This window comes from Bos taurus, chromosome Y, assembly GCF_002263795.3.
Source record: "Bos taurus isolate L1 Dominette 01449 registration number 42190680 breed Hereford chromosome Y, ARS-UCD2.0, whole genome shotgun sequence".
NCBI lineage: Eukaryota > Metazoa > Chordata > Mammalia > Artiodactyla > Bovidae > Bos > Bos taurus.
This window is the reverse complement of record NC_082638.1, coordinates 7,037,692-7,318,490: the sequence shown is the minus strand read 5'-3', so window position 1 is coordinate 7,318,490 and position 280,799 is coordinate 7,037,692. Positions and strand designations below refer to the sequence as shown.

At 39.4% G+C, this 280,799-nt stretch overlaps 1 protein-coding gene across 2 annotated transcripts; it reads left to right on the top strand.

Annotated features, from left to right (window-relative positions):
* Positions 1-71,266: 71,266 nt before the first annotated feature.
* On the top strand, positions 71,267-198,407 carry USP9Y (ubiquitin specific peptidase 9, Y-linked). Of its 2 annotated transcripts, none has more exons than XM_059883965.1 (44): positions 71,267-71,510; positions 80,685-80,830; positions 84,269-84,348; positions 86,887-86,999; positions 88,329-88,547; positions 90,643-90,758; positions 90,957-91,208; positions 91,283-91,421; positions 94,660-94,812; positions 96,052-96,156; positions 107,496-107,702; positions 108,734-108,870; positions 110,904-111,037; positions 118,813-118,900; positions 126,567-126,909; positions 128,112-128,207; positions 129,321-129,532; positions 130,707-130,947; positions 131,261-131,410; positions 132,166-132,286; positions 141,929-142,059; positions 142,233-142,511; positions 145,999-146,124; positions 147,361-147,486; positions 148,497-148,666; positions 151,947-152,055; positions 152,403-152,549; positions 153,713-153,859; positions 155,902-156,124; positions 164,804-165,024; positions 166,788-166,978; positions 172,729-172,902; positions 175,111-175,252; positions 176,432-177,179; positions 177,466-177,589; positions 178,286-178,511; positions 179,020-179,149; positions 189,030-189,215; positions 189,605-189,825; positions 189,909-189,997; positions 193,705-193,861; positions 194,013-194,273; positions 194,606-194,701; positions 196,838-198,407. In XM_059883965.1, exons 1-44 carry the CDS (start codon positions 71,418-71,420, stop codon positions 196,973-196,975), a joined length of 7,707 nt encoding a protein of 2,568 aa, XP_059739948.1. In that variant the 5' UTR covers positions 71,267-71,417; the 3' UTR covers positions 196,976-198,407. The 2 variants fall into 2 exon arrangements, with proteins under 2 accessions (XP_059739948.1, NP_001138981.1); NM_001145509.2 differs by having other exon boundaries at positions 71,394-71,510; positions 194,013-194,225; positions 196,838-198,405.
* The last annotated feature ends 82,392 nt before the right edge of the window (positions 198,408-280,799 follow it).

Sequence of the window (280,799 nt, the reverse complement as noted above, 5' to 3'; positions counted from 1 at the left end):
TATTAGTTCTAAAAGGTCTTGTAGGTCTTCATAGAACCGTTCAACTTCAGCTTCTTCAGCGTTACTGGTTGGGGCATAGACTTGGATTACTGTGATATTGCATGGTTTGCCTTGGAAACGAACTGAGATCATTCGTTTTTGAGATTGCATCCAAGTACTGCATTTTGGAATGTTTTGTTGACCATGATATTTACTCCATTTCTTCGAAGGGATTCCTGCCCAGAGTAGTAGATATAATGGTCATCTGAATTAAATTCACCCATTCCAGTCCATTTTAGTTTGCTGATTCCTAGAATGTCGATGTTCACTCTTGCCATCTCCTGTTTGACCACTTCCAATTTGCCTTGATTCATGGACCTAACATCATGATTTATATAACCATAATTGATCATAGACTTTTTATTTTGCTGAAACATTTGTAGAATCTCAGACTGAACTTTTAAAATAAAACAGGGCTGGGAAACTCACACCAAAGGCTTATCACTGATTTTGCCTAACAAATCTAGGTGAATTCTTCCCTTTTTAAGGTCTCAAAAATTCCTTGAGATTTTGGTACCTATTAGTGAGATAACCTTCCTAGCTTATTTGATAAACTTACCAGAAACCTGAGAGTTTTGAATTTCTGGAGGAGTCAGATAGAAAGTATAATTGTTTTGTTTATAACATATAATTTTACCAAATTATTTTCATAATTAGTTTGAGAGGAACGTTTTCCCTACTCCTGGAAAACGCAAGATTCAAATCTGTAATTTTTCAGATAGAAACCATAACAGTTGTAAGCATATTCGCGGGTTCATTCAGTCCTTTGTTAACTTTAATGAAGTCATCAGGTTTTTCATTAGAATACCAGGACATATCAAAATGTTAAGAACTCCATATAATTTCTAGCATATTTGTATTAGTAATTTTACTATACATTATAACATGAGCGGGTTTATTACTCATCTGCTAATCTTTTTCATGTAATTTAACCAACAAAAAGCCTCTTGGTGAAAGTGGAGAGTTAAAAAGTTGGCTTAAAGCTCAACATTCAGAAAACGAAGATCATGGCATCCGGTCCCATCACTTCATGGGAAATAGATGGGGAAACAGTGGAAACAGTGTCAGACTTTTATTTTTGGGGGCTCCAAAATCACTGCAGATGGTGACTGCAGCCATAAAATTAAAAGACGTTTACTCCTTGGAAGGAAAGTTATGACCAACCTAGATAGCATATTGTAAAGCAGAGACATTACTTTGCCAATAAAGATCCGTCTAGTCAAGGCTATGGTTTTTCCTGTGGTCATGTATGGATGTGACAGTTGGACTGTGAAGAAGGCTGAGCGCCGAAGAATTGATGCTTTTGAACTGTGGTGTTGGAGAAGACTCTTGAGAGTCCCTTGGATGGCAAGGAGATCCAACCAGTCCATTCTGAAGGAGATCAGCCCTGGGATTTCTTTGGAAGGAATGATGCTAAAGCTGAAACTCCAGTACTTTGGCCACCTGATGCGAAGAGTTGACTCATTGGAAAAGACTCTGATGCTGGGAGGGATTGAGGGCAGGAGGAAAAGGGGATGACACAGGATGAGATGGCTGGATGGCATCACTGACTCAATGGACATGAGTCTCAGTGAACTCTGGGAGTTGGTGATGGACAGGGAGGCCTAGCATGCTGCGATTCATGGGGTTGCAAAGAGTTGGAGACGACTGAGTGACTGAACTGAACTGAACCAACCAAATAAACACAGCTTAGTATCTCTCTTTGGGGTGTTTCAGTGGCCCTCTGAAGCACCCCAAAGTTAGCTAGAGGTCAAAAGTACGTCAGACGAATTCTCTTTAGGAAGTTTTATCGAAAAGATCAATTAAAAGGGTTTAGAACATTTGGTCAGATTTTGTCAATGTTGATGGGTGTATCATTTAGCTTTTTGATACGTCACAATAGGCCTAAATTCCAAGGCTCAAGGTCTAGTGAAAGTCATTTTGGACTTAGTTGACTCTAACCAGTTTTCTTATGGCTGTGTCACTTCTAACCAAATCCATTTATCTAACTAATTGAAATCCAATTTTAGAAAATCCTGATCATGCATAATTTTTTTTAGTATTTTTTCATACTTTTTTTTTTTTTTTTTTACTGAAAACACACTTCCTACTTTCCTTTAGCAACCAAGAACTAACTTCTATATTAACATTTTATAGATTGGTTAGCATAAATACCAGTGATAATTTCTAAAACCCTTTCTTAGAACATTTTCAGTTCAGTTCAGTTCAGTCGCTCAGTCGTGTCCGACTCTTGTGGTACAACAAGACCTTTGTTGGCAAAGTAATGTCTTCAGGCCCATTGTCAGACGGGAGGAAGGAAGGCTTTCCAAACCTGGGGAGGATTTTAGTTTAGAATAAGGCAAGCCACAGTAGGGGCTCCTTTGTTAGGAAAGCTTCAATCCATCCAGAAAATGTATCTGTGAAGACTAAGAGAAATTTAACCCTTTTTATGGGTGGCATGTGGGTGAAATCTACCTGCCAGTCTCTTGTTCAGGAAGATGTCCGCGAATTTAGTGGGTGTGAAAGGACGGGGGTGAATGTTAGGATTTGTCCGCTGACAAATGGTACAAGTTTGGGTCAGATTATTTAAATAAGTCGCATCTTCAGCTCAATAAAGTTGTGAAGGAAAGTCTTAAGTACTTTTGTAGAGGACTGGAAAAGGGAAAGTACATATGAAAGTAATGTGTGGATATTAGGCTCATCAATCTGAGCTATAGTAAAGACAGGACTAACAGAGGCAGCCTGCCGCTTTGCTTTGTGATCTGCTATATTGTTACAAAAGGAGATAGGACTATGTCTCTGATGTCTCTGGCAGTGTATTACAGCAGCTTGTTGTGGGAGCTGAGCTGCATGGAGGAGTTCAGAAATAAAAGAAGCATTGAGAATAGGTATGCCCTTCTGATATATATATATATATATATATATATATATATATATATATATATATATATATATATATATATATATATATAATAGGAATATATAATATATATATATGGATATATATATAACTAGTATATAGTTATAGACATACTTGGAGTCAGCTTAAATGTTTATCTTTCGGTCTTTGGCTAGGGTCAAAGCTTTGTAAGTCTGTTATGAGGATGTGTGAGCTGGGAGTGTGAGTCACTTGATGAGGTGAGGGGGGATAACTTTGTCAGGCTGTCCCTGGACTATAGCGTATCCAACCCTAAATAGGGCTTGCTTCTGGGCACTGCCATCTATGAACCACGATGGGACTTTGGGGTCAGAAAGAGGTTGATCAGTTATATGTTCAAAGGGATTAAGTGTTGTATCTAAGGTCTGAACACAGTCATGAGACAGGTGTTCTGCTTCTGGATCTGGTGTAGGGAGTAAGCTAGCAGGATTAAGAAGTTTACAAGGCATAAAAGAAAGGGATGGGTTGAGGAGGACTTGTAGTTGACAGGGCAGAGAATGGAAAGCCAAATGACAGAGTAAATCTTGGAAGGAATGAGGCAAGCATACATTTAGAGGAGAATTTTGGGTTAGTTTTTGGGCTTCAGGTATTGAGAGTGTGGTTGCAGCTAAGGCCTGGGCTTCAGGTATTAAGAGTGTGGTTGCAGCTAAGGCCTGGGGACAAGGTGGCCATCTGAGTGTGACGAGATTGAGTTGTTAAGATCAGTAAGCTAGAGGGCCCCATATTCCACGTGTGCCTCTTGGCACAGAATCCCTAAGGCATGTCCTTGTTGAGAATGTACAAAAAGGAAAAAAGGCTTGGCATAATCAGGTAAGTAAAGAGAAGGGGCCTTGCAGTAAATGTTTGATAAGTGTCTGAATTGGGGTGTGGAGAGAGGTGGGGCCAATAAGCGTTCATCTAAGTTTTTTTGAGTAGCTTGGTTTTGCGTGGAGGGCAAAATTTGGGACCTATGTTCAGAAGAAGTTTAAATAGGCCCTCTTGGTTTGGGGTCTGGGTGTCTATGTCAAGACTCAAATTCTCTGAGCTGGGATGATTTTGGATGTGGGAATGAGAAGTAATCTCATGTAACTGACAGTGGTGGAAGCAATTTGTGCTTTGGAGAGTGAGACTCTGTAACCCCAGTTGCCTAGGGGATTTCATACTCTTGCAGTGTGGAGTACACAGTTATGGCTAGAGGAACTACATAACAGTAAATCATGTACATATTGGAGTAAGGTAGTAGAACCTAGGTCTAAAGTTTGTAGGTCTCTTTGAAGGGCTTGACCAAAAAAAAATGAGGGCTATCTCTAAACCCTTGTGGTAAAACAGTCCAAGTTAATTGTTGAGATTGATATGTGTCTGGATCCATCCAGGTGAGGGCAAATAGGGGCTGTGAGGAGTGGTGTAGAGTTATAGTAAAGAAAGCATTTTTGAGTTCTAATAGAGTATGTCAGGGGGAATATGTGAGAGAAGGGTGTAGGAATTAGTGACCACAGGTGTACAGGTATTATGGCCTCATTGATCTTGCAAAGATCTTGGACTAGACACCAGGACTGGGGTCCCTTTTTGAATGCCAATATAGGGGTATTATAATGAGAACAGATAGGCCGCAAAAGGCCAGGTTTGAGCAGTCTGGAGATTATTGGTTTAAGTCCTTGTCAGGATTCTGTGGTCAGGGTATATTGAGTTTGGGTTATTACTTGAGAGGGATTCTTAAGATAGACCTGTATGGGGGAATGGTGTCTGGCTACTGATGGGGTTTGGTGTCCCAGAACTGAGGATCAGGGGAAGGTCAGGGGACAGGTTTTGGGGGTGAGGGCTGGCCAGGGGTTCAGGTGCCATTTGGGTGCAAAGAATTGATATGGAATCTAAGAATGTGAGGTGTATAGAAGTTTGTAGCTTAGCCAGAAGATCACATCCCATCAATGCCACTGGGCATTGAGGAACTACTATAAAAGAATGTGTTCGTGTTGTTTTGCCAAAGGAACAAAGGAGGGGAGGGGTTATTTTGGGATGCCTGAGACTCCTTTGATGGCCACTTCTGAAGGTTGGAGAGGGCCCTTAAAGGAGGTTAAAAGTGAAAAGGCAGCTACAGTGTCTATTAGGAACAAGAATTTGTGTCCGGCCACCATGCCAATTACCCAAAGCTCTGAATCTGTATGGGGCAGACTTGGCGTGTGGAGCTTAGGCTCTGTCACTGGAATAACTCAGGCACAATTGGATCATCTTTTACCTCATTCAATGAACCGTGGTCTGGGGTACCAGGGCCTTCCTGAATCTGGTTCCTGGCCCATTGTTGTTGGGCCTGGGGTGAGCCCTGAGATTTGGTGGGTAGTGTCTGAGGATAGTCCATTTTCCAGTGGCCCCATTGTTTGCAGGTGGGGCAGGGTTTGGTGGGTGGCCAGGGGTTTGGGCAGGACTTAGCCCAGTGTCTCCTTTGGTTACATCTGAAGCAGGGGCCTGGAGGGTTAGCTCCCATATGGGTGGGCTGAGGTTGATCGGCCAAAGGGGTTGAATTTTTTCTTTGGATAGCTGCAGCGAATAAAGCATATTTGGCCTTTTTCCTTTTCTTTTTCTTTTTTCACTTCTTCAGCCCTATTGTTGAAAACTTTAAAGGCTATTTCTAGGAGATCTTGCTGAGGGGTTTTGGGGCCCTTGTCTAACTGGCGTAGTTTTTGGCAAATATCAGGGGCTGACTAGCTTATGAACTGGACATGTAGGTACAGAACTCTGGTGGGGAATGGAAATATCTAGCATAGTTTATTTTTGGACTGCCTCAGTAAGCCATGAAAGAAAAAGGGCAGGATTTTCATCTTTGTCTGAGTCACTTCCCTAATCTTATTGTAGTTAACATGAATATGAGAGCTTTATAGCATTCCTTCTAGTAAACAGGTGATCATCTGATGCAGGTACAGGATGTCGGCATCTCCTGCTTGATATGTCCACCATGGCTCACATCATCAGCCTCCAGATTAATCCTATCTTGGTTATGGAGCTGATCAGCATGAGTCTGGGCTGCCTGCCAAATTCACTCCTTTTCATCAGGGGTTAAAGTGGCATTTAGGGTGTAATAAAGATCATTTCAGGTTAAATGATATGCTTGTGTAAGGTGGAGGAATTCTTTTCTGTATCTAGTAGGATTTTCAGAAAAGGATTCCAATTTTTCTTCAGTTTGGTTAATATCAGAAATTGAGAAAGGCACATCAACCCATGTAGGGCCCTCCGGATCCACTACCTCTCTGAGCGGAAACATGTCTTTGCTTCAGGTCCTAGCTGATGGGGGTTGGGGGGTGGGTTGGGGTGGAAATCTCTTTTGCGGTTTCAGGGTCATCATTTCCTGTTTTGGAGGAGGAAGGGCTAGAGAATGGGGTCTCGTCTCCAGAAGCTTTCTCTCTGGGGTGGTAGGGAGGAGGCTCATCTGCTGTGCCAAAATTGGAGGCTGAGGGCTTAGGGGGCTTTTAGGGATTTTAGATTTGGATTCTTTTGTAATGGAGGGGGAGAGAGAGAGGATTTGATAGGTAGAACAGCCCTTGCAGAGAGAAGGACAGTTTCTAAGCTCCCAGAAGGCTTGAACCTAGGGACCTCCTACCATTTGCCATTCCATTTGAGGTAATTAGTGAGATCTGATAAAATATTGAAATCAAAAGTGCTAAACTCAGGCCAGTGATTTTGGTTATCCAGTTGGTACTGAGGCCAAATTTTAGCTCAAAGTGTCTCCAGTTTATTAATCTTGAGATCAGTCAAGAGTAGAGGTTTGAGATTTTGTTTTATGCAGGCCAGGGGAGAGTCCTTTGAAACAGATTGGCTTGACCCCATAGCAAATGGCTAGTGACTGGTTGAGAGCAAAGGTTGTCACCTAACCTTTTGACTGGGCAAAAAGAGAGAGAGAGACTCTGAAGGAGGGAGGGACGTCCCCCAAGTACCTCCCCGGAGGGCCTTTTGGCCAGGGGGTTCCCTGGGAACCCAGAAAGGACAATAGTCTATGGCACCCTAGAGTACCATCTGAGTTTACTTGGGCTACTGGGTCAGGTGAGAATTCATGGTGGATGGAAGGAGGTCGAATGGCAAAAAGACTCTGTCCTGGAGTTGGTCGGTCTTGCAGAAAAGAAAGTGTAAAGAGAACAGGAAGAGAGAGATAGAGAGACCAATATTTCTCAGGGTACATGGAAAACCAATAAAGCCCTTACACAGGACTTGTACCACTCACGAAGGTGCAGCACGTCCTGTTGAGGAGGTATTAAAAGCCCAAGTGGGTAAGTGAGCTCGGCAGGCTTCCACGCTCTGAAGAGCTGGCCGTGGAGAAGAAGGAACCTCAACCTCCTGGGTTTCAGCACCAAAAAATGTAGGGTAAGGGAGTTAGAGAAGCCGAGATTCGGAAGAACGAGACCACTGAAGGAGTCTTTGGGGCCTAGAAAAGAAAACAGTTTCAAAGGCCCTTGCTGAATCTTCTAACTTAGGAGAAAACAAAACAGAACTTTAGGTCCCTCCCTGATGCTCCAGGCCGGTTGCATCTATTTGGGACTTACCACCCCCTGTCCAGAAACCTTCCACCCCCTACACCTGCCCAGAAGATTTATCACCCCCTGCCCAACTACAAATGCCATCTCAACTAAAGAATACCCAAAACATCCCTCTTGATTAACGTTTTCCTTATCACTTCCAAAAACCTCCCTATAAATATGGAGACTCCCTGATCTGTCTCTGTCGGGAGCTGTGTTAGACATTACTGACAAAATGGAGGCACGGCCCCAGCCCCCTTGCCTCATTCCGCAGGCATAGACCCGGGATGACCAAGTTAGCTCTTGTGATTCTGACTTGTTTCTTCCTTTCTTCAGTTGAGTTGGCTGGAAAGAATGTTAAGGTGCTTATTGTTTTTGAGAGAAGCGTGAGAAAGCACAAAGCCTTCTGCAGTTGTGCCCAGAAAATAATCTATAAAGTAACCATTGACATTTGTTCGAGGATTTTTACAAAGAATGTCCCAGGATGAGCATGTAGGCCGCAGCTTGAGGCATGGGAAGGATTGTTGTCTGAGACCTGTTTGTGAGGGATATATTTATAGCAAAGGAATTTTGCTGAGCTTAGGATTTAGGAATAATTAAGAATAGCTAGAAGCCTTTTTAGGAGATACTGAGCTCATGTGAAGAGTTGATTCATTGGAAAAGACTCTGATGCTGTTAGGGATTGGGGGCAGGAGGAGAAGGGGACGACAGAGGATGAGATGGCTGGATGGCATCACTGATTCAATGGATGTGAGTCTGAGTGAACTCCGAGAGTTGGTGATGGACAGGGAGGCCTGGTGTGCTGCAATTCATGGGGCCGCAAAGAGTCAGACATGACTGAGTGACTGAACTGACTGACCGAGCTTAAGATATTAGGCACAAGCAGGATTTAGAAAGATAAGAAATAAACTGAGGAATGTGGTATGCAGCCCAGACATAAGCATGAGTTACAATGTAATCACAAGTAAACACTATTCTGAGAGAATGACTAAAGCAGGAACTCTGAAGGGCAATGAGACAATAATCTGGGTGAGGGGGAACTGAAAATGTCAAACCTCTGACCTGCTGCTTTTGAAAAAGTATAAAAGAGAACCTGATGCTTGAAATAAACATGTAGTCCCAGTCAGAGGCTACATCATTTCCCGCCGACACTGCTCATCCCTTCACGTTGATCCCCTGGCTGCTGGAGCTGGACTCTGGCACCTCTCCATGCTCAGCCTGGTCATTAGGCCGACTGTCGCCCCTCCTTGCCTGAATAAAGGTAACCTACTTTGTGGTTACTTTCCTCTTTCTGCCTTGGCCTGAACTATACCTTACATTGTTGGTGCTGAGACCTGGGAAGGGGCGAGGCACTCATCTCACTCTCTCTCACTCTCCCTCTCCTTGTTTTCCCTTTTCCTGGAGTCTGGGAGCACCAACATCCTCCAAGCTCACTTTTCTGCCAGGGCTCAAGTTCCCCCTGGGATGCCCAGTGCCTTCGTGAGCGGTGCAAGCCTTGTGGTAAGCCTTTATTGATGCTTTTTGTACCGCCAGGCCTTGGCTCTACCCCTTTTCCCTCTCTCTGTCTCTGACAACCTCCGGAACAGGGAACTCTTGCCATTCGACTGCTCTACATGCAACACTCCACTCAAGCCGGCCCCTAGATTAAGGCAAGATCCGGATGGTGTTCTAGAGGCACCCTAGAACTCAGTCCTCTCTGGGTCCCAGGGAACCCCGGCCCAGGGCCACTCTGTAGGCGACACTGGGGGATGCTCTACCTCAACACAGAGCTCTCTTCTCATAACTCCTATTGTGACCATGGGTGACGACTCGAGCTCTCAATAGGAGCCTCTGCTTGCCTTTGAATTATAGAGTCTGGCCAATCTGTCCCAAAAGATTCCCCTCTCTCAAAAATCTCAAACTACTCTCACTGAACTCAAAGCTAACCATTTAAAACAACTCTACACACAGATTTGGCCTCAATACCAATTAGACAATCAAGACCGCTGGCCTGAAGTCAGCACATTTGACTTTAACATTCTTCAAAATCTCACAGACTTCCTTAAATGGAATAGCAAGTGGTCAGAAGTCCCCTATGCCCAAGCCTTTTGCCCTTCGGAGCAGGCCCTCTCTATACAAGGCCTGCTCCACCCACGAGGTCCTTCTATGCACCTTGCCTCCCAAGCAAAAGGGCTCTTCTTTCTCAACTAACCACAGACTGTGACCTTCTGCACCCCCAGAGTTCGACCCAGTAGATGAGCCCCCTCCCTACCCGCCACCCCACCAACCCTCTCCCCCTTCATCCAACTCACCTACTGGCCCAGAAACCTCTCCTGACTTCCCCCTCAACCCCGCTACCCCATCTCCCTGACTCTCCCTCCCCCTGCCCCACCTTCTCCCCTTGCCACATGGTCACGTACCCAACACGTTTCCCCTGAGAGAGGTGGCAGGACCACAGGGCCCAACCAGAGTCCATGTGCCACGTTGATTGTCAGATATGAGCAAGATAGAGGAAAAGTTAGGATCATTTTCTGAAAATCCTACCAGATACAGAAAAGAATTCATGAGACTCTCCCAGGCCTATAACCTCATGTAGAGTGATGTATATTATGTCCTAAATGCCACTCTCACCCCTGACAGAAAAGACTGTATCTGGCAAGCAGCAAAAGCCTATGCTGATCATATACATAACCAAGACCGGGATAGCCCAGTTGCTGATGAGGCGGTGCCTCAGTTAGATCCCCACTGGACTTAACCAGGCCAGTGACACAGATATCAGGAGACTCAATCATATGATTACCTGCCTTCTAGAAGGAATGCAGAAAAATACTCATATCCATGTCAATTATGATAAAGTCAGAGAAAACACCCAATGGGCAGACAAAAATCCAGCCTTATTCTTGGCACGCCTCACAGAGGCAGTCCAGAGGTATACCAACCTAGATATCACCACCCCAGCTGGGTTACTCTACCTTCATGTTCAGTTCATCAGCAAGTCCGCCCCTGACATGAGACACAAGCTTCGACAACTAGAAAAGGGCCCTGAGACCGCCCAAAGAGACCTCCTAGAAGTAGCCTTCAAGGTGTTCAATAATAGGGAGGAGGCTAAGAGAGCAAAAGAATGTAAAAAAAAAAAGAAAAAGAAAAAGAATGTGAGAGAAAAGCTAAATATGCCTTTTGGTGGCAGCAATTAAGGGAAGAGATCAGCCTAGCCCAAGTCATCCCAGAATGGGGCTTAAGACCCCATCCCGGACCCTGCTTCCGATGCAACCAGTCAGGACACTGGGCAAAAACATACCCAAACCCGCGCCCCCCACAAAAGCATGCCCAACCTGTGGCCAATGGGGGACACGGGAAGATAGACTGTCCCTAAGGACGCCCTGGCACCCCGGGGAGGTCCCCACCTCCCAGACCTCGAGAGTGGAATGTCCACAGGGATGTCCTGGTGCCTCTGGGGAAATCCCCACTTCTCCCCAGAACCGCAGCCCAACCCTACGAGAGTTGTTCCAATGACAGGGCCCAGGTTCCAGCCCCCTAGCCTGTGTCCTGAACAGGAGCTCGGAACTTAGGGTAGACGGGGTAGTGGCTGGAAAAAAGACCTCTTTTATAGTAGACACGAGCCACGTTCTCTTTCTTTTTTTTTTTTTTGAATCTGTATGACCCTATGGACCGCAGTCTACCAGGTTCCTCTGTCCATGGGATTTCCAGGCAAGAATATTGGAGTGAGTTGCCATGCCCTCCTCCAGGGCATCTTTCTTTCTTTTTTTTTTTTTATCCATGTTATATATGCAGTGTGTGTGTAAATGTTAGTCCTCAACTCCTAATTTATCTCTGCCCCTACTTTGGTAACCACAGGTTTGTTTTCTATGACTATGAGTGGATCTATTTCTGTTTTATATATGTTTCATTTGCATAATTTTTTAGATTCTACATATGTATTATCATATGATATTTGTTTTTGCCTGGCTTACTTCACTTAGTATGATAATCTCTAGGTCCATCCATGTTGTTGCAAATGGCATTATTTCAGTCTTTTTATGGGTGAGTAATATTCCATTGTATATATGCACCACATCTTTATTCATCTGTTGATGGATATTTAGGTTGCTTTCACGTTTTGGCTATTGTAAATAGTGCTGCTGTGAACAAATAGGGCACATGTATATTTTCAAATTATGGTTTTCTCTGGATATATGCCCAGGAATGGGATTGCTGGAGCATATAATAGTTCTATTTTTAGTTTTTAAAGGAACCTCCATATTGTCCTCCATAGTGGTATAAATGTTCTTAAACACACCTCTTCATGCCTTGTAGATGGAGTCACTCCCATCCACTAGTGTGCACTGTTCTCAATAAAGAAAGCAAGTACCATTCTTTTTTTGGGGGTGGGGGGGGGGGCTTGATGCTGAGATGCAGAGTGTGGTTCCCAGAAAGGAGCTTGATGGGGCCACTCTCTGCTCTTGGTGCACTACCTCCATAACAGCATCAGTAAAAGTGAACACTATTTTATTTTATTTTTTTAAGTTTCTTTTTTTTTTTTTTTAATTTTACTGTGCTTTGCTTTAGTGAACTTTATAGATACATGTTTGTTTTTTTTTTTCCTTGTTAATTTTCTGTTTAGTTGATCTATCCATAGGTGTGAGTGGGGTATTAAAGTCTCCCACTATTATTGTGTTATTGTTAATTTCTCCTTTCATACTTGTTAGCATTTGTCTTACATACTGCGGTGCTCCCATGTTGGGTGGATATATATTTATAATTGTTATATCTTCTTCTTGGATTGATCCTTTGATCATTATGTAGTGACCTTCTTTGTCTCTTTTCACAGCCTTTGTTTTAAAGTCTAATTTATCTGATACGAGTATTGTGACTCCTGCTTTCTTTTGGTCCCTATTTGCATGGAAAATCTTTTTCCAGCCCTTCACTTTCAGTCTGTATGTGTCCCCTGTTTTGAGGTGGGTCTCCTGTAGACAACATATGTAGGGGTCTTGTTTTTGTATCCATTCAGCCAGTCTTTGTCTTTTGGTTGGGGCATTCAACCCATTTACGTTTAAGGTAATTACTGATAAGTATGATCCCGTTGCCATTTACTTTATTGTTTTGGGTTCGAGTTCATACACCATTTTTGTGTTTCCTGTCTAGAGAATATCCTTTAGTATTTGTTGGAGAGCTGGTTTGGTGGTGCAGAATTCTCTCAGCTTTTGCTTGTCTGAAAATCTTTTGATTTCTCCTTCATACTTGAATGAGATCCTTGCTGTGTACAATAATCTGGGCTGTAGGTTATTTTCTTTCATCATTTTAAGTATGTCTTGCCATTCCCTCCTGGCTTGAAGAGTTTCTATTCAAAGATCAGCTGTTATCCTTATGGGAATTCCCTTGTGTGTTATTTGTTGTTTTTCCCTTGCTGCTTTTAATATTTGTTCTTTGTGTTTGATCTTTGTTAATTTGATTAATATGTGTCTTGGGGTGTTTCTCCTTGGATTTATCCTGTTTGGGACTCTCTGGGTTTCTTGGACTTGGGTGATTATTTCCTTCCCCATTTTAGGGAAGTTTTCCACTATTATCTCCTCAAGTATTTTCTCATGGTCTTTCTTTTTGTCTTCTTCTTCTGGAACCCCTATGATTCGAATGTTGTAGCGTTTAATATTGTCCTGGAGGTCTCTGAGATTGTCCTCATTTCTTTTAATTCGTTTTTCTTTTATTCTCTCTGATTCATTTATTTCTACCATTCTATCTTCTAATTCACTAATCCTATCTTCTGCCTCTGTTATTCTACTATTTGTTGCCTCCAGAGTGTTTTTAATTTCATTTATTGCATTATTCATTATATATTGACTCTTTTTTATTTCTTCTAGGTCCTTGTTAAACCTTTCTTGCATCTTCTCAATCCTTGTCTCCAGGCTATTTATCTGTGATTCCATTTTAATTTCAAGATTTTGGATCAATTTCACTATCATTATTTGGAATTCTTTATCAGGTAGATTCCCTATCTCTTCCTCTTTTGTTTGGTTTGGTGGGCATTTATCCTGTTCCTTTATCTGCTGGGTATTCCTCTGTCTCTTCATCTTGTTTAAATTGCTGAGTTTGGGAGTCCTTTCTGTATTCTGGCAGTTTGTGGAGTTCTCTTTTTTGTGGCGTTTCCTCGCTGTGTGTGGGTTTGTACAGGTGGCTTGTCAAGGTTTCCTGGTTAGGGAAGCTTGTGTCGGTGTTCTGGTGGGTGGAGCTGTATTTCTTCTCTTTGTTCAGTCGCGCTGTGGGGAGGGAGGGAGGGATGCTGCAAACAAATGACACTGGCGTGCGCTCGCAGTACCTCAGCCACATTGGGTCTGTCCCCGCTCATGGCGCGTGTAGCCTCCCTGCCCACACTGCTCGGGCTCTAGGTTGTTCCTCCAGGAACAATCCGAGGCTGGCCCTGGGTTGCATGCACCTCCCAGGTCCAAGCCGCTCAGGTTCAGGCACTCAGGTAGTCCTCAGAGGCAGAGACTCAGTTGGGCCTGCGTTTTGAGCTCTTCCCAAGTCCGAGCAGCTCAGGTGATGAGGTGTTTGGCGAGCGCCAATGCTGCGACTTATCGCCTCCCTGCCACTCGGTTATCTGGGTGTAAAACCGGCGCACCTTCTCAGGCAGATGTTGACCGTCCAGACCCCCAATAAGTTTTAGTTAGCAAAGAAGCCAGTTTTATAGATAATGTGTCTCTGGGGCTGCGATTGCCCCCTTCCGGCTCTGGCTGCCTGTCACCCGAGGGGGAAGGTCTGCAGCCGGCTATCTCTGTTTAGTCCTTTGTTCCGTGCGCGGGCTGGCGGTGTCTTAGGTTAGGGCTGGCTTTTCGCATGGTAGATATCCCACAGTCTGGTTTGCTAGCCCAAATTATTTCGCTCAGATAGCGCTCAGGGTATTCAGGCCAGATTCTTACTCTCAGCGATGCAGCCCGCTCCGTGCCTCCCTGCCCAGCCCCCGCTTGCTAATGGCGGATGCAGGCGTCTGCGCTGCTTCTCCGCTGGGGGAGTTACCGTAGGGCTCGCAATCTGTGAGTTTTAATTGTTTATTTATTTTTTCTCCCTGTTATGTTGCCCTCTGTGCTTCCAAAGCTCGGCACGGATTCGGCAGTGAGAAGGTTTCCTGGTGTTTGGAAACTTCTCTCTTTTTAAGACTCCCTTCCCGGGACGGAACTCCGTCCCTCCCTCTTTTGTCTCTTTTATTGTCTTTAATATTTTTTCCTACCTCCTTTCAAGGAGTTGGGTTGCTTTTCTGGGTGCCTGATGTCCTCTGCCGGCATTCAGAAGTTGTTTTGTGGAATTTACTCGACGTTTAAATGCTCTTTTGATGAATTTGTGGGGGAGAAAGTGTTTTCCCCATCCTACTCCTCCGCCATCTTGGCGCCTTCCCCCGTTCTCTTTCTTAACTTCCTACTCTGGCCAAACTCAAGACTCAGAACTCACAATCAAGGGAGTCTCTGGAGTTCCCCTAAGGCCAAAAATCAGCCTTCCATTACTCTGTCAATTTGGAAAATCGACCCTTATACACTCATTCCTTTTAATGCCTCAGTGCCTGATGGCACTCCTAGGGAGAGATTTGTTATCCAAATGGGGGGTCTTTATTACCATACCCCGCCTCGATACAGTCTCTATATTCTGCTTGCAGATGGCCCCTGGACGGTCCCTATCCCTCACCCCTGACCTTCCCTTGGATCTACGCACCTTAGACCTCCAAGTCTGGGACACTGGTCACCCATCCATAGCCAAACATCATCCCCCAGTCCACATTACCCTAAAAGACCCCTTGGCTATAATCACCCAACAACAGTACTCTCTCACCCCAGAGGCCCACAAGGGACTTAAGCCTATTGTAGACCATCTTATTCAAGCCTGTAGCCTAATTCCTACTCATTCACCACACAACACCCCTATTCTGGCAGTAAGGGAGGAACCAAACTCTTGGAGACTGGTCCAAGATCTGCAAAAAGTCAATGAGGCCATCACATCGACATTCCCAGTAGTCCCTAACCCTTACACCCTGCTGTCCACCACACCCCTGACTGCAACCCACTTCACGGTATTAGATCTCAAAGATGCCTTTTTCACCATCCCCCTCCACCCCGTCTCCCAATCCCTTTTCACCTTCACCTGGAAAGACCCCAAGACTCACATTTCCCAAAACTAACATGGAAAGTTTTCCCCCAAGGGTTCAGAGACAGTCCCCACTTTTTTGGACAGGCTTTACAAAAGGACCTACAGACACTCGACCTAGCCCTGAGTCATCTCTTCCAGTATGTAGATGACCTCCTCCTTGTAGCCCAACCCAAAAACTCTGCCTCCAACATTCTGCCAAACTCCTTGGGGCCATGGGATCCTGGGGTTATCAGGTACCCCAATCTAAGGCTCAAATAGCCCAGACAGATGTCACCTACCTGGGGCTCTCCATATCCCATCAACAAAGAACTATTCCCCCAGATAGAATCCAGGCCTTAATTAACGATACACTTCCAAAAACAAAAAGGGAGCTCCTGTCTATTCTTGGCCTCCTAAACTTTTTCCATATCTGGATTCCTAACTTGTCCCTCATTGCAAACCTGCTCTATGAGGCAACTAAAGGAGGCCTGGATGAGCCCCTCTTTAATCCCTCCTCGCTGGCCAATCCTCTTCACCACCTCACTCAGAGCCTTCTCCAAGTGCCAACTCTCCGCCTGCCAGATCACACCAGACCATTCTTTATCTTTGCACATTCCAACCAAGGACAGGCCCTGGGACTTCTGCATCAGCGGGCTGGAGACACCTGGGCTCCCATAGCCTATCTATCAAAACAGCTTGACATGGTGACCAAGGGCTGGCCTCCCTGTATACAGGCCATGGCTGCTATCACAGCCATCATACCTGAAGCAAATATACTCTCTAGACATGCCCCTTTAACAGTTTGTTCTCCACACACCTTTTGAGACTTACTATCACACTGGGCTTTCCTCTCCAGGGTACAGGTCCTACATGCCTTTCTCCTATACCCTCACCTCTCATTCTCCCCCTGCTCTCCCCTTAACCCTGCCAGCTTGTTACCCGTGTCCTCTACAACAGACTCCCTCCTACATAGCTGCAGCCTAACAATAGATCTTACCCAAAACCCCTTCCAACATTTAACAGATCAGCCTATCCTAGATCCAGACACCCTACACAGGTTCGTTGATGGCAGCTCTCAAAAATCCCCACCCTTTGCAGCAGGATATGCCATCAGCCAGGGGGACCTTCGGCACAATCATAGGACCCAGACAATTGAAGCTTCACCTCTGCCACCTCACAGCATCTCCAAACAGGCAGAACTTAAAGCTCTCACCAGAGCTTTAACTCTGGCTAAAAATATAAGGGTTAACATCCACACAGACTCCAAATATGGCTATAACATACTTCATGCAAACATCCTAATATGAAGAGAAAGAGGTTTTGTAACCCAAAAGGGATCCCCCATTATTAATTCAGACCTGATCCACAAACTTCTAAAGGCAGCACTCTTCCCAAACAAAGCCGCCATCCTCCACTGTAGGGGACATCCAAAGGGAAGTCTCATATCAGCCTACAACAATGCTGCAGGCCAGAAGGCAAAGGAGATAGCACTGTCCCATCCTTCCCTTCAGAGCCCTGTTATCTTAGCTCTGACTCTACCCGACCCTCCCACCACCAGAGAAATCCTCTCTTACCTACACTCACTTTTTCATCCGTCATCGAAGATACTCCAACAGTTCCTCCGTAACCACGTCCCCATATCCAATGCTGATCAACAATATTTAGATAACCTTACCTGCTCCTGTCAAACATGTCAACGTACTAACCCCAATTCCAACCTTAAACCGACATCCTTTCCAACCCATCAAATGCGAGGCAGCCTTCCAGCACAGGATTGGCAGATAGACTTTACTCATAAGCCCCCGGTCAGGAGAGTCAGATACCTCCTGGTCCTTGTGGACACCTTTTTGGGATGGGTAGAAGCATTTACCACTACAAAAAAAAGAGCCCACACTGTGGCCCAAATCCTCCTCACAGAAATTATCCCAGGTTTGGCCTGCCTTTATCCCTACAGTCTGATAATGGCCTGGAGTTTACATCCAAGGTCACCCAACAACTTGTCCAATTCTTACAGATACCCTGGAAATTTCACATTCCATACCATCCCCAGTCCTCAGGAAAGGTAGAAAGGATAAATAGAATAATCAAAGACACCCTTACCAAACTAACCCTCGAAGTACATCTGGATTGGACTAAACTTTTGCCAATTGTTCTCCTCAGTATAGGGGCTTTGCCCAGAAAGCCCCTGGGCTGAGCCCCTTTGAGGTGATGTGTGGAAGGTCCCTGTTCCCTCCTGGACGCCGCCCTGGACCTCCTCCCATACCAAACTTCTTACACGCCCCTCTGCTGGCGGAACCCCACAATGGCCTCTGTAAGTACATCAACCACACTTGCCTGCCCCTGACCCCCAAGCCTCCCTGCCCCCTTTAAAAACTGGGGACATGGTCTATCTGTCTGATAATCTCCAGAGTGACCTAACCCCAAAATGGCAGGGACCATTCAAAATCATCCTCCTCATCCCAACTGCAGCTAAACTCAAGAAGGTCACCTTCCCAGGTACACCTCTCTCACCTATAACGGGTCACCTCTGACCCTGTGCTGCCTTCCTTAACTGACCCCTATCAGATCTCCCTCACAGGACCCGCCTCCTTAAAGTTCACCCAGTGACAATCTCTGTCAACCATCCGAGAGGACACTGAATGACCTGGACTCTCTTCAACCTACAACTGTTCCTGACCCAACTACTACAAGACCTCTGGACCAGCGCCCCGACAGGAACCTTCTTCAAAGACCAGACTACACTGGTGTCTCAACTATGGCTCCAGGGAGCCTTCTACAACCTGACTCCAGACGAAACTGATTTCTTTACTCTCATTCTCTACATCCTTCTACATCCTAATGAACACTGTTCCTCCTCAGATTCAAATAACCACCAACTTGGGGCCTTTTTCCCCTCGCCCTGACTGGTCTCTCCCTGTCTCTCTAACTATAATAGCACTCTTAATCTTAATTCTTGCTCTAGGCCTAGTAACTGTCTCCCCTCAGGACTGGCCACCTACCCTTTGTCTTTCTGTGGGTATCGCCTACGTTGCTAGCTGTGTTCTACTCCTTGGATGCTATTTCCTCTGCACTGCCTAACAGCCCATGACTCCTCTGTTCCTTATCCTTGCTGCACTCCCCAGCCTTCTGGCTAATCCTTGCCCTTGCTCTGACATTTATTCCTATGTACATTCCTCACGTTATAATACAGCTCCAAAACCATGCACCATGAACCTCGGGGGTGGGAAGTCCAAATCCCTACTCACTGTTAAAGTACAAAAGAGGGAGTTTTGTGAGTACCTGCTATAAGCCAAATGGAAGAAATATATGTTTCTATCCCATTACCCACTGGGTGTGCTAAGACAGGGGCGGGGTACTAGATTAAAATTGGGAAAAGAAACAAGAACAAATCATAAAGAACATAATTTCCTAGTTACAGGTGACCCCTGAGACTTATAAGTGCCTAGACCTTCTTTCCCAATTACAGCCTCTCCTAAAACCTCCCTCTGGCAACCAACACCTTACCTGCCTTCTCAACTTTTCCAATTCTTCCAATACACACAACACACATCCCAGTGCTGGACATGCTTGTCACTGTCTCCCTCACCGCACATAGTAATGTCTTTACCTTCAGCCTGGCCGTTGCAGGGCAACTATACCTCCCCTTCCCAACAAAAAACTACACAACTCATTGGGCCAGTCTCTGACAACGTCCTACTCTCAGCCTTTTCAAACCTAACCTGTATCAACTAGTCTAGTCCCAACTACACTGGTCTTACAAACTCCACTCCCACCTTCTGTTCCACTTGGGTTCTCTGGAACAACACAAATAATTGCACCAATCCAGGAATCTTCATTCTCTGTGGGATCTATGCATATTCATGTCTCCCATTAGACACCCCTGGACCTTGCATCTTGGTCTTCCTGACCCTGGGCCTAACATTCCTCAAAGAAGAAAAGGTAGAATAGTCTACCCCCCAAAGGGAACTTTCCCACAGGAAAAGACGAGTTGTCATACCCCCCCTCTCCTGATGGGGACTGGCATAACAGCAGCCCTAGGCACTAGGATTGGAGGCATCTCGACCCCTGCCTATTTCTACTACAAGCTGTCTCAAGAACTTAATGAAGACATGGAGCAGGTAGTGGAGTCCTTCATTTCAATCCAAAGACAAATTAACTCATTAGCTTCTGTGGCCCTACAAAATAGGCAGGCCCTGGACTTTCTCACCACAGAAAAGAGAGGGACCTGCCTTTCCTAGGAGAGGACTGCTGCTATTTTGTTAGTGAAATGGGCATAGTTCAGGGCAGAGTCAAAGAACTTAGAATTGAATGCCACAGAAAAGAGTTACAAAACCTTTGCAGTCCCCAGAACCTGTTCCAACAGGTTCTCCCTTGGTTGCTCCCTTTCCTGGGACCACTGGTACTTATCATTCTATTCCTGTTATTTGGACCCTCTCACTTCAATCTCTTCCAAAGTTTTCTCCAAGAACGGATTCAGGCCATCTCTCAAGATCAGGTCAAGACCATTCTTCTCGAGAGCCTCAACCCAAGCTCAGAAAAAGGAGACCCTGGGCCCTAGGACGATCCTCCATTCCAGACCCAAAATCATCACCCCTATCCAGCAGGAAGTAGCCAGAGAGATATGGCGCCCTTTTCCCCATTATTTTTTATGATTTCAGGGTCTGGAATGAAGGAGTCTTTTGGGCCTAGAAAAGAAAACAACAGTCTCAAAGGCCCTTGCTGAATCATCTAACTTCAGAGAAAACAAAACAGAATTTTAGGTTCTGCCCTGATGCTCCAGGCCGGTAGCATGTATCTGGGACTTATCACCCCCTATCCAGAAACCTTCCACGCCCTACACCTTTCCAGAAGACTTATAACCCACTGTTTGGAAACCTTCCATCCCCTACACCTGCCCAGAGGACTTATCACCCCCTGCCCAACTACAAATGCCATTTCAACTAAAGAATACCCAAAACATCTGCCTGATTAACATTTCCCTTATCACTTCCACAAACCTCCCTATAAATATGGAGCCTCCCTGATCCCTCTCCAAGCTCAGCCTAGTCGTTAGGCCAACTGTTGCCCCTCCTTGCCTGAATAAAGGTAACCTACTTCTGTTGAGGTCGTCTTTCCCCTTTCTGCCTTGGCCTGAACTATACCTTACAATCAACACTTTACAGGAACAGATCAGCTTTAATGAGGCAAGAAGGGGCAACAGTCAGATTAGTGAACCACTGCATTTACCCAAGAAAAGAGTAAGTACATACAGGCATGTATGTGGAAAGCTATTGTCTTAAGGGGGCCTGTTCTTCTCCAGGGTTGTTCGGCTGCTGCTGCTAAGTGGCTTCAGTCATGTCCGACTCTATGCGACACCATAGACGGCAGCAGGTTGTTCGGAGTAGTTATCTATTAAACGCTGGGGCAAGGAATTCTGGAGATCAGCCAGCGGCTGGACTGGCTGGGAGCTGGGTGTAATCAACCTTAATGCCCGTTTTTTTTGGTGGGGGCGGGGTGGGAAGTGGGTGAGAGAGTTTTTTGTTTTGCATAGAATGGTGGGGAGGTCCTGGAGGGGAGTTTTAACTCCAGGCTATTTTGAGCTGTGTAACTTTCCTTCAACATTGGTATGCAACTGTATATTTTAACTGTGGCCTGAATATTCTAATAATCACAACAAAGCTTAAATGCAACCCAGCATATGGAGTATTAAGGGACCAAATGATTATAACTACAAAGATACCTCAGTGAATGTGTCTTTGCCTTCAAAAGAAGATATGAAGTTTTTTTTTTTTTTTTGGTATATGAAACAATCTATGTAACTTGTCTCAGGGTTAGACTGCCTTAGTTATAATATTTAGTGTAAAATAATCATTGATCCAACAAAGTCACATAGTCATTTATGTTTAAACAATTCATAACTTCAAGTAGGGTCTCTGGTGTGTGTGTGTTTAAGCTTCAACGTGTGTTTAAGCTTCAACGTGTGTGTGTGTATTTTAAGCTTCAGCGTGTGTGTTTATTTTTTTTTAAGCTTTAGCATGTGTGTTTTTATTTTTTTTAAGCTTCAGCACGCTCTGTATGTGTCTGTGTATTTTTTTTTAAGCTTTGGCACACCCTGTGTGTGTGTGTGTAGTTTTTTTTAAGCTTCAGCACACCCTTATATTTCCATTAATTTGATAATGCAGTATATTGACCAGTGTATACTGAAATGCAGTATTTTGACCAGTATATACTGAAATGCTACATAGCTTGTGGTTTTATAAAACCAGGTTTCACATGGGAATTTCAGTTTCCTTTCCCAAATATAGTAATATAGTAATACATATTGCCTGATTTTAAAATTACATGCAGAAGTATCACTTTAAGAGAACTCTCAGACTAAAATATCCATAAAGGGTCTTTAAGTCCCTTGGTTAACTCATTTGGTTAACCAAAGTTTGAAGTGATTATATTAAACAGTAATAATGACATCATTTAACACTACTAGTGAACATGGTAACAGTAAGCAGTTGATCATCTGCAATGTGTAAAATGCCATTAGAAGTCATCAACAGGGGAGGAGAGTTATGTAAGCCTAATTTCTTCCAGAACTTGCTATGGAAGGAAAATGCAACACTTTGGTAAGCACATGGGGAGGCTAGAGAATGTGAAATTGACACTGCAGGTTGTGTGTTTTAGACAAAGAAAAAACCTGTTTAAGGAGAAAATTTCAAGATTATCAGAGCATTCTACTAGTGATACCAAGTGGTTATTTAGAATTTGGAGCTTAAGACATCTGAGATCAGACAAGTACTATTTTCAGCATTCACTTCCACTGTTGCTAAAACACTAAAATCAGGTCCATTGCAAACTTACTGGCTATTTATGAAATCACTGTTACTAGTTTACATATAGGAAGGATACACTATTAAAAATTCAAATCCTCTGTCACAAATACAAAGCAGAACAATTAGAATTTCCTTGTCAAAAATTCTTCAAATGCTATTGCTCATGCTCCTTGCTCAGTTCAGTTCAGTCGCTCAGTCGTGTCTGACTCTGCAACCCCATGAATTGCAGCATGCCAGGAACCTCACATCTGGTTCCTCTGCCTTTTCTAAAACCAGCTTGAACGTCTGGAAGTTCACAGATCACGTATTGCTGAAGCCTGGCTTGGAGAATTTTGGGCATTAGTTTATTAGCATGTGAGATGAGTGCAATTGTGCGGTAGTTTCACATTCTTTGGGATTCCCTTTCTTTGGGATTGGAATGAAAATTCATGTTTTCCAGTCTGGCCACTGCTTAATGTTCCAAATTTGCTAGTATATTGAGTGTAGTACATTAACAGCAGTATCTTTAGGATTTGAAATAGGTACGCTGGAATTCCACTAGCTTTGTTCATAGTAATGCTTCCTAAGGCCCACATGACTTCACACCCCAGAAGATCTGGCTATAGGGGAGCAACATACCATATTAGTTATCAGATCATTAATACTTTTCTTGTATATTTATTCTATGTATTCTTGGCACCTCTAGCAATCTCCTGCTTCTGTTAGGTACTTCTTGTTTCTGTACTTTATTGTGCTCATCTTTGTATGAAATAATTCACTTGCTATCTCTAAAGCTTCTTGAATAGACCTCTAGTCTTTCCTATTCCATTATTTTCATCTATTTCTTTGTAGTGTTCATTTAAAAAAGGCTTTCTTATCTCTCCTTGCTATTTTCTTGAACTCTGCAATCAGTTATGTGTATCTTTCCCTTTCTTGCTTGCTTTTTGATTCTCTTACTTCCACAGCTATTTGTAAGGCCTCCTCAGACAACCATGTTTCCTTCTTACATTTTTCCCCTCCTTTGGTATGGTTTTGTTCACTGCCTTTTGTACAAAATGTTGAACCTCTTTCCATAGTTCTTCAGGTGTTCTGTTTACCAGATCTAATACTTCAAATGTATTTGTCACTTCTACTGTATAATCATAATGGATTTGATTCAGTTCATACCTGAAGCTCCAGGTCTTGTTTTTGTACATCTTTGTCTACCAAGAATATAATCAATCTGATTTCAGTTTTAATTTTAGATAAGGGTTTATATCCAGTAATCATCTTACTGTATTTAAACAAGGAATTGACATTAATCAATTCTGAAGATCACTCTTAGAGAAAATCCCTCGTCATTGGACTGTTGTTGCCATGTTCTGTCTTTGTAACCCCATGGACTGCAGCACTCCAGGCTTCTCTATTCCTCACCATCTCATGTCCACTTAAACAGTGATGCCATCCAACCATCTCATCTTCTGTCCCACTCTTCTCCTTCTACCTTCAAAATTTCCCAGCATCAGGGTCTTTTCCAGTGAGTCAGCTGTTTGCATCAGATGGCCAAAGTATTGGAGCTTCAGCTTTAGCGTCAGTCCTTCCAAAGATTATTCTGGGTTTATTTCCTTTAAGATGACTGGTTTGATCTGTTTGCTATGCAAAGGACTTTTAAGAGTCTTCTCCAACACCACAGTTTGAAAGCATCAATTCTTTGGTGCTCTGCCCTCTTTATTTTCGAGCACTCAAATCTGCTGGAAAGACCATAGCCTTGACTATATGCACTGTTGCTGACAAAGTGATGTCTTTGTTTTTTTAACACACTGTCCAGGTTTGTTGTAGCTTTTCTTTAAAGAAGCAGTTGTCTTCTAATGCCATGCCTTCAGTCAGTGTCTTAGTGATATTAGAGCCTGAGAAGAGGAAATCTATCAGAACTTCCACTTTTTCCCCTTCTATTTGCCATGAAGTGATGGGACCAGATACCCGATACCATGATCTTAATTTTCTGAATGTTGAATTTTAAGCCAGCTTTTTTACTCTCCCCCTTGACCGTCATCAAGAGACTGTTTAGTTCATCTTTGCTTTCTATCATTACAGTGGTTTCATCTTCATATATGAAGCTGTTGATATTTCTCCCAGCAATCTTGATTCCAGTTTATAACTCACTGAGCCCCACATTTCACATGATGTACTCTGCATATAATTTAAATAAACAGGGTGACAATAAACAGCCTTCTCATAGTAATTTCTCAATTAGAAACCAGTCTGTTATGCCATGTTAGGTTTGAACCTTTGTGTCTTGACCCACATACAGGTTTCTCAGGAGACAGGTAAGATGGTCTGGTATTTCCATCTCTTTAAGAATTTTCCACTGTTTGTTATGACCCACACAGTCAAAGGCTTTAGCACAGTCAGTGCAACAGAGGTAGATATTTTTTTAGTAATTCCCTTGCTTTCTGTGTGATCCAGAAAATGTTGGAAATTTGATCTCTGGTTCCTCTGCCTTTTCTAAACCCAGTTTGTACCCCTGGACGCTCTCGGTTAACATAATGCTGAAGCCTAACTTGGAGGATTTTCAGCTTTGTCTTACTACTATAGGAAATAAGTGCAATTGTCCTGTGGTTTGAACATTCTTTAGTACTGCCCTTTTTAAGAACTGGGATGAGAACTGATCTTTTCCATTGTGTGCAGCACTTTAATAGCATCATCTTTTAGGATTTTAAATAGCTCTGCTGGATTCTATCACCTCCACTAGATTTATTGGTAGGAACACTTTCTAAGGCCCACTTAACTTCACACTCCAGAATGTCTGGCTCTGAGTGAGAGATTATGGTTATCCAGGTCACTAAGATAACCATCATGGTTATCCAGGTCATTAAGATCTTTTTTGTAGAGTTCTTCTGTGTATTCTTGCCATCTCTTCTTGATCTCTTCTGCTTGTTCTAATATTCTAATGTTTTCCTCTGTTTCTTTGCATTGTTCACTTAGAAAGGCTTTCTTATCTCTCCTTGCTATTCTTTGGAACTCTGCATTCAGATGGGTATATCTTTCCTCCTTTGCCTTTCACTTTTCTTCTTTTCTCAGCTATTTGTAAGGCCTCCTCAGACAAACATATTGCTTTTTTGCATTTCTTTTTCTTGGGGATGCTTTTGATCACTGCCTCCTGCACAATGTTATGAACCTCTGTCCATAGTTCTTCAGGCATTCTCTGTCAAATCTAATCCCTTGAATCTGTTTGTCACTCCCTGTATAATCATAAGGGATTTAATTTAGGTCATACCTGAATGGCCTAGTGTTATTCCCTACTTTCTTCAATTTAAGTCTGAATTTGGCAGTAAGGAGTTTATGATCTGAGCCACAGTCAGCCTCCAATCTTGTTTTGCTGACTGTATAGAGCTTCTCCATCTTCAGCTGCAAAGAATATAATCAATCTGGTTTCGGTGTTGGCCATCTGGTGATGTCCATGTGTAAAGTTTTCTGTTGTGTTGTTGGAAGAGGGTGTTTGCTATGACCAGTGCTTTCTCTCAACAAAACTCTGTTAATCTTTGCCCTGCTTCATTTTGTACTCCAAGGCCAAAGTTGCCTGTTAACTCCTGATTTGAATGTCTCCTGACTTCCTACTTCTGCATTCCAGTCCCCTATGATGAAAAGGACATCTTTCTTTTTGTTGTTACTTCTTGAAGATCTTCATAGAACCAGTCAGTTTCAGCTTCTTTGGCATTAGTGTTTAGGGTTAGACTTGGATTACTGTGATTTTGAATGGTTTGCCTTGGAAACAAACAGAGATCATTCTGTCATCTTTGAGATTGCACCCAAATACTACATTTCAGACTCTTGTTGACTGAGTGCCAGTCCATTTTTTCTAAGGAATTCTTGCCCACAGTAGTAGATCGGAATTAAATTCACCCATTCCCATCCATTTTAGTTCACTGATTCCTAAAATATCGATGTTTACTCTTGGCATTTCCTGCTTGTATACAGCTAGTATACTGGAGTGGCTTGCCATTTCCTTTAGTGGACCATGTTTTGCCAGAACTTTCCACTATGATGCCTCCAGGCTGCCCTACATGACCATGGCTCATGGCTTCATTGAGTTATACAGCCCCTTCTCCATGACAAGGCAGTGATCCACAAAGGGACTTTATTGGGGAAAAATCTGAAAAAAGAGATCTGGAAATCTACCAAAATAAATGTATTCTTTCATCAATTTTAAGCTGCTTCACATATTTTGAATAATTAGATGACTCTAGTATGAAAGAGAAGGCAATGGCACCCACTCCAGTACTCTTGCCTGGAAAATCCCATGGATGGAGGAGCCTGGAGGGTTGCAGTCCATGGGGTCGCTAAGAGTCGGACACGGCTGAGCGACTTCACTTTCACTTTTCACTTGTATGCTTTGGAGAAGGAAATGGCAACCCACTCCAGTGTTCTTGCCTGGAGAATCCCAGGGACGGGGGAGCCTGGTGGGCTGCCGTCTATGGGGTCGCAAAGAGTTGGACACAACTGAAGCGACTTAGCAGCAGCAGCAGCAGTATGAAAGAGTTAGGCTATGAAAATATAGCTTAATGATATTTTATATTTAAGACTAATGTTTGAAAGTTTCAGACTGATATTAATTATAGAAGCCTATAGTAAATTATCTTACTTTGTTCTCCCAGAATTATCACAAATTAAATATGTATTCAATATTCACAAAATCAGCACAACTTGTGAGTTACAAAGAATCAGGAAGTGATACAAGCAAAATGGCTGAGTATACATCAAAGTCTCATTCATCCACAAAAACAACAAGAAAAACACAGAATTGTCAAAATCAATTCTGTCAGGACTTTAGAAACCTGTTACACTAAGGAATTAAGAAAAATGTATGAAGAGACAACTTGAAAATACTTACAGAAGCTTTGTACTATCTTACATGCCCTTTACCCACACATTTGATGACACACTGGTAGTTTTAAGGTGGCAGCAGCTGAGTTCTTAGTGTAGGACCCTGATCTGATTCTGGAAGGAGGAAAGCAGAAGTTGCTTGTAAATTCTTGTATATATTTGTTGTAAACTGCAGATTATCTGGGGAACTGATGGAGGGCAATCATCTTTGTTTCACGTGGGTTAATGGGGGAGGGCCCTGGGCAAAAACAATATAAAGCAAGTGCAGGTTACTTGGAAGAAAGTATGACCTATAGCTCACTACTAGGAAGGAAAACCTACAGAATATTTCTTTGGAATTTAGGACTCTTGCAAAAATGGAAGAGAATAGAACATTTCTTAACTCATATTATGAAGCCAGACTATTCTGATCCAAACCAGATAAAGACATTACAAGAGAAGGAAAAGAAAGAGCAGATCAGATCAGATCAGTCACTCAGTCGTGTCCGACTCTTTTCGAACCCGTGAATCGCAGCACGCCAGGCCTCCCTGTCCATCACCAACTCCCGGACTTCACTCAGACTCATGTCCATCGAGTCAGTGATGCTATCCAGCCATCTCATCCTCTGGTGTCCCCTTCTCCTCCTGACCCCAATCCCTCCCAACATCAGAGTCTTTTCCAATGAGTCAACTCTTCCCAAGAGGTGGCAAAGAAAGATAAAAACAACATAACTCCAAGTTATTTGTTGTCCCATGAATACATCAATTACTACAGACCAGGTTAGCACTGAAACCTATAAAAATGGCAATTAGGAAGCTGGAACAACAAAGTAAACAATAAAAAACTGGATTCAAATGGTAGGGATAGGAAATTCCATGGTATCTTTGCTTACCCTTACCCAGCAAAACTAGAAACAATAGGATGGAAGCCTATTGGAAGCTGGCTCCTGCCTAGGAGAGAGAGAGAGAGGAAAAAAAAAAAAAAGGATGGAACTTTCCTGCAACATCCTGACTTAAATAGGGTTGCCCAAGGGAATAGTATCTATTTCACAGAACTTGGAGTGATGATGAGAATAATAAAATTTGGATATCAGGCTGGAAGTTACTGAAAGTAGTGATAGGTGCTAGAGTTTGTGAATGAGCTTCAGGGGGCACTGCAAACTCCATGAATGCCTGGAGACCAGAGACTACATGCAAAAACAAACAAACAAAAAAAGAAAACAACCAGAATAGAACAGCTAGCTTCAATACAGAACTGCAGATAAAACTTCCTGAGGAAACTAAAACATTTAAAATCAGCAATGCATATGTGGTTTCAAGTTAGTGTCTGTACCATTTATTTTGTTTGTTTGTTCCAACTTGTACGCCTCTGTAGTATTTCCTAAGGTGAGGTGTAGCTAATGAACTCCCTTGCTTTTGGTGTTCTGTGTTAATTTCTCCCTCATTTACAAAAACTGTGTTGTTAGATATGGAATTGATGCTGAGCCACTACACCATTAACTGGTTAAGAGTCAGTTCATGAAAAGTAAGAGAGAAGGCTTTTCATCAGATGCCATGTTTTGAACAAAAGATTACAAAGTATGTCAAGAGATAGGAAAACATGACAAAGTCAAAGCAACAAAATACATTTCCAGAAACTGGCCAAAAGAAACATAGTTCTCTGTCTTAAATATGACAGACTTTAAAACAACTGTCTTAAATATGGTTGGAGACCTAAAAGAGAACTCAAGAAATGATCTATAACAAAATGAGAATATCAATAGACACATAAAATTGATAGAAGAAAATAAAAACTAAATATTGGATCTGAAAATACAAGTCATCTTTTAGGACCTGAAATAACTCAGCTAGAATTCCATCACCTCCACTAGCTTTGTTCCTAGTGATGTTTCCTAAGACCTACTTGGCTTCTGACTCCAGGATGTCTGGCTCTGTTAGGGGAAGCACACTGATTGAAACCGCCCACCCTGGCCAGGCACCATAGTAACCATTTGCATGAGTTGTTTTATGACAGGAAATCCTGATGAGGAATCCGGAACTAATAAGCGACCACCAACTGGAAGAGTTCAGAAAAGGTTAAAAAGGAGACACTGGTTGTCCATCTACTTCTCAGAATCCCTCTCGCTAGCATTCACCTTGGTTGAGCGATGTGTGCGCCACCAGGAAAGACTGAATTAGAGTGATTTGCCAAAGACCACCTGGAAACCAATCCTATCACCATAAAACCTGATACTGGGAGCTATGTGGCAGAGCAGTTCTCTTGGGTTCCCTTACCCTACTGCTCTCCACTCGGGTGCCCTTGCCCAATAAAATTTCTTGCTTTTGTCAGCACATGTGTCTCCTTAGACAATTCATTTCCGAGTGTTAGACAAGAGCCCAGTTTCCGGCCCTGGAAGGGGTCCCCCTTCCTGCAACAGCTCTAGGTGAGTGATCACACCATTGTGGTTTCTGGGTCATGAATGTCTTTTTTGTATAGGTCTTCCATGTATTCTTGCTATCTTTTTTTAATATCTTCTTAATTATAATTTTAAATTTACAAATATTATTTAATGGTAAAATTTAAGTATTCTTTAAAAAAAAAAACAACTTAGTTGTTTCTTAGTTACAAGAAATATATAAAAGTTCCTTTAAATGTGGTATTGCCAGCAAACCTTTAGCCTAACATTTGTATTCATCAGATTACCTTATATTTGAACAAGGGAAGGAAAGATTTACAACTTATGTAGACTGAAATGAGTCCTAAACTTGTAGAGTCACAAAGAAATTGTCACAGTTATTAGAAAAATCCAAATATATTTACAGGATACTTGGTAATGTTATGATTTGACAATTTAGCTTTATTAAAATGTCTTAAGGATGCTAATTGTATCTCACTTAAAACGATTAACAGCAGAAAATACACATATTTTTTTTTTGGTTTGAAGTGCTGCACAGCATGTGTTTTGAAAGAATTGGTAAAAATTATAGAAGCCAAGATGCACATGAAAGCTGTTAGCAGAATTTGGAAAAGAATAGACTCCGAATTTCTAGATATTAAGATGCTGCAACCTGCAAGGTGTCAAAGAAACCAGGAAAAGAGAAGTGTGGAAGGGGATGGAGAGGGAAGAAGAGTGAAGGGGGAAGGGAGAAGGGTGGTATGGGTTAGTCACTAGGTGGTGTCCCATTCTTTGCCACCCTGTGGACTTTTAGCCCACAAGGTTCCACTGTCTTGCCTATTCTCCAGGCAAGAATACTGGAATGGGTTGCCCCAGGGGGTCTTCCCCGTGCAGGGATCGAACTGTGTATCCTGCATTGCAGGTGAATTCTTTACTGTCTGAGCCACCTGGGAGGAGATGGGAAAGGGGGAGGATTCAGATTTGCTTAGGAAAAGTAGGATATGGAACTAAGCGCAGCAGAGTTCTGTATTCACCCAGACCCACAGCAGACAAACATTGTAGGATGAATAGTTTACTTTCTGTAACATAAAATTTCTACTTGCATGCAAATTTCGCTACTGCAAGGAATGTTTATCCCAACGGTCCGATTTTGTTGCAAATCTCAACGCGCCTCAATTCCTGAAGATTGGTATTAAAAATAACGGGCTCGGTCGGGCAGCGGCCAGGGTGCAGGGGCAGATTTCCTTGGTCAGGCCTTGGCCGATGCCTGCCCGCCGCCTCATGGGGCCGCACACCATCGCAGACCTATCGAACCTGATCCTGGTGACAGGGAAGTAGCCGGGCAGAGAGTGGCCAAAAGTTCTCCGCCTCCAAATGCCGGGTAAAACTTAAGGCGATTCTCAAACCACAGGTGCCGCGGGGCTGTCGCACCCCGGGGTGCGGCGCAGACTTGAGAGCGGCGCGGACACGAAGAGAAGTGAGTTTAGGGCCGTGGTGCCCCAGTGGCGGGGTGGTCTGGCAGGCGTGGGGTGGGGTCGTCCCAGTGCTCGCGGGTCGGTGTGGGGCTAGCGCGACCGTCCCTCGGCGTTCGCCGTTGTCTGTGCTTCAGCTCGCTTCCCAAGACTTAACCGCTGTCCGAGGCTTGGTGACGGCGGGACTGGGCGGACAGCGACGTCTGCGGGGAAGCCCCTGTTTTAGAGCTGAGGAAGAGAAGCCATGTTGTTGTGGTACAGGGACACGGTTAGCCAAGGGAAGGCTTAGGCGTAGAGGGTAGGGGCATGGTGGGCGGCTTGCTAAAAGCCTCCCTCTGGTCGCAAGTCTGCAGCGGGATCAGCACAGGTCTCCCTTCACTACAAGAACCTGATTGGTCTGCTGTCTATGCAAAGTGGAAATGAAAGTGAAGTAAAGTCGCTCTCCTTTCAACTGCACGGGAGCCTGGAAGGATCCCTGGGTCGGGAAGATTCCCGTGAAGAAGGAAATGGCAACTCACTCCAGTATTCTTGCCTGGAGAATCCCCATGGATAGAGGAGCCTGCCTGGCTACAGTCCATGGGGTGGCAGAGAGTTGGACACGACTGAGTGACTAAAGACTAGACAAGACACAATTGTACCGAAAGTCACAGAGGTAAGAACCGGAATCCAGACCACTTGAGCTGGAAATGGTTTCTTCCAACAATAGTGAACCCTTAAGAGATCCCCTTTTAATGGTGAACTGCATGGGGTAGAGTAGCTCTGGCTATTCTAACAGGTATAGTATAAAACAAGTATGAGTTGATTAACAAGTACTATAAAATTATAGACTGATTAAGCGGTATGCCTGTGTACCAAGTCACTTGGATTCTGTTTCACTGTTTGCCACCTAATGGACTGTAGACCATCAGGCTCCTCTGTTCCTTGGATTCTCTGAGCAAGACTACTGGAGTGGACATAATCAGACAAATGCAAACCAAAACCACAATTGAGGTACCCTCTCATGCTGGTCAGAATGGCTGCTGTTGAAAGTCTACAAATGATAAACGCTGGAGAGGAGAAAAGGGAAAGGAGTGGAGAAAAGGGAACCCTCATACACTGTTAGTGGCAGTGTGAACTAGTACAGCCACTGTGCAGAAAGAACAGAGTGGAGATTCCTTAAAAAACTGGAAATAAAACTGCAATGTAACCCAGCAGTACCACTGCTGGGCATATACACTGAGGAAACCAGAACTCAAAGACACATGTGTACCCTGATGTTTATTGAAGCACTGTTCAAAATAGCTAGGACATGGAAGCAACCTAGATGTCTACTGGCAGATGAATAGATAAGAAAGTTGTGTTAACTATACACAATGGACTATTACTCAGCTGTTAAAAAGAATGCATTTCATCAAGCCCACCCAGGGACGCCCCCCAAAAATAAATAAATAAATAAAAAGAATGCAATTCATCAGCTCTAATGGGATAGATAAAACTGGAGCCTATTATCCAAAGTGAAGTAAGTCAAAAAGAAAAACAGTATATTAACCAATATAGCATATTAATGCAAATATGAGGAATTTAGAAAGATAGTAATAACCCTACATGTGAGATAGCAAAAGCAACACATATATAAAGAACAGACTTATGGATGCTGTGGGAGAAGGCAAGGGTGGGATGATTTGAGAGAATAGCATTGAAACGTATATTACCATATGTGAAGTAGATGACCAGTCCAAGTTTGATGCATGAAATAGGGCACTCAAAGCGGGTGTACTGGGATGACCCTGAGGGATGGGATAGGGAGGGAGGTGGGTGGGGGTTTCAGGATGGGGAACACATGTACATCCATGGCTGATTCATGTCAATGTATGGCAAAAACCACCACAACATTGTAAAGTAATTAGCCTCCAATTAAAAAAAAAAATACTGGACTGGGTTGCCATACCTTCCTCCAGGGGATCTTCCTGACCCAGGGATTGAACCCCAGTCTGTTTTAAGTCTCCTGCATTGGCAGGTGGGTTCTTTACCACTAGTGCCACCTGGGAAGCCCCCATTAAAAGTTATAACGCTGAGCATAATGCCTAGAAAGGTTTTGTAGGTCTTCACAGAACCATTCAGCTTCAGCTTCTTCAGTGTTACTGGTTGGAGCATAGAGTTGGATTACCGTGATGTTCAATGGCTTGCCTTGGAAACAAACAGAGGTCATTCTGTCATTTTTGAGATTGCATCCAAGTACTACATTTCAGACTCTCTTCTTGACTATGATGGCTACTCCATTTCTCCTAAGTGATTCCTGCCCACAGTAGTAGATATAATGGTCATCTTAGTTAAATTCAATCATTCCAGTCCATCTTAGTTCACTGATTCCTAGAATGTTGACGTTCACTCTTGCCATCTCCTGTTTGACCACTTTCAATTTGCCTTGATTCATGGACCTAACTTTCCAGGTTCCTATGCAATATTGCCCATTATATCATCGGACCTTGCTTCTATCAGCAGTCCCATCCACAACTGGGTGTTGTTTTTGCTTTGGCTCCATACCTTCATTTTTTCTGGAGTTATTTCTCCACTGATCTCCAGTAGCATATTGGACACCTACTGACCTGGGGAGTTCCCCTTTCGGTATCCTATCATTTTGCCTTTTCATACTGTTCATGGGGTTCTCAAGGTAAGAATACTGAAGTGGTTTGCCATTCCCTTCTCTGGTGGACAGCATTTTGTCAGATCTCTCCACCATGACCCATCCATCTTGGGTGGCCCCACACAGCATGGCTTAGTTTCACTGAGTTAGACAAGGCTGTGGTCCATGTGATCAGATTGGCTAGTTGTCTGTGATTGTGGTCTCAGTCTATCTGCCCTCTGATCCCCTCTTTCAGCACCTACTGTTTTACTTGAGTTTCTTTTACCTTGGATGTGGGATGGCTCTTCATGACTGCTCCAGCAAATCACACTGAGGTAGGAAGTCAAGAAACATCTGGAGTAACAGGCAAATTTGGGCTTAGAGTACAGAATGAAGCAGGGCAAAGGCTAATATAGTTTTGCCAAGAGAACACATTCATCATAGCAAACACCCTCTTCCAACAACACAACAGAAAGCTCTACATATGGACATCACCAGATAGCCAACACCTGTCAGAAGCTGCGTTAGGCATTACTGACAAAATGGAGACACGGCCCCAACCCCCTCTCCTCATCTCGCAGGCATGGCCTTGGGGAAATGGAGTTAGGCCTTGTGATTCTGACTTATTCTTTCCTTTCTTAGGTTGAGTTGGCTGTAAAGAATGTTAAGGTGCTTGAGAGAAGCATGAGAAAGCACAAAGCCTTCAGGAGTTGTATCCAGAAAATAACCTATAAAATAACCATTGACATTTGTTCAAAGATCATTACAAAGAATGTCCCAGGATGAGCGCGTAGGCCACAGCTTGAGGCCATGGGAAGGATTGTTTTCTGAGACCTGCTTGTGAGGGAAATATTTATGGCAAAAGAAGTTCACTGAGTTTAGGGTTTAGGAATAATTAAGAATAGCTAGAAGTCTTTTTAGGAGATAGTAACAAAAACAAGACCGGAAGCTGACTGTGGCTCAGATCATGAACTCCTTATTGCCAAATTCAGACTTAAATTGAAGAAAGTAGGCAAAACCACTAGACCATTCAGGTATGACCTAAATCAAATCCCTTATAATTATACAGTGGAAGTGAGAAATAGATTTAAGGGACTAGATCTGATAGATAGAGTGCCTGATAAACTATGGAGTGAGGTTTGAGACATTGTACAGGAGACAGGGATCAAGGCCATCCCCATGGAAAAGAAGTGCAGAAAAGCAAAATGGCTGTCTGGGGAGGCCTTACAAAGCGCTGTGAAAAGAAGAGAAGTGAAAAGCAAAGGAAAAAGGAAAGATATAAGCATCTGAATGCAGAGTTCCAAAGAATAGCAACAAGAGATAAGAAAGCCTTCCTCAGAGATCAATGCAAAGAAATAGAGAAAAACAACAGAATGGGAAAGACTAGAGATCTCTTCAAGAAAATTAGAGATTCCAAGGAAACATTTCATGCAAAGATGGGCTCGATAAAGGACAGAAATGGTATGGATCTAACAGAAGCAGAAGATATTAAGAAGAGGTGGCAAGAATACACAAAAGAACTGTACAAAAAAGATCTTCAGGACCCAGATAATCATGATGGTGTGATCACTGACCTAGAGCCAGACATCCTGGAATGTGAAGTCAAGTGGGCCTTAGAAAGCATCACTACGAACAAAGCTAGTGGAGGTGATGGAATTCCAGTTGAGCTATTTCAAATCCTGAAAGATGATGCTGTAAAAATGCTGCACTCAATATGCCAGCAAATTTGGAAAACTCAGCAGTGGCCACAGGACTGGAAAAGGTCAGTTTTCATTCCAATCCCAAAGAAAGGCAATGCCAAAGAATGCTCAAACTACTGCACAATTGCACTCATCTCACTCACTAGTAAAGTAATGCTCAAAATTCTCTAAGCCAGGCTTCAGCAATACATGAATCCTGAACTTCCAGATGTTCAAGCTGGTTTTAGAAAAGGCAGAGGAACCAGAGAGCATATTGCCAACCTCTGCTTGATCATCAATAAAGCAAGAGAGTTCCAGAAAAGCATCTATTCTGCTGTATTGACTATGCCAAAGCCTCTGACTGCATGGATCACAATAAACTGTGGGAAATTCTGAAAGAGATGGGAGTACCAGACCACCTGACCTGCCTCTTGAGAAACCTATATGCAGGTCAGGAAGCAACAGTTAGAACTGGACGTGGAACAACAGACTGGTTCCAAATAGGAAAAGGAGTACGTCAAAGCTGTATATTGTCACCCTGCTTATTTAACTTATATGCAGAGTACATCATGAGAAATGCTAGGATGGATGAAGTCCAAGCTGGAATCAAGATTGCCGGGAGAAATATCAATAACCTCAGATATGCAGATGACACCACCTTTATGGCAGAAGGTGAAGAAGAACTAAAAAACATCTTGAGGGAAGTGAAAGGGAAGAGTGAAAAAGTTGGCTTAAAGCTCAACATTCAGAAAACAAAGGTCAGGGCATCCAGTCCCATTACTTCATGGCAAATAGATGGGGAAACAGTGGAAACAGGGGCTGAGTTTATTTTTCTGGGCTCCAAATTCACTGCAGATGGTGATTGCAGCCATGAAGTTAAAATACATTTACTCCTTGGAAGGAAAGCTATCACCAACCTAGACAGCATGTTAAAAAGCAGAGACATTACTTTGCCAACAAAGGTCCATCTAGTCAAGGCTATGGTTTTTCCAGTAGTCATTTATGGATGTGATAATTGGACTATAAAGAAAGCTGAGGGCTGAAGAATTGATGCTTTTGAACTGTGGTGTTGGAGAAGACTCTTGAGAGTCCCTTGGACTGCAAGGAGATCCAACCAATCCATCCTAAAGAATATCAGCCCTGGGTGTTTGTTGGAAGGACTGATATTGGAGGTGAAACTCCAATTCTTTCGCCACCTGATGCGAAGAGCTGACTCACTGGAAAAGAACCTGATGCTGGGAAAGATTGACAGCAGGAAGAGAAGGGGATGACAGAGGGTAAGATGGTTGGATGGCATCACTGACAGAATGGACATGGGTTTGGATGGACTCCAGGAGTTGGTGATGGATAGGGAGGCCTGGTGTGCTGTGTTTCATAGAGTCACTAAGACTTGGCTGTGACCGAGCAAGTGAACTGAACTAAATGCCTAGAATATAATTTTTTTTTGGATGGAAGAATGGATGAATTATGTTGTCCAAGTTGTAAAGAATAAGTTGGGGAAAGTTGTACCCCATAGCCTTTCAACAGTTGATTGTTTTTATGTCAGATGCTTTTATGCAGCCACTTAAGTTCCTACAAAGGAAACAAAAAATGTGTTTGTATGTCATAGTGTTATTGTCAAAATCTTGGCTTTTTAGCCCATCAAAGGAAATGAAAAATGCAGAGAAAGTGTTATGAGGTAATAGAAAGATGGCTTTAATGCTCAACCAGCAGAGAGGAGAACACAGCAAGTTAGTGCATCAAGAAACATTTCCCCCCTTCCCTTGCCAGGGGAACCAAGAGACTTTATAGATGGTGCTCCCAGTCTAATATATGTGATAAGTAACAGAGAGGTAAGAATCCTGCAGTCATCTTCTTGCATTGTTTCAAAACAGTCAAGAGGCAGAAGGTAGTTGGGCCCCCTAGTTCAGTTCAGTTGTTCAGTCCGACTCTTTGTGACCCTATGAACTGCAGCATGCCACACCTCCCTGTCCATCACCAATTCCTGGAGTTTACTCAGACTCATGTCCATCAAGCTGGTGATGCCAACGAACCATCTCATCCTCTGTTGTCCCTTTCTGCTCCTGCCTTCAGTCTTTCCCAACATTAGGGTCTTTTCCAATGAGTCAGTTCTTTGCATCAGGTGGCCAAAGTATTGAAACTTCAGTTTCAGCCTCGGTCCTTCCAATGAATATTCAGGGATGATTTCTTTTAGGATGAAGTTGTTGGATCTCTTTGCAGTCCAAGTAACTCTCAAGAATCTTCTCCAACACCGCAGTTCAAATGCATCAGTTCTTCGCTGCTCAGCTTTCTTTATAGTCCAATTCTTACATCCATACATGACTACTGGAAAAGTTGGGGCCCCCAGGGTAGAGCAATTGAAGATTCATTCTCTATTGCCCAGAAGTCCAAGACAAGAATAGCAGGGCATTAGGAGAGGAGGCTATTCCCTGCACAGACCACTTGACCCTGAAGTCAAAAGCTCCCTTGAGCAACATGCACAGAAAATGCTCCTTGGAGGCCAAAGGAGAATCAAGACAAGGGATATTCTACCCAGACACTTTTGTGGTAGAATCCATCTTGGCTAAGTGATGCCTGAGCTTACATGGGAGGATCCTGAGATATAGCAAATGTGGACTGTGAATCAGGTAAATCATAATGGCTGCCCAAAGGAAAAACCAAAAGAAATGCCACTTTTAAATGATTTAACCTGCCATGCTGATGCAAATCAGGGACTCACCCTCTGAATCTGCCCCTATGCTGCCTTGTGCATGTACTATACTCTTTTTCCTCCTAATAAATACTTTACTTGCTTCTTTACATTCTGTCTTAATTGAAATTCTTTTCTGCAAAGTGAAAGGGCCAGAACCCTTGTCATTGACCACTGATATAGTGCTTAGGATCTGGTGCTTTCACTGCTATGACCCAATCTCAGTTTCTGGCTAGGAACCAAGCCCCACTCAAGCCTTTGCTGGCCAAGGCCACTAGAAATCAGTAATAAGTAGCCCAGTAACTAGGTCCATTTGTGCTTGGTTTATTGTACTGCAGCCTTCTTTCTGAAATTAAAATAAATTACAAGGACTAGCTGCAAAGGCAACTTGGTAAAGGAAAGTGCCAGGTGCAGGAAGAAATTAGCATAGAGTTAAAGAATAGTAGGTGTAGTAGCTCATACAGAGTTAGAAGGTGAAAGATGCAGGATGTAAATTATTGAGTGTAAATTATCTATTAGTTCTGAGAAAAGTAAACTTAGTTATAGATGTGTTGTTTAATTGCTAAGTTGTGTATAACTCTGCAGTCCCCTCCAGCATGCAAAGCCTCTTTTATTTTCTACCATCTTCTGGAGTTTGCTCAAATTCATGTCCTTTGAGTCAATGATGCTATCTAACTGTTTTATCCTCTGCCACCCTTTCTACCTCTTTTTTTTTTTTAATATAAGCTTTAAAAATATTTTATATATTAAATTTTAAAATTTATTTTAATTGGAAGATAATTGCTTTTCAATGTTGTGTTGGTTTTTCCAATGTCCATATGAATCTGCCATGTTGATTGAATAAATCAGACAGCAGTTATACATGCATCCTCTCCTTCTTGAACCTCCCTCCCTCCTTTCACCTCCCCTCCCATCCCACTCTCTAGTTTGTCACAGAGCATCAGGTTTGAGCTCCCTGCATCATACAGCACATTCCCACTAGCTATCTGTTTTACACATGATACTGTATGTTTCAATATTTTTCTCTGCATTATCTCACCCTCTGCTTCTCCTGTGTCCACAAATGTATTCTGTATGTCTGCATTTCCACTGCTGCCCTGCAGACAGGTTCATCAGTACTATCTTTTTAGATTTCACATATATGTGCTAATATACGATATTTGTTTTTCTCCTTCTGACTTCTCTCTGTATAATAGCCTCTAGATTTGTCCACCTTGTTAGAACTGAGTCAGATGTGTCCATTTTATATTATGTGCCATAACTTCATTATCCATTCATCTGTTGATGGACATCTAGGTTGCTTGCATGTCCTGGTTATTGTAAATAGTGCTGCAGTGAACATTGGGGTACATGTGCCTTTTTCAATTTATGGTTTCCTTAGGTATATGGCCAGTAGTGGGATACCCCTCAGAATGGGAGAAAAGAATAGCAAACAAAATAACTGATTAGGGATTAATCTCCAAAATATACAAGCAGCTCATTCAGCTCAATACCAGAAAAACAACAACCCAATCAAAAACTGGGCAGAAGACCCAAAGAGACATTTTTCCAAAGAAGATGTACAGATATATAATAAACACATGAAAAGATGCTCTCCATTGTTTATTATGAGCAAAATGCAAATCAAAAGTGGGGTATCAAAATCCATCATCAAAAAATGTACAAAAATAAATGCTGGGGAGCATGTACAGAAAAGGAAACCCTCTTGCACTGATGGTGGGAATGCAAATTATACAGCCACTATGGAGAAATTAAAACTAAGAATATAACTACCTCTTCTTTTGGGCTTCCCAGGTGGGACTAGTGGTAAAGAACCTGCATGCCAATGCAGGAGACATCAGAGAGGTGGGTTAAATCTCTGAGTTGGGAATATCCTCTGGAGGAGGAAATGGCAACCTACTCTGGTGTCTTTGCCTGGAAAATCCCATGAACAGAGGAGGCTGGCAGGCCAGAGTCCACAGGGTTGCAGAGTTGGATATGACTGAAGTGACGTAACACTTCTCCTTTTGCCTTTAGTCTTTCCCAGCATCGGGATCTTTTTCAGTGATTTGACTCTTTGCATCTGCTGACAAAGCACGAGACTGTATTGGGAAGGGGTATAGGCAGAGAGAAGGAAGGTAAGAGAACCCAGGCAAAAGGCAAAAGAAGAAGGAGGTGACCAATGATGCAATGGTTGAATGCCATCACCAGCTCAGTGGGCGTGAAACTGAGCAAACTCTAGGAGAAAGTGGAGGACAGAGGAGCCTGGCATGCTGTAGTTCACAGGTCACTAAGAGTCGATCTGACTTAGTTACCAAACAACAACAAAAACAAATACTTTAAAAACTCTTTCCTTAAGGTCTGACTCCCAGAGAGCCTGAAACTGAGCTGGCTGAGATCTTCCTTTTTGGGATACTGGACTTGGCATACTCTCAATTATGGGGAGCTATGAAAAATAAAATAGGCTACTTGAACATCACAGATGTCTGCGAGCCAAACAAGAGTTAGTGCAAGTATAAACAATGAATTTTCAACTCCTGTACAAGGACATTCTGTCTAGACCAGGAGTGGTAATTGATTTATCTAATGCATAAAAACTAACACAGAGTTAAGAAAAAAAATGAAGGTACAGAAAAATATGTTCCAAACAAAGTGAGGCAAAAAAATCCTTAATGAAACAGAGATAAGAAATTTACCTGACAGAGACTTTGGGAATATCATGTACAGATTTCTATATTTAAAATGGATAACTAACAAGGACCTACAGTATAGCACAGGGAACTCTGCTCTGTGTTATGTGGCAGCCTAAATGAGAGGAGAGTTTGGGGGAGAATGGATACATGTGTATATATGGCTGAGTCCCTTCACTGTCCACCTGATATTATCACAACATTATTAATTGACTATCAGTTCAGTTCAGTTCAATTGCTCAGTTGTGTCCAACTCTGTGACCCATGCCAGGCCTCCCTGTCCATCCTGTCCATCACCAACTCATGTCCATCGAGTCAGTGATGCCACCCAACCATGTCATCCTCTGTTGTCCCCTTCTGCTCCTGCCCCCAGTCCCTCCCAGCATCAGGGTCTTTTCAATGAGTCAACTCTTGGCATGAGGTGGCCAAAGTATTGGAGTTTCAGCTTCAACATCAGTCTTTTCAATGAACATCCAGGACTGATCTCCTTTAGGATGGACTTAAAGCTCAGCATTCAGAAAAGTAAGATCATGGTATCTGGTCCCATCACTTCATGGGAAATAGATGGGGAAACAGTGGAAACAGTGTCAGGCTTTATTTTTTTGGACTCCAAAATCACTGCAGATGGTGATTGCAGCCATGAAATTAAAAGATGCTTACTCCTTGAAAGGAAAGTTATGACCAACTTAGATAGCATATTAAAAAGCAGAGACATAATGTTGCCAACAAAGGTCCATCTAGTCAAGGCTATGGTTTTTCCAGTGGTGATGTATGGTTATGAGAGTTGGACTATGAAGAAAGCTGAGCGCCGAAGAATTGATGCTTTTGAACTGTGGTGTTGGAGAAGACTCTTGAGAGTCCCTTGGACTGCAAGGAGATCCAACCAGTACCCCAATACAAAATAAAAAGTTTAAAATTTGAAAAAAAGAAAAGCTATAATAAAAAAAGCACTTCAAAATAATGATTATGAAGATGTTCAGTGAACTTAGGAGAAAAGTGGGAAAACACAATGAGAACTGTAGTGGAAAGACAAAAAATACAAGAAAGGAAAGTACCAATAGAGCTTCCCTGGTAGCTCAGTGATAAAGAGTCTATCTTATGCAGGAGACACAGGATCTATCCCTGGTCCAAGAAGAGTCAACATACCTCAGGGAGCAACTAAACAAGTGTACCGCAGCTATCAAGCCAGTGCACCCAGAGCCCATCTTGGCAACAGGAGAAGCCCAGTGGTGTTAGGAAAAAGAATTATAAAGTGCCTTTACTTTCACCTTTTACAAAAGTCTCCTAGAGTCCTGTGAGTGTGCTTTATGAAAAACATGTTTATTTCAGCTTTGCGTATAGTTATCAAAAGTGCCTTGTTTTGTTTTATAGTATAAAGTTACTCATTTTATTTTTTATTTCTACTGTTTTACATATTGCTGTTAATAAGCATTGCAATCTATTCTAGCATTTTGAAATCTGAGTTGGTATACTGAGCTGCCTATACTTTCTAAAAACTGAAGGAAACTTATTGGGGAATTAGAATAACAATCTGCATTTTTACCCTTCTCTATCTAAAATTTTATCAGCGTATTAAGATACAGTTGTTTAAAATTCTACTTACATAGATAAACAGATACAATGGCTGTTAGTCTTTGACCTAAAAAGGAGACTGCCTTTTACCAGAGTACCAAAACTTTTTTAAAGTTTTCATCAAAATGGACAGGTATGCTTTATCACAGAATATTTTCCACAAATTGTATTAGAAATATGGTTGCTATCCTAGGAAACCAAAAGAGTATAATAAAATGGCCTACTTGTTCATTTCAAAATGCTTAAAATGGCTTCAAGAGAACAATCATTTAAATTAATATCATTTTTAGTCTAAATGATAATAGATGATAAAACTAAAACATGATAATAAAAAGAAGCCCACACACCACAACTTGAGAGTAACCCCCACCCACTGCAGCTAGAGAAACTCTACACACAGCAATGAATACCCAGCATAGTCAAAAATAAATAAATAAAAATTTATATAAAAAACAGAAATCACTGAGTTGAAGAATATAAGAATTGAACTAAAAAATACACTTGACAGATTCAAAGCAGATAAGTGGAAGAAATAATCAATACCTCGAAGACAGTATTATAGGAAAAAAGAATGTGAAGAGTGAGCCAGCTTATGGGACTTACGGCACAATATCAATCAAGTATCAGATCAGATCGGATCAGATCAGTCGCTCAGTCATGTCCGACTTTTTGCGACCCCATGAATCGCACCATGCCAGGCCTCCCTGTCCATCACGAACTCCCAGAGTTCACTGAGACTCACGTCCATCGAGTCAGTGATGCCATCCAGCCATCTCATCTTCTGTTGTCCCCTTCTCCTCCTGCCCCCAATCCCTCCCAGCATCAGAGTCTTTTCCAATGAGTCAACTCTTCGCATCAGGTGGCCAAAGTACTGGAGTTTCAGCTTTACCATCATTCCTTCCAAAGAACACCCAGGACTGATCTCCTTTAGACTGGACTGGTTGGATGTCCTTGCAGTCCAAGGGAGTCTCAGGAGTCTTCTCCAACACCACAGTTCAAAGGCATCAATTCTTCAGCGCTCAGCTTTCTTCACAGTCCAACTCTCACATCCGTACATGACCACTGGAAAAACCATAGCCTTGGACCTTTGTTGGCAAAGTAATGTCTCTACTTTTGAATGTGCTATCTAGGTTGGTCATAACTTTCCTTTCAAGGAGTGTCTTTTAATTTCATGGCTGCAGTCACCATCTGTAGTGATTTTGGAGCCCAGAAAAATAAAGTCTGACACTGTTTCCACTGTTTCCCCATCTATTTCCCATGAAGTGGTGGGACCGGATGCCATGATCTTCGTTTTGTGAATGTTGACCTTTAAGCCAACTTTTTCACTCTCCACTTTCAATCAAGCATACCAATATTCCAATCATAGGAGTCTCATACTAGAAGAAAAGAAGAATGGAACAGAAAGATTATTTGATGAAATAATGGCTAAAAACCTGGGGAAGAAGAAAATCACCCAGACTCAGGAGGCCCAGAGTTTCAAATGAAGTGAAAAAGTGAAGTGGCTCAGTCGTGTCTGACTCTGCAACACCATGGACTGTAGCCTACCACACTTCTCTGTCCATGGGGTTTTCCAGGCGAGACTAATGGAACGGGTTGCTGAGGTATATCCTTTTAATTTTTATTTCTTCAGTAACTTGTTTTTATTTAGAAACATATTGTTTAAGCTCCATATGTTTGAGTTTTTTACAGTTTTTCCCCCGTAATTGATATGTACTCTCATAGCATTCTGGTCAAAAAAGGTGCTTGATATGATTTCAATTTTTTAAAATTTACTGAGACTTAATTTGTAACCCAAGATGTGGTCTGTTGTGTACAATGTTCCACATTCATGATACATGATTCCAAGTATCATGCATACTTGGGAAGAAAGTGTATTCTTTTGCATTTGGACAGATTGTCCTGAAAATATCAGTTAGTTTCATTGGCCTAATGTGTCACTTTACACATTAAAACTTTTTTTTTTTGGCTGTGCTTGGTCTTTGTTGTGATTGGTTTTCTGTAGTTTTGGCAAGTAGGGACTACTTTCTAGTTTCATTGTAGTGGCTTCTCTTGTTGTGGAGCATAGGCTCTAGGTATGTCAGCTTCTGTGGTTGTGATTTCTGGACCCTAGATCATAGGGTGAGTTGTTGTGGTGCATGGGCTTAGTTGCCCCCCAGTCATATGGAATCTTGGGTTACCTGCATTGCAGACAGAATCTTAACTACTGGATCAGTAGGGAAGATGACTAGTCCATTTTTTGATGTTTGTATGTGTATGTGTGTGTGTTAGTTGCACAGTCGTGTCCAGCTGTTTGTGACCCCATGGATGGTATCCCACCAGGCTCCTCTGTTCATGGTATTTTCCAGGCAAGAATACTGGAGCAGGCAGCCAAACCTTGTTCCAGTGGATTTTCTTGACCCTGTGATCAAGCCTCAGTCTCCTGCATTGCAGACAGATTATTTACCATCTGAACCACCACAGAAGTTTTGTAGTGTTTTTGTTTTGCTTTTTTTAATATTTGCCTGCTGACAATTTATAGATTTATCTGTCCTTTGTGTCTCTTCTGGATATATTGAAGCAATTTACTACCTCCTTTGATATTAGCAAATCCCTATCATGCAAATCCCATCAGCCTCATTCCCTAAACATAGTAAAACCCCAACCAGTGTCCTTTCCTTGGGTCCTAGACATATTTTTAAACCAATTTCAGAAGGCTGTACCCCCAAAGTTTCATTATGCAAGTGTAAATCTTTTTATACCCTCTAGGTACTTCTGTGGTAACATCAGTCTCAAATTGTACTGCATTTTGAAGTCCTGCCTCTTTCAGTGTGACAAACCTTTTAGAAAGCTAATAAATGCTCTGGTGATAACAGTTTTGAAGGATGCTTCACTTTAATATCCATGAGACTTGGAAAACAAGAGAAAATACAAAGATTTTGTTGCCTGCTGTGATGTGAGTAGGCAAAAAAATATTTTTGAATAAGAAGTGGTCCATGAGTGTCTCATCTCTTCATCTGAGATTCATGCAACAGTACTAAGCAAATTTCATGGGTTGTCGAAAGCATAAAATTTCAGTCTTGAGAGTTTTTGATAATTATGATTGAACAAGGTTTCTGCTCTCATGGAGATTACACTGTAGTACTGGTGGAACCACTGGTGTAGGTGGTACAGGTGTACACTGTAGGTGGTAAAGGTCATGTACATATATAAATGGTGAAGAAATAAATCATTCAGGCAACTGCGGTTATGAAAAGGGATTGTGACTATGGGGCACTTTAGATTTTATTGTTAGAAATAAATCTCTTGAAACAGTGATGAATGAACACATAATTCAGTTATAATAAGGATACTACCACCAATGGAAATATTGGTGGAAATACATCCAGTATTGAGAGAATACTCAAATCAAAAGCCCTGAAATAGGAACTTGTGATCTTTGAGAAACTTAATGGAAGCAAACAAAGCTTGCTATAACTTCAGTCTGGTAACATGATCTTTTTTTTTTTTTTGGTAACATGATCTTAAATGAGATAATAGATCGTATGAGACATTGTAGGCCTCATTTGTGAGTTTGGATTTTATTATGGTGACAATAGAAATTTCCTGGAGAGTGCAGCTGTTCATGAGTATAACATTATCTGATTTACATTTTAAAAGTTAACAGAGTTTGCTTCATGAAAGAAAAGTACATAAAGTACTTTGAAAAACAAATAAACCTGTAATGGACTTTTATGTAGATGCAAATTTAGGTGAAGTTTTAGAATTTAAGAGGACAGACACAGCTCAGATATGAAGTTTACAATATAGTTTATGAAACAGAGTGGGAACAGGACAGAAAATAACTCTGAAGTATTACAAGCTTCGTGCATGTTGCTTCTTCTGAAAAAAAATTTAAAGAAGATTAAGTAGAATTAATATGTAATCTGTATATTTCAATAATATAATTTATTTGCTGGAGAGATGGTTTATGAAACTCCTCTTGCTATCAAGTCCTCCCTGCATCTATTTTATAAGAGTAGTTTCATAATAAGTTACTTACGAGTGTTTTGGGGGGGAAAAAGTGCAATGCGAAGTTCTGATTAGAAATACAATGTAGTAACAGTTTTTCTCTAATAAGGGAGAACAAAGTAATAAGACTGTGTTGCTGCTGCTGCTAAGTTGCTTCAATCGTGGGTGACTCTGTGTGACCCCATAAATGGCAGCCCACCAGGCTCCCCTGTCCCTGGGATTCTCCAGGCCAGAATACTGGACTGGGTTGCCATTTCCTTCTCCAATAAGACTGTACTATTTAATATTAAAGCTAAAGACAGAGAAACCAAAACAAGAGAAATGGAAAGAAGTCTTTGTGCTTACAAACTTTAACTGATGCAATTCAATATAATTTCACTATTACCTTAATCTAGAACTATTATTCTCCTGTGGCATTAAGTGTATAGAAAATGTGAAAATTGAAAAGCTATATTTTCCAGACTCATTCTGCAGCCAAGGTGTTTAATGTTGCCCTGGAGCATAGGAAGAAGGTTGTTTGTGACCTCAATTTGATTTGATACAAGTGTAGGGGACTGCTAGTAGGGATATCATTTATAGATTCCACCACAGAAACTGTCAACATGTGACATCATTTGGTTCCTTTGACATACAAAAAATGGCAAGTTTATATTTGAATAAACACAATTACTTTGATAAATTTTTGGCACTTTTTATTAAAGATAAACATAAAAATACTCAAAAAATCCCACTTGTACATCCTCCAAAAGACAGGGCTTAAAACTTACTCATTCATAGCAATTTTATCTATAACAGTTCCAACCTGGAGATGACTCACATGTATTGTTAACACTAATAAGAGACAGTTGTGTAAAGTTGTATGACTGCAACACAAATTAAGCTCTTAGACACAATGTTGAGCAAAAAAGTAAAAAATAAGTTTACATTTTGTATGATTATTTATATAAAGCTCTGAATCAGGTAAAACAATTAGGTCAATAGAAGTCAGAATAGTTACTTTAGAGGATGGAGGGTGGACAATGAGGTGAAAAGTTTGTTTTTGAAGTACTGTCAGTATTTGTTGGGACAGATGATCTACCATCCGATTGCATTGTATGCCAAAAATGCATCTATATCGTTTACCTATGTCCATGACCTAAGTAATTTCTGTTAGGAATCTCCAAATCACAAGTGTTAACAATCACCATAATTGGCACACCTGCAATTGTACATGGATGGACGTTTGCAGACAGATCCAGAAGAGGAACGAATAATACTAACTGAATTCAGTACTACATTTAAAAATATTCTATATCAAAACTAAGTGGGAGTTATCCCATGAAAACTTTTTTTTAACGTAACAAAAATCGATTAACAAAATATATGCTATTAATAAAGGGCACAGTTCACACGGTCACCTTAATATTTTCTCAAGAGATAACCAACAGGCTTTCATATTAGTCTCTCAGAGGTATTTCACTCAGGGGATCCTGCCAAATCGATAATTCTTTCTGACTCTGTGACACTGACTCTATAGTGGGCTGAGTTTAGCAGAGCTAGGAGGTCGAAACAAGTGATGGCCAAAGTGAAGCCTCGGAGACTGTAGACAAGGAACGTAAATCATTGAGGAGTCTCAGTATTTCATTCAAGTCCACCATCTCTCTCGCATTTCGATTCTGGGGGGAAAAAAAAAAGACTTAAAAATGCATTCATCTGGGTTTGTTGGAAGAGAAGAAATTCACAATGCAACAAACCTAGCGATGGAAGTGTGAATGCTATGGGTCACCCCAGGCGGTTAATCTCTGTAATTAACACCTTCTTCGAATTCTTTGGGAGTCACTGCCTTTCCTGTTCAGCCTACGTACCTTGGGGTTTGACTCCCAGTCTCAATAATGTACTTTTTTTATTCTGGCCGCTTACCGATGCAGCTTTTCCGTTAAGACGCTCCAGAACTAAAGGGGTGGGATACGTGAGACCCATCGCGATCCCTGGAAGGGTAGGTCGCACAGCCAGTAACTAGGCGGAGAGTGTTTAGTGAGTGAGTTTTACCACCACTTTTAACTTCAGCACAGGACTAGGATGCCGCAGTCAAACTGACTGGTTTCCTGGTGGGGCTATAACTTCTTTCCAGTTCCAGTGAAATAAGGCCATTGCTGGAGGTCAGTTCAGTCGCTCAATCGTGTCCGACTGTTTGCGACCTCGTGGACTGCAGCACGCCAGGCCTCCCTGTCCATCACTAACTTCTGGAGTTTACTCAAACTTATGTCCATTGAGTCGGTGATGCCATCCAGCCATCTTATCCTCTGTCGTCCCCTTCTCTTCCTGCCTCCAATCCCTCCCAGCATCATAGTCTTTTCCAATGAGTCAACTCTTCGCATCAGGTGGCCAAAATATTGGAGTTTCAGCTTCAACATCAGTCCTTCCAATGAACACCCAGGACTGATCTGCTTTAGGATGGACTGGTTGGATCTCCTTGCAGTCCAAGGAGCTCGCAGGGGTCTTCTCCAACATCACAGTTCAAAAGCATCAATTCTTCGGCGCTCAGCTTTCTTTATAGCCCAACTCTTACATCCATACATGACCACTGGAAAAACCATAGCCTTAACTAGACACACGTTTGTTGACAAAGTGATGTCTCTGCTTTTTAATATGTTGTATACGTTGGACATAATTTTTCTTCCAAGGAGCAAGAGTCTTTTAATTTCATCGGGGAGGGGAACGCGCCAAAAGTAAGGTCCCGAGGATTGATCAGGTATTAGACAGGATAAGGCGGAGAAGGCAATGGCAATCCACTCCAGTACTCCAGTACTCTTGGAAAGTCCCACGGACGGAGGAGCCTGGTGGGCTGCAGTCCATGGGGTCGCGAAGAGTCGGGCACGACTGAGCGACTTTTCTTTCCCTTTTCACTTTAATGCATTGGAGAAGGAAATGGCAACCCACTCCAGTGTTCTTGCCTGGAGAATCCGAGGTACTGTGGAGCCTGGTGGGCTGCCGTCTTTGGGGTCGCACAGAGTGGGACACAGCTGAAGCGACTTAGCAGCAGCAGGCAAGATTAGGAGGCGGGGTCGAGAGGGGGGGCTTCGAGAGGGCGGGGCGGCACGGCGCGGCGTCATATTGGAGGCTCCGACTGGCGCTGAGGCTGGTGGGAGTTTGCGCCGCCGCGGTTGCCGCTGTTCGGCCGTTTTTTTTTTGGCTTGCCGGATCCGCCATATTGAAGAGGGCCGGGGCAGGCGATTTCTGGAGCTCCAGCGTCCCGGTGTCCCGCCCTTAAGGGGTTTTGTGGAACCCAGCCCCATTAAGCGTCACTCAGCTCCCAGGCCTTTCAGGATCTTGACTGCTTGTGTTGCCCTCTCCTTTACGGGAGACTGCCGCCTTAGCGGCTCATTTTAGTGTTGGAGTTGGCAGCTAGGACCGAGTCGGAGTGAAGAGACTAGGCCCTAAAAGGTGAAACCGCAGCTGCGGGAGCATTAAGCGGACGTTAAACAGGAGAAACGGTTCACCTGGAGCCCATCTAAGGATAGAGAAACGCCACCGCGAGGAAAAAAAGAGGTAAGAGGGCCGCAACGTGTGGAGTAGGGAGCAGGGCATTTTTCCTCAGGCTACAGGCCGGAGCTCGGCCGTGGCAGTTTTTTTCCGGTAGTAGGGGTTGAGCTTTCTATTTCCTTTCGCTTTCGCGTAGTTTGTTTTTGAGGTAAAAGGCCCTACATTAAACAGTGAGTAGCCACCCCTCCGCACCTCCTCGGGGATTCAGCGGCTGGGGCTTGTTAAGTGTATCTTCGTTCTCTTGTTGGGGTGGGGGCCGTTAGGCCCTCTTTTGTCCACCACCACCCGGGTGGAGTGTCTCTAACCACGCTAATGGGTGCGGATCCGGCGCTCGAGAAAAGTGCCTGTGTTTTGAACTCTGAGGGAAAATGGCTGTTGGCTCTGTCTCCACCCCCCGCCTCTTTTTTTTCCTCCGGTAAGCTTTTTTTTTTTTTTTTGTGCCGGTAGGCTGCCGCCCCACCTTCGTGAATTGTGGCACAATCCTCAGAGGAGATTGGTCTCCTCGTTGCACTTAACGGCAAACGCCATCGAGACAGAGCGATTTGATGTGGAGTTGGGCTACAGCTCCGCGTGTCTGTCAGATTTTGACGTTTGTGCACTTCCCGAATATTACACCAAAGTGATTATGGCTGAGGGATGATGGAAGGTGTGGTGATGAAGATAATCTATTCCACATTTGCTTTTACCTTTTTCTTTCTTTGCTGCAAAAATATTAGCGTCACTCAGTTTCTTGGGTAGTAAAATTTCATTTTTGTTATATGATTCATTACGTTTCAAATATGTATTTTTTCGTTATTATGAAATATTACAGTTCTGTAGCACATACTTATGAAATTCTGCTAAAATGTCACTTGAATATGCCACTGTGCACATTCTCCTACAGGTGTTTTAAGTGATGCAAAAACTTTTTTAACCTTACCGAGCTTTAGCTTTTAGATGTGGATTAAATTTGCATCCTGTATCTTTTAAATGATATATGCCTTCTAACATTTTCTTACCAGGGAACGCAGGCATTCGTTCGTTAAAGCTGCATGACATTCGTGTACATAAAAAACAGTTTGGTATGCTCTTCTTAGGAAAGATTGTTTTCCCTAGTCTTATTAAAGATTATATCCTATAAGTAAGATTATATCCTGACAGTAACCTTCGGTGCCTAGCTTAAACATAAATTTTCGTTCTGCTCATTCGGAAATTAAAGCATGTAGCTTTAAGTGTCTTAATATTTAGGAGCTATTTGCCATTATTATTTCAAAGGATGCCTTTTTATATATTTCATCGATTTCAAGATACATTATGTAGATTGTAACTATTTTTCTTACATTTTTCCCTTATATAAAAATTTAACCTGTATCATCTTGATACTTTAAATGTTATTCCTTTTTTGGTTGGACTTAATAATATTGAATGTTTCTTATGAATTTGGAGAGAATTTCGGTGGCGACTGCATAACAGCAAAACGTTAATTACATTTAAGACTCTAAGTTCTAAAGTAATTTTTTTAAGAGCAGATTTTTACTGTAAATCATATTAGTGGGTCGAAGTGGGTCTTTTTTCTGGTTACCTTGAAATTCATTTTCAATATTAAAGTAAGATAAAGCAGTTCTCATGGATAATTTTCTTTGATGCAGCTTACTGTGTTTGAAATTGGATATTTTTCAAGTGTTGGTGTGGGAACAATATGGTTTTGGGTTGGCTAGTAGCTAGGAGCAGAATTACTGGATTGTATTTAAATTTAAGATTAATTTAAACTGTACAATCTTGTTCCCCACAAGATTGCCCCATTTTACATTCCTACCAACAGTTTATGAGATTTCCAATCTGTTTTGACTAATTTTGATTTTCTGTTTATATTGATTGCAGTGGACTTGTAGTGGAATTTGCATTTCCCTACTGACTAGTCATATTGAGCATAATCTTATCTACTTGTTGGCTGTTTGTATATCTTCACTTGGAGAAATATCTATTTAAACTCATTTTTTAAAAAATTTTCTGTTTATATTGTGTCTTTTCTCTGGTATATGACTTGGCAATATTACTCTTAATCTGTGTTTTCTCCATTCACTTTCTTTATGGTGTCTTTAGAAATGCAGTAGTTTGTAATTTTCATTTAAGTTTTCATTAAGTTCAGTTTATTAGTGTTTTTCTTTTTATCACTTTAAATGTCTGGCCACAAAATCTTTGCTTGAAGTTTTGCTTAGCTGAAGGTCATAAAGGTTCATATTTCTTTATGAATTTTATGAAGTATTATGTCTTGGTCTGCTGTCCTTGTTAACTTTTGTGTATTGTGTAGTTTAGGAATCCAGATTCATCTTTTGCATGTGGATATCCAGTTGGTTCACAGAAGGTTGTTCAAAATATTTTTCTTTCACCCTACAGTAGTCTTGGCACCTTTGTTGAAAATCATTTGACATATTAAAAAAGGTTTTATAAATAAGGGCTTATTTCTGAACTACACTTGATGTGTTGATGTGTCTTGTGTATCCCCACAGTAGCATTGCATAAGTTATATTCTAATGACAGTAACAGTTAATTTGTAAAAAAAAAAAAAATTGTGGTGCTGATGGTGGTTTAGGTACTAAGTCATGTCATAAGAGTCATAAGACTGTTTAGTGACCCCATGGACTGTATCCCACCAGGTTCTTCTGTCTATGGGATTCCCCAGATTTCCTTCTCCAGGGGCTCTTCCCAGCCCAGGAATTGAAGCTGTATTTCCTGCTTGACAGGCAGATTTTTACTTCTGGGCCATCTGAAAACCTTCAGTGGTATTAAGTACAGTTGTGGGGCAGCCATTGTGAGAGTGACACTTTCATATTGCCTTTGCATTTTTACTTTTACCTTATATTTCCTGAACCTTGATGTGTTTCCTTACTTCAGTACTCAAGAAATAAAATTTTAGCTTCCATTTTGCTCTGTTAGAAGTTGTGTCCTTAAAAACATTGATTATCATTAAGCAGTCTTATTTGAATATAGAGTCCGACAATATTTGGGAAAGCTTTAACAGAGTTTTTTTGCTCTACCCTGATACTCGTGTTAAAAGCACTTGTGGAGCTTTTAAAATATCCTGGTAATTATTTTTACACTCAATTCCCCAGCAACACCTCCCACTTAATTTGTCAACAGTTTGTTTCTGTTTCTAAGCATGCAGTTTTAATTTTTTAGTGTGTTAAGTTACTCAGTGTCTGACTCTTTGCAATCCCATGGACTGTAGCTTGCCAGGTTCCTCTGTCCGTCGGATTTTCCAGGCAAGAATACTAGAGTGGGTTGCTGTTTTCTTCTCTTCTGGTCCAGGGATTGAACCTGGCTCTTGTGCATTGGGATTCTTTACCATTTGAGGCACAAACTGTCATTTTTTAAAAGTTGTGTTTTGCATTTTAGGGCTTTCCTTGTGGCTCAGCTGAAAGAATCCACCTGCAATTCAGGAGACCTGGGTTTGATTCCTGCGTTGGGAAGATCCCCTGGGGAAGGAAATGGCCACCCACTCTAGTATTTTGGCCTGGAGAATTCCATGGATTGTATATGGTCCACAGGGTCACAAAGAGTCAGACAGGACTGAGCGACTTTCACTTTTGCATTTTAGTTACGTTAGTGCTATTTAGCACTTAGTAGGCATCATTTTATTAAGATAATGTTATTTCCACAGATCTGAAAATTGAGTTCTGAGGTCAACTAGTGGTGGTTCCATCTCTTGTACAAATTATTGTCATAGTATTCTATAATCACTGGTTTGTATTTTTCATGTTTAAACATTGAAACGTGACAATTAGAATAGACTCAGGTTTGATTAAAGATTTTTTTTGGTAATATTGTTTTAAAGATTAAATTATTTCAGTACTGTGAAGTAGCCACAGAGATGTGATTTCAACAGAGTTAAAGTTCTCTTTTCCTATGGCTCCCAACATATACAGAATATTTTAATTGGTGAGTTTATTTTTAAAAATGTTTGGGTAACTTTTATTTGTGAAGTTGCTCAGTTGCTTCTGACTCTTTGCAACCCCATGGACTGTAGCCTACCAAGCTCCTCCGTCCATGGGATTTTTCAGGCATAATATTGGAGTGGGTTGCCATTTCCTTCTCCAGGAGATCTTCCTGACCCAGAGATTGAACCCAGGTCTCCTGCATTGTAGGCAGACGCTTTACTGTCTGAGCCACCAGGGAAGTCCCAGTACATATATATATTTTAGTATTTTATTTGTATGGCTGTGAGAAGCCCTAGTTATGGCATGTGGAATCTAATTCCCTGACCAGGGATCAACCCAGGCTTCCCTGTATTGAGAGCACAGTCTTAGCCACTGGATCACCAGGGAAGTCCAGAGTATGTTTTTTTTTGTTAAGAAATTTTGTTGTTTTTGATGTAGTTTTTCAGGAAAGTATAATAGTAGTCCTTTGTGTTCCAGGAAATGTATAGAAAAATTTACTGGTAAAAAATACACAGTTGTATGCTGTCCTTAGATTTTTAGATGACAGCTCAGTTGTAAAGAATCCACGGAAGACCCTGGTTTGATTCCTGGGTCGGGAAGATCCTCTGGAAAATGGATAGGCTGCTCACCCCAGTGTTCTTGGGCTTCCCTTGTAGCTTAGGTGATACAGAATTCCCCTGCAATGTGGAAAACCTGGGTTGGAAAGATAGGCTGGAGAAGGGAAAGGCTACCCATTCCAGTATTCTGGCCAGGAGAATTCCATGGACTATGTAGTCCATGGAGTCTCAAAGAGTTGGACATGACTGAGTGACTCATTTTAGTCTAGAGTGGTGCTTTTGAGATTCTGCATTTCTGGTAAGTTCTTAGGTGGTGCTGAAGCTTCTGGTCTTAAAAGATATGCAGAGAGCCCTTGGCTTTGAGTATATTTCCAGTGTAGCCTACATTTTATTCTAAGCACTTAACGCAAAATGTGTATATTTGGGGTGCATGTGTCTATGAAAGTTATGTTTATTGTTGATGGGTGAAAAGTTTTGGACCCCATAAAAGAGTATTAGAAGACAAAACAGTTGTGTGCAAATATTTTGTCTCTAATAGCACCGTGTAGAAACAATCATATAATTAGGTATTTTTTCGTGTTCACTTTTTAAAAATAAGTGAAAATACTGTAGGTACAAGTTAGTGGTTACTTTGTCATTTAGAAAGTTGTCTGTAAGTAGGATTATTCAGGCCTGTTAATACTCCATCTTACAAATGTATTGTGATGTAGTTAATCTTCCACTTGATGCCCTTTTTAGATTGTGTCCTGTTTTGGTTAAATATGCTGTGATCATTTTTGTTTTGATAAATACTTGAATATTACCTTGAATCAAAGTTTTTGTTAGTTGTTATGTATTTAAGTTTAGTAAAATTTTCCCATTTTTCCTCTATTTCCTTAAGGTTTTAGTGTTTAGGTATATACTATCTGCTCATTCTGCTTGGAAGATTCATAATCCTTGTCTCTATGTCAAATACTGCTCCTGCTTCTTCCCCCAAACTTCTCAATATACTGCTTAAAACACCCATGTTGAAGTTAGTTTTAACAGAACTTTCTGTTTCCAGCTCTTAAAAGCCTCACACAGAACCAAAAAATTCTTTCCTATACTCCATTTAACTCAGGTGTTTCCATGTAAACTTGAGGTTTACAGTTTTACAACTGCATTCTGTTCTTTTGGGGAGGATTTTTCTTGTACTTAGTGCTAGTTATTTTTCATCTTCTGTGGCTGAGGTTTGCAGAATGGTTCATATATAACTAAAATAGCCTTTGATTCTCTTTTTTTCAATATTCACTTATTTGAGTCGTTAGTTTTTTGTTGCAGCATGTGGAATCTTCAGTTTTGGTGTGCCGACTCTTAGTTGCAACATGTAGGATCTATTTCCCTGACTAGGAATCAAACCAAGAATGTGTACATTGGGACCAACGAATCTTAGCCTCTGAACTACCAGGAAAGTCCTCATCTCAAGTTTTTTAAAATTCTCTCTTTCTCCTTAATTTTGTATTTCTCTGTCAGAGAGGTTTTCCCATTGTGAATTTAGTATCTGTTTCCACCTTTGATATGAGATTGATTAATTGTATTTGAATGTAGTTTCCTCTTTTTACTTGAGGTAGTTGCCCAGACCTTTCTGTAAATAATTACAATCTCTTATATGCGATTGATGTTTGTTATTCGTAGCATATATAAGAATTGATTGAAACAGAATAAAAATAACGAATTACCTGAATGCTTTATGTAATTTAGGACTTCCCTGGTGGCTCAGACGGTAAAGCGTCTACCTACAACGCGGGAGATCCAGGTTCAGTCCCTGGATCGGGCTGATCTCCTGGAGAAGGAAATGGCAACCCACTCCAGTATTCTTGCCTGGAAAATACCATGGACGGAGAAGCCTGATAGGCTACAGTCCATGGGGTCGCAAGAGTCAGACATGACTGAGGGACTTCACTTTCACTTTTCATATAATTTAGTACAGCAGTAGTTTGCACTTTGGGCTAATTTTGCCTTTTTGTTAGATGTTGAGTAATGTCTAGAAATACTTTAAAATTTTTTTTATTTTATAATTTTTGACTGCCCTGAGTCGTTGTTGCATGTGGGCATTCTCTGGTTGTAGTGAGCAGGGGACTACTCTCTGGTTGTGGTGCATGGGCTTTACATTAAGGTGACTTCTCTTGTGGCATTCGGGCTTAGTTGCTCTGTAGCTTGTGTTATCTTCCCAGACCAGGGATAGAACTACTGTCCCCTGCATTACAACGTGGATTCTTAACCACTGGACCACCAGGGAAGTCCTCGTAGTACTTTTGATTATAATGATTTGGATGGTGGGAGGAATTGGCTTGCACTGGTTGGCTGTTCAGTGGTTAGAGAACAGAGATGTTGCTAAGCATCTTGCAATTCACAAAACATCCCCAGCTCCCAGAATTATTTGATGTTTATAATGCTGAGATGCCTTGGTCTGCAGAGTTGTTTGGAATCATAGTTCTGTTAAGTTTGCATCCCCTATAGCTTGAGGGCTATTGGTGGCTCAGATGGTAAAGCGTCTGCCTGCAATGTGGGAGACCCGGGTTCAATTCCTGGGTCAGGAATATCCCCTGGAGAAGGAAATGGTAACCCACTGCAGTAATCTTGTCTGGAAAATTCCATGGACAGAGGAGCCTTGTAGGCTATAGTCCATAGGGTCGCGAAGAGTCAAACACGACTGAGAGACTTCACTCACTCACCTTGTGAGCTGGAGGTAGAGGGGCTGAGAGTTAGACGAGACTATGCAGTAGTGTCCACAGGTATATCCATTCTTTGTTAGGAGAAGGTGTTATTTGAGCCGTGGAAACTGCTTTAAATTGAATTGTTGTCAGTAAAGGATTAGTTTAGTGCTGGCTTTGTGGAAATTACATTAGTGGAAAGAGAATCATGGGAAGCTTTCCTGGCTTCCTTTCAGTTAATGGTGCTACAGATAGCACTATTCAGTAGAACCCTGTTTTATCTTCCTTTTCTCTCCTGTGTTAACTCATCAAAGTAATATATTGACAGTTTACATTGCCAGCAAGGCAAGTAATGGGTTATTGTGACCTCTTAAACAATTGAGAAAGAAATGTTATCTGCTAAATAATTAGTTTACTAGTGCCAGGAAGAAATTGCCTTTTCCCCTGTTTTGGGTGTTCAGGCCATTGGGTATTCAGGCCATTCTGTGTCTTCTGGGGGAATCTAGTAAATGTGTAGTACAGATGCAAACTAGAGAGGGAGGAGGTGGTGACTCACAATATGGGGAGAATTTTGTGTTTAGAAATTTTCTTTGCTGCCTTCATTGTTCAGTCGCTAAATTGTATACGATTCTTTGCGATCCCATGAACTGCAGCACACCAGGCTTCCTGTCTTTCTCTATCTCCTGCAGTTTGCTTGAACTCATGTCTGTTAAGTCAGTGATGGCATCCAGCCATCTCATCCTGTCAGTCCATTCTCCTCTGGCCCTTAATGTTTCCAGCATGGAAGTCTTTTCCAGTCAGTCAGCTCTTTGCATTACTATTTGCAAAGTATTTCAATACTTTGGCCAAAGTATTGCAATTTCAGCATCAGTCCTTCTAGTGGATATTCAGGGCTGATCCCCTTTAGAATTGACAGGTTTGATCTCCTTGCTGTCCTGCCTTAAAAACAACTTTATTTCATCAAATTTAAATCCATTTGTAGTAGCATGTTCTCTTACTTGCTAAATATTATTGACTAACTGAATATTTTCTTATTAACATTTATACAGTGATTATTTAGACTCCTAGGGATTGTTGTTATATAATCTAAATTACTTTGTCACATTGTTAATGAATTAATATATTACTGATGTAGTGAAAGTGAAGTCGCATATATTATTGATTTAGTCAAAGTGAAGTCGCTCAGTTGTGTCCGACTCTTTGTGACCCCATGGACTGTAGCCTACCAGGCTCCTCTGTCCATGGGATTTTCCAGGCAATACTACTGGAGTGGATTGCCATTTCCTTCTCCGGGAGATCTTCCCAACCCAGGGATCGAACCCAGCTCTTCCACATTGTAGACAGACGCTTTACCGTCTCAGCCACCAGGGAAGTCCATATTATTGATTTACTGGTTATTAAAGAACCTACAGAAACAGTGCTATAGTATATGCCATTCATAAATTTTTCTGTAATGTCTCTGAGTGAAGTTCTTGGTTTCTGAAGTCAAGTTATGTATTTTGAGATCAGCATATGTGACTAGTGGAGGGGGAGTTCGGTAGTTAATATAAGTATCCTTTTGTTTGTTAAGATACTTGGGTTGCAGTACTAGCGCTTCAACCAGTTTGTGAGTTATTTAACCTTAAAATGAGAGACTTGAGTATTTAAGTCTCCGAGCTTCCACTGCAGGGAACATGGGTTTTCAGTTCCTTATCTGAAAACTAAGACCCCAATGCTTCGAGGTATGGCCAAGTAAAATAGACTTAGACTCACTGTTTGCTATTTTGAAAGTGAAGTGACAGTCAGTCAGTTGTTTCTAACTCATTGTGACCTCATGGACTGGAGTTCTCCAGGCTGGAATACTGGAATGGGGTCTCCAGTAGATCTCCCAGGAGATCTTCCCAACCCAAGGAAGTCCAGTAGATCTCCAGGAGATCTTCCCAACCCAGGGATTGAACCCAGGTCTCCTGCATTCTTGGCGGATTCTTTACCAACTGAGCTATGATGGTTTGCTATCTTATCTTACTGTAACTCTCAAGTTGTATTTATTCCTTTAACCCTATCGATAGTTCTGGTTCAGGCTGTCTCTAGACATTGTACTCAGAGTGTCAGCTGTGGTAGCAGTCTTCTACTTGAAGGCTTGACAGCTGGACCAATAACTTAATCATAGGACTGACTATTGGTAGGGGCCATCAAATTCTTGCGTTGAGGATCTTTCTAGTGCTACTTCCTGTTCTGGAGCAAATAAAATGTTGGCTGCCTTGCTGAGAATACCTTTGTTAAGTGTGAAGAGTATTAATGGTGCTAAAAAGTAATCTGTTAGGGAAAGTAACATTAAGAGAAATCTTAGTTTTTTCTCATAAAAAGAGTAGAGACATACATTGATTAGATTTTGTTGTAGATAGTTGCATGTAAAATTTTATGTTGATTTTTTGTTTTTTTATCACTAAAAGAGAATTAGCAGAAGCTGCTTATTTTGTATGTTGGATTTCTTAACAGGTTAGCAGTTATCACTTTTTTGGTTTCATGCCCTTAACATTGTAAAAGGTTTTGAGAACCTTATGAAGTTTTAGTTTCTCTGTGTTATCTCCTAATATTTACCATGTTTTAAAATTTAAGTTGTAGGAGAAGGAAATGGCAACCCACTCCAGTACTCTTGCCTAGAAAATCCCATGGATGGAGAAGCCTGGTGTCCATGGTGTCGCAAAGAGTTGGACACGACTGAGCAACTACACAAAAAAAGTAAAAAAAAAAAAAAATTTAAGTTGTAGATTAAAATTTTTTCAGTGTTCCGTTTGAAACCCAGTTACATGTTAATGAATATTATTGTGAAAGTGGAAATATATTATTTTCAAAGTGGAAAAAATTTTAATAGCAGTTTTGTAAGGGAGTTTTACCTAGAGCCAGACATCCTGGAATGTGAAGTCAAGTGGGCCTTAGAAAGCATCACTACGAACAAAGCTAGTGGAGGTGATGGAATTCCAGTTGAGCTATTTTAAATCCTGAAAGATGATGCTGTGAAAGTGCTGCACTCAATATGCCAGCAAGTTTGGAAAACTCAGCAGTGGCCACAGGACTGGAAAAGGTCAGTTTTCATTCCAATCCCAAAGAAAGGCAATGCCAAAGAATGCTCAAACTATCGCACAATTGCACTCATCTCACACACTAGTAAAGTAATGCTCAAAATTCTGCAAGCCAGGCTTCAGCAATACGTGAACCGTGAACTTGCAGATGTTCAAGCTGGTTTTAGAAAAGGCAGAGGAACCAGAGATCAAATTGCCAACATCTGCTGGATCATGGAAAAAGCAAGAGAGTTCCAGAAAAACATCTATTTCTGCTTTATTGACTATGCCAAAGCCTTTGACTGTGTGGATCACAATAAACTGTGGAAAATTCTTCAAGGGATGGGAATACCAGACCACCTGATCTGCCTCTTGAGAAATCTGTGTGCAGGTCAGGAAACAACAGTTAGAACTGGACATGGAACAACAGACTGGTTCCAAATCAGGAAAGGAGTATATCAAGGCTGTATATTGTCACCTGCTTATTTAACTTATATACAGAATAATACATCATGAGACACACTGGGCTAGAAGAAGCACAAGCTGGAATCAAGATTGCTGGGAGAAATATGAATAACCTCAGATATGCAGATGACACCACCCTTTTGGCAGAAAGTGAAGAGGAACGAAAAAGCCTCTTGATGAAAGTGAAAGAGGAGAGTGAAAAAATTGGCTTAAAGGTCAACAGAAAAGTAAGATCATGGCATCTGGTTCCATCCCTTCATGAGAAATAGATGGGGAAACAGTGGAAACAGTGTCAGACTTTTATTTTTCTGGGCTCCAAAATCACTGCAGATGGTGACTGCAGCCATGAAATTAAAAGATGCTTACTCCTTGGAAGGAAAGTTATGACCAGCCAAAAAGCAGGTGAAAACAAAACAGTTAAGGAATTGCTGCTTTACATTGTATATGAGGCTTATCATACATGGCAGGAGAAAAAAAACAGTTAAGGAATTGCTGCTTTTGTTGAAGATCTTTCAGACTACAAGTCTTACAGATATGCCTTTAATCTTATTGAATGTGCTGTAGCAATTCATTTTAATTTTAAATACTTTTATTAAAATTAAATAGTAATTTAGAAATAAATATTTTTGTACTCTTAATTTGCATAGGGCTTACAATGCCACTGAATGACAATACAGAATAAATGTTTTTTTATATGTGCTTAAACATTTAACTCACTTATGTTTTATATTAATTCAAGATAGTTGATATTAATGCTTATGGTTGCAAAATGACGTGCAAGAGGAATAACGTTTAGGTAGTATTATGAAGGATAAATATAGCTTGAGCTTTTCGGTTTCATACTGCATCTGCTAAGTCCGGATTATGTATCTATTATTTAAATTAAAATAAAACATGCAGAGAAAATTTACCATTTTCCTGTTTCAGTTAGGCAGTTTAGTAACATTATACCACAAAGCTACAGTAATCAAGACAGTATGGTACTGACACAAAAATAGAAAGACAGATGAATGGTACAGGATGGAAAGCCCAGAGATAAATCCTCACACCTCTGCTTATCTAATCTATAACAAGGTGACAAGAATATATAGTGAAGACAAGACAGTCTCTTCAGTAAGTGGTGCTTAGAAAACTGGACAGCTACATGTAAAAGAATGAATTAGAGCACTCCCCAGCCACACAGAAATAAACTGGATTAAAGACCTAAGTGAAAGCCTGGTGTAAAATTCTTAAAGGCAAACATAGGAAAAACACTGTTTGACACAAACCTCAGCCAGATCTTTTTTGACCCGCCTCCTAGAGTAATGAAGATAAAAACATAAACAAATGGGACCTAATTAAACTTAAAAGCTTCTACACAGAAAAGAAACCATAAATGATATGAAAAGACAACCCTCAGAATGAGAAAAAGACCCATTACAAATACTTGAAAATATGTTCAAACAAAGCAACTGACATATTTCTCTCCAAAATACAAGCAGCTCATACAGCTCATTATTAAAACAAACTACCCAATCAAAAAGTGGATGGAAGATCTAAATAGACATTTCTCCAGAGAAGACATTCAGACAGTCAGAGACACGTGGAAAGATACTCAACATCACCAGTTTTTAGGGAAATGCAAATCTGAAGTACAATGAGCTCAGAATAAGTCTGTTTACATTGTTATGCAACTAACACCATTCATTTCTAGAAGTTTATTCACCCTGTTGGAGAAGGCAATGGCACCCCACTCCAGTACTCTTGCCTGGAAAATCCCATGGATGGAGGAGCCTGGTGGGCTGCAGTCCATGGGGTCGCTAAGAGTTGGACATAGCTGAGTGACTTCACTTTCACTTTTCACTTGCATGCACTGGAGAAGGAAATGGCAACCCACTCCAGTGTGCTTGCCTGGAGAATCCCAGGGACGGGGGAGCCTGGTGGGCTGCCGTCTACAGGGTCGAGCAGAGTCTGACACGACTGAAGCGACTTAGCAGCAGCAGCAGCATTCATCCTGTAAAACTGAAATGAAACTCATTAAACATTGCCCTCTTCTCCCAGCTGCTTGCAACTACTTTTCTACTTCCTATATCTATGAATTTGATTACATACTTCAAGTGGAATCCTACATTATTCATCCTTTTGTGATTGGCATATTCCACTTGACATAGTGTCCTCAGGGCTTATCTATGTTGCCACATATGCCAGAATTTACTTTTTCTAGGCTGAATAGAATTCCACTGTGTGTAAATCAGTTCAGTTGCTCAGTCATGTTCAGCTCTTTGTGACCCCATGGACTGCAACATGCCAGGCTTCCCTGTTCATCATCAACTCCTGGAGCTTGCTCAAACTCGGGTTCATTGAGTTGGTGATACCAAACAACCATCTTATCCTCTGTTGTCTGCATCTCCTCCTGCCTTCAATCTTTCACAGCATTCAAGGTCTTTTCTGTTGAGTCAGTTCTTCCCATTAGGTGACCAAAGCTGGAGTTTCAGCTTCAGCATCTGTCTTTCCAGTGAATATCCAGGACTGATTTCCTTTAGGATTGACTGGTTTGATCTCCTTGCAGTCCAAGGGACTCTCAATAGTCTTTTCCAACTCTCCGCTTTTCTATAGTCCAGCTCTCACATCTGTGTATGACTAGTGGAAAGACCATAGGTTTGTCTAGATGGACCTTTGTTGGCAAAGTAATGTCTCTGCTTTTTTAAAATGCTGTCTAGGTTGGTCATAGCTTTTCTTCTAAGAAGCAGGTGTCTTTTAACTTCATGGCTGCAGTCACCATCTGCAGTGATTTTGGAGCCCAAGAAAATAAAGTCTCTCACTGTTTCCATTGTTTCCATCTGTTTCCAACTGTTTCCATTGTTTCCATCTGTTTGCCATGAAATGATGAGACCGGTTGCCATGATTTTCGTTTTTTGAGTATTGAATTTTAACTCAGTGTTTTCACTCTCCTTTTTCCCTTTCCTCAAGAGGCTCTTTAGGTCTTCTTTGCTTTCTGCCATACGGGTGGTGTCATCTTTATATATGTTATTGACTTTTCTCCTGTCAGTCTTAATGTAAGCTTGTGTTTCATCCAGCCCGGCATTTGGCATGATGTACTGTGCATATAAGTTACATAAGCAGGATGAGAATACATGGCCTTGATGTACTCCTTTTCCAGTTTGAACCAGTCCATTGTTTCATGTCTGGTTCTAATTGTTGCTTCTTGACCTGCATACAGATTTCTCAGGAAGCAGGTAAGCTGGTCTGGTATTCCCATCTCTTTAAAAATGTTCCACAGTTGGTTGTGATCCACATAGTCAGAGGCTTTGGTATAGTCAGTAAAGCAGAAGTAGATGTTTTTCTGGAACTCATGCTTTTTTGATAATCCAGAGGATGTTGGCAATTTGATCTTTGATCCCTCTACCTTTTCTAAATCCAGCTTGAACATCTGGAAGTTCTTGGCTCACATACTGTTGAAGCCTGGGTTGGAGAGTTTGGAGCATTTCTTTGCTAGTGTGAGAGATGAATGCAATTGTGCGGTAGTTTGAACATTCTTTGGCCTTGCTGTTCTTTGGGATTGGAACAAAAACTGACCTTTCCAGCCCTGTGGCCCTGCTGAGTTTTCAAATTTGCTAGCATATTGAGTGCAGCACTTTCACAGCATCATCTTTCAGGATTTGGAATAGCTCAACTGGAATTCTATCACCTCCACTAGCTCTGTTTGTAGTGCTGACTTCACATTCTAGGATATCTGGCTCTAAGTGAGTGATCACTTGTTAAGATTTTTTTTATAGTTCTTCTGTGTATTTTTGCCATCTCTTTTTAATATCTTCTGCTTCTGTTTAGGCCCATGCTGTTTCTGTCCTTTATTAGGCCCATCTTTGCATGAAATGTTCCTTTGACATCTCTCAGTTTCTTGGAGAAGAAATCTTTCCCATTCTCTTATTTTCCTCTATTTCTTTGTACTTATCACTGAAGAAGGCTTATCTCTGTTTGCTGTCCTCTGGAACTCTGCATTCAGATAGGTATATCTTTCCTTTTCTTCTTTGGCTTTAGCTTCTCTTCTTCTCTCAGCTGTTTGTAAGGCCTTCTCAGACAAGCATTTTGCATTGTTGCATTTCTTTCTTGGGAATAGTCTTCATTACTGCCTCTTCTACAATGTCACAAACCTCAATCTGTAGTGCGTCGTACACTCTTGATCTATCAGATCTAATCTGTTGAATCTGTTTGTCACTTCCACTGTGTAATCATAAGGAGTTTGACTTAGGTAGGTCATATCTGATTGGTCTATTGACTTTGGTGGTAAGGAGTTCATGATCTGAGCCACAGTCAGCTCCTGGTCTTGTTTTTGCTGACTGTATACAGCTTCTTCTGCTGCTGCAAAGAACATAATCAATGTAATTTTGGTATTGACCATATGGTGATGTCCATATGTAGAATTTTCTCTTGGTATGTTGGAAGAGGGTGACAGTGAGTTCTCTTGGTTAACTCTGTTAACCTTTGCCCTGCTTCCTTTTGTACTCCAAGGCTAAACTTGTCTGTTACTCCAGCTATCTCTTGACTTCCTACTTTTGTGTTCCAGTCTCCTGTGATGAAAAGGGTTAGGGTTAGGGAGGTGTTTTTGGGAGGTGTTTTTTGGGAGGTGTTAGTTCTAGGTCTTGTAGGTGTTCCCAGAACTGTTCAGCTTCTTCAGCATTAATGCTTGGGGCATAGCCTTGGATTACTGTGATACTGAATGTGAGTTGAATTACATTTAATTTGGAAATAAATAGAGATCATTGTTTCATTTTTGAGATTGCACCCTAGTACTGCATTTCAAACTCATTTGTTGGCTATGAAGACTTTTCCATTTCTTCTAAGGGATTCCTGCCCACAAAATAGATGTGATGGTCATCTGAATTAAATTTTCCCATTCTGGTCCATTTTAGTTCACTGATGCCTAAATGAGAGGGACTGGTAGTGTAAAATCTCAGTCTTGCTCACTAAACCCTCACTAAATGAGAGGGACTGGTGGTGTGAAAATCTGAGCCTTGCTCACTAAAGCCTCAGTCCAGTTATCTACTGATGGGTGAGGTTGCACTCCCTCCCTGCTAGTTGTTTGGCCTGAGGTGATCCAGGCCTGGGTACTCTGGGCTCTGTGGTAGGGTAAATGATGAACTCCAAGTGGGTTTATGCCAAGGGGCAGCTTCCTTCCTCGACATCCCTTTGTCTGCCCCTGCCAATCTGTGCCTTCTCTGGAATTTTTGCAACACTAGCAGGTGGTTTTGGTTCAGTCTCCTGTGGAGTCACTGCTCCTTTTCTCTAGGTCTTGGTGCACTCAAGATTTTGTTTGTATCCTCCAAGATTGTAGTCTCTGGTTGCCTCAGTCTTGTGGAAGTTTTTTAATCAAATCCCACTGGTATTAAAGGTCAGATTCCCTGGGAATTCCCAGTCCTTTTGTCAGGTCCCAGGCTGGGAAGCCTGATGCGGAATTCGGAACCTTCATAACAGTGGGAGAACTTTTTTGGTATTACTGCTCTCCAGTTTGTGGGTCACCCACCTGGTGGGATGGAATTTGAATTTACCATTAATGTGCCCCTTCTTGCTATCTCACTGCAGCTTCTTTGTCTTTGGACATTGTGTATCTTTTTTTGATGGGTTCCAGTACCCTTCTGGCCCTGTTGTTAAATAATATATTGTAATTTTGTTACTCTTGCAGGAGGAGACCTGTGCACTGCTTCTGCTCCACCATCTTGAACCATAAGCTCTGTAGTTTGTTTTGAATCAGGAAGTATGACACCTTCAGCTTTGTTCTTTTTCAAAATTGTTTTAACTGAGTTGACTTGAGATTACATTTGAATTTTATGATGAATGTTTATGTACAAAAAATGTTTTTGGTATATTGATTGGGATTTCATTGATTCTACAGATAGACGTCTTCTAAATTTTTAAAACAATTTTAAATTATTTATTTAGTTGGCTGCATTGGCTCTTAGTTGCAGCATATTGGGAGATTTTTTTTTCAGTTGTAGCCTGTAAACTCTTGGTTGGGGCATGTGGGATCTAGCACCCTGACCAGGGAAGGAACCTGGGACCCTGCATTGGGAACACAGAGTCTTGCCACTGGACCACCAAGGATGTCCCTAGATTGACATTGTTTTTTATTATTTATTTATTTTTGCTGCGCTGAGTCTCTGTTGCTGCACGCAAGCTTTTTCTGGTTGACTCAGACAGGGGCTGCTCTTCACTGTAGTTGTGAGCATCTCACTGTGGTGGCTTTTCTTGTTTTGGAACATGGGCTCTGGGTGCACAGGCTTCAGTAGTTGCAGCACAAAGACTGTAAAGCACGGACTCAGAAGATGTGCACAGGCTTAGTGGCTCCGTAGGGGACATGTGAAATCTTCCTAGGCCAGGGATCAAACCCATATCCTGTGCAGTGGTAGGCAGATTATTATCTGCTCTACCTAGATTCGATATTTTATTAATAAGTCCTCTAATCTGTGACATGGGTTATCTTTCCATTTATTAATAGTTTCTTTGATTTCTTTTAGAAATGTAGTTTTTCAGGGTATGTGGAACCTTTTTTCTTTGGTTAAGTTTATTCTTAAGTATTTTATTCTTTTTTAATGTTCAGATAAAAATATTTTCTTAATTTCCTCTTTGAATTTTTTTTTTAGTGAACTGGTTTTTAGAGTGTTGACTTTTGTACCTTGAAACTTTCGTGAAACTGTTAATTCTAATAGTTTTTATATTGTGGAAGCTTTAGTGTTATGCATATGGTTCAGCAGTAGCAATGTTTATGTATGAGATTATGTAATTTCCTGCAGGCAGAATTTATATACCTTTTTTGATTGTGATGCCTTTTGTTCTTTCTTTCCTAAATGCCCTGACTCAGAGTTACAAATCTGTATTAAATAAGAGTGGTGAATTAGCATTGCCTCTTCCTAATCTTAGAAAGCTTTCAGTATTATGGTTTTTGCTGTGGATTTTTCATATTTGGCTTCTTAGGTTGGGTTTCCTTCTCTATTGTTGATCATAAGAGGATGTTCAATTTTGTCTAATCCTTTTTCTCAATCAGTTAAGATGATCATTGGTGTTTCTCCCTTTACTCTGCTAGTGTGGAGTATTATGTTGTTTGATTTGAAAATCCCCCTTGGTTGTAGTGTTTAAACCATAATGTGCTGTTGAATTTGATTTGATAGTAGAGTATTTTGATGAGGATTTTTGCATCAGTATTCATCAGGAATTTTTGCATCAATATTCTCGTTCCTTGTTGCTAAAATATATTAAAAAAAAGATCTTAAATAACAGCCTTACTTGATGAGTTAAGGTACTAGGAAAAGAACTTACCCCACAGTTAGCAAGAGGAAGGAAATAATAAAGATGAGTACAGAGATAAAGAATAGAACTAAAATAGAGAAAATCAGTGAAACCAAACTGCTCTTTGAAGAAGTCAATAAAATTGACAAATGAGAGTGATAATAAAGAGAAGACTGAAATTACTGAAACTAGAAATGAAACTGGAACTATAACACTTATAACACATATGCCAAAATATGTTGACTTCTAAGAAAATAGCATGTACTATTATATACATCACTAAATTAAGTAAACTAGAAGATGCAGAGAAACAGCTAGAAACATTAAAACCGATCAGGATCAAATCATTGCATAGACATTAAACTACTAAGAAGACTTCATCAATAATCAAAAATCTTCCAACAAAGAAAAGCACTGAACCCGATGATATTACTTGTGAATTCTTTCAAACATTCAAGTGATATGTATTTGAATGTTAAATATTTACACAGTATCTTTATAGCAATGTTCTGAAATTTTTACAAAAATTGAAGAGGAGGAAATGTTTGTTGAGTCTAGCATTAGGCTGCTGCTTCAGCCAAAGACTGAAGAAATCTACAGACTAAAAGACACCTACAGACCAGTATCCCTTGTACACAGTGATGCAAAGTAAACAACAAAATGCTAACAAACTGCATTCAGCAGCATATTAGAAGAATTATACACAGTGATTAAGTGAGAGTTATTCTTGGAGTATAGGTGTGGTTCAGTGTACAAAAATTAATCAGTGTAAGCAAACTAATAGCATAAGGAGAAAAAGTACATAATAATCTCAATTTTGGGGGATAAACATTTAATAAAATTCTTCTCAGGATTTTGAGATACCATCGTTCTTGTAGCCTGTAAATTTTTTGCTAGGGAAATTTCTAATAATCATATATAGGTGCTCTTGTATGTGACAAGTCATTTTTCTCTTACTCCTTTTGAGATTCTCTTTTAGTCTGACTTCTGATTGTTAGGTATCTAGGCATGAGTGTCTAGTGTGCGTTTCAGAGTTCTTTGTTGAAATTCTCTCTTTGTGTATTTTCTAGTTTTGTTTATCTGTGTTCTCTTTCAGGTCATTCTGCAGTTTTAAGACATTTGAAAAACATTTTACAGGGTTGGTTGTCTACTTCTTTGATCAGGCCTTATTTCCGTATTTTTGGTGTGCTTTATGATTTTTTGTTGCTGAGTTAGGGTTCATTGGCAAAAACAGCCAGAGTTGCAGACTTTACTGATTGCCTTTGTGTAGAGGGAAAACTTCACCAGTCAGGCCACCTAGATGGAGGAGCTCTCAGACCTTCTTAGGCATTTATGTTATTGGCTTTGTGTGCTTTTCTCCTATGCCTCTGTCAGGAAATCCCTAGGAAAGCCAGAAATCTCAACATAAGTTCCACTTCATTACTTCTGTCCTGGGAGAGGCATCAGTTGGAGCCAAGAACTGGGTATTATTTCTCTCTTTTACTTTGAGCTACACTGGGTTGGAAAATGAACCAGTGTAATAAAACTCAGTGTACTCTTCAGCTCCTCACAGTTCTCTGTTCTATTAAATAACTCTCCTGAGTCTGAAAGCTCTATTTTAACCAGTTTCTAGCTGTATCAGAATTGTATGTTGATCCACCTATTCCTGTTAACTTACTATTCATGTGGGAGAACAAGTGCCTGTATTATTTATGTGGGAGAACCAGTGCCTGTAGCTGCTCTCTTGCTGATGTCAGTCTTCTAGTATGGACTTTTAACTAAAGAAAAGTGATACTTTTCTAGTCCTAAAAATATGTTGAAATACTGAAGTTTGAATATGAGGGAAAACGCTGTGATCTAAAGGAAATCTAACATTGCTGAATTCATTTTAAGTGATTTGAGTAATTTCTAAATTGCTTTTTAGTTTTTTAGGATATAGTGTCTTTGCATTGCTAAATTGCTACTTGGACAAAACACTGAGACTTTGCAAGAAATACTAGTTATGATCTGGGAGAAAGGTAGGGGAGGGTGATTGCATTGCCACTTTGTTTCGCTTTGCACTGATTGGTAACTCTTTTGTTGTGAATGACTTATTCCTTTTGCTAGGTTACTTAAGATGTGTCTCTAGATAGAGGGATATGGGCAGATATAATATGACAGAGTAATACAGTTTTAAGATGCTTTAGTTCAATTAACCTCAAACGTCAAAGAAAATACAAAGCAAAGGAGAAGTGTGTGAAGAAAAATTTCAAGTAGGACCCTTCCCCCATGTCAGGAAATAGTATTGTTTTAAAGAGAAATAGGATTAATTCTAGTTCACTTTCCACTTTCATGCATTGGAGAAGGAAATGGCACCCCACTCCAGTGTTCTTGCCTGGAGAATCCCATGGACGGAGAAGCCTGTGGGCTGCAGTCCATGGGGTCGCGCAGAGTCGGACACGACTGAAGTGACTTAGTAGTAGTAGTAGTAGTAGTAGTATACTTTATTACCTGTGCTTTACCTGTGCTCTGAAGTTTCCACAAACTTCTTAGCTGTGCTTTGGTTAAATTACTTAATTTCTTAGACCTTTGTGTTTCTTTGGTATCACAAAATCTGTGTAACCTGAAAACTTACAGAAAGCTAAATGGGGTCTTGGTCCAGGAACAGGTGTCATCTCTATTGTCCTCCCCCAAACACGCATACATAAAATTTTGATTGCAGTTTTACACAAACAGGTTTTTTTCAGAGTCAGCCACGACTAGCCTTAAAAATAATTTTGAACACAGATCACATGATGAGAAACCAGAACGACACTACATTTTTTCAAGTACTTTGTGCAAAAGGACAGATATTTGTGATTTTCAGGAGGGGAGATTTAAGCATATTTTTGACCAAGAAAAATGGATCCAGGAAGAAATGGAGCAGTTGAATCTTAGATCAAGGCTCTTACATGTGGCGCATACACAGTGGGATCAGAAGTCCATGTAAAGAAGGCTAGAAGAAAGAAAATGTTAGAATTAAACAGCTGTTTAAATGAGAATTCATTTTTTTTGAGATGAAAGAAAAAATGATTTAATTTTTGTTACAATAGTTCTCAGAAGATGATAGAATTTCTCCTGTTTTAAAAATGATCTATATAATATAAAATTTGAATGAGAATGTCTGAGTATTAAAAGACATTAGGTGAAAGATTCTGATCTTCCAGTGACCTTGTGGAGATATGTATGTATATGTTTGTTTATGTAATCTGTATGAGTACTTCAGGTGTTTTTTAAATTAATTTTCTTGCTCTACTACCCTTAGAAATCACATTCTCTGTTAACTTGGCTTTTCATTTTATTTACTTAAGAGCAGTATACCTTTAAGTGTTTATATTTTTGCAGTATGTTTAAGGCAAAAACTGATCATTCTCTAGATTCTTTTGTAAGTAAAAAAATGTTAACTAAGAACTTTGCATTTTTTTCTGGAATATTATATATAAATACTTTATGTAAATTTATTGAATAATAATATTTATAAAAGTTTACCTTTTACTTCTGTCTCTCATTTTTACAGCCATCTGTTATTGATTGTAGAGGTTGGTGATGTTAACAATGTATATGTTAAACTTAGAATAATTCATTATTTATCTTTTTAATATTTTAAACAAATATACCCTTTGTTCCCTCTACTTTTAGGTAGTGAAATGGTCTCTTCAAGAATGGTCTGTCCTTGAATTGGAGATATTTGAGGCTGATATATCCTGGTGCTTCGTCTCCTATAAGTGAACTGTAATTTCTTCTCTTACAACAACTAAATAAACAGACAAAATAGCAAAAATCTTTTCTGTTTTGAGTATGACAGCCACTACTCGTGGCTCTCCAGTAGGAGGGAATGACAGCCAGGGCCAGGCTCCTGATGGACAGTCTGAGACCCCCTTCCAGAATCAGGTAGGACATGAAGGCTGTATTGTTTGTGGTGCTTTGAATTAGTAAACAATGACATATCCTGAGTAATTTGTTAAGTAATCATAAAAAACTATTTTTAAGTTATACTTAAAGTAAGTCACTGAGGCTTTTAGTAACAGGAAACCTACTGTACATATGCTTGAGAATGTACCTTTTTAACATAGGGCTTAGTATGAATGTGAGGGCAAATGTGTGAAATCAGTCATTTCTCCTTTAGTTATCAACATTGACTCAAGTCAGCTGTTTATGTTCATGTCTTATCTTTGTACTCACGTTTACCTTATACCTCTGACTAAGTAATAGAATATTTAATCTTCAGATTCCATATTTTTAAAATAACCATAGAGGAAATAATATTAGTAAAGAGTTTAATACAGATTTTAGTATCAGAGTTTTATGCTGACTGACAAAATATTTTTTTCCCCTGTTCTCTGGAAGAATTTGCGTATGATTAATATATTAAAACCTTTATTAACAGTGATTCTTTGATTCTGGTATCTAATATTGGTAACTTATATTTATTGTATTAAGAGATTAATGCATTTCATTGAAGTTTGCAAAAGAGTTTTGCAAAAGTATTGGCTTTCATTTTTATCCTTCCATATATGTATTTTAAAATTTTCATAGTTATTCCTTTTGCTTTCTTAGGGTTTGTTGTTCATTTTCTAGTTTAGGTAAGTGAACTTTCTAGTTTAGATAAGGTGATTGTTCCACTTTTATTTCAGTTTTTCTGTTTTCTAAGACATGTATTTTATACTATAAATTTTTGCTATACCATATCCCATGACTTTTGATGTATGTTTGCATTTACTGTTATTTAGTTAATGTTTTAAAATTTGTGTGGTGATTTTTGTTTGTAAAGAATACTTTATAAACATGATGCTTCATTTGCAAGCAGTTAGAGATTTTCTGGGTAACTTTTTGTCTTGGTTTGTAAATTAATTCCTTTGTGGGTAGAGAGTCTATTCTCTGGTGTCTCACATGGAAATTTATTGAGGGTTGAAATGTTGCTAAAGATCCTAGAGTCAGAAATAGCACCCATTCCAGTATTCTTGCCTGGAAAATCCCATGGACAGAGGAGCCTAACAGGCTATGGTCTGTGAGGTCACAGAGAGTCAGAACAGAGAGAGAGACAGTGAGAGTGAGAGACACATCCCTATGTCCTCCCCCACAACATGTCGTCAATTTCAATTTCTGCTTCTTAAAAAAAAGCTGTATGTTATGTTATAGCATTCATTGTACATGTCAGTTAAATGTAGTTTCCTCAGTATTCGTTTCATATATTCTGTTCAGTAGATAGCCTTATTTCTTTATATATATATATAATTTTATTTTTGGCCATGTTGGATCCTCATTGGTGTGTGGGCTTTTCACTACTTGGAGCCAGTGAAAGCTACCATCTAGTTGTAGTGGGTGGGTTTCTTATTCTGGTGGCTTCTCTTGTTGCAGAGCACAGGCTCTAGAGTGCTTCAGTAGTGTTAGCACATGGGCTCAGCAGTTGCAGATTCTGGGTCTAAAAATCAAAGGCTCAGTAGCTGTGATGCAGAGACTGCCGCATATGGCGTCTTTCTGGATCAGGGATCAAACCCTGTCTCTTGCATTGACAGGACTCTTCACCACTGAGGCACCAGAGAACCCTAACCTTGTTTTATTTAGTTTGAAATCTGCTGGGTTTTTTACTAGTTGAGCCCTCTGTTTGTCTCTACCTGGGATTGCGATTTGATCATAATACTCTTCTGTGTTGTATCAATTTTAGCTAGATGTATTTTGAACCAATAAGATGGATTCACATTGAAAATAGTGACTTGGGAAGATAGGGAGTAATTGAGTCATTAATCTTTACATTCATATCTCTTATGTGTGTAGAGATTTCCTTTTATCTCGAATAATTCTTCTACCTCTAGCTCTCACATATTAATATAGGTATACCACTTTGCCAGGAGAAAGGAAGATTATTGTTAGGAAGGATATCATATCCTTTTTTAAACAGCATTCATTGTTTTATTATTGTCTTTCACTATTCCCCTGAATACTACTATTTAAAATTGTTCTTGATTGCACTTTTTAATGGGCTTTTAGAGTCAGGGCAGACTTGAGCATAAAGTACAGTTTTTTTAATCTTGCTTATACTACCTTCCCACTCCTTGCCACTATCTTCATTTACCAAAGGTGGTACATTTATTATAATCAGTGAAACTATATTGATGAATCATTATCACAAACTCCATGGTTTACATTATGGTTCACTTGGTCTTTTCTGTATTCTGTCAGTTTTGACAAAGATATCTTCAGTTCAGTTCAGTCACTCAGTTGTGTCCGATTCTTGGTGGACCCCATGAATCGCAGCACGCCAGGCCTCCCTGTCCATCACCAGCTCCCAGAGTTCACTCAAACTCACATCCATCCAGTCAGTGATACCATCCAGCCATCTCATCCTCTGTCGTCCCCTTCTCCTTCTGCTCCCAATCCCTCCCAGCATCAAGAGTCTTTTCCAGTGAGACAGCTCTTCACATGAGGTGGCCAAAGTACTGGAGTTTCAGCTTTAGCATCATTCATTCCAGAGAACACCCAGGGTTGATCTCCTTTAGAATGGACTGGTTGGATTTCCTTGCAGTCCAAGGGACTCTCAAGAGTCTTCTCCAACACCACAGTTCAAAAGCATCAATTCTTCGGCACTCAGCTTTCTTCACAGTCCCAACTCTCACATCCATACATGACCACAGGAAAAACCATAGCCTTGACTAGATGGACCTTTGTTGGCAAAGTAATGTCTCTGCTTTTCAATATGCTGTCTAAGTTGGTCATAACTTTTCTTTCAAGGAGTAAGCGTCTTTTAATTTCATGGCTGCAGACACCATCTGAAGTGAGTTTGGAGCCCAAAAAAATAAAGTCTGACACTGTTTCCACTGTTTCCCCATCTATTTCCCATGAAGTGATGGGACCAGATGCCATGATCTTAGTTTTGTGAATGTTGACCTTTAAGCCAACTTTTTCACTCTCCACTTTCACTTTCATCAAGAGGCTTTTTAGTTCCTCTTCACTTTCTGCCATAAGGGTGGTGTCATCTGCATATCTGAGGTTATTGATATTTCTCCCGGTACTCTTGATTCCAGCTTGTGCGTCTTCCAGCCCACCGTGTCTCATGATATACTCTGCATATAAATTAAATAAGCAAGGTGACAATATACAGCCTTGACATACTCCTTTTTCTATTTGGAACCAGTCTGTTGTTCATGTCCATTTCTAACTGTTGCTTCCTGACCTGCACACATGTTTCTCAAGAGGCAGGTGAGGTGGTCTGGTATTCCCATCTCTTTCAGAATTTTCCACAGTTCATTGTGATCCACACAGTCAAAAGGCTTTGGCGTAGTCAGTAAAGCAGAAATAGATGTTTTTCTGGAACTCTTGCTTTTTCGATGATCCAGCGGATGTTGGCAGTTTGGTCTCTGGTTCCTCTGCCTTTTCTAAAACCAGCTTGAACATCAGGAAGTTAATGGTTCATGTATTGCTGAAGCCTGGCTTGGAGAATTTTGAGCATTATTTGACTAGCCTGTGAGATGAGTGCAATTGTGCAGTAGTTTGAGCATTCTTTGGCATTGCCTTTCATTGGGATTAGAATGAAAACTGACGTTTTCCAGTCCTGTGGCCACTGCTGAGTTTTCCAAAGATATCTTAGTATACTATAATAAAACAGTTTCACTGCACTAAAGTCTCCTTGGCCTTTTCATCCCTCCCTTCTCTGAATCCCTGGTGACTACTTGGTCTTTTGATGATGTTTGTTTAATTGCTAAGTTATGTCCAAGTCTTTGTGACTCCATGAACTGTAGCCCACCAGGTTCTCTGTCCATGGGATTTTCCAGGCAAGAATACAGGAGTGGGTAGCCATTCCCTTCTCCAGGGAATCTTCCCAACCCAGGGACTGAACCCAAGTCTCCTTTATTGGCAGGAGGATTTTTTTTTTTTTAAATCACTGAGCCTCAAGGGAAGCCCAGTTGGTCTTTTACTTGCCTCTAGTTTTGCCTTTTACAGAATGTGGTGTAGTTGGAATCATGCAGTGTGTAATCTTTTCAGATTAACTTCTTTCACTTTAATATGGGTTTAAAGTTCTTTGTCTTCTCATAGCTTAGTAGCTTTTTTTTTTTTTTTTAATCAGTGTGAAACATTCCGTTGTCTGGATGTTCCACAGATTTAATCTGTTCACTTACTGAGGGACAGCTTGGTTGCCTCCAAGTTTTGGCAGTTAACAAAATTATGACTAAACAACAGTGGGATTTTTCAGCTTGTTTAAACACTAAGGAGTGTAATTGCTAGATTGTATAATAAAAATATACTTAGTTTTGTAAAAAGTAAAACAGAGCTGCCAGATTGTTTTATAAGAGGCTGTACTAGCATTTGGTTTTGTCAAGATTGTAGATTTTGGCTATTCAGATGTTTATGTTTTGGTATCTCATTGTTTTACTGTATAATTCCTTAATGACTTGTGATATTAAACATCTTTTCCAGTGGTTAGTTATTACTTGTTAGTCTTCTTTGATGAGGTGTCTCTTCAGGTCTTTTGCCTATTTTTGTATCAGGTTATTTTCTTACTGTTGAATTTGAGGAGTCCCTGGTGGCTCAGATGGTAAAGCATGTGCCTAAAATGTGGGACATCTGGATTTGATCCCTGGGTCAGTAAGATCCGCTGGAGAAAGTAATGTTGACCCACTCCATAGTCTTCCTTGGGAAATCCCATGGACGGAGGAGCCGCCTGGTATGCTATAGTCCATGGGGCTGCAAAGTCGGACACAACCAAGCGACTTCACTTTCAGTTTCTTTCAGTTTTATGCTTTGGACAGCTGTACTTTATTTTGCAAATATTTTCTCCCAGTCTTTGTCCTAGTAACTTGTCTTCTCATTCTCTTGACAGTTTCTTTCATTGAACAGAAATCATTAATTTTAGTGAAGTCCATCTTCTTTAACTGTCTTTGTTGTTATATCTGAAGTTAGCATCAAACCCAAGGTCACCTAGATTTTCTGTTATTTTCTTTTCTAAGAGGATTACAGTTTTGTGTTTTACATTTAAGTCTGATTTGTTTTTAGTTAATTGTGAGGGTTACAGTCTAGGCTCTGAATTCTTATTTTTGCATGTGGTTGTTCATTTGCTACATTATACATTGTAAGCCTTTCTTTTCACCATTGTTATTATCTTTGTGTCTTTGTCCCTTTGCCAAAGATCAGTTGATTCTCTTGCTATGGGTCTGTTTCTGTATCTTTCTTTTTTCCTTAAACTTTATGTTTGTCTTTGGCAAATGAAGCATAAAGTTGAGTTTTCCTTTTTAAAATATTTATTTAGCTGCATTCAGTTCAGTTCAGTCGCACAGTCATGTCTGACTCTTGCATCCATACATGACCACTGGAAAAACCATAGCCTTGACTAGACAGACCTTTTTTAGGTCTTAGTTACAGCACATGGATTGTTTGTTGCATTCTCTGGGATCTTTCATTGCAGTAGTTTATGGCTCAGTAGTTTATGGCTCATAGGCTTAATTGCCCTGCAGCATGTGGGATCTTCATTCCCTGACCAGGCATTGAACCTGAGTTCTGTACTTAGCAAGGCAAATTCTTAACCATTGGCCCACCAGGGAAGTTCCTGAACTGCTCTTTGATCCACTTAATCTTTGCCTTTATTTAGTGTATTTAGACCTTTGAGGTTTAACGTGATTATTAAAATAGTTGGATAAGTACCTTCCATATTTATTACTATTTTCTGTTAATTGCTCTTGTCCTTATATTTGTGTTTCATGTTCCTTCCACCTTTTGTGGTTTTAATGATTCCCATTTCTCTCCTGTTTTAACATACCATTCATATCTTTTTCTTAAACTTTTTTTTTAACTTTTGTAGTGGTTGCCTTAGTGTTTGCAGTATACATGTGTAACTAATCTGTACATTCACTGTTATATGGGTAGTTTTAAGTTCCTTGTAGTAAATTATTCATAACTCCTCTTTCTGGTCTTTTATATCATTGATACTGTTTTTTTCATTTCCCCAAGTCTATAATTTTATATACGTTATTGCTTATATTGAACAAATTATGAGTTAGTGCAAGTAACAGCTAAGATAATTCTTCAGCACTCAAGCTTTATGGTCTCACATCATATGTAACTGCTGCTGCTGCTGCTGAGTCACTTCAGTCATGTCCGACTCTGCAACCCCATAGATGGCAGCCCACTGGGTCCCCTGTCCCTGGGATTCTCCAGGCAAGAGCACTGGAGTGGGTTGCCATTTCCTTTTCCAATGCATGAAAGTGAAAAGTGAAAGTGAAGGTGCTCAGTCGTGTCTGACTCTTTGCGACCCCATGGACTGTAGCCCACTAGTCTGCTCTGTCCATGGGATTTTCCAGGTAAGAGTACTGGAATGGGTTGCCATTTCCTTCTCCACCATGTGTAACTACTAGAGAAAGTTAAGTTGATTCAGGAGATCTTCTCTCCCACATTACAGGCATGTTCTTTACCTTCTGAGCCACCAGGGAAGCCCAAGAGTACTGGAGTGGGTAGCCTTTCCCTTCTCCAGGGAATCTTCCCAACCCAGGGATCAAACCCAGGTCTCCTGCATTGCAGGTGGATTCTTTACCAGCTGAGCCACAAGGGAAGCCCAAGAATACTGGAGTGGGTAGCCTATCCCTTCTCCAGGGGATCTTCCCAACCCAGGAATTGAACTGGGATCTCCTGCATTGCAGCTGGATTCTTCACCAGATGAGCTACCAGGGAAGCTGCAAGTTGGTTAGATTCTAAAAAAAACCTAGTAGGTTAGGCAGTGGTTCCTAAGGATCAGCCCTATTAAGAATAGAATGCTTGAAGAATGTATTTCAGAATGGCTACCTTGTCCATCCTAGTGGGAACACCAGGGAATTTTTTTCCAGTCTTCATTTTGAAAGCTTGATAGGACTGTCTGGAAGTAAAGCTTAGAAAGGTACTGAATCCCTTTAAGTTTTGACCTCTTGGAGTTTTTAACTCTCCAACTTACCATATTCAGCTTCTAGCAATTAATCAATTACAATTTAGGTTTTCTTACTTCAGTACAATAGTACCTCCCCCTGCCCCAGGCCACTTTATTCCCAATGAAAAGATTCCAGGACCCTCAGTGAATGCGTGAAACTTGAAGGTAGCATTTCTATGTATATTGATAACTATGTTTTTTCTTAAACATTGACACCTGTGATGGAGTTTATAAGTTAGACACACTAAGAGATTAACAGTAATTAATAATAAAAAAGAACTTTGCAGTAATAGTATGCTATAAGTCAAATGAATGTGTTCTCAAAATATCGTGCACAATGTGATGCCTTTTATATCTAAATACTCATGTACTTTGGATTTAACTTGAGGTGCAGCAGCAGACTTTGGTTGAACTTCTTTTTCCTTCTTCACAATTTCACATAAATAGAAAATTTATTCATACCATAAGTCCTAGTAGTCTCAGCATATGATTTTTCTTTTCCTTTTTAATTCAAGAACTTACAACTTTTCACCTAAAGGAAGTACTGTGCAGCTTTCTTTGACATTTCTGAATTTTGCCAGAATCACACTTTGTGCTTGATTGTCATAATTAAATAAAATAAGGGTTGCTTGAACAGAAACACTGCATTATAAAAGCAATCTCATAATTGGGACAAACTCATGATGCTCTTGTTGAGGGCACAGGAAGGTGGGGCAGGGTCAGCATGGCTTGAGATTTCATATATTTACTCAGAGTGGCTCACAGTCTAAAACTTTATGATTACTTATTTTTTGAATTTTCTATTTTATAGATTTAATCTGCATTTGGCTACAGCTAACTAAAACTTGGAAAATGAAACTGCAGCTAACGCTATAGCTGCTGGTTTGGTTTCCATGGAGGTTTATGCTTGTGATTTTCTGTTCTGGCAGTTTTGATTCCCTGTGTTCCCCTAACTCTTTTCTCATTTTGTGTTTGACCGTTTTCGCTTTGACCTTAGTTCTTTGCTCAATCTGAGAACCATTGTTGGTTTTCATTTTATTCAACTTTTTTATTTTTTAAATATTTTCCCCCTTTTCTGAAGTATAGTAAATCTACAATGTTGTGTTTCAAGTGTATAGCAGTGTTCAGCTCTTTTAGCTGTTAAGAAGGAGTAACAGCTTACAAACTCCTTACTAGTTGTATTGTAAAGCAAAAGTCTTTTCCTATACTTCTTTCTTTCTTTTTGGGTTCTTGCTTTTAAGCATGTATATTTTATGTAGCCTTCTGGCTAAGTTCTGTCCTTTGTTCTTTTTTTGTAATTTGAAGTAACAAGCACCCATTTTGTCATAGTTTTGGTGCATGAAGATTTTGCAAATCAATTAGTTAAACGGTTCTGTCTTAGTATATTGTGGTTTTGGTCAGCTTGTCACCTTGGATTACATTATTCTGAATATTTGACTGAGTTTGGGGACTTCCTTTCCAGATGTCTGTTGGCTGGAGGCCTCAGTTTCTTACCACATGGTCCTTTGCATCTGTGCACGGTGTCTTCAAGATGTGATTAAGAGTCTTTAGGACCTGGGGCTTCCCCTGATGGCTCAGAGGATAAAGCATCTGCCTACAATGCAGGAGACCCAGGTTCAGTCCCTGGGTTGGAAAGATCCCCTGGAGAAGGAAATGGCAACCCACTCCAGTATTCTTTCCTGAAGAATCCCATGGATAGAGGAGCCTGGCGGGCTATAGTCCACAGGGTCGCAAAGAGTCAGACACAATTTCACACACACATGTAACTTTTAACAGAAAGATTGTCCTAAGAGAAGAGGAGGAAGAAGTCATGATGACTTCTGTGTTGTAGTCACAGAAGTTTCTGTCTCTTTTCCAGTTTTGTATAAAGATTTGTAATTAGAAGGCTCAGTGTGATTATACTGTTTGGCAGCAGGTGTTACCGAACTTACGTTCTGTAATTCTCATCACATTAATTCATGTAGTATTATATAGCCATTAATTCACTCTTATTATAAGATTCTTAATTATATGGAAAAATTCTCATAGATTGACAGGAAAAGAGAAGCAATGTGGTCTCCATTTTATCAAGTATTTACAGATATATATTGACAATATATATATATTTTTGTGTTGGCATCTGAACAGCTAAATATTGTACATATACTATAAAATTTAAATCTATAATATTTCATTTTAAGACCTCATCACCTGATTCTTCCAATGAGAATTCCCCAGCAACTCCTCCAGATGAACAAGGTCAAGGTGATGCTCCACCTCAACATGAAGATGAGGAACCTGCATTTCCTCATGCTGACCTGGCAAAGTTGGATGACATGATCAACCGGTAAGGTCATTGTTTTTGGGGGGAGTTGCTTTTTTTTTTTTTTGAGGGTTTTTTGTTTGTTTAAGTTTTTAAAAATTTATTTTATTGAGGCATAATTGATTTACATTGTTGTGTTAATTTCTTCTTTACTACAAAGCGAGTCCATTGTACATACATACTTTTCATCTTCTTTTCCATTATAGTTTGTCATAGGATATTAAATACAGTTTCCTCGAAAACAGGATCTTGTTGAGATGATTCAAGCATGTTGCATTTATTGGGCACTTCTATTATTACAATGTAATATATAATGAAATAATTATACAACTTACCATAATGCAGTATCAATGGGAACCCTGAGCTTGTTTTCCTGCAATTACACAGTCCCTTCTGGGGATGATGGGAGACAGTGATACCTGAAGTGTCTTGCTTATGTCCAGTTTACTCAATACTCTGTTTTGGTTGCTCTCACTGTAGAAAAAGAAAGGATGTTGGAAATGGAGGCAGGCTTTTTGGTACTTTTGTGACAATCTCAGTATATTCCACGTTGACTTTAATCCAGAATATATGGATTATTGGATTATATGGAGATTTGAAGTTGTTTCAAAAATACTTTAAAGGCCGCTGTCATTTGTGATCTCAAGCTGTTGATCTGCCTCTAGCATGGGCAAAGTTGATTGACCTGGCTTCTTCACAGATAGTCTTGGGTCCATTCCTTCCCAGCTTGTGGGTCTTTTGTGGTTGGAAAGTAATACTCAGGCTCCTTTGAAAGCTGAGATAGGAGATCAGGCACTAGCTGGGATAGAGAAGTCCCTGTCTCAGTTTCTTTCAGAATCTCTGCTAATGTTAGCAATATGTCAAAACTTCCAGTGTTCACTCGTTGTTGCCATGATTCTAGTCTGTTTTTAACACAGCTACTTTATCTGCCGACTTGAGCACAGCTGAAGTGACAGAATGAGTTTGTTGAGCAGATTGAACATGTCACACAAGTGAACAAGTTTTGTGACCCATTCTGTGTCACAAAAATATGCTGCCAGTGGTGACAGTTTTCTAAAAGAAATCACTGGAGTGGCTCTCATAACTGAAAAACTCTGGCTAGCCACCTGCCTTTAGAAAGCAATGTCATGTCTCTGTATAAGAGAAAAGATATGTGCTTTGCATTGATCTCCCAACAGAGCTGTGTCAACAGGTTTGAGTTAGGGCATGTTGTTTAGTGCAGTTGCTTATTTTAATCACATTCTGTGTAACTTTATGTTCAAGTGACATTTTTTCAGGTACCCAGCATTTCTCTACGGATAACTCTGTGTAGGCACACTCAGAAGCGACTTCTTTGACACAAGTTGTGAAACCAGAAAGCAGACCAGTCATGGCAGCTGCTCTGTCTGTGCATATACCAATACAAAATGACCCATTCCGTTTTGCTGATACATAGTCAAAAAAGCTGTACTGTTGGCCGGCAGGAAAAGTGTACACGACATATCCTCTTGTCTTGTTGTCAGTAAAGGAAGACTTCTTAACCTAGATTGTGTACCATAGTGACTCATTAATCCTAACTGTTGTGCTTCAGTATCCTCTGCTATTTCATCAATCTGTCTAGTTATGGTGCTAGCCAAGAGAGGAACATGTGGCACATTTTGAACTGTAGCTTGTAAAAGTTCAAGGCCATTGTCTTTAGCAGCAGGCGGGACCAACTGCTCACCAACAGTAAAGGGCTTCTAAACTTTAGCAATGCAGTTAGCCAATAAGAATGATGCTCTCAGTGCAGACACATTCAGTGAAGTGGTGGCCTTCAATAATTGCTTTTGTTCTTTGTTCACCTTTTTTTACTTTTGAAAAATTCTAGCAGCTTGTCTTCTAATGCAGGTTGCTTGGTCTCCATGTAGTGAAGCAGTTTTGAAGATCTCATTACTTTGATGGATAGCTGATTGCCACATATTATACATAGTGTGCTTGGAGAATGTGAATCACCTGTTGCAATGAACATGTAATTTAAGTAGGACTCTTGCTGTGTTGGCAGCAAGGACCCTTGCTGTTGGCAAGGACCCTGTGTTGGCAGTCTTAGAGTCTTCTGCTGTCTCATCATTGGGTCTTCACCCCTTTCAAAGAAGCTCTCCAGAGACATTTATTTTTTACTCACTGGCTAGGTTAGCTTGTGGTCTTAGAAAAACTGCAACCGAGACAGGTGCATGGTGCACAGGTGCCTCTGGAGAAAGAGGCAGGGCTGGAAGTGGTAACTAAAATAATGAAAGGCCACATATGGACTAAAACAAGTGTGGGATTCTGACTTAAAGCTTGCCACCCCATGCGGCTTAATTGTCACCTGCCACTCACTAACGGGGTTTTGGTATGAGTTTGCAAGCAGGTGATGTATCATGGTCTGTGTATTCAAATCTCTCTGCTAATGACTCTATGGACATGAGTCTGAGTGAACTCCGGGAGTTGGTGATGGACAGGGAGGCCTGGCGTGCTGCGATTCATGGGGTCGCAAGGAGTCAGACACGACTGAGCGACTGAACTGAATGATTAGTATTTGCAGCCACCCCCCAGCCCACCTCAGCTCAGACTGAGATCATCAGACAGTAGGTTGTCATAAAGAGCTCACAACTCTGATCCTTTGAATGTGCAGTTCACAGTAGAGTTCAAGTTCCTATGAGAATCTCCTGCCAGTGCTGATCTAACAGGAAGTGGAGCTCAGGCCGCAGTGTGAGCTGTAGAGAGGGGCTGTAGGTATGAATGAAGCTTCACTTTCACTCACTGCTCACCTCTTTATGTAGCGGAGGGACCCCTGCTTTAGAAGTAGTGAGTTAGTAGTAGACACATTCCTATATGACTGAGATTTTTTGATAGTTGAGAAACCTAGCTGGATATGATGGTATCTGCATAATTGCTTTGATGTTGAAGTGTGCTTACAGTATAAAGTCTTGGAGAACATACAATTCACATAATTGTCAGGAAGGGTTGATAAATTGTCTATGTGAATTGAAAAACCAGCCAGATTTCTTTCTCCTCATTTCTTTTGCCTCATTTCTTTTGTTGTGAAGACACAAAAGAAAAAGGTTGTCAAACTGTTTCTTCTTACTAGTAAACCTGAACCACAAAGCAACACTTTTTCTTACTTACTATAATAATGATTATATAATTAATTAATAAGTATTTTTAGTTTTTGTCATCTGTGAAAGTTATTCAATGAATTCTCTCTTAATGTTATGTCTGAATTTTGATAGTGCTTTAAAATACTGTATTTGTAATGTAGTAGCACTAAGCATGTAACTTGCCAAACTCTTTTAAATTGTATGGTGATTATATAATACAGTCAGAGTTTTTAAACTTTTTCTTAGTAAAGCAATTACAGCAGGTAAATTAAATTTATTTATGATTTTAAATTTCATTAAAGTTATTTATGATATTTTATTTGTGCTCAACAACTGCGGCGTTTTAAAGTTCTGTATTAATTTTTAGGCCTCGTTGGGTGGTTCCAGTTTTGCCAAAAGGGGAATTAGAAGTGCTTTTAGAAGCTGCTATTGATCTTAGTAAAAAAGGTGAGTTTATATATTACGGTATTTTTCATTATGCGTGCTATTATACGTATTTTCACATTGTTCTTGATGGCTTTGCTTTTCTCAGTTATAAAATTCTAGATTACACTAGACTAAACTTTCCAGTAGAACTTATAGATATTAAACTTTGAGCTATCATTCATGAAAACATTTGGACAAGCTTTAAGGACCTTAAGACCTTTAAAATTGAATGCAGAATTTTGTTATTATTCATATTTCTAAGGAAGGATCTTTTTTTTCCCCCATATTTTTAAAAGAGATTGTCACTTGAAAGTCAGAAACATTTTCTAGCATGGGTGTGTGCTTTTAGTTGCTCAGTCATGTCCAACTGTTTGCAACCCTATGGACTGTAGCCCTTCAGGCTCGTTTGTCCATGGGGATTCTCCAGGAAAGAATACTGGAGTGGAATGGATTGTCATGCCGTCTTCCAGGGAATCTTCCCAACCCAGGCATTTAAGCCAGGTCTCCCACAATGCAGGTAGATTTTTTACCATCTGAGCCACCAGGGAATCCTAAAAGTACTGGATTGGGTAGTCTGTCCCTTCTCCAGTGGATCTTTCTGATCCAGGAATTGAAGCAGGGTCTCTTGCCACTGCAGGCGGATTCTTCACCAGCTTAGCAACCGGGGAAGCCTGTGGAAGAGCATACGTTACAGTATATTTTATAATTTAAAAGTACTATAAGGCCATGTGGCTTCAGTTATTTTTGTGGACTTTGTTTTGTACCTAAGCCATTAATATTGGAGAAATACGTTAAATTTGCAAATAAATTCAGTATAGTTTATTTTACTTTGCATTTTGAGTCATTTAGTAAAAAAGCCTGTGAAAGCAAAGGAGATGCTAATGGAAAACCCATCTGTTATTGTTTTTGTAATAAACTGTCAAGAATAGTATATTTGACTTTTGTTTAAACACACAGTTTTTTCTGAGAAAGAAAAAAGGTCTTGAGAAATAAAGATTGCCTAAGTGTGTATGTGTTTGTTTTCAAGCAATTAACACAATCTCTTAACCCATATATAAAAATTTTCTGTCGCAATTCATTATGTTTCAGTGAGTTTGTTCAAAAACAATAGCTGAGTTCTTATAGCAGATGAGTTCTTGTATATTCTACTTAGTTACAGCCTTTAAGGCTAAAACAAAGTATAGTAGCATTACGTTTCTGGGTCATCCAATGAAGATTTGAAATTAACTATTCAGAGATATATTTACTAAGTATAATGTTTTTAGGCCTATTTTTAACATCTGTGGTACCTTGGGAAATCTTTCTGACTCCATGACAAAAGTGATAATTTTACCTTCACAGCAGCTATCCTAAACATTTAATGCATTTTTAAAAAATATTTTACAAACATATTCTAATGTCTGTGAAAATATCTTACTGTATAAAAAATGTTTCTCACTTTTTATCAACAGTGTGGTTAGTTTGCATTGTATTTATTTATTGAAGGGCTTATTTGTTCTAGGTCCTAGATAAATAAAAACTGGAAATGCTATTTTGTTTAGTAGCATTCATTTTTTTCTTCTCTTTTTTTCTGGGATCATAGTTACTGTGAAGCGAAGTCTACATTTTTGTGGGAAATCCTGGTTTAACTGACATTAATTTATCAATAAGTAATCAAAACCACAGTATACTTTATTGTGTTAATTCAATCTTTCTGGGTTGTGAAGAATTACAAGTCTTATTCTGGTGATGGAAGCATGTAAGTTTGTTCTATAAAATCACATGAAGTTAAAAAAGAAGATGCTTTAGATATCAGAACGCAAAAGAACTAAATTAGAAGTATAAGACAGGATTCACCTTTTCAATTTGATTATAAACAGATAGTTTACAGCCAAATGAAAATTTTAAGTGATTACTATTTAAAAGTTCTGAGCTATATTTTCAGTAAGTGAATGGAGTGGTTGTATACCATATCTACCTAGTAACTGTTCTTTGTTTTAACAAAGTGTAGTATTGTATTTCAGAGCACTTTGATTAATTTGATGTAGTTTTACATTCATTAATTTGATGTAGTTTAATACAGCTCAGTGTTTCTGAAGTTTATTGAGTTTATTAATACTTTATTTTTCAGTTGCATGTTTTTAATGTAAATAAGTTATCTTTTGGAGAAGGAAATGGCATCCCACTCCAGTACTCTTGCCTGGAGAATCCCATGGATGGAGGAGCCTGGTAGGCTGCAGTCCATGGTCGCTAAGAGTTGGACACGACTGAGGGACTTTACTTTCACTTTTCATTTTCATTCATTGGAGAAGGAAATGGCAACCCACTCCAGTGTTCTTGCCTGGAGAATCCCAGGGACTGTGGAGCCTGGTGGCCTGCCCTCTATGGGGTCTCACAGAGTCTGACAGGACTGAAGCGACTTAGCAGCAGTAGCAGCAGCAAGTTACCTTTTAACCTCTTTCAGTAATTCAGTGTTTTGTTTCAAAAGCTACAATACTATTTTTCAGTTGAAACTAAAATAGTTTATAACAATGTATTTACTTTGTGTCATGCTTAGTTTAATGTTTGACCTTTTCTTAGGTCTTGATGTTAAAAGTGAGGCATGTCAACGTTTTTTCCGAGATGGGCTAACAATATCTTTCACTAAAATTCTTATGGATGAAGCAGTGAGTGGCTGGAAGTTTGAAATTCATGTGAGTCTCATCCTTTATATTGGAGACTGAGGTCTTGTTTACATGGTGGTCCCTGTGGGGTTTTCTCTGGAAAACATTACTGTGAATAATGTATCAGGTCTACTGATATATTTAATACCCTTAAAGGTCTTTAAGAATGAGCTTGACATTTTGAGATGTGTAAACTTGGTTTCATCTGTTACCTGGACCCCCTGTGCCTGTGACTTTATGCAAGATACTGTATTTCATCAAATGTTTGTTGGTTGATGGGAAGAATCCTTCTAATTTATGTACTAGTAAGAATGAAAAATGCTCCAGATGGGGAATATAATAAGAGACCCCCAGTATAGTTGGATAGCAAAAGGTGTGTGAGATTTCATTGTATATGTAGCTGATAAACTATAGCAGAAGTGACAGTCATGGCATCTTGCACAATTTTACTTTTGCGGTTAGTAGAGAGAAAGTCTTCACTGGAAATTTGAATAACTAGTACTCCTGTAAGTTTGTGATTTGAATTCAAATTCACTTTTAATAAAACAACTCAAAAGGAATTTGAAGTTTTTTCAGATTGGTCATGTATTGAAGTGACTGGCATCAGGAAACACAAATTCTTAAGGCAGTATCTTCAGTATGGAACAAAAGTAATTCTTGCTACTGTTACTTTTAAAGATACGTACCTTGGTATTCCAGAGATTTTGAAAGTGTTAAAGGTTTGCATCTTAGTAGAAGCATTGAAACACTGTAATTATAATTAGTCCAAACCTCTGTTCATTTTTGAAATGAAATTAATCAAAAGTTGTGAAGTAAATATACTTTTTGTGGACTTCAACCTGGAAAGCAGAACTTGGAGAATTTTGCAGAAATGATTGTGGCATAATTATAAATCAAATTTTCTGATTTGACATGTGAATTTTTAGTTATAGAAGTATACATGTTGGAAATGATCTTTGACTTTTTAATTGAGACTTAGATTACATGTCTTTATATCTGTTAATTTACATGACTTAAAATATTTGGATTTTGGAATTACTGACTATAGAGTATGAACTCCAAAAAAAGAAAAGTATAAATTGTTTCCTGTGCACATGGAGCAAAAATAGACAACCTCTAGGTCATTTGTAACCCTTCTGAAATAGCTTTTGAAATGGGTAAAATACAATTATGAAGTAAATAACTATGAATTTATTTTACTGATATGTCAGTTTGATCTCAGTATTTGTAAAATGGACTAAAAGTCATATCATCAGTGTAGAAAATGTTGTGAGATCGTTAACAAGATTCTAATCTTTCTGTGTTTGAAATTTCTGTTTTCTCTTTGTAAATCAATTCTTCCACCCCCAATATAAACAGAGATGCATTATTAACAATACTCATCGCCTAGTGGAACTTTGTGTGGCCAAGTTGTCCCAAGACTGGTTTCCACTTCTAGAACTTCTCGCCATGGCCTTAAATCCTCATTGCAAATTTCATGTCTACAATGGTACACGTCCTTGTGAATCAGTTTCCACAAGTGCTCAGTCACCTGAAGATGAATTATTCGCTCATTCCTCAGATCCTCGATCACCAAAAGTGTGTTGGTTTGTTAATTTCAAAATTAAATATTAAAATTGTGCTGTTTTATCTTAGAACTCCAGGGGCATTAATCTCCTTAGTTTTGTTTTGTTATATGTAGGTTTCTGATTAAAGACACATTATTTAATGTGAATTATTGAGTTATTACTGTTGAACTCATGACCAGCCATACTAAATGTAATTTTATGCTTGAACAAAGCTTAATTTATATTTGTTTGTTGATAAGATGCTCATAGGAATCTAATCTATGTTTCCCCTCATAGCAGTGGTTCAGTGCTTTCTGCTTTAGAGAACATAAATAATTAGTATAAATAATGAACATTAACCATTACCTTGTTTGTACTTACTACATATATTTTGTACTTAATATATATTTAACAACAGAAAACATTTATGCAAAGACTATGTTAACACTGATTTTCTGGGTTCTATTATTTTGCTTTCATACTTTTTTTTAAACAATGCATTCAGTTTCTTAGAAAATGTTATGATGAGCATCTGACTTTTGAGTCAAGTAAATAATTTTTTAATTTGTCCTTATTTTATAGGGAATATATCATTTCCTTTATATTAACCCAAATTATAACCAGTTTCAAGGAGACAGGTTGGGAAAAAACAGGAGTTAATTATATGTCAGTAGAGCCCCACTCCAGTACTGTTGCCTGGAAAATCCCATGGTTGGAGGAGCCTGGTACGACTGCAGTCCATGGGGTCGCTAAGAGTCAGACACAGCTGAGTGACTTCACTTTCACTTTCCACTTTCATGCATTGGAGAAGGAAATGGCAACCCACCCCAGTGTTCTTGCCTGGAGAATCCCATGGACTGAAGCCTGGTAGGCTGCAGTCCATGGGGTCACACAGAGTCGGACACGACTGAGGCGACTTAGCAGCAACAGCAGCAGAGATAAGAAAAACAGGCAAAAGCACAGAACCAGTAGACCTGGTTAGGGAAGTCGGCTCTTAGGGACTTTTATATATGTCTATTCTCATGTCTTAGTGGCTTAAGCATTACCTTAATGGCCTTTTACTGTCTCAAAGGCTATTTACTATATTTATTTTAATTAATGCTTAAATATATGGAAAACATTAACATTAGAAACTGCAGGACATATCTTTAGTGTGCATATGTACGCTGTCATGCTTATTAAAATAGAGTATAAAATTAAAGCAAAACAATTCAGAATCCCTATAAAATGACATGCAGTCTCTTTGTAGAGTTAGCTAATTAGTTTCACTGTTTTCTTAGCAATTTTGGATGTCCCTCATTTCTTTTTCTTGGTTAATGTCTGTGGCTAGGACTTCAGTGATATGTTGAACAGGTTTAATGAAAACAAACATTCCTGTTCGTTCCAGAACTTGGAGGAAAAGCTTTCAGTATTTCACCATTGAGTTTCATCTTTACTCTGGGTTTTTATGTGGCCCTTATTATGCTGAGGCAGTTTCCTTGTATTTTTACTTTGTTGCGTGTTTTTGTCATGTTGAAGGTGTTGAATTTTGTCTAATTAACTTTCTGCATGATTGTGGATTTTTTTGTTTGCATTGCCCTGATTTGTGTATGTCATGTATTTAATATGATAAATTTGATTGCTAGTGTATCATTGAGGGCAGTTTCCTTACAGTCTGCTTAGCTTTGACCAAGTGTCACACTAATATTGGCCTCATACATTTAATATCCTTACTAATTGTAGATTTGATTCTGTTGAGCAAGCATCTGATGATAGGATTTCTTAAAGCAGTGAGGATCTCTTATGTGTGACGAGTTACTATTTTCTCTTTTCTATCTCCTTGTCTTTGGCTTCAGACAGTTTCATTAGTGTGTTTTGGCAGTCTAAATTTCTCTTTACCAGACCTATGGGATGTAAACAAATACCAGCCATGAATTAGGAACTACTTTGTAAATTAAACCCGTGCTGCTTTTGGCTCAAGCTATACAGAGAACAGATCTCTGAAATATATCTGTGACCGTTTCACAGAAATAGTTTGTGTTCTTTTGAAATACAACTATGTCCTATTTATGACTTATTTCAAACAAAGCTATTTCTAATAGTAACTTCTAACATTTTTCTTAAACAACTCATCATTTGTATTGCAGGGTTGGCTAGTGGATCTCATCAATAAATTTGGCATATTAAATGGGTTCCAGATTTTGCATGATCGTTTTATTAATGGATCAGCATTAAATGTTCAAATAATTGCAGCTCTTATTAAGTAAGTTATTTTGAAAAATTAATATTCATTGTACTATAGAAATGTAGTTTAATACCTTGAAAATAATTGTTTCCATTTTCTACTCTGGTTTTTTTCTCATTTTAAACTGTTAAAAAATTTTAAGGGTTGAAATTAGTTCAGGATTTAAGTTTTTGTAAAAGTCTGAGATATTTCAGAAATAATGTTTTCTTATTTCAGACCATTTGGACAATGCTATGAGTTTCTCAATCAACATACAGTGAGAAAGTACTTTATTCCAATTATAGAAATAGTTCCACAATTTTTAGAAAATTTAACTGATGAAGAGCTGAAAAAAGAAGCAAAGAATGAAACTAAAAATGATGCCCTTTCAATGATTATTAAGTCTCTGAAGAATTTAGCTTCAAGGATTCCAGACCAAGAAGAAACTGTAAAAAATTTAGAAATTTTTAGGTTGAAAATGATACTCAGGTAAGATATCTCCCTCTGTAAATAATTACTTGCTTTGTTTCGTACATGATACTCAATCCAAATTTTTCTCGTAGATTGTTGCAAATTTCTTCTTTTAATGGGAAGATGAATGCCCTGAATGAAATTAACAAGGTGATTTCTAGTGTATCATATTATACTCATCGGCATGGTAATCCTGAAGAGGAAGAATGGCTGACAGCTGAGAGAATGGCAGTAAGTCCCTTTGCTTCTTTTGTGAATAAAAATCTGCTTATGGAAAATTAGCACCTGTTAATGTTAGAAGTCACAACAACAAAATTAACTCTGATATTAGGAGATTGACTTAATTATGGACTATTAAATACTAAAACTCTTGTTTATAGTAGTAATAGCAAATGATTCATTGTTAGGAGTGGTAGGCTAACTTATGATGCAAGTATAGTTTGATGTGTTGGTTGAAATGAAGTGAATAAAGATGATCTTTAGAAGGGATTGGTAGATATGGAATCTAGATCTAGTAATGAATTGGTGTGGTGTGATAATTTGCCAGTTCAGTTTAGAAGTTTTAAAAAACAGATGATAATTAAAAGAATAAAATTTTGACGAGTAGCATGATTTTTATGAACTTTGTTTTTAAAATACCTATTTCAACATCATCTTGACATTGATACACCATAGATACTTGTATACATTTTTGGGTAAAGTGAGTAGTATCTAGTAAGTTGTAATGATAAATTACTCAGTAATATTTTTTGAGTGTGTATTCTGTGCCAGCATTGGATGTGTATATCTGTAAAGAATAACCTCTACCTTAAAAGAATCTTCATTTTTTCTTGTGGAAATAATAAAAATGTGATAATAGGTAATTTGAAGGCATTTGGTTGATATTGAGAGGTGTATATAACCTAGAGCCAGGTTCAAATTCAGTGTTGGGGGGTCAGCATTCCTATATGCAATTTGCTTGCCTTGGGATGTTGAGCATTGAGTACTCAAAATATTGTCTGGTAGGCTTGTTACCAGTTTTTGAGAGATGAAGAAACTAAGTGTTCAAAAACTTTTGTAGCAATTTGTCATTGCTATGTAGCCTTTTTGATTTATTTGTAAAATAATCTAAGGCAGATTGTAAATACAATATTTACTGCTCTCCCAAGACAGTTGAAAAGTGTTTTCTCTCTTGTATTTTTAGGAACATTTTCTGTATATTAGAAAAGTAGATTTTCTGCTTTTATGTATTATAGTTTTTTATGAATTTATATTAAATAACAACACATTACATTAATTAGATATAATTGTATATTTAGCACATCTCTGGGAATGCTTATGTTTAAAACTGGATCCTATAGAATTATTGTAATACTAAATTACTGCTGTCATTTAGTCACTAAGTCATGTCCGACTTTAAAACACATGGACTGCAGCACCCCAGGCTCCCCTGTCCTTCACTGTTTTCCTGAGTTTGCTCAAATTCATGTCCATTGAGTTGGTGATGCCATCTAGCCATCTTATTCTCTGTTGTCCCCTTCTCCTTTTGTCTTCAATCTTTTCCAGCATCAGTGTCTTTTCTAGTAAGTCAGCTCTTTGCATCAGGTGGCCAGGATATTGGAGCTTCAGGTTCAACATCAGTCCTTCCAATGTGTATTCAGGGTTGATTTATTTTAGAATTGACTGGTTTGATCTCTTTGCTGTTCCTAGGGTCTCTCAAACTCTCCAACACCACAGTTTGAAATCATTAATTCTTCAGCACTCAGGTTTCTGAATGAATGGTCCAACTCTCACATCTGTACATGACCTGCTGGAAAAACCATGGCTTTGTATGGACCTTTGTTGGCAAAGGGATGTTTCTGCTTTTTCATGTGTTGTGTAGATTTGTCATAGCTTTTCTTCCAAGGAATAAGTGTCTTTTAATTTTGTGGCTGTGGTCTCCATCTGCAGTGATTTTGGAGCCCAGGAAAATAAAATCAGTCACTGTTTCCATTTTTCCCCCATCTATTTGCTATGAAGTGGGACTGGATGCCATGATTGTAGGTTTTTGCATGTTGTTTTAAGGCAGCTTTTCCCGTGAGTCTTTTGAGTTACTCTACTTTTTGCCATTAGGGTGGTGTCATCTGTGTATCTGAGGTTGTTGATATTTCTCCCATCAGTCTTGATTTCAACTTGTGTTTCATCCAATCTGACATTTCTTATGATGTATTCTGCATATAAGTTAAATAAACAGGGTGACAGTATACAGCCTTGACCTACTCCTTTCCCAGTTTTGAATCAATCTGTTTCATGTCTGATTGTAACTGTTACTTCTTGCCCTGCATACAGATTTCTCATGGGATATGTGAGCTGTTCTGGTATTCCCATCTCTAAGAATTTTCTAGTTCGTCGTGTTTCACACAATCAAAAGATTTAGCAAAGTCAGTGAAGCAAAAGTAGATATTTTCTTGGAATTCCCTTGTGTTTTCTGGGATTCAGTGGATGTTAGCAGTTTGATATGTGATTCCTCTTCCTTTTCGAAATCCAGCTGGTACATCTCACAGTTCTCAGTTCATGTACTGATGAAGCGTAGCTTGAAGGATTTTGCGCATTATATTGGTAGTGTTGAATTGAGCGCAGTTGTGTGATAGTGTGAACATTATTTGGCATTGCCTTTCTTTGGGATTGGAAACTGACCTTTTCCACTCCTGTTATCACTGCTGAGTTTTCCAAATTTGCTGGCATATTGTGTGCAGCACTTTAACAGCATGATCTTATAGGATTTGAAATAGCTCAGCTGATATTCCATCACCTCCACTGTCTTTGTTCATAGTAATATTTCCTGAGGCCCACTTGACTTTACTCTAGGAAGTCTGACTCTAGGTGAATGATCACGTTATTGTGGTTATCTGGGTCATGATGATCTGTTTTGTATAGTTTTGTGTATTCTTTGCCACCTCTTTTTTTTTTTTAATAACTTTATTTGTCTACTCCAGAATCAAGTTACTTAATAGAGAGACACAGGTGGGAGGCTGGCATACACAGCCCCATTTACACTGGGGGCTTCAGGGTGCAGAGCATCACTCTTACAAGGGTTACCGTACCTCTTCCTAATCTTTTCTGCTTCTGTTAGGTCCTTACTATTTCTGTCCTTTAATAATGAACACACCCTTCTGACAAATGGCACTGTGTGTAAGTTTACTGTGTACAGTATAATGACTTTCTTAACATATTATCAAGTGGTTATAACAAATATAATTGGCATCCACTGTTGCTTAAACAAAATTTTTTTGTCCTTTTGATGAGACACATGATCTCATTTCTTAACTTCCAAGTAGACTCTACAGTGGTGTTAACTCTAGTCATCATCACTGTTGTCCATTATATCCCCAGTAGTTGTTTATCTAACAACTGTGATTCTTTTGATCACCTTTTCCAACTGCCTTTCCCTATTTCACTTTTAAAAAAATGCTTCTTCCTGTTTTGAAATAAAATTTTGTATTATATTTAGGAATGGATACAGCAGAACAATATCTTATCCATAGTCTTGCGAGATAGTCTTCATCAACCTCAGTATGTAGAAAAGCTAGAGAAGATTCTTCGTTTTGTGATTAAAGAAAAAGCTCTTACGTTACAAGATCTTGATAATATCTGGGCAGCACAGGTAAGGAATTTAAGATGCTGTTTTATTTTTTATAAGCAGGATACTAAAAATTAAGTATTTTGTGGTACTCATTATGTAATGGTATTGTGAGTTTCTTGATATAAACAGGAATCTTGTCAAGAATATTTTTATTGAAAATTAAAAGAATTTTTTTTAGCCAAGAATATTTTAAAAATAAATTTCTCCCATTATGACACCCTCTCATAAAGGGTGTAATTGTACATTATATAACAATTATATATAATGCATAGATTTACAATTATATCTTCCGTGTTTGAGGTTTATAAGTTATAGATTTCACATTTTCTCTGAATTATGTAAAAAAAAGGTAAAAGAGTGGTATCACTATGTTACTTCTAAAAACTTAGGATTATAATAGAACATTAAAACTTTTTTCTTTTTTTTTGGCTGCACTGGGTCTTCTTTGCTGTGCAAACTTTCTCTAGTTTTTGAGTGGAGGCTATTCTCTTGTTCCTGTGAGTGGGTTTCTCATTGCAGTGTATTATCTCGTTGTGGAGCACAGGCTGTAGGCACCTGGGCTTCAGTAGTTGCAGCATGTGGTGCCAGTAATTGTGGCCCCACAGGCTTAATTACCCCATGGCTTTGGGATCTTCCTGAATCAGGAATTGAATCTAAATTGATAAGTGTATTCTTAACCACTGGACCACCAGGAAAATCCTGGAACATTTAAACTTAATGTGAGGATAAATACATTTTTGGTTTCTGAATTATTTCCATGAGGATAAATATATTTTTGGTTCCTGAATTATTAATTCAGTTACCCATGGCAAGTGTTATTGATTGGTTATGTGGTAAGTACTAGTAAGTTCTGGATTACAAAGCTTATTTTAAAGAGAACCCAACAAAATGTTCATTTGCCATTGTTAAGCACTTAAGTTTAAATTTTGAGAGACAATTTGGAAAGACTCCATTATTTTGCCTTATTTTTTCTTAATTTTATTTTGAAAAATTCTGTCATAAACTTTCCTATGAATTCCTGGAGCTTATTATCACAAAATTGAGTATAAAATTTAATTTATATAAATGTCAGCTTTAAAGCATTTAGAGTATTTGGAATTTAATTTATATCTCTAGATTAAGCAATTAGAAATATTTTACCAACTAATAGAGTTTGACACAGTAGAGTTATTTCCTGTTTCTGTTCATATTTGTGTGATATGACTTTGATTTTATTTATATCATAAATGAATAATACTATTATTTTGTTTTTTTCACCAGGCAGGGAAACACGAAGCCATTGTAAAGAATGTACATGACCTTCTGGCAAAGTTGGCTTGGGATTTTTCTGCTGAACAACTTGATCATCTTTTTGATTGCTTTAAGGTAGAAATTCAAACAGTAAAGTTGTACCATTTTCAAAGTAGATTTAATTAGATGTCTTTCATGTTGACCAGTATACTTACTAACAAATTTCATTAAGGAATCTCTGAGAAAGAATTAGTTTGTTATGTGTTGCAGTAAGAATTTAAGTTTTTATTATAATAATTTTCTTCACAAATACAGAAATAGCTATTTTTCTTTTAGTTTCCTCTGCCAATTACTGATTTTGCCTTTTTTCTTTCAAAATTTTTTAATCTTCATCCAGGGTGGGTTTTTTGTTTGTTGGCTGCACTGTGTCTTGCATGGGCTTCTTATTGATAACTTGTCTTATTGTGGAGCATGGGCTCCAGGTTCCACAGCCCTCAGGCTTGTGGGTGCTAGAGTGTTTATTTGGGTAGTTGAGGCTTTTGGGTGTGGGGAATCCTCCCAGACCAAGGATTGAACCCATGTTCCCTTTGTTAGCAGGTGGATTCCCATTCCCTGAGTCTCCAGGAAAGTCCTGATTTTATTCTAGGTTAATATAAATTACAGAAATGTAGGAAAATATTATCTGTTACAGTGCAAAGTGAAACATGAACCAAATGTGGAAACAAATAAGACACTAAAGCAGTTTGGCTCTGGGCTGATGTATACAGGGAAATAGGAATGAGATTTAGAAAGAAGTTCTAGAGACTCATATATCTACATTGGGATATTTGGGCACTTGAAACAGTGTTTCTTTATAGGTGTTAAAATTGAGGATTTATGGATCAAGAGCTTAAAATCATATTTTATTGTTCCTGAATGAATATTCTAGTAACCATATTCCTTAAAATTAAAGGATTTCTTACTGAAAATAACTTTCATTTAGGTGACACCTTAAGTTGGTACAACGTCTTGAGAAAACAATGTGGCATTATCTGTTAAAATGTAGGTTCTTGTGTCCTACAATGCAGCTTTTTTATTCATGAATGTATTCTCTGGAGAAACTAATCATACGTATACCACAATACGTGTTTACTAATGTCTTTATTTGAATTATTTCTGTTTATTCCAAGTTGGAAGACTCACATGTTATGAATAGTAAAAGGATAAATCAGATGTGGTCTAACCTAATAGTAGAATGCCACATGTCAGTGAAATTAATACATTTAGAGCTGTTAATGAATGAATCCACTAATGTGAAGAAATCTTCTGTACATATTTTTAAAAAATCCATTGAAGTGATTTACCATTGAACATAAAATAAGCATTGGGAAGTTGTAAATACTCTGAAACTTAATTTCAGAGAAAACTTCTGAAATATTTATGTTGGAAATACTAGCCATGATGACATAAGAATGGATGGCATCAGGTCTCCTTTGAATTCAAAGATTTTTAAGATGGTCTGACTCTTAATTATAGTAATTCCATCATGTAGTATTCCATTATTCCATTAATGCACAATTCCAAAGTGCATTGCTACTTTGGCTTTCCAGGTGTTCATTGAACATCTGTTATTCAGTAAGAAACATTAGTTTTTGAGGGGTTGATAAACTGATAATTCATATAGTGTTTCATTGTGTTTTTTCTCTTTTTTTAAACATAAATTTATTTATTTTAATTGGAGGCTAATTACTTTACAATATTGTATTGGTTTTGCCATACATTGACATGAATCTGCCACAGGTGTACATGTGTTCCCCATCCTGAACCCCCTCTCCTACCTCCCTCCCCATCCTATTGCTCAGGGTCATCCCAGTGCACCAGCCCCAAGCATCTGGTATGATGCATTGAACCTGGACTGGCGATTGGTTTCACATATGATAATATACATGTTTTAATACAATTCTCCCAAATCATCCCACCTTCGCCTTCTCCCACAGAGTCCAGAAGACTGTTCTGTACATCTGTGTCTCTGCTGTCTCTCACACAGGATCTTAAAGATGTTACTAAAAATGCCTTAAAGGAAGCATGGAGTATGGGTCTGTTAGCAGTTCTTTATAGTTTGTAACTAAATGATCCTGACATATCCTCAGTTAAAATAGTTACTCCTTACTGGAATTCTTAGTTTTTGTCTACTGTGTATTTGTACTGATTTGCAGTCCTGTGGTTACAGAATTGGTACTTTTTCACAGTCTTCGTAATTTTGAAATTCTTTCTCATTGAAGCACTAGTCTTCATAGATTTTCTTAGTTGATAATAAGACTGAAGATATTTTTACATGACCTGTTTGCTTCTCCTGTTTGATTGTTACCTTTTTTTTTTTTTGACTTGTAAGAGTTTCTTTGGAGAAGGCAATGACATCCCACTCCAGTACTCTTGCCTGGAAAATCCCATGGACCGAGGAGCCTGGTAGGCTGCAGTCCAGAGTCACGAAGAGTCTGACACGACTGAGCAACCTCACTTTCATTTTTAACTTTCTTTCATTGGAGAAGGAAATGGCAACCCACTCCAGTGTTCTTGCCTGGAGAATCCCAGGGATGTGGAAGCCTGGTGGGCTGCCGTCTGTGGGGTCGCACAGAGTCGGACATGACTGAAGTGACTTAGCAGCAGCAGCAAGAGTTTCTTTGTATATATGATGCTTGATTCTTGTCAGTGTTTTAACAGTATTTCTCAGTTTTATTAGCATTTTTTTTTCTAACTCCGTAGCCAAACACATGAACTGTATGGTTAGTTCGTATGTCTTTATTATATTTATCATACTAGTGTAGGTAAGTATTATCCCAGTGGTTCTGATTTGTATGTTTCTTGATGTCTGATATTAGGCATCTTCTTAGGCATTTAGTGGTCATTTCTCCATCATCTTTAATAAATTCCCTTTTAAATCATATATTTGTCTCTTTGATTTATGAGTTCCTTGTACATTGTATACAGAGTCTCATATTATGATTTGCAAATATTATCTTTTTGATAGTTGTTTGCTTTCTTGATGTCCTTTTTGTGACACAAAGTTTTTTTTTGTCCAGGTGAATTTTATATTAAATGAAATGTTTTAAAGCCCCATTTTTAAAGTGTATCATTCAGTGAGATTTTGTACATTCATGGTGTCAGAATACAAAACATACTCATCAGTCCTGTTATTTCTCTTTCTGCTCTTCCGCCTTTACCCTGGAAACCAGCAGTCTACTTTCTTTCTCTAAAGATTTACCCATTTCTGATAAGAGTTATTAAATTTTGATGAAGATCAGTTTATTTATTTACTGGAGGGAGGATTCAAAAAGTGCAAAGGGTCTTGTAGTTTTGGTTTCATATTTAAGAAATTATTGTTTTATCTGCAGTCTCAAGAATTTTTGAAAATGTTTTTTGCTTTTATCTTAAGCTTATAATGAGTTTTGAATAATATTTTGTGTGTAGTGTGAGGTATAGTTCCAAGTTCATTGTTCTGCATATATTTATTCCATTTTCCAGCGTTTGTTTAAAAGGCTTTTTTTTTTTTAATGGCAGTGTCCTGGCATTGTTTAAAATCATGTGATCATAGTTGTAAGGATTTATTTTGGGCTTTGTTTTATTTTTCATGAATGCATATGTTATGCCACATTGATTACTGCAGCTTTATAGAAGTTTTTTTTTAACTCAAAAAATTAAGGTCATTTTGGCTATTCCCAGGTCTTTTAACATGACTTAAAAATTGAGCATTAGTCTGTCAGTTTCCTAAAAGAAATTACCTAAGATTATGATAGGCAGTTGTAGCTTCAATTCAGTTAAGTTCATTCTCTCAGTCGTGTCCGACTCTTTCTACCCCATGAACCTCAGCACCCCAGGTCTCCCTGTCCATCAGCAACTCCTGGAGTTTACCCAAACTCACGTCCAATGAATCGGTGATGCCATCCAACCATGTCATTCTCTCTTGTCCCCTTCTCCTGTCCCCAGTCCTTCCCAGCCTCAGAGTCTTTTCCAGTGAGTCAGCTCTTTGCATGAGATGGCCAGAGTACTAGAGTTTCAGCTTTAGCATCATTCCTTCCAAAGAACACTACGAACAAAGATAGTAGAGGTGATGGAATTCCAGTTGAGCTATTTAAGATCCTTAAAGATGATGCTGTTGAAGTGCTGCACTCAATATGCCAGCAAATTTGGAAAACTCAGCAGTGGCCACAGGACGGGAAAAGGTCAGTTTTCATTCCAGTCCCAAAGAAAGGCAATACCAAAGAATGCTCAAGTTCAGTTCAGTTTAGTCGCTCAGTTGTGTCCAACTCTTTGCGACCCCATGAATCACATCATGCCAGGCCTCCTTGTCCATCACCAACTCCCGGAGTGCATTCAGACTCATGTCCATTGAGTCAGTGATGCCATCCAGCCATCTCATCCTCTGTCATCCCCTTCTCTTCCTGCCCCGATCCCTCCCAGCATCGGAGTCTTTTCCAATGAGTCAACTCTTTGCATGAGGTGGCCAAAGTACTGGAGTTTCAACTTTAGCATCATTCCTTCCAAAGAAATCCCAGGGATGATCTCCTTCAGAATGGACTGGTTGGATCTCCTTGCAGTCCAGGAGACTCTCAAGAGTCTTCTCCAACACCACAGTTCAAAAGCATCAATTCCTTGGCACTCAGCCTTCTTCAGAGTCCAACTCTCAAATGCATACATGACCACAGGAAAGACCAGAGCCTTGACTAGACAGATCTTTGTTGGCAAAGTAATGTCTCTGCTTTTCAATATGCTGTCTAGGTTGGTCATAACTTTCCTTCCAAGGAGTAAGCATCTTTTAATTTTATGGCTGCATTCACCATCTGCAGTGATTTTGGAGCCCAGAAAAATAAAGTCTGACACTGTTTCCACTGTTTCCCCTTCTATTTCCCATCAAGTGATGGGACTGGATGCCATGATCTTCGTTTTCTGAATGTTGAGCTTTACGCCAACTTTTTCACTCTTTCACTTTCATCAAGAGGCGTTTTAGTTCCTCTTCACTTTCTGCCATAAGGGTGGTGTCATCTTCATATCTGAGGTTATTGATATTTCTCCCGGTGATCTTGATTCCAGCTTGTGCTTCTTCCAGTCCAGTGTTTCTCATGATATACTCTGCATGTAAGTTAAATAAGCAGGGTGACAATATACAGTCTTGACATATTCCTTTTCCTATTTGAAACCAGTCAGTTGTTCCATGTCCAGTTCTAACTGTTGCTTCCTGACCTGCATACAGATTTCTCAAGAAGCAGGTCAGGTGGTCTAGTATTCCCATCTCTTTGAATTTTCCACAGTTTACTGTGATCCACACAGTCAAACGTTTTGGCATAGTCAATAAAGCAGAAATAGATGTTCTGAAAGTCTCTTGCTTTTTCCATGATCCATCAGATGTTGGCAATTTGATCTCCAGTTCCTTTGGCTTTTCTAAAACCAGCTCGAACATCTGCAAGTTCATGGTTCACGTATTGCTGAAGCCTGGCTTGGAGAATTTTGAGCATTACTTTACTAGAATGTGAGATGAGTGCAATTGTGCGATAGTTTGAGTATTCTTTGGCATTGCCTTTCTTTGGGATTGGAATGAAAACTGACCTTTTCCAGTCCTGTGGCCACTACTGAGTTTTCCAAATTTGCTGGCATATTGAGTGCAGCACTTTTACAACATCATCTTTCAGGATTTGAAATAGCTCAACTGGAGTTCCATCACCTCCACTAGGTTTGTTCGTAGTGATGCGTTCTAAGGCCCACTTGACTTCACATTCCAGAATGTCTGGCTCTATATCAGTGATCACACCATTGTGATTATCTTGGTCATGAAGATCTTTTTTGTACAATTCTTCTGTGTATTCTTTCCACCTCTTCTGAATATCTTCTGCTTCTGTTAGGTCCATACTATTTCTGTCCTTCATCAAGCCCATCTTTGCATGAAATGTTCCCTTGGTATCTCTGATTTTCTTGAAGAGATCTCTAGTCTTTCCCATTCTGTTGTTTTCCTCTATTTCTTTGCATTGATTGCTGAAGAAGGCTTTCTTATCTCTTGTTGCTATTCTTTGGAACTCTGCATTCAGATGCTTATATCTTTCCTTTTCTCCTTTGCTTTCCACTTCTCTTCCTTTCACAGCTATCTGTAAGGCCTCCCCAGACAGCCATTTTGCTTTTTTGCATTTCTTTTCAATGGGGATGGTCTTGATCCCTGTCTCCTGTACAATGTCTCGAACCTCATTCCATAGTTCATCAGGCACTCTATCTATCAGATCTAGGCCCTTAAATCTGTTTTTCACTTCCACTGTATAATCATAAGGGATTTGATTTAGGTCATACCTGAATGGTGTAGTGGTTTTCCCTACTTTCTTCAATTTAAGTCTGAATTTGGTAATAAGGATTTCATGATCTGAGCCACAGTCAACTCCTGGTCTTGTTTTTGCTGACTGTATAAAGCTTCTCCATCTTTGGCTGCAAAGAATATAGTCAGTCTGATTTCGGTGTTGACAATCTGGTGATGTCCATGTGGAGAGTCTCTCTTGTGTTGTTGGAGGAGGATGTTTGCTGTGACCAGTGCATTTTCTTGGCAAAACTCTCTTAGTCTTTGCCCTGCTGCATTCCGTATTCCAAGGCCAAATTTGCATGTTACTCCAGTTGTTTCTTGGCTTCCTACTTTTGCATTCCAGTCCCCTGTAATGAAAAGGACATCTTTTTTGGGTGTTAGTTCTAAAAGGTCTTGTAGGTCTTCATAGAACCGTTCAGCTTCTTCAGTGTTACTGGTTGGGGCATAGACTTGGATTACTGTGGTATTGAATGGTTTGCCTTGAAAACGAACAGAGATCATTCTGTTGTTTTTGAGACTGCATCCAAGTACTGCATTTTGGGCTCTTTTGTTGACCATGATGGCTACTCCATTTCTTCTGAGGGATTCCTGCCTGCAGTAGTAGATAAAATTTTCATCTGATTTAAATTCACCCATTCCAGTCCATTTTAGTTCACTGATTCCTAGAATATCGACATTCACTCTTGCCAACTCTTTGATCTCTTCCAATTTGCCTTGATTCATGGACCTGACATTCCAGGTTCCTATGCAGTATTGCTCTTTACAGCATCAGACCCTGCTTCCACCTACCGCACAATTGCACTCATCTCACATGCTAGTAAAATGATGCTCAAATTCTCCAAGCCTGGCTTCAGCAGTACGTAAACCATGAATTTCCAGATGTTCAACCTGGTTTTACAAAAGGCAGAGGAACCAGAGCCCGAATTGCCAGCATCCACTGGATTATGGAAAAAGCAAGAGAGTTCTAGAAAAACATCTATTTCTGATTTATTGACTATGCCAAAGCCTTTGACTGTGTGGATCACAATAAACTGTGGAAAATTCTGAAAGAGTTGGGAATACCAGAGTGCCTGACCTGCTTCTTGGAAAGCTATATGCAGGTCAGGAAGCAACAATTAGAACTGGACGTGGAACAACAGACTGGTTCCAAATAGGAAAAGCAGTAGGTCAAGGCTGTATATTGTCACCCTGCTTATTTAACTTCTATGCAGAGTAGGTCATGAGAAGCACTGGGCTGGAAGAAGCAGAAGCTGGAATCAAGATCACCGGGAGAAATATCAATAACCTCAGATATGCAGATGACACCACCCTTATGGCAGAAAGTGAAGAGGAGCTAAAAAGCCTCTTGATGAAAGTGAAAGTGGAGAGTGAAAAAGTTGGCTTAAATCCAACATTCAGAAAACTAGGATCATGGCATCTGATCCCAAAACTTCATTGGAAATAGATGGGGAAACAGTGGAAACAGTGTCAGACTTTATTTTTTTGGGCTCCAAAATCACTGTAGATGGTGATTGCAGCCATGAGATTACAAGACGCTTACTCCTTGGAAGGAAAGTTATGACCAACTTAGACAGCATATTGAAAAGCAGAGACATTACTTTGCCAACAAAGGTCCGTCTGGTCAAGGCTATGGTTTTTCCAGTAGTCATATATGGATGTGAGTTGAACTATGAAGAGAGCTGAGTGCTCTCAGAATTGATGCGTTTGAACTGTGGTGTTGGAGAAGACTCTTGAGTCCCTTGGACTGCAAGGAGATCCAACCAGTCCAGTCTAAAGGAGATGAGTCCTGGGTGTTCTTTGGAAGGAATGATGGTAAAGCTGAAACTCCAGTACTTTGGCCACCTCATGCGAAGATTTGACTCATTGGAAAAGACTCTGATGCTGGGAGGGATTGAGGGCAGGAGGAGAAGGGGACGACAGAGGATCAGATGGCTGGATGGCGTCACCGACTGGATGGATGTGAGTTTGAGTGAACTCCGGGAGTAGGTGATGGACAGGGAGACCTCTGTGTGCTGCGATTCATGGGGATCGCAAAGAGTTGGACACGAATGAGTGACTGAACTGATCTGAACTGAGGGTATTTTGGTAGCAGAATTTGTTCTAATGACGTTCTGTTGCTTTCCTTTTAATGGATCACATTTTCAGTGTCAGCCAGGGAGTTGTTTACTAGACATAAATCCCAAGGAATTTTTACTGCATTGTGTTTTCTGAAATTTTTGTATTTTTATAGTTAAGTCTGATTCATTTGATCTAAATTCTGTGAGAGTTGGATGGCAGGGATTTTGATTGTTATGCAGGTTTTTTTGTGTGCTTGTTTTGGTTTTTGGTTTCCTATGTATGTTCAGCTCTTCTACCATCGAGAAAAAGTATCTTTCTTCTTGCCTGCATTAGATTAATTTTGCATCTTCATCAAATATCAATTGGGTATATTTGTAGGGCACTATTTCTAGGTTCTCTGTTTTGTGTCATTCTCTGTCCCTCTCAATATTACAGCTTTGCTTAGTGTTTACATATCAATTTTGCAGTCAGGCACAGAGATTCCTCTCACTGTATTTGTCTTTATTCAGAATTATATATTGCAGTTCCTTTGTCTTTACATGTAAAATTTTAGCACAGTTTTGTCTGATACAGTGAAAATATTGCTGGGATTTGTCAAATATATTAAACCTGTGTATCAATTTAGTGAGACTTAACATTTTTGCTATCTTCAGTCTTCTGTTCCATGAAAACCATATTGCTTTTTGTTAGAATATTGAGTTCCTTCTTCTGCTTCTGAACCCTGTAACAATGTTTTATACTTAGGAATATAAATATATTTTCTGAAGCAGTTATAGATGTTCTGGGTATTTCTTATATTCATAAATTGATCACTACTATATAGAAATAATCTGTTGTGTATACTTAAATCCTGTGATCTTAAGTACAGTAGTCTTTAAATTTTTTCCTCTAAACTCTTTGAAATTTTTTACATATAAAATCATATGATCTTCATGTTATTTCTTCTTTCTTCCTAAATGGATGTCTTTTTTATTCTTCCTTTATATTTAGAATTTCTTATACAGCATTGTCTTAGATAATAAATAGAAAAAGCATTCATGTTTCACTAATAATAATGATAACTGTGTGTTTTTTGTAGATGTCTTTCATCAGAGTTCAGAAAGTTCTACTCCATTTCTATTTTCTGAGTGTTTCTGTCATAAATAGATGTTAAATTTTGTCATATGTTTTTCTACATTCATTAATATGATTGTTTTTCTTTCTTAATGTACTGGGTTACAGTAATTATTTTTCCTGTATTGAATTAGCAATCCATCCTTCCCTTGCTGATGGTCATATCCTGTTACTCTATTATTGCTAAATTCCAGTTTCTAGTATTTTGTTGAGGAAGTACAAATCTGTATTCATTAGGGGTTGGTTTGCAGTGTGGTATGTGTGTACATCAAGGTATTCTTTTGTAAAATGAATGGGAAATTGTGTTCTATTTTCTGGAAGAAATTATGTACAATAAGTGATAAAAGTGCTAGGTAGAAATCTCCCATGAAACTATCTTGGTCTGTTCTTTTTGTTTCTGGAAATTTGTAAATCATGAATTTAATTTTTCATAAGTTCTTCTACAATTATTTTATGTCGTATGAGTTGTAGTAATTTGTGTTTTTTCAGTCATGTAGTTCATACCATATAAATTGTCTTATGTTTGTAGAGTTGTGTCTGTCATTCCCTATTATCCTTTCTGCAGCCTGGATAGTGATATATTTGTTTCATTTTTTATTTTAGTAATTTGTGTATTTTTCTTTTCGCCTTGTTCAAATACTGGAAGTATGTTAGATTCTTCCAGACTACCAAGTTGTTATTTCATTGTCTTCTCTGTTATTTTTCTGATATACTGTACCCAGACTAAACAAGAACTACCCATTCTCACTCATGCCAGAGCTGAAAACTACCCTGCTAATTTCATCTGAATGATTTTTACTGCTCTAGGTACCTAATTCAAGTGGAATCATATAATACTTGACTTTTAGTATCTGGCGTATTTCGCTGACTGTCATGTCCTCAAGATTCATGCATATTGTAAAATATATCAGTTTTTTTACTTTTTAAGTGAATAATATTTTATAATATGGATATGCCACATTTGCTTATGCATTCTTCCATAGATGGACACTTGGATTGTTTCCACATTTAGCTATTGTGAATTAAAATGGTGCTGTGACTGTGGTATAGAAATGTCAGTTTGAGACCTTGTTTTCAGTTCTTTTGCATACATAACCAGAAGTGGAAGTGATGGATCATGTGGTAATTCTAATTTTAATTTTTTGAGAAACTGGTGTACTGTTTTCTGTAGCAGCTGTACCATTTTACATTTACACCAGCAATACACAAATGTTTCACATTCTCATTGATAGTTATTGTGTATTTCTGAAAACAGCCATGCTTATGCATATGAAGTAGTTCCCCATTGTAACTTTGATTTGCATTTCTCTAATCAGTGATGTTGGAGAAGGCAATGGCACCCCACTCCAATACTCTTTGCCTGAAAAATCCCATGGACTGAGGAGCTTTGTGGGCTGCAGTCCATGGGGTCGATAAGAGTCGGACACAACTGAGTGACTTCACTTTCATTTTTCACTTTCATGCATTGAAGAAGGAAATGGCAACCCACTCCAGTGTTATTGCCTGGAGAATCCCAGGGATGGGGTAGCCTGGTGGGCTGCCGTCTATCGGGTCACACAGAGTCGGACACGACTGAAATGACTTAGCAGCAGCAATCAGTGTGTTGAGCATCTTTCATGTGCTCGTGTCGAATTTATATCTTCTTTGGAGAAATATCTTAAGTTCTTTGCCCATTTTTGAACTAGGGTGTTTTGTTGTTGAGTTTTAGAATCTCTTAATGTATTTTGTATTAGGTATCTTTTTCCATCTTTTTATTATATAAGTTAAAAGTCTACAGTGGTAGAAGTAAAGTATAAATAGAGATTTTGCTTCTTCTGCTATATAGTCTTCTTTTTGAATACTGTTTTCCTCGAATGGGAAGTAAATTGTACTCTTGGTGTGTATATGTGGGTGTAGTGAATTGACTGTAATTTATCAGAGTCATGTATAAAGTAGTGATGACCTAATAATACATGTCTAAACTGATATTGATGTGATTTTTTTTTTCTAGGCAAGTTGGACAAATGCAAGTAAAAAGCAACGTGAAAAGCTGCTAGAGCTGATACGACGTCTTGCAGAAGATGATAAAGATGGTGTGATGGCACACAAAGTGTTGAACCTTCTTTGGAATCTGGCTCATAGTGATGATGTGCCTGTAGACATCATGGACCTAGCTCTCAGTGCCCACATAAAAATACTAGATTATAGTTGTTCCCAGGTATGTGAGTGCTTCTTTGCTCTTGTTTTCTGACTTTCCCCCACAAATAGGATATCTTTGTTACAGAATAATTCCACTATTTAATCATTCCAAGAGTAATATTTAAGGATTGTCTTAATTTACATTGTCAAATAAGTCTAGTTTTCTCCTCTAACATTTTTCCCAACAAATTCTTTCACTGAACATTTTTAGCACTTTGTGAGAGGGTCTATACAGATGAAACAACTCATAATAATATTGATGATGGTCAAATGAAACTGTGATTCACTAAAACCAATTAGTACTTCGGAAGTTAGGATAATTAAATTTTTTTGCTCAAAACACGGTTTGTTTGTTTTTACAAGTTTGCTGAAAAACAGAGGGTTTTCTTATTAGCAAGTCATAACAGCTTCCCTGTGTTTATCTTATAAATGTAAATTTACTAAAGTCACAAATAAAAGGACTAACCAGTAAATAATACCAGATTTTTAGAAACAAACTTACCATACTACATTGTTCAACATTTAAAATTTTCCTTTCTGTAAAAACATGTGCCTGTTTTCTCTTCCATTCTGTTTGTGTTTTGATTTCTTTTTATTCTTATGAAAAAGTGGTATTTGTTGACCTTTTTAGAAAATAAATACACCAACTTTACACACACATATAGTAATACTTGGGATTGTATGTTTTGCCTTTTATATAATTAAGAACTTTATAAAACAGTTAAAATTCAGTGCTCACATATAAGTGTGTGTTTTAAAAGTCAAATTTTCTGTTAATGTTCATGAGCTTGGAATTTATACCATATTGCAGATATATCTGGATCCATGGAACACTGACTCCATAGTAGTTCTTTACAGTTTAGAGTTCACGTGATAAGTTCAAATGAAAAACATACTGAAAGTGTTTTATTTCATTATATTATTATAATTACATCATCATTTTTATGAGGCTTAGCTTAAAAGTTTTTCTACTTTGTATTCTCAAAGTAATTTGGAGGTAGATTTATATTGAACATTGGTCCTTCAACCATAATTTTGTGTGTGTATAAGGATCGAGACACACAAAAGATCCAGTGGATAGATCGCTTTATTGAAGAACTTCGCACAAATGACAAATGGGTAATTCCTGCACTGAAACAAATAAGAGAAATTTGTAGTTTGTTTGGGGAAGCACCTCAGAATTTAAGGTAAGGCTTTTACTTCAGAAAATTATTTATTTTTATTTATCTTATGTTGAAAACAGTGTATCAGTGATAGCAGATTTTAACAAAAATGAGTGGGAAAACAGTAAGCTTAATGAAGTTAAGATTTCTTGATTGTATTTTCCTTTATATTTAGTGACAATTAATTTATCCAGTTGTATGTAGCAATTAAGTATGAATTAAGATATTGCCTTCTGCTCTTAGTTCAGAATTACCCCAATTCTAGCAGATATTCCAGATATTATCATGGGCTGGGCTTTCTTTATCTCACTTCTTATTTCATCTTAACCTTTTCTGCCAATTCCCTCTTCCTTGGCTTTATACACATTCTTAGTTGCATATGATAGTATTTCATGCAGTCTTTAGTATATTCTTAACTGGTCTACTATGATATAGTCTCAGTATTTTTTAAAAATTAACTTAAAATTTCGTAGTAGTGAATAATATTTTTGAAATTAGGGTGGCAGGGTTTTACATTTTTTTAAATTTTTCATAGTTAATTCTCAAAGATAAAACTAAATGCGATATAAAACATGATCAGTCTGTATTAAAAGATTTTTTTACTCTGCTTTGGCTGGATTTTCTTAAATAGCTAATTTTTTGCATTTGTACTTGATGCTAAATTATTATATGATGCTAAGTTACCATACTTGATGCTTGATACTAAGTTACTTGATGCAAAGTTATTATAATAATTTATCCTTTTATATTCTTGCAGTATATGTTGAGTTAATGACAGGAGAGAAGAAGTAGCATGTAGAAAGCTCAGTGCAGTGACAGGAATACTCATAGTACAATCAGGACTCCTGATAGTGAACTCCAGTGTTGACTGAGTTGTGTGATTACTTCAGCTGTGTAATCTAAGAATGCTTCTCCAACATTTAAAATTATTTTTCTTGTATATAAGACAGTTACGTAATTGCCAAATCCTTTTAACTTAAGACTTGTTACGATTATGTATATAAACAGGATTTCTGTTTAAAAGACTTACTAGATGCTGCTTTGTATTTTTCAAGTTGTATTTTTAATCTTTTTTTGTCCCCCTAATGGTGAAATAATTACATGAAATTAGGAAATTCTATGGAGAAGGCAATGGCATCCCACTCCAGCACTCCTGCCTGGAAAATCTCATGGACGGAGGAGCCTGGTGGGCCGCAGTTTGTGGGGTTGCTAAGAGTCGGACACAACTGAGCAACTTCACTGTCACTTTTCACTTTCATGCATTGGAGAAGGAAATGGCAACCCCCTCCAGTGTTCTTGCCTGGAAAATCCCAGGGACAGGGGAGCCTCTTGGGCTGCCGTCCATGGGGTCGCACAGAGTCGGACACGACTGAAGCGACTTAGCAGCAGCAGCAGCAGCAGGAAATTCTATGGAGATAAATAACTGCAGGAAATACTGAAATAGTGTAACAATACTTACTTTGTGAGGCTGTATCTTTATTATATTTGATCTCACATTCATGCATATGTTTTGTCTTTTATCAGACATAGCCTTTTTTATATTGCTTATACATTCAGTACTATACTCTGCTGACTTTTCATTTGATCAGTAGATGTATAATGATGTGACAGTTGATTGATGTTGTTGAAAATGCAAAACTAGAAGGGAACTAGATCTCTTTCTGGTGGTATCCATAGGCAAATCTGGCTACAAATTCAGTTTACTTAGAGTGAGCCTCTGTAGCTAATATCCTTGATAATGTAAATTTGCAGCTAACTGCACAGTAGTTGTGCTTTGACATCAGTATCATGTAAGATTAGTATCTTGGGTGAAATTGGAGAATACTGATAGATAGTTTTCAAGTAAAAGCATTAGAATAAATATTTATGTTTTGAGGCCATAGTTACCCTCAGATTCCTTAATGTTTTGTTCTTATAAAGGAGACTGTTGACCAAGTTTATAACAAATATAAAATATGTTAACCTTTTAAAAGTAGTAGTTAGAAATTAACATCTATAAACTTAGTTTTAGCAGTGTTCATTTGCCTGATTATACTGTTAAGTTCTTCTCGTTTTAGTCAATCTCAGCGAAGTCCCCATGTATTTTATCGTCATGATTTAATCAGTCAGCTTCAGCACAATCATGCCTTAGTTACTTTGGTAGCAGAAAACCTTGCAACTTACATGGATAGCACACGACTATATGCTAGAGGTATGTATTACGGATTGAAATTAGTTTTTGGGGTCACTCTGGCCTTCTTTCTCTATATTTTGTTTGTCCTCATGTTAATTTAATTAGACATGACAAATTTTTAAAAGGATGAAGAAATGGAAGTGAATAGGTTTACAAGCTTTAAGGGCTCTTTAACAGTTGCTTGTCTCTCTTCCTGCTTATCTTTGTTAAATTGATTTCTTTCCTTTTGTACATTGGAACTTTATCTTGTACTTATAAAGTTGTTAATTTTATAAGTTGTTACTTGTAAGTTGTTGTGGTTATTACATTCTGGGGTGTACTCCTTTTAAATTTTTTCTTTCTTAACTGCTTTCTCTTGTAATTGCTTTACAAGAAAAACTAATTTTCCTATTACCCATTTTGTCCAAGCTGATTGTTTATATGTATTAGAATTGTTTTTAGTTAAATTGATGTTTTCAGTTCTTTAAAGATCTTGATTAAAATGTTATTAGATTAGTGATCTCTATGTTTCATTTGTTCTCATAGTAATAAATTATTTAAACATGAGGATAAAATTTTCTGTGGTGTTCACAAAACTTTTCAGTGTTTGGTCTGTGTGAGGCTGCCTTTTTAATCCTTTAAATGCTAATTCCACTGTTAATTTGTTATTTCACAACTTATCAGAAACACTCTGCTGGAGCACAGAATACTCTGTTAAATTCTACCCATATAGTATCATACCAAATTTTTAGGATAAGTAAAACCTCAGCCACCTTGTAGGTGAAGTTTTTTATATTTGAGTATGAAGGAGAAAAACTTGACCTTGTTCATTGTTGAAGATAGGATTAAGCTTAGTGTTGAAGTGAAAGTGCTGCTTAATTAACAAGATGCATTAGGATGTGTACATTCAGTTTTTCACAGAAAAGTGTGGATGTTTGTAATAACTCCTCATTGGAGTAGAATGATAGACTGTGTATGTCTCTACCTTTAATGCTTGTGGAGTAGAATGTAGTTGAGTAGTACAATGTTTGTAGACAGTGTTTGCTATACATACTCACCCATATAAATTACATAAACCTGTTTGGAAAAATTCAGTCACTCTTGAAATAACCTGAATGATCACACTGAATTATCTCATATTTTACTCATTCTGTCCATTCTAGCCTTAGTGCTAGAAAAGCAATCGAAGAATCAGGTAGTAAAATGGTCCCACTCAATATATTTGTTAGATACCAAACTTAATTCTTAGCAGAATGTTAGGATGGGAAAGACACTGTAGGCATAAAACTATATTGTTCATTTTCTCTAGCAAAAGTACCCCAAATCAGCAACATACATGAGAAATTTGCATGTAGTTCTCTTCAGCTTTTCTTGAGTTAGAGTCCTCCTACATGCTAGTTAAGACCTTTTCTAAAAGTCCAGTCAGCTATATATTTAACTGGAATTTTTATTCATTTTTGTGTGAATTACTGTGTTATTTTAATGTCCATGACATTAATTGAAGCCAGAATTGCTAGTACGGTGAGTTGGAGCAGGTGTGCATTTCAGCCTCACTAGGATTATATATTCTGTTTAATCACATTACACTTGTGCTCTTAAGTTAACTCACTTTCGTGATCTCAAGAATGTCAACATTCTATGCCAGTCCAGGTTCAATGCACGATACTGGATGCTTGGGGCTAGTGCACTGGGACGACCCAGAGGGATGGTATGGGGAGGGAGGAGGGAGGAGGGTTCAGGATGGGGAGCACATGTATACCTGTGATGGATTCATTTTGATATTTGGCAAAACTAATTCAATTATGTAAAGTTTAAAAATTAAAAAAAAAAAAAAAAAAGAATGTCAACATTCTTCCTTAAATCATATTTATGTTGCCTCTTTACACAGTTTATCAACTGCCTAGGTTTAAAACCTAACATCACTTCATAGCTGTATAACTTGTAAGTTAAGTGTGAGGATTTATCATATTATAAAATGAGGATAACAGTAGTTACAGCTTAATGGCTATTCTAGAAGTAAGGGTTAATGCTTGTTACTGCTGCTACTGCTAAGTCACTTCAGTCGTGTCCGACTCTGTGTGACCCCATAGACGGCAGCCCACCAGGCTCCCCCGTCCCTGGGATTCTCCAGGCAAGAACACTGGAGTGGGTTGCCATTTCCTTTTCCAATGCATGAAAGTGAAAAGTGAAAGGGAAGTTGCTCAGTCGTGTCTGACACTCTGCGAACCCATGGATTGGAGCCTACCAGGCTCCGTCCATGGGATTTTCCAGGCAGGAGTACTGGAATGGGGTTCCATTGCCTTCTCCGAATGCTTGTTACTAGATTGGTGCAAATGTAATTTCAGTTTCAGACCATGAGTTTTAAGTCATTATAACTAGGCTCAAACACATCTTTATTAATCAGAATAGTAGCCATTAGTCAACACATTTTGCCAAGAAGAAATAAGTTTATTCCTATAGCTTAAAAATCTGCCTCAGGATTTGATACACACTTGAAAAGCATGTTCTGCCTACTGCTGTTGGTGGAAGCGTTTTCCCTTTAAAAATTTGTCAAGATGCTTGAAGAATTGGTAGTTGATTGGCAGGAGGTCAGGTGAATATTGCAGATGAAGCAAAACTTTGTAGCCCACTATTGGATGCTGTGGAGAAGAATTGGGTGCTTTCTGTTGACCATTACCAGCTGAAGGCTTTGAAGCTATCAGTGCATCTCATCAGTTTATTGAGCATACTTCTCAGGTATGATGGTTTTGCCAAGATTCAGAAAGCTGTAGCAGATCAGACTGACAGTAGTAGACCACCAAACATTGACCATGACCTTTTTTTTTTTTTTTGGTGCAAGTTTGGCTTTGAAAATTGCTCTGGAGCTTCTTGGTCCAGCTACTGAGCTGGTTGTCATGTAAAATCCACTTTTCATCTCATGTCACAATCCAATTGAGATATGGTTCTTTATTGTTGCCTGGAAAAAAAGATGACACTTCAAAACTGATTTTTTAAATTTGTGGTCAGCTCAGAGACACATGCTTATGGAGCTTTTTCACCTTTCCAGTTTGCCTCAGATGCTGAATGACCATACAGTAGTTGATGTTGAGTTCTTTGGCACTTTGCTCTGTAGTTGTAAGAGGATCAGCTTCAATGATGACTGTCAGTTTGTCATTGTTAACTTCAGTAGCTAGCCACTGCGTTCCTCATCTTCAAGGCTCTAGGGCCCTTTGCAAAACTTCTTGAATCACCTCTGCACTGTATGTTTATTAGCAGTTCCTGGGCCAGATGCATTGTTGACATTACAAGTCTTCTCCACCACTCTATGACCTATTTTGAACTCCAGTAAGAAAATCACTCATTTGCTTTTTTGGACTGACATCATTTCCGTAGTCTAAAATAAATATAAAATGAACAGCAAGTAATGCCACTAGCAAAAAACCATAAGAAGTATGCATTTAAAGAATGTATAACATCCTTTAAACTTGTCAATAGATTCCAGTATCAAATGACAAAGTTCAGCAATTCAGAACTTTAATTACTTTTGCACCAATATAATAGAATTTTGGCTGGCACATAGCAAGCTCTTAAAACTTTGTTGTATTAATGAGTTTCTCTGAGTTAATTGATTATCATTAGCTTCTAACCTTTTCCACCTTATTATACTATTTGTGTTTCTTACTAGTGCTCTTTAGCAGTTGATCTTTAACTGTAGGGACAAGATTGTTTATTAAGTTCTATGATTATGATGCACAACTAAAAACATGACAAACCTTTGTGACAGCTTCTGTCTAAGAAGCCTATTGCATGGATCTAAAGCATATGACAAGACATGCAACAGTATTTTTGTGAGATTCTTTGCAGTTCATGGATGTTTTCTGAATTTCATACCGAGTGGTTTGCATTTGCCATGACTACCACATCTACTAGGGATTTTTGGTTTTGGAAGAATAATTTCTGTTATGGCATGATCTTATGACTTTTACATGTGAAAGGTAAAAATGAGCTCTTTTTTAGGTGAAGTAATGCACCAGTACTTCATGAATCACAGTTGAAGAAAAATTTCTAGTGTTCATCAGCAAAATATAATGTCTCATGTAGTTCATTAGAAGAAATATCCTTTGTGTTGATTTGAACTTAATGAGAATTTTATGGGTCATTTTTCCCATTCCTGAGCAAAGTTGATAGGCTTTACACTTAATCATAAGACCAGTGGCATTCAATTATGCTTTTGTTTTCTAAGGATTGTCAGTTTGCATTACCTCTTTTTATCCTCTTTGTTTTTTATTATGATCGTCTATTTTCAAGGTCACCTACCAAAAAAAAGGCAGCCTCTTTACACGTCATTTCATAACCATGCTTTGATAAAATGTATATTCTATGGTTTTTGATCATTAATGATTCTTACTCATTTCTACCTGTGGGCCATTAAGTACTGTTAAATATTTGTATGTTCTTACGGAGCTATTTTTTTAGAGAAATAACTGTTTCTAGGACTACCACAGGAAAGAATGGACAAGTCTTCAACAGGATAAGTGTTTTTAGAGAATCATTTTGCAGTGTCAAAAACGAGTCACTTCCCAAATTAAAATAATGATACTGTGAGTGATAGCCTGAATGTTCAATATGTAAGTCCATTGGTTCACAGTGATATAAATAAATGTCAGCTTATAAAGGTAGGAAAACATTGTCAATAATTAAATGAGTAAGTGAAAGTTTATTGAGGATTAGAATACTGACACAGTATCAAACTATTCTCCCACAAATTATTCATTACAGAGAGAAAAGTTGTGTTTATTGGAGCAACTTGGTAGAAACACCCTAACTAAGCAATTTAAGTTAAATTAATATTAATGGTATAAATTGACATCTTGACTTACGTTTAAGGAGATACAGGAAAAGATACAGTGTCGTTTCTGTAGTATTTCTTGGCAAATATAAATAATCTGTATCCAACTAGAGGAAGTGAAGCAAACACAAATTGAATAGCTTTAGACAAATGGGTTTATTCTTGAAAATGGTCTAGGTGGAAAAAAATAACAGACCATAAAGAACAAAGGAATTTAAGAAAACAGCCACATTAGGAATGTGACCCTAGCTTTGATTCTGGACTGGGAAAAGGAAAACAATAAAGAATGTTACTGAGACAGTTAATGAAATTTGAATATATGCAGTAGTTAGATAATAGTCTTTAATTAATCTTAAAATCAGGTAAGTACTATGGCTATGTGCTTGTTATCAGGAAATAAACCTAATTTTAGGGAGTCTCTTTAGATGGTTCAAAAAGTGATTAAAAAATATAAAAAAAGGAGATCCTGATAAAACGAGTAGATTATGAACAAGTGGATTATATGGGCAGAAAATAATTGTATTATTTGACACTTGGAATTATATTTTTAAAAAAAGAAAAGTTACACCATGCTTTCTACTTCTTTGTGTATTTGTGTGACCCCCTCTGCTCCCTCCTGCCCCAGTCCTGCCAAGTAAGCACACACAAAGAAGTTTTCAGACAGAAGTCTCTAAAGGATGAAAAGCAGCTGAAGTAGTGGTGTAGAGTTTAGTCATGTACTTCAGGATCAGTGCTCTTTGAATACTAAAAAAAACCACATGTATGTAATAGAGAATAATTTTTACAGTTTTGAAGGCTGGACCCTTGATGTCCCAGCAATTGATGAGTTGATGGGGCTACTAAGATTTTATAACTGTTGGTAGATGTTCATGTATCTAGAAGTGCCAAGCAGTCTTTATATGTGGCCTTCTTTCCCAAATCTGGGCTTCCCTGATAGCTTAGTTGGTGAAGAATCCGCCTGCAATGCAGGAGACCCTGGTTCAATTCCTGGTAGGGAAGATCCACTGGAGAAGGGAGAGGCTATCCACTCAAGTATTCTTGGGCTTCCCTGGTAAAGCTTCCCTGATAGCTTAGCTGGTAAAGAATCTGCCTGCAATGTGGTAGACCTGGGTTCGGCCTGGAGGAGAAAGGAAAGGCTACCCACTCCAGTGTTCTGGCCTGGAGAATTCTGGACTGTGTAGTCCATGGGGTTGCAAAGAGTTGGACACAACTGAGTGACTTTCTCTTCAGTTCCCAAATCTAGTTCTAAATATAACTCTGAACATTCCCTTTGTTCTTCTATAACAAGTCACTATTTTACTTCTGAATCAGGTTTTTCTGATATGTAAAATGTTGATGTTTTGGTGATCTTGGTTGCCTTTTTCAACTCCAAAGTTAGCTCAAACAATTAGAAGTCTTTGCCTTTATTACTGACATCAGACTTCCCTGGTCCAGTGGTTGATCCCATGCCTGTCAGTGAGGAGACGCAGGTTTGATCGCTGGTGTGGGAAGATCCCACATGCCATGGATCAAGGAAGCTGTAATGTTACAACTGCTGAAACCTATGCACCCTTGAGTGTGAGATCTGCAACAGAAGACACCGCAATGAGAAACCCACTCACTGCAACTAGAGAGTAGCCCTCACTTACCACAACTAGAGAAAGCTTGCACACAGCAGTGAAGACCCAGTGTAGCCAAAAATAAATAAAATTTTTGAAGTAATAATAAGTTCCAAGGGATGCATAATTGATAAATACCAGTACTTCCAAATTTTTTAAATAAGTACCTTTGATTCCTGAGTGGTTGACAGCACTGTTTGAGGCATTTATTATTTTCCATTATTTCCACTCTGTTCCATTCAGATCAGTTAGGTCATTTTCAGGCAGAGGGTTTATCCATTCTTACTTCATTTGTGATTTTTATTTTGCTGTGTAACAAGCAAAACAGAACAACCTGATGAGTAGTTGCAGAACAACCTGATGAGTAGTTCTTAAAACAGGCTTATAAAACTCATGGTTTAGTTGGGTTCTACCCTTTTTTGAGGAAGCATCTTAGACACAAAAACACTGTAGTATTTTTAGAAAAGTGTGTGTTTTGGTTTTTTTCCTTTGATTTCTTATGGTCAGATACTGAGAATTTTTCCCATAGTATATAGTGTTGATAGTATAAGTACTTAACAGTTCTGTATTTAAGAGGCCAAAAATTTTCAGCCTACGCTAAACCTTCTTACCAACATACATATTCGTGGTCAGAATGAGAGACTAGATTAATTTTGATTTGTTTTATTTTATGTTCTAGGCATTCATAGTCTGATGATTAAGGTAATTGTTAACTTTATCAGATGCTGTTAACAACTGTTTCTTTGTTTGGTTAATGCTCTTATTGATGTTGTGTATGCTAAAATATGGAAAAGGAAATGGTAACCTACTCCAGTACTCTTGCCTGGAAAATTCCATGGATGTGGGAGCCTGGTAGGCTACAGCCAATGGGGTCACAAAGAATTGGACATGACTAAGTGGCTTCACTTTCTTTCTTTCTTTAATTCTTTTAGAGAATGAGATGGCAACCCACTCCAGTGTTCTTGCCTGGAGAATCCCATGAACAGGGGGCCTGGTGGGCTGCATGCAGTCTGTGGGGTTCCAAAGAGTTGGATATGAGCAACTAACACATACACACACATACGACAATTACAGTTATTATATAACAGAAGGGAGAGTTAAGGGGATAAAGTCATAGAATTTTCTCACAGAATTGCTTTAATATATATGAAAAGTAGAGGACTACTGTGCTGAAAAATTATTTTTGATACCACATTGAACACATAACACTTTTCCTTTTGGCTATGTAAAAAGCAGCAGTTTATTTTTGTGGGGAAAACAGATATATTTAAATATATCTGAAACCTATTGCCTATTAATAAGTGATTAATGGATTCTTAACTCTTTTGATTAAAGTCAACAGTGATACGGATATGCATGTATAATACAAAATTTTTGTTAATTTGCAGACCATGAAGACTATGACCCACAAACTGTGAGGCTTGGAAGTAGATACAGTCATGTTCAAGAAGTTCAAGAACGGCTTAACTTCCTTAGGTTAGTTTTATATGATTAGTGATGTTTTCTTATAAGGCACATATGAGGAATGCAATGACAGTATTCTTCACAGCTGAGTCTTTTTTTTAAGTAGCTATTTCACTCTCTGAGTATTTTCCCACATAAGAACCATGGCCAATAATAGGTAATGTAACATTGCCTATGTGTTCATTACTAGAGTGGTGCTTATTTCTATTATTAATTAGATTTTATTCTTCATGTATTATCGTACTTTGACCGTATTGGACAGGAAAACAATCAGCCAGGGAATATTTTCATTATTGCTGTCATGGGCAGTAAGGAACAGGATGGTTGGTATATGTGTGTGCTTTGTTTATACTAATAGTAACTGATAAAGGTGAAATAAGCCTGTATATAATAAAATTATTTAAGATGGGAATAAGGAAAAATAGCCTGTTTTTTAAGCCAAAGCTAATATTAAATTTGCTCAGTAATGTTTGGCTTTTAATACTATGTATACACAGGTTCTTGGTTTTTCATAAAAGCTTGTGTTTTTTATTTTAATATATATTTACTCTTAGTAGTTTTCTCTTTAGATTTATAATGTTACATGCTGTATTTCTTTTAACAAACCATGTAGTTATTTATGGGAAAATATTTCTATTTGCATACCTACTTTCTAGGTCAGTCTGTGGCTACTGCTGACTGAAAAATTAGTCACAATCTGAAAGTAGTTACTTTATTTGGTGGGAAGATTAAGGATTCTGTAGCTCTAAGTAGCCCTGAGAAAACTGCTCTGAGGAAGCCTGAGATGGGGTCAGGCTGTATATGTTTGCAGTAAAGCAAGTGGGCAGTCTGAACATCAGTGCTTGCTAAGTAGTAAGGAAAACCAGGTATCAACCTATGCAAACCTCTGAACTCATTTAATTCATTCCTTTCACACACACCTCAGCTATCTGGGGCCAAATCCTATTTCTTGTCATATTAAGGGGTGGTATGGCAGATGGCTGCTTCTGCTATATTGTAGACATTGTGTTTCCTTTTGGGAACCCTCATTCAAATTTGTTGTTCATTCACTCAGTCATGTCCAAATCTTTGCAACCCCCTGGACTGCATGCAGCACAGCGGGCTTCCCTGTCCTTCACCATCTGCCAGAGGTTGCTCAAATTCACATCTGTTGGTATTAGTGATGCCATCCAGCCATCTCTGTTGTCCCTTTTACATCCTGCCTTTACTCTTTGCCAGCATCAGAGTCTTTTCTAAGAGGTCGGCTCTTGGCATCAGGTAGCCAAAATATTGGTTCCAGCTTCAGTTGTCAGGTCTTCCAAGGAACACTAAAGGTTGATTCTCTTAGGATGGACTGGTTGGATCTCCTTGCAGTCCTAGGGACTTTCAAGAGTCTTCAGCACCACAGTTCAAAAGCATCAATTCTGCAGCCTCTTTTACAGTCCAGCACTCACATCCAGGCATCACTGCTAGAAAAGCCATAATTTTGACTATATGGCCTTGTGTTGGCAAAGTGATGTCTCTGCTTTTTAATATTTTCAGTCTCTAGGTTTCTCATAGCTTTTCTTCCAAGAAGCAAGTGCCTTTTAATTTCATGGCTTCAGTCACCATCCACAGTGATTTTGGAGCCCAAGAAGATGAAGTCTTACCACTGTTTCCAGTTTTTTTCTCACCTGTTTGCTATGAAGTGATAGGACCAGAGGCCATGGTCTTAGTAGTTTTTTGAATGTTGAGTTTTAAGCCAGCCTCTTCACGCTCCTCTTTGACATTCATCAAGAGATTCTTTAGTTCCTCTTTGCTTTCTGCCATTAGTATGGTGGTATCTGCATATATGAGGTTGTTAATGTTTCTGTCAGCAATCTGGATTGCAACTTCTGCTTCATCCATCCAGGCATTTCACATGATATACTCTGTATATAAGTTAAATAAATAGGGTGATAAAACACATACTTGGCATACTCCTTTCCCAATTTTGAACTAATCCTTTGTTTCATATCTGGTTCTACGTGTTGCTTCTTAACCTGCATGCGGGTTTCTCAGGATGCAGGTAAGCCGGTATGGTATTCCCATCTCTTTAAGAATTCTCCACAGCTTGTTGTGATCCACAAACTTAAAGGCTTTAGCGTAGTCATTGAAACAGAAGTAGATGTTTTTCTGGACTTCCTTTACCTTTCCTGTTATCCAGTAGATGTTGGTAATATGATCTCTAGTTCCTCTGTCTTTTCTAAATCAATCTTGTCCATTTGGAAGTTCTTTGTTCATGTACTGTTGAAGCCTAGCTTGAAGGATTTTGAGAAGCCCTTCAAGGTTTTTATCTCTCCTTTCTGTTCTCTGAACTTTGAATTCAGTTGGGTATATCTTTCCCTTTTTCCTTTGCCTTTCACTTCTCTTCTTTTCCCAGCTATTTGTAAGGCCTCCTCAAACAACTACTTTGTCTTGTTGCATTTCTCTTCTGGGGGGATGAAATGATCACCAACTTCTATGTGATGTTACGAACCTCTGTCTTCAGGCTCTCTGTCTACCAGATCTAACCCCTTGAATCTATTTGTCACCCATATTATGTAATCATAAGAAATTTGATTTAGGTCATACCTGAATGGCCTAGTTTTCCCTGCTTTCTTCAATTTAAGCTTGAATTTTGCAGTAAGGACCTGATGATACAAGCCATAGTCAGCTCCAGCTTTTGTTTTTGCTGATTGTGTAGAACTTCCTCATCTTTCACTGCGAAGAATGTAATCAGTCTGATTTTGAAATTGACCATATGGTGGTGTCTGGTATTTACTATGAGCAGTGCATTCTCTTGAGAAAACTGTTAGCCTTTTCCCAGCTTCATTTTGGACTCAAAGGCCAAACTTGCTTGTTAACTCCAGGTGTCTGTTTACTTCCTGCTTTTGCATTCCAATCCCATATGATGAAAAGGACATCTCTTTTTTCATGTTAGTTCTAGGAGGTCGTGTAGGTCTTAATAAAGCTAATGAACTTCAGCTTTGTCAGCATTGGTAGTTGGGACATAAACTTGGATTACTGTGATGTTGAAAGGTTTGCCTTGGAAACAAAGCAAGATCATTCTGTCAATTTTGAGATTGCACCCAAGTACTACATTTCAGACTCTTGATGACTGTGAGGGCTACTCCATTCCTTCTAAGGGATTCTTGCCCACAGTAGTAAACATATGATTATCTGAATTAAATTCACCCATTCCCATCCATTTTAATTCACTGTTTCCTAAAATGTCAGTCTTCACTGTTGCAATCTCCTTTTTCACCACATCAAATTCACCTTGATTCATGGAGCTAACAATCCAGGTTCCTATGCAATATTGTTTTTCACAGCATTGGACTTTACTTTCACCACCAGATGCACCCACAAGTGGGTCTCATTTCTGCTTTGGCGCAGCGTCTTCATTCTTCTAGAGCTGTTTCTCAACTCTTGTCCAGTAGCATATTAGAGACCTTCATTCTTTCTGGAGCTGTTTTTGCACTCTTGTCCAATACCATATTGGAGACCTACCAACTTGCGGAGTGCTCATCTTCCCGTTTCATCTTTTTGCCTTTTCATACTATTCTTTGGTTCTCAGGGAAAGAATACTGAAATGGTTTGCCATTGTCTTCACCAGTAGACCAGTTTTTCAGAACCCTCCATCATGACTCATCTGTCTTTAATGGTCCTGAATTTGATGAATCTTAGTTACATTGAGTTACACAAGACTTTTCCTGGTGGTCCAGCTAGTAGATCACTCACCTAGAGCCAGACATCCTACCTAGAATGCAAAGTGAAGTGGGGCAGCTGAAGTATCACTATGAACAAAACTAATGGAGGTGATGAAATTTCAGTTGAGCTATTTCAAGTTCTAACAGATGATGCTCTGAAAGTGCTACAGTCAATATGCAAGCAAATTTAGAAAACTCAGCAGTAGCCACAGGACTGGAAAAGGTCAGTTTTCATTTCTATCACAAAGAAAGGCAATGCCAAAGAATGGTCAAATGACCACACAGTTGCACTCATCTCACATACTAGTAAAGTATTGCTCAGAATTCACCAAGCCAGGCTTTAAAAGTATGCTGCTTCTTCTGCTGCTAAGTCACTGCAGTCGAGTCTGACTCTCTGCGACCCCAGAGACGGCAGCCCACGAGGCTCCCATGTCCCTGAGATTCTCCAGGCAAGAACACTGGAGTGGGTTGCCATTTTCTTCTCCAGTGCCTGAAAGGGAAAAGTGGCACTGAATTCGCTCAGTTGTGTCCGACTCTTAGCGACCCCATGGACTGCAGCCTACCAGGCTCCTCCGTCCATGGGATTTTCCAGGCAAGAGTACTGGAGTGGGGTGCCATTGCCTTCTCCGTAAAAGTATGCAAACTATGAATTTTAAAATGTTCAAGCTGGAGTTAGAAAAGGCAGAGGAACCAGAGATCAAATTGCCAACATCTGCTGGATCATCAAAAAAGAGAGAGAGTTCTAGAAAAAGAGCTATTTCTGCTGTATTGACTATGCTGAAGCCTTTGACTGTGTGGATCACAATAAATATGGAAAATTCTGAAAGAGATGGGAATGTCAGACCACCTGACCTGCTTCTGGAGAAATCTGTGTGCAGGTCAGGAAGCAACAGTTAGAACTGGACATGGAACAATAGACTGGTGCCAAATAGGAAAAGGAGTACATCAAGGCTGTATATTGTCACCCTGCTTATTTAACTTATATGCAGAGTATGTCATGAGAAATGCTGGGCTGGAAGAAGCACAAGCTGGAATCAAGATTGCCAGGAGAAATATCAATAACCTCAGATACACAGATGACACCACTCTTAAGGCAGAAAGTGAAGAAGAACTAAAGCCTCTTGAGGAAAGTGAAAGAGGAGAGTGAAAAAGTTGGCTTAAAGCTCAACATTCAGAAAACAAAGGGCATCCAGTCCCATCATTTCATGGCAAATAGATGGAGAAACAGTGTCAGACTTTATTTTTTTGGGCTTCCAAGTCACTGCAGATGGTGACTGCACCCTTGAAATTAAAAGATGCTTACTCGTTGGAAGAAAAGTTATGACCAACCTAGACAGCATATTCAAAAGCAGAGATATCACTTTGTCAACAGAGGTCCATCTTGTCAAAGCTATCATTTTTCTAGTGGTCATATATATGGATGTGAGAGTTGGACTAAAAAGAAAGCTGAACACCAAAGAATTGATGCTTTTGAACTGTGTGGAGAAGACTCTTGAGAGTCCCTTGGACTGCAAGAAGATCCAACCAGTCCATGCTAAAGGAGGTCGATCCTGAGTGTTCGTTGGAAGGACTGATGTTCTGGAACTCCAATACTTTGGCCACCTGATGCAAAGAGCTGACTCATTTGAAAAGACCCTGATGCTGGGAAAGATTGAAGGCTGAAGGAGAAGGGGACAACAGAGGATGACATAGTTGGATGGCATCACCAACTCTATGGACATGAGTTTGAGTAAGCTTCGGTAGTTGGTGATGGACACGGGGGCCTGGCATGCCTGCAGTCCATGGGATTGCAAAGAGTCAGACACGACAGTGACTGAACTGAACTGAACTGAACTGAACAGCTGGTAGAGAGACCGCTTGCAATGTGGGAGGGCTTCCGTGGTGGCCCAGCTGGTAAAGAAACTGCCTGCAATGTGGGAGACCTGGATTCGATCCCTGGGTTTGGAAGATCCCCTGGAGCAGGCAAAGGCTACTCACCTCCAGTATTCTGGCCTGGAGAATTCCATGGACTGTATAGTTGTAGAGAGTCAGGCATGACTGAGCAACACTCATTTTCTTTCACACAGGAATTTGATCTGTGTTATCCTTTTGGTTAGCTTTCTGTTATCATGGTTTGCGTTATGGAAATGGAGATTTTTATTCTTGCTTCTTTTGTCTGCCTTCTGATACATAAGATAAAAGGTTTGTGTCAGCTTCCTGATAGGAGGGACTGGTTGTGGGGAAAACTAAATCTTCCTTTGGTGGTCAGGGCCCTACTCAGTAAAATGTAGTCCAGTTTTCTGCGTATGGGTGGGGCTATGCTGTAGTTTGGCCTGAGACAGTCCAGTCATGGAATTTGCAGTTTCTGTATTAGGCTGTAGGCTCTATGGTAGTTGTAAAGGAGGCCTCCTCCCCAAGGACTTAGACCCACATGCTGCATCTCTGAGGACTGTTGCCTGCTAGTGCCCCTGACCCTGCAGCAGTCTACTGTTGAGCTACGCTTCTGCAGGAGATTCCCTAGCGCCACAGGCAAGTCTGGCTTGTGGGGTCACTGCTCCTTTACCCTGGAACACAAAGTTTTGTTTGTGGCTTCCAAGAGTTTCTTTTCCCCCAATCCTATGGAAGTTCTGCTGACCTTCATATTTGGAGACCACAAATCACTGATGACTCTGATATTTCTTGCCTCCCAGTGTGGCTGGAAATACTTCATTTCACACTACCTTTAAGAATATTATCTCCCCAGATGCAAGTCATTACATATTCCATCTTAGGAAAAATTATAGTCATCAGATCTGATAATATTTATTTAAAGTGATTCTAAACCCACTGTCACCCCCACCCCATGGCAACATCCAAGGGAAAAAACTGCCACTTCATTGAGATTGTCTCCTGTATTGGGGTAAAATTATTGATGTTTGTGTACTGTATCTCTTAGGTTTACTGGAATAGAAAGGTGTTTTAAGAGGGATTAGGTAGCATTAAAAACTTAAGGATACCTTCATACTCAGACCTAGAATTACTGATATTTTGAAGACCTGATTAAGACACAAAAGAAGAAACCCACCAACATTAAAATGAATCACCATGTTGTGTTGAATATGAAGCCATCATAGCCATCATTTGTTAACTAAGAATGACATGTAAATTATTCAGATTAAATTCAGATTCTATTTCTTTCACTGTCATTTAGAGAAGTAAGACATAGTAGAGAAGTTCTAAAAAAAACTAAGAGTCTCAAATGACAAAACACACTATCTGAGAATTATCAGCTTCATTGTCATTTAATGGAAACTAACAGTCACACAACCGAAAAGCATCAGAGGACATCTTGAATTGTCACAAACACATTAATGCTTACTGAGCTAGAAATAAGGTTGAATTATGTCGGTAGTTTTGTTTATTGTGTGCAGGTATTCAGTATAATATTTTAAGAAATTAAAAAGCTTTGAGTTTTCTTTTTTATAACATTAAGGGGTCACTAAGAGTTGGACACGACTGAGTGACTTCACTTTCACTTTTCACTTTCATCATTGGAGAAGGAAATGGCAACCCACTTCATTGTTCTTGCCTGGAGAATCCCAGGGACAGGGAGCTTGGTGGGCTGCTGTCTATGGGGTTGCACAGAGTTGGACACGACTGAAGCAACTTAGCAACAGCAGTTAGCTGAAAGTCCTCATGTGTAATATCTCCTTTTGCACTGAAACCATATAAGCTAAATTAGGATGTGGCTTCAAAGTCTGAGCTTTCATAACAAGGAATAAGCTTCTGTATTTAGATGAAATCATTTAGCGTAGTTCCTGGAGCTTTGTAGTTGGCCAATAAATAGATGTTTGTTAGATAATAATTGCCAGAGATGTGGTTAAAATATAAGTGTTTTTGAAAAGATGCCTTTTTAAGCTGTAATTATAATGTGATTATGCTAAATGAATTATTTAAAATACTTTGCAATAAACTGTATTTGAGGGTAAAATTTTATAAACTAATTACTGATTTCTCATATTTTCCCCAAGGTTTTTATTAAAGGATGGCCAGCTGTGGCTTTGTGCGCCTCAGGCAAAACAAATATGGAAATGCTTAGCAGAGAACGCAGTTTATGTTTGTGATCGTGAAGCCTGTTTTAAGTGGTATTCCAAGTTAATGGGGGATGAACCAGACTTAGATCCTGATATTAATAAGGAATTCTTTGAAAGTAATGTGCTTCAACTTGATCCTTTCCTGTTAACTGAAAATGGAATGAAATGTTTTGAACGATTCTTCAAAGCTGTTAATTGTCGAGAAGGGAAACTAGTAACAAAAAGAAGAGCCTATATGATGGATGATTTGGAACTAATAGGATTAGACTACCTTTGGAGAGTAAGTAAAGGAGTAGGAACCCCTGTTGACAAACATTGTACATGAGGTGGCTCCTAGAAAATGTAATTGAGGAGTCATAATTTTGCTTTTAATTTATGTATATTTATTCTCTTTGGTGTTTGTGCTAGGAATTGAGGGGTAGAAGGAAGGTGCTGGGTGGGAGCTGTTCACCCTTAAGTTCTTGTTATATCATTTTTATTTGCCAATATTTTTGAGTTCATATTCCCTCCCCCTAACCTCTCACCCCCGCTCCCCGCTGTCACCACCAATGCATCTTTGTGTTTGGAATTATTTGAGATGTGTGCAAGTAGAGTAACCATTGCCTACCTGCACATCTTTCACATTCTCTTTGAAAAGGTCATTGGCTATGTTTCTTAATAGTTATATCTTAGGGCTTATTGTACATTTAATGCCAAAACAAATAAAGGACAGAAAAGAGGACTGTTAGTTGGAAGAAGTCAGTAGTAACTTCATGATATTGCTTGATTTGTGATATAGTTAAATACCTAGGAGAAAATGCTATATTGTACTTAGGGTTTTTCCATCTTGATAATTAAATCTTAATTACCATCTCAAAATGTAAGCTATTATACTTCAGCTTATATTGTGTTTTGTATGTGGGGATTTCGTTTCATTTCTCATCCCTAGGCAAAATAAGGTGTTTGGTCTTTCATTAATATTAGTATTTTTTTTTTTTATTAGTGGTTTTTTGACTCAGTCTCCCTCTATTCCTTTCCTTTTACCTCCCCGAACTTCTCAAAGGGGCAGCCCTGAAACACCCAAATAAATAAAAATTAAACATGTTGTGAAAATCTCTAATACAGTTATATAAGTGAGAAAGATGTTCAGAAGTTTCTGGAGTTGACAGAATTGTTTTCTGTGATAAATGATTTTTCATGGAAAATTTTTAGCTTCTTTGAATTGCTCCTTGAAAATCTCATAGCCTGGCTGCCAAATTGCAGAATTACGTAATATTGATTAAAGTATACACTTTTACTTTTAAAGCAAATTACTTGAGAAAGTTCATTTATATTCATTATTAATATTCTGCTTAATTTTGTCACTTAATTTTATTTGGGTTGCATATCAAAAGCAATTTAGTCTTAGATTATACACTTTTAAAACATTGATAGCATTTGAATTTAAGTACCAAATGAAAATATATCTTGAATGTTACTAATTACTTCAATTTTTGGATCTAGGTCGTAATTCAGAGTAATGATGATATTGCCAGCAGAGCTATAGATCTCCTTAAAGAAATATATACAAATCTTGGCCCCAGATTACAGGTCAATCAGGTGAGGATTGAGATGCATAAAAACTTCCATTACAGTTAAATTGAAAAGTAACTGTGTTAAGTAGAGTCTTTTCAATGTAAGTACTTAATGTACTTTTGTCCCTTACAAAAGGCCAACTCTTGATAATTATCTTTAGGTGGTTAGGATAATTTTGACTATGATGATTTATTATTGTTTGCTGAGACAAGCAAAATACTTGCTTTGACATTCAGTCCAAATTTTTTTTCATAGTTGGTTTATACTTGTTTGTTATCAACTTACTTTTGTATTTTATTGCTGATTAATACATGATGTGATTAGGAATTACCTAAAGACTGAAAAAGTGGAGAGTGAAAAAGTTGGCTTAAAGCTCAGCATTCAGAAAACGAAGATCATGGCATCTGGTCCCATCACTTCATGGGAAATAGATGGGGAAACAGTGGAAACAGTGTCAGACTTTATTTTTTGGGGCTCCAAAATCACTGCAGATGGTGACAGCAGCCATGAAATTAAAAGACGCTTACTCCTTGGAAGAAAAGTTATGACCAACCTAGATAGCATTTTGAAAAGCAGAAACATTACTTTACCAACAAAGGTCCATCTAGTCAAGGCTATGGTTTTTCCTGTGGTCATGTATGGACGTGAGAGTTGGACTGTGAGCACCGAAGAATTGATGCTTATGAACTGTGGTGTTGGAAAATACTCTTGAGAGTCGCTTGGACTGCAAGGAGATCCAACCAGTCCATTCTGAAGATCAGCCCTGGGTGTTCTTTGGAAGGAATGATGCTAAAGCTAAAACTCCAGTACTTGGGCCACCTCATGTGAAGAGTTGATTCATAGGAAAAGACTGATGCTGGGAGGGATTGGGGGCAGGAGGAGAAGGAGACAACAGAGGATGAGATGGCTGGATGGCATCACTGACTTGATGAACCTGAGTTCGAGGGAACTCTGGGAGATGGTGATAGACAGGGAGGCCTGGCGTGCTGCGATTCATGGGTTCGAAAAGAGTCGGACACGACTGAGCAACTGAACTGAACTGAAAGGCTGAAATTTTATTGTCTTTAATTGGATTGATGTCATTTGGTTTTATATTTTGAAGCAGTTTAACGTCTTTATTTGGCTCATTATTTGTAGGTGGTTATCCATGAGGACTTTATTCAGTCTTGCTTTGATCGTTTGAAAGCTTCATATGATACATTGTGTGTTTTGGATGGTGACAAAGACAGCATTAACTGTACAAAACAGGAAGCTGTTCGAATGGTTCGAGTATTGACTGTTTTAAGGGAATACATAAATGAATGTGATAGTGATTATCATGAGGAAAGAACAATTCTACCTATGTCAAGGTTTGTAAAAAACTGGTCTTTTGGTGTTAATTTGAAGTTATTTGTATTTATTAGTTAGCTAATTGGGAAAGTTATGACATATAGATTAAAAAGACTATAAACAAAAAATTTATTTCTGGTGGTCAGTGTCCTGCCTTTCAAAAACATTATTTGGATCTTACAGACATTTTTTTTTTTTAATAGAAAATTGTAAGTTGTATTTTGGAGAGGTGCTGTTTTCCAGGCTATTAGCATCTGTAAAGTGTGGCCTTGGTTTTGGCAGTTGATGTTTTTATTTTGATATTATTTGTTTATAGTGTTAATAATAAAGTTTTTTAGAGGCATCACTGGCGATCAGGGGGTTAAACCTCTACTTTCAGTGCACAGAGCTCTGTTTCACACCCTTGTTGGGAAACTAAGATTCCATATTCTGCACAGCCAGACCAAAAAGAAAAATCTTTAAAGCTGCTTATGTAAATGTAACAAAGAATATTTTTAAATCGTGTTTACCAAACTTTCCTAAATTTAGAAACTCATAAAATAATTCACTAAATCATTTCAGTATAATTATGAATTAATATATTACAAATTACAGGATACAAATGATATGTTATACATTAAATAAACATACTAAATTACTTAATAATGTTTTAAATGGCATTTCTAGTTTTGAGGAAGTTTGTAGGATAAGTATCATTAGATTTTTTAAAACTGAACATTTTTCAACGGAAAAATGTAAAATAACTACTTTAATGTGATTTTTATTTTCTATCTTACCTGTGGGAAGAGAATATACTAAGAAATATTTGGGGGTAAATTTTTAACAATTCTTTTTAGTGGAAACATCCATTTTAATGTTTTTGTTTACACTCTCAAGCTTAAGCGTATCTCTTCCACATTTAAAAATATTCCTGGTGAAGTGAGCTTTTATAGCTTAAAATTAACTGATGTGTTATTTTTGTCTGTATTATAGTTTAAGTAGATATCTTTTTCTGCAGCCATAGAGACAGAGGTTAATAACAATGAAGGGTAGTCACATTGTGCTTTCAAGATTAGTTACAGTGTTAATAATTAAACATAAAATTGTTGTTTTCTGTATTCTAAAATCAAAATCTTCATCTTAGTAAGAAAATGTTAAATTCTCAAATTTTTGTTCTGACCATCTCCTAAATATTACTGTTTTTTTTTCCCACAGAGCATTCCGTGGTAAACATTTGTCTCTCATAGTTCGGTTTCCAAACCATGGCAGACAGGTTGATGATTTAGATATATGGTCTCATACAAATGATACTGTTGGTTCAGTACGACGATGTATTCTCAATCGTATTAAGGCAAATGTAGCCCATACAAAAATTGAACTCTTTGTGGGTGGTGAATTAATAGATTCTGAAGATGACAGAAAGCTAATTGGACAGCTGAACTTAAAAGACAAATCAGTAAGTACATATAAGTTTCAAATACTCTCCCAAAATTAAACTGGAGGCTGTTTTTCACTTGTTCGTAAATATTTATTTAGCATCTAATTGTTGTGTGTAGTCTTCTCTGTTAGGTGTTTGGGTTATAACCTTATGTAAGATGGATGTCTTGACAGTAGTGTTGTAGAGTAGGTAACTGCTAAGTGTTTATTTTAACTTTCTAATTGTTTAAAGTTGAAGCAGGAAATATTTTTTAGCTTCATGATATATAGTTTATATTTTGTGCAAGTATTTTCCATTCTCTTGTGTACTTATACATGCTGTCATTTTTCAGATAATTACGGCCAAACTTACACAAGTAAGTTGCAATATGCCTTCCAGTCCTGATAGTTCTTCTGATTCCTCAACTGGATCTCCTGGGAACTATTGTAAGCGTTACAGTGATGGCCCTAAACAAGAAGTGGAAAGTTGTTTGCCTGGGGTGGTAAGTAGATATTGTATGTAAAGCATTATACTCTTCTTTGATAATAGAAATGTATAGAATGGCTGCTTTCTTAACAAGTTTACATGTTTTTTAGATTGGGCAAATGTCTAATAAATATACAGTTAAATATTAATATCTTGTTGAATTTTTTGGCTTTGGATTTTAAAATAAAATTTCCTTAGGGATATAGAATTATATTTGGAAAGAAAGATTACAGTTGTATAATACTAAACATATATTCTAGAAAATATTAGCTTTTCCTTTGAATCATTTTTACAGAAACATATAATCTGCTGTTATTTTCAGATTCTTAGTAATATTACATCTGAAGGAACAGCCCTGTCTCACTCTTTGTCTGCCCCTCTTTCATAAGAATTATTCCTGGGATAGTACCACTTCTGTGTAAGAGGAATTTGACTCCTTGCAACAGTTAGATTAGGAATTTAGTCTGTAGTAGTTACCCCTGAAGGATGAAGTGTCTTTTCTACAATTAGCTTTGAGAACTGTATAGAATTCAAAGAAGCTTTGAAGGCTTATTTAATAAATGATTGTATTTTCATTACAAAGAATCAGTGGATTTGTAAAATTGAGAAGATAAGGAACGCCGGCAGTTTCAGATAGTAAAGATGGCATATGCAAAAAGATGATATTTATAAGTAGAAAACTTATTTTGGGAAAGTGTATAGGTTAATTTTGAATAACAACATTTTTTGACCTAATATGTAGGTATATACTTTTCGTATTCTGTATTCCAGATAATGTCACAACATCCCAGGTACATTTCTTTCCTTTGGCAAGTTGCTGACTTAGGTAGCAATCTGAATATACCACCTCTTAGAGATGGAGCCAGAATACTTATGAAACTTATGCCAATGGGTAAGAAAAATATCTCCCCACTTCTCTCCACACCCTATTGCTAATGCTGACAAGTAATTAATAAACAATACTGTTTTTTAAATATATATCTTGTGGTGTAGTCTATAGTGTTGATCATGTACATTCATACTATTGCTGATGAGGAATTTTCTGTGAACCATTTTAAAATATTTAAGGGCATATAGTTAAAACAATATTTTTTTCAACTCACTCCCTATTATTTGCTTGATTTTCTCTTCTGTTTATTATTAGATTTATTAAATCTTCCACATTCCCTTCAGTAATTTTTTAAAACAATTTTCAACATGGTTAGATGTATTGTTTCTTAGTTTTTCTTTTGCTCCAGTCTATTTTTCCTGGATATCATTATTGTTCTCAGACTTCTTAATACAACTTTGTATGATAGACCATCTGGTACACACCTTTGTCTTCACACTTAGTTCTCATTTTGCTGAAACATAACCTTCTGAAACAAACAAAAAAAGGTATATGGGAAGCAAATTTTTTAACATACAAAAATTATTTTTCTCAATGCAACTGAACTCTCATCTATTCTAGTGTTTTAACTGAACTCTCATCTATTATAGTGTTTTTGTTTATTTTACTTGTAATTGTTTGAGCATAGAATTAAAGGTTGAAACTTTGTTCCATAGTTAATTTCATGCACTATTGACCATCAGGAAGACTGAAGCCAATATTATGTCAATGTTTTTTTCTGTGAAGCCTTTTTTTATTTTGCCTTTTAGTTGAGATCTGATGGCTTGTCTTTATAGAATTTTTAAATATTCTGATATTTTATATATTTATATTCAGATTTTTTATATTCTGATATTTTGTTATTCTTCAAAATGATACTGTGATTTACTTCAAATAAGGACAGTCTATTGTCTATTAGAAAATTAAAAATGTAAAGCAGAAGATTAACAGCTAGGAAGAATTGTTTTATTTTCATTGATGGTGATTGCTTAGTGGACTTGGTCAGTCAGATGATTTAACTACTTACTTCACACATGAGAGATTTGGAAATTTTTAATATTTTTGGCATTGTTTTATTTATGCTTTTGAAAATGTTTTCTGCATCAGAAGGTCCTGTGGGATTTACTGCATCTATTTTCATGTTTTGGCTAATTACAGTTTTCTTTAGAAAGTTATATTGATGTAACTCCTAATTGACTTTTTGAGCTTATTGTAACATTTTCACTATCTTTTTTTTTTTTCTGTTCTTAGAGTTCTGTTTTATGAACACTTTCGTGTGTTTTTACCGTAATAGAATATTTGTTCATCTAAACCTAATGTTTTGTAAAATCAACCGTATATTATTACTGGGAGAAAATCACAAAGTTACAGAAAATTAGGAAGTATATTACAAAAAACTTTGTATTTCTTAACTATATGAGAGTAATTAATATGATATTTTGTTATTCTCCAAAATGATATTGTGATTTCCCTCAAATACAGTCTGTTGTCTAATAGAAAATTAAAAATGTAAAGCAGAAAATTAACAGCCATATTTTCATCATGTAATTGATTGTATCCATTCAAAATGCACCAGTTATTCTAGTAAAATTTTTAGTAAAGATTAGAAAACTTTTCCTGTTAAAGACTGGATAGCAAATATGTTAGGTTTTGTGGACCAGTAGATAAAATCAAGGATACCATGCAGGTACTTAAATAAAAGAAAACAAATTATCAGAGAAGTTTTTATTAGCACAATCAAGCTAAAAATCATATAGTGCAGTTTTTATGATATGGGTCTCCTGATAAGAGTCATAGAACTTTTTAGGGCATTATAATATTTTGTTGAAGTTCAAAGTCTGTGTTCCATTTTATCAAATCAGTTGCAAATGTTCATTTGTTATTGCTTGTCTCTAAAATACAGGTGGTTTTATCTTTAGCATGATTTTCACACAAACAGGTACTACTGGTCATTGTTCCATGAGCATATATAAAAGACATTTATATGTCCTTAATTTTTCTCTTAATATTCGATTTTTATTATGTCATTGCACTGCAGTTTAGTCACTTTGGATTTTAGGCTAGATTGGAAGCTTTTCAATTGCATTGTTCATTGCACTTTGAAATAATGGAGCTTCCTTTGTACCTACTTCAAGGTTTGAAATGCAGCAGGAACTGTAATTTGAGTTTGGAAAATATATCTGTTGTAATTTAAATAATCTCTACCTTACTTATAATACTTAACAAGCTGTAAATGGTTGTTACCTTGTTTTGTTTAGTGAATAATGATAAGAAAAGTTTGTGATTGTTCTTTATAGATAGTAGGTCTAACTGCATAGTAAACAGAGGCAATAACATAACTAACTGTAAGGCGAGCGCAGAGAAAAAGAGAGTGAGCTGGTCATTCAGGCAAAGAAAGATTTATTACAAGCAGAGAGAAAGTGACTGACTTGAGTGAGAATCCAGTGCTTACCCTACAGCCAACTCTTCTTATAACGTGTGTGTGTGTGTGTGTGTGTGTGTGTGATTGTGTGTGTGTGTGTGTGTGTGTGTGTGTGTGACCCTTTACAGCCAACCCTTCTTATACTGTATAACGTGTGTGTGTGTGTGTGTGTGTGTGTGTGTGTGACCCTTTACAGCCAACCCTTCTTATACTGTGTGTGTGTGTGTTTTCTGTCGCTTCACTTGTGTCCGACTCTTTGTGGCCCCGTAGCCTGTCAAGAGATTTTCCTGGAAGAATACTGGATTGGGTTCCCATTTCCTTCTCCATCTTATAACCTGTCAATGGGAAATTGTGCCCTGAAAGGCTTAGTTTATCCTTCGCCCACTGGAGGTGTCTCACGGTTGGTCATGTAGTCTTGATAAACTAGCACCAGCAGAGAAAAACAGGCTATTGCTTTAAGGAAAAAACAGGGTGCCCACTAGGGTACTGTGGCCACTGTGACTTCATCCATTTTTTGTCAGGTTACCACAATGGACCATTTTTAAATAATACACTGTGAAACCCCTTTTAGACCCTAACAATAACCTTTCTTACACTTACAAATTGCTATTACTGAGCTGGAAGAAAACTTAACTGAACAAAACAGTATTTAAAGCAAAAGTATATATACAAAATTTTAGTATAAGAAAATCACAAACTTGCATCATCTACCACCATTATGATACAAACATATGCTGTGTTAACATTCTCAAAAATTTTTTCTTTTTTAAGTCTCTTGTAATGATAATGATGACAGTGTTCATGACAATACATGCCTGCAGACCTGATGTCATGAGGAGTAAGATGTATGACACTGTAGTTAAGGGGTTCAACACCAGGGTAACTCCAATCACTGATATATATTAAAGGATCATATATTGGAAGGACCGGGTTCAGATTCTAAACTCTGAGATTTTGAAGATCACATACACTATTGTCAGGATCAGCAACAGTTAAAGACAAGAATCTTTAAGAGTAGAAGGTTGAGGCTTCATAACTATAGGTGCTTTAGTTACAAACATTGACATAAGAAGCTGTTTCTTTTCTTCTTTATTTGGACAATCAAGCAAATTAACAGTAGTTATAACTCATATTGTTCTACTTTGGGTGACATGGAGGCTTCCTTAACCTCTATGGAAGGATTGTATTTGAGGACTGTATTTTTTTAAAACAGTCAGTGCCTGGGATTTCCCTTGTGGTCCAATGCTTAAGACTTTGAACTGTGCAGCAAGTAAAATAAAGCAAGGTAGGGTAAACTATTGTTGTCTAGTGAAAACCTGCTTCATTTTCCAAGTGTCCAGAAGATGGTTCTGTTTCTGCTAAATCTTCTGCCTCATTATCATTATCTGTAGAAGATGTTAGCAGATTTTTGAGTTCCTTTTTGGTAGAAATGACAGATCTCCAACTAGAAAATTAGAGATACCAAGGGACATTTCATGCAGAGATGAGCACAGTAAAGGAGAATAATGATGTGGACCTAATAGAAGCAGAAATATTAAGAAGAGGTGGCAGGAATACACAGAACTATTAAAAAAAAAAAAAGATCTTCATGACCCAGATAGCCACGAGGGTATGATCACTCAACTAGAACCAGATCCTGGAATGTAAAGTTAAGAGGGCCTTAGGAAGCATCACCATGGACAAAGCTAGTGGAGGTGGTGGAATTCCATTTGTGCCATTTGAAATACTAAAAGATGACACTGTTAAGGCGCTACACAGAATATGCCAGCAAATTTGCAAAACTCAGCAGTGGCCACAGGACTGGAAAAGGTCAGTTTTCATTCCAGTTCCAAAGAAAAGCCATCCCAAAGAATGTTGAAACTATTGCACAATTGCACTCATCTCACACAGTAGCAAAGTAATGCTCAAAATTCTCCAAACCAGGCTTCAACAGTACATGAACCAACAACATCCAGAGGTTCAAGCTGGATTCAGACACTGAGGAACCAGGGATAAATTGCCAACATCTTCTGGATCTTCAAAAAAGAGAGTTCCAGAAAAACATCTACTTCTTTATTGATTATGCCAAAGCCTTTGACTGTGTGATCACAAAACAGTAGAAATGGAAATACCAGACCACCTTACCTGCCTTCTGAGAAATCTGTATGCAGGTCAAGAAGCGACAGCTAGAACCAGACATGGAACAATAGACTGGTTCCAAATTAGGAAAGGAGTACATTAAGGCTGTGTATTGTCACAGTGCTTGTTTAACTTATATGCAGTGTACATCATGAGAAATGCTGGACTGGATGAAGCACAAGCTAGAATCATGATTGCTGGGAGAAATATCAATAACTTCAGATACATCCTTAATGGCAGAAAGCAAAGAACATTTAAAGAGACTTTTGATGAAAGTGAAAGAGGAGAGTGAAAAAGTTGACTTAAAACTCAGCATTTAAAAATAAATGACTTAAAACTCATCTTCAGACAATGAAGATCCTGGCATCCGGTCCAGTTACTTCATGGCAAGTAGATGGGGAAACAATGGAAACAGTGACAGACATTTATTTTAGGGGGCTCCAAAATCACTGCAGATGGTGGCTGCAGCCATGAAATTAAAAGATGCTTGCTCCTTGAACGAAAAGTTATGACCAACCTAGATAGCATGTTAAAAAGCAGGGATATTACTTTGCCAACAAAGTTCATCTAGTCAAAGCTGTGGTTTTTCCAGTAGTCATGTATGGATGTGAGAGTTGGACTTTAAAGAGAGCTGAGTGCTGAAGAATTTGATACTTTTGAACTGTGGTGTTGAAGAAGACTGTTGAGAGTCCCTTGGACTGCAAGATCACTCCATTCAATCTTAAAGGAAATCAATCTTGAATATTGGAAGGACTGAAGCTGAAGCTCCAATACTTTGGACACCTGATGGGAAGAACCTGATTGGAAAAGCCTCTGATGCTGGCAGAGATTGAAGGCGCTATGAGATGTTTGAATGACCATCACTGACTTGATGGACATAAGTTTGAGTAAGCTCCAAGAGTTGATGCTGGACAGAGAATCCTTCCTGGCATGCTGTAGTCCATGGGGTCTCAAGGAGTTGGACAGGACTGAGCGATTGAACTTGGCTTATTGGTACAAATTTGTCTGTGCTCTTTAATCTGTTCCCCAGAGATATCCTGTGTCATCCTAGGAAGAACCTCCCAACTTATTGATACATTGGAACATTCAAGGTATTCTTTATTATTATTATTATTTTCCATTATTGTTTACCAAAGGATATTGAATAAGGCCCCTGTGGTATACAGTAGGACTTTGTTGTTGCAAGGGGTTCTTGACTTCTGCATTACAAGTGAGGAAGCCCCTGAAATAATTGACTTCCTTCATCTCATAATGATTTCTGAGGTCCACTGATTGTCTTGGGCTGTAAAGCGTCAGTAGTCTGCAACTTCGTAAGCACAGTTGCATCTGCAGTTGAAGCTTTTTACATTCATGATGTTGCAGGGAAGTTTAGCCTGAAGAGTGGCATGAATTTCCTGAAGATGAAGTATAAATCACCTTGATACATTTGATGAATTGTTTAATCTGTTGGTTGCAGCAGTGACATAGAGTTAGGAGTCAGGAACACCAGTCTCACATGATGCAGAGAGATTAGATTAGGGGTGGTTATAAACATTGTTAGGAGGACCTTGAAGGATGGCTTCTCCTCATGATGTATTTCTTCACCTCGATAATGAAGCTCTTGTGAAGTCATTTTGAGGACGAGATAGCTAAGCCCCAGCCCCTCTTATTACTTTACAATATTGTGATGGTTTTTGCCATATATTGACATGAATCAGTCGTGGGTGTACATGTGTTCCCCATCCTGAACCCCACTCCGGCCTCCCTCCCCATCCCATCCCTCAGGGTTGTCCCAGTGTACCAGCCCTGAACACCCTGTCACATGCATCAAACTTGGACTGCTGATCTATTTCACATACAGTAATATACATGTTTCAGTGCTATTCTCTCCGGTCATCCCACCCTTGCCTTCTCCCACAGAGTCCAAAAGTCTTCTCTTTTTATCTGTTCTCTTTTGCTGTCTCGCATATACAATCATTGTAACCATCTTTCCAGAGTCCATATGTATGCATTAATATACTGTATTGGTGTTTTTCTTTCTGACTTACTTTATTCTCTGTAATAGGCTCCGGTTTCATCCACCTCATTAGAACTGATTCAAATGTGTTCTCTTTAATAACTGAGTAATATTTCATTGTGTATATGTGCCACAGTTGTCTTATCCATTCTTCTGCCGATGGACATCTAGGTTGCTTCCATGTCCTAGATGTTGTAAACAGTGCTGCGATGAACATAGGATACATGTGTCTCTTTCAATTCTGGTTTCCTCCGTGTGTATGCCTAGCAGTGGGATTGCTAGCCCTAGACATTCTTGAATTTGTTTTTGAGTGCTGGGTATTGTTTCCTCAGCAAAGGAAGCTTGGCTTGATCATGCAACCCACTGCATTGCCACACACAAAGAAGTAATGTGATCTTTCCAGGTGTTGAACTTTAGCTTGGTATTCTGAGGAATAGAAGTTCAGTTGAATGTTTTTTTTTTTTTGAAACGAAGTTGTTTCATCACAAAAAAACTTGCTCTGAATGTAGCCATTTTCTTCCATGAATTCCTTAACCCCTTCTGCAAATGATGATACTCTTGTCAGCATCATCCATGCCAATTATCACATGATGTTTAAGTTCTTCAGGCTGTAGTGCTTTGCATAGATTATCTGATATCCCTTACTAGCTTTGAACTCTTTCCTCTTGTTCTTCGGAACCCGCTTAGTTCTTCTGGAGTGCTAAAAGCTTTTTTGTGTATGGTTTTCCTTTGGTCAGGTCTAACATATCTAGCCACATGCTTAATGCTTTGCCAGTGGTTGCAAGAAGATAACCATGAAATAGACCAGCTTAGCCAGTGTAGGTGTAGTGCTAACAGAGATTTCAGCTTCTTTCTGCTTTATTGTGTGAATGCTCAGTTTGTTTGTAACAACTTTATAGCCCTTAGAGCAAAGAGCTAAAATTTTTTATTTTCTTGTTGGTAGCACTTTGTGCTTCTTAGCCTCTAACAGTTTGCTTGATAACTTAATTACTTGAGAGCCATTTTTTCCCAGAAACAAACTATGCCCAACACAAACAACAAACAAAGATGTGAGGTGAGAGTTGAGGCAGTGTACAAGCAATAGAGACTGAGGGTCTTTGAAGTAGTGGTAGACTGTGGAAGAGTATGCTTACAGAGCACTTAATTTGCTTGGTTTTACTGTAGTACTCATTGCATGGTCAATTCACATTCTGCTTTTTGGAACCATGTAGGGGTTTTTATTTTGCTTGCTTTTTTATCCACTCAGTGTCCATATTGGATCTTAGTACCTCCTTGACTAGGGATTAACTGTAGAAGCTTTGAGTCTTAACAGTGAAGTCTTCGGTTGTTTTTCAAATTTTGTTTTCTGTTTTTGTATTGTTGGATCACATTTCTTGAAACAGTTGAATGCTAAAACCTACAGGTGTGGAAGGTGAACTTCCATAGTTCACATAGTTGGTATCTTAATGACTTTACTGCACTATTTTTAGCACTGTTTTGTAATTGTGGGTTAAATTCATTAAGAAACATCAGGTTTGCAGCATTAACTAAATTTCTGAACCAGTCTGTGGTTTTGTTTAGTGTTTGAGAATATTTGTTTGTTCAAACAATTTCTATTTTTTACCCTGAGCATTAACAAAAATCACTTTACTAGTAAAACAGTAAAAACATTACTATTTTGCTTAAACACTGAACTGCTATATGGTAGGGCAAATTAGAATACCCATATTATATTTCCAGTAAAAGTTTATAAAGACTGTTAAGTCCGTGAAAGTAAATGAAATTCACCATTGACACTACTGCTTAATAGTACATTGATAAATTCATGTGTTTTCCACAAACTACTTGCTAATGAGCAGTGCAGTGAATGAATGACCTAGGTTTTAAACATCTTCCATTTTTGCAAGCTGTTTTATTCTTTTCACAAGCTTTTAAGACTTTTCCTCCTAAATATTATTCTGATTGTTTTATTAGATTTTACTCTTATTGTATTAGTTTTCTCAGTTTATTTTAACATTTTTATTTATAATGCAAACAACCTAATAAGTAGTCAGTTTTTTTTTAATCACTGCAAACTTGACATTGCCTTTCCCTGAACTACTGAGCAGCATTGTTAATATCAACTCATTATGTGCCGCCCCCTCCCCCCCAAATCACTTATTCAAAATCATTTGCTTAGTTTTGTTTTGGTTTCCTTGTTGTGGTAAAATATATGGTACATTTTCTATTCCTAGAATAAGGTATGAGGGTTCCAGTTTATCCACATTTTCACCAACATGTGAAGGTGGTGTTTTTTTTCTGATTCGCATTTCCTTGATGCCTAATAATTTACTTACAAACACTTGGCATATCTTTGGGGAAATGTCTGTTCACAATCTTTGCTTATTTTTATTTGGATTATTTGTCTTTTTATTATTGTTTCATAAGTGTTTTTGATATATTCTGAAAAATATCCTTTATTAAATCATGTAATTTAAAGTCTTTATATTCTTTTCACTGTTTAAATAGTGTCCTTTCATGTAGTCCAGTTTATCAGTTTTTTTCCTCTTGTCACTTGTCCTAATCTAAGGTCATGCAGATTTGCTGCTAAGCTTTTTTCAAAGAGGGCACTGTCTTTTTAGTGTATCTTTCATTGTGTATATTGTTTTTAAGCTTCATATCTTTATATATGACAAAAGAAAATAAATAGCTTTTCCTATTTCCGCTTATGTTAGAAAATAATCGTTTCTTTGGCCATTTTCTTTTCAACATACACCTCCCCTTGAAGCTAAAAGTTTTTGCGTAATGTACTGAGATAAGTAATTTAGACCTCGATGAGCAGAGCTTGCATTGTTTATATTTCAAGCAGAACTAATTCCTTTTCAGTGTTGTGTTTTTTTTGTTTTTGTTTTTTCTGTTTCCAGTGGATGAAGGAGGAGATATTCATTTGAGTTCTTTCAGTAGCAGCTGTTCACATCCTATATTGAGGTGACAAAGAGCCCTGGTTGATCATTAACCAGTCCAGATCTGGTTATGTCTTGTAACATTTGAACTTAACAGTTCAACTTTGTTGAATTCATAGATGTTTCAGTTTAATACTCCAGTATATTGAATATGAAATATTAACAACATAATTATATTTTACTTTAGTCTATGTCTATTTTCTTTACAGATAGCACAACAGTAGAAAAACTAAGAGCTGTTTGTTTGGACCAGGCAAAACTTGGAGAAAATAACCTTGGACCTTCTCTTGATTCACTTTTCTTTGGTCCTTCTGCTTCCCGAGTCCTGTATCTAACAGAGGTTGGTTTTTTCCTTTTCAAAATTAGAGTTTTTCATCATGTAGTGATGTCATCATTTGTAATTTTGGGGATGGTTATGAATTTCTTAGCAACAGTAAGGGAAATAGAAATTACAAATTATTTAAGACATATTTAATACAGTTTCTGTCCCTCCCCACCCCTTCTCTTTTTCAGGTTGTTTATGCCTTGTTAATGCCTGCTGATATGCCTCTGGCAGATGATTCTTGTGACTTTCAGTTTCACTTCTTGAAAAGTGGTGGCTTATCCCTTGTACTGAGTATGCTAACCAAAAATAACTTCCTGCCAAATACAGATATGGAAACACGAAGGGGTGCATACTTCAGTGGTCTTAAAATAGCCAAACTCTTGTTAACTGCAGTAGGCTATGGCCATGTTAGAGCTGTAGCAGAAGCTTGTCAGCCAGTTGTAGATGGTGCAGATCCCATAACACCGGTAATAATTTTTTGAAATGCTTTGTGTTTAGGATTTAATTTTTAAAATTAGACCCTTCAGTGAGTCTTAGTACAGAATGTAAGTTCAGTTCAATCTATTGTTTTATTTATACTGAAATGTAAATTTTACTTTGGCTGTGAGGTACAACGTTTGAGATCTTAGTTCCCAGACCAGGGATCAAACCTGTGCCTCCTACATTGGAGGCATAGTACCCTGACCACTGGACTGCCAGGGAAGTCCCAAAATGTGAATGATATGTACTGATTACACTAACCAAAGAGGATATTTCATTACCCTTAAGTATTGACTTTTCCTTTAAGTCTCATAAAAACTTCACACTCATCTTCTGTTACCTTGTACCTGAAAGGCATATACAGACAAGTGGTTATAAAAGAAAAGATTTGTTTTGCAAATTGCCCACCTCTCTTCCCACCAACCGGTTTAACCACAATGACTGCCAAAGACTCTTTATGCCGGTACCATCCTTAAAGCAAATCAAGACATGAGATTTAGTGCAGAGGTTGAAAGTGTCATGCTTTCTCATTGAGTTTATTCACATTAAAGTGATGACTTGATTAAATTGCTCAAGAAAAAGTGGCTTAGAGATAGATTTTTTCGTTTAGAAATGAGTTAGTTCTTAACCAGGGAAATTTAAATAATCACTAGATTTTTTATGTTCAAACTGTTTTTTATTATTTAGATGAGATATTAGTATTTTGGGTTTTGTTTAAAAGAAGAGTTATTAGGAATTACCTGGTTGTCCAGTGGTAAGGACTCAGTACTTATATTTCAGGGCTCAGGTTCAGCCCCACGTTAGGGAACTAAGATTTTTCAAGCTGCACAGGGCAGCCAGAAAAAATAATAAGTAATTAAAATAAACACGAGGTTTTTAAAAAATAGGAGACATATGCTAAGTCATTCTTTTGAAATAGAATGTCTAGAATTTTCTCAGATAATTCTGGGGTGATGTGGCAGCAAGATTGGCTTTTTGTTTGTAATTTATTGGCACTTGAAGATTATTTATACTTTCTGTTTTTGTATAATTTTGAAAGTTTCATTTAAAAAGTTAAAATTTGTGTAAGTAAATTTTAAAAAAGTTACAGTGCTGTGTTTTCACTGTAAGTTAGATTGCTTTATACTGTTCCTTTTGTGTATATTTACATAAAAACTGATAGGTTTTGGTCATGATCCTACTGTGGGGGCTTACTGAGGTAGATATAAGACATGTCTTCTTGTCTTTTTCGCAAAGACTTACTATTTAGAAAATGTTATAAGGATCTAAAGGTATATGTGTGCTGCTAAGTCACTTAAGTCACGTCCAATGCTTTGTGTCCCCATGAACTACAGCCCACCAGGCTCCTCTGTCCATGGGATTCTCTAGGTAGAAATACTGGAGTGGGTTGTTGTGCCCTTCTCCAGTGGATCTTCTTGACCCAGGGGATCAAACCCATGTCTCTTAAGTCTCCTGCATTGGTAGGCACATTCTTTACCACTAGCGCCACTTGGGAAGGTGCATTTCAAGTTTCCCATGTTTAAAAAGGAGCTAAGTGAAAAATTAGTATCTTAAAAATGTTCATTATAGGACCACATATAAAACAGAAGTGGGTTATAATTTGATGAGTACTGTAACTGATAAAACTAATTCCGTGTATTTTTTTCATGGATTTAAGAATTTATACTCTTAAGTAAAACTTCATAGTGTTTTTTTCACATTTATGCTTTTTAAATTTTTTGTTTACCTTAATTCCTTTTCAGTTAACAATTTGAGACCTTGTTTTTTTAAAGAGAATATTTAGTTCTGTCAATATGATAAGTGAAAGAAAATAGTTATTTTTATCTTGCAAAACTTGGTTAATCCACATCTCTGTTTAATGAGTTGAACTAGAAATCAGCATATCAGTGGTGATCTTAATTAACAAGAACAGTTTCAGTGTAAAAGTGCCATAAGACTTTGACTTAAAAATAAACCCTAATAATTAGTAAGACTGAATTAACAGTTTGAAAACATGGTTTTATTCATTGAGTAAACAATTATGCCTCTATTATATGCCTTATATTGCTTAAGGTGCAGTATGATGAAAGTTAACAGAAGCTTACATGATTCATGTATGTGTTCATGCTAGTTTATTTGAAATTTGTAATCATCTAAATACATTGAGTCTCTTAATGTTAATCATTATACTTCATCTCATTTGATCAGTATATTTGTTCAGTCTGTTTTATTTCTCTCTTATTTTTAAGTGAAACAGTCTAAGCAGATAAAGTAACTTGGCTCTAATATTCAAAAAGACCCAAGAGTTTAGCTGATTAAAGATCCAATGAATTCTGAAATTGTACTAAAACTCTGCTTCATGTGATTTTTATTTGAAATCTCATTTAGTAGCACCTAGCAAATAAATCACTCCAGTACTCTTGACTGGTAAATCCCATGGGCAGAGGAGCCTGGTAGGTTGGGGTCCATGGGGTCACTTAGAGTTGGACACGACTGAGCGACTTCACTTTCACTTTTCACTTTCATGCATTGGACAAGGAAATGGCAACCCACTCTAGTACTCTTGCCTGGAGAATCCCAGGGACGGGGGAGCCTGGTGGGCTGCTTTCTGTGGGGTCACACAGAATCGGACACGACTAAAGCGACTTAGCAGCAGCAGCAAATAAATAATATGTGCATGATAATTATAATAATATAAATAACAGTAAGTTAAACAGAAGGTTAAACTTCTTTGATTTGCAATTAATAGAGAAGAGCTGGAAGCCTTAAAGAGCTGTAAATTTTCATTGGCTACCTAGAGACTTTGGCAACACCTCCACAAACTCTTGAATTTCTTAAATATCTATTTTTTGAAAGATTTGCTTACCAAAACTTAACTTACCAAAACAGAAAACAGGGAAGATTAAGTTGTGGGGACTTACTCATGTTTCTTGGGTGATGAAGTTTAAAACATGGATAGAGAAAATACTTTTGAACAAAACATAAAAAACATTTTAAAGACTGAAAGGAAAGGAAGCGAGAGAAATGAATTTAGAGTTTAGGTGGTAAGAAATCAGAAGTGTCTTTATCTTTTGATTAGTCATATCTTTTCTTAGTCATATCATGGCAAGTATGGTTATTTGCTGAGTAGGAGGGCTAGCAAAGGATTTAACTGGAGACAAGTAGATTTGTTCAGAACCCTGTCAGTATCTTATGCAAGTGAAAGTAAATGCAGTTTTAGAAACATTATTGAATTCATATGAAATTGGAGTTTGCAGAGGAAAGTTGTGACTTTAAAAGGCACAGTGACTTTAGAAGTCTACTGTGGAAGTTGACAATCTGAAATACTTTTTATGCTGAAGACCATACATTCTACTGTAGATAAGTGAAAGTATGATAGAGATGATGGATAAGGAGTGTATGGATGAATTTTTTGGTGTACAAATTTTTGAAGTTTAGTTATATACAAGTTTTTACTCCAAGTAAAAAGGTTAAATTTTTTTTTTTTTTTTTCAGATTAACCAAGTTACTCATGATCAAGCAGTGGTGCTACAAAATGCTCTTCAGAGCATTCCTAACCCATTATCTGAGTGTATTCTTAGAAATGTATCAATACGGCTTGCTCAACAAATATCTGAAGAGGTTAGTATCAAACTTTGAAAGTTCTGGGATCGTGGATGGATTACTTTTTTATTGTTCTTGACACAGTTTCTACTCTACTCATAAATATTACAATTTGAGGTTGAATACTCTGAGATTTTTCACGTTAGATTCTCTTACTTTAGCTAAAATTTAGTAAAATTTAATATGTATTAATATTAATACTTTATAAAGTACTTTAAAAAAACCTTTGAATAGGATTTTTTGAGTGTAATTTATATTGAATAAACTAGATCAAAGTAAAATATAGACTGAGTTTTGACATAATGTTTAATTATGCAGTCAAGAAACAGAATATTTCCGTTAGTCCCAACAGTTCTTTCCTACTGAACCTAGTCATTTATTGTTGGTTTTTGTCACTGTAAAATTGTCATGTTTTAAAAGTTTACATGAATCATTTTATATACTCTTGTGTCTGGCTTATTTTAATCAGCATGATTGTGAAATTATGTGTCAGTAGTGAATTCATTTTGAGTAAAACCACATTTTATTGTCTTTCTATGTGTTCTGCTAATGAACATTTGTGTTATTCCTAGTTTTCTTTACTATTGAAATGAATGTCACAAGTGCTTCTTGGGCGTATGTTTTCTCATTTCTGGGTTGGAAATGGCTTACAGGGTTGGAATGGCTGGGTAATTTGGTTGCTGTATTTGTAAAAGTCTCGTGAACAATGTTTCAGCTAGATTAGATCTTAACCTGAAGTCTATATTGTCGTTATAGCTGAGAAGCATATTTTTGCTTCATCAGCATGCATACTCAGACTTCATTTGAAGATACAGAAAAATGAGACCAAAACTTACTTTGTTTTTATTTTGTTCATTTTTTAATTTCTTAAACATTATTGAAGTATAGTTGATCTACAGTGTTGTGTTAATTTTTGCCATACAGCAAAGTGATTGAGTTATGCATGTATGTGTGTGTATGTATTCTTTTTCACATTTTTTTTTCCATCATGGTTTATCACAGGATATTAAACATAATCCTTGTGAATGTTTATTCATCTTATATGTAATAATTTGCATCTGCCAGACTTTATCTACTTTGGAGCTTAAAGAAAACATAGACTGTCAGAAGAAGGAGGCATAGTTACTTTATATAGAGCTTTTTATCCTACTACTTTCACAATAATGACATTTTTGTTTTCTAAAAAGAAATTTTTGTTTTCTGATTATTTCACTCTACTGGAGTCAGCACTACTGATTATTTGTTTTCTTTCAGGCTTCAAGATATATGCCTGATATTTGTGTTATTAGAGCTATACAGAAAATCACCTGGGCATCAGGATGTGGGACATTAGAGCTAGTATTTAGCCCTAATGAAGAAATCACTAAAATTTACGAGACGGTAAGAGTCATTACGGAGATGTATTCCTTTATGTGAATGTTAATTTTGCACATGACTGAATTTTCATCTTGTCTGCCCTCTTTGAAGATGAAGTCACTTGTGTATCTAATGGTTTAAAATAAAATTCTGTAATTAGGATGAGAATATGAAAATTTTTACTTTGAAAAAAAACTACTTATGGATCTCACTGTAAGGCAGCTTTCTTCTAAAATTTTTTTGTCCTAATGTCTCATTGAGTTGAATATAGTTAAGCTGTAAAGAATTTGCTTTTTCCAATTTTCTTTAATTATTGTGCTTTCTATGACTTTGTGGACTCATAACATTCAGATATTTTACTTGATTATTTTATAGCATTCGGGTGTAACAACAATTTTTACTGTTTCAGTATTATCCTTCTTCCTCATTTGATAAAACAAATTATTTGCAGAAATGAGACTGTTTTGGTCCTAGATTTTCTGTTTACTTGTCTGAAGTAGTCACTTACGTATAGTTCAGAGGAGAGAGTGGATATTGGAATTGTAAGGCTCCTCATTTTGGATATTTAAATGGCTGGTCCATTCTAGGCATATACTATATTGATTTTATTTTTTGATGTGGAAACATAAAATTTAACTACAGGCAAGTATATTTTACATTAGAAAAGTCTTTTATAACCTTCAACATTTGTGTAAGCTAATTGCTTCTTTAATAAAATGGCATTGTAGATAAAGCTATAAAATAAAACTAATCAACATTTCAAGTACAGTGCCGGAGTTATTCTTTAGAAAGGCATCACGATAAGTGCAGAAATACACAACTCATATCCAGAAGGACAAGGAAGCAATACTTAGCTTTTATTAAACATGTTCCTTTAATCCATTTTGGGATATATTCTAAAGAGTCTCAAAAGCTACAGGTAAAGAGACTAAAGACAAACGGTCTTTAGTGGATATAGTGTTAAATACTAACTAGAAGATTTTGAAAGTTTTCTTCAGTGTATCACCAGTAGTTCACTCCTCATCATTTTACAGACCAGCAGTCCAAGCCATGAACTAGATGTGGAAGATGAACAGGTTTGCTGTGAAGCATTGGAAGTGATGACTTTATGTTTTGCTCTAGTTCCAACAGCCCTGGATACACTTAATAAAGAAAAAGCTTGGCAGACATTTATCATTGACTTATTATTGCATTGTCCCAGCAAGTAAGTGATTGTTTTTGTTGATCTGAAAGAAGACTGACCTTATTCTTTAAGCAGACATGAGTTAATTTTGATCAAAATCTCAGAAGTCAAATAAGGGAGCATTTTTCTTGTCTTTGTAGCATTTTGATATTTTGGAAACATTTTTTTATGTATTTCATGTAAGCTGAATATGTTTTCATCTCTGGAAAGTTCCCATGTTGATTTTTTTCTTTCATAGTTTTCAGTTGCGTAAAGTACTAACATACAGTTACATCTCTGGTAGCTCAATGGTGAAGATTCTGTGGGCAGTGTAGGAGATAAAGGAGATACAGGTTTGATCCCTGGGTTGGGAAGATCCCTTGGAGGAGGAAATGGCTACCTACTCCAATATTCTTGCCTGGGAAATCTCATGGACAGAAGAGCCTGGCAGGCTATAACCCATGGGCTTGCAAAAAATTGGACACTATTGAGCTACTGAATACAAACATATAGTTAGTTATAACTAAAAACTAGAGAGTTTAACAACTTCATGTGAATAACATTAAGAGTAATTACAGTGTTAGGCAATTACCACTAATTCCTGAATTTTTCACTATCCCAAACATATTTTTTAAACAGTACTTAACTCCCATTCCCAAATCTCTCTGCCCCTGTTTATCTCTAATTTGCATTCTGTGTCTTTGTATTGACCTATTGTCAGTACCTCATATAAATGAAATTGCATATTATTGGTCCTTTTGGGTTTTCACTTGTTTGACTTAGCATAATCTCAAGGTTCAAACATGTAGCATGTTAAGGAATTTTCTTTATTTTTAATGCTGAATAATATTTCATTCTATATATGTATTGTATTTTTGTTTTTGCATTCACCTTTTGGTGAACACTTCAGTTGTTTCTTTTTTGACTGTTGTGAATAGTACTGCTGTGACTATTGTTGTGAAGTAGAAACTGGTTTGAGTTCTCATTTTCAGTTCTTTTGTAATTCAGTTTGTAATTTGGAGTGGATCTCTTAGGTCATGTAGGAATCCTTCAGCTTTTTCAGGCTCCACCAGGAGTTACAGTGTAGGCTTACCAGCAATGTACAGAGTTTTCCATTTTTCCATGTCCTCTTCCATACCTGTTTTTTAAGTGAGCTTGAGCAATGCATTGTGAAACACCTTTGAAAATTTGTTAAAAGTATTTAGTTACCTGTGCAGAAAATTGTGAAGAAATCTATACATGTGCAACATTTTAAGTACTATTTGGAAGTTTTTTAAACTCCTTTTGCTGTTTTTGTAAATCAAAGGGACTTTTAAAGGTTCAGAAATTGCCTCAGCTTATATTGGGGCAATTTATGTGAATTGAAGTCAGGCCAGTAACCTGACTTCAGATACACTTAATTTGAACCATTTATTATTTTTCTTTTTCTTCCTCCTCCATTACTTGTTTATACTCCTGTGATAGTGTCAGTGAATGAAACATCATACAACTTTTTAGAGTAATGAAGAGAGGAAGAGGAGAACTGAACTTTTGGATTGCTTCTCCTAACACAACAGTTCTCCATACACAAACCAGAGTGTGGTTTCTTCAGGATTATGGTCGGTGTTTGCAGAAGTTTTGCACTTAAATTGTTAAATAGGATTAGTGGGCAGTTGTATTCCCTGGTGGCTCAGTGGTAAAGCACCTGCCCACCTGTAGTAGCAAATAAACATAAATTTATTTCAGAGCTTTAGCAGCTAGCATAAGACAGAAATATGGTATTTATCCATATTATAGTGTTCACTCACTAACATCCAACATGTATTTGGCTCTGTTCTGATGTCAGGACTCTGGTCAACAAAGCTTGAAAGAACCTGCCTTGGTCAAAATTTAGAAAGATTACTATTCTATGAAATTAAGAAACATAATTGAGTTTATTATTTATGCTAGTAAGGGAAGGTTGTGCCATTTGAACACATTCTCAGAGCAAAACACGCTGTAGTTTTAAGCATTACCAGTTTACGCAACTGTCTGTGAATTAACGTTACTTGTAGATCTGAATTATTCAGGTAAGTTTGAGATGTTGAGTGAAGTCGCTCAGTCATGTCTGACTCTTTGCAACCCTGTGGACTGTAGCCCCCCAGTCTCTTCTGTCCGTGGGATTCTCCAGGCAAGAATACTGGAGTGGGTTGCCATCTCCTTCTCCAAAGTTTGAGTTGTTAATACTTCTCAAATAGATTAATATTAATGTTATACAATATAATGTTTTAATGGTCCTCAAACTTCTATCAGAATCTTTGGGATTGGTATTTAAAGTATAAATTACCAGACCTCTCTCCCTGAGTTTGTCATTTAGTAAAACATGGAGTGAAGGTGAAAGTCAGTCAGTTGCATCTGACTCTTTGCTACCCCATGGACTATAACCCGCTAGGCTCTTCTGTCCATGGGATTCTCCAGGCAAAAATACTGTAGTGGTTAGCTGTTCCCTTCTCCAAGGGATCTTCCCAGCCTAGGAATTGAACCCTGGTCTCCTGCATTGCAGGTGGAAAAGCATGGGGTAGGTCCCCACATTTGTGTTTCTCCACAGTTTGACAGCGCTTGTAGTCTCACAATTACCAGGTTGTTTGCTTGAAAGCACTGTTCATTGAAAAGATGTCCATGGCATCACACAGTCAGACATGACTTAGTGACTGAGCAACAAGGAGGGATTGGGGATAGGAGGAGAAGGGGACGACAGAGGATGAGATGGCTGGATGGCATCACCAACTCGATGGACGTGAGTTTGAGTGAACTCCGGGAGTTGGTGATGGACAAGGAGGCCTGGCATGCTGCAATTCATGAGGTCACAGAGTTGGACGCAACTGAGCAACTGAACTGAACATGGCATCTTGTATCTGTTAGGGTGTATGTGTTGTTCCAAGAGAGGTTTGAAAGATATCCTGCAAATTTAGACATATGTTGTTTCATCTGTTTGTTCTTTATGAAGATTCTGAAATCATGTATTAAGAGATATTAGTTACCCATTGTGCAGTACAGCAGAAACTAACAACATTGAAATCAACTGTAGTCTGATAAAAATTTAAAATGTAAAACACGAGAATAATAAAAAATGAAATAAAAGTGAAAAAGAAATTTTAACTCAATAATTTCCAGCCTATTTGGGTGTAATGTGAGGTACTTCATGAAAAATAACTGATTTTTTTTTTTTTTTTAGTGCTAATGGTGAATTGTCTTGTAATTTTACTATCAATTTATTTTCCTTGTTAAGGATAAACCAGTGTTGAAATAATTAATGTCAATTTTATTAATGAGAGCAACACATTAAATAGACTTTTTATTTCAGAATTGTTCGTCAGTTGGCACAGGAACAGTTTTTTTTAATGTGCACCAGATGTTGCATGGGACACAGACCTCTGCTTTTCCTCATTACTTTGCTCTTTACCATTTTGGGGGTAAGTCATTTTTTAATAGACTTACTAGTATGATTTATTCTTTAAGGAACATTAAGGAAATTGTGGTTTTAGATTTTTTTTAATTTATTACGTTTAATGAATCAAATAGTCAATCTTCCTTGTTGTTTTCTTTACTGGTTATACATTGGTTTTTATTTGCTTTTTATAAATACTTAAGGGAAAAATACTCGATCTTACTTGAAAAATAGAAATCAGAGATCTTTTTTATGCCATTAATACTAGATTTTTCCTCTTAACTTAAAAGTTCTCTGGGCTTTTTTAAAAAGTTAAAATTACTTTTGAGCATGGACTTGTTAATTCATGTTGTTTCAATTACTGTATTTCAGAGCACAGCAAGAGAGAGAGGTAAACATTCAGGTGACTATTTCAGTCTTCTTCGGCACCTTCTTAATTATGCTTTCAACAATAATATTAATGTGCCCAATGCTGAAGTTCTTCTCAACAATGAAATTGACTGGCTCAAAAGAATTAGGGTAAGTTATTCCGTTTACTGTTGTTGTTTAATTGCTAAGTTGTATCTTGACTCTTGGGATCCCATGGACTGTGTAGCCCTCCAGGCTCCTCTGTCCTTGGGATTTCTCAGCCAGAATACTGGATTGGATTGCCATTTCTTCCTCCAGGGGATGTTCCCAACCCAGCACTGAGTGCATGGCTCATGCATTGCAGGCGGATTGTTTACCACTGAGCCACCTGAAAAGCCTGTTCAGTTTATTACTTGACTGTTAAATTTTTTTCTTTTTAAAAAAGGGTTTATAGTTTTGAGTAATGTTAAGCCAAAAAAAAGAAAAACCCTTCAAGGTAATAAAACAAAATATATACTTTCATTGATAAATAACTCATGACTGATAGAAGCAACATACAGATATATTTGTATAAATGTTTTACTTCATAATTGGGGCTTAGAGTGCTCCAGTTTGTTATTAAAATTTTTTTTCTCCAAATTATCATCATAATTAATAAAAGTACTTTAAAATGTTTTTAATAAAAAATGTCTGATTAATACTTACATTTCATCATTTGCTACTTTTTTTATCGTAGTTAATAAAAGTTAAAATTTTTTTAATAAAAAATGTCTGATTAATACTTATATTTCATCATTTGCTACTTTTTTTTATCGTAGTTAATAAAAGTTAAAATTTTTTTAATAAAAAATGTCTGATTAATACTTACGTTTCATCATTGCCTGCTTTTTATATTTACAGAGCTCTATGAGAATATATTTCTGAAATTTGTTAAGTGTTTTTCCTCTAGATTAGCATTCTCTGAAAACTTTCCTAGCTTCTTCACCTTGGTACCATTAAAATTTTGAATGAAGTATTCTGGTTTTGAGGAGCTGTGTTATGTATTGAAATATAATGAGCAGTATTCCTGGGTTCTAATCAGTAGTTAGTTCTTTAGTAATTCCTGTTTCATCCCAGAAAACCAGAAATATCTCAAGACCGTGTCTGTCCTGTTGGGACAAAATTGCTTTCATTTACTATTTAATATATAGTTATATGGAAGAAATAAGAAATACTTGAATGAACAAGTTTGGCAGCATTATCTGAGATATCACTCTCCTCCAATTCTCTTTTATACTGCTCTTTTTTGTCCTTCTTTTCTTTAAGTCAGATCTGTTATATTTTTCCTTTGACAGGATAATGTTAAAAGTAGAGGTGAAACAGGTATTGAAGAGCCTATCTTGGAAGGCCACCTTGGGGTAACAAAAGAGTTACTGGCCTTTCAAACACCTGAGAAAAAGTATCATATTGGTTGTGAAAGAGGAGGCGCTAATCTTGTTAAAGTAAGTTCTACATTTTAGTAGTAACAAGTTATTTTGAACTTTTGAATGTTGTTAGCAGATCTGTGTGATTTCTATACTGTTTCCTCTCTAAGGTATCTTGACCTTTTTTTGTTAATTATTTACTTTAGAAAAACTTTTATCTCTGTGACACACAGAAGTCACTCAGTCGTGTCCAACTCTTTGCGACCCCATGGATTGTAGCCTACCGGGCTCCTCAATCCATAGGATTTTCCAGGCATGAATACTGGAGTGGTTGCCATCTCTGTGAAGGTTACAGTAATTTTTAAGTGTTGAGTCAGCCAAAATATTCTCTTTTTTAAAAGTAAAAATAAGATGTATTTCTCATTTTCATGAAGAACTTTATCAAACAATGTATCCATTGTTCTGTTCCACTAACTTCTGCCATTTTTCAGGCAACTCCGTAAATCCATCTTCCCCAAAATGTTTTATCTTTTTGAGCAAAGAACTCTTCCAGGGGCCTTTTCCAGTCTTCAGGGAATTGAAATTTTCTCCATTAAGAGATTTGTAAAGATTGAAATAAATGGAAATCCAAAGATGCAGTATCTGGTGATTACAGTGGATAAATCAGAATTTCCCAGTCAAGCTGGAAAAGTTTTTGCCTGATGATGAAAGAAATGTACAGTCTTATATTATCCTGATGGAAGGTTATACTTTTTCTGTTCACTAATTCAGGACACTTTTCATTTAGTGCTGCTTCCAGTCAGTCTGATTGGAAGCAGTACTTACTGGAATTAATCATTTGATTTTTTTCTGAAAGGAGTTTATAATAGAGGACTCCTTTCCAGTCCCATCATATACACAACATCACTTTTGGTTGAAGACCAGCCTTTGGTGAGATTGGTGGTAATTCACTTCACTTGCTCCATAATCTCTTTGGTTCCACGTTACTGTACTGTGTATACCCTTTTCATCACTATCACAATTTGTTTTAAAAACAAAATGTTTTCCTTTAAGAAACTAATGGAAATGGATCAAGAAGGGATTTTTTTTTTTTCTTAACTTATGTGAAATGAAAACATCACGGCAGTTAACATACCATACTGGTGCAAATGATTTTCAGCACTTGATTTGGACATTTTAAGTATGTCAGTTATCTATTGGGTGGTAGGATGTTGTTCCAGTGTCTTGATTTGATCACTGTCAACTTCACCTGGTCTACCCAATGGTGGATCATCATTCAGTGAGAAATCTCCACAGAACTTAACCACTTTTAACTTGTTTGATCAGTTACAGCATCTTCTCCATACACTGCATGAATCATTTTTTGCATTTCAGTTGAGTTTTTACCTTTCTTGAAAGAATAAAGCATAATATGATGAAAATGTTTTCCTCCATCTTCAGCATTAATATGACTACGTTAAAAATTGCTAATTTTGATTTTTTTTTCAATACACGCCTAAATGATAGCTGTCACAGTATAGTCTAACAGTTGTTTCAAATGAAGTTAAGGACAGCTGAGAGCAATTAGAGCCAGCTTATGGGAAGCAGTGAACAAACTATTTGGTCAACCCAGTAATCTTGAGTTCAGAAAAAGCTCAGATGAAGTGTTTTAGAAAATTAACAAGCAGTATTAATTGACTTTGCTCTTTAGTAAATCTGAATTTTTATTTGATCAACTTTGAAAGTGAAAACTTTTATTTTACAAGACTTTATTTTTTTTGATATTTATTCCATGAGTTTTTTCACTTATCCCTTACAATTTAAGGAAAAGAGTGTCATGTATTTCATTTTTAGTCAAAGTGCTTTAGTTTCAGTTCATATTTAATTAAAATATATTTATTTAGAATATATTTTTCTTAATAGTCAATGTTTAAAAAAAAGCTTAATATCAAAAAAAGTGAGTATATTAATTAGACTATGTTTTTAAAATAGAATTTTATTTTATTTGAAACTCCAAAATTGTATTTGAGATGAGACGTTTGATTGTATCAAATAATAAGACTCTTTTCCTTCCAAGGGATACTTTTTCATAAAGTAAATATTACAAACAATTTATGATCTGTTTTCTTTCAACTCTTTAGGAATTAATAGATGATTTCATCTTTCCTGCCTCCAAAGTTTACCTGCAGTGTATGAGAAATGGAGAACTACCAGCTGAACAGGCTATCCCAGTCTGTAGTTCACCAGCTACCATCAATGCTGGGTTTGAACTACTTGTAGCATTAGCTGTTGGCTGTGTAAAGAATCTCAAACAGATAGTAGACTGTTTGACTGAAATGTATTACATAGGAACAGCAATAACTAGTAAGTATTTTAACTTCAAAAACTGTTTCTTTTGGTTAGTAATATTTCCATGTTTAAAATACTGGGTTTTTTCTTTTAGGAAACATTTAACTTATGATTGTATTTTTAGCAACTTTTAGATTGTTTTAGCTATCATTTTAGTATAATGATTTCAATAATCATACACAAAGACCATTATGAGCACAGAGACTTTATACAGAAAAATTTCCAAATGTACTTTAGATGTCTTCTGGTAATTGATCAGGTAACTTGAAAGAATGCTTTCTTTCATCATATATGAAATGAAATCCAAAGGCCAGACTAATAAGCCAGATTTGATATCCCAGACTTGTACTTAAAACCTAAAATAGATTCATTGGAAAGATTTTTTTCAAGCTTCAGTTATTTTGATCTGAGTTTTAAGAAAGTTGCCTGACGTAAGAAGATTTTATTTTAGTGTTTATTATTTTGTTCTCAGTTAATGTGGATATCTGTCTCATAAAGGAGGACATTTTCTTTAGACCTATAAAGAAGTGAAACTCAAAAAATGGAGAGTAAGTTAAAATAACAGAAAATATGGTCATAAAATCTAATGTTAAGAAAATCAGTTCAGTTGAGCTGTATCTGACTCTTTGTGACACCATGGACTGCAGCACGCCAGGCCTCCCTGTCCATTATCAACTCCCAGAGCCTGCTCACATTCATACCCATTGAATCGGTGATGCCATCCAACCATCTCAACTTCTGTCGTCCTCGTCTCCCATCTGATGGCCAAAGTATTAGAGCTTTAACATCAGTCCTTCAAGTGAATTTTAAGAATGGATTTCCTTTAGGGTTGAGTAGTTTGAGCTCCTTGCAGTCTAAAGAACTCTCACTAGACTTCTCCAACACCACAATTCAAAATCATCAATTCTTCAGTGCTCAGCTTTCTTTATATTCCAACTGTCATATCCATACATGACCACTGGAAAACCATAGCTTTGACTATATGGACCTTTGTCAGCAAACTAATATCTCTGCTTTTTAATATGGTGTTGCAGTTTGTCATAGTTTTTTTCCAAGGAGCAAGCGTCTTTTAATTTCATGGCTGCAGTCACCATCTGCAGTGATTTTGGAGTCCAAGAAAATAAAGTCTCTCACCGTTTCCACTTTTCCCCCATCTATTTGCCATGAAGTGATGGGACCAGATGCCATGATCTTGGTTTTTTGAATGTTGAGTTTTAAGGCAGTGTTTTCACTTTCGTCTTTTCAGTTTCATCAAAAGTTTCTTTAGTTCTTGAATTAGAGAAAGTCAAGACATGGCAAAGTAATATACAGCATCTCTTAACTGCATCTGAAATTATCTTTCTTATACTTCCAGAATGTAAATAAGTTTTCAGTCACATTTTAGGAGTTTCTTACTGAACTTATTATACTGTAGAATCTACATAAAGAGGTGATTCTAGAAAACTTACTTAGCTTAAGAATTTAATGACTATATTATTCATTATATGCACTGAACGTTAACTTTGGCATTGCCTTTCTTTGGGATTGGAATGAAAACTGACCTTTTCCAGTCCTGTAGCCACTGCTGAGTTTTCCAAATTTGCTGGCATGTTGAGTGCAGCACTTTTACAACATCATCTTTCAGGATTTGAAATAGCTCAACTGGAATTCCATCACCTCCACTAACTTTGTTCGTAGTGATGCTCTCTAAGGCCCACTTGACTTCACTGGCTCTAGGTGAGTGATCACACCATCATGATTATCTTGATCGTGAAGATCTTTTTTGTATATTTCTTCTGTGTATTCCTGCCACCTCTTCTTAATACCTTTTGCTTCTGTTAGGTCCATACCATTTCTGTCCTTTATTGAGCCTGTCTTCGCATGAAATGTTCCCTGGGTATCTCTAATTTTCTTTAAGAGATTGCTAGTCTTTCCCGTTCTGTTTTCCTCTATTTCTTTGCATTGATAGCCGAGGAAGGCTTTCTTATCTCTTCTTGCTATTCTTAGGAACTCTGCATTCAGATGCTTATATCTTTCCTTTTCTCCTTTGCTTTTTGCTTCTCTTCTTTTCTCAGCTATTTGTAAGGCCTCCTCAGACAGCCATTTTGCTTTTTTTGCATTTGTTTTCCATGGGGATGGTCTTAATCCCTGTCTCCTGTACAATGTCACGAACCTCCGACCATAGTTCATCAGGCACTCTATCTATCAGATCTAGTACCTTAGATCTATTTCTCACTTCCACTGTATAATCATAAGGGATTTGATTTAGGTCATACCTGAATGGTCTAGTGGTTTTGCCTACTTTATTCAATTTCAGTCTGAATTTGGCAATAAGGAGTTCATGATCTGAGCCACAGTCAGCTCCCTGTCTTGTTTTCTTGACTGTATGGAGCTTCTCCATCTTTGGCCACAAAGAATATAATCAGTCTGATTTCGGTGTTGACCATCTGGTGATGTCCATGTGTAGAGTCTTCTTTTGTGTTGTTGGAAGAGGGTGTTTTCTATGACCAGTGCATTTCTTGTTAAAACTATTAGTCTTTGCCCTGCTTCATTCCGTATTCCAAGGCCAAATTTGCCTGTTGCTCCAGGTGTTTCTTGGCTTCCTACTTTTGCATTCCAGTCCCCTATAATGAAAAGGACATCTTTTTTGGGTGTTAGTTCTAAAGGGTCTTCATAGAACCGTTCAACTTCAGCTTCTTCAGCGTTACTGGTTGGGGTGTAGACTTGGATTACTGTGATATTGAATGATTTGCCTTGGAAACAGATCATTCTGTCATTTTTGGGACTGCATCCAAGTACTGCATTTTGAACCCTTTTGTTGACCAATATGGCTACTCCATTTCTTCTAAGGGATTCCTGCTTGCAGTAGTAGATATAATGGTCATCTGAGTTAAATTCACCCATTCCAGTCCATTTTAGTTTGCTGATTCCTAGAATGTCAACATTCACTCTTGCCATCTCCTGTTTGACCACTTCCAATTTGTCTTGATTCATGAACCTGACATTGCAGGTTCCTATGCAATATTGCTCTTTACAACATGGGACCTTGCTTCTATCACTAGTCACATCCACAACTGGGTATTGTTTTTGCTTTGGCTCCATCCCTTCATTCCTTCTGGAATTATTTCTCCACTGATCTGCAGTAGCATTTTGGGCACCTACTGACCTGGGAAGTTCTTCTTTTCAGTATCCTATCATTTTGCCTTTTCATACTGTTCATGGGGTTCTCAAGGCCAGAATACTGAAGTGGTTTGCCAGTCCCTTCTCCAGTGGACCACATTCTATCAGAGCTCTGCACCATGACCCGCCTGTCTTGGGTGCCCCACGGGCATGGCTTAGTTCATTGAGTTAGACAAGGCTGTGGTCCTAGTGTGATTAGATTGACTGGTTTTCTGTGATTATGGTTTCAGTGTGTCTGCCCTCTGATGCCCTCTTGCAACACCTACTGTCCTACTTGGGTTTCTCTTACCTTGGACATGGGGTATCTCTTCATGGCTGCTCCAGCAAAGCGCATCTGCTGCTCCTTACCTTGGACGAGGGGTATCTCCTCACTGCTGCCCCTCCTGACCTTGACATGGAATAGCTCCTCAAGGCCCATCTGTGCCCGGTCAGCCACCGCTCCTTGGACATGAGGTAGCTCCTCCCAGCTGCTGCCTTTGGCCTCGGAGCAGGGAAGCTCTTCCCGGCCTAGGCCCTGACCTCGGACCTGGGGTAGCTCCTCTCAGCTGCTTCTGCGCTGTCGCAGCCTGGCGCTCTCAGCTGCCGCCTCTGACCTCGGATGTGGGGTAGCTCTTCTCGGCTGTTCCTGCACCGTCGCTCCTGGCACTCTTGGCCGCTGCCCCTGACCTTGGATGTGGGGTTGCTCCTCTTGGCTGCGCTCTGTGCACAGCCGCTAATTGCACTCATGTCACACATTAGTAAAGTAATGCTCAAAACTCTCCAAGCCAGGCTTCAACAATACATGAACGGTGAACTTCCAGATGTTCAAGCTGGTTTTAGAAAAGGCAGAGGAACCAGAGATCAAATTGCCAACATCCGCTGGATCATCAAAAAAGCAAGAGAGTTCCAGAAAAATATCTATTTCTGCTTTTTTGACGATGCCAAAGCCTTTGACTATGTGGATCACAATAAACTGTGGAAAATTCTGAAAGAGATGGGAAAAGCAGACCACCTGACCTGCCCCTTGAGAAACCTATATGCAGGTCAGGAAGCAACAGTTAGAACTGGACATGGAACAACAGACTGGTTCCAAATAGGAAACGGAGTACGTCAAGGCTGTATATTGTCACCCTGCTTATTTAACTTCTGTGCAGAGTACATCATGAGAAACGCTGGGCTGGAAGAAGCACAAGCTGGAATCAAGATTGCCGGGAGAAATATCAATAACCTCAGATATGCAGATGATAACACCATTATGGCAGAAAGTGAAGAACTAAAGAGCCACTTGATGAAAGTGAAACAGGAGAGTGAAAAGGTTAGCTTAAAGCTCAACATTCACAAAATGAAGATCATGGCATCCAGTCCCGTCACTTTCTGGCAAATAGATGGGGAAACAGTGGAAACACTGGCTGACTTTATATTTGGGGGCTCCAGAATCACTGCAGATGGTGACTGCAGCCATGCAATTAAAGGACGCTAACTCCTTGGAAGGAAAGTTATGACCAATGTAGACAGCATATTGAAAAGCAGAGACATTACTTTGCCAATAATGGTCCGTCTAGTCAAGGCTGTGGTTTTTCCAGTGGTCATGTATGGATGTGAGAGTTGAACTGTGAAGAAAGCTGAGTGCTGAAAAATCGATGCTTTTGAACTGTGGTGTTGGAGAAGACTCTTGAGAGTCCCTTGGACTGCAAGGAGATCCAACCAGTCCATTCTGAAGGAGATCAGCCCTGGGATTTCTTTGGAAGGAATGATGCTAAAGCTGAAACTCCAGTACTTTGGCCACCTGATGCGAAGAGTTGACTCATTGGAAAAGACTCTGATCCTGAGAGGAATTGGGGGCAGGCGGAGAAGGGGACGACAGAGGATGAGATGGCTGGATGGCATCACTGACTTGATGGACTTGAGTCTTGAGTGAACTCCGGGAGTTGGTGATGGACAGGGAGGCCTGGCGTGCTGCGATTCATGGGTTCACAAAGAGTCGGACACGACTGAGCAACTGAACTGAACTGAACTGAACTTAAACACTAACTTGGTACACAATCCTGGTTCAGACATTGTCTGCATATGTAGGTTGTAACTGTGGATAGCCTTTATGTTAATTTGTTTCATTTTGTCATAAAAGGCAATAAATATACTGTACACACATCCTTTGTTTTATTTAAATTTTGCACTTAGTATAATATGGCATGCCTTTATTATGTCAGCATAATATACCTTTATTTATGCTGACATAATAAAGGTATATGTAATTCAGTTATTGGCCATATAGTTTGCAGTACAGTATAAATTACTTATAACTGAGAAAAAAGTAGATTGAAAGGCAAAGGAGAAAAGGAAAGACACCTGTCTGAATGCAGGGTTCCAAAAAACAGCAACAAGGTAGGAAAACCTATTTAAGTGAACAATGTAAAGAAATAAAGGAAAACAATAGAGTGGGAACGACTACAGATTTCTTCAAGAAAATTAGGCAAAAAGCAAAGAGGAACTAAAACTCTTGATGGTGAAAGAGGAGGGTATAAAAATTGGCTCAAAACTCAATATTCAAAAAAGTAGCATCATAGCATCTGGTCTCCCATCACTTTATGGCAAATAGAAGGGGGAAGATAAAAAGTGACAAGCTTTATTTTCATGGGGTCTGAAATCACTGCACATGGTATGAAATTAAAAGACCCACTTGATACAAAGAGCAGACTCATTTGGAAAACACCCTGTTGCTGGGAAAGATTGAGGGCAGGAGGAGAAAGGTACCAGAGGATGAGGTGGTTAGGTAGCATCACCAAGGGAATGGACATGAGTTTGAGCAAACTTTAGGAGATAGTGAAGGACAGAGAAGCTTTGTGTGCTGCACTTCATGGAGTTGCAGAACTTGACATGACTGAGCAGCTGAACAACAACAACAACAATAGTTGATCTAATCCATCTCCAGGTTAGTGATTGATGGCTGTTTTTGGTTATATGAGAAGTGGCAAGGGTTATAAAGTATTTTACATTTCTCACAGACCTTTCAAGTATACTCTTGTTTACTTCTCAAAATTAAACTTGAGTGTAGCCAAAGCAATTTTTACTTTTCCTTCATCACTGTATAAGGAAGGAAACCTTCACTTGAAGTTTAAAGTTTTTGTGATGTGGAACTATGACTTGAAACTCATATGATCCTAAGTCACTAACATGTAATTAATTACTTTATAATTTAATTATAAAATAGGGAATTAAAAGTGAAATTTTAAATATATGTATATATAAAGTCACATGGTTTTTGTTGGGTTTCTTTTGTTGTTTGTTTTTTTTGTTTTGAATGACTTTATTGGGATATAATTTCAGTTGCATTGAGTTTTTTCATCTATTTTTAGTGTTTTGCAACTATCACCTGATCTAATTTCATGACATTTTTCCATTATCCCCCAAAGAATTTTTATGACCTTTTGTAGTCATTCATCATCTTCAGCTTCTCTATCCCTCCCACCACAGCCTTCAGTTCAGTTCAGTCACTCAGTTGTGTCCGACTCTTTGCGACCCCATGAATCGCAGCACACCAGGCCTCCCTTTCCATCACCAACTCCTGGAGTTCACTCAAGACTCATGTCCATCAAGTTATTGATGCCATCCAGGCATCTCATCCTCTGTTGTTCCCTTCTCCTCCTGCCCCCAATCCCTCCCAGCATCAGAGTCTTGGATCTCATTGGAAGAGTTCCAGTGAGTCATCTCTTCGCATGAGGTGGCCAAAATATTGGAGTTTCAGCTTTAGCATCATTCCTTCCAAAGAAATCCCAGGGTTGACTCCTTCATTAAGGACTAGTTGGATCTCCTTGCAGTCCAAGGGACTCTCAAGTTTTCTGCAGCACCACAGTTCAAAAGCATCAATTCTTTGACGCTCAGCTTTCTTCACAGTCAGTCCAACTCTCACATCCATATATGACGACTGGAAAAACCATAGCCTTGACTAGACAGACCTTTGTTAGCAAAGTAATGTCTCTGCTTTTCAATATGCTATCTACGTTGGTCATAACTTTTCTTCCAAGGAGTAAGCATCTTTTAATTTCATGGCTGCAGTCACCATCTGCAGTGATTTTGGAGCCCCCAAAAATAAAGTCTGCCATTGTTTCCACTGTTTCCCTGTCTATTTCCCATGAAGTGATGGGACCGGATGCCATGATCCTAGTTTTCTGAATGTTGAGCTTTAAGCTAATTTTTTCACTCTCCACTTAGACTTTTCAAGAGGCTTTTTAGTTCCTCTTCACTTTATGCCATAAGGATGGTGTCATCTGCATATCTGAAGTTATTGATATTTCTCCTGCAATCTTGATTCTAGCTTGTGCTTCTTCCAGCCCAGCGTTTCTCATGATGTACTCTGCACAGAAGTTAAATAAGCAGGGTGACAATATACAGCCTTGACGTACTCCTTTTCCTATTTGGAACCAGTCTGTTGTTCCATGTCCAGTTCTAACTGTTGCTTCCTGACCTGCATATAGGTTTCTCAAGGGGCAGGTCAGGTGGTCTGCTTTTCCCATCTCTTTCAGAATTTTCCACAGTCTATTGTGATCCACATAGTCAAAGGCTTTGGCATAGTCAAAAAAGCAGAAATAGATATTTTTCTGGAACTCTCTTGCTTTTTCCATGATCTAGTGGATGTTGGCAATTTGATCTCAGGTTCCTCTGCCTTTTCTAAAACCAGCCAACATCAGGAAGTTCACGGTTCATGTATTGTTGAAGCCTGGCTTGGAGAATATTGAGCATTACTTTACTAGTGTGTGAGACGAGTGCAATTGTGCGGTAGTTTGAGCATTCTTTGGCATTGCCTTTCTTTGGGATTGGAATGAAAACTGACCTTATCCGGTCCTGTGGCCACTGCTGAGTTTTCCACATTTGCTGGCATAGGTGGTTCAAATAGTTTTCCTTATAAACAGGCTTATTCTCAATGTGTCATAAATACTTACGACTTGCTTCAGTTCTTGAGCACAGTAGTATATATCAGCCGGTGTTCCTTTTTGTTGCTATGTATATATAGTAAGTTATCCAGTTATCAGTGGATGACATGAAGATACTTTTATCCAGTTTTTTGCTGTTATGAAAAATGCTGCTCTGAACATCCATGTGCACATTTTATGTGGATATGTATTTTCATTTCTTTTAAATAGACATCTTGGAGTAAAATTACAGAATCATTTGTAATTCCATAGAGAGCTGCCAGACTTTTTGCATGGTGGCTTTCTCGTTTTCGTTTTAAAGTCCCACCAGGAGCGTTGAAAATTGTAGTACTTTTTATTGCCTTTTTTTTTTTTTTTAATTTTTGAAATTACTGTTTTTGACATGAAATTGTGATGTTTCTCAATTTAAGATCCTGAAAGCAACTCAGCACTATATAGTGGCACATATTACGAAAATCATGTAGTCTCTTAATATACTTTTGTTACGATGGTAATGGAATTCTTGAAAATTTTAATTTGTAGTGCAACAGTGCTACCAGTGCACAGAATCATTATTTGTAGTGCAACAGTGCTACCAGTGGACAGAATCATTATTTTCATAGTATGAACATCTTTTTTTTTCTTTTAGCTTGTGAAGCACTTACGGAGTGGGAATATCTACCACCTGTTGGACCCCGCCCACCAAAAGGATTTGTGGGACTCAAAAATGCTGGTGCTACTTGTTATATGAATTCTGTGATCCAGCAGTTATACATGATTCCTTCCATCAGGAATAGTATTCTTGCAATTGAAGGCACAGGTAGTGATATTGATGATGATATGTTTGGTGATGAGAAGCAGGACAGTGAAGTAAGTTTTAATTACAGTTTTTTTCCTTTGTTGTTAACATCTTCATACTAGATACTATTTTTCTCTCTTAGAATGTTGTACATAGGATTAGTTTAAACTGCATTTGATAGAACAAGAATATCTGATCTACTGTCTTTGGCACATTATAGTTCTCATTTATGTAATAGACTTTAAGCTGCAGTTGATAATCTTTATTACACATTTTTGTTTGTTTTTTTAAAGCAGCAGTTAATGTAATCATGTCTTGTGAGCCTTGGTAAGTATAAATTGTAAAGTGATCAATATTTTCATCTAAAATAATGAGATTATGTTTTCATTCTATAACTTTTAAAATACATTATTTCATTTTATTGATTTCACTTACCATTTTATAATCTGATTATTCTTAAGATAGTTTAAATATTTTGTTAGATAATGACTTTTTCTCATAAAGAAACAAATTGGTCTGCTACTTTAAATCAAGCTAAGGATTAGGTAACAGAAATAGATAATAAGGCTACATATGGAGAGTATCCAATACAGAATGGAGTAATAGAAACGTTAGGTTTTAGTGGTTGATCAGAGTAAATGAAACTAAGATACAGTTCATAAGAATATAAGTAAAGGAGTTTCGGTGATATTTATGTAGAAACAGTGGGTTTTTTGTTTTTGTTTTTTAAGTCTTTCACTTTTTCCTTTAAATAAGTTTCTAGAAATAGAATATTCTAAACGTAGTGAATGCTCTTTTCCTCATTCCTGTGTTTCTAGCCTTTTCTTGCCAAGAATAGTTTGGCTCTCAAGAAGTGGTCCATCACTTAAGAGATATTCTGAAACATATAACTTACTTTACTCTTCTCAGATCTGGTTAATAATTAGGATCTGCTTAGGTTTACATTTCTTAGAATCACCATATGGGGTGCACAGACCAATACTTGCTTAATAACCAGTCTTTGAAAGAAAATTGGGATTTTAAATATCTAGTTCTATATCCCATGTTACTGCTAGGATGCCAAGTTGAGCATAAGAGATAGCTAGTCATATACCCAAGAAGAAAATAAGGCAGAAAAAATAGTAGAATCTCAAATGAGATATTTACCTTTCTTATTTGATCCCTGTACTTTATGTGTATCAGCCTTGCAGAATGGTTAGCTTTCTGCTTACTAGTTTCTTTTCCTAGGCTGTGAGCTTTACAAGGGCAGAAACTGGGTGTTTACTTTTATGTCATAAGCCTCAAACTTGGAGCAAAGAGTATAAAAAAATACTCAGCTCTCTGTAAAACAACTGAATTCTTTGTAGAATGATAAAGACCTTTAGGACTCTGTCTCTGTTTCAGCCAAACGTACTCTTAAGTACTTAAGTATTAATACTAATTAAGTATTAGTAATTCAGACCATATCACATAATTTATCTCATATAATCTGTAAAGAACATATTATCTCACAAGAAAAAACTGAATCTTAGAAAGACTAAGTAACATATATCCCCAAAGGTTTTTATATAAAGCACTCACCTATCGCCAGTCCATTCTATTCAAATCTTTGTCTCTTATACTATCTTTGGTGGATATTATGGTTTTTAATGTGGTTTTTTTTTTTTTTTTTTAATGTTAGTCCATCTGTGAGTTTGGGGGCCAAGCACTAATATTACAAGATGAATGTTATGTGCTTTAGATACTCAATATAAAATAATACAAATCATTACTTATTTAATTGTATTTGTCTCAACTTATTTCACTATACTTTTAAAGTTAAATTAGGTCATCAGTGATATTTTTTGACCTTCAGAGTAATGTTGACCCCCGAGATGATGTATTTGGATACCCTCATCAATTTGAAGACAAACCAGCATTAAATAAAACAGAAGATAGGAAAGAGTACAATATTGGTGTTCTGAGACACCTTCAGGTTATCTTTGGTCATTTAGCTGCTTCCCGGCTACAATACTATGTCCCCAGAGGATTTTGGAAACAGTTCAGGTAAATTATGGGTGAATGATGATTTTAGTTTTATTAAAATCTCAGTATACTAAGAATAGGGGTGGGGGTTATTTTGTGTTGTTTGTTTGTTTTGTTTGTTTGCAGTTAAGAATGAAGAATCTAGGGACTTTGCCCAGTGTGAATTTTATTAATTGCAGTTTGGTTCTGACTTTGGTTTGTTGTTTTCTTTTCTTTTTTTAGGTTTTTTTTTTTGGTTGTTTTTTTGCCCCTGTATTTTTTAAGTTTCCAGGTCATAATCGTCTGTCACACCTACTCAACTCTACTGTTATAACAAGAAAGCAACTGTAAACAATACATAAATGAGTAAGGTGTGACTCTGTTAAACTCCTTTTTTATGGACACTGAAATCTCAAATTCATATTATTTTCAGTTGTTATGCAATATTACTGATTTTTTTTTCTCCAGCCATTTAATATATATAAAACCATTCTTAACTCAGTGATGGTATGTAGGCAATCAAGTTGACTTCACTCATGAGCTATTCATAACTAGGATTACAAGGCTTCAGCTGATTCAAGTATATTATTCCTTGAAATATATTTATTTCAAGTATAAATATTCATATATTTGTGAATGGACAGTCCTACTTCATACATGATTTTATTTTCTTGGTGAAGATATAGACTGTGTATCTTTATGTTTATGATATGAAAGAATCACTTAGCATAAATAAAAGTGTCCATCAGTTAAATAACCTTAAAATAATATCTACATCAGAACTGGGACAGATAATGGTTTCATTTTTTCTTATATTTATGTTTATAAAGTAATCGTGTAGTTTCTTAGCATCCTACTCAAGTGACCAATAAAATGTATTCTCCTCTTTTATTTTAAAAGCTCAATTACGTTTTGATCTGGTTTCTTTTTCACTAATTTTATCAAGGCTTTGTATCACGCCCAGGTATGGCTGTAACTAAACAGCACTAATATCTGAATAGAGGAAGGCTATAGTCCTTAACAGGTGTTAAGACTTATTTCAGCACAGGACCTCCTAAGTGTTAGGAGGTGGGTAAGCAGAGGACTCATGTAACTTTTGGGTCACCTTGTGTTTCAGTCAGGACAGGATTTTATATATATATATTAGGAGATATATATATGTATTTTTAAACTCATGAATTTGTAGTACCCCCATTATCTTTCAGTATTACTTCTATGTATTCCCCTCCAAAAGGAGATGCTCATGACTATTAAAGAGTCAGGTTAAGAGTGTATTCTCTAGATTAAAACTCTCAACCTAGGTCAAAAGAATTGTTTGACTTTATATTTCCTACCAAATATGCACATTTCCTCTTTCAGTTCTCTCACCTGGCAAATGTCTATCTTCTCTTTACGTGTTGCTGTAAAAATTTTTATTAAAATCTTATTCTGTTTGTGATCGAAGATTTTATTAATATTCTGGTCAACATTTCTGTTCTTATTCTTTTAGATTACTATATAATGAGTTTCATCTTAAAATGTTTCATTCAGTTATTTGTATATGTGCAGGTATATGTAATTATAGTTAGATAGCAAAACTGTATTACATGGATGTATGTATCTCTATTTCTACCTATAGGTATAGCTAGATACATAGATATGTAAAGTTTTTTTCATTGTAATACAGAATTAAAATGTTTGTACTTTAATGTTCTGAATTGTAATGTGTACTTAAATATGATGTTTCTGATTTTTCCCTTTACAGTTATTCCCACCATATAATGCTGGGAAGCTTACAATTTAAAAAGCACTTTTGTACTACCTACAGTCTAGACATACACTATGTTCTCAGTGTGTTTTTTCTTTTTTGGCAAAGTTGGATTAACATAAAATTAACCTTTGTAACAACCATTTGAAAGTTCAGTGACACTTAACACATTGAAAATGTACTATCACTAGTGTTATTATTGAGGTGTCTTGTTCCACAATATTCTTATCACCCAAAAGGAAATCCTCATGCCTGTTAAAGAAGCATTCCTCATTTCCCCTTCTTAAAACCCACCATTCTTTATATGAATTTGCCTGTTTTGAATATACATATTCAATCACAGTATGGCATTTGGGGACTAGTTTCTTTCTAATCCATTTTTATGAATAACCCATATTCTTTGTTATTCACTCATTAGTGGATGGATCTTTGGATGGTTTCTGTCTTTTTCCTGTTGTGGACAGTACTTCTGTGAACAGTCATATCCTATAAGTTTTTGTATTTACATAAGTTTTTATTTCTTTTAGTATGTATCTAAGATGTGTATTTGGTGAATCATGTGGTAATTCTCTGTTTACCCTTTTGAGGAACCACTGGACTCTTCCTCATCCTTTGTACCATTTTATTTTTCCACCAACAAACTGTGAGGAGTGCAGATTTTCAACATTCATACCAATATATGTAGGGAGTTTGTGTTGTTTTGATTTTGGTTTTTTTGTTTTTAATGATTGCTTCTCTGTGGTTGTTAAGTGATATATCATTTATGTTTCAATTTGCATTTCTCTAATTAATAACATTGAGCATCTTTTTATTTTTGACAGTTTATTTTTTTAGGATACTTTGTATTCTTGTACACACTGTCTTTTTGTTGTTCTTTTACAAAAGTTCTTTATATGGTCATCATACTAGGTTTTTAGATAAATTACCTATAAACATTTTCCCCCACATTTTCTTTTTCCTTTTTTAGTAGTGTCTTTTGATGCACAAAAATTTTTAATTTTAATGAAATTCTTTTGACTCTAATTTACTGTGTATTGAGGTAAAATTTGTAAAATATTAATATTTACCATTTTAAATGTCTTCTAGTATATAGTTCATTGATACCAGTTATATGCATTTATATTTGTATACCATTATCTTTTTTCACCTTCCTAAAGTTGAAATTCTGTATACATTAATTGGGAGAAGGCAATGGCACCCCACTCCAGTTCTCTTGCCTGGAAAATCCCGTGGGCGGAGGAGCCTGGTGGGCTGCAGTCCATGGGGTTGCGAAGAGTTGGACACGACTGAGCGACTTCGTTTTCACTTTTCACTTTCATGCATTGGAAAAGGAAATGGCAACCCACTCCAGTGTTCTTGCCTGGAGAATCACAGGGACAGGGGAGCCTGGTGGGCTGCCGTCTATGGGGTCGCAGAAAGTCGAACATGGCTGAAGCGACTTAGCAGCAGCAGCAGCAACATATACATTAATAATGATTCTCCATACTGATTTTTATGTGATATTAAGGATTTTAAAAATACTTAATTATGGCTGTGTCAGATCTTAGTTGTGGCATTTGGGGTCTTTCATTGTAGTACACAGACTTCAGTCTAGTTATGGCGTCCAAGCTTGTGTAGTTGTAGTACATGGACTTTGTTGCCCCATGGCATGTGTTGCCTTAGTTTTCCCACCAGGGTTTGAATTCTCATCCCCTGCATTATAAGGTGGAATCTTAACTGCTGGACCACGCAGGAAATCCCAGTGTTGGTTTCATAATCCTGCAACTTTGCTAAGTTAACTAAATTCTGACAGTTTTTTGGTTGAATCTTTTGAATTTTCCAATTTGGATGTTTTATTTCTTACGCTTGCCTAATTGGTCTGACTAGAACTTCTAGTGCTATGCACCACAACTGCAGATACTTAAGCACTCTAGAGCCAGGGCTTCAATAAGAGAAGCTGGCAGTCTGCAACTGGAGAGTATCCCCTGCTCTTGGCAACTCAAGAAAGCCTTTGTGCAGCAATGAAGACCCAGTACAGCAAGAAAGAAATATTTCAAAATAAAGTTAATGCTGTAAATTAAAAGTAAAGGAATGGGAAGGAATTCAGTGGCCATCTAATGGTTAGGATTTGTGCTCTAACTGTCAAGGACCTGAGTTCAGTCACTGGTTAAGGGACTGAAAACCCCCAAACCACATGGCACAGCCAAGAAAAGTAAGAGGATACTTTGTAAAAGGCATACTTTGCTGGCTAGGATGCAGAGAGTCTGGGTCACCTGTTGCTGGTATGAATGTAAAATAGTCAAATAGCTAATTCTCCAGTTATCTCAAAGTAAAATTAATTTAGAAAAAAACTTAAATGGTAGGAAAAGGTAAACCATAATCACTAATATGAAGAAAATTAAAAGAAAAAATTCAGATAACTTCAAAAAACAGTAATTTCATTGAGTTCCTGTAAAGCTTTAAAAAGTTGATTTCAAAGGGAAAGGAATCCAGAAGTCTGACTACTGACATAGTAGCATTGAGAAATTTGGTGTGAGAATTGGTATGGTTTAGTTGGAGAAGACTCTTGAGAGTCCCTTGGACTGCAAGGAGATGGAACCAGTCCATCCTAAAGGAGACCAGTCCTGGGTGTTCATTGGAAGGAATGATGCTGAGGCTGAAACTCCCAATACTTTGGCCACCTCATGTGAACAGTTGACTCATTGGAAAAGACCCTGATTCTGGGAAGGATTAGGGGCGGGAGAAGAAGGGGACAACAGAGGATGAGATGGCTGGATGGCATCACCAACTCAATGCACATGAGTTTGGGTGAATTCCAGGAGTTGGTGATGGACAGGGAGGCCTGGCATGCTGCAATTCATGGAGTCGCACAGTTGGACACAACTAAGCAACTGAACTGACTGACTGACTAAGTATCTTAGTGGTCCTACTAATAATTGTTAAACGACCTGTGTTTGGTAAAGATCATATAGTTTGCTCCTAAAAGATTGGATGTTACTGTATATAAATTTAAAATTATTTTAAAATTAGCAGCCAGTTTTTTAAATTCCAAAAGCACACCACACATATAAAATAAATCTCCTTTGCAGGCTTAATTTTTTGCCTTGTCTTTTGGTAAAAATAAGTATGTTTCTATTTTTTTACATTTGTGTGCCTGTGTACTAGCTGTTAAAAATTAGTATGTTTCTATTTTATGTGTGTGTGTGCATACAAGCTAAGTCACGTTAGTCATTTCTAGCTCTTTGAGACCCTATGGACTGTAGCTGGCCAGGCTCCTCTGTGTATGTGATTTTTCCAGGCAAGAATATTGGGATGGGTTGCCATGCCTATCCCAATCTAGGGGATCTTCCCAACCCAGGTATTGAACCTGCTTCTCTTTCTACTCCTGTGTTGGCAGGTAGGCCTTTACTACAAGCGCCACCTGGGAAGCCCTTTGTTTTATGTAGATGTTTCTTGAAATGTTAAATTAGATGTTTTAGGTTTTCCAGGATGACTGGCTTTTCATAGCTGGAGTTCTCATTTTGTGTATACACAATTGACACTTTGTTTGCTCCGAATTGGTTTGCTTAGGTTTTAAATCCATTCATCTTACAGAAAATGCATTCACTGTAGAACAGAGCAAATCTTTGTCTTTTCATTTAGAACAGTTGCTTTAGGAATAAATGGCTATGGACTTTGCAGTATAGCACCCCAAATTTAAGCAGATTTAAATAACAAAGTAGTCATTACAAATTCCATATAACTTACATTCCACATAAATTCCATATAACATGAGACTTTTCCTTTTCATGTTAATGGTCTCTTGAATTGAGAATGCATGATTATACCGTTTCATAAAGCAGACACCATTCTAAGAGCTTGCTGCTGTATTAACAGTTATAGTATGAGATTCTTTTACATTGCCACCCAATACATAATAATGTACCAGTTTATTCCCACTTCCTATATAAAGGGATGAAGCCTCAACTCATATTTCTAATGTCATTGTCATTTTTGCTGTTTAGAAAAAGAAAATAATAGTCTGGAAATAGAGAATACCTTTTGTTTTGTTCTATTTTTCTCTTAGACTTTGGGGTGAGCCTGTTAATCTTCGTGAACAACATGATGCCTTAGAGTTTTTTAATTCTTTGGTGGATAGTTTAGATGAAGCTTTAAAAGCTTTAGGACATCCAGCTATGCTAAGTCAAGTCCTGGGAGGTTCCTTTGCTGATCAGAAGATTTGCCAGGGCTGCCCACATAGGTGAGTACTAGTTAACATTTTTAACATGAACTTTATATTGGTCTTTCTTTTTTTAGTAGTATCAATATAAATAAAATTTCCACCAGTGTTTATGTATGGAAGCAGAGAGTACCAACTAAAATGCTTATGATATATGCAACTGTTGGGTGGGTGCATTATTTTCAGTGTTACTCAGTATTGTTACCTTTCTCTTACATTATTTTGTCATATCTGAGGAAATACAATGACATTCATAAATCTGAAGTTATTGTAAGGATTCTTACCTGGTTGTTATAGTGAAAATAATAATTGAAATACAGTAACTTTAGGAAATTCCCTGGTGGCTCAATGTAATGAAGACTCTGCTCCCGCTACAGGGGTTACAGGATGAGTCCCTGTCAGGGAACTAAGATCCCTCAAACCACATAGCATAGCAAAAAATTTTTTAAAAATTGTATTTTTGCAAATGGCATCTGGCATATAGTAAACACTCATTAACTGTTAGTAGTTAATCTCCAGCATGCATCCCTGGGTGTTTGGAGTTTGTTTGGTTACCCAACAAAACTTTAAATAAGTAATTAAAAATACAGTAAATTTAGAAGGTTAGTGGTGGGTGGAGAGTAGTAGTTTTTAAATAACTATTGATTCTTACCATTCTTAAGATACGTTAGATATATTTGCACATCACATCAGTAGCAGACATTGACAAGGTATTTTTCTGTGTTTTGTAGCAGTTTAGGAGAGATTAACTTATTACAGGTTCCTGATGAAAATAAATAACTTCTGTTAATAATAATTCAGAAGGTTTCATGATGAACATTCGTTTATGCCTGTTGTGGGAGTTTTATTACACATTCACATGATACAGATATGATATCCTTTCTCACACAAACAAAATGATAGTATTTCTAAAATTATTGTTTTCTATAATTAGCTTGGTATGAGTGAATAAAGCAGATATTTTTGAAACTAAGAAAACAAAGGTAAAATCACATAAATGAGAAATTCTTTTTACAGTGCCATTCATTTGGAATATGGAGAGAGATTTATTCACCTAGCATGGCCAATTTGGATTCTTAAGAAAGATACTTTATATTAGGGGACCAGTAAAAATATAGCTCTTTGTCACCTATCAGTCCTCAATTTTTTTAAGCATTTTTCAGAATACTTGTAAATTCTTTTTCTCTGACACATGTATCATGCAAATGAAGTACACATTTCCGACAAGGCTAGTTTTTATATTTTAGATAATATAAGAGTATGTAAGCATCCTGAGTCTTTGGTTTTTTTAAGAGTGTACCAAACTGTAGATGAAGTCTGTTTATCCCCTAAGACCATTGTTCTCCTCCATGGACAGGTTTCTATCACACTATGAACATGTGTAATAAGTACTTCTGTAGTGTACTTCCATTGTTTTGTCTTTCTGTACTATGAGCTTCTAAATATGGACTGTCTAAATCATAGTATCCTCTATGCTTTACACATAGTGGGCTTTTTTGATTGTTTTTTTGCCACACCCATGGCTGGTGGAATCTGTTTCCTGACCAGGGATTAAAACCAGGCCCTTGACAGTGAAAGCACAGGGTGTTAACCATTGGACCAATAGGGAATTCCCAGGCACTCTTGATAGAGGCATTGGATCAGTTGATTTATTGGTTGAGAATATATTTTCAGAATTTATAAGTATTTCATTAGAAGTTTCTGAAAGCTGCTTTTGTAGAAAATCTTCACAATGAGGGTTGCTGACTCTTACCACATTACTTAACCCACACTGTAAATTTTTTTACAGTTCTGTAGTTGTAAAAGTACGTTGGATAGTTGAACTTGTATCGTGGAACTTGGCCTCTAACTGCCTTAAACATTAGTTGCTATTTTACATTATATAAACAGAGGAACATTTAAAAATTCAGTTCATAACTAGCCTTTTTTTCTAAACCTGATGAATATTTACCTTTTCCTTCCTGAAATCAGTACTACTTAACACAGGTAGCAGTATGAAAAAACTGTAAAGAACTTATGCAGTGAGGTCAGAAAAACCTGGCTTTAAATCATATTCTACCTAGTAAATTGAACTATGTTCATCTTTTCAGTCTCCTGCTTCACCATCACTACCACCCCTGCCCATTTCTGTATCTGTAAAATAGCGACAGATATGTATCTTTAGCAGCTTTTTTCTGAAAATAAGCAACAGAATAAATCCTTTTAATGTTTCTTAAATGATTTCTTCAGATATGAGTGTGAAGAATCTTTTACAACTCTGAATGTAGATATTAGAAATCACCAAAACCTTCTGGATTCTTTGGAACAGTATATCAAAGGCGATTTATTGGAAGGTGCAAATGCTTATCGTTGTGAAAAATGTGATAAAAAGGTATGTTTTGCTTATTTTTAAGTAAATATGATTGCATTTAACATATGGGAGATGGGAGACATCAAAGCTATTTTTAACCTCGAAGTTTACCTATGCTGTGCTGTAATAGTAGTCAACATGATAACTGATTAAGAAAGATTTGTTAGGGAAATGGTACTGAAAGAGAGCAATAATAAATTGAGAAAAGTCCTTTAAATTGGGTGAATAATTTTAGAAGTCATGACAAGTTAACATCACTGTTTCTTATAGATTAGGAAAATGATTTTTTTCTTGTAGTTTACAAAGGTCAGTAACTTTTCATTTCTTTCCTGAATCTCATAAGCATTGAATTCCTCAAACCTGAAGAGTTGCTAACAGAAAATATTTTTCCCCTTTCATACTCAGGCTTATTTTTCAACTTTAGAACAACTGTTAATTTTATTTGATTATATTAGATTTTTAGAACAGCTTGCAGTTTTAAAGATCAGGTCTGATTGTAAAACCCCACCAACTAATTTTATTTGTGGCCACCTAAACAGCCTGTGGGATGGAATTATTACATGTTTTTGAAAATACGTACTATTTTAAAAATAGTTAATGTTTTTCTGGACTCACTATACCCTTTTATCTTCAAGTTACTTGCATTGTTTGAATTTTAACAGCATTAAACTTGTGGGCTCTAAAGCCATCCCTGTTATTTTTGATACAGTTTTTGCTAGGGCAGTTTCTTTTTCCACAAGATGCTCTTAAAAGAAAGGAATTTGGTAGCAGTTTTCCAGAAGATGGTGTGAATTAAATTCAGCATGGTAGCATGTTATCTGGGACTGCACTCTGTATATATTGGTATATTATTACTTATATTATTTCTCCTGTTTGCTCATAGCAGATTCTACTTATTAACATAAAAGTAAAGTTAAGAAGTGTAACATGATCAGTTAGCAGTGATAGTGGGAACCAGGTAGTCATTAGTTTTGTCTGTCACTATTTTTTTTTTTTTTGGTATCACTTTGCAACAGATGAGTGATTATATGTTTTTTGGTTTACTGTAAATATTTTGAAAAAGTCAGTGATGGTGAATAATTAGGTTTATTATCATTTATAAATTTAGCTGATCATAAAGTTTTAAATTATACTATTATAAAGTTTTTTGTTTTATTTGTTTTTAGAAGAACACTCATTTATATTTAAAATTTATTGTAGGTTGATACAGTAAAACGGTTGCTAATTAAAAAATTGCCTCCTGTTCTTGCTATTCAATTGAAACGTTTTGACTATGACTGGGAAAGAGAATGTGCAATTAAATTCAATGATTATTTTGAATTTCCACGAGAGCTGGACATGGAACCTTACACAGTACTAGGTGTTGCAAAGCTGGAAGGAGATAATGTAAACCCAGAGAGTCAGTTGATGGAACAGAATGAACGGTCTGGAAGTGATACAACTGGAAACACGAAATACAGACTTGTGGGGGTGCTTGTACACAGTGGTCAAGCAAGTGGTGGACATTATTACTCCTACATCATTCAGAGGAATGGCAAAGATGGTGACAGAAATCGCTGGTATAAATTTGATGATGGAGATGTAACAGAGTGTAAAATGGATGATGATGAAGAAATGAAAAATCAGTGTTTTGGTGGAGAGTACATGGGAGAAGTATTTGATCATATGATGAAACGCATGTCATACAGAAGGCAGAAAAGATGGTGGAATGCTTATATATTGTTTTATGAACGAATGGACACAATAGACCAAGAAGATGAAATGATAAGATACATATCAGAGCTAACTATCACAAAACCCCATCAGATTATGTCACCAGCCATTGAGAGAAGTGTGCGAAAACAAAATGTGCAATTCATGCATAACCGAATGCAGTACAGTTTAGAATATTTTCAGTTTGTGAAAAAATTGCTTACATGTAATGGTATTTACTTAAGCCCTGCTCCAGGTAAGTTTTTTCCATACTATTTAGACTCATTTTAGTTTAAATGCATCAGCATATTCAATGCCAGTTAATTAAGTTACTTATACTTTTGAATAGTGGCAGTCAGCATCTGGAGACAGAAAAACTTGAACTTAGGAGAGTTTTGACTAAGCATTAGTTTGAAACGTAGATTGCTTAAGTGCTGAGATAAGCACTGAAGATTACTTTTAGCTGAAAAAAAAATAGAGCATTTATTTAAGCACTTTTAGGCAAAGATTGTGTTTGATTGTTAATGTGCTTTTTATTGAAGGACAAGATCACTTACTGCCTGAAGCTGAAGAAATTACTATGATTAGCATTCAGCTTGCAGCTAGGTTCCTCTTTACCACTGGATTTCACACCAAGAAAATAGTCCGTGGCCCTGCCAGTGATTGGTACATAGCTTTCATTTTATTTACTTTGTACTTAAAATTGGTAAAGTTTATGGTAAGATTGCTTTATTTTCTGATTAGATTGCTTTATTTTCTCCTGACTGTGGGAATCATTTCAAATTTTAAATATAAGATAAAAATCTTGATAGTAGTGTTGAGAGAAACTGTGTAGTTAAAATGCTTGTTAAGTCTTTGCTATATGGATTGTGGCTTATGTTTAAAAAGGTAGAAGAATTTTAAATGATTGTTGGTATGGAAGACACTATAATACCTCGATAACAATTCATAGCATCTCAGATTAGGAAATGTTAAGGAAATATCACTAGGTCAAAAAAGATTATTAAATAGATTTGTATTCCCCTGCATACACAGTTCTCATTAAATTCATTTTGTGACTGTGGGAGTAGAAAAGTCAGAGGGCTGGTATTTGTATTAAAACCAACTGTGACTGGGTATTCCTTGAAAGGCCAGTGATTAGGACTCTGTGTTTGCATTGCAAAGTGCCAGGATTCAGTCTCCAGTCAGAGACCTAAGATCCCACAAGTTGCATGGTGTGACCCCTCTCTCTCCCCACCCCCAAAAACCCCTAAGATTATTAATTATAGAGATTTTTCCTCTTTATTTGGTTCATAGAACCTGTTTATTGTAGTAATCAGAATGGGACCCCATGTTGAAAATTCATTTATTTTCCTTTTTCAGGTATGATGCATTGTGCATTCTACTCCGTCACAGCAAGAACGTACGTTTTTGGTTTGCTCATAATGTGCTTTTCAGTGTTTCAAATCGTTTCTCTGAATACCTTCTGGAGTGCCCTAGTGCTGAAGTGAGGGGTGTATTTGCAAAACTTATAGTATTTGTTGCACATTTTTCTTTGCAAGATGGGCCTTGTTCTTCATCTTTCACATCTCCAGGACCTTCTAGTCAGGTAATTGAAAGGTTTGCTTTAGTTATGAAATACTTAAGTGTAAGTTATATTTTCTTCTAGTTGAAATTAATAAACATGCATATTTTGAGATATATACTGTATATGTACATACACATTATTGAGTTCATTAAAATTTTTTGCCAATAAGGTATGGTTATTGGGGACTTTATAAGGAAAATTTCTTTTATTCAGTTGTTTGAGGCTCTGTACGAAGTTTTCAGTTAATGTTAATTTTATAAAGGCTGAGTTTTTTTGTTGACTACATTTTTAGCATAAAGCTACACATGGTTTTTATTATTCTCTAACAGTTAAAACAACATATAAAACATCTGATATGAAATCTCTCCAGCTCTTCCTGTCTGAAAAAGCAAATGTATTTAATAAATTTGTATGTGATACTTCTATAAACATACCGTTTTAATCATCTGGGAACATACCCTTTTAATGCAAATAGAAGTATACTGTTGTGTATCTTGTTCCTGATAAAACAGTAAATTATGCTTCACAGGCATGTGACAATTTAAGTTTGAGTGATCATCTACTAAGAGCAGTGTTAAATCTCCTGAGAAGGGAAGTGTCTGAACATGGTCGTCATTTACAGCAATATTTCAATCTGTTTGTCATGTATGCCAATTTAGGTAAGAATTTCATGATTCTTTTAATGTGTTATTTTGTATTTACATAGTAAATGATGAAATCATATATTGCAGTGTTGAGAACTAATCTTATCTAAAATACAAGCAGTATTCTAGGTTTATCCTTGAAATCCTTTGCAGATTTTTTGTATAATTTTTTTCCTTAAGATTTAGTTTTTTATTTTTTGCTGTACTTGGTTTTCTTTGCTGCATGGGCTTTCTCTAGTTGCTGTGAGCAGAGGCTATTATCTTGTTGTGGCATGCAGGCTCCTCATTGGGGTGGCTTTTGTTACGGAACAGGGGATCTAGGATGCACAGGCTTCAGTAGTTTCAGCATATGACCTCAGTAGTTGTACTTCCTGGGCTTTAAAGCACAGGCTCAATAGTTGTGGTGCATGGGCTTAGTTGCTCTGTGGTACGTGGGATTCTTCCAGAGCAGAAATTTAACCAATGTCTCCTGCATTACGAGGAGAACTCTTTACCATGAGCAATCTGGGAAGCCCATGTATAACTTTTTAATGGCATTTCTCAGGTTGTGTTCTAAGGTAATTTATGCACTTACTGTTTCAGTAGTCTTTAAAGTCATAGATTATGTTCATGTTTTACCTTAAATCTGGCTTTAAAAAACTACTCATTCCCAAACCACATCTCATGCTATCTGAATCAGAATTCCTAGGACTAGGAAAAGAAATCTGTATTTTCTGAAGGATTAAAAGTAGTTGTACCTTTTAGGTTTAAGAATCACTTCCCAAAGAAGTTGGCCTATTGTGCATATGTTTTGGTTAAAATAAATTGAAATCCATGAAAGTGTATATAGTTGTCTACTTAAAAGTTCTTCTGTTTAAATCAATACCAGTTAGTAACTATCGTTTTCAATATATCCTTTTTAGAGTAGCCTACTTTTTTCCTGAATGGTCTAGTGGTTTTCCCTACTTGCCTCAATTTAAGTCTGAATTTAGCAATAAGGAGTTCATGATCTGAGCCACAGTCAGTTCCCAGTCTTGTTTTTGCTGACTGTCTAGAGCTTCTCCATCTTTGGCTGCAAAGAATATAATCAGTCTGAGTTCTGTATTGACTCTCTGGTGGTGTCCATGTGTAAATCTTCTCGTGTGTTGTTGGAAGAGGGTGTTTGCTATGACCACTGCGTTCTTTTGGCAGAACTCTTTTAGCCTTTGCCGTGCTTCATTCTGTACTCCCCAATGCCAAACTTGCCTGTTACTCCAGGTATCTTGACTTCCTACTTCTGCATTCCAGTCCCCTATAATGAAAAGGACATCTTTTAGGATGTTAATTCTAGAAGGTCTTGTAGGTCTTCATAGAATCGTTCAGCTTCAGCTTCTTCAGCATTACTGGTCAAGGCATAGACTTGGAAAACAGTGGTATTGAATGGTTTGCCTTGGAAATGAACAAAGATCATTCTGTCATTTGTGAGACTTCATCCAAGTTCTGCATTTCGGACTCTTTTGTTGACTATGATAGCTACTCCATTTCTTCTAAAGGATTCTTGCCCACAGTAGTAGATACAATGGTCACCTGAGTTAAATTCACCCATTCCAGTCCATCTTAGTTTGCTGATTCCTAAAAGGTCGACGTTCACTCTTGCCATCTCCTGTTTGATCTCTTCCAATTTGCCTGGACTCATGGACCTCACATTCCAGGGTCTTATGCAATATTTCCCTTTACAGCATCAAACCTGGCTTCTATCACCAGTCACATCCACACCTGTGTGTTGTGTTTCTTTGGCTCCATCTCCATTCTTTCTGGATTTATTTCTCCACTGATCTCCGGTAGTATATTGGGCACCTACCAACCTGTGGAGTTCATCTTTCAATGTCCTTTTCATACTGTTCATAGGATTCTCAAGGCAAGAATACTGCAGTACTTTGGCCACCTGATGCGAAGAGCTGATTCATTTGAAAAGACCCTGATGCTGGGAAAGATTGAACTGGGGGGAGAAGGAAATGATAGAAGATGAGATGATTGGATAGCATCACTGACTCAGTAGACATGATTTTGACTAAAACTGTGGGAGTTGGTGATGGATAGGGAGGCCTGGTGTGCTGCAGTCCATGGGGTCACAAAGAGTCGGACACGACTGAGCGACTGAACTGAACTTTTTCCCTAACACCAGTTTACTTATTTTCAGTGGTTACAACATGCTTACCTAAAGAATGTGGGAGGGAGAGGATATAGGTATGCATAACAGCTGATTCACACTGTTCACAGCAGAAATTAACACAGTGTTATAATCTATTATATTCCAATAGATTTTCTTATCTGGCTGTCTAGGAGACTGGAAAACTCTTTTGATGGGGACTTTGCATGGCAGCAGTGAATCAGTTTGAGGATATGTTGACCCAAGAATACATAAATATTTTTTGTGACATTTTCATTATTATTTTAGGTTATTGTTTACTATAAGAGGAAAGAGAACCAATTTTTATTGAAGTATAATTGAGTATAAGTTACAGGTATAAGGAGAGTAATTCACAATTTTTTTTTCTTTTTTACTTTACAATATTGTATTGGTTTTGCCATACATTGACATGAATCCGCCATGGGTGTACATGTGTTCCCCATCCTGAACCCCCCTCCCAGTGTCCTCCTCATCCCATCCCTCTGGGTTATCCCAGTGTACCAGCCTCGAGCACCCTGTATCATGCATCGAACCTGGACTGGCAATCTGTTTCACATATGATAGTATACAGGTTTCAATGACATTCTCCCATATCATCCCACCCTCAGGCTCTCCCACAGTCTCCAAGAGACTGTTCTATACATCTGTGTCTGTTTTATTGTCTTGCATATAGGGTTATTGTTAACTTCTTTCTAAATTCCATATGTATTCGTTGCTGCTGCTAAGTCGCTTCAGTTGTGTCTGACTCTGTGCGACCCCATAGATGGCAGCCCACCAAGCTCCCCCGTCCCTGGGATTCTCCAGGCAAGAACACTGGAGTGGGTTAGTATACTGTATTGGTGTTTTTCTTTCTGGCTTACTTCACTCTGTATAATAGGCTCAGTTTCATCCACCTCATTAGAACTGATTCAAATGTATTCTTTTTAATGGCTGAGTAATATTCTATTGTGTATATGTACCACAGGTTTCTTATCTATTCATCTGCTGATGGACATCTGGGTTGCTTCCATGTCCTTGCTATTATAAACAGTGCTGCGATGAACATTGGGGTACAAGTGTCTCTTTCAGTTCTGGTTTCCTCGCTGTATATGCCCAGCAGTGGGATTGCTGGGTCATATGGCAGTTCTATTTCCAGTATTTAAGAAATCTCCACACTGTTCTCCATAGTGGCTGCACTTGTTTGCATTCCCACTAACAGTGTAAGAGTTCCCTTTTCTCTACACCCTCTCCAGCATTTATGCTTATAGACTTTTGGATAGCAGCCATTCTGACTGGCATGAAATGGTACCTCATTGTGGTTTAGATTTGCATTTCTCTGATAATGAGTGATGTTGAGCATCTTTTCATGTATTTGTTAGCCATCTGTATGTCTTCTTTGGAGAAATGTCCATTAAGTCCTTTGGCCCTCTTTTTGATTGGGTCTTTTATTTTTCTGGAATTGAGCTGCAGGAGTTGCTTGTATATTTTTGAGATTCTTTGTCCGTTGCTTCGTTTGCTATTATTTTCTCCCATTCTGAAGGCTGTCTTTTCACCTTGCTTATAGTTTGCTTTGTTGTGAGGAAGCTTTTAATTTTAATTAGGTCCCATTTGTTTATTTTTGCTTTTATTTCCATATTCTGGGAGGTTGGGTCATAGAGGATCCTGCTGTGGTTTATGTCAGAGAGTGTTTTGCCTATGTTTCCCTCTAGGAGTTTTATAGTTTCTGGTCTTACTTTTAGATCTTTAATCCATTTGAGTTTATTTTTGTTGTTGGTGTTAGAAAGTGTTCTAGTTTCATTCTTTTACAAGTGGTTGACCAATTTTCCCAGCACCACTTGTTCAAGAGATTGTCTTTTCTCCATTGTATATTCTTGCCTCCTTTGTCAAAGATGAGGTGTCCATAGGTGCGTGGATTTATCTCTGGGCTTTCTGTTTTGTTCCATTGATCTATATTTCTGTCTTTGTGCCAGTGCCTACTGTCTTGATGACTGTGGCTTTGTAGTAGAAACTGAAGTCAGGCAGGTTGATTCCTCCAATTCCATTCTTTCTCAAGATTGCTTTGCCTATTCAAGGTTCTTTGTATTTCCATATAAATTGTGAAATTATTTGTTCTAGTTCTGTGAAAAATACTATTGGTAGCTTGATAGGGTTGCTTTGAATCTATAGATTTCTTTGGGTAGTATACTCATTTTTACTATATTGATTCTTCCAATCCATGAACACGATATATTTCTCCATCTATTTGTTTCCTCTCTGATTTCTTCAGTGTTTTATAGTTTTCTATTTATAGGTCTTTTGTTTCTTTAGGTAGATAATTCTTAAGCATTTTGTTAATTTTCATTGCAATGGTGAATGGAATTGTTTCTCTTAATTTCTCTGTTTCTCATTGTTACTGTATAGGAATGCAAGGAATTTCTGTGTGTTGATTTTATATCCTTCAACTTTACTATATTCATTGATTAGCTCTAGTAATTTTCTGGTGGAGTCTTTAGGGTTTTCTATGTAGAGGATCATGTCATCTGCAAACAGTGAGAGTTTTATTCTTTTCCAATCTGAATTCCTTTTATTTCTTTTTGTGCTCTGATTGTTGTGGCCAAAACTTGCACAACTATGTTGAATAATAATGAAGAGAGTGGGCACCCTTGTCTTGTTCCTGAATTTAGGGGAAATGCTTTCAGTTTTTCACCATTGAGGATAATGTTTGCTGTGGTTTGTCATTTGTAGCTCTTATTATGTTGAGGTATGTTCCTTCTATTCTTGCTTCCTGGAGGTTTTTTATCATAAATGGATGTTGAATTTTGTGAAAGGCTTTCTCTGCATCTATTGAGATAATCATATGGTTTTTATTTTTCAATTTGTAAATGTGGTGTAAGTAATTCACAATTTTTAAAGATTATACTCCATTTACAGTTAATATAAAATATTGGCTATATTCCCTGAGTTGTACAATATATCCTTATACAGTAGGTTATCCCTCTTACTTCCCTAACCCTGTATTGCCCCTCCTCCTTTCTGTCTCTGCAGTGATAAGCACTAGTATATTTATATCTGTGAATCAGATTCTTTTTGTTACATTCATTAGTTTATTTTGGATTCCAGATCATACACTATTTATCTTCTCTGGCTTATTTCATTTAGCATAATGCTCTCGAAGTTGATACATATTGTTGTAGACGACATTATTTTATTTCATTCTCTTTTATAGCTGAGAAGTTTTTCACTGTAGAGATATACCACATCTTCTTTATCCATGTATCCATGGACATTTTGGTTGTTTCCATGTCCTGGTGACTGTAAATAGTGCTTCAGTGAACTTGACCCGTCTTTTTCAATTATAGTTTTCTCTGTGTAGATGCCCAGGAGTGGGATTGCTGGATAATATGGTCATTTTGTTCATCAGTTTTTAAAAACCTCCATGGTGTTCTCCATAGTGGCTGCATCACATTACATTCCCAGTGATAGTGCAGGAGGGTTTTATTTATTTATTCTGTTTCACTTAGCTGATTTTTAATTGTGGTATCCTAGTTGTGTCAAATGGGACCTTTCATTGTAGCACACACAGTCTGTAGTTGTAATGTACAGGCTTAGTAGTTGTGTCTCACCGGCTTAGTTGCTCCACAGCATGTGGGAGTCTTAGTTCCCCAACCAGGGATGGAACCTGAATTCCCTGCATAGTGATGTAGATCCTTAACCACTGAATCACCAGGGACATCCCAGCTCATTTTTTAATTGGGTTGTGTTTTTTGATGTTGAGTTGTATGAACTGTGTTGAGTTGTATGAACCCCTTACTGGTCATATCATTTATAAGTTTTCTCCCATTCAATAGATTGTCTTTTTGTTGCGTGGATGATTTCCTTTGTTATGTGTTTAATTAGGTCCCCTCATTTATTTTTGCATTTGTTTCATTTCTTTTAGGAGATGGATCCAAAAACATGTTGGTATGATTTATGTCAGTGTTCTACCTTTGTATTCCTTTGATTTTGTAGTATTTGGTCTTATATCTAGGCCTTAAATCATTTTGAGTTTATTTTTGTATAATGGTTTTAGAGAATGTTCTGCTATCATGCTTCTACATGTAACTGTCTAGTTTTCCCAGCACCTCTATTGAAGAGACTGTTTTGAAGAGAGTAAATTCATTATCGTTCTAGTTAGAAAACTTTAATGATTTAGACATTGGTGCACCAGCAGCTTCGAATTACTAATTTTTTATTACATTTTTGAAATGTAGCCTAGTTAAAAGTTTTATAGTGTTAATATATGTTCTTATATATGTTGCTTATGAGGAATTGATTCAAGTAATTAGCAGAGCATTTTGAATAACTTCTTTTTAATCTCAGTTACCTTCTGTCCTGAAAGTAAGTTTTGTAACCAGGCTTTCTTCTTTAAAGTGTTACCTATTTGGATTTGTTACTCAACTCTTAATTTGTGATCCTTTAGGAAGAATGTTCTTCTTTTAATTCTCTTTTCTCTTACTATCTTACACAGTTTATTTTAGTTTGCAGTGTGTATTAGTAACTAAGATTGTTAGATCTTATAGTTGAGAAGGAAGGAAATTACAGCACAAACAACCATAAGTGAAATTCCATTTTCTAGTCCTGTTTTTTAAATGCAAAATACCAGATTTAAGAACTCACTAAAAGTCTATTTTGTTTACATTTTAGATATTGCTTGTTCAGAAACCACTGATCATTGGTCCATATTATAGTTGCCATTTTCATTGCCAGAAATAACTATGTAATTGATAGTTTCATCTTGATTCAAATGAAATTTTACCAAAAAGATGTCATAATACCCAACTTATGAAAAAGCCTTTTTTTTTTTTTTTTAACAGTTTTTTGGTTTTCTGATAAAACACTGTAAACCTTTCTTCACTGTGGTTTAGTCCAGCAATGAATAAAGAATGTTAATGGGATACAAAGTACTATGATACACAAAGAAAATATAATGTGCACATTTGAGCAAGTATCTAGTCTACATTTATAGAGTAAGAAATTAGTTGCTGGAGAAAATGATACAGGAAATTTGTAAACAGAGTGCAGAGTAAATGCAAAGATTTTGCGTAACATAACGGTTCATCAGACAATATGAAATTTTTTCTCAGATGTCTTGTTACAGTGAAAGACATGAGTAAATACCATACCTCTACTCTTTTGGCAGGTCTTTTTTAAAAGTTTATTCATTTATTTTAATTGGAGACTTACTTTATAACATTGTAGTGGTTTTTGCTATACATTGATATGAATCAATGTCATTAATTCATTGTATATGTGTCCCACATCCTGAACCCCTCTCCCATAATCCTCCCCACTCCATCCCTCTGGGTTGTCTCAGTGCACTGGCTTTTAGTGCCCTGTTTCATGCACCACACTTCGACTGCTCACCTGTTTCACATACGGTTATATACAGGTTTCAATGCTATTCTCTTATATCATCCCACCCTTGCCTTCTCCCACAGAGTCCAAAAGTTTGTTTTTTATATCTTTATCTCTTTTGCTGTCAGTGCATACAGGGTTGTTGTTACTGTCTTTCTAAATTCCACATATGTATTAATATACTGTATTGATGTTTTTCTTTCTGTCTTACTTCACTCTGTATAATAGGTTCCAGTTTCATCCACCTATTAGAACTGATCCAAATGCGTTTTTTTTAAAAGCTGAGTTATATTCCATTGTGTATATGAACCACAACTTTCTTATCCATTTGTCTGCTGATGGACATCTAGTTGCTTCATGTCCTGGCTATTGTAAACAGTGCTACAATGAACATTGGAGTACACGTATATCTTTAAATTCTGGTTTCCTTGGTGTGTATGCCCAGCAGTAGGATTGCTGGGTCATATGGCAGATTTGTTTACAGTTTTTTAAAGAATATCCACACTGTTCTCCATAGTGGCTGTACTACTTTGAATTCCCAATAACAGTGTAAGAGGGTTCCCTTTTCTCCACACATTCTGCAGCATTTATTGTTTGTAGACTTTTTGATAGCAGCCATTCTGACCACCTGTTTGTGGTTTTAATTTGCATTTCTCTGATAATGAGTGATGTTGAGCATCTTTTTATATGTTTGTTAGCCATCTGTATGTATTCTTTGGAAAAATGTCTGTTAGTTCTTTGGCCCACCTTTTGATTGGGTCATTTATTTTTCTGGTATTGAACTGCATGAGATGTTAGTATACTTTTGAGATTAATTGTCAGTTGCTTCATTTGCTATTATTTTCTCCTACTCTGAAGGCTGTCTTTTCACCTTGCTTATAGTTTCCTTGGTTGTGCAAAAGCTTTTAAGTTTCATTAGGTCCAATTTGTTTGTTTTTGCTTTTGTTTCCATTACTCTGGGAGGTGGGTTATAGAGGACCTTGCTGTGATTTATGTCAGAGTGGTTTACCTATGTTTTCCTCTAGGAGTTTTATAGTTTCTGGTCTTATGTTGAGATCTTTAATTCATTTTGAGATTATTTTTCTGTAAGGTGTTACAAAGTGTTCTATTTTTATTCTTTTAGAGGTGGTTGACCAGTTTTCCCAGCACCACTTGTTAAAGAGATTGTTTGTCCATTGTATATATTTTTTTGGTGGGTCTTGTAACAGAGTCTGTGAGGGCACTGAGAGTCATCATAACATTGTTAATAAGGCTTACCTTAGAAAGATTGTACTGGCTATAGACTAGAATGGATTGTAATGTTACAAGATTAGAGATTGTAATATAATGATGTGTAGCTAGAGATCATTATTGTCCTTATATTACGGAATTGGCAATAGGAAAGATACACTTGGAATATTCAGGAGTTTTTAATGACAGCATCAGCAGATCTTGGTGATTACGTATTTGAGTGAATGGATTAGGGGAAGACATAAGTGCAAAGTATGTCTTCAGGAAGTGAGAGAACACTGTTGCCATTTACCAAGAGGAAACCTAGATGGAGGAACCTATGTGAGCTGACAAATTTTAAAGGTGTGTTGCACACCTTACTGAAGAAGTCCAATAAACATTGAGATACGTACATACAAAATTTGGAATCATCTTTATGTATGCAAAGTTATAGATTTAGTTACAAAAAAGTAAATAGTATTAGAAGATGTGTAGAATGAGAACTTTGGAGAAAACCAACTTCTAAACCTAGGGGGGATAAAGAATCCACAAGTAATAGAAATAGAAAGGGGAGAAAATAAGAAAAAACCATGGAATGTGAGAGGAAATAAAAAACGAAGGTGAGATAATCCAGGTAAAAGATTCAAGAACGAAGAAACAGTTGAATTTGAGAACTGTTTTTTACCTTCAAACCTGAATGAGATTCAAACGTAATTCAAACCTGAATTAGAGAAACTGAATGGAAAAATTAGGGGGAAAAGCAATAGGAAATAGGCCTTTTTCCCCAAAAAAGATTTTTCTAGAATGGAAAAAATAGATTATGAAAGAGATATTATTTCTCATTTAGCAGTTTCTGTCTTTGTCATCCTACCTTATTGTCATGAGAAATACTGTTCAGTCTCTTCTGATCACTCTAGGTCCTATGAAGTATACTTTAGTATAATTGGAATAGCAGAGACATGTCACTATATCATAGTAAGGATAGTTAAATTTAATTTAAGTAAATCAGTGTATTTTCTGTTCCATCTGTATTCTATATGTATTTCTGTAGTCTAATCAAAAGAGATGAACTTTAGTCATAAAAATTACAGGCAGCTGTATACATATTTATTAAAGCAGCAGTTGCTATTCTTACTATTTTTGCTTTTGTTTTTGATAAACATTCTTCTTCTCCCTTTTTAATAGGTATGGCAGAAAAGACACAGCTTCTGAAATTGAGTGTACCTGCTACCTTTATGCTTGTGTCTTTAGATGAAGGACCAGGTCCTCCAATCAAATATCAGTATGCTGAATTAGGCAAGTTGTACTCAGTAGTGTCTCAACTGATCCGCTGTTGCAATGTCTCATCGAGAATGCAGTCTTCAATCAATGGTAAAGTAATATGTCCTGTTATTCATAATAGTTTAAAAATATGGTAGGGTTCTGTAGTACTTTAAAATTCTGAAATTAATAAAATGAGATTATATGCTTTAGTATATTTATTTATAACTAGCTTTTTTATGAGTTTGAGACCTTTTACAAAATTCACCACCTGCTGTGATAAAATTAATGGGCTTGAAATGATTTAAGAATTTTAACTTTAATTTTTTTTTACTTCAGTTACAGCATTTATATTTTTGCATCTTGTCATCTTAGTATACCCTACCATTATGAGTGTTTCTGTTTAAAACACTTAATTCACATTTTTTTAATAAAAAATTTAGTATTACGGTTTTGTAAAGGCATCTATTGGCTGTTTACTGATGACAAATCTGTTCTAGGTAATCCCCCTCTTCCCAATCCTTTCGGTGACCCTAATATATCGCAGCCTATAATGCCAATTCAGCAGAATGTGGCAGACATTTTATTTGTGAGAACAAGCTATGTGAAGAAAATTATTGAAGACTGCAGTAATTCAGAGGAAACCATCAAATTGCTTCGTTTTTGCTGCTGGGAGAATCCTCAGTTCTCGTCTACAGTCCTCAGTGAACTACTCTGGCAGGTTAAAGAAAAATACACATTCATATGCCTATAATTTGATTAGTCTTTTAAGTAAGAAATTCAATATGTCCCATCCGTTTTTAGGTTGCATATTCATACACCTATGAACTTCGGCCATATTTGGATCTACTTCTGCAGATTTTACTGATAGAGGATTCCTGGCAGGCTCACAGGTGGATACACTTTTTGCTACCAAAATAATGATGTTTTTGTAGGTTCTAAAAAAATACTGAAATTGTTAGTAACCAAATATATTTTTACTTCTTGAATCTCTTAAAAATACATAGTAGCATAATGCATGAAATGTTTCCCCATCATAGTTTTATTTCATTGTTATTATTTTCTCTTAAAAACACATTTTTATGCTATTACTAGTTTTTTTTTCCTTCCACTTAATGCGTTTTACTTTTTTTTTTAACAAAGAGTAATTAATAGAAGCTTTTCATGAATTTTAAAATTAGGTCAATAATGTAGGAAAATAATAATCATTTAGAATTACGTATGTTTTTAAATTCATTACACTAAGTAACATTTAGTTATCTAACAATAATCCTTGCCTGTTGGAAGTTTTATTACTATATTTGGGGTCAAGAGTAATGTTGGAACTAATGTTTCCCAAAAATCTGCTGTGTTCTTTGAAGTAAAATTGAGCCTACAAATGCTGATATAGAATTAGTTGCCCAACTCCGCCAACTTATCCTCACTTTTCTCTTCACAGGCATTGATTATAGTTGATTTTAGAAACAAGCATGTGTACATATTGCCAACTATTAGTCATTCTAATAACCAAAAAAAATTTTGTGCACTCGGTAACATCTTTGCTCCTCGTAATCTGATTATCTAATAACTTTGTTGATATAATGTGAATGATTGACAGTTTGAGTTTGTATTGTATACGATATTAAATTGTGAATTAGTGGGACTTATGATGTAATACTATGTCAGTATTTGAAGATACTGGTACTTGATAATCCTGTCAAGGAAAATTTGGCTCCAGATTTTAAACTGGGAGTTCCCTTGTATAACTTGATTAACAAGTACATGATTTTTTACATTTTTGGTAGGTGTGCTAAGAATTGTGTTTGGATTGAAATGTCTGTGTACTGATCCTCAAAGCAACCTATAGGATCTCAGTGATGAAAGAAAAACTAAAATTTAGAAGTAAAATGACCTTAGAATGACATAGTTCAGTTCAGTTGCTTAGTCGTGTCCCACTCTTTGTGACTCCATGAATTGCAGCACACCAGGCCACCCTGTCCGTCACCAACTCCTAGAGTTTACCCAAACTCATGTCCGTTGAATGCCTAAGACCTGTTTTTGGTGCAGTTTTGTCTTTAGGAAGAGCTTTGGAACTTCTTCTCAGTCCAGCCACTGAGCTGGTCATTGCTGGTTGTCATATAAAACCCACTTTTTGTCTCATGTAAAAATCTCATCGAGAAATGGTTTGTTGTTGTTGCCTAGATTAAGAGAATACGGTACCTCAAAATGGCAGCTTTTTTTTTTGATTTTTGGTCAGCTTCTGAGGCACCCATGTATTGAGGTTTTTCACCTTTCCAGTTTTAAATATCAAATGACCATAGAATGGCCAAGTTGAGTTCTTGGGCAACTTCTCATGTAGTTTTATGAGGGTAAGCCTCAGTGATGCTCTCATTTGGTCGTTGTCAACCTCCAATGGCCAGCCCCTATACTCCTCATCTTCAAGGCTCTCATATCTTTTGCAGAACTTTTTGAACCACTACTGCACTGTACAGTCATTAGCAGTTCCTGGGCCAAATGTGTTGTTGATGATGTGAGCTCTCTCTGCTGCTTTACGGTCCATTTTGACCCATTTGGAACTCAAATAAGAAAATTGCCTGAATTTGCTTTTTGTCTGACATCATTTCCCTAGTCCCTACTAATAAGTAATAAGTCATTAGGAAAAAACATAAAGTGAGAAAAGGGCATTTTTTTAAAAGGATGTGTAACATAACCATATTTAGTTATTTTAAAATTTAATTGGAGGCTAATTACAGTATTATGATGATTTTTGCCATCCGTCAACATGAATTAGCCATTGGTGCACATGTGTCCCCCCGTCCTGAAACCCCTTCTCACCTCCTTCTCCACCTCATCCCTCTGGGTTGTCCCAGAGTACCTTGCTTCATGTATTGAACTCACACTGGTCATCTATTTTACATATGGTATTATACATGTTTCAGTGCTACTCTGTCAAATCATCTGACCCTTCTCTTCTCCCACAGAGTCCAAAGAAGTCTGTTCTTTACATCTGTGTCTCTTTTGCTGCCTTGTATATAAATAAAATCATCATTACCAGCTTTCTAAATCCCATATATATGCATTAATGTAGAGATTGGTGTTTGTTTCTGATTTAACTTCACTCTGTATAGTAGGCTTCGGTTTTACCCACCTCATGAAAACTGACTTAAAGTGTTTCTTTTTATAGCCATGTCATAGTCCACTTTGTATGTGTACCACAACTTCCTCATACATTCATCTGCCAGTGGACATCTAGGTTGCTTCCAAGTCCTAGCTATTGTAAACAGTGCTGCCATGAACATTGGGGTACCTGTTTCTCTTTCTCTAGTTTGCCTGGTGTGAACCTGAACCCAGTGGGATTGCTGGGTCATATGCCAGTGCTGTTCCTAGTTTTTTAGGGGATCTCTACATTTCTCCATCGTGGCTGTACTAGTTTGCATTCCCACCAGCAGTGTAAGAGGGTTGGTTCCCTTTTTTCTACACCATCTGCAGGATTCACTGAAGAGTTTTTGATGGCGCCATTCTGACTGACATGAGATGATACCGCATTGTGGTTTTGATTTGCATTTCTCTAATAATGAGTGCCGTTGAGCATCTTTTCCTGTGTTTAGCCATCTGTTCATCTTCTTTGGAGAGATGTCTGTTTCATTCTTTTGCCCATTTTTTGATTGGGTTGTTCGTTTTTCTAATACAGAGTTTTATGGTCTTGTATATTTTGGAGATTAATTTTTTGTCAGTCATTTCATTTGCTGTTATTTTCTCCCATTAACTAAAGGCTGCCTTTTCACCTTGCTTATTATTTCCTTCCTTTTGCAAAAACTTTTAATTGTGTCCCATTTCTTTATTTTTATTTCCAGTACTGTGGGAGGAGGGTCATACAGGATCTTGCTGTGATTTATGCCAGCGAGTTCCACCTGCATTTTTCTCTTAAGAGTTTTATAATTTCTGGTCTTATATTTAGATCTTTAATTTTGAGATTATTTTTGTGTATGGTATTAGAAAGTGTTCCAGTTTCATTCTTTTACACATCATAACCACATTTACTTATAAATGTATTCCAGTATCAAACAGCAAAATTCAACAGTATAAAGTAAAGCGGCAATAATTTTTGCACCAAACTAATAGCATAGTTTTGACCCACCATGTGTGTTCTAATGATTATAATTCAGGTTAATTTTGTACTGCTGGATTGTATCACTTCCATGGAAACTAGACTTTACACTCTGAAATGCTACCTTGAAGTAGTGATCTAAGTAAGTCTGTTCTCAGCTGAAGCAGTCATGAAGACATACTTCAAGGTAATTTTAATGAGTACAGCTTAGTATTGGTGTCTTTAATTGTTTTAGTAATTCATTTAAATTACTGTAAAGCAAAGTCATTTTGGGTTGATAATAATTTGGTGGAACTTCAGACTCGAGTCAGACTTAGTCAGCTCCCCATATTGCTAGCTGTGTGACAGTCGTTTGACTTGTGTATTTATTTTCTCATCAGTGAAGTGACCTTACTAATGGGACCGACTTAGTGGTTAACACTAGACTTAAAAAATACATTGAATATATAGGCAGTGGACTTCAAAATGTTAGCTAAGAGACACTATAAATTTATATATCTGGTTCTTTTTTAGAATTCATAATGCACTTAAAGGAATCCCAGATGATCGAGATGGATTGTTTGATACTATCCAGCGCTCTAAGAATCACTATCAAAAAAGAGCATACCAGTGTATAAAATGTATGGTGGCTCTCTTTAGCAATTGTCCTGTTGCTTACCAAATATTACAGGTGAGATTTTTTTTTTTAATTTTGTAACCTGGATCATAATTAATGGATACTTTCTAAGAAAAGAATCGTGAAAATTTGGAGTCAGCATTTTAAGTTAACATTTTAAATTTTTATTTATTCTTTTATATAATTATTTTATTTTCTCTTGAAGGGCAATGGAGATCTTAAAAGAAAGTGGACCTGGGCAGTAGAATGGCTTGGAGATGAACTTGAAAGAAGACCATACACTGGCAATCCACAATACACTTATAATAATTGGTCTCCTCCAGTTCAGAGCAATGAAACATCAAATGGTTATTTCTTAGAGAGATCACATAGTGCTAGGATGACACTGGCAAAAGCTTGTGAACTCTGTCCAGAGGAGGTAAAAAAAGTCACCCATGGGCAGCAAATAGAAATGGAAGAAAGAAAAGTAATTTTTTCCTTTATAGGCTAGTGTTCATTGTATAAAAAAATTGTCATGAAGTTTTATTGGCTTTAATGTCTAGTATTAATTTTTCTTAAGTAATCAAGGGAACTTCCTGACACCTTTGTTGAAATTAGTTTGGAGAAATTTCAGTGGAATTGTTCTAAAATGTTTAGGTGATCAAATTTTTTTTCTCTAAATTATTTTATTGGCTGTAAATGAAAAAATGTTTTAAAACAGTTGAGCTTTGTGGATTTAAATTTTTTAAAAAGATTAAAAGTGAATTTAAAGTTGCTTTGTAATCACATTATTAATCTCTTTAAACATCTTAATAATAGGAGCCAGATGACCAAGAAGCCCCAGATGAGCATGAATCATCTCCACCAGAAGATGCCCCATTATATCCTCATTCATCTGGATCTCACTATCAACAGGTAAACATGAGTTTATCTTCATTTTAACGCCCCAATTTTTGTGATTATTTGCTTATTTTCCTTAAATATTTTGTAGCTTTTAGTTGTGACTATAAAGTAATAAACTATTTAGAATAACTTTGACAAGATGATCAGAAGAGTTGATGGAGTGGAATGACATTACAGCATATTTTGACCAGTCTTACAGTATTTTCTTTGCCCACTAGGCACCTCTCTTGTACCCAAAACTGCACTTAATCAAGATGTATATTTCTCAATAACATGAAAATAAGCAATGTAAAAGTGTCTTGGTTACTTTGGTGCAATGTTTAGTTGCAATAGAAATGTCTTTTAAATGATAGTCGGGGTTTAAGCCTCAGTTCTGTCAGAGTACTCTCCAGTGGACAGGAAGGACCTGGAAATATGATCACAGTACTAGTCAAATGACATCCATCTAACATAGCACATTTTAGTCCATAGTTCATTCTCAAAGAACCACCAGGACTAGAAATTAAAAGTTTCTTATGTTCTTCATTGGATAAAATAGTCAATATTCTCCACTGGAAAAAGTATTCAATAGTGCTATGTTTCCTGATGGACAATACAGGCTAGTCTGATACACGTGATTGCTGATGTGGGAAAGTAAAAATAAATGTAAATGTCTTACAAGTTTAAAAATAGATTATAATAATACTGACATTTTTGAACACTTAAATGTATCTTCTCTGAAACATCATGAATGGAAAGACTACAAGAAGACTGAAAAATGGCAGAGATCCCAGTTGTTAAGATTCTTGAAACTATAGACTAATAAGCTTGATGTGTGTGCCCTAGCCAAATTCTGTAAGAATCAGAGAGGAACACACACACACAAGCAACAAAAAACATACACACAAGTAATCATAGAAACCACTGTAGCTTCATTGAAGAAAGCAGCATGTTAAATAAGTTCCCTTCCTCCTGTTAACAGTTTGACTCATTTTAATAGATGGTTCATTGCAGGAAGCAGAATAACTGATAAAAATTTTATCTGAAGAAACTTTCATTTGTAAACAAGAATTTGGGGAGAAAGTTTCTAGAAAAGTTGTTCTGAATTATAAACTATCAGATCAGATCAATCGCTCAGTTGTGTCCGACTCTTTGCGACCCCGTGAATCGCAGCACGCCCGGCCTCCCTGTCCATCACCAACTCCCAGAGTTCACTCAGACTCAAGTCCATTGAGTCAGTGATGCCATCCAGCCACCTCATCCTCTGTCATCCCCTTGTCGTCTTGCCTCCAACCCCTCCCAGCATCAGAGTCTTTTCCAATGAGTCAACGCTTTGCATGAGATGGCCAAAGTACTGGAGTTTCAGCTTTAGCATCATTCCTTCCAAAGAAATCCCAGGGCTGATCTCCTTTAGAATGGACTGGTTGGATCTCCTTGCAGTCCAAGGGACTCTCAAGAGTCTTCTCCAACACCACAGTTCAAAAGCATCAATTCTTCGGCGCTCAGCCTTCTTCACAGTCCAACTCTCACATCCATACATGACTACTGGAAAAACCATAGCCTTGACTAGACGGACCTTTGTTGGCAAAGTAATGTCTCTGCTTTTGAATATGCTCTCTAGGTTGGTCATAACTTTCCTTCCAAGGAGTAAGCGTCTTAATTTCATGGCTGCAGTCAGCATCTGCAGTGATTTTGGAGCCCAGAAAAATACAGTCTGACACTGTTTCCACTGTTTTCCCATCTGTTTCCCATGTGACTAATTCGGCTATTTAGGCAGTGGTCTTTAATGTTCCTTAAATCATCTAAAGGTCCTTGTTAAAATCACAGATTGCTGAGGACCACCCCCAGGAAAATGGACTCATTGCTGCTTTTAGACTTGGTAGGCTCAATTTGCTTAGTCTTGGCCAATTGTATTACAACATGCTGGACTGTAGTTTGTCAGGCTCCTCTGTGGGATTTTCCAGGCAAGAATACTGGAATAGGTTGTCATTTCCTCCTCTAGGAGACCTCCTTGACCCAGGAATCAAACCCTCATCCATTGTGTCTGCTGCATTGCCGGCAGATTCTTTATTGCTAAGCCACCAGGGAAGCCATTAGACATACTTTACTGTGTGAGTTTTTAATTTTCATTTGAAAAGCCTGACATGCCAATCTGTTTCACCTTCTCAGAATAATCACATACATGGACAGCCATATACAGGACCAGCAGCACATCACTTGAACAACCATCAAAAAACTGCCCAGCAGCAACAAGAGAACTGTGAAGGCAATGAAGAAGTATCCTCTTCTGAAGTGAAGGATCAGTGAAATGTCCATAATTACCTGGTTCTTTAAGACCAGGCTATTAGGCCTTACAGTCCAAACTTTTATATACTTGGTTAGTATTTAACAAAATAGAGAAATTGTTCAACATGGAGTGGAGAGTTTATTCATTGTCTCATTTGTGGAAGTTTGGTGTCAACAGGTGAGCTACCTGCAGGAGAGTGTATAGTGTTTTGTAATAAATGGGTGATACCGATATGTAAATGGGAAAGTTGTATATAATGTATTGTTTGATGGTTAATTCTTAAACAACAAAAAAATTTTAGGTGACTATGAGAAATCTACAAAAAAGTTGTTTTTTGATTTTTTGGGTTTCTTTTTTGTTATGTCTGCTGCATTTGGCAACCAGTATTTTCAGCTTGTGGCAATTCGATCAAAGCCTTTACGGAAAAAAAAAAAAAGATGGGGATGAGAAACTTAACATTGAAAGAGGCCATTCATATCAGTCACACCAGTAGCTGCTTACTAACTCTTAGTTACTGGAGCCACTGTAAGACTTTGAATAACATGGGTGATGTTGAAAATTGGTGTTTTAATAACACTGTTTATGCATATTTTTCATTACCTTTTTATTCTGTTAGTACATGATCACTTTAAAGCTATAATATTGCTGTATTGTATTTAGCTTGGCCTCACACTATGTTGGTGTAGCCAGCGAGAACACACACTAAGTTTGTATAGCCAGTGAGAACAGAGTTACATGAATGATAGCAGTTTCCTCAAAGTGACAGATATGTTGCTGAGAGCTTTTACTTCTTAAACCAGGAATAAATATAACATGAGAAATGTGACAAATGAGCAGTTTTTGGTTATATGTATGTTCCTCATATTTAATATTTGACAGTGGAGTCTCTTGATGGGACACAGAAATGTGAAAGTATTGATAATAGAAATATTAAAATATTAAATATGCAAATTTTTGCTGTGCCACAGTGTGGAGCACATAAGAGAAGACTGTACTTGGTATCCTTGGTTTTTTGTTTTTTTAGTAGATGAAGGTGAAGTGGACATCGTCAGAGTCCCATAGTACTTTGAAATACCATTGCACCAAGATATCTGGCTGATAGTCTAGTCAGTCAGAATTTTACTTGGTAGCAAAATTGTCCCAGGTTCTTTTCCATTCTAAAACTTACTCTGGTGGGGTTTAATTAAAACAAATTTATGGTTAGTTATTATAATTCTGAAGTACTATTTTAGAATAAGCATTTGCTTCAGGATTTCAGGAAACTTGGAAGTAAATACTATATTTAAAAAAGAATTGGTAACTTTTAAATGTGTGTAATATTTTGGAGCCTGTCTAAAAACCAAATATCCTGGCAAACAAATACAGCCCATCTTATACTATTTAAATATTTTGCTGTTTTGTTTTATAGAAATTATTTTGCTGAATTCACAAATAGAGTTTGATTTAAGAAGACTTTGTCCTCTATTGTTTTTGTTTCCTGTCATTTTTATTTCTTCTTAAAAACTGCGTGTACATTGAAATATATTTGCATAGCATACCTTAACAAGACACTGAATTCAGCATTTCAGACATGTTGGGATTTTACATTTAAAATTATTTGCCTTTTGTTCTTTACCATGAGAGAATTACAGAAAAAAAAAGAATTTAAAATTTTCCTAACATAACTGATCTTATGCTTTATTTTTTTACTAGAAGTCTGTAACTGTAATTGTACTTCAACAGAGAAGATACGGATTTCCACTACATATAGCTACTATATATATATATATCATGAATCTATTCTAGGTTTTCTGTAACATTAAGAAATTTAAAATCAAAGCCAGAGATCCTACTTTTTAACTTTTAATTATAATATGTTTTTTATTTTATGATTACATTCCTCAAAAGTAGTGAACTTAGTAGGTTATAAGGCTACCTCAGAGACATTGCAGGTTTAGTTTTAACCACTGCAGTCAAGCAAGTTTCACAGTAAAGTGAGTCACATGATTTTTGGTATTCTGTTACATAAAAAGTTACATAGTGTGCAGTAACAGCATTGTATGTCTAAAAAATGTGGTTTTGTTTTTATTTTGGCCATACCACGCAGCATGTGGGGTTTAGTTCCCTTAGGAGGGATCAGACCTTTTCCTTCTTCATTGGAAATATGCAGTCTGGATCACCAGGGAAATCCCTGTCTTTTTATTCCTACAGGGAAAAAAAAATGCTAACCATCGTCTGAGTCTTCAGTGAGTTGTGATCTCTGCTGGCAGAAGATCTTCCCTTGATTAGGATTATGTTTGCTGAAAGTTAGAGTGGCTGTGGCAGTTCTTAACAATGGCATTTTCTGCATTGATTCTTCCTTTCATAAACTCCTTCTGTAGGCTGCTTTGCCATTTAATATTGTTTTAGTCACAACTTCTTTCAAATTGGAGTTGATCCTCTCATGCTGCTGCTTTATGAACTACATTTATGCAATACCCTAAATCGTTTCTTTTTTTGTTTTGGTTTGGTTTTTTTATTTCCTTTTTTTAAATATAAATTTACTTATTTTAATTGGAGGCTAATTACTTTACAGTATTGTAGTGGTTTTGCCATACATTGACATGAATCCGCCCCAGAGGTACATGTGTTCCCCATCTTGAACCCCCCTCCCACCCCCACCCCATCCTATCCCTCTGGGTCATCCCAGTGCACCAGCCCCAAGTACCCTGTCTCATGCAAAGAACTGCAATCCATTTCACGTATGATAATATACATGTTTCAGTGCCATTATCCCAAGTCATCCCCACCTTGCCCTCTCCCACAGAGTCCAAAAGACTGATCTATGTGTCTGTGTCTCTTTTGCTGTCTCACGTATAGGATTATCATTACCATCTTTCTAAGTCCATATATATGCCTTAGTATACTGTGTTGGTGTTTTTCTTTCTGGCTTACTTCACTGTATGTAATGGGCTCTAGTTTCATCACCTCATTAGAACTGATTCAAATGTATTCTTTTTAATGGCTGAGTAATATTCCATAGTGTATATGTACCACAGGTTTCTTATCCATTTGTCTGCCGATGGACATCTAGGTTGCCTCCATGACCTGGCTGTTGTAAACAGTGTTACTATGAACATTGGGGTACACGTATCTCTTTCAATTCTGGTTTCCTCGATGCGTATGCCCAGCAGTGGGGTTGCTGGGTCGTATGGCAGTTCTATTTCCAGTTTTTAAAGAAATCTCCACACTGTTCTCCATAGTGGCTGTACTGGTTTGCATTCCCACCAACAGTGTAAGAGGGTTCCCTTTTCTCCACACCCTCCCCGGCATTTATTGTTTGTGGACTTTTGGATAGCAGCCATTCTGACTGGCGTGAAATGGTACCTCATTGTGGTTTTGATTTGCATTTCTCTAATAATGAGTGATGTTGAGCATCTTTTCATGTATTTGTTAGCCATCTGTATGTCTTCTTCGGAGAAATGTCCGTTTAGTCCTTTGGCCCTCTTTTTGATTGGGTCTTTTATTTTTCTGGAATTGAGCTGTAGGAGTTGCTTATATATTTTTGAGATTAATTCTTTGTTGCTTTGTTTGCTATTATTTTCTCCCATTCTGAAGGCTGTCTTTTCACCTTGCTTATAGTTTGCTTTGTTGTGAGGAAGCTTTTAATTTTAATTAGGTCCCATTTGTTTATTTTTGCTTTTATTTCCAATATTATGGGAGGTGGGTCATAGAGGATCCTGCTGTGGTTTATGTCAGAGAGTGTTTGCCTATGTTTTCCTCTAGGAGTTTTATAGTTGCTGGTCTTACATTTAGATCTTTAATCCATTTTGAGTTTATTTTTGTTGTGGTGTTAGAAAGTGTTCTAGTTTCATTCTTTTACAAGTGGTTGACCAATTTTCCCAGCACCATTTGTTCAAGAGATTGTCTTTTCTCCATTGTATATTCTTGCCTCCTTTGTCAAAGATAAGGTGTCCATAGGTGCGTGGATTTATCTCTGGGCTTTCTATTTTGTTCCATTGATCTATATTTCTGTCTTTGTGCCAGAACTACACTGTCTGGATGACTGTAGCTTTGTAGTAGAGCCTGAAGTCAGGCAGGGTGACTCCTCCACTTCCATTCTTCTTTCTCAAGATTGCTTTGCCTATTTGAGGTTTTTTGTATTTCCATACAAATTGTGAAATTATTTGTTCTAGTTCTGTGAAAAATACTATTGGTAGCTTGATAGGGATTGCTTTGAATCTATAGATTGTTTTGGGTAGTATACTCATTTTTACTATATTGATTCTTTTTTTTTTTTTGGTATAGCTTTTATTTTGGAGTATTAATTTAAGAAGAATAACACACGAGTATATTCAAAGAGGAATGAAAAGTATAATTAGCAGCTCTGACAAGTACATTTTAAAAAATGTTTGATGAAATTACAGTTGTTTTGTCTAAAATAAGTATTAAGTGACACATGTTATTTCCCTATATTTCACTGATTTGTTAGAGAATGTTGATGCTTCTAATATTGAAGTATTTGACTGTATATAAACATTATGTTAATATTATATCATTATTAAAGTTGCACAGACTCATATCTGAGTCAGTTATGCTATTCAAACATCTTATCCTTGAGTGCCTCCTCCTCCTCCTTCAATCACAATCAGTCTTTTCCAGCAACAGGATCTTTTCACATGAGTCAGTTCTTTGCATCAGGTGGCCACAGTATTGTTGTTTCAGCTTTAGCATCAGAGCTTCCAATGAATGCTCAGGGTTGATTTCCTTTAGGATAGACTGGTTTGATCTCCTTGCAGTCCAAGAGGCCCTTAAGAGTCTTCTCCAGCACCACAGTACAAAAGCATCAGTTCTTCAGTGTTTTTGGGCTTCCCTTGTGGCTCAGCTGGTAAAGAATCTGCCTGCAATGCAGGAGATCTGGGTTCAGTCCCTGGGTTGGGAAGATCCGCTGGAGAAGGGAATGGCTACCAACTCCAGTATTCTGGCCTGGAGAATTCCATGGACTGTATAGTCCATGGGATTGCAAAGAGTTTGGTAATGACTGACTTTCACCTTACTTTACTTCAGCCTTCTTTATGGTCCAGCTCTCACATCCATACATGAATACTGGAAAAAACATAGCTTTGACTTGTTGGCAAAGTGTTGTCTCTGCTTTTTAATATGCTGCCTAAGATCGTCATGGCTTTCCTTCCAAGGAGTAAGCATTTCTTAGTATCATGACTGCAGTCAGTGTCCACAGTGATTTTGGAGTCCAAAAATATAAAATCTCCCAAGTTTCTACTTTTCCCCCTTCTATTTGCCATGAAGTGATGGGACCAGATGCCATGATCTTAGTTTTTGAATGTTGAGCTTTAAGTCAGCTTTTTCACTCTTGGCTTTCACTCTCATCAAGAAGCTGTTTAATTCCTGTTCGTTTTCTGCCATGTGTCATCTGTATACCTGAAGTTGTTGATATTTCTTCTGGCCATTTTTATTCCATTTGTGATTCATCTAGCCTGGCATTTCGCATGTTGTACTCTGCATATAAGTTAAATAAGTGTCATGATAATATACAGCTTTGACGTACTCCTTTCCCAATTTTGAACCAGTCCATTTTTCCATGTCTGATTCTGACTGTTGCTTCTTGACATGGATACAGGTTTTGCAGGAGGCAGGTAAGGTGGTCTGATATCCTCATGTGTTTAAGAATTTTCCACAGTTTGTTGTGATCCACACAGTCAAAGGCTTTAGTGTAGTCCAAGAAGCAGAAGTGGATGTCATTTCTGGAATTCTCTTGTTTATGATCCAACGGATGTTGGCAATTTGATCTCTGGTTCCTCTGCCGTTTCTAAATCCAGCTTCTATATCTGGAAGTTCTTGGTTCATGTAGTGCTGAAGCCTGGCTTGAAAGATTTTGAGCATTACTTTGCTAGCTTGTGAAATGAGCAGAATTGTGCAAAAAACGAAAGTCAAGGGAGAAAGGGAAAGTTATAGCCAACTGAATGCAGAGTTCTGCAATAGCAAGGAGAGATAAGAAGGCCTCTTTAGTGAATAATGCAAATAAATAGAAGAAAACAACAGAACAGGAAAGACTAGAGATCCCTTTGCTCAATTGGAGATATCAAGGGAACATTTCATGCAAGGATGGGCATGATAAGGGACAGAAACAGTGAGGACAAAAACAGAAACAGAAGAGATTAACAAGAGATGGTAAGAATACACAGAAGAACTACACCAAGAAGACTAATGACCTGGATAACTACAATGGTGCGGTCACTCACCTAGAGCCTAGACATCCTAGAGTATGAAGCCAAATGGGCCTGAGGGAGCATTAATGGGAACAAAACTAGTGGAAGTAATGGAATTCCAGCTGAGCTGTTTAAAATTCTAAACAACGATGCTGTTAAAGTGTTAGCAAATTTGGAGAACTCAACAGTGGCCACAGGACTGGTAAATACGTCAGTTTTCATTCCAATTCCAAAGAAAGACCGTGTCAAAGAATGTTCAAACTGCATCATAAGGAGTAATTGAAACAAACCCATATCCTAAGAATTCAAACTTTTTTTTTATCAGCTAATTTTCTGAGTTATTTAAATTTATCTGTTCATAGCACGATCATTTGTAAGAACTAAATTACATGCCCTCCTGGAGACAGTAACATCATTTGGAGCCACACAGGACATCTATTTTATTTTCCTACAAATAAGTTGCTGTTGTTTAGTGAATGAGTTGCATCCGACAGTGTGATCCCATGGACGTTAGCCCACCAGGCTCCTCTATTCATGGGATTTCCCAGGCAAGAACACTGAAGTGGGTTGCCAATTCTTTCTCCATATATTGATTCTTGAATCCATGAACACAGTATATTTCTCCATCTATTTGTGTACCCTTTGATTTCTTATATCAGTGTTTTATAGTATTCTATATATGGGTCTTTTGTTTCTTTAGACAGATATATTCCTAAGTATTTTATTCTTTTTGTTGCTATGGTGAATGGAGTTGTTTCCTTAATTTCTCTGGTTTCTTATTGTTAGTGTATAGGAATGCAAGGGATTTCTTTGTGTTAATTTTATATCCTGCAACTTTATTGTATTCAGTGATTCAGTTCAGTTCAGTCCTCAGTCATGTCCAACTCTTTGCGACCCCCTGAATCACACAGCATGCCAGGCCTCCCTGTCCATCACCAACTCCCGGAGTTCAGTCAGACTCAGGTCCATCGAGTCGGTGATGCCATCCAGCCACCTCATCCTCTGTCGTCCCCTTTTCCTCGTGCCCACAATCCCTCCCAGCATCAGAGTCTTTTCCAATGTCAACTCTTCTCATGAGGTGGCCAAAGTACTGGAGTTTCAGCTTTAGCATCATTCCTTCCAAAGAACATGCAGGGCTGATCTACTTCAGAATGGACTGGTTGGATCTCCTTGCAGTCCAAGGGACTCTCAAGAGTCTTCTCCAACACCACAGTTCAAAAACATCAATTCTTCGATGCTCAGCCTTCTTCATAGTCCAACTCTCACAATCCATACATGACTACTGGAAAAACCATAGCCTTGACTAGATGGACCTTTGTTGGCAAAGTAATGTCTCTGCTTTTGAATATGCTCTCTAGGTTGGTCATAACTTTCCTTCCAAGGAGTAAGCGTCTTTTAATTTCATGGCTACAATCACCATCTGCAGTGATTTTGAAGCCCAAAAAGATAAAGTCTGACACTGTTTCTACTGTTGCCCCATCTATTTCCCATGAAGTGATGGGACTAGACGCCATGATCTTAGTTTTGTGAATGTTGAGCTTTAAGCCAACTTTTTCACTCTCCACTTTCACTTTGATCAAGAGGCTTTTGAGTTCCTCTTCACTTGCTGCCATAAGGGTGGTGTTATCTGCATATCTGCGGTTATTGATATTTCTCTTGGCACTGTTGATTCCAGCTTGTGCTTCTTCCAGCCCAGGGTTTCTCATGATGTACTCTGCATAGAAGTTAAATAAGCAGGGTGACAATATACAGCCTTGACTTACTCCTTCTCCTATTTGGAACCAGTCTGCTGTTCCGTGTCCAGTTCTAACTGTTCCTTCCTGACCTGCATACGAATTTTTCAAGAGGCAGATCAGGTGCTCTGGTATTCCCGTCTCTTTCAGAATTTTCCACAGTTTAGCTCTAGTGATTTTCTGGTGGGAGTATTTAGGGTTTTCTGTGTAGAGTATCATGTCATCTGCAAACAGGTTTACTTCTTTTCCAATCTGGATTCCTTTTATTTCTTTTTGTGCTCTGATTGCTGTGGCCAAGACTTCCGAAACTATGTTTCATAGTGGTGAGAGTGGGCATCCTTGTCTTGTTCCTGACTTTAGGGGAAATGCTTTTGAGTTTTTCACCATTCAGGGTGTTTGCTCTGGGTTTGTCATATGTACCTTTTATTATATTGAGGTATGTTCCTTCTACTCCTGCTTTCTGGAGGGTTTTTATCTTAAATGGATGTTGAATTTTGTGAAAGACTTTCTCTGCATCTGTTGAGATAATCGTATGTTTTTGATTAAAAATAATCATGATTAAAAAGCTATCTTTGAACTTTTTAATGTGTATTATGTTGATTGATTTGTGGATATTGAAGAAGCCTTGCATCCCTGGGATAAAGCCCATTGGTTATGATGTGTGATCTTTTTAATACATTGCTGGATTCTGTTCCCTAGAATTTTGTTAAGGATTTTTGCATCTATGTTCATCAGTGATATTGGCCTGTAGTTTTCTTATTTTGTGGTATCTTTGTCTGGTTTTGGTATTAGGGTGATGGTGGCCTCATAGAATGAGTTTGCAAGTTTACCTTCCTCTGTAATTTTTTGGAATAGTTTGAGTAGGATGGGTGTTAACGTCTTCTCTAAATTTTGGGTAGAATTCAGCTGTGAAGAGTCTGGTCCTGGGCTTTTGTTTGCTGGAAGATTTCCGATTACAGTTTCAATTTCCGTGCTTGTGAGGGTCTGTTAAGATTTTATATTTCTTCCTGGATAAATTTTGGAAAGATGTACTTTTCTAAGAATTTGTCCATTTCTTGCACGTTGTCCATTTTATTGGCATACATTTGCTGATAGTAGTCTCTCATGATCCTTCGTATTTTTGTTGTCAGTTATGATTTCTCCATTTTCATTTCTAATTTTGTTGATTTGATTCTTCTCCTTTTGTTTCTTGATGAGTCTGGCTAATGGTTTGTAAAATTTGTCTGTCTTCTCAAAGATCCAGCTTTTAGGTTTGTTGATTTTTGCTATGGTCTCTTTTTCTTTTGCATTTATTTCTGCCCAAATTTTTAAGGTTTCTTTCCTTCTACTAACCCTGGGGTTCTTCATTTCTTCCTTTTCTAGTTGCTTTAGGTGTAGAGTTAGGTTATTTATTTGAATTTTTTCTTGTTTCTTGAGCCTGTATTCCTATGAACCTTTCCTTTAAGCACTGCTTTTACAGTGTCCCATAGGTTTGGGGTTATTGTGTTTTCATTCTCATTTTTTTCTATGCATATTTTGATTTCTTTTTTGATTTCTTCTGTGATTTGTTGGTTATTCAGCAGTGTATTGATCAGCCTCTGTATGTTGGAATTTTTAATAGTTTTTCTCCTATAGTTGACGTCTAATCTTACTGCACTGTGGTCAGAAAAGATGCTTGGAGTTATTTCAGTTTTTTTGAATTTACCAAGGCTAGATTTATGGCCCAGGACGTGATCTGTCCTAGAGAAGGTTCCATGTGCACTTGAGAAAAAGGTGAAATCATTGTTTTGGGGTGAAAAGTCCTGTAAATATCAATTAGGTCTAACTGGTCTATTGTATTATTTAAAGTTTCCTTGTTAATTTTCTGTTTAGTTGATCTACCCATAGTTGTGAGTGGCATTTATCCTGTTCCTTGACCTGCTGAGTATTTCTCAGCATGTTCATCTTGTCTATATTGCTGTGTTTGGGTTGGCCTTTCTATACAGTGACAGTTTGTGGTTCCTCTTTATTGTGGAGGTTCCTTGCTGTGGGTGGGGTTGGACGGGTGGCTTGTCAAGGTTTCTTGATTAGGGAAGCTTGTGTCAGTGTTCTTGTAGGTGGAGCTGGATTTCTTCTCTCTCGAGTTCAGTGAAGTGTCCAGTAGAGAGTTTTGAGATGTCAGTAGGTTTGGTGTGACTTTGGGCAGCCTCTATATTGAAGCTCAGGGCTATGTTTCTGTGTTGCTGGAGATTTTGCGTGGTATGTCTTTCTCTGAAACTTGTTAGGTCTTGGATGGTGCTTGGTTTCAGTGTAGGTATGAAGGCTTTTGGATGAGCTTTTCTCGGTTAATGTTTGCTGGAGTCAGAAGTTCTCTGGGGTTCTCAGGATTTGCACTTAAGCCTCCTGCCTCTGGTTTTTAGACTTTTCTTACCATAGCCTCAAGCCTTTATCTCTGTCTATACTGCACCGTTGATAAAACATCTAGGTTAAAGATGAAAAGTTTCTCTTCAGTGAGGGACACCCAGAGAGGTCCACAGAGTTACATGGAGAAGAGAAGAGGAAGGAGGTAGATAGAGGTGACCAGCAGGAGAAGATGGGGAATCAAAAGAGGAGAGAGCAAGCTAGCCAGTAATCACTTCCCTATGGCTTTCCACAGTCTGGACCGCTCAGAGATGTTCACGGAATTTACACAGAGAAGAGAAGAGGGAGGAAGGAGACAGAGGTGGCCAGGAGGATAAAGGGGGAAATCAAAAGGAGAAAGACAGATCCAGCCAGTAGTCAGTTCCCTAAGTGTTCTCCACCACCTGGAGCACACTGGTGATTCACAGAGTTCCGTAGAGAAGAAAAGGGGGAGGGAGGAGATGGAGGTGACCTGATGGAGAGAAGGAGAGTTCAAAGTTGGAAGAGAGCAGACAAGCCAGTAATCTCGCTCCCAAATAAATATGGGTACTGAAGGTTGGGTTCTTAAAGGTACAAAATTGATAACAAATACCAAAAAGCAAAGATTAAAAATCTAGAAGTTAGACTCTCAAAAATACAGTATTAACAAAACAAAGTCACAAAAATTATATATATATATGAAATTTGCTTTAAAAATAGTGTCTTTTTCCCCCAAGGTAATAGTAGGTTATAAAAATGAAAAAGGAGTAATCAGATCAGATCAGTCACTCAGTCGTGTCCAACTCTTTGCAACCCCATGAATCGCAGCACGCCAGGCCTCCCTGTCCATCACCAACTCCCAGAGTTCACTCAGACTCAAGTCCATCGAGTCAGTGATGCCATCCAGCCATCTCATCCTGTCTTCCCCTTATCCTCCTGCCCCCAATCTCTCCCAGCACCAGAGTCTTTTCCAATGAGTCAGCTCTTCCCATGAGGTGGCCAAAGTACTGGAGTTTCAGCTCTAGCATCATTCCTTCCAAAGAAATCCCAGGGCTGATCTCCTTCAGAATGGACTGGTTGGATCTCCTTGCAGTCCAAGGGACTCTCAAGAGTCTTCTCCAACACCACAGTTCAAAAGCATCAATTCTTCAGCACTCAGCCTTCTTCACAGTCCAACTCTCCCATCCATATATGACCACAGGAAAAACCATAGCCTTGACTAGACGGACCTTTGTTGGCAAAGTAATGTCTCTGCTTTTGAATATGCTATCTAGATTGGTCATAACTTTTCTTCCAAGGAGTAAGCGTCTTTTAATTTCATGGCTGCAGTCACCATCTGCAGTGATTTTGGAGCCCAGAAAAATAAAGTCTGACACTGTTTCCACTGTTTCCCCATCTATTTCCCATGAAGTGGTGGGACCAGATGCCATGATCTTTGTTTTCTGAATTTAAGCCAACTTTTTCACTCTCCACTTTCACTTTCAGCAAGAGGCTTTTTAGTTCCTCTTCACTTTCTGCCATAAGGGTGGTGTCATCTGCATATCTGAGGTTATTGATATTTCTCCCGGCAATCTTGATTCCAGCTTGTGTTTCTTCCAGCCCAGCGTTTCTCATGATGTACTCTGCATAGAAGTTAAATAAACAGGGTGACAATATACAGCCTTGATGTACTCCTTTTCCTATTTGGAACCAGTCTGTTGTTGTTCCATGTCCAGTTCTAACTGTTGCTTCCTGACCTGCATACAAGTTTCTCAAGAGGCAGATCAGGTGGTCTTATATTCCCATCTCTTTCAGAAAAGGAGTAATAGAGGACTTAAAATTTTTTTAATTAAATGATAATAGTGAAAATATATCTAGGAATTTCTCTGGAGCTGTTGCCAACAATGTAGGGTCAGTTCATTTTCAGATAATTTCTTGATCTGGCTTAGACTTCTCAAGATCAGTATAACCCTTCCAGTGTAGTTGGTGCTAACTACAGGGTTTTAATCTGTTGCACATGTCACTTTCAAAGAGATTCCCTCTATTTTAGCTTCTTCTGTTTGCTGGTCTCTTCAGTGTCTAATTGCTGCCCTGACACAAGGGGGTGATGGTGGTCACATTTTTAGGCTCACTTGTTCAGTCACGCTGTGGGGCAGGAGGAACACTGCAAGCAAATATCACTGGTATGTGTTGGGAGTGCTAACAGTGTTTCAGTTGCACTGGGTTTGCTCCTGCTCATGGAGTGTATGCTTTCATGGTCTACACTGCTCAGGCTCTAGATTGCTCTGCCGGGAACTGTCTGATGCAGGCCCTGGGTTGCGTACACCTCCCAGGTCTCAGGTTCAGGTTCTTGGGTACTCCACAAAGGTGCAGACTCAGTTGGGCCTGCATTTTGTGCCCTTCCCAGGTTTGAGCAGGTTAGGTGACCAGGTGCTTGGCAAGCGCAGTCCGCCCTAAGTTGGGGGTGCATTTTAATGCCTCCCCAGTTCAGCTGCTCAGTTTTCTGGTTGTACAATGGGCCTGCCTTCTCAGGGGTGCCGTGTGTTTCTTCTGGGGAGCTGATCTCTGGCTGCAACCCTCCTGGTGGATGTCAATCATCCAAAATCCCAAGAAGCCTTGGTTAGCAATAAAGCCTGCTCACAGTTGGTACAAGATGCCTCTCTCGGGCCGAATTTGCCCCTTTCTGTCTCTGGCTGCCCCCTGCCTGCTTGTCTCTGGCAGCAGATGGCCTGGTCCACAGCCTGTTAGCTCTCCTCTGGTATTCGCTCAGTCCTTTGTTCTGTGAGCAGGCCTGGCAGTGTCTTAGGTTAGGGCTTTTCGTGGGATAGTTCTCTCTCTTTCTCTTTTTTTCCCCCGTTTCTCTCTCTGGCTATCATGCAGTGTGTGTTGCTATCTCAGGTTAGTTCCCTCAGATTGCACTCAAGGCATTCGGGCCAGGTCCTTACCCTAAGCAATGCAGCCCCTGCCTCCCTGTTCAGCCCCCGCTCGCTGGTGGTGGCTGGGGAGCACTGGGAATTGCCTTTAGGCATGTAATCTGTGGGTTTTAATTAATTATTTTTCCTCCCGGTTATGTTGCCCTCTGAGATTCTAAGGCTCCCCATAGACCTGCCAGTGAGAGGGTTTTCTGGTGTTTGGAGACTTCTCTTTTTTAAGACTCCCTTCCCCGGGATGGATCTCCATCCCTGCCTCTTTTTTCTCTCTTTTTATCTTTTATATTTTTGTCCTACCTCCTTTTGAAGACAATGGGCTGCCTTTCTGGGTGCCTGATATCCTCTGTCAGCATTCAGAAGTTGTTCTGTGGAATTTGCTCAGCATTCAAATCTTCTTTCGAAGAATATGTGGGGGAGAAAGGGGTCTCCCCTTCCACTTCTTCCCCCATCTTAGGAACGCCCCTCTAAATTGTTTCATAGTCTTCATACAATCTTCAGCAGAGGTAGGTCATGTGAAACCACTTTTTTAAAAAATTACTGTTTTTTAATTGAAGTATCTATCAGATGGTAAAGACTCAGCCTGCAATGTGGGAGACCTTGGTTCAATCCCTGGACTGGAAAGGTCCTCTGGAGAAGAGAACAGCTACCTACTCCAGTAATTTTGCCTGGAGAATTCCATGGACAGAGGAGCCTGCCAGGTCCATGGTCCATATGGTCCATGGAGTCCATGGGGTTGCAAAGAGTTGAATACAACAGAGCGATTCTCACTTTTTGTAATGTGTCCATTTCTGCTGTACAGCATAGTAATCTAGTCATACAGATGTGTGTATATACACATATAAGGCATTCTTTGTAATTTTTCCATTATGCTTTATCACAGGATATTAAATATGGTTCTCTGTGCTCTGCAGTAGGACTTTGTAATTTATCTATCCTGTGTATAATAGCTTCTGTCTGCTAACCCCAACAGAGAAGGCAATGGCACCCCACTCCAGTTCTCTTGCCTGGAAAATCCCATGGACGGAGGAGCCTGGTAGGCTGCAGTCCATGGGTTCGCCAAGAGTCGGACACGACTGAGCGACTTCACTTTCATGCATTGGAGAAGGAAATGGCAACCCAGTCCAGTGTTCTTGCCATGAGAATCCCAGGGACGGGGGAGCCTGGTGGGCTGCCGTCTATGGGGTCGCACAGAGTTGGATACTACTGAAGTGACTTAGCAGTAGCAGCTAACCCCAAACTTACAGTCCTTTGTTCCCACACCTCCCTTCCAGTTGGCCACCACAAATCTCTTGGCTGTGTTAGTCTGAAGAAACCAGTTTCTTTGTTCATCCATAAGAAGCAAACTTAACTGTTAAAAGTTTTAACATGTTCAGTTCAGTTCAGTCTCTCAGTCGAGTCCGACTGTTTGCGACCACATGAACCACAGCACACCAGGCCACCCTCCATCACCAAATGCTGGAGTCTACCCAAGGCCATGTCCATAGAGTCGATAATGCCATCAAACCATCTCCTCTTTTGTCATCCACTTCTCCTCCTGCCTTTAATCTTTCCCAGCATCAGTATCTTTTAAAATGAGTCAGCTCTTCGCATCAGGTGGGCAAAGTATTGGAGTTTCAGCTTCAACATCATTCCTTCCAATAAACACCCAGGACTGATCTCCTTTGCAATGGACTGGTTGGATCTCCTTGCAGTCCAAGGGACTCTCAAGAGTCTTCCAGTTCAAAAGCATCAATTCTTCGGCGCTCAGCTTTCTTCACAGTCCAACTCTCGCATCCATACATAACCACAGGAAAAACCATATCCTTGACTAGATGGACCTTTGTTGGCAAAGTAATGTCTCTGCTTTTTAATATGCTATCTAGGTTGGGCATAACTTTCTTTCCAAGGAGTAAGCGTCTTTTAATTTCATGGCTGCAGTCACCATCTGCAGTAATTTTGGAGCCCCCCCAAAATAAAGTCTGACACTTTCCACTGTTTCCCCATCTATTTCCCATGAGGTGATGGGACCAGATGCCATGATCTTTGTTAAAATGGCTCTTAGAATTTGTTAAATCCCTGGAGGAGGTCTGGTCAGACCTTCCCTAGACTTAGCACCATTCCAAGATTTAAAGAACAGAACAAACATAATTAACCTGAAACTACAGCTACAAATTGCTCACAGACTGATGGTATCAATTTGCATCCTGGGATTATAAGCAGGAACCACCACCCCCCCCCCCCCCGCCCCCCGCCCCCAATTGAAATCTTTGAAATTTTAGGGAGTGGAAATAATGACACAAGCCCCTAGGTGTTTGCTCGAGCACATTCCATTTGAATTCACAGGCCAGGAAGCTGACTTTTCCTAAGGATTTGGTTGCCAAGAAACAAAATGTAGGCATAAAAAAGAGCTTCTGAAAAGTGGACATTTCCTGTATGTGATCACTTAGAGTGAACAGTGTTAGATTCTTGATCTCTGAAGAAGAAAATTTCACTTCGGGACCAAAGAGGCAGTTTCAGTCACTCAGAGCTTTCTACAGCAAAAGTTTTATTAAAGTCGAAGTGGATAAAGAAATCTGACACAGACATCAGAAGCGGGCAGAAAGAGTGCCCTTGCTAGTCTTAGGAAGGCACTTACACACTTTTTCAGTTGGCTACTAACAAATTAACAGATTAAAAGAATGTCTCAAGGTTGTAAAGATCTTACCATACCAGCTGCTACAACACACATCTTAAGATAACAGGATTAGCCAGAAGGAAAGTGTTCCTGTTAAGAGTCATGTCATTGAGCAAGATACTTTGTTCTTATATAATTAGCAGAGAGCTTAAGGAAAAGTATAAACCTGAGCAAGATGTTTTATTGTGTAATCGTTAGTTCTGGGCTTAAAGAAAGTTTTAGGCAAAATAGATTGTTGACATAGCAACTCACAGCTTAAGAAAAAGAATCTTAAGTGACTAAGGAGAAAGTGAAAGTTGCTCAGTTGTGTCTGACTCTGTGACGTTATTGACTACAGAGTCCATGGAATTCTCCAGGCCAGAACACTGGGATGGGTGGCTGTTCCCCACTCCAGGAGATCTTCCCAGCCCTGGGATCAAACCCAAATCTGAATTGCAGAAAAATCCTTGACCAGCTGAGCCACCAGGGGAGCGACTGAGGTGAAGGAATATAGATAAATTTTTTTTGCCCCTTCCTCCTCAAAGGCCCTGAACTCTATCATTTTACCTAAGAATTAGCTCTTTCATAATTACAATTAGGCATGTCCTGGGGTGGGTGTTAACAGAAATAAATTTGAAACACAATAGATTTTCAGGAAGCCAAAAGCCACAGGTAAATTTTCCTCACCCCTTTAAGAAAACAAAGAAACTAACAAACCCAAACCTTCACTACAGAATAGGATGCCCAGCATTCCTAATTACCGCAGGAAGTCTATCAAAGTGACCAAATCAAATCCCACCAGTCAGTTTGGGTATCTTCATAAAGCTACGAATTATAATTGCAGGAGACAGCTTGGAGGAAAGAGAACTAAACTGTCAGTGGGAATATACAGTGGCAAGATCAAGTATAATGATGAGTCTCTGAACACCTGCAAAAAGACTATCAAGAGACTAAGCCTAGGATCTGATATTCCCACACCTGGGCCTAGATCCCAAGAATCCATTATTCAAAGAGACCAGTACCCAACATGCACTCTATCACTTACTACAATAACCAAGACATAGTTAAATCCTCATGGCGGAGCCTTGTAGGCTGCGGTCCATGGGGTTGTGAAGAGTCTGACATGACTGAGCGATTTCGCTTTCACTTTTTACTTTAACGCATTGGAGAAGGAAATGGCAACCCGGTCCAGTGTTCTTGCCTGGAGAATCCCAGGGATGGCGGAGCCTGGTGGGCTGCTGTCTAGGGTTGCACAGAGTCGGCCACGACTGAAGCGACTTAGCAGCAGCAGCAGCATGGACAGATTAAAGCTTAAACAAGATATGCTACATCCATAAGATAATTACCCAGCCTTAAGGCAACACTGAAATCAGGAAATTATTCCATTGACAGCCACAGTAATGAATCTTGGAGGATCGTACCCTAAGGGAACTCAGCCAGACACAGGAAGACAATAGCTTACGATGTCTCTTCTAGGCCAAATAAAAAGACAAAGGAGTAAATTTATGGCCCAAGGAGACACACTGAAAATTCAAATTCAAACAAAGTGTTCCAAAAAAAAAAAAAGGTTAAAGGTCAGGAATCAATTGCGAGGTTCGGACTAGCATACACATAGAAACCTGTATCTGTAATAGAAAATCCACAGTGATTATTAGTTTTCTTATTTTATTCCTTCATTCCCTCTTTCTACATACATATGGCAAATCTGTCTCTCATATATATAGAGAAATCTGTTTCTCTAAGAGATAATCTACAAAGTCATCTCTTTCCTTTCTTCCATCCTCATATGCAGAGGAAACTGCTTCTGACATAGATAATACACAAAGACCTGATTCTCAGCACATTGATTAACCTTTTGGAATACACTCAAAGGCAAAAGAATCAAGAAGAGAAACACAACATGAGTATATCATACCTGAATCTTGGGTCACTACACTGACAACAAGCAGTTTGGCCAATCGACTATATTGCAGTATAGTATGTGTATGATGTTAAAGGGTGGGGGGTGGGGGGTTGGGGGGGAAGATAAACAATGCCTACTTAATTTCCTCAGACCTCCCTGACTTTAGGTTCTATCCCAATTCTGGAGCCTGAGCAAGCTTAGGTCCCTGGGCGGGACTGAGATGGGGTTGAGACAGTCTAGCAGGGTGCTTAATTGAGCCCCCTTTAAAATCTCTACTGTCTACTTGACTTTGGCTTGGACCAGAGTCTGAGTGGGATCAAGATCTGGAGAATCTTGGACAGCATTAGTCAATTAACCTCCACCTTGGCTGGTACTAAGTTTCAAGCTCCAGTCTCCTTCCTGAGAGTGAAGCCTCCTAAGCACCTTAATATCTACAGTTGGGTGCTCTGGCCCTAGATTAGTTAATCCCACTCTGACCCTGGAACTGGTTAAGGATTGGGGAAGTAAAGGTTTAGGAAGAGGAAGTAGTGGGACATGAGACCCTAGGTGTTTGCTCAGACATTGCATTTGAATGCACAGCACAGGAAGTCAGCTTTCCTTAAGGCTCTGGTTGCCTGGAAACTTTTGATATTGCCTCCTTTGTCAAGGAAAGTATCCACAGGTGTGTGGATTTATCTCTGGACTTTCTGTTTTGTTCCTTTGATCTATATTTCTGTGTTTGGGTCAGTACCATACTGTCTTGATGACTGTAGCTTTGTAGTATAGTCTGAAGTCAGGTAGGTTGATTCCTCCCGTTCCATTCTTCTTTCTCAAGGTTGCTTTTCCTATTCAAGGTTTTTTTTGTATTTCCATACAAATTGTGAAATTATTTGTTCTAATTCTGTGAAAAATACAATTGATAGCTTGTTAGAGATTGCATTGAATCTATAGATTGGTTTGGGTAGTATCCTCATTTTCACTATACTGATTCTTCTAATCCACGAACATGGTATATTTCTCCATCTACCTGTGTCATCTTTGATTTCTTTCATCAGTGTTTTACAGTTTTCTATATATAGGTCTTTGTTTTCTTTAGGTAGATTTATTCCTATTTTATTCTTTTCATTGCAGTGGTGATTGTTTCCTTAATTTCTGTTTTCTTGTTGTTAGTGTATAGGAATGCAAGGGATTTCAGTGTGATAATTTTGTATCCTGAAACTTTATTATATTCATTGATTAGTGCTAGTAATTTTCTGGTGGTGTCTTTAGGGTTTTCTATGTAGAGGATCATGTCATCTGCAAACAGAGTTTTACTTCTTTTCCAAACACAAAAATAAACAAAATGTGTTAAAAATCTGATCCAGAAATGATAAAACTCCTAGAATAAAACATATGCAAAACACTCTCTGACATAAATCACAGCAAGATCGTCTATGATCCACCTCCTAGAGTAATGGAAATGAAACCCGAAATAAACAAATGGGACCTACTTAAAAGCTTTTTGCACAATGAAGGAAACTCTAAGCAAGGGGAAAAGACAGACTTCAGAATGGGAGAAAATAATAGCAAAGAAGCAATTCACAAAGAAATAATCTCAAAAGTAGACAAGCAGCTCATGCAGCTCAATTTCAGAAAAATAAACGACCCAATCAAAAAATGGGCCAAAGAACTAAACAGACATTTCTCCAAAGAAGACATACAGATGGCTAACAAACACGTGAAAAGATGCTCAACATCTCATTATCAGAGAAATGCACATCAAAACCACAATGAGATACCGTCTCATGCCAGTCAGAATGGCTGCAATCCAAAAATCTACAAGAAATAAATACAGGAAAGAGTGCGGAGAAAAGGGAAGCCTCTTACACTGTTGGTGGGAATGCAAACTAGAATATCCACTATGGAGAACAGTGTGGAGATTTCCTTAAAAATTGGAGATAGAACTGCCTTATGACCCAGCAATCCCACTGCTGGGAATACACACTGAGGAAACCAGAATTGAAAGAGACACGTGTACCCCAATGTTCATTGCAGCATTGTTCACAACAGCCAGGACATGGAAGCAACCTAGATGTCCTTCAGAAGACGAATGGATAAGAAAGTTGTGGTACATATACACAATGGAATATTACTCAGCTATTAAAAAGAACACATTTGAATCAGTTCTAATGAGGTGGATGAAACCAGAGCCTATTATTATTCAGAGCGAAGTAAGTCAGAAAGAAAAATACCAATACAGTGTATTAACACATATATATGGAATTTAGAAAGATGGTAAACGATGACCCTATATGCAAGACTGCAGAAGAGACACAGATGTAAAGAACAGACTTTTGGACTCTGTGGGAGAAGGCAAGGGGGGAATGATTTGAGAGAATAACATCAAAACAAATATATTACTGTATGTGAAATAGATCAGCAGTCCAGGTTTGATGGATGAGAGAGCACTCAGGGCTGGTGCACTGGGATAACCCTGAGGGATGGGGTTGGGAGGGAGGGGGGAGGAGAGTTCAGGATGGGGGACATATGTACACCCATGGCTGATTCATTTCAATGTATGGCAAAAACCACTACAATATTGTAAAGTGATTAGCCTCCAATTAAAATAAATAAGGAGAAGGCAATGGCACCCCACTCCAGTACTCTTGCCTGGAATATCCCATGGACAGAGGAGCCTGGTGGGCTACAGTCCATGGGGTTGCTGAGGGTCGGATACGACTGAGCGACTTCACTTTCACTTTTCACTTTCATGCATTGGAGAAGGAAATGGCAACCCACTCCAGTGTTCTTGCCAGGAGAATCCCAGGGATGGGGGAGCCTGGTGGGCTGCCGTCAATGGGGTCGCACAGAGTCGGACACGACTGAGGTGACTTCAGTTCAGTCGCTCAGTCGTGTCCGACTCTGTGCAACCCCATGAATCGCAGCACGCCAGGCCTCCCTGTGCATCACCATCTCTCGGAGTTCACTCAAACTCATGTCCATTGAGTTGGTGATGCCATCCAGCCATCTCATCCTCTGTCGTCCTCTTTTCCTCCTGCCCCCAATCCCTCCCAGCATCAAAGTCTTTTCCAATGTCAACTCTTTGCATGAGGTGGCCAAAGTACTGGAGTTTCAGCTTTAGCGTCATTCCTTCCAAAGAAATCCCAGGGCTGATCTCCTTTAGAATGGACTGGTTGGATCTCCTGGCCATCCAAGGGAGTCTCAAGAGTCTTCTCCAACACCACAGTTCAAAAGCATCAATTCTTCAGTGCTCAGCTTTCTTCACAGTCCAACTCTCACATACATACATGACCACTGGAAAAATCATAGCCTTGACTGAATGGACGTTTGCTGACAAAGTAATGTCTCTGCTTTTCAATATGCTATCTAGGTTGGTCACAACTTTTCTTCCAAGGAGTAAACATCTTTTAATTTCATGGCTGCCATCACCATCTGAAGTGATTTTGGAGCCCAAAAAGATAAAGTCTGACACTGTTTCCACTGTTTCCCCATCTATTTCCCATGAAGTGATGGGACCGGATGCCATGATCTTCGTTTTCTGAATGTTGAGGTTTAAGCCAACTTTTTCACTGTCCTCTTTCACTTTCATCAAGAAGCTTTTTCGTTCCTCTTCACTTTCTGCCATAAGGGTAGTGTCATCTGCATATCTGAGGTTATTGGTATTTCTCCTGGCAATCTTGATTCCAGATTTTGCTTCTTCCAGCCCAGCGTTTCTCATGATGTACTCTGCGTGTAAGTTAAATTAGCAGGGTGACAATATACAGCCTTGATGTACTCCTTTTCCTATTTGGAACCAGTCTGTTGTTCCATGTCCAGTTCTAACTATTGCTTCCTGACCTGCATACAGGTTTCTCAAGAGGCAGGTCAGGTGGTCTGGTATTCCCATCTCTTTCAGAATTTTCCACAGTTTATCTGACACTCTAATTCACAACGTCTTGGGGTCTGTTAATGATAATTGTTGTCCTCAAGGCAAGTCCTAGGGCTGATATTGGAGAAGTGAAACCAAACATCATGGACTTTCAGGAAGCCAATTGCCACAAGTTTTCCTCATACTCTGATGAAAAGAAAACCAAAAGCAAATCCTCTACCACAGAACAAGATGCTCAGCTTTATAATTTCTGCAGAAATGTCCCTCAGAAAGACAATGAGCAATCAAATCCCACCAGCCAGGTCTGACATCCTCATGAGGAGACAAACAATAAATGTGGGAGGCATTTTAGGGGAAAGAGACCCCCACCCCCACCCCAACTCCTACACTATTGCTGGGTATACACAGTGGAAACAACCACTATAATGACTAGTCATGGAAGTCCTACCAAAAGAATATCAAGAGAGGTGAAGCCTCTGACCTGACATTTGCACAAAACATGGCCTGGATGCTGACAAATCCATCATTCACAAAGAAACACACACCCAAATTACATTGCAGCACTACTCACAACAGCCAAGACAGAGAAACAGCAAAATCTCCACTGACAGATTAAAGCTTAAATGTTTTACATATAGAAATGTATTATTGCTCAGCCATTAAAGACCACCTTAATGGAGGATCTTGGAGGCAATGGTGCTGGGGTCCTGGCTCAAGCCTCTTTACTGATAGTATGGCCTTCTAGACACCTTTGCATCTATAGCTAGATGCTGTGGCCCCTTAGGATTAGATAGGGGTCAGGCTTTTGAAAATTTAGGGAGAGAAAGTAGGGGGAAACAAGCTTATAGGTGCATGCTCAGGCATTCAATTGGATGCATAGCTCAAGAAGCCAACTTTCCGTAAGTCTCTGGGTGCCTAAGGAACGAATGGTGGGCATGAAAAAGTGTTGTTGCCTTGTAGACACTTCCAATAAATACTGGATTGCCAGTTTTTACTGGAACCTGGAATTCACAAGTTCGAGAAGCTCAATAGATTGCTCTTAGGACATGTCTTCAAGTGAGTATTTCAGAAAGAAATTCCAAACACAACGGATTTTCAGGAAGTCAGTGGACACAAGGAAATGTTTCTCATACACTTTTGCTGGGGAAAAAAAAAAAACAAAATTCAAACCTATACCACAGAACAAAATCCTCTACATTCCTATGCTACTGCTAAGTCGCTTCAGTCGTGTCCAATTCTGTGCGACCCCGTAGATGGCAGCCCACCAGGCTCCCCCATCCCTGGGATTCTCCAGGCAAGAACACTGGAGTGGGTTGCCATTTCCTTCTCCAATGCATGAAAGTGAAAAGTGAAAGTGAAATCACTCAGTCGTGTCCGACTCAGCGATCCCATGGACTGCAGCCTATGAGGCTCCTCCATCCATGGGATTTTCCAGGCAAGGGTACTGGAGTAGGGTGCCATTGCCTTCTCCGAATTACTTCAGCAATGACAATCAAACGGATGAGAAATCATAACCCATTAGTCAGTTTAGGCATCTTCAGAGGCTACAAGCGATACATGTGGGAGAGGGGCTAGAAAAAGGGAACCCCGTACACAGTCAGTGTGAATGTATGCTGGAAACACCCAGTAAAATGGACAGTCTCCCAATCCTCCCAAAAAACTTTCAAGAGAGGCTAAACCTAGGACCTGACATTCCCACATCTGGGCCTAGATCCCTAGAAATTCCTCATTCAATAAGACACCTGTACGCCAACATTCACTGTGGCACTAACTACAATGGCCAAGACAGAGTAAGAGCTAAGTTTTAACTGACAGATGTTTTTGAACTGTGGTGTTGGAGAAGACTCTTGAGAGTCCCTTGGACTGCAAGGAGATCCAACCAGTCCATTCTGAAGGAGATCAGCCCTGGGTGTTCTTTGGAAAGAATGATGCTAAAGCTGAAACTCCAGTACTTTGGCCACCTCATGTGAAGAGTTGACATTGGAAAAGACTCTGATGCTGGGAGGGATTGGGGGCAGGAGGAGAAGAGGACGACAGAGGATGAGATGGCTGGATGGCATCACTGACTCGATGGACGTGGGTCTGGGTTAACTCCGAGAGATGGTGATGGACAGGAAGGCCTGGTGTGCTGCAATTCATGGGGTTGCAGAGTTGGACACGACTGAGCGACTGAACAGAACTGAAGTTTAAACAGATGCACTACGTATACACAATGGATTCAGTTCAGTTCAGTTCAGTCGCTCAGTCGTGTCCGACTCTTTGCAACCCCATAGGCTATATAGCCTACTAGACTCCTCTGTCCATGGGATTTTCCAGGCAATAGTACTGGAGTGGGTTGCCATTTCCTTCTTCAGGGGATCTTCCCAATCCAGATCTTGAACCTGGGTCTTCCACATTGTAGTCAGACACTTTACCGTCTGAGCCACCAGGGAAGTCCACAAACTCTTTAGACACTGCTAAGTCTGGTCTTGGACCATATTATTTTACCACATTCAGCCAAGATGAATTAATGTGATAAGGTGCACACAGCTCATCAAGAAATGGCTAGAAAAAGGTGAACTGTTTTCATGTTCCCATCAGTAAAAAGCTCTGTAACACAACAAGCACTTAAAAGTTTTGACTCACTCAAAAACTAATACACAGTTTTGATGCTGTATAAAAATTAACCTGTAATGTAATCGTTGATTCAGGTTTCTTTTTGTTCTGAAAAAATTAAAAGGAAAAAAATCACTGCTTTTCCTTAATTAAACAGATACTTTGTGCTAAAATTAAGCAGATACTTTGTGCTAAAGACCGCATTCCCTGTCCATCACTAACTCCTGGAGTTTACCCTAACTCATGTCCATTGACTTGGTGATGCCATCCAACCATCTCATCCTCTGTCATCCCCTTCTCTTGTCTTCAATCTTTCCCAGCATCAGGGTCTTTTCAAATGAGTCATCTCTTTGCATCAGGTGGCCAAAGTATTGGAGTTTCAGCTTCAACATCAGTCCTTCCAATATACATTCAGGACTGATCATCCTCATTGCTCGGCATAAGAAACCACCACTGAAATTAGAAAATTATGTCACTGGTTGACACAGGGATGATGACAGAGGATCGTACAATAAGGGAACTCAGCCAGATAGAGAAAGACAAAAGCATATCATGTCCCTTCTTAGCAAAATAAAAAAGAGAAATATCAGATCAAATTTGCAATGCAGAGACCCTGAGAATTCAAACTGATGCCCAGGTGAAGTAGAAATTGTTAGTCAGTTAGTGTAGGACTCTGAGCCCTCAGTCCTTTTTTTAAAATTTAATTTTCCTTCTCAAGTAAACATCTTACTCCATTAACCTAAAACTATACTCTTTGTTCCAATTTCCTGGCATTCAGAGGAATGCATCCCTGGTCTGGTAGGTCAGAAAACACCCAGACCCAGGACAGGACACATTAACTGTTGCCTAACTTATAAAAAAACAAAAACAAAAACAAAAAACAGATGTTCCATCAATTCTTAGCCCATTTACATCTGGTCCTTAAACAATAGCCTAAAGTCGTGAGAAATGGTCACAGGATGGTGAGTCAATGCCTATGTCTAAAAAAAACAAAAACTGAGGATCAAAGGAAGTCATAAAGATGTCAAACTGGACATGGTGGTCTTTAAGCTAATTGGTTAAAAATTACACATGTTAACATGGGAGGCAATAAAAAATGTACACATCAATACTAGTAAAAATATAACCTGCTGTAATTCCCACATTTTGGGGCACCCTCCCTCAGTGTCTACGTGGAGAGCTTTACTTCTCTCTTCTTTAAAATAAATTCTGCCTGCTTGCTGTGGTGAGTGCATGTTTGTGAAGTTCATTCTTTGACCCTGCAGACTAGAATTCAGATTCCCTTTTATAGAGATCCATAAAAAATTAAGGACCAGGGATGAATTAAGTTGCTGGGGACTAACATACAGACAGAGATCTGTACCTGTAATTGCTATTTCACAGGGTTTATCAACTTTTCCCTTTCTTTCTTGCTTCCTTCCATATACATACATAAATCTCTGTCTCACCTATTCACAGAAATGTGTACCTGATTATCTCCTTTCTACCTTCCTCATATACACAAGATATATGTGAAGTAGATAATTCACAAGAATCTGATGCTCAGTATGATGCTTGACTTTCTGCAGTAGCATCTATGGTAAAATAATCCAAAAGGGAAAGTTACACTGCATGGATTCATCAAACCTTAATCGTGGATCCACACTGACAACAAGCAAGCATGACCAATCTGCTAAATACTAAAATAACATGATCTTGATGTTAAAGGAAAGGGGAAAAAAAGTCTAATTTATTCCCTCAGACTTCCTGACTAGGGCCTGAGTAGGCATGGGTGCCAAGATTGGACTGGGTTCATGTCAAGACAGCCTGCCAGTGGGCCCTTCGTTGAACCCCTTTTAAAACCTCTTCTACCTGCTGGCTCTAGCTGGAACCAGAATCCCAAGTGGTGTAAAGGCCTGGAAGATCTTGGAGACAATAGTCACCTATTATCCACCTCTTCAGGGGCTGGAATTTCCAGATTAAGCCTCCATTCTGACAGTGTAGACACCTAGGTACCATAGCACCCTCAGCTGGGTGCTGTGGTCCTGGCTTGGTTTCAGTCAAGGTTTAGGGGTGTGAAGTTTTAACGAGACTAAACAGTGAGACACGACCCTATCAGTTCAGTTCAGTCACTCAGTAATATCTGACTCTTTGTGACCCCATGGATTGTAGCACACCAAGCCTCCAGTCCATCACCAAATCCTGGAGCTTGCTCAAACTCATGTCTATTGAGTCTGTGATGCCATCCAACCATCTCATCATCTGTTGTTCCCTTCTCCTCCTGCCCACAATCTTTCCCAGCATCAGAGTTTTTTCAAAAGAGTCACCTCTTTAGGTGGCCAAAGTATTGGAGTTTCAGCTTCAACATCAGTCCTTCCCATGAACACCCAGGACTGGTCTCCTTTAGGATGGCCTGGTTGGATCTCCTTGCAGTCCAAGGGAATCTCAAGAGTCTTCTCCAACACCACATTTCAAAAGCATAATTATTCAGTGATCAGCTTTCTTTATAGTCCAACTCTCACATCCATACATGACTACTGGAAAAACCATAGCCTTGACTAGATGGATTTTTGTTGGCAAAGTAATGTCTCTGCTTTTTAATATGCTGCCTAGGTTGGTCATAGCTTTTCTTCCAAGGAGTAAGCATCTTCGAATTTCATGGCTGCAGTCACCATTTGCAGTGACAGTGACATTGGAGCCCCCCAAAATAAAGCTTGTTGCTGTTTCCCCAGCTATTTGCCCTGAAGTGATGGGACCAGATGCTATGATCTTAGTTTTCTGAATGTTGAGCTTTAACCCAAACTTTTCTCGCTCCTCTTTCACTTTCATCAAGAGGCTCTTTAGTTCTTCATTTTCTGCCATAATGGTGGTATCATCTGTATATCTGAGGTTATTGATATTTCTCCTGGCAATCTTGATTCCAGCTTGTGCTTCGTCCAGCCCAGTGTTTCTCATGATGTACTCTGTACTCTGAATTCCATAGGCATATTCCACTTCAAAGCACATTTCAAGAAGCTGACATTCTTAAGGTTATAGTTGTCCCAGGAATCAGTCATTGGCCTGAAAAAGTGCTACCACCTTGTGGACTTTTTACCACCTTCTTGTAACTACAACTGGATAACCAGTGCTTACTGACATCTTAAATTCAGACTTGAGGGTTGTTAGTGATAACAGCTACGCTCAGGGCATGTTTGGCAGCAAATGTTGCAAAAATAAATTCCAAACAGTGGAATTTCAGAAGGCCAAATGCTACAGGTAAATTTTCCTCACAACTTTTAAGAAAAAAAGCAAATGAGCAAAAAACCAAAACTGAAAACCCAGATGTCCACCACATAATATGAGACCACACATTCCTAGTTATGATAGGAGTGTCAATCAGGACATCAGAAATCAAATCCCAAGTTGCCATTCTGAAAATGCTACAACAACAATTGCAAAATGGATCATGGTGGAAAGAGAACCCAACTACACTGTATACTGGCAAACCCAGTAGAATGTATAATTTCCAAATGCTGGCAAAAACCTATCAAGAGAGGCTAAACTTTGGATTTGACATTCCCACACCTCATCTACTCAGTGGATAGGAAAGTCTAAGGCTCCACAGAATAAGTTTTGAAAGGATAGCCAGCAACTAGAGGAAGCTGAGGCCCCACAGAAGAGTTAACTAGATACAAAGCAGGTAGAGGAACCTGAACTTACACAGAAAAGTCAGTTGGTTACTCTACAGAAGAAGAGTCAGCTGGATACTCAGCAGGTAGAGGAACAAGAATCTCCACAGATAAAGAGGAGGCAGGATACCCAGAGAGCTAGGAGAAGAGACCCTGGAGACTCAATAGATGAGTTCCTGTAGATTAAACCCTGTAGGCTGAGGAGAGCAGACCCTGGAGACTCAGGAGAATAGACCCAGAGACTCCAGAGATTTGGCTCTGGAGACTCAGGAAATGAAACCTTAGAATACTCTGGAGACTGGATAGACTTAGGAGAGTAGACTTAGGAAACTCAACATAGAAGAGGAGAATTAGGGTACTCAGGAAAAGAGACTCCAGAGACTTGGGAGATGAGATGGTAGACACTCAGGATACCAGACACCAGAATCTCAGGAGAAAAGATCCCAGAGTTTCAGGAGAAGGACCCTTGAGAAACAGAAGACAAGGCCTTGGAGACTCAGAAAATGAGACCCAGGAGTCTTAGGAGATGAAACCCAGGAGTCACAGGACATGAGAGATTAGAGTCTCAGAGATGCACCCTGGAAATAAGACCCTGGAAATTCAGGAGAAGAGACCCTGGAGGCTCAGGACACAAGACCCAGGCATCTCAGGAGATGAGATCCAGGGGTCTTAGGAGAAAAGACCCTAGAGTCTCAGGAATACCCAGGAAATGAGACCCTGGAGACTCAGGAGATGAGACCCCAGATATTCAGGAGATGAGATCTCAGAGACTCAGAGGATGAAACCCTGGAAATGAGATACTAATGAGTCCTTGTAGATGAGACCCTGGAGACTGAGGAGACCAGGACTTGGAGACTCAGAAGACTAGACCCTGGACTCAGGAGACTAGGCTCTAGAGACTCAGGAGATGAAAACTTGTAAAGCATACTTTGGAAACTCAGATAGACTTAGTAGAGGAGAGTTAGCAGACTCAGAAGAGGAGATGAGACTATAGTAGAGGAGAGTTAGCAGACTCAGAAGAGGAGATGAGACTAGGCTACTCAGGAGTGGAGAGTCTGGAGACTCAGGAGTCAAGATGGGAACTCTCAGGATATGAGACCCTGGAATTTCAGGATGTCAGACCCCAGAGTCTCAGAAGAGGAGACCATGGAGACTGAAGAGATGAGACAATAGAGACTTAAAAAATGAGACTCAGGTTATGAGATCCAGGTCTGAGGAAATGAGACCCCAAAGGCTCAGGACCTGAAACCTTGGGGTCTCTGGAGACCAAGCCCCAGAGTATGAGGAGAAAAAAAAAAAAAGCCCTGAGCTTGAGGAGACCAAACCCCAGAATCTCAGGAGACCAGACCATGGAACCTCAGGAGATGAGACACCAGAGACTCAGGAGATGACACCATGAACCCACAGGAAGCAAGACTCTGGACTCTCTGGAGGTGAGACCCCAGAGACACAGGTGACAATACCCGAGAGTCCAAGAAGATGAGACCCTAGAGTTTCGGCCAATGATACCTTTGAGATGAGACCCTGGAGACTCAGGAGATGAAATCCTGGAGACTCTGGAGACAGGAATCTGGAGCTTCAGAGATGATACCCAGGAGATTCTGGCAAAGAGATGTTGGACTCTCTGGAGACAAGAGTCTAGAGACTCAAAATGAGACCTTGAACAGGAGAGTCAGAGACTCAGGATAGTAGACTCAGGCTACTTAGGAGAGGAGACAACCTAGGCTAATCAGGAGATGAGACCTGGAAGTTTTAGGAGACCAGACCCCTGAGTCTCAGGAGTTGAGACCCTGGAGATGAGACCCTGGAGACTCATGAAAGAGATCCTTGAGAACCAGAAGATAAGAACTCAGAGATTCAGGAAATGAGGCCCAGGGGTCTTAGGAGACCAAACCCAGGAATCCCAGGAGATGAGACCTCCGAGACTCAGGAAATGATACCCTGGAAATGATATTCTGGAGATACAGGAAAAGAGACCCTGGAGACTCAGGACATAAGACCTAGGAGCCCCAGGAGAATAGACCACAGAGTCTAATGAGACCATACCCAGGAAATAAGATCCTGGAGACTCAGGAAATGCAACCATGTACATGAGACCCTATAGACTCAGGAAACAAGATCCTAGAGATTCAGTAGGCAAAACCCGAGAGCCTCAGAATATGAGACCTGTAAATGAGACCCTAGAGACTCAGGAGGAGAGACTCTGGAGACTCAGTAGATGAGTCCTTGTAGATGAGACCCTGAAGACTCAGGAGACTAGACCCTGGAGACCCAGGGGACAAAACCCTGAAAATTATACTCTGGAGACTTGGGATATGAGATTTAGAAGAGACCTAGGAAAGGAGATGCAACATAGTTTACTCAGAAAAGGAGAGTCCAGAGACTCAGGGATGAGATGGTGGACACTCAGGATACAAAACCCCAATATCTCAGAAAATGAGAATATAAAGTTTCCCTGGAGATGAGATGTTGGAGACTTGGGAGCCCTACCTTCTGCATATCCTGCTACCTCTTCTTTTCTGTAGCTTCAGGCACCTCTACCTATTGGCTATCCTCTTGACTCAGCTTTTGTGGAGTCTCAGGATACTCTACTTAATGGATATCCTGTTTCTTCTTCTCTGTGAAGCCTCAGGCTCCACTACCCACTGGGTATCTTGACAAGTCATCTTCTGTGGTGCCTCCTGTACTTGCTGGGTGTCCTGTTGACTCCTTCTGTGGAGCCTCAGGCTCCTTAACCCACTGGGTTTACTTCTGACTCTGCTTATGTTGAGCCTTAGGTCCCACTTCCCTTGTGCATCTTCTTCTGTGTAGCCTCAGACTCCTCTATGTCCTCAGTATGCTGTCAGCAGACTCCTCTATGTCCTCAGTATCCTGTCAACTCTTTTTAAGTGGAGCCTTAGGCTAATCTATCTGCTGGGTATCATACCCACTTTTTTTCTCTGAAGTCTCATCTTATCTACCTGCTGCATATCCTGACAACTATTCTGTAGAGCCTCAGATTTTCTCTTTTACCTTCTGAGTAACCTGTCTAATTTTCTTTGGAAACTCAGGGTCCTCTACAAACTGGTTATCTTGATTGCCTTTCTTCTATGGAGGCTGAGGATCTTTTACTAGTTGGATATGCTGTCGCCTCTTCTTTTTTGAGCCTCAGGCTCCCCTACCTTCTGAGTATTCAGCCCACATTTCTGTGGAGCCTTAGGTTCCTCTAGCTGCTGGGTACATACCCACCTCTTCTTGGATACTCAGGCTCTTCCAAATGCTCTGTATCCTGATGACTCTTTTTCTGAGGTGCCTCAGGCTCTTCTACTTGCTGGGTATCCTACTGCTTGTTCTTCCCTGGAACCTCAGGCACCCATATCTACTGGATATCCTGGTGCCTTTCTTCTTCTGTGGATCTCAATATCCTGTACCTGCCGGTAATCTTGTTGACTCTGCTCCTTTGAAGCCACAAGCTCCTCTTCCTTCTGCATATCCTGCTGCCTCTTCATCTTCTGTGAATCCTCAGGCTTCTCGATCCACTGGATATTCTGTTGACTATGCTTCTGTGGAGCCTCAGGTTCCTTTACCTGCTGGGTATCCTGTCTCATCTTCTTCTGTGGAGGTCCATGCTCATATATACTAATTATTCTGGTGAAGCTTCTGTGGAGCCTAACACTCCTGTAACTACTGAATACCCTGTCCCCTCTTCTTATGTAGAGTCTCAGGCTCCTCCCCTGTGATGTATCATGTCGTCTATTGTCTGTGTTGCCTAGGGAGTCTCTACCTGCCTGGTATCCTGCTGTATTTCTTCTGTGGAGATGCAGGCTCCTACACATGTTCTTTATCCTGTTAACTCTTCTATGGAGCCTCAGTCTTGCCTACATGCTGTGTATCTTGAGACTCTTCTTCCAGGCCTTTGGCTCCTCTACCCACTGAGTATCCTTATGCCTATTCTTCCATGGAGCCTCAATATCTTCGATCCACTGGGTATTAAATGAACTCTTCTTCTGTGTGGCCTCAGGCTCCTCATCTGTTGAGTATTCAGTCGAATCTGCTTCTGTGGAGTCTTAGTCTCAAACTGCTGGGTATTGAGCTGACTACTTCTGTGAAGCTTCAAGGTCCCCTACCTGCTGAGCACCCTGACAAATCTTATGGAGCCTCAGGCTCCCTTACCTCTAGGTATACTGTCCCTTTTCTTTTGTGGAGCCTCAGGCTCTTCAACCTGCTGGATACCCTGTACTCTCTTCTTCTGTAGAGCCTCATGCTACCATACTAGGTTGGTGTTCTTTCTCCTTTTCTGTAGTGCTTCATTCTTCCCTACTTTCTCTTAATCTGTCACCTCTTCTGTGGAGCCTCAGGCTTTCTTATATCTCTTTTTGTAGTTCCTCATAATCCCCTACCTGATATTTATTCTATCTCCTCATCTGCTGAGGAACTTCAGACTGTGCAACCTACAAGGTATCCAGCCACCATTTCTGTGTTTTCTAAGGCAAGTAGATCTCCTGCATACTCTGCCGCATCTTCTTCAGTGGAGGCACAGATTTGTCTAACTGTTAGGTATCCTATGGCCTGTTCCTTGTGGAGCCTTAGTCTCCTCTTCCTATTGGTTATTTTGACAACTCTTCTTTGGAGCGTGAGGGTACTGATTTATTATCCTGTCAACTGTGCTTTTCTACAGCCTCAGGCTCCTCTGCTTACAAGATATCTTGCCACTCTTCTGTGGAGCCTCAGGCACTTCTCAGTTCAGTTCATTAGCTCAGTCATGTCCAACTCTTTATGATCCAATGGACTGCCAGATGCCAGGCTTCCCTGTCCATCATCAACTCCTGGAGCTTACTCAAACTCATGTCCACCGAGTCAGTGATTCCATTGAACCATCACACACTTTGTCATCCCCTTCTTCAACCTTCAATCTTTCCCAGCATCAGGGTCTTTTCCAATGAGTCAGTTCTTCGCATAAGATGGCAAAGTATTTGAGTTTAAGCTTCAGCATCAGTCCCGCAAATGAATATTCAGGACCACTTCCCTTTAGGATTGACTGGTTTGATCTCTTTGAAGTCCAAAGGACTCTCAAGAATCTTCTCCAATACCATAGTTTAAAAGTATCAATTCTTCAATGCTCAGCTTTCTTTATAGTCCAACACTCACATCCATACATTGCTAATGGAAAACCATAGCATTGACTAGATGGACCTTTGTTGGCAAAGTACTGTCTCTGCTTTTTAACATGCTGTCTAGTTTGGTTATGGCTTTTCTTCCAAAGAGTAAGAGTCTTTTAATTTCATGGCTGCAGTCACCATCTGCGGTGATTTTGGAGGCCCTGAAAATAAAGTCTGTCACCATTTCTACTGTTTGCCCATCTATTTGCCATAAAGTGATGGGACCGGATGTCATGATCTTAGTTTTCTGAATGTTGAGTTTTAAGCCCACTGTTTCACTCTCCTCTTTCACTTTCATCAAGAGGCTTTTGAGTTCCTCTTCACTTTCTGCCATAAGGGTGGTATCATCTGTATATCTGAGGTTATTGATATTTCTCCTGGCAATCTTGATTCCAGCTTGTGCTTCATCCAACCCAGCATTTCACGTTATGTACTCTGCATAGAAGTTAAATAAGCAGGGTGGCAATATACTGCCTTTATGTACTCCTTTCCCAATTTTGAACCAGTCTATTGTTCTATGTCCAGTTCTGTTGCTTCTTGACTTGCATACAGATTTCTCAGGAGGCAGTAAGATGGTCTGGTATTTCCATCTCTTTTAGAATTTTCAACTGTTATGATCCACATAGTTAAAGGCTTTGGCATAGTCAATAAAGCAGAAGTAGATGTCTTTCTGATGACGCAATGAATGTTGGCAATTTGATCTCTGGTTCCTCTGTCTTTTCTAATCCAGTTTGAGCATCTGCAAGTTCACATACTGTTGAGCCTGGCTTGGAGAATTTTAGGCATTACTATACTAGCAAGTGACTAGCAAGGTGACTGTGAGGAGACACCCCCATGTCCAAGGGTAGAGAAGCCTCAGAAAGATGGTAGGTGTTGCAGCGCTGGCTGTGTGGTGCTCAAGCGACTGTGAGGAGATACCTCACATCCAAGGACAAAGGAGAAGCCCCAACAAGATGATAAGAGGGGCAAAGTTTTGTTTAGAATCAAACCCTGTACCTGCCAGAAATGCTCAAAGGGCTCAAACAAATCTTGTGTGCACTAGGACCCAGAGACCCTACAGAGACTGAGACAGAACTGTGTCAGTCTAATAGATCAGTGTCTCTGGTGGAGGTATGGGGTCAACAGTGGACTGCCACAGGGGCAGGGGCTCTGGGTGCAGCAGATCTGAGTATAGCATAAGCCCTCTTGGAGGAGGTCACCATTAACCCCACCATAGAGCCACCAAAACTTATACAGGACTGGGAAACAAACTCTTGGTGGTCACAAACAGAATCTTGCATGCATCAGGAGAAAGAAGCAGTGACTCCACAAGAGACAGATCCAGATTTGCCCCTAAGTGTCCAGGAGTCTCCGGTGGAGGCATGGGTCAGCACTGGTCTGCTGCAGGGCTAAGGGCTTTGAGTGTAGCAGTGTGTGCATGGAACCCTTTGAAGGAGGTCACCATTATCCTCATTACCTCCACCATAGTGTGGCCCCAGGTAAATAACAATCCCAACCATCAACAGAAAATTGGATTAAAGCTTTACTGAACATGAGCCCACCCATCAGAACAGGATCCAATTTCTCCCTCAGTCTCTCCCATCAGGAAGCTTCCATAAGCCTCATACACTTTTCCATCAGAGGGTAGACAGATGGAAATCCACAATCACAGGAAACTAACCAATCTGATCACATGGACCACAGCCATGTCTAATTCAATGTAACTATGAGCCATGCTGTGTATGGCCACCCAAGAAGGATGGATCACAGTGGGCAGTTCTGAAAAAACGTGGTCCACTGGAGAAGGGAATGGAAAACCTCTTCAATATTCTTTCCTTGAGAACCTGACTAACAGTATGAAAGGCACAAAGTAAAGACACTGAAAGATGAACTCCCCAAGTCGGTAGGAGCCCAATATGCTACTGGACATCAGTGGAGAAATAACTACAGAAAGAATGAAGAGATGGACCCAATGCAAAAACAACATTCAGTTGTGGATGTGTCTGCTGATGGAAGTAAAGTCTGATGCTGTAAAGAGATATAGCATAGGAACCTAGAATGTTAGGTCCATGAATCAAGGCAAATTGGAAGTGGTCAAATCAGAGATGGCAAGACTGAACATCAACATTTTTGGAATCAGTGGACTAAAAGGGACTGCAATGGGTGAATTTAACTCAGAAGAACATTATATCTATTACTATGGGCAATAACCCCTTAGAAGAAATGGAGTAGCCATCATAGTCAACAAAAGAGGGTGCAATGCAGTACTTACAGGCAGTCTCAGAAATGAAAGAATGATCTCTGTTCATTTCCAACGCAAACCATTCAATATCATGGTAATCCAAGTCTATGCCCTGACCAGTAACGCTGAAGAAGCTGAAGTTGAACAGTTCTATGAAGACCTACAAGACCTTCTAGAATTAACACACAAAAAAAAGATGACCTTTTCTTTATAGGGGACTGGAATGCAAATGTAGGAAGTCAAGAGACAGTTGGAGTAACAGGCAAATTTGGCCTTGGAGTACAGAATGAAGCAGGGCAAAGGCTAATAGAGTTTTGCCAAGAGAACACACTGGTCATAGTAAACAACCTCTTCCACAAGTACAAGAGAAGGCTACACATGGACATCACCAGATAAATACCAACACAGATTGATTATATTCTTTTCAGCCAATGATGGAGAAGTTCTATACAGTTAGCAAAAACAAGACTGGGAGCTGACTGTGGCTCAGATCATGAACTCCTTATTGCAAAATTCAGATTTAAATAGAAGAAAGTAGGGAAAACCACTAGACCATTAAGGTCTAAATCAAATGATGACCTAAATCAAATCCCTTATGATTATACAGGGCAAATGACAAATAGAGTCAAGGGATTAGATCTGATAGAGTGCCTGATGAACCATGGATGGAGGTTGGTGATATTGTACAGGAGACAGTGATCAAGACCATCCTCAAGAATAAGAAATGTAAAAAGGCAAATTGATTGTCTGAGTAGGCCTCACAAATGGCTGTGAATAGAGGAGAAGCAAAAGGCAAAAGAGACAAGAAAAGATATACCCACTTGAATGCAGAGTTTCAAAGAATAGCAAGGAGAGATAAGGAAGCTCAGTGATCAGTGTTAAGAAATAGAGGAAAACAATAGGATGGGAAGGACTAGAGATCTCTTTAAGAAAGTTAGAGATATAAAGGGAAAATTTCATGCAAAAATGGGGACAGTAATGGACTGAAGTTGTATGGACCTAACAGAAGAAGAAGATATTAAGACGAAGTGGCAACAATTCACAGAAGAACTATACAAAAGAGATCTTCACGACCCAGATTATCACGATGGTGTTATCACCAACCTAGAGCCAGAAATCCTGGAATGTGAAGTCAAGTGGGCCTTAGGAAGCATCACTTTGACCAAGGCTAGTGGAAGTGATGAAATTCCAGCTGAACGATTTCAAGTCCTAAAAGATAATGCTGTGGAAGTATTGCACTCAATAGGCCGCAAATTTGGAAGACTCAGCAGTGGTCACAGGACTGGAAAAGGTCAGTTTTCATTCCAATCCTAAAGAAAGATGATGCCAAAGAATGCTCAAGCTACCTCACAATTGCACTCATCTCCGACTGAAGCGACTTAGCAGCAGCAGCAGCAACAGCACACGCTAGTAAAGTAATGCTCAAAATTCTCCAAGCCTGGCTTCAATAGTATGTGAACCGTGGACTTCCAAATGTTCAAGCTGGGTTTAGAAAAGACAGAGAGACCAGATATCAAATTTCCAACATCCACTGAATGATCAAAAATGCAAGAATTCTAGAAAAGTACTTCTGCTTTACTGGCTATGCTAAAGCCTTTGACTGTGTGGACCACAACAAACGCTGGAAAATTCTGAAAGAGATGGGAAAACCAGACCACCTGACCTACGTCTTGAGAAATCTGTATGCAGTTCAAGAAGCAACAGTTAGAACTGGACATGGAAAAACAGACTGGTTCCAAATAGGAAAAGGAGTGTAGCCTTCATCTATATATGAAGGCTGTATACTGTCACCCTGCTTATTTAACTTCTATGCAGAGTACATCATGAGAAACGCTGGGCTGGAAGAAGCACAAGCTGAAATCAAGACTGCCAGGAGAAATATCAATAACCTCAGTTACACAGATGACACCACCCTTATGGCAGAAAGTGAAAAAGAACTAAAGAGTTTCTTGATGAAAGTGAAAGAAGAGAGTGAAAAAGTTAGTTTAAGGGGCTGGTGCACTGGGGGACGACCTAGAGGGACGGTACGAGGAGGGAGGAGGGAGGGGGGTTCAGGATGGGGAACACGTGTATACCTGTGGTGGATTCATGTTGATGTATGGCAAAACCAAAACAATATTGTAAAGTAATTAACCTCCAATTAAAATAAATAAATTTATTAAAAAAATATCCTCAACATTCAGAAAACTAGGATCATGGCATCTGGCCCCATCTTTACATGGCAAATAGATGGGGAAACAGTGGCAGACTTTATTTATTTATTTTGGGGGGCTCCAAAATCACTACACATGGTGACTGCAGCCATGAAATTAAAAGACTCTTGTTCCTTGGAAGAAAGGCTATGACCAAACTAGGCAGCATATTAAAAAGCAGAGATGTTACTTTGCCAACAAACGTCCATCTAGTCAAAGCTATGTTTTTTCTGGTAGTCATGTATGGATGTGAGAGTTAGACTGCAAAGAAAGCTGAGCATCAAAGAATTGATGCTTTTGAACTGTGGTGTTGGAGAAGACTCTTGAGAATCCCTTGGAGTTCAAGGTGATCCAACCAGTCCATTGTAAAGAAAATCAGTCATGAATATTAATTCGAAGGATTGATGTTGAAATGAAACTCCAATACTTTGGCCACTACATGCAAAGAGCTGACTCATTGGAAGAGTTCCTGATGCTGGGAAAGATTGAAGGTGGGGTGAGAAGGGGACAACAGAGGATGAGATGGTTGGATGTCATCACTGACTCAATGGACATGAGTTTGAGTAAACTCAGGGAGTTAGTGATGCACAGGGGGGCCTGGTGTGCTGTAGTCCATGGGATCACAAAGATTCAGACATGATTGAGCAACTGAACTGAACTTGCTAGGAACTGAGATGAGTGCAACTGTGCAGTAGTTTGAACATTGTTTCACATTGCCTTTCCTTCAGATTGGAATGAAAGCTGAACTTTTCCAGTCTTTTGGCCACTGCTAAATTTTTCAAATTTGCTGGCATATTGAGTGAAGCACTTTCACAGCATCATCTTTTAGGACCTGGATAGTTTAGCTGGAATTCCATCACCTCCACTGGCTCTCCTTGCAGTGATGCTTCCTAAGGCCCACTTATTCTCATCCCTGGATGTCTGGCTTTAGATGAGTGATCACACCATTATGGTTATCTGTGTCATGAAGGTCTTTTACCTATAGTTCTTCTGTGTATGGTTGCCACCCGTTCTTAATATCTTCTGCTTCTGTCAGGTCCATGCCATTTCTGCCATTTCCTTTATTGTGCCCATATTTGCATGAAATGTACCCTTGGTGCCTCTAATTTTCTTGAAGAGAGCTCTAGTCCTTCCCATCCTATTTTTTTTCATCTATCTCTCAGCATTGATCACTGAGGAAGGCTTGCTTTTCTCTCCTCACTAGTCTCTGTAACTCTGCACTTGGATAAGTATATCTTTCCTTTTCTCTTTTGCCTTTCACTTCTCTTCTTTTCTCAGCTATTTGTATGGCTTCCTCAGACAATCATTTTCCTTTTTTACATTTCCTCTTCTTGGGAATGGCTTGATCACTGACTCCTGTAAAATGTCACCAACATCCATCCATAGTTATTCATGTACTGTGTATAGGTCTAATCCCTTAAATCTGTTTGTCACTTCCAGTGTATGATCGTAAGGGATTTGATTTACAAATTCTGAATTGTGGGGAAGGAAATGGCAACCCACTGCAGTATTCTTGCCTGTAGAATTACATGGACAGAGGATCCTGTCAGACTCCAGTCCATGGAGTTGCAATGAGTCAGACACAGCTAAGCAACTAACACACCCAGAGACATATATCCCTTAATGGCTTAGTAGTTTCCCCTACTTTCTTCAATTTACATCTGAATTTTGCAATAAGGAGTTCATGATCTGAGCCATAGTCAGTTCCTAGTTTTATTTTTGCTGATTGGATAGAGTTTCTCCATCTTTGGCTGCAAAGAATATAATCAATCTGATTTTTATATTTACCATCTGGTGATGTCCATGTGTAGAGTCTTCTCTTGTATTATTGGAAGAGGGTGTTTGCTATGACCAGTGTGTTCTCTTGGCAAAACTCTGTTAGCCTTTACCCTGCTTCAATTTGTATTCCAAGGCCAAATTTGCCTGTTACTGCAGGTATCTCTTGACTTCCTACTTTTACATTCTAGTGTCCTATAATGTAAAGGACATCTTTTTTGTTTGCTAATTCTAGAAGGTCTTGTAAGGCTTCATAGAACTGTTCAACTTCAGCTTCAGGATTACCGGTCGGGGCATAGAGTTGGATTACTGTGATACTGAATGGTTTGCCTTGGAAATGAACAGAGATCATTCTGTCATTTTTAATATTGCATCCAAGTACTGCATTGTGGCCTCTTTTTTTGACTACTCTATTTCTTCTAAGGGATTCTTGCCCACAGTAGTAGATATAATGTTCCTCTGAGTTAAATTCACCCATTGCCGTCCATTTTAGTTCGTTCATTCCTGAAATGTCGATGTTCACTCTTGCCATCTCTGGTTTGACCACTTTCAATTTACTGTGATTCATGGACTTACCATTCCAGGTTTCTATGCATTCTTGCGTTTTACAGCATCAGACTTTACTTCCATCACCAGTCACATCCACAACTGGGTGTTGTTTTTGCTTTGGCTCCAACTCTTCATTCTTCCTGGGGTTATTTCTCCACTCTTCTCCTACCGACCTGGGCACCTACCAACCTGGAGAGTTTATCTCTCAGTTTCTATCTCTTTCAGTTCAGTTCAGTTCATTTCAGTTGCTCATTCGTGTCCAATTACTTCGACCCCATGACTTGCAGCACTCGAGGCCTCCCTGTCCATTGACAACTCCTGGAGCTTACCCAAACTCATGTCCATCGTGTCAGTGATGCCATCCAACCAACTCATCCTCTGTCATCCCCTTCTCCTCCTGTGCTCAATCTTTCCCAACATCAGGGTCTTTTCAAATGAGTCAGCTCTTTGCGTCAGATCAGATCAGATCAGATCAGTCGCTCAGTCGTGTCCAACTCTGAGACCCCATGAATCACAGCACGCCAGGCCTCCCTGTCCATCACCAACTCCCGGAGTTCACTGAGACTCACGTCCATCGAGTCAGTGGTGCCATCCGGCCATCTCATCCTCTGTTGTCCCCTTCTCCTCTTGCCCCCAGTCCCTCCCAGCATCAGAGTCTTTTCCAATGAGTCAACTCTTCACATGAGGTGGCCAAAGTGCTGGAGTTTCAGCTTTAGCATCATTCCTTCCCAAAAAATCCCAGGGCTGATCTCCTTCAGAATGGACTGGTTGGATCTCCTTGCAGTCCAAGGGACTCTCAAGAGTTTTCTCCAACACCACAGTTCAAAAGCATCAATTCTTCAGCGCTCAGCCTTCTTCACAGTCCAACTCTCACATCCATACATGACCACAGGAAAAAGCATAGCCTTGACTAGACGAACCTTTGTTGGCAAAGTAATGTCTCTGCTTTTGAATATGCTATCTAGGTTGGTCATAACTTTCCTTACAAGGAGTAGGTGTCTTTTAATTTCCTTTCATCTGTAGTGATTTTGGAGCCCAGAAAAATAAAGTCTGACACTGTTTCCACTGTTTCCCCATCTATTTCCCATGAAGTGATGGGACCGGATGCCATGATCCTAGTTTTCTGAATGTTGAGCTTTAAACCAACTTTTTCACTCTCCACTTTCACCTTCATCAAGAGGCTTTTGAGTTCCTCTTCACTTTCTGCCATAAGGGTGGTGTCATCTGCATATCTGAGGTGATTGATATTTCTCCCGGCAATCTTGATTCCTGCTTGTGTTTCTTCCTTGACGAACTCCTTTTCCTATTGAGAACCAATCTGTTGTTCCATGTCCAGTTCTAACTGTTGCTTCCTGACCTGCATACAAATTTCTCAAGAGGCAGATCAGGTGGTCTGGTATTCCCATCTCTTTCAGAATTTTCCAGTTTATTGTGATCCACACAGACAAAGGCTTTGGCATAGTCAATAAAACAGAAATAGATGCTTTTCTGGAACTCTCTTGCTTTTTCCATGATCCAGCGGATGTTGGCAATTTGATCTCAGGTTCCTCTGCCTTTTCTAAAACCAGCTTGAACATCAGGAAGTTCATGGTTCATGTATTGCTGAAGCCTGGCTTGGAGAATTTTGAGCATTACTTTACTAGTGTGTGAGATGAGTGCAATTGTGCAGTAGCTTGAGCATTCTTTGGCATTGCCTTTCTTTGGGATTGGAATGAAAACTGACCTTTTCCAGTCCTGTGGCAACTGCTGAGTTTTCCAAATTTGCTGGCATATTGAGTGCAGCACTTTCACAACATCATCTTTCAGGATTTGGAATAGTTCAACTGCAATTCCATTACCTCCACTAGCTTTGTTCGTAGTGATGCTTTGTAAGGCCCACTTGACTTCACATTCCAGGATGTCTGGCTCTAGGTCAGTGATCACACCATTGTGATTGTCTGGGTCATGAAGATCTTTTTTGTATAGTTCTTCTGTGTATTCTTGCCGTCTGTTCTTAATATCTTCTGCTTCTGTTAGGTCCATACCATTTCTGTCCTTTACAGGCTTGATAAAGGACAGAAATGATATGAACCTAACAGCAGCCCTTTGCATAGGGTGGCCCAAATATTGGAGTTTCATTTCAACCTTAGTCCTTCCAATGCATATTCAGGACTGATTTCCTTCAGGATGGAGAGGTTGGATCTCCTTGCAGCCCAAGGGACTCTCAAAAGTCTTCTCCAATACCACAGTTTCAAAGCATCAATTCTTCAGTGCTCAGGTTTCTTTATGGTCCAACTCTCACATGAACACATGACTACCGGAAAAACCATAGCTTTGACTAGATGGACCTTTGCTGTCAAAGTAAAGTATCTTTTTGCCATTTTCTTACTGTTCATTGGGTTCTCAAGACAAGAATAATGAAGTGGTTTTCCATTCCCTTCTCCAGTGGACTACATTTTGTCAGACTAGATGGACCTTTGCTGTCAAAGTAAAGTCTATCTTTTTGCCTTTTTCTTACTGTTCACTGGGTTCTCAAGGCAAGAATACTGAAGTGGTGTTCCATTCCCTTTTCCAGTGGATAACATTTGTCAGAACTCTCCACTGTGACCCGTCCATTTTGGATTGCCCTACACAGCATGGCTAATGGTTTTTTTGAGTTAGACAAGGCTGTGGTCCATGTGATCAGTTTGATTAGTTTTCTCTGATTATGGTTTTCAGTCTGCCTGCCCTGGCACCCCACTCCAGTACTCTTGCCTGGAAAATCCCATGGACAGAGGAGCCTGGAAGGCTGCAGTCCATGGGGTTGCTAAGAGTCGTGCATGACAGAGTGACTTCACTTTCACTTTTCACTTTCATGCATTGGAGAAAGAAATGGCAACCCACTCCAGTGTTCTTGCCATAAGAATCCCAGGGACAGGGGAGCCTGGTGGGCTGCCATCTATGGGGTCGCACAGAGTCGGACACAACTGAAGCGACTTAGCAGCAGCAGCAGCCCTCTGATGTGGAAGGATAAGAGGTGTATGGAAGCTTCTTGATGGGAGAGACTGAGGGGGAAACTGGATTGTTCTAAGGGGTGGGGTCATGCTCAGTAAATCTTTAATCCAATTTTCTGTTGATGGGTGTAGCTTTGTTCCCTCCTAAGGTGAAACTATATTGGAGGTACTGACCTCCTTCAAAATGTCTCATGCACGCTGCGGCACTCAGTGCCCCTAACCCTGCAGCAGGCCACCACTGACCCACACCTCCACCAGATACCCCTGGACACTCATGGGTAAGTCTGGGTTGGTCTCTTGTGGTTGGTCACTGCTCCTTTCTCCTGGGTCCTGGTGTGCACAAGTTTTTTTCTGTGTTCTCCAAGAGTTTTTCTCCAGTTCTGTGTAAGTTCTTGCAGTTCTATAATGGGGATAATGGCGACCTTCTCCAAGAGGGCTTATGCCATACCCAGGTCTGCTGTATCCAGACACCCTGCCCCTGCAACAGGCCACTGCTGACCCATACCTCTGCAGGAGACCCTCTAACACTCCGAGGCAGGCCTGGCTCAGTCTCTGTGGGGTCTCGTATTGTGCACAAGGTTTAGTTTGAGCCTTCTGAGCATCTCTGGTGGTTATGGGGCTTGATTCTAAATGCAATTTCACAATTCCTACCATCTTTCTAGGAGAAGGCAATGGCATCCACTCCAGTACTTTTGCCTGGAAAATCCCATGAACAGAGGAGCCTGGTGGGCTACAGTCCATGAGGTGGCTAGAGTCGGACACGACTGAGCAACTTCACTTTCGCTTTTCACTTTCATGCATTGGAGAAGGAAATGGCAACCCACTCCAGTGTTCTTGCCTGGAAAATCCCAGGGACGGGGAAGCCTGGTGTGCTGCCGTCTCTGGGGTCGCACAGAGTCGGACACGACTGAAGCGACTTAGCAGCAACCATCTTGCTGGGGTTTTATTCTTTGCCCTTGGACATGGAGTATCTTCTTTTGCTGGGATGCAACATTCTCCTGTTGATGGTTGTTCAGCAGCAAGTTGTAATTTTGAAGTTCTCACAGGAAAAAATGAGCGCACATCCATCTACTCTGCCATCTTAGCATGGCATCACTTTTGCCTGCTGGATATCCTGTTGCTTCTTCTTCTGCAGAGCCCCAGGGTCCTCTTCCTGCTGGGTATCCTGCTGCCTTTTTTTCTTTGGAGCCTCTTGCTTTTCTATTTACTGTGTATGCTGTCACCTCTTCTGTGGAATCTCAGGTTTTTCCACCTGTGAGATACCCTGCTCTCACTTCTGTGGAGTCTTATGCTCCCCTACAAGCTGGGTATCCTGATAACTCTTCTTCTGTAGAGCCTCAAGCTCCTCTACCTGCTGGGAATCCTGCCACCTCTTCTGTAGAATCTCAGGCTCCTCCTTGTCGTCTATGCTTCTGTGGAGCCTCAAACTCTTCACCGTGCTGGGTATCCTGCTCTCTCTTCATCTATGGAGACTAAGGCTCCTCTCCCCTCTGGGATTCCTGTCAACTCTGCTTTTTGGAGTCTCAATTACTCTACCTGCTGAGTATCCTGTTAACTCTTATGTGGAACTTCAGGCTCCTCTACCTGCAGGATATCCTGCCAACCCTTCTTCTGTGGAATCTCAGGCTCCCCTATCTGCTGAGTACCCTGGCAAATCTTCTGTGAAGCCTCAAATTCCCCTACCTGCTAGATATCCTTACAATTCTTCTTTTTTGGAGTCTCAGGTTCCCCACCTCTTGGGTATTTTGTCGCCTATCCTGTCCTCTTTTCTTATGTAGAGCCTCATGCTCCCCTATCAGCTAGGTATTCTGCCTCATCTTCTTCTGTGGAGCTACATGCCACCCTACCTACTTGGTATCCTGTCACATCTTCTGTAAAAACCTCAGGCTTTCATACCTGCTGGGTATCCTGTCATCTCTCCCATTGTGGAGGTTCAGGCTTCCATACTACTGGGAGTCATGTTGACTCATCCGTGGAGCCTCAATCTCTTCTACCTTCTGAGTATCCTCCCGCCTCTTCTTTTTAGAGTCTTTGGCTACGCTACCTTCTGAGTAATGTCAGGTTACTCAGCAGGTGGGGGAGCTTGAGGCTCACAGATGTAGAGACAGTGCTAGGTATGTGGTCACATCTTCTTCTGGGGAACCTCAGGATCCTCTACCTGCTGGTACCCTGCTGACCTTTATTATGAGGAGCCTCAGCTCCCTCTACCTGGGTATACTGTTGACTCTTCTGTGGAGTCAGGCTCCCCTACCTGCTGGGTACCCTGATGACTCCTCTTTGTGGAGCCTCAGGTTCTTCTACCTGCTAAGTATCCTGTCACCTCCTCTGTGAAGCTTCAGGCTCCCCTACCTGCTGAATATCTAGCTGCTGCTTCATCCATGGAGCCTCAGGATCCTCTCCCTGATGGGTATCCAGCCGTGACTTTTCTGGGTTTTCTGAGTCTCCTCAACCTGCTTGGTATCCTGACGCACTTCTTCTGTGGGGCCTCAGGTTCTCCTACCTTGATATTTTTCTGTCTCTTTTTCTGTGAACCTTCTGATTCTTATACCTGCTTGATATCCTATTGACTCTGCTCCTGTGGATCCTCACATTACCACACAAGCTGGGTATCCTACTGCCTTTTCTTACAGCCTCAGGCTCCTCTCCCAACAGGCTATCCTTTCGACACTTCTGTGAGCCTCTAGAACCTCTACCTTGAGTATCCTGCACCTCTATTTCTGTGGAGCCTCAAGCTCTCCTACCTGCTAGGTATTCTGTTGGCTCTTCTGTGCACCCACAGGTTCTCCTACCTGCTAGATATCCTGTCTCCTCTTCTCTGAAGTTTTAGGCTCCCATACTTACTGGGTATGGGACTGCATCTTCTGAAGAGCATCATGCTGCTCTACCTGTTTGGTATCCTGTCGATTCTACTTCTGCAGGGCCTCGAGCTTCCCTACCAGTTTGTGTATCCTGCCATCTCTCTTTCTGTGGAGCATTAGGTTCCTTTACCTGATGGATATCTTGCCACTTTCCCTTCTATGGAGCCACAGGCTATTCTACTCTCTAGATATTCTGCCACTGGTTCTTCTTTGCAGTCTGTGGCCTCTCTACCATCTGGGTATGCTGTCACCTCTTCTTCTGTGGAACCACAGGTTCCTCTACCTGCTGGTTACCCTGTGATCCTTCCTATATAGAGACCAGTCTCCTCTACCTGCTGGATATCACGTTGCCTCTACTTCTGAAAAGTTTCAAGCTCCCCTACCTGTTGGGTATCCTAACAATTCTTCTGTGGAGATTAAGGCTACACTACCTGATGGGTATCCTGTTGCCTTTTCTTCTCTGAATTCCCAGGCTCTCCTATCAGCTGGGTATTCTGTCACCTCTTCTTCTGTAGTTCCTTGTATTCCCCAACTTGCTAAATATCTATCTCCTCCTTTTCTATGGAATCTCATGCTCCTCTTCTGGTCATGTGTCCTTCGGCGTCTTCTCCCAGAGGCCTCAGACTCCACTGCTTGCTAAGTAACTTGCCTCTTTTCTGTGGAGCCTCTAGCTTTTCTACCTGCCGGATAATCCTGCCACCTCTTTTGTGGAGCCTCAGACTCCCAGTACCTGCTGAGTACTCTGCTGCCTTTTCTTCCTTGGAGTCCTGTCACCTCTTTTTTGGTGGAGCCTCAAGCTCTTTTCACAACTAGGTATATTGCTGATTCTTCTTATATGGAGCCTTAGGCTCTCCTACCAGGTGGGTATGGGTATCCTATTGATTCTTTTTGTGTGGAGCCTTAGGCTGCTCTACCTTTTCGGTAAACTATGGATTCTTCTGTGGATTTACAGGTCCTCCTACTGGATGGGTATCCTGTCCACTCTGCTTTGTGGAACCTCAACTCCTCTACCTGCTTATTATCCTGCTGCCTTTGTTTGTGGAGCCTCAGGCTCTTCTAACCACTGGGCATCGTCTCTTCTTTTCTTTTGTTGAGCTTCAGGCTCCCCCACTTGATAGACGTCCTGCCAACTCTTCTGTTTATGCTTAAGCTCCTCTACCTGCTCTGTATCTTAGTGTCTCTTCTTCTCTGGAGTCTCAGGGTCCCCTACTCACTGGGTAACCTGTCAACTCTTCTTCTATGAAGCTTCAGGCTCGTAAACCACAGGGTAGCCTATTGAATCTGCTTCTGTGCATCCTCAGAATCCTCTACATGCTGGGTATCTTATCACCCCTTCTGTGGAGACTCAGATTCCTGTAACTGCTGGGAATCCAGTCAATTCTTCTTAGGGGAGCGTAAGGCTCCCCAGCCTGCTGGTTAATCTGCCATTTCATCTTCTGTGGTATCCTGTAGATGTTTTTTCTCTGTTCCTTATGATCCCCTACCTGCTAAGTATCCTGTCTCTTCTTCTGTGTTGCCTCAGGCCCCTCTACCTCCTCGGTACTCTTCTGAATCTTCAGTGGAGTCTCAGGTTTCTCTACCTGCTAGAAACCCTACTGCCTGTATGTCTCTGAATACTCAGGATGCTCTTCCGGCTGGATATTTTGCCAGCTTTTCCGTGGAGCCTCAGGCTTTTCTACCAAATGAATATCCTGCCCACTCCTCTTCTGTGTAGCCTCAGATTCACCTACCTGCTGGTTAACCCTCTGCTTCTTCTTCTGTAAAGCCTCAGGTTTTTCAACCTGCAGGATAAACTTTCACCTCTTCTGTGGAGCCTCAGGATCCACTTCCTGCTGTGGATCTTGATGCCTTTTCTACTATTGAGCTTCAGACTCCTCTACCTGCTGGGTATTCTCTTACCTCTTCTTTTATATTTCCTCATAATCCTCTACCTGGTAGCTATCCTGTCTCATCTCCTGTGGAGCTTCAGGATGCCCCACCTGCTGGATATCCTGCCACGTTTTTGTCTGTGTGATCTCAGCCCCTCACCTCCTGGGTATTCTGCCACATTTTCTTCAGTGGAGCCTCGGACTCCTCTAACTGCTAGGTATCCTATTGTCCCTTCTTCTCTGGAGACTCAGTCTCTACTTCCCACTGGGTATATTGCTAACTCTTCTGTAGAGCCCCATCCTCCCTTACCCAGTATATAGCCTGTCGACTATGCTTCTATGGAGCCTCAGACTCTTCTACCTGCTAGGTATCTGCCCTTCCTCTTCAGCAAAGCCTCAGACTCCTGTAGCTGCTGAGAATCTCACTGCCTCTTCCGTGGAGCCTCAGACTTTTCTACCTACTGGATATCATATCTCCTCTCCTTCTGTGAATCTAAGCGTTTTCTACTTGCTGAGTAGCCCACCACCTCTTCAATTTTCTGGCTCCTGGGTATACTTCCAGGTATGCTCTCCCCTCTTCTTCTGTTGAACCTCAGGGTAATCTATCTGGTTGATACCTTGCTGACCCTGCTTCTGTGGTGCCTCAAGCTCCTCTTCCTGCTGGCTATCCTGCTGTCTCTCTTCTGTGGCTCCTCAGGCTCCTCTGGGTATTCTGCTGATTCTACTTCTGCAGAGCTTAAGGTTTTCTACTCACTGAGCCAACTGTAGACTCCACTTGCTTATGTGGAGCTTCAGGCTTCTCTACTAGTTGAAATCCTGTCACTTCTTATTCTGTGCAGATTCATACTTTTATTTTATCCAGGTATCCTGCCCCCTCTTCTGTTGTGTTGCCTCAGGCTTCTCTTTGGATATCCTTTGGACAGTTCTCATTAGATAGTCCTCAGTGGATATCCTTTTCCCATTTCTTTCTATGGAGATGCAGGCTCCTCTATTCAGTTCAATCACTCATGGACTGGAGCACTCCAGCCTTCCCTGTCTTAACTAACTCCTGGAGCTGGCTCAAACTCATGTCCATTGAGTCAGTGATGCCATCCAACCATCATATCCTCTGTCATCCCCTTCTCATCCTGCCTTCAATCTTTCCCAGCATCAGGGGCTTTTCCAACAACTCAGTTCTACTGATCAGGTGGCCAAAGTATTGGAACTTCAACTTCAGCATCAGTTCTTCCAAAGAATATTCAGGAGTGATTTCCTTAGGATTGACTGCTTTGATCTCCCTGCAGTCCAAGGGAATCTCAAGAGTGTTCTCTAACACCACAGTTTAAAAGCATCTATTCTTTGGCATTCAGCTTTCTTTATAGTCAAAATCTCATATCCATACATGACTACTGGAAAAACCATAGCTTTGACTATATGGACTTGTGTTGGCAAAGTAATGCCTCTGCTCTTTAATATGCTGTCTAGGCAGTGAAAGTGATGTACTCAATATGCCAGCAAATTTGGAAAACTCAGCAGTGGCCACAGAACTGGAAAAGGTCAGTTTTCATTCCAATCCCAAAGAAAAGCAATGCCAAAGAATGCTCAAGCTACTGCATACTTGCACTCATCTCACAGTCTAGTAAAATAATGCTCAAAATTCTCCAAGCCAGGCTTCAGCAATACATAAACTGTGAACTTCCAGATGTTCAAGCTGGTTTTAGAAAAGGCAGAGGAACCAGAGATCAAATTGTCAATCTCCTCTGGATCATCAAAAAAGCAAGAGAGTCCCAGGAAAAAAAAAAAAAAAAACACATCTATTTCTGCTTTATTGACTATGCCAAAGCCTTTGACTGTGTGACTCACAATAAACTGGAAAATTCTAAAAGATATAGGAATACCAGACCACCTGACCTGCCTCTTGAGAAACCTATATGCAGATCAGAAAGCAATAGTTAGAACTGAACACGGAACAACAGACTGGTTCCAAACAGGAAAAGGAGTACGTCAAGGCTGTATATTGTCACCCTCCTTATTTAACTTCTGTGCAGAGTACATCATGAGAAAAACTGGGCTGGCAGAAGCACAAGCTGGAATCAAGATTGTCAGGAGAAATATCAATAACCTCGGATATGCAGATGACACCACCCTTATGGCAGAAAGTGAAGAGGAACTCAAAAGCGTCTTGATGAAGGTAAAAGTGGAGAGTGAAAAAGTTGGCTTAAAGCTCAACATTCAGAAAATGAAGATCATGGCATCTGATCCCATCACTTTATGGGAAATAGATGGGGAAACAGTGGAAACAGTGTCAGACTTTATTTTTCTGGGCTCCCAAATCACTGCAGATGGTGATTGCAGCCATGAAATTAAAAGATGCTTACTCCTTGGAAGGAAGGTTATGACCAAGCTAGACAGCGCATGAAAAACAGAGACATTACTTTGTCAGCAAAGGTCGGTCTAGTCAAGGCTATGATTTTTCCAGTAGTCATGTATGGATTTGAGAGTTGGACTATAAATAAAGCTGAGTGCTGAAGAATTGATACTTTTGAAGTGTGGTGTTGGAGAAGACTCTTGAGAGTCCCTTGGACTGCAAGGAGATCCAACCAGTCCATCCTACAGGAGATCAGTCCTGGGTGTTCATTGGAAGGACTGACACCTGATGCAAAGAGCCCACTCATTTGAAAAGACCCTGATGCTGGGAAGATTGAGGGCAGGAGGAGAAGGAGATGATAGAGAATGAGATGACTGGATGGCATTACCGACCCAATGGACATGAGTTTAGGTAGGGTCCAGCAGTTAGTGATGGACAGGGAAGCCTGGCATGCTGTGGTTCATGGGGTCACAAACAGCTGGACATGACTAAGCAACTGAACTGAACTGAACTGAACTGGTATGAACTGAACTGAACTAGGTTGGTCATAGCTTTTCTTTTAAGGAGCAAACATCTTTTAGTATCATGGCTGCAATCACCATCTGCAGTGATTTTGGAGCCCCACAAAATAATGTCTCTCACTGTTTCTGTTATTTTTCCATCTATTTGACATGAAGTGATGGAACCAGATGCCATGATCTTTGTTTTCTGAATGTTGAGGTTTAAGCCTGCTGTTTCACTTTCCTCTTTCACTTTCATCAAGAGGCTCCTTAGTTCATCTTCACTTTCTGCCATAAGGGTGGTGTCATCTGGATATCTGAGGTTATTGATATTTCTCCCAGCAATCTTGATTCCAGCTTGTGCTTCTTCCAACCCAGCATTTCTCATGACGTACTCTGCATAGAAGTTAAATAACCAGGGTGACAATATACAAACTTGAAGAAGGAGTTTTTCCATGTCCAGTTCTATTACTTCTTGACCTGCATACAGATTTCTCAGGAGACAGGTAGGATGGTGTTGTATTCCTCTCTCTTTAAGAATTTTCCAGTTTGTTGTGATCCACACAGTCAAATGCTTGGTATAGTCAATAAAGCAAAATAGATGTTTTTCTGAAACACTCTTGCTTTTTCAATGATCCAAGGGTTTTTGGCAATTTGATCTCTGGTTCCTTTGCCTTTTCTGAAACTGGGTTGAACATTTGGAAGTTCCTCATTCACATACTGTTACTTAATGAAGCCTGGCTTGGAGAACTTTGAGCACTACTTTGCTAGTAAATAAGATGAGTGTAACTGTACAGTAGTTTGAACATTCATTGGCATTGCCTTTCTTTGGGATTGGAATAAAACCTGGATTTTCCAGTCGTGTGGCCACTATTGAATTTTCCAAATTTGCTGGCCTATTGAGTGCAGCACTTTCACAGAGTCATCTTTGAGGACTTGAAATAGTTCAGCTAGAATTCCATCACTTCCACTAGCTTTGTTTGCATGATGCTTCCTAAGGCCCACTCATTCTCGTTCCAGGATGTCTGGCTCTAGGTGAGTGATCACACCATTGTTGTTATCTGGGTCATGAAGATCTTTTCCATGTAGTTCTTCTGTGTATTGTTGCCACCTCTTCTTAATATCTTTTTCTTCTGTTAGGTCCATGACATTTCTGCCCTTTATTGTGCCCACATTTGCATGAAACATTCCCTTGGTATCTCTAATTTTCTTGAAGAGATGTCTAGGCCTTCATTCTGCTGTTTTCCTCTATTTCTTTGCATTGGTCACTGAGGAATGCTTTCTCATCACTCCTTGCTAGTCTCCTAACTCTGCATTCAAATGAGAATATCTTTTCTTTTCTCCTTTGCCTTTCACTTCTCTTCTTTTCTCAGCTATTTGTAAGGCCTCCTCAGACCATCATTTTGCCTTTTTGCAATTCTTGTTCTTGGGTATGATCTTGATCACTGACTCCTGGAAAATGTCACAAACCTCCATCCATAGTTCTTCAGGCACTGCCTATCAGATCTAATCCCTTGAATCTGTTCATCACTTCTTGCATATAATCATAAAGGATTTGATTTAGGAACCTGAATGGTGTAGTAGTTTTCTCTACTTTCTTCAATTTAAGTCTGAATATGTCAATAAGAAGTTCATTATCTGAGCCACAGTCAGTTCCTAGTCTTGTTTTTGCTGACTATAGAACTTCTCCATCTTTGACTGCAAAGAAAATAATCAATCTGATTTTGATATTGATCATCTGGTGATGTCCACAAGTAGAGTCATCTCTTGTGTTGTTGAAAAAGGGTGTTTGTTTTGACCAGTTCATTGTCTTGGCAAAACAATTAGCCTTTGTCCTGCTTCATTTTGTTCTCCAAAATCAAACTTGCCTGTTACTCCAGGCATCACTTTACTTCCTACTTTTGCACTCCAGTTCCCTATTTTGACTCCTCTACCTTCTAGGTATTTCATCACCTCTTCTGTGAAGCCTCAGGGTCCTCTATGTAGTTTTTTCTACCACCCCTTCCTTTTGGAACACCAGTTCCCTCTATCTGGTGGGTATCATGCTGGCTCATCTTCCCTGGAACCTCAGGATCCTCCACCTGCTGGGCAGGATCCTCCATCCTATCATTACTTCTTATGTGGAGTCTCAGGCTCCCCACTTGCTGAGTATCCTGGAGCTCCTTCTTCCATGGAGCCTCAGGCTCTTCTACCTGCTGTTTATCATGCAACCAGTTTTTTCTTTGTTGCCTCAAACTCCTTTACCTGCTAGGTATCCTGCCACCCTCTTTGCCTGTGGAGCCCCAGGTTCCTCTATCTGTTTTTTATCCTGTCCCCATTTTTTCTTTGTCACCTCAAGCTTCTCTATCTGTGGGGTATCTTGCCCACCTCTTCTACTCTGTTACCTCAGGCTCCTCTACATGCTGGGTACCCTGCTGACCTTTTCTTTGTGCAGTCTCAGGCTCCTCTACCTTCTGGGTATCCTGTCGACTATTCTGGGGAGCCTAAGGTTCCCCTGCCTGCTGGATTTCCTGATGAGTCGACTGCTGTGGTGTGTCAGGCTCCTCGACCTTGTGGACACCATGTTGCCTCTGCTTCCAAAGAGTTTCAGGCTCCTGTACCTGCTGGGTATCTTGTCGACTCTGCTTCTGTGGAGACTCAAACTTCTCTACCTGCTGGATATCCAGCTGCCTCTTATTCTGTGGAGTTTCAGGCTATTCTTTTCACTGGGTGTCTTGTCATCTCTGCTTATTTAACTCCTACTTCCCTCTCTGCTATATATCCTGTTTCCTCTTCTTCTGGGGGCTTCCATTGTGGCTCAGCTGGTGAAGAATCTGCCTGCAACGCAGGAGACCTCGGTTCAATCTCTGGGTTGGGAAGATCCCCTGGAGAAGGGAAAGGCTACCCAATCTAGTATTCTGCCTGGAAAATTTCATGTACAGTCCAAGGGATTGCAAAGAGTCAGACATGGCTGAGTGACTTTCACTCACTCACTCCTCTTCTTTTGTTGCACTTCAGGATTTTCTACCTCCTGGATATCCTACTGCCTCTACTTATGTGGTGCTCAGAATCCTCTACCTTCTAGCTATTCTGCAGCCTCTTCTATGTTGCTGCAGTCCTCTATCAGCTCAGTTCAGTTCAGTCACTCAGTTGTGTCCAACTATTTGTGATCCCGGGTCTGCAGCACGTCAGGCCTCCCTATCCATTATCAAATCCTGGAGCTTGCTCAAACTCAGGTCCATAGAGTCAATGATGCCATCCACCATCTCATCCTCTGTCATTCCTTTCTCCTCCTGCCTTCAATCTTTCCCAGTACTAGGGTTTTCCCCAATGATTCAGTTCTTTGCATCAGGTGGCCAAAGTATTGGAGCTTCAGCTTTAGCATCAGTCCTCCAATGAATTGAGTTCCTTTAGGATTGGCTGGTTTGATCTTCTTGGAGTCCAAGGGATTCTCAAGAGTCTTCTCCAACTCACAGTTCAAAAGCACCAATTCTTCAGCACTCAGTTTTCTTTATGATCCCACTCTCACATCCATATATGACTACTAGAAAAACCATAACTTTGATTAGACAGACTTTTGTTGGCAAAGAAGTAATTTTGCTTGTTAATATGCTGTCTAGGTTGGTCATAGCTTTTCTTCCAAAGAGCAAGTGTCTTTTAATTTCATGGCTGCAGTTATCATCTGCAGTGATTTTGGAGCCCAGAAAATAAAGTCTGTCACTGTTTCCATTGTTTTCTCACCTATTGGCCATGAAGTGATAGGACCAGATGCCATGATCTTTGTTTTTTGAATGTTGAATCTCTTGATGAAAGTGAAAGAAGAGAATGAAAAAGTTGGCTTAAAGCTCAACATTCACTTGACTAGACGGACCTTTGTTGTTTCTCCTTAGTCTCCTACTTTGAGTAACCTTAATCTATCTTTCTTGATAGATTATCTTTCTTTCTTTCTTTCTCCAGTCTCCTCTCCTGAGTCTCCTGTCCAGAGTTTCTTCTGCAAAGATTCCAGGGTCTCCTCTTCTTGTTCTCCAGGGTTTAAATTCCAGATTCTTGTCTCCTAATCTGCAGATTCTTATCTCCTGAGACTGCAGGGTCCAGTCTCCTGAAACTCTGGGGTCTCATATGAATGTTCTCCCAGGTTTTAGGCTCTCCTCTTGTGAGTGGGCTATGTTTCATCTCCTTTCCTATGCCTCCTTTCCTGAGTCTCCTAAGTCACCTCTCCTGAGTCTCCTGTACAGATTATTGGTTCCTAAGTCTCAAGAGACTTTTCTCTTGAGTTTGTAGGTCCTTGTTCCCTCAGTGTCTATGGTATCATCTCCTGAGTCTTCAGGGTCTCATCTCAGAGTCTCATCTCCTGATTCCCCATGTTCTTATCTCCTGAGTCCTCTGGGTCTTGTCTCCTTAGTCTCCAGGGCCTCTTCTCAAAGATACCGTCTTCTCAGTCCCCAGGGTCTCATTTCCATTGTCTCTCCTATTAAGAATCTGGAATCTGAGAAACTGAGACCCCAGGGTTTCCTCTTCTTTGTCTCTGCTTTCTTGTCTCTTGAATCTCCAAAGTCTTCTCTCCTGAGTAGCCTAATCTCACTTGGTTTCCTGAGTTCACTAAGTCTCTTTCCTTAGTCTACTCTCCTGAGTCTTCAGAGTATCCTTTTCACAATCTCATCTCCTGAGTCCAGGGTTTCATCTCCAAGGTCTCATCTACTGAGACATTGCGATCTCCTCTCCTGAGTCTCAGGAGTCTCATCTTCTGAAATTCCCTGGTCTCATCTCCTGAGTAACCTAAGCATCATATCCTCTTCTGAGTCTCCCTTCCTGAGACTACTATCTGGAGTCTCCAGAGTCTCCTGTACAGGATTTAATTCCCAGTCTCCAAACAGTCAATTCCTGAGATTCCAGAGTCTCTTCTCCAAAGTCTCCTGGGTATCATCTCCTAAGCTCCAGATTCTTGTCTCCAGAATTTCATCTCCTGAGTCCAAGGTTTTGTCCCCTGATTCACCAGGGTCTCATCTCCAAGGTTTTGGTAACTGAGACCCTCGAGATTTTCTCTTGAGTCTCTGGAGTTTTGTCTTAAGAGACTATGAAGTCTCATTTTTTGAGTGTCAGTGGTATTGTCTTGACTCTCTGGGGTCTCGTCTTCTGAGTCTCCAGGGTCTCAATTCCTTTGTCTCACCTCCTGAGACTCCAGTGTCTCTTATCATGAGTCTCCAGTTTCTCCTCTCCAGAGTCTCCATGATCTTATCCTCAGTGTCACATCTCCTGAGATTCTGGGGTCTGGTTTCCTGAGACTCCTGGGCTTCATCTCTTCAGATTTAGAGGTTTCATCTACTCAGATTCTAAGGCCTAGTCTTCAGAGACCTCAGAGTCTCAAGTGTTCAGACTCCTTAGACTTGTCTCCTGAACCTCCAGGGTCTCTGTGAAATACCGACCTGTGTTTCTTTTCCTGAGTCTCTGTAGTCTCATATCTTGTGCTGAGTCTCTGTAATCTCATATCTTGAGTCTCATCTATCCTGTCTCTTAAGTCTCCACCATATAGGCTTATGCATTTTATGACTCCCATATTGAGTAATCTTAATCTCATTTCCTCTCCTGATTCCCCTGTGCATGGTCTCCTCTCTAAGATTCCTGGATCCTACCTCCTTAGTATCTGTGGTTTCATCTCCAGTGTCGTGTATACAGAGATTCTAGGGTCTCTTCTCCAGAGTCCTTAGGGTCTCATTTCCACGGTCTCTTCCTCTGAGACTCTGAGGTGTCATTGAATGAGTCTCCAGGGTCTCATCTCCTCAGTCTCCAGAGTCTCATCTCCATGTTCCCATCTGCTGAGTCTCCAGGGTCTAATTTCCTGGGCCTCATACCCTGAGATACTTGTGTCTCATTTCCTAGTCTCTTCTCCTGAGTTTCCAGTTTTCATCTCCTGAATCTCATCCAGGGTCTTGTTTCCTGAGATTCTGAGTTCTCATCTCCTGAGCTTTCAGGTTCTTGTTTTTTTGAGACTTCAGGGTCTCATCTCCTGAGAGGTGAAGCTGTGGGGTCTAGTGCCTGAGACTCTGGGGTCTGATTTCCTGAAATTCTGGGATCTCTTATCCTAAATGTACATCACCTCATCTCCAGGGCCTCTGGATTCTCCTCTCCTAAGTGTCCTAGTTTTTGTCTCCTTTCCTGAGTCTCCTATCTAGGGTCTCCTCTCCTAAGTCTAAAGGGACTCATCTCCAGAGTTTCCAAGTTCTCATTTTCTAAGCCTCCATGGTCTCATCTCCTGAGTCTTCAACATTGATCTCCTGAGTCTCCAGGGCCTTGTTTCCTGAGTCTCTGGTGTCTCACCTAATGATCTACATGGTCTCATCTCTTGAGTCTCCATGGTCTCCTTTCCTAAGTCTCTGGACTCTCCTCTTCCGAGTAACCTAAGTCTCGTTTCCTCTCCTGAATCTCCAGTCTCCGTTCCTGAGTTTCCTGTCCAGGGTCTCATCTCATAAGACTTTGGGTTCTTCTTTCCAGAGACTCCAGGATCTTGTCTCCTGAGACATCCTGGTCTCATCTCCCAAGTCTCTCCTGTTTTGTCACAAGACTTTGAGCCTCCTCCCCTGAGTAAGTCTTGTCTCTTCTCTTGAGTCTCCTCAGACTCCACTCATTAATCTAGTATCCAGAGTCTCCAGAGTATCCTATCCAGAGTCTCATCCCCTGAATCCAGGTTCTCATCTCCAGGATCTTGCTGAGACTCCAAGGTCTCATCTCCTGAAAGTCCTAGGTCATGTTTCCCAAGTAGCCTTAGTCTCATATCCTCTGCTGTCTTGAGACTACTGCTGAGAATTTCCAGAGTCTCCTGTCCAGAGCCTAATACTGAGTCTCTAAGTCTTGTTTCCTAAGACTCCAAGGTCTCATCTCCTGAGTCTCCTGGGTATTGTCTCCTAAGCCCCAAATTCTCATCTCCAGAGTCTCCAGGATTTCATCTGTATCCAGAGTCCCATGTCCTGATTCTCCAGGGCCTCATCTCTATGGTCTAGTTGCCTGAGACTATGGCCTGCTGCTGCTGCTAAGTCGCTTCAGTCGTGTCCGACTCTGTGTAACCACAGAGACGGCAGCCTACCAGGCTCCCCCATCCCTGGGATTCTCCAGGTAAGAACACTGGAGTGGGTTGCCATTTCCTTCTCCAATGCATGAAAAGTGAAAAGTGAAAGTGAAGTCGCTCGGTCAGGTCCGACTCTTTGAGACCCCAAGGATTGCAGCCCACTAGGCTCCTCTGTCCATGGGATTTGCCAGGCAAGAGTCCTGGAGTGGGGTGCCATCGCCTTCTCCAGAGACTATGGCCTAAGCTCCAGATTTTCATCTCCAGAGTCTCTAGGGTTTCATCTCCTGAGTATCTAGAGTCCCATGCTGATTCTTAAGGGTCTCATCTCCATGGTTTAACCACCTGAGTCTATGGGGTGTCATCTCTTAGAAACTTTGTTCTCATATCTTGAGTCTCTGATGTCTTGTCTCCAGAGAATCTGGGGGTCTCATCTTAGTTTCTGTGGTGTCATCTCCTGAGTCTCCAGGATCTCATTTCCTAATTCTTCAGGGTCTAATCTCCTGGGTCTCAGCCCCTGAGTATCAGGGTCTTGTTTCCATGGTCTCATTTCATGAGACTCCAGGGTCTAGTATCCAGAGTCTCCAGTTTCTCATCTCCTGAGTCTCGAGGGTATCATCACAAGATCCTCCAGTCTCACTTCCTGGATCTTGTCTCCTGAGTCTCCTGGGTATCATCTCCAGCCTCTTGTCTCCTGAGATTCTGGGGTCTGGTCTCCTGAGATTCCTGTGTTTCATCTCTTCAAATTCATGGGTCTCATTTCCTCAGACTCTAACACCTGCTTTCCAGAGACCATGGAGTCTAATGCTCTGAGGCTCTGGAGGAATATCACCTGAGCCTCTGGGGTCTCCCAGTTCTCATCCCCTTGAAAAGCCTAAGTTTGTGTCCTCTCCTGAGTCTTCTTTCCTGGGACTACTATCCCGAGTCCCCAGAGTCTCCTCTCCAGGGTCCAATTCTGAGTCTCCAAACTCTCAACTCCTGAAACTCCAGGATCTTGTCTCCAGAATCCTATAGGTATCATCTCCTAAAGTCCAGATTTTCATCTCTAGAGTTTCCAGGATTTCATCTCCTGATTCTCCAGGGTTTCTCTTTGAAAGTCTTATCTTCTTAGACCTCAGGATGTTGTCTCTTAAGACTCTTGGGTCTTTGCGCCTGAGCCTCTGGGGTCTCATCTCCTGAGCCTCCAGTTTCTCATCTCCTGAGTCTCCAGGGTATTGTTTCAAGGGCCTCCAGATCTCGTTTTCAGGGTCTCATCTCCTGAGTCTCCAAGATCTCATTCTTAGCCTGTCATCTCTAGTGATGCCAGGGTCCAGTTTCCAGAGACCCTGGTGATTTGTCTCCTCAGGCTTATGGGTCTTGTTTTCTCAGGGCTGCCTGGTCTCTGGAGACCCTGGACACTCAGGAGAGGAGATTCTGCAGACTCTGAGAGGAAATGAAAGTAAGATTATACAAGATAGGAGAGTCAGGAAATTCAGGATATGAGACTGTGAAGACTGGAGAGACAAGACAGTGGAGGCTTGGGAGATGAGACTCCAGAGACAGAGGAAAGACCCAGGTCTGAGGAAATGAGACCCTAGAGGCTCAGAAGATGAGTCTCTGGAGTCTCATAATGTGAGATCCTGGGGTCTCCAGAGACCGAGCCAGAGTCTCAGGAGAAGAAACCCAAGTCTGAGGAGATGAAACCCTGGATCCTCAGAAGATTGAACCACAGAATTTCAGGAGCGAGACATTAGAGATGATACCCTGGAGACTCAGGAGATGAGAAACTGGAGACTCTGGATATGAAACCCTGGAGTCTCAGGGGATGAAACTCAGGAAATGAGACACCAGAGACTCTGGAGAGGATATTTGTAACCAAGACCCTGGAGATTCAGGAGAACAGACTCTGGAGTCTCAGGAGATAGACCCTGGAGATGAGTCCCTAGAGACTCAGGAAAAGTCTCAGGAGATAGACCCTGGAGATGAGTCCCTAGAGACTCAGGAAAAGAGAGTCTGAAGACTTGTGGGAAGAAACCCTGGAGACTCAGGAGACGAGAGCCTGGAGGCTCAGGAGATGAGGTCCTTGAGTTGAGACCCTGGAGACTCAGAAGACAAGATCGCAGAGACTCAGGAGATAATACTCTAGATACCAAGGAGACAAGAGCTTGGATTCTCAGAATATGAGATTCTAGAGACTCAGGATGATACCCTGGACAGGAGGCTGTGGAGTCTCAGGAGAGGAGACTTAGAAAACTCAGGAGAAGAGTTGAGACTTAGGCTACTCAGGAGGCAAGAGTTTCATGGGATGAGATCAGTGAGAATCAGGAGAAAAGACCATGGGGTTTCAGTAAGAAGACCCTGGATATGAGACCTTGGAGAATCAGGAAAAGAGACCCCAAGAGTCAGGATGTGACATCCTGGAGATAAGACCCTGGAAACTCAGGGGAAGAGATTCCTGAGAACCAGGAGACAAGATCTTGGAAGCTCAGGTGATGAGATCCAGGAGTCTCAGTAATGAAACCCAGGAGTCTCAGGAGATGAGACCCTGGAGTCTCAGGAGATGAAACCCTGGAGGTGATACTCTGGAGACTTGGGAGAAGAGACCCTGGAGCCTCAGGAGATGGGACAATGGAGATGTAACCCTGAAGACTCAGGAAGTGAGACCTTGTTAATGCAGGCAAGGAGACCACAGAGTGTCAGGGGATAAGACCCTGGAAATGAGAGCCTAGACATTCAGGAGAAAAGACAAAGGTAACTCAGAAGAAGAAACCTTTCAGATGAGTCCTTGGAGACTCAGCAGACAAGAACCTGCAGAGTCAGGGAACAGATGCTGGAGACTCAGGATATGAGACCCTGGGGACTCAGGAGACTAGGCCATGGAAACTCAGGAGACTAGACTCTGGAGACTCAGGAGATGAAACACAGGAAAGAATACATTGGAGACTCAGGATAGGAGACAGGAAAGTAGACTTAAGAGACTCAGGAAAGGAGATGAGACTTAGGCTATTTAGTAAAGCAGAGTCCAGAGACTCAGGAGACAAGATGATGGGCACTCAGGATATGAGACCTCAAAGTCTCAAGAGATGAGACCTAGGAGTTTCTGAGATGAGAAATGTGACTCTGGAGACTCAGGAGACGAGGCCCTGGAGATGAGACTGTAAAAACTCAGGAAATGAGACCTAAAAATGCGTGAGATGAGACCATGGAGTCTCAGGGAATGAGTACCTGGTGACTCAGGAGACCAGTCCCTGGAGTCATAGGAGATGATATTCTGGACATGAGATGAGTCTTAGGCTACTCAGGAGAGGAGAGTCTGGAGATTCTGGAGGTGAGACAGTGGAGACTCATGAAATCAGACCACAGAGACTCAGGAAAGGAGACTCAGGTCTGAGGAAATGAGACAGCAGAGGCTTAGGGAATGTCTCTGGAGTTTCAGGACATAAGACCCTGAATTTCTGGAGACCAGGCCCTGGAGTCTGAGGAGATGAAACTTTGGAGTCTCAGGAGACTGGAGCCTAGAATTTCATGAGATGAGAACTAGAGATGAGACCCTGGAGACTTAGAGACAAGATCCTGGAGTCTCAGGAGATGAGAAACTGGAGTTTTAGGATATGAGATCCTGGAGCCTCTGGAGATGAGGCCCCTTAATGAGACCATGGAAACTTAGCAGATGAGACCCAGGAGTCTTAGGAGATGAAACCCAAGAACCTCAGGAGATGATACCCTGAGAATGAGACCCTGGAGTCTTGGGAGAAGAGACCATGGAAACTCAGGATAAGAGACCCTGGAGATGAAATCCTAGAGAATCAGGAAACAAGACCCCAGTAGCTCAGGAGATAGAACACCGGAGGCTCAGGAGACAAGGCCCAGGTGTCTCAGGAGAGTAGACCAAGTGTCAGCAGATGAGACCCCAGACTCTCAGGAGATGAGACCCTGGAGACTTAGAAAATGGGTCAATTGAGATGAGACCCTGGGAGTCAGGAGACAAACCTGGAGGCTCTGGAGAGAAGAACGTGAAGCCTAGGAGATGACAACAAGGAGATTTTTCAGACAAGATCCTGGAGTCCCAGGAGATGAGTGTTTGGAAACTCAGGATTACACTCTGGACAGGAGACTAGAAATTCTGATAGTATTCTCAGGAGAGGAGACTCAAGAGAGGATATGAAACTAAGGCTACTCAGGAGATGAGACACAGGAATTTCAGGAAATGAGACCACACAGTCTCAGGAGGCAAGACCCTGGGGATGAGATCCTAGGCTCAGGAGATGAGACTGGGGACAGGATACTCTGGAGACAAGGTATAGTAGACTAAGGAGAGGAAACTTAGACTCAGGAGAGGAGACAAGACTTAGGTTACCCAGGAGAGGAGAGTTTGGAGACTTGGGAGACGAGCCAGCTGAGACTCAGGAAATGAGATACTGACCAGAGTCTCAGGAGATAAGAAGCTGGAGTGTCAGGAGATGAGACTCTGGAGGTGAGACCCTGGAGACTGAGGAGGTGAAACCCTGGAGACTCAGGATGAGGCCCCAAAGACTCAGGATACAAGACTGTGGAGACTCTGGAAACGAGAACCAGGACACTCAGGAGATGAGTCACTGGAGACTTAGGGGATGAGAACCTGGATAGGAGACTCAGGAAAAGAGACTTAGGAGACTCAGGAGAGGAGACAAGACTTAGGTGACTCAGGAGGGAGTCTGGAGACTCAGGAGATGAGAATGGGGCACTCAGGATATGAGACCATTAGTCTTGGGAGACTAAATCCTGCTGTCTCAGGAGAGTAGACACTGGAGATGTAACTCTGGAGACCTATGAGATACAACTCTGGAGATGAGACCCTGGAGACTCAGAAGATAAGACTATGGGATGTTTGGAGAGGAGACCCTGGACAGGAGACTCAGGAGAGGAAACTCTGAAGACTCAGAAGAGGAGATGAGACAAAATTTACTTGGAAGAGGAGAGCCAGTAGATTCCAGAGATGAGAGAGTGGAGACTAAGGGGATGAGACACCAGAGATTCAGGTAATGAGACCTAGGTCTGAGAAAATGAGAACACAGAGACTCAGGAGACAAGACCCCAGAGGCTCTGGAGCCCAGAACCCAGAGTCTGAGGAACCAAAACCCTGGAGCCCAGAACCCAGAGTCTGAGGAACCAAGAACCCTGAGTCTGAGAAGATGAGACCCCTGAGTCTCAGGGACCAGACCCAGAGGTTTAGAAGACAAGACCCTGCATACTCAGGAGATAAGATCCTGGACACTTAGTACATGATAGCTTGGAGTACAAGGAGGCTAGACCCCCGAGTCTCAGAAGAAAAGACCTTGGAGTCTCAGGAAATGAGATCCTGGATATGAGACCATGGACACCTGGGAGATGAGTTGAGTCCCTGGAGACTCAGGAGATGACACAGTGGAGACTTAAGAAACAAGACAGTAGAGACTCAAGAGATGAGACCCTGGAGATCTGGATATGAGACTCCAGAGTCTCAGGAGACCAGACCCTGGAGACCTAGAAGACGAGACCCTTGAGTCTCACAAATTGAGAGACTTGTGATGAGAGACACCATGTAGATTTGGGAAATGATACCCAGGAGACTCAGGAGATGTGACCTTGGAGTTTCAGGAGATGAGTCCCTGGAGTAGAGACACGTGGAGGCTCTAGAGATGAGACCTGCAGGCTAGGAAATGAGACCCCAGAGACTTAGAGCATGAGATCCTGAAGTCAGTCTCAAACATGAGATGGAGGAGTCAGAGGAGATGAGATTAAGGTGTCTCAGGAGATGAGACCCTGGATATGAGATCTTGGAGACTCAAGAGAAGAGACTCTTGGAGACACAGGAGACAAGATCCTGGAGACAAGACCATGGAGACTCAGAATTAACCATGGAGACTCAGAAGAGGAGACCACAGAGACTCAGGACACAAGACCACGGAGTTGAGGTGATGTGATTCTGAAGATTCAGGAGACGATACCTAGGAAACTCTGGAGACAACCCCCTGGAGATGAGGCCCCAAAGAGTCAGGAGACAAGACCCTGGAGTCTCAGGAGACCAGACCCTGGAGACCCAGGAGATGAAACCTTGGAATGTCAGGAGTCAAGACCCTGAAGAAGAGACACCTTGGAGACAGGAGACAATACCCTGGATTATCAGGAAATGTGACATTGGAGTCTCAGGAGATGAGTTTCCAGACTAGTGACACCCTGGAGTCTCAGGAAATGAGACTTGGAGACTCAGGAGATGATACCCCAGAGACTTAGGGCACGAGATCTTGAGTCTCAGTACATGAGATCCAGGAGTCTGAGGAAATGAAACACAGGAATCTCAGGGGATGAGACTCTGGAAATTAGAACTTGGACACTTAGGAAAAAAGACCTGGAGACTCAGGAGATGAGATCCTGGAGATGAGATCATGGAGAGTCAGGAGATGAGGCCATGGAGATTCAGGAGACAATATTCAGAAAACGCTGGAGATGAGACCCTGATCACTCAGGAGACAAGAAACAAGTCTCAGGTGATGAGACCCTGGAGTCTCAGGCCATGAGACCTTGGCTATAAGACCCTGGAGAATCCACAGTTGAGATCCTGGAGAAGAGACACCTTGAAGACTCAGGAGAAGAGACCCTGGAGACTCACAAGATGTAAACTTGGATTGTCAGGATAGGACACATTGGATTCTCAAGAGATGAGTCCCTAGAATAGAGACACCTTGGAAACTCAGTAGATGACACCCAGAAGATGAGATCCTGGAGTCTCAGTACATGATATCCAGGAGTCTGAAGAGAGGTGATCCAGGACTCTCAGGTAACCATATCCCATAGTTTCAGGAGAAGAGATCCAGGAGACTAAGGAGACAAGATCCTGAAGATGAGATCATGGAGACTTAGGAGAGGAGACCACAGAGACTCAGAAGACAAGACCCTGGAGTCAAGGAGATGAGACCCTGGTGATCAGGAAACTGGAGATGAGACCCTGGAGACTTAGGAGACATGCCTTTGGAGTCTCAGGAGATGAGTCCCTGGAGTAGAGACACTCTGGAGTCTCAGGAGATGAGAACCAGAGACTCAGGAGATGAGACCCTGGAGATGAGACTATGGACACTTAGCAGACGTGACCTTGATCAGGAGATGAGACCCCAGAGAGTCAGGAGATGAGGTCCCAGAGTCTCAGGAGATCATACCCTGGAGACTCAGGAGATGAAAGTCTGGAGTGTCATAGGTCAAGACTCTGGAGAAGAGATACCTTGGAGACTCAGAAGACTAGACCCTGAAGACTCAGACTAGACCCTGGAGATGCGACCTTGGATTCTTAGCAGACAAGTCACTAGAGAAGAGACAACTTGGAGACTGAGGAGATGAGCCCCAGGAACTCAGGAGAAGTGACCCTGGAGTGTCAGTACATGAGACCCAGAAGTCTAAAGATATAAGACCAGGAGTCTCAGGTGATGAAACCCTGGAAGTAAGACCTCAGAGACTCAGGAGAAGAGACTCTGAGAATCAGGAGATAAGATCTTGGAGATGAGACCATGGAGACTTAAGGAATGAGATCATGGATATTCAGAAGATGAGACCCCACAGTCAAGGAGATGAGACCCTGAGGATTTAGCAGACAATACCCAGGAAACTTTGGAGATAAGATCCTGAAAACTCAGGAGATGAGGCTCCTGAGTCTTTGGAGACGCAACCCTGAACTCAGGAGAGGAGACTGTGGAGACTCAAGAAATGAGACTGTGGAGACTCAAGAAATAAGACAGTGGAGACTCAGGAAACTCGGAGTCTCCTGAAATGAGAAGTAGATATGAGACCCAGAGGCTCAGGAGACAAGCCTCTGGTGTCTCAGGACATGAGACTCTGGTTTCCTTGGAGACTAGACCCAGAGTCTGAGGGGATGAAACCCCAGAGTCCAGGTGTTTGGACCCGAGAATCTCAGGAGATGAGAGGCTGGAAATGAGACTCAGGAGACTCAGGAGATGAGACCCTGAGGATGAGACACCAGAGACTTAAAACAATACCCTAGAGACTTAGGGGATGAGAAACTGGAGACTCAGGCTACAAGACCCTGGAGTCCCAGGAAACAAGACCCTGGAAATGAGACCATGAGGACTCAAGAAAATAGACTGTGGAGACTCATGAGATGAAAGTTTGGAGACTCAGGAGATGACATCATAGGCACTTATGAGATGAGACCCCACGCCCTCTGGAGATGAAACCCTGGAGACTCAGGAGACAAGCTCTAAGAATCCCAGGAGACAAGAAACTGAATTCTCAGGTGATGAGAACTTGGAGATGAAAAACCCTGGAGAATCAGGATACAAGACCCTGGAGACTCAGGAAATGAAATCCTGGAGACCCTGGAGTCAAGAATCTGGAGGCTCAGGAGAAGAGACCCTAGAGACTTAGGAGACCAGATCCTGAAGACTCAGGAGATGAGACCTTGAAAACTCAGGAAACTCAGGAAACAAGCACTAGGAGACTCTGGGAATGAGACCACAGAGTCTCAGAAGATGAGAATCTGGAGACTCAGAATGGGAAGCTGGACAGATGACTCTGGTTCCTATATGGAACCAGTCTGTTGTTTCATGTCGAGTTCTGTGAGTATTATCTTGTCTTAAATGGTGGCATTTTTTCTAGCCAGTACAGGGTTAATTTGTTCTTGGGAGTGTGAAAAATTACAGGTTTTACTAAGGTAATTTTTTCAAAGTGATCATTAGCATGAATAAAACAACAGAAAGTTTTTAGGAAAAAAAATACAGAGAGAGGTCAGTCAAGTTTGGCACAGAACACTGATTTTCTAAACTGTCCCTCTATCTTCCTGTGGTGCTGTCTATACTTACATACTTATCCACCTGGGGAGGATTTGAACAGACTCCATTTGGGGGGTCTTTGGGAGGAAGGACAAGGCAGCCTGCAGGGGTTTCACATTTCACAGACTGTATTCATATGCAGGGGAGATGATGTGATCACCTGACATACTGCATTAAGAGATGACTTACTGTTGTTTAAACAGACCTTAACCTCATCTGCAGTATTAAGAATACTATTTAGAACTTGAGTAGAGTGACAGGACAAAAAAAAAAAAAAAAAAAGAAAAGAATAAGTAAAAAAGAAAGGAAGAAATGAAGCTACCAAACTCCACACTAGAAAACTGAAAGAACAAATATTCAGACAAGGGCTTTGAAAACAGAGGGCTTCTCTGGTGGCTCTGCTGGTAAAGAATCCACCTGCAATGTGGGAGACTTGGGTTCAATCCCTGGATTGGGAAGACCCTCTGGAGAAGGGAAAGGGTACCTACTCCAGTATTTTGGCCTGGAGAATTCCATCGACTCTATAGTCCATAGGGTTTCAAAGAGTCGGACAGGTCTGAGCAACTTTCACTTTGAAAAATAGAATGGTACGGGCAAAGTAATGCTACAATGTATTAAAACTTATCTGAGGGCTCAGGACTAAGAGAGTGACATAGCAGGCTCCTGAACTCCCACTCCTGCCATGGATACACTGCAAAGACTACTACACACCAAGAAGGTTTTTTTTTTTTCCAAAGAAAGACTGAGATACTCTTACACATCTAGTGGACAAGAGAATACCCACACTGAAACAAGCAGAGAAGGCTCAGACTTCCCATAAACCCTAACTCTGGCATAACACCCCACAATCTGGTGGGCATGCCCACCTCCAGAGTTCACTCTGAAGAGCAAGGTGTTCAGACCCTATATCTAGCACCCTACTTTTTATGACATTCACTTCTGGAGCAGACTGGGTTCCAGACACCCAGTTTTAGGACTTGGGTCCAAGAAATCCACAAGACTGTCACAGTGAGTTTTTACCCAGCCCTAGATGATTCACCAACTCCTAGTCTTTCCCTGAAAGGGGTCTAATTATATATGTTAAAAGGCTACCTACAGTCACTCTTCTAATTTAGGACAGAGGGAACTGCCATCTTCCCAGGGCCCAAGGATACTCTGTGTCCTTGCTTGGCCTGTTCCACTCACCAGTGTTTCCAGGGAGAAGCAGGTACACACATCTGTGCTCTAGAATCAGCACCTGCCACCCAGGGAAACATCCCTAGACTGTCTGGCTCTGACAGCCACCAGGGCTGGCATTCACAAGGGCCTACAGGATGTAGCAGCAATTCTCACCAGGCACTGGAGCACCCCTACAGCTATACACCCAGGCCAAGTGCAGAGGGAGTAGGCAAAACTCCTTAGCTCCCAGTTTATTCAAGGAAAGGGCCTAACTGCCCACTTTTCCAGCTGCCATCTGAGGGTTCAGTTTCCCAGTCAGCCTGCATCTACGTGCTGACTGTGGTCTTCCCCATTGCCATACTGCCCAGTCTTGACAACAAACTCAACTACTAAGAAGCACCAAGAACAAAGAAAGTAGCTTGTACTATCATGAAGGTTTGAGAAGCAAACAAAAGCTTGGGCTGGGCTGACTGACAAAGTTGTTCTGCAGAAGACCTTCTGCAGAGGACCACTCTGTTGAGACTGGGAGAGGTGGCGGTTTTATCTAATGTACAGAAACCAACACAGACAAGGAAACTGAAGAAACAACACACTATGTTTCAAATGACTCAAATTCCGGAAACAGACTTTAAAAATATGGAAGTAACTCACCTGAGAGTTAAGGGGAACAGGCATACAAGTGCTCACTGAAATCAGAAAAGTGATGCATGAACAAAATGAGAATTTCAAAGAAAATATCTAAAAGCACCAAACAAATCACATAGCTGAAGAATAACAAAAATTCAAAACAATGATTCAACAACACACTGGATCAAGCAAATGGAGCAAATTTTAAGACAGGTCATTGGAATTTATCCAGTGAGAGGAGCAAACAGGAAAAGAATAAAGAAAATTTTAGAGGCTTACAGGACACCATCAGGTAAAACATTTATACACATTACAGAGGTTAATGAAGGAGACTAGAAAGGGGCAGAAAATTTATTGAACAAATAATGGCTGAAAACTTCCCTAACATGGAGAAAGAAACACATATCCAGATCCAGAAAGTCCATGTATTTCCCCCAAAAAATGAATCCCAAGAGAGACACACTGAGACACAATATATTTTGTTCATTTGACTGCAACAAAGTGCATGCAGGATCTTATTTCACTGAACAGGGATTGAACCCGCACTCCTTGAAGTAGAAGCATGGAATCTTAACCTCTGCACTTCCAGGGAAGTCACCAGTAATTTTGTAGTGTCAAAAGCTACAGACCAGAGAATCTGCAAAGCATCCAGAGAAGACTTGCTATAGATAATGGAATTCCTATATGATGACAGCTGAAACTGTACAAGTCAGAGGATAAAGAAATGACATATCAAACTGTTCAAAGAGAAAAACTTCCAACCAAGGATACTATACTCAGTGAAGTTGTGCCTCACAGCTACAGTTGAGAGAGGTTTCCTGATAAGCAAAAGCTCAGTTCAGTTCAGTCCCACAGTCGTGTCCAACTCTTTGCGACCCCATGAATTGCAGCACGCCAGGCCTCCCTGTCCATCATCAACTCCCAGAGTTCACTCAAACTCATGTCCATCGAGTCAGTGATGCCATCCAGCCATCTCATCCTCTGTCATCCCCTTCTTCTCCTGCCCCCAATCCCTCCCAGCATCAGAGTCTTTTCCAATTAGTCAACTCTTCGCATGACGTGGCCACAGTACTGGAGTTTCAGCTTAAGCATCACTTCCAAAGAAATCCCAGGGCTGATCTCCTTCAGAATGGACTGGTTGGATCTCCTTGCAGTCCAAGGGACTCCCAAGAGTCTTTTCCAACACCACAGTTCAAAAGCATCAATTCTTCAGCCCTCAGCTTTCTTCACAGTCCAACTCTCACATCTATACATGACTACTGGAAAAACCATAGCCTTGACTAGACAGACATTTGTTGGCAAAGTAATGTCTCTGCTTTTGAGTATGCTATCTAAGTTGGTCATAACTTTCCTTCCAAGGAATAAGCGTCTTTTAAGTTCATGGCTAATGGGATTAATCACCACCAGAGCAGTCTTACAAGAAATGTTAAAGGCAGTTCTTCAAGCTAAAATGAAAAGATGCTTATTAGTGACTGGAAAACCTACCAAAGTACACAACTCTCTGGTAAAGGTAAATGCATAGTTGAACTCAAAATGCTCTAATGTTGTAATTTAGTTCAGTTCAGTTGCTCAGTCGTGTCCAACTCTTTGTGACCCCACGGACTGCAGCACACCAGGCCTCTGTGTCCATCACCAACTCCCAGAGTTTACCCAAACTCATGTCCTTTGAGTTGGTGATGCCATCCAACCATCTCATCCTCTGTCATCCCCTTCTTCTCCTGCCCTCAATCCTTCCCAGCATCAGGGTCTTTCCCAATGAGTCAGCTCTTCACATCAGGTGGCCAAAGTACTGGAGTTTCAGCTACAACATCAGTCCTTCCAATGAACACCCAGGACTGATCTCCTTTAGGATGGACTGGTTGGATCTCCTTGCAGTCCAAGGGACTCTCAAGAGTCTTCTCTAACACCACAGTTCAGAAGCATCAATTCTTCTGCACTCAGCTTTCTTTATAGCCCAACTCTCACATCCGTACTTGACTACTGGAAAAACCATAGCCTTGATGAGACGGACCTTTGTTGGCAAAGTAATGTCTCTGCTTTTTAATATGCTGTCTAGGTTGGTCATAGCTTTCCTTCCAAAGAATGTGTCTTTTAATTTCATAGTTGCAGTCACCATCTGCAGTGATTTTGGAGTCCCCCAAAAGAAAGTCAGCCACTGTTTGCCCATCTATTTGCCATGAACTGATGGGGCCAGATGCCATGATCTTAGTTTTCTGAATGTTGAGCATTAAGACTACTTTTTCAGTTTCTTATTTCACTTTCATCAAGAGGCTCTTTAGTTCTTCACTCTCTCCCATAAGGATGGTGTCATCTGCATATCTGAGGTTATTGATATTTCTCCTGGCAGTCTTGATTCCAGATTATGCTTCCTCCAGCCCAGTATTTCTCAAGATGTACTCTGCATAGAAGTTAAATAAACAGGGTGACAATATACAGCCTTGATGTACTCCTTTTCCTATATGGAACCAGTCTGTTGTCCCATGTTCAATTCTAACTGTTGCTTCCTGACATGCATACAGATTTCTCAAGAGGCAGATCAGGTGGTCTGGTATATCTATCTCTTTCAGAATTTTTCACAGTTTATTGTGATCCACACAGTCAAAGGCTCTGACATAGTCAATAAAGCAGAAATAGATGTTTTTCTGGAACTCTCTTGCTATTTCAATGATCCAGCGGATGTTGGCAATTTGATCTCTGGTTCTTCTGCCCTTTCTAAAATCAGCTTGAACATGTGCAAGTTCAAAGTTCATGTATTGGTGAAGCTTAGCTTGGAGAATTTTGAGCATTATTTTGCTAGTGTGTGAGATGAGTACAATTTTTGGTAGTTTGAACGTTTTTTGGCATTGCCTTTCTTTGGGATAGGAATGAAAACTGACCTTTTCCACTTGTGTGGCCACTGCTGAGTTTTCCAAATTTGCTGGCATGTTGACTGGAGCACTTTCACAGCATTATCTTTTAAGATTTGAAATAGCTCAACTGGAATTCCATCAGCTCCACTAGCTTTGTTCGTAGTGATGCTTTGTAAGGCCCACTTGACTTCACATTCCAGGATGTCTGGCTCTAGGTGAGTGATCACTCCATGGTGATTATCTTGGTCGTAAAGATCTTTTTTGTATAGTTCTTCTGTGTATTCTTGCCACCTCTCCTTCTTCTTTTTTTTTTTAATTATTATTATTTTTTACTTTACAATATTGTATTGGTTTTGCCATACATCAATATGCATCCGCCACGGGTGTACACGTGTCCCCCATCTTGAACCCTCCTTCTACCTCCCTCCCCATACCATCCCTCTGGGTCATCCCAGTGCACCAGCCCCAAGATTCCTGTATCCTGCATCGAATCTGCACTGATGATGCATTTCTTATATGATATTATACATGTTTTAATGCCATTCTCCCAAATCATCCCCCACCTCCCTCTCCCACAGAGTCTAAAAGACTGTTCTATACATCTGTGCCTCTTTTGCTGTCTCACATACAGGGTTGTCATTACCATCTTTCTAAATTCCATATATATGCGTTAGTATACTGTATTTATGTTTTTCCTTCTGGCTTACTTCACTCTGTATAATAGTCTCCAGTTTCATCCACCTCATTAGAACTGATTCAAATGTATTCTTTTTAATGGCTGAGTAATACTCCATTGTGTGTATGTACCATAGCTTTCTTATCCATTCATCTGCTGATGGACATCTAGGTTGCTTTCATGTTTCTATTAGAAACAGTGCTGCGATGAACACTGGGGTACACGTGTCTCTTTCAATTCTGGTTTCCTCGCTGTGTATGCCCAGCAGTGGGACTGCTGGGTCGTATGGCAGTTCTATTTCCAGTTTTTAAAGAAATCTCCACACTGTTCTCCATAGTGGCTGTACTAGTTTGCATTCCCACCAACAGTGTAAGAGGGTTCCCTTTTCTCCACATCCTCTCCAGCATTTATTGCTTGTAGACTTTTGGGTCGCAGCCATTCTGACTGGCATGAAATAGTATCTCATTGTGGTTTTGATTTGCATTTCTCTGATAATGAGTGATGTTGAGCATCTTTTCATGTGTTTGTTAGCCATCTGTATGTCTTCTTTGGAGAAATGTCTATTTAGTTATTTGGCCCATTTTTTGATTGGGTCGTTTATTTTTCTGGAATTGAGCTGCAGGAGTTGCTTGTATATTTTTGAGATTAGTTGTTTGTCAGTTGTTTCATTTGCTATTATTTTCTCCCATTCTGAAGGCTGTCTTTTCACCTTGCTTATAGTTTCTTTTGTTGTGCAGAAGCTTTTAATTTTAATTAGATCCTATTTGTTTATTTTTGCTTTTATTTCCAATATTCTGGGAGGTGGGTCATAGAGGAATCTGCTGTGATGTATGTCGGAGAGTGTTTTGCCTACGTTCTCCTCTAAGAGTTTTATAGTTTCTGGTCTTATGTTTAGATCTTTAATCCATTTTGAGTTTATTTTTGTGAATGGTGTTATAAAGTGTTCTAGTTTCATTCTTTTACAAGTGGTTGACCAGTTTTCCCAGCACCACTTGTTCAAGAGATTGTTTTTTCTCCATTGTATATTCTTGCTTCCTTTGTCAAAGATAAGGTGTCCATAGGTGCGTGGGTTTATCTCTGGGCTTTCTATTTTGTTCCATTGATCTATATTTCTGTCTTTGTGCCAGTAGCATACTGTCTTGATGACTGGCTTTGTAGTAGAGCCTGAAGTCAGGCAGGTTGATTCCTCCAGTTCCATTCTTCTTTCTCAAGATCACTTTGGCTATTTGAGGTTTTTTGTATTTCCATACAAATTGTGAAATTATTTGTTCTAGCTCTGTGAAAATACCGTTGGTAGCTTGATAGGGATTGCATTTAACCTATAGATTGCTTTGGGTAGTATACTCATTTTCACTATATTGATTCTTCCAATCCATGAACATGGTATATTTCTCCATCTATTAGTATTCTCTTTGATTTCTTTCATCAGTGTTTTATAGTTTTCTATATATAGGTCTTTAGTTTCTTTAGGTAGATATATTCCTAAGTATTTTATTCTTTTCATTGCAATGATGAATGAAATTGTTTCCTTAATTTCTCTTTCTATTTTCTCATTATTGGTGTATAGGAATGCAAGGGATTTCTGTGTGTTGATTTTATATCCTGCAACTTTACTATATTCATTAATTAGCTCTAGTAATTTTCTGGTGGAGTCTTTAGGGTTTATGTAGAGGATCATGTCATTTGCAAACAGTGAGAGTTTTACTTCTTCTTTTCCAATTTGGATTCCTTTTATTTCTTTTTGTGCTCTGATTGCTGTGGCCAAAACTTCCAAAACTATGTTGAATAGTAGTGATAACAGTGGGCACCCTTGTCTTGTTCCTGACTTTAGAGGAAATGCTTTCAATTTTTCACCATTGAGGATAATGTTTGCTGTGGGTTTGTCATATACAGCTTTTATTATGTTGAGGTATGTTCCTTCTATTCCTGTTTTCTGGAGAGTTTTTATCATAAATGGATGTTGAATTTTATCAAAGGCTTTCTCTGCATCTATTAAGATAATCATATGGCTTTTATTTTTTAATTTGTTAATGTGGTGTATTACATTGATTGGTTGCAGATATTGAAGAATCCTTGCATCCCTGGGATAAAGCCCACTTGGTCATGGTGTATGATCTGTTTAATGTGTTGTTGGATTCTTTTTTTTTTTTTTTTTTTAATGTCTCCTGCATTAGCAGGTGGGTTCTTTCTTTCTTTTTTTTTTTTTTTAACTTTACATAATTGTATTAGTTTTGCCAAATATCAAAATGAATCCGCCACAGGTATCCATGTGTTCCCCATCCTGAACCCTCCTCCCTCCTCCCTCTCCATACCATCCCTCTGGGTCATCCCAGTGCACCAGCCCCAAGCATCCAGTATCGTGCATTGAACCTGGACTGGCAACTCGTTTCTTACATGATATTTTCCATGTTTCAACGTCATTCTCCCAAATCTTTCCACCCTCTCCCTCTCCCACAGAGTCCATAAGACTGTTCTATACATCAGTGTCTCTTTTGCTGTCTCGTACACCAGGTTATTGTTACCATCTTTCTAAATTCCATATATATGCGTTAGTATACTGTATTTATGTTTTTCCTTCTGGCTTACTTCACTCTGTATAATAGGCTCCAGTTTCATCCACCTCATTAGAACTGATTCAAATGTATTCTTTTTAATGGCTGAGTAATACTCCATTGTGTATATGTACCACAGCTTTCTTATCCTTTCATCTGCTGATGGACATCTAGGTTGCTTCCATGTCCTGGCTATTATAAACAGTGCTGCAATGAACATTGGGGTACACGTGTCTCTTTCCCTTCTGGTTTCCTCAGTGTGTATGCCCAGCAGTGGGATTGCTGGATCATAAGGCAGTTCTATTTCCAGTTTTTTAAGGAATCTCCACACTGTTCTCCATAGTGGCTGTACTAGTTTGCATTCCCACCAACAGTGTAAGAGGGTTCCCTTTCCTCCACACCCTCTCCAGCATTTATTATTTGTATACTTTTGGATTGCAGCCATTCTGACTGGTGTGAAATGGTACCACATAGTGGTTTTGATTTGCATTTCTCTGATAATGAGTGATGTTGAGCATCTTTTCATGTGTTTGTTAGCCATCTGTATGTCTTCTTTGGAGAACTGTCTATTTAGTTCTTTGGCCCATTTTTTGATTGGGTCGTTTATTTTTCTGGAGTTGAGCTGTAGGAGTTGCTTGTATATTTTTGAGATTAGTTGTTTGTCAGTTGCTTCATTTGCTATTATTTTCTCCCATTCTGAAGGCTGTCTTTTCACCTTGCTAATAGTTTCCTTTGATGTGCAGAAGCTTTTAAGGTTAATTAGGTCCCATTTGTTTATTTTTGCTTTTATTTCCAATATTCTGAGAGGTGGGTCATAGAGGGTCCTGCTGTGATGTATGTCAGAGAGTGTTTTGCCTATGTTCTCCTCTAGGAGTTTTATAGTTTCTGGTCTTATGTTTAGATCTTTAATCCATTTTGAGTTTATTTTTGTGAATGGTGTTAGAAAGTGGTCTAGTTTCATTCTTTTATAAGTGGTTGACCAGATTTCCCAGCACCACTTGTTAAAGAGATTGTCTTTAATCCATTGTATATTCTCGCCTCCTTTGTCAAAGATAAGGTGTCCATATGTGCGTGGATTTATCTCTGGGCTTTCTATTTTATTCCATTGATCAATATTTCTGTCTTTGTGCCAGTACCATACTGTCTTGATAACTGTGGCTTTGTAGTAGAGCCTGAAGTCAGGTAGGTTGATTCCTCCAGTTCCATTCTTCTTTCTCAAGATCGCTTTGGCTATTCGAGGTTTTTTGTATTTCCATACAAATTGTGAAATTATTTGTTCTAGCTCTGTGAAGAATACTGTTGGTAGCTTGATAGGGATTGCATTTAATCTATAGATTGCTTTGGGTAGTATACTCATTTTCACTATATTGATTCTTCCAATCCATGAACATGGTATATTTCTCCATCTATTAGTGTCCTCTTTGATTTCTTTCACCAGTGTTTTATAGTTTTCTCTATATAGGTCTTTAGTTTCTTTAGGTAGATATATTCCTAAGTATTTTACTCTTTCTGTTGCAATGGTGAATGGAATTGTTTCCTTAATTTCTCTTTCTGTTTTCTCATTATTGGTGTATAGGAATGCAAGGGATTTCTGTGTGTTGATTTTATATCCTGCAACTTTACTATAGTCATTGATTATTTCTAGTAATTTTCTGGTGGAATCTTTAGGGTTTTCTATGTAGAGGATCATGTCATCTGCAAATAGTGAGAGTTTTACTTCTTCTTTTCCAATTTGGATTCCTTTTATTTCTTTTTGTGCTCTGATTGCTGTGGCCAAAACTTCCATAACTATGTTGAATAGTAATGGTGAAAGTGGGCACCCTTGTCTTGTTCCTGACTTTAGAGGAAATGCTTTCAATTTTTCACCATTGAGGATAATGTTTGCTGTGGGTTTGTCATATATAGCTTTTATTATGTTGAGGTATGTTCCTTCTATTCCTGCTTTCTGGAGAGTTTTTATCATAAATGGATGTTGAATTTTATCAAAGGCTTTCTCTGCATGTATTGAGATAATCATATGGTTTTTAGTTTTCAATTTGTTAATGTGGTGTATTACATTGATTGATTTGCGGATATTGAAGAATCCTTGCATTCCTGGGATAAAGCCCACGAAAACGGAGAGATCACAACAGACAACACAGAAATACAAAGGATCATAAGAGACTACTATCAACAATTATATGCCAATAAAATGCACAACGTGGAAGAAATGGACAAATTCTTAGAAAAGTACAACTTTCCAAAACTCGACCAGGAAGAAATAGAAAATCTTAACAGACCCATCACAAGCACAGAAATTGAAACTGTAATCAAAAATCTTCCAGCAAACAAAAGCCCCGGTCCAGACGGCTTCACAGCTAAATTCTACCAAAAATTTAGAGAAGAGCTAATACCTATCCTGCTCAAACTGTTGTTGGATTCTGATTGCTAGAATTTTATTAAGGATTTTTGCATCTATGTTCATCAGTGATATTGGCCTGTAGTTTTCTTTTTTTGTGTGTGGCATCTTTATCAGGTTTTGGTATTAGGGCGATGGTGGTCTCATAGAATGTGTTTGGAAGTTTACCTTCCTCTGCAATTTTCTGGAAGAGTTTGAGTAGGATAGGTGTCAGTTCTTCTCTAAATTTTTGGTAGAATTCAGCTGTGAAGCCGTCAGGACCTAGGCTTTTGTTTGTTGGGAGATTTTTGATTACAGTTTGAATTTCCGTGCTTGTGATGAGTCTGTTAAGACTTTCTATTTCTTCCTGGTTCAGTTTTGGAAAGTTGTACTTTTCTAAGAATTTGTCCGTTTCTTCCAAGTTGTCCTTTTTATTGGCATATAATTGCTGATAGTAGTCTCTTATGATCCTTTGTATTTCTGTGTTGTCTGTTGTGATCTCTCCATTTTCATTTCTAATTTTATTGATTTGATTTTTCTCCCTTTGTTTCTTGATGAGTCTGGCTAGTGGTTTGCCCATTTTATTTATCCTTTCAAAGAATCAGTTTTGGCTTTGTTGATTTTTGCTATGGTCTCCTTTGTTTCTTTTGCATTTATTTCTGCCCTAATTTTTAAGATTTCTTTCCTTCTACTAACCCTGGGCTTCTTCATTTCTTCCTTTTCTAATTGCTTTAGGTGTAGAATTAAGGTTATTTATTTGACTTTTTTCTTGTTTCTTGAGGTATGCCTGTATTGCTATGAACTTTCCCCTTAGCAGTGCTTTTACAGTGTCCCATAGGTTTTGGGTTGTTGTGTTTTCATTTTCATTTGTGTCTATGCATATTTTGATTTCTTTTTTGATTTCTTCTGTGATTTGTTGGTTATTCAGCAGTGTGTTATTCAGCCTCCATATGTTGGAATTTTTAATAGTTTTTCTCCTGTAATTGAGATCTAATCTTACTGCATTGTGGTTGGAAAAGATGCTTGGAATGATATCAATTTTTTTGAATTTACCAAGGCTAGATTTATGGCCCAGGATGTGATGTATCTTGGAGAAGGTTCCATGTAAGCTTGAGAAAAAGGTGAAATTCGTTGTTTTTGGGTGAAATGTCCTATAGGGATCAATCAGGTCTAACTGGTCTATTGTTATCATTTAAGTTTGTGTTTCTTTGTTAATTTGCTATTTAGTTTATCTATCCATAGGTGTGAGTGGGATATTAAAATCTCCCACTATTATTGTGTTATTGTTAATTTCCCCTTTCATACTTGTTAGCATTTGTCTTACATATTGCGGTGCTCCTATGTTGAGTGCATATATAATTGTTATATCTTCTTGGATTGATCCTTTGATCATTACGTAGTGTCCTTCTTTGTCTCTTTTTACAACCTTTGTTTTAAAGTTTATTTTATCTGATATGAGTATTGCTACTCCTGCTTTCTTTTGATCCCTATTTGCATGGAATATCTTTTTTCAGCCCTTCACTTTCAGTCTGTATGTGTCCCCTGTTTTGACGTGGGTCTCTTGTAGACAACATATATAGGGGCCTTCTTTTTGTATCCATTCAGCCAGTCTTTGTCTTTTGGTTGGGGCATTCAACCCATTTACGTTTAAGGTAATTACTGATAAGTATGATCCCGTTGCCATTTACTTTATTGTTTTGGGTTTGAGTTCATACACCATTTTTGTGTTTCCTGTCTAGAGAATATCCTTTAGCATTTGTTGGATAGCTGGTTTGGTGGTGCTGAATTCTCTCAGTTTTTGCTTGTCTGTAAAGCTTTTGATTTCTCCTTCATATTTGAATGAGATCCTTGCTGGGTACAGTAATCTGGGCTGTAGGTTATTGTCTTTCATCACTTTAAGTATGTCTTGCCATTCCCTCTTGGCCGAAAGAGTTTCTATTAAAAGATCAGCTGTTATCCTTATGGGAATCCCCTTGTGTGTTATTTGTTGTTTTTCCCTTGCTGCTTTTAATATTTGTTCTTTGTGTTTGATCTTTGTTAATTTGATTAACATGTGTCTTGGGGTGTTTTGCCTTGGGTTTATCCTGTTTGGGACTCTGGGTTTCTTGGACTTGGGTGATTATTTCCTTCCCCATTTTAGGGAAGTTTTCAAATGTTATCTCCTCAAGCATTTTCTCATGGTCTTTCTTTTTGTCTTCTTCTCCTGGGACTCCTATGATTCGAATGTTGTAGCGTTTAATATTGTGCTGGAGGTCTCTGAGATTGTCCTCATTTCTTTTAATTCGTTTTTCTTTTTTCCTCTCTGATTCACTTATTTCTACCATTTTATCTTCTATTTCAGTAATCCTATCTTCTGCCTCCATTATTCTACTATTTGTTGCCTCCAGAGTGTTTTTTTAATCTCATTTATTGCATTATTCATTATAATTAACTTTTTAAAATTTTTTTCTAGGTCCTTGTTAAACCTTTCTTGCATTTTCTCAGTCCTTGCCTCCAAGCTATTTATCTGTGATTCCATTTTTATTTCAAGATTTTTGATCATTTTCACTATCATTATTTGGAATTCTTTATCAGGTAGATTTTTTATCTCTTCCTCTTTTGTTTGGTTTGGTGGGCATTTATCCTGTTCCTTTACCTGCTGGGTATTCCTCTGTCTCTTCATCTTGTTTATATTGCTGAGTTTGGGGTGGCCTTTCTGTATTCTGGCAGTTTGTGGAGTTCTCTTTATTATGGAGTTTCCTCGATGTGGGTGGGGTTGTATTGGTGGCTTGTCAAGGTTTCTTGGTTAGGGAAGCTTGTGTCGGTGTTCTGGTGGGTGGAGCTGGATTTCTTCTCTCTAGAGTACAATGAAGTGTCTAGTAATGAGTTATGAGATGTCAGTGGATTTGGAGTAACTTTGGGCAGTATGTATATTGAAGCTCAGGGCTGTGTTCCTGTGTTGCTGGAGAATTTGTGTGGTATGTCTTGCTCTGGAACTTGTTGGCCGTTGGGTGGTGCTTGGTTTCAGTGTAGGTATGGAGGCGTTTGATAAGCTCCTATCACTTAATGTTCCCTGGAGTCAGGTGTTCTATGATGCTCTCAGGATTTGGACTTAAGCCTCCTGCTTCTGGTTTTCAGTCTTATTTTTACAGTAGTCTCAAGACTTCTCCTTCTATATAGCACCATTGACAAAACATCTAGGTTAAAGAAGAAAAGTTTTTCCATAGTGAGGGACACCCAGAGAGGTTCAAAGAGTTACATGGAGAATAGAAGAGAAGAGGGAGGGGGAGTTAGAGGTGACCCGAATGAGATGAGGTGGAATCAAAAGAGGAGAGAGCGAGCTAGCCAGTAATCACTTCCTTATGTGAGCTCCACAGTCTGGACCGCTCAGAGATGTGTACGGAGTTATAGAGAGAAGAGAAGAGGGAGGAAGGAGACAGAGGTGGCCAGGAGGATAAAAGCGGGGAATGAAAAGGACAGAGACAGATCCAGCCAGTAACCACTTCTCTAAGTGTCCTCCACCGTCTGGAATACACAGAGATTCAGAGAGCTGGGTAGAGAAGAGAAGAGGGAGGGAGGAGACAGAGGTGACCTAGTGGAGAGAAAGGAGAGTCCAAAGAGGGAGAGAGCAGTCAAGCCAGTAATCTTGCTCCCAAGTTAAAATAGGTACTGAAGATTGGGTTCTTAAAGACACAAAATTGATAACAAATACCAAAAAACAAAGATTAAAATTCTAAAGTAGAGGTTGGATTTTCAAAAATACAATATTAAAGAAAAGAAGAAGAAAAAAGTCACAAAAGTTATTAAAATATATATATATATATATATATATATATATATATGAAGTTTGCTTTAAAAAATAGTCTTTTTTTTGGAAAAGTAATAGGTTATAAAAATGAAAATTAAAGGAGTAATAGAGGACTTAAAAAATTTTTTTAAGTTAAAAAAAGAAAATAAAAAAAGAAGAAAAAAAGAAAAGAATGATCGTAAAAATAGTAAAAATATATCTAGGACTTTCTCTGGTGTTGTGGGCAATATGCGGTCAGTTCATTTTCAGATAGTTTCTTGGTCTGGCTTATATTTCTCAAGATCTATAGGCCCCTTCCTATGTAGTCGGTACTAACTACAGGGTTTTAATCTACTGCACCTGTCACTTTCAAGGCGGTTCCCTCGGTTTTAGCTTCTGTTTGCTGGTTTCTTCAGTGTCTGATTTGCGCCCTGACACAATGGGCCGGTGATGGACACTGTTTTAGGCTCGCTTGTTCAGTCGCGCTGTGGGGAGGGAGGGACACTGCAAACAAATAACACTGGCGTGCGCTCACAACATCTCAGCCACACTGGGCCTGCCCCCACTCATGGCGCCTGCACCCTCCCTGCCCACACAGCTCAGGCTCTAGGTTGCTCTGGTGGGAACCGTTCGAGGCCAGCCCTGGGCTGCATGCACCTCCCAGGTCTAAGCTGCTGTTTCAGGCACTTGGGTAGTCCTCAGAGGCGCAGACTCTGTTGGGCCTGGGTTTTGTGCCCTTCCCAGCTCCAAGCAGCTCAGGTGATAAGGTGTTTGGCGAGCGCAGTAACTGCGACTTATTGCCTGTCCCGTCCCTGCCGCTCGGTTTTCTGGGTGTACAACCAGCGCACCTTCTCAGGCGGATGACTGTCCAGAACCCCAAGAAGTCTTAGTAACCAAAGAAGCCTGCTTGCAGTTTGGTAGATAATGTCTCTCTGGGGCTGCGAGTGCCTGCTTCTGGCTCTGGCTGCCTGTCACTGGAGGGGGATGGTCTGCAGCTGGCTAGTTCTGTTCAGTCCTTTGTTCTGTGTGCGGGCCTGGTGGTGTCTTAAGGCTTTTCATGTGGTAGCTATCCCACAGTCTGGCTTGCTAGCCCGAATTAGCTCGCTCTGATTAGCCTTGGGGGCATTCAGGCCCGATCCTTAGTCTAAACAACGCAGTCTGCGCTGCTTCTCCACTGGGGCTTACCATTGGGCTAGTAATCTGTGGGTTTTATTTACTTATTTTTCCTCCCTATTATGTTGCCCTCTGTGCTTCGAAGGTTCGGCACAGACTTGGCAGTGAGTGTTTGGAAACACTCTCTGGAAACACTGTTTGGAAACACCAGTTTCCTGGTGTTTGGAAACTTCTCTCTTTTTAAGACTCTCTTCCGGGACAGAGCTCCGTCTCTACCTCTTTTGTCTCTTTTTTGATGTATTTTTCCTACCTCCTTTCGAAGACAATGGGCTGCTTTTCTGGGTGCCTGATGTCCTCTGCCGGCATTCATCAGTTGTTTTGTGGATTTTACTCAGCGTTTAAATGTTCTTTTGATGAATTTGTGGGGGAGAAAGTGGTCTTCCCGTCCTATTCCTCCGCCATCTTAGGATCGCCTCCCCACCACCTCTTCTTAATATCTTCTGCTTCTGTTAGGTCCATACCATTTCTGCCCTTTTTTGAGCCCATCTTTGCATGAAGTATTTCCTTGGTATCTCTAATTTTCTTGATGAAACCTATAGTCTTTCCCATTCTATTATTTTCCTCTGTTTCTTTGCACTGATCACTGAAAAAGGCTTTCTTATTTCTTCCTGCTATTCTTTGGATAGCCCCCTAAATAACAGAGAGCTCTAAATGTGCTACCAAAACATGAGATGATGCTTTCTACAGTGAGTGATAGAAGGATCAAGAACAGGGAATGAAGAGAAAAAATTAAAAATTTATGTCCTTTTCCTTCTGCCTCTGAAACTCAGCTTGCTCCTTGCAAAGTCTAGATCATTTAGGTCTCAGAAAGTGGGGACTCAGAATACTAGCAACTGGAGCTTATCTCAGTCATCCTTTTCCTGCTCTTTACAATTGTCCTAGCCCCTGCTAACCTGCTTAATCATGCCTGTCCATGTATAAAATCTCTGTAACTCCTCTGTTCAGGGCTCAGAGCTTGGAGTGTTAACTGCTCTGGGATCGCCAGTTTTAATAAATTTGAGTTCTCCAACTCTCTGGGTGTGGTACTTGGTTTCTCAATAGTGGTTTCGGCAACATTACCACCAGCACCACCTGGGAAGCCCTAAACCATTTTATGAGAATATGTGTGTGCTTAGTCTATTCAGAAGGAATAATAAACACCTCTGAATACCCTTTCTGCTTTAGTATGAAGCTTAGTGACCAAACACACTTCACCAGCAAAAAGAACTAGCCCAATCTGAATTTGTAAAGGGAAATGAAACCTCTAGGGTTTCACTGTAAAGACAGAGCAGACCGACCCTGCCTGTGTTATGCTCTGGGTAACCTTCAGTTAGCACTGAAAGTCTAGAATAGAAAAACATGTGTTTGTATTTTCAGGGAAAAATCATGAGGAGAGTGTCAAGGAAGATGGACTCTTGTTTGACAGGTGGGAGCCCAGTTCTGAAGAAGAAGGAACACAATGGGAAGTTAAAAAAGGCAGGCCTTGGACTTGAGCAATGAGAGAAATTTTCAAGTAGATATAACCTAAGACAAAAATGGAGATTAAAAAACCAAAAAAACAGCAGCTCCTTTCATTGTAATGAAAGGCCTAAGAATGAGAAACCCTGAAGAGGTGTCATTTGACTATTTTTCATTTATACACTATTGAAAGGTTGCTGCTGTGAGCTGAGTGTTACACATGTGACCCCCAGAGGAGACAATTTCAATCTGGGGTCAGAGACAAGGCTTGGAGCTTTTTGTATAGCAAAATTTTATTAAAGTTTAACAGAGATAGGGAAAGCTTCTGAGATAGACATCAGAAGGGGACAGAAAGTGTGCCCCCTTGCTAGTTTTTAGCAGGTGTTTTATGTCTGTTGAGTGAGTGAATGAAAGTTGCTCAGTGGTGTCTGACTGTTTGTGACCCCATGGACTGTCCATGGAATTCTCTAGGCCAGAGTACTGGAGTGGATAGCCTTTCTTATCCCAACCCAGGGACTGAACCCAGGAATAATCCACTGCATTGCAGGCAGACTGTTTACCAGCTGAGCCACAAGGGAATCCCAAAGCTATTAATCAGATAAGAGAGACACCTCAAGGATGAGGGAGTTTCACCATGACCCTCTCCCACAATATGCATTTTTGAGATAGGATGGCACGAAGTGTGTCACTCCCCGGCCATAAAACAATTGACAGTAATACTGGTTTGTTGAGCCATTATCAGCCCAATGTTTGAGAAAAGAAAAAAAGTCTTGGGTGGAACCATTTTGAAGAAAGGCAGATTCCAAAGCAAATACACAGTTTAGGAAAAATGTTTCCAGAAGAAAAATGCATTGGTTAGCTCAAGGCAGAAATGGATATTGTCAACATAGAATTAAAAGAAGTCTGTGTGCAAAAAAGGAAAAAAAGGTCTGCCTCTTGCAGTTTATTTCCTCCTTCCGCTTGGGGAGCTCTGGCCTTCCTGTCTGTTACACTCCCACTGTAGTATCAAATAGAACTAGGAATAAAAATCACACTGGATTACATATGAATTTTTATTGAGCAGTTTTTCTCACTACAGAGAATTCACAGGCCACTATTTATGATCACAGAGTAAGAAGCTGGGCAGCAAATGTGGTTAACAAATGTCATCTGGTTCTTCACGAGAAAAGCCCCCAAAACTAAATTAGGGAAAGAGAAAAATATTTGCTAC

What these genes read in the sequence shown, in the direction of transcription:
- USP9Y (XM_059883965.1), top strand. Translation starts at nt 71,418, where the DNA reads ATGACAGCCACTACTCGTGGCTCTCCAGTAGGAGGGAATGACAGCCAG. An exon ending in CACACGACTATATGCTAGAG is followed by an intron (nt 111,038 to 118,812) that starts GTATGTATTACG and finishes GTTAATTTGCAG; the next exon opens with ACCATGAAGACTATGACCCA. An exon ending in GAGGCGCTAATCTTGTTAAA is followed by an intron (nt 153,860 to 155,901) that starts GTAAGTTCTACA and finishes TCAACTCTTTAG; the next exon opens with GAATTAATAGATGATTTCAT.